The 288358-nt window shown below is 44.5% G+C and overlaps 2 protein-coding genes across 2 annotated transcripts; one reads left to right on the plus strand and one right to left on the minus strand.

Moving 5' to 3' along the window:
• Nucleotides 1-14012: 14012 nt before the first annotated feature.
• GALNT17 (polypeptide N-acetylgalactosaminyltransferase 17) lies at nt 14013-238648 on the minus strand (the record flags this gene model as incomplete). Its single annotated transcript, XM_084299577.1, has 11 exons — nt 14013-14141; nt 14790-14957; nt 24458-24553; nt 25738-25875; nt 29184-29369; nt 96805-96922; nt 148408-148605; nt 150722-150896; nt 159393-159559; nt 181087-181270; nt 238411-238648. The coding sequence occupies 11 exons, from the start codon at nt 238646-238648 to the stop codon at nt 14013-14015; spliced, it is 1797 nt and encodes a 598-aa protein (XP_084155703.1).
• On the plus strand, nt 33354-41514 carry LOC311217551 (very low-density lipoprotein receptor-like; the record flags this gene model as incomplete). Its single annotated transcript, XM_084299687.1, has 5 exons — nt 33354-33471; nt 35980-36037; nt 36703-36922; nt 37811-39054; nt 41442-41514. 5 exons carry the CDS (start codon nt 33354-33356, stop codon nt 41512-41514), a joined length of 1713 nt encoding a protein of 570 aa, XP_084155813.1.
• Nucleotides 238649-288358: the final 49710 nt, after the last annotated feature.

Consider the following 288358-nt stretch of genomic DNA (forward strand, 5'->3'; position numbering starts at 1 on the left):
TTCCTGCCCAACACCTGGATACTAGCTGGATTTTCTCTTTAAAAACATAACACTCCATTTCCAAACCTTGCTCCCGGATACATGCAGATATTTTTGCCTTAGGATCCTGAGGACCTCTTGTGGTGGAAAGTTAAAATGTGTTTACTTGAGAAGAGTAGCAGAGGCCTGTTAGGTCCAGGCTGGCAGGCTCCATAACCACTGTAAAGAAACTTTAGAAATGGAGAAACAGAGAAGACATGATGCTCCCACAAGAGCAGTAAACCTTCCCCTTCAAAATGCTAGAAGTTCCAGGTAAGGTCCCTGCAGCCTTTACAGGCACACAGAGGATGACTCCTGTTTGACAAACGACGTAACGTGGAAATAAGGAGGCTGCTGTGACACCAGGGTGAGTTGTCCCCAGCCTTGGAGGTCCTCGTTGGTCACTTCCTTGCAGGACCCCTCCTGGAGGGTGCCTTTCCTGCCTATTTCACTTGGGTCTTTTTTTCTTTTTTTCTTCTTTTTTTCCTGTACCTCAGCTGTTGGAGATCTTGAGGCCAAAGATAAATAGTACTCCAGGGATGAGAAGAGCAGCGAGACTTCAAATACAGCCCTGTCCACCACAGGCACCCAGGAGGGAAGGAGGACATTGCTATACTTGTGCTCTCATCATCCAATTACTTGTGGTAAGACTGTAAGGACCTAGGGGCAGGGAAAGCAAAAAAAGGAAAAGCCAAAATAGCTCCAGCTACATCTTTTCTCTGCAAAACGCCTGTGTGTTGCTAAGGAACGAGGGGTGATTTAGTCTCTTTGAAGGTTTTTGACGTCCTCTCCACTCAGCTGGCATGATCAGCTCTGCCTGGCAAGTCAGCCAGCAGCACACGGCTGCTCGGTTCTGCCCCTCCTCACTCTGCAAGATGTGCTGGCAAGGGAGACCACGAAAACGAGACCCAGAGAAGGAAGAGAAGACCAAAGCTGGGAAGCCTGTGGAGAAGACAGTTCATTTGCTGCACCAGTGACCTTTTTTCAAGGTCTTTTGTTCTTACTATGAAAGAAAACAAAAACAAAAAACCTCTAGTGCAATTTTCAAGTGTTTTTTGTTGTTGTTGTTGTTTTGTTTTGTTTTTCCTCAGTGCACGCTCCTGCTCAGCATCTCAGGGAGCTCAGGACTTGCATAGGTACACTGGTTCACGTGTCTGTGCCCCTGTAATAGTCCATGCCATCACAAGTGGCTCACACCAGAGGCCGCAGCACAGTGCATGAGCACAGTGAAGCACTGCTGAAGGCAAAGCCACCTTTTCACGGGCCGTGCAAGCCCCTTGCTCAGCTCCCAGCTGCTGCAAGAGCCCTCCCTGCTGCATCACAGCCTGGTATGTGAAGCTGCAATTGCACAACAAGCTGTCAAAAATAGCTCTTGGATGGAAACTCAAACGATCTATGACTCCGTTCTAAAATATTAAACCACCCATCTCCCATCTCCAAGTGTCTGAATAATTAACCTGCCATCGATTATTAATAGCACCTCTACCAGGAGCGCTCTGGGACTTTGCTTCTCCTGGGGCCAGTGTTGCAGAGCCCACCTGCAGCAGGTCCCCACCGCCCGCCAGCCCCCGCTGCCTGCTCAGCAGGGGAAACACATTTCTTTTGGGCTGGTTTGTTCTAACGCCAGATGATCTGCTCTGGTCCTCGGAGTGTTTTAGAGACTTTATGCAATCCGGGCATTTCCCCCCTGGATTCTACTGTACAAATGGCAGATTTTAAAGACCGTCCTGTATTTTGCAATGTGCAGAGGTGCCTCCAATACTGCTCTGACATTGCCCCTGATGGTTTGCCAAGTATTTCAGATGGACTTTATTAGGTTCACATGAGACTGTGTTGGAAAAGTCCAAGACCTCTCCAGAGCCAGTCCCCAAAAGCGTGGCCAATCCTGGTGAGCAGGGCCATCTTGCTGGGCTGAGATGGGGACACATGAAGGGTGGCAGTCCTGGGGATGGCTGGAGGGCACGGCAGGACCCCAGAAGACACAGGTTGCTGCGGCCCTGCAGTGAGCAATAGGCTCAAACACCAGCCAGGAGAAACCACCCCGCCTGCTCTTCCTCCCTCCTGCCTCAGCCTTAACATGTGGGAACCACTCCCTAACGCCGACTTGCCATGAACACCAAACAGAAGTGTTAAGGCCATTGCTAAATACTCAGTTTCACAACTAGATGGAGCCTCTTTGTCTTTTTGGAACAAATTCACTTGAATGAAAGACTACTTCAGCCCCAACAGTCCAGGCACAGCTAAAGGACAAGCTGGGTGCAGACAGAGATGTTTTTGGCCTGCTTCTCACACTTGGGCAATGTGGAAATGCCACGGGTCACTTACACAGCTGCAATCCCAGCGCTCACAAGCTGCAGTGCCCACTTGCTGGCACAGAGCAGCAGCCCCAGGCTCCAGGCTCACAAAGCACTGCAGCCAGCCAGCTGTGCCACCCATACTGTGTGCTTTCATCCAAGCACCATCCACAAAGCAGATAAGAAGAGCAACAGTCAATGCAGGTTTGCAACTGGCTTTGCATTTGCAGCCACGAAAAGCATTTGAGTCAGTCAGGACAGCACCTGACAACATCACATCTTAAAAACTCATGATTTTTTTCCTGGGCACCTCGTGCTTGCATTATAACCCATGTGAGCAGCTGCTGCTTCATTGTGAGGAAGTTGAGAGGCACCAGAGTTCCTGAATTTACACTTGTTAATTGAGAATCTGCCAAAAATTGTCATTAAACTTCTGTGCTGTTCTGGGCTGGGATGGAGTTAACTTCCCTCATGGCAGCTTGTATGGTGCTGTGTTTCAGATTTGTGACTAAAGCAGTGTTGATGATAACACACTTGCAGAGCATCAGGGGTGGTGTGTCCCCCACCTCTCCCTGCAGTGGGCTGGGGCAGGCAAATATCACAGAAGTTACCTGGGTCAAAAGTGGGCAGAGCTGGATCTGGAGGTGAAGCCTGGATCTGCAGCTCCATGTTCCCACCAGGCACGTCCAGCTTGGCTATCCCAAGGCAGGACAATTCCCTTTCCTTTCCCACGCGGCCTTTCAAGAGAGCAGCATCCCTCCTTGTCTGAAATTGTAAATCCCTGTTTGATAGACTATGGCTGGGACACTGCTGCAGTTAGGGACTGGGAATAAATAAGGGGGGTGGCAGACAAACCTGGAGTGGAAAGGTGCTGTGCACCATGACACATCTGCCTTCTGCATACAGCAAGCTGGGACTCGTGGCTGACCCCAGGAGAGCACCTCCACAGGAGGCCTCCTCGTAAGGGCCCCGCATTTCAGACACGCTGTCCACATTCCTATTTATTGCCAGCTCTTGCCATATTTACTGAGCAGGTAACTCCAGACCGGGTGCATGTCAGGCAGAGCACCTTGTCCCATGCTCCTGCCTCCATCTGTGCAAGCATAAACCAGCTTTACAGACATCTTTCAGTAAGGCAAAGCCCAACTTCCCTGGTCAAGTACGAAGCACGTAGTCAGCAGGGCACCACTGCACACCAAGGAACCATTTGCACCATTGTTCCAAAGCCATGTTTTTGCCCCCATTTAGGATTTGCTAACCCTGTAGGCAAGTCCTGGGCTGCTCACAACCTTACTATCACCCTGTGCTTCTAGTGTTGTGGAACTGCCAGGCTGTTAGGGTTTCAGGCACACGGTGGCACTGAGGAAGCAGTTTTCATCGCTGTGCAGTGATCTCGCACAGACGTGCCGAGCCCACACAGAATCTTCCCTCGCAGCACCCGTGTGGGCAGAGATGCTCATCTGTGGTATGGGGCGGCAGGAAGCCCAGTGGTCACAGCACAAATGTCCCCATCCACGTGGGTGGCACCTCACTGCATGTGCAGGGTGAGCCCTGTGGGGTGGCAGCCGGCACCAATGCTGCGGGAGGGCACAACCCCTCACCCCATGCCACTGGTGACAGTCCCTGTGTGGCTGCTCCTTCTGCCTGTGTGGGGCTGAGGCCTCCCAGTGCCACTGGGGACCCGGCCTCCCATGGGGACACCCATCCTGTACACCTCCCCAAAGGGTTCCTCTTGCACTTTTGACTTCCAACTTGCCTTTTTTTAATTATTATTTATTTTTTTAATTATTCTTCACGTTCACTGTGGTGTGTTTCACTTCCAGGAGGGAGAAGTAAACATGCAGGGCTCTGCCCTGGGACATGGGGCAAGGCCTGCACTTAGGTGACATCAGCCCCATGGGCAAGAGGTGGCCTCCCTGGCGCCACCCGATAGAAGGAAGCAGCTCTGAGGCATCTGCCAGCACCACCGGGTCTTACAAGTTTGATGGCCCCACAGGAGCCTTGCTGCAAAGGGGAGAGCAGCAGCTTTCCAGCTAAGCCAGGAGATGGCCACGCTTTGCTTGCTCATACACAAGATTGGAGCAAATGAAGAACACAGGCAAAACACGAAGCACCTAAAAGCAGCCCCTCTGTGCTATTTAGAGAACCTCGAGTTTAGCAAATGCCTAAAGCAGCCTGCCCCTGGTTGGGTGCTTGGGCTGGGCACCAGCACCAGGGTGGGCAGAGGAGCACTGCCCAGGGTCATCTCCCCAGCCTCAGAGCAAATGCAGCTCTTCCCTGCTGTAGGACCGTGCCCAAATGCTCTTACCTGGCTCCATCTCAGGTGCTTCAATGTCTCCATGCAGCTCCCAGCACGAGGGTACCTGTGTGGCTCAGGGTGTGCAGGGTCTTGGAATAAATGGCTGGAGCACACTGCATACAGCAAAGCTGAAAAATAACAGTCATGAAGCATGAAACGCTGCAGCGAGAGCAAACACCTCCCAGGTAGTTTTCCAGGCCAATGGTTACAACAAGCTCTCTCAATGTTTACACACAAATAATAATAATTAAAGAAAAAGCAACAGAACTCCATGTACTCCTAACAAGATTTAATAATAATAATAACAACAACAACAACAATAAAATCAGCCTCATTAGAAAACAGTAACACTTTCTGGGCACTGTTCCGCTATTTGGAGTCTCACAGAAGCCCCATGTTTTAACAAGATGTATTATAGGATGCTATTACATAGGTTAAGGTCCCAAGTATTTAGGGCAAAACTCCTTGCTACGCAAGAGGAGTTTCCTGTTCAAAGCCCAGCTGACTTCTTTCAAATAACAGTATTAGCATTATTGACTCGATTGTCTGTCTCATTGCAGCTTAATAGCAAAATTGCAGAGAAATGGATGAGCTTATTGCTTTCAGCAATTTCACGCACAAATTTTTAGCATGGGGGAGATTCATTAAAACATGTAAAGCAGCTAGTTTGGCTTTAAGGTTTTAAGCACTCTGATTTTTAAAGGCTTGAATGACAAATACTTTTTACCTGCCACCTTTTCCCGGGAAGGACTCATATGCTTTGGGGCCTTGATTTTATATGCAATTAAATCTCAAGTAACATTTTAACCAGCATTTTTTACTCCACCTTGCAACTCTGACCGCTGAATAATTCATGCACAGTTAATGACAAATCCCCCCTCCTTGCAGCAGGCCAGGCAGACGCTCTGTCACATCCCCTCACCCGCAGCAAAAGAAAATTGGTGCTAACCGGGATCAGCAAGGGCTCGGAGCAACATTTCCAGCTGCATTCCCAGCTCCAAGGCCGCATCTGTAGTGAGCCATGCTGGAGCGGGTAACAGCCACCGGGATGCAGCCCAGAAGCATTCTCCTTTCACAACATTGTTTTTTTTACATGCGCATCTCTGAAAAATCATGTTTTCCCTCACCAGCTATTGTCACTGATCACTTGCCTCCCAGCAGTCAAGAGATAGCAGCTGATTAATATCAAATCTCTGGGAGCTGTTAGATATCCATCAAAGGCCTGAAGAGTGTGTCTTTTGCCTATTGAAACAGTTTAACCACTGATGGGATTATAATTATCTTGCTATCAACTGCAACAAAGCAGCTCAGCAGGAGCTGTTACACTTAAACAGGGGAGGTCAACGAAATTATTCTAGTGGGAAAGTAAATGTGAGAGCGTGACCTTGCTCTATAGATTGCCTATAATTAATTGGGTTTATGATTTACAGTGGGGCCACGCTTTCCCCTGGTGGTGCCGGGCAGGCGGCGGGCTTAGCAGCCGGGTGGTCCCTCACTGCCTTGTCCCCTAGGGATGGTTCCTGGCTCCAGTGGTCATGGGTGAGTGAGGGGCAGCTGCTGATTTTGGGGCTAGGAAGCGTGACAGAGCCGCAGCTTGCCCTTTTCTGCACCAGGAGAAACAAAACACCTGGCTGCAGATGTCAAAAAGGTGAATGCAAATGGCAGGAAAAATTATCCCTCCAGCCTCCCCTTTGTGCCTAGGGCAGGCAGAAAGGCTCAGGCTTGCTGTTCAAGCAGGAAAACTCACCTTAGACGTGTGAAGACCATTTCTGACAGCGAGGATGGTGATGCCTGAGGAAGCGTTGAGGAAGCAGCAGTGGCTGCCCAGGACCAGGTGGGATAAACGTGGGCTGGGAAGGGGCCTGGGGACGGCCACCCTGCAGGGATGCAGGAGGTGCTTGGTGCCTCCCGGCCCAGCCCCACGCACTGGGGATGACCCACGGCACAGGTGGTGGTGACCCGGGGGCTGGGGCTGGGCACGGCAGGGCTGAGTCCTGAGGTCCCATGCTGGGTTGGGGCCTTCCTCAGGGCCAAAGACAGCTCTACCCCAGATATCTCCCCATCTCCTGATCACTGAACCCAAGACCTAGTCTCTCCATCTCCCTTTCCTGACTTTTCTCCCCTCCTTGTGCAGCTCCTGGTTTTCTCCCTTGGTGTGCCATGTGCTTATGGCCCCACTGCTGACTATTGTAGTACAGGGTGTCTGGATGGGAGGACCTGAACATTTCTGTTCTCATTCAGCTCATCAGAGGAAGCACAAAGGCTGGTAGAGTATTTGTGTGCTTTTACTGTATTTTCCCCTTATTCAAAACCACAGCCTGCAGCGAGCCCTTAGACCCACAGTTCTTAGTTCTTAGACCCACATCTGCCCGTAACCCCTTTCCTGGGCCATCCAGACCCTTGCAGTGAAGGACCACAGGTTTGCAGGATCTACTCACTGCCCACACCTTTTCATGGCAGGGGGGTCAAAAGGGCTGGAAAACACCACTTTGGCCATGCGATCACCACCCCACCTGTGTAAAAGCACCACAAAGCTGGCAGAGGCAGGATGGGTACCAGCTGCTGTAACTCGCTGTGCCGATGCCTATGTATGAGCAATAAAAGAAAAGATTTGGCATATAGGCGCCGTGATTAAAATTTAAAGACATAAAAAACACAGATTGACTCAGTTCCAACTCAAAAAGCAAACTTGGAGAGGAAAATGGGAGACGGGGAATCTAAGCAGTGAAACAATGATGTACCAAGATCAAAACAACAGGAGAGAGAACACGCATAAAGGGGAAGCAACAAGAGTAAAAAAGAAGAGATGAAACAGAAAAGAATAAGAAAGAGTGAAAAAAAAATCAGAAGGGGAAATAAGCAATCAAAAGAAATAGCAAAGGAAAGTGAGAGCAAATAAAAGAAAACACATGGAGAATAAATGAGCAAGCAAGGACAGAGATGGAGCAAACACCTGCTGAGAACAAAGAGAGGAATGCAAGGCCGCCCCAGCCACAAAAAGTAAAACAAGACAGCACTAAAGACAAAGGGAAAGCGGAACAAAAATAGCACCAAAGCAGAAAACATAGCAAGGGGCAACGCACCTTTGCACTGAAAGTCATCCCTCCCTCAGCCAGAGCTGCCCCTGCTTTACCCCCGAGGCTGTGGAGGCTCCTGCTTGGCCCCAGGAACCTGGCTGGGCAGGCGGGCACGGGGCAGGGCAGGGTTGGACCCAGCCAGTCCCCAAACGGACCCACTGCTGGCCAAGGCTGAGCCCAGCAGCAGAGCTGGTGGTGCCTCTGTGATAACGTAATTAAGGAGGTGTAAAAAACTCTGTGTGGCAGCTTTGAGAGAGAGGAGCAAGAAGCAAAGTGAGCGAAACAGCCCTGCAGGCAGCGAGGTTGGTGAAGGAGGAAGGCAGAGGAGCTCTGGGTGCCAGGGCAGAGGTTGCTGCAGCCCATGCTGAGGACAGGAACCTGGGGCAGAGACCCACCCACACTGCAGCTGGGAGGACCCCACACCACCTGGGTATGGCCTGAAGGAAGCTGCAGCCAGTTTTTGTTTCTCATCATCCTACTCCATTTTTATCCAGCATAAAAATTAAATCATTCTTCCCTGAGTCAAGTCTGTTTTGCCTGTGGCGGTCATTGCAGCGATCTCCCTGTCTTTATCTCCACCCACAAGCTCTTCTGTCTTATCTCCCCTCAGCCCTGCTGCAGAGAGGAGAGGGAGAGCAGCTGGGTGGGCGCCTCGCAGCCAGCCAAGGTGCCCCCCCAGCTCAGCATCCCTACAGCCTCAGGAAGCTCCTGCCTGTGCCACTGACCCACGGGGAAGCTCTGCTGCATCCCCGTGTGGGCACATGCCGCCAGGGAGCTTCCCTGGGATGAGGTCCCGAGCACAGTTTTGGGGCCCAGGGAAATAACCCCGCCTCCTCGGAGGGGGATCGCAAGGCTCAGAGGATGCTCACGGTTGCTGTTCTGCTCTCAAAATGCCAGAAGTTGTTACCAGTTTACTGCTGGGTGCCAATTCCGCAGCTCTGCACAGCAAATCACCTTGTCCCCACTCTGCTGTTATTTTCCTCCCGGCTGTGATTTCTGAAGAGCACAGTAAGAAATTAGTTCCTGCACGGGTTCTTGCCTAACTATGAAATACTTGCCTATAACAATAAAACCTAGAATTACAATAGCCAGGAAATACATTTGGAGAGCTATTACCCATCACGTCTCGTAGCCACCAGATGGGAATAAAATAAGAAACTCCTCCTCTGGAAGGCTCTGTGGCTTATACAATCTTTCTTCCTGCTATTTTGTCTTCTGCCAGAGGAAGAACACTTGACACAGTGGACTGGGATAGCTGTTCTAGGCAGCAATTCCTGCGTGCCTTCAGAATAAATATTGAGTACTTCAGGTGATATCAGAGCTAATGCCCAGTGTTATTTTCCCAAAGAACAGTGCTGCCTCCTGCTGAGCACACACGGCCTGCAGGTGTCTTTGGTACCTCCAAGTGTGACCCAAAGCACCTGAGCCAAAGTCTCAGCTGGGGCCCCTGAGAGCTGCACCCAGTGAGACATCGCTGGGTACTGATCACGGTGATCCCCAGGGGATGGGACATGTTAACCTGCTTGCTCTCACCAAAGTGTCCTGGGTAAGTAGAGACTGCTGAGCTTGGATTTCGAGCTTGTAATTTCTGCCGTCCCATTTTGTTTTAGTGTGGTGCTAGAAGGATGCCATTGCTGTTTCTAAGCAAAACGCTCAGCTGAGACCCTGGTCCCACCAACACTGACTTGGCTGCAAACCTGCATGACCTGAGCAGCTTCACAGGCCTCAATGTGATGCCTGGCTCCTGCCTGTAGGAAGAGTCAAAGCCATTAATAATATGGGACTTTTCTGATTTATATGCACAGTGGAACTGTTATATGATTCCAGGAATAACCTCCTCCAGAAACACAGGATCACCCCCACTAGGAGGCCTTGGCTTCTCAGTAAATACACAGAGGAGCTCAGTACCACACCTTTCTGTCACTTGGCTGATGGGGATTCAAGGGTTTATGTCCCTAAACATGGCACTCAATTTTTCCAATACTTAGGGACCATCTGCAGATAATTTTGGTTTACCACAACAGAGAACTCCCCTTAATGCTTCATCCTAACATCCTTAGAAAGCCAGCTGAGATTCCCAGTGGTCACATTTGCTTTCCCCACTCAACTTAAAGCAAGATAGTTTCTCATCTGCAAAGGTTGTGCAGATTTCAAAATGCCTGATTTCACCCTGCACAATGCTTAACTCTGTACCCATTAGCATGGATGAGTGCCCCAATAGCTCAGTGGCAAAGTAGAGAGGCTTTGCAATTGGGAATCCACAAGTTAAACCTTTGACTTTGAAATGACAGCAGTTTAACTTCATTTGAGGGATTAGAGGGAACTTCTTGCAAGTTTGGCTCTCCGCCCAACACAAAGGTCCTGCTAAGGGGATCTAAGGAGCAAAGGTTTGTGCTTGACTTCTATCTGGTGGAAGCCACATGGGATCATGCAGTTCTCTAGCCTGGGCCTTTTCTCCTAGAGAGCCTTGAGCATGCAAAATGCACCCAACACAAACACAGGTTTTGTACCATCCATCTCGAGTCATTCTTCAGGAGGGGTGATGGAGCTCTATTTAGCACGCTCTGCAGAAACAAGCTCAAGGCTGGAGGCCACACTTACCTGGACTCATGGTAACAGCCTGCTGTGTCCTCAGCTCAGGTGGGAGAGCTGCTGCTCTTATAACAAAAAATGCCTTTATTGTAGGGTGCACACACAGACATACCTCGCTGCTATGTGGGCATGTAACTACCTGTACCTTGCTGTCCTTATCTGGGAACCACATCACCAGCTGACCTGTGGTTTAGGACAATATGGATGCAAAAAGTGTGTCTAAGGAGTGCCCCAAGCTTCAGGTTACTTTTAGAAACATCCAGCCTGGGCACATTTGCAAGCGATGCTGTTTTACCACATAACATCTCTTTTCAGCTTCTTGAATGTAATTGCATTATCTTGGTGAGTGGCAGCCAGCACGGATGGTTGAAACGGAAGGTTAATCTGCATCGGCCATCTCTCTTGATTTCTCCTTCATTTCCATTTCTTTTTAAAATGGAAGTTCCATTAAAACAGCAGCACTTTTCTATTAAATAAGTAACAGAGAAGAATGACTGCCTCTGTATCTCATCAACAGTGAATCTTTTTAAAATCACTCAAGAGGCAAGGCTCAAATCATATATTTAATAAGAACCACTTCGATATCACTTTTTAAAGCAATTAACATATTATTAGAGATAAGCGCAAGATGCAACATTTAGATCCAGATTCCTAAGACAGATTTCTAAGGTTTAGGAGGGTGCAGACCTCAGGTCATTGCCTCAGCAATCATCTCTGCATGTCACAGACCAATGTAAGAACAGAACTTCACTTACACGGACACAGCAGATAAAATTCTCCATTTTAATCCTGATTTTACTCATGCCGCTGCTTTTCAGGCATTTTAAAGCACTCTATGTACAGCAGTGAGAAGAGTCAAACCACCTCAACAAGCTTTCTGCCCCAGCTGAGGTCCTGGAGCAGTGTTCATCTCCACCATCCCCTTCCTTTTAGGTATTCAGGCATTTCCTTTCTTTATGGTGCACGAAGGAAATGCATCTTTGAATTTTTTCATCAAAGAGCCCATCACCACTGCCATCACCATCACCAGGTGGGTTTGTGCCACCTAGAACAGGCTTACAAGAGCATGGACATCACCTCCAAGAAATGCCACCATGCAGCTGGAGATGCACCCCACTGCTGCCAGGGGCTGCCGGCTCTGGAGCAGAGCCACGCGGCTGTCCTGAAGTGACTTCAGCCAACGATCCGCTGTGTTTCATAGAGCCAAGCCCCCTGCCTGGTGGCTGAAGCCAGTCCTGCAAATTACAGTAGCTGAGGTGCAGCCACACATCACTTTCTGCTGATGGGGACAGATCCAACAGTTGAAGCAGATGGATGCCTGGGGGCGGTGACACCTTGTCCCACCACGATTAGATCTGACAAAGCCCATCTGCTGGCGCCCTGAGCACTGGCAGGACTAGAGCTCAGCCAAGAACCATGAATGATAACACAGGCAACATCCAAAGGCTTTTGGGTTGTTTTTTCCCAAAACACGCAGGCTTTTCCCAACACTAAACAATATGTGGCTCTCACTGATGACTGACAGCAAACTGATTGCTCAATTAAAGGGCATTTTACCATTTTGGCCATTAGCTGTGAAGTCTCAAATCCCACAGAGTTTCCTGGAGTCCACTTCATTAGCAAACTGCTTTTCTTAGAAGGCAGCAACAAATGCAAGGGGAAATACATCATGCATCTAAAGACATTGTGATCGTGTAGTTTTTGTAAGTGCTAAAATTTATTACACAAGAGATGATGCAACAGCGAGTAAGAGAGCAAAATTCTACATTGACTCCCTACTTTGCAATTCAGGACAACTAAGAGGTTTTACTTCATTAAGGAAGGCAAGGGAAAAAAATCAGAGACAACTCCAATGGATGAGGGAGTCTTGTCACGCGTAAGTGAACAATCAGTCCTATGTGATGCTCATTGCTGTAGAAGGAACAATGAAATATATCTGTTTCTGATCAATAAATTACTAAAACATCAGTTATAAACCTGCTGCATGGCATTGAAAATTAAAGTCATTAAACACCCAGGTAGCTTTATCCTGATGCAAATGGAAGACAGGCATGAGTGCTCTGCAGCAAACAACTCTGTGCACATCCCATCTTTGGGAACATATTTACATGTACATCGCATATATTAATATATTTTAGTGCACCCTAGCCAGAGGGCAACCAGAAAGAGTATTATTCTGTGAGAAGGACAGGAGATGGGCTGGCTTCCCCTCTCCACTGAGCAAAGCCTGCATCCACCCATTAGTCCAGCATCCATGTGAAACAACTTTGTGAGACGTTTCCCTTTTCCAGTTTCCAGTTAGCCAGACACCAGGACCCCAAACCAATGGTCTCCCACAGTGCCTGGGTAGATTTGGTAGCCAAGATTACCGTGGGTCAAAAAAAGCAGGTGAGATCACCCCATCATATTAAGAAGCCTCAAGTGACTCCAAGGTCAGGAATTTCAGCCAAGCTGCCATTTCTTGGTTCTTGCCCTCCCTCTCCCCTCCTTCCATCTCCATCACCCACAAAGGACTGCAGAAACATGCAGGGTTTGGGGTGGACCTTGGCCATAGCCACATGCTGACCAGGCCTCAGGACAGGTGTGCTCAAGCCTCAGGAAGAAAATTACACCGCTACAAAGGTAAAGAGACCACTGCTACTGATATCTTCATTCAGAGCAAGGATGCCTTAAGGACATGACCCATAGCCTCCATGGGAAGGAAGCCTGAGCAGGACTTTCTCTCATGGTGCTTGCCCTCAGCCTGTTGCACACATGAGGACACCCATCCCAAAAGCAGAAAAAAAAAGGGGGAGGGAGGGGGGTGTAGAGATAGAAAGGGATTCCCAAGGGGCTAGTGCCAGGCCAGCATCTCCACCAGGGGGGCAAGACAGACCTGCAGCTCTCCAGGTCCCCAGCTGGAGAACAGCTTGCTGTGCGTCTGACCGACCCCAAAACTGGCAGGCAGCCACCTGTGGGGAAAAATTTTGAGGTCTTTCCACAGGGTCACATGGGGTCATTCAGGGTCTCCATAAGCAGAGGGGCCGGGGCTGGTTTGGCAAACAGCATCACTTGGGCGATGGAGAGGGGACAACAGGAGGTCAGTATTTTCATTCGACAGGATTTTGTGAAATGACATCTGTGATTAAAGATTGGAAAGATCTGTGGGATCTACTGGGGCGTCTCTGAGAGCTTCGCTTCTCCCAGACTCAAGAAAAGGGCTGCTAAATGTAGGGGCAAGAAAGGAAAAAGAGAAAGAGAATCCAGTGAAACATCGCTTCATTCAAACGCAGCTTGTCTGGAGCTTGGCCACATTTTCCTCTCACAAGCAGGCAAGTTTTTATGCTTGCCATGCAGATATATGCAGGGTCTTTTGACTCTGACCATGGTGCAAACCTAGCTGGCCCTTTGGGAGAGCTTGGAGTCATCTGGGAAAACAACATTTCCCTGTCAGTAAAATGCTCACAAGACTGCATGAGCTTATTACACTTATTCCAGCAGAAATAAGTGGTACCTTTTAGAGTGCTTGCCAGAAGAAAATAGCAGTTCTGACCCAATTTCACACAGTTGGAATCAGCTGCGGGAGACTAATATACAATAAAAATAAAGACACAAATGCCCATTTCCCCCATGTCCTCTCCTAATAACATGAATAAAGCTCTGTTTTGATATTTTGTCCTTTCAAAAGGAGTCCAGTCAGATCAGTCCGAGTCAGCTGTGTTTCAGGTGAGACTCCTCAGAGTCTTCCACCTTTTACTTGATGAAATTTTTAATTGTCCACCTTTGTCCTGTGCAGCTGCGAAGAATCAGATCGATGCCAGCCATTCCTCTGTTCTCCACTTCCAAGCAGCGCCCTGTTCCCTTGTTCAAGATGGCACCATTCTAAAATTACAGACATGGAGAAAATAGTTAAAAAATTAAAGACACAGGACTGCCTGTGAAGCAAGCCAGGACCATGCACTGCAGGAGAGAGGCTGTGTCCTTGTGCGTGGCTGGAAAGTGCACAGCACTTAGTGGGGCAGTAATGCAATTCAAGCAATAACATAATTTCCAAAATAATCAATGGGATTGAACGGAGCAACCTTTATCACTGACAGCACTGATCCCTAACACAGCAGCAAACAAAAGACATCTGTAACCTTTAAATAGCATGACTGTATCCTGTGTGTTAGGAAGGTGTGACACTTCCATGGGCTGTATATGATTAACTCCCTGCTTTGGGACAGAAGTAGTGTGTTTTCATGTATTTCACCATAGGTTATCTGTAAGAAACAAAGAAATCTGGAAGTCATACACAGGGCAGGTTACATATACCTTAGTGATAGTAAAGGGAATTTCTACTGGAATTACTTGTCTGCTGACCCTGCCCCTGATCCCTCTTAACCCTTTGCATCTGTCCCAGGACGTGGCACCTGCTGTCACACACAGCATTTCATCTTCGTCCCCTGCTGTCCCATGCTGAAGACAACAGGCCACAGCCATGGCTTGGGAAAAGAGAGGGGCAGCATTAATGGCAGGCCCGTAACAAACCTGGATGAAATTCCACCGCTTATGGAGGCTGCTCTTGACCTTTTCGCAGTCGAGGAGCTGAGGGAAGCGGCTTTTCACGTTATCCACCAGGCAGCGGGTGTCGGGCAGAAGAGTCGTGGTCCCGAGGGCGCCGAGATGAAGGAACCCCTCCTTGGTGTAGCGTGCAAGCTGGGGGCAGGGACAGAGAGGAAAAAGACCATCAGTATCTTTGGAGTATCATTAAAAAGTGACGCAGGAGAGGACAACCAGGCAGAGCCCCAGGAAAAAACAGTGAGGATGGTGAACAGGGAAAGAACCAACAAGAGGGGAAAAAGAATATGCCTTTTTCCAGGCTTTTTCTCCTGATGTTGTTTATTTTGCAGATGCAGGTGAGGAGCCAGGGCACACAGAAAAGAAAAGAATAACTCCAAGACTCAAACCCATCACAGGGCAGCCTCTCCCAGGCCTGAACGCTCCGTGGGTTGGGGCAATACATGATTTCCCCTGGTTTTTGGCTGGAGCCAGCTGGCTCGGTGGGGCACGCTGGCCCAGCTCACGGCTCCTCACGCTCTTGGCAAGCCAGCCTTGCTTTGGCCAGCAAACGATGCCGCTGGTGTGTCTGGTGCAGCCCTCCAGCAGCTCCACCAGCAGCCAGGCAGCAACACCAGCCAAAGGCCAATATACAACTGGCCCTGGTCCCTCAGGATGCAAGCCCAGAACCTCCCCCGTGGCTCAGCATGGAAGCAAAGGCTGAGGACTGCACCTGACCGCTGCAATCCTGCCGGCATCCGACCGCTGTCACCCCTCTGGCAGCCGCACTGCTCCACGGCCCTGTCCCGGGGAGCAGCGAGAGGCAACAGGGACACCGGGGACTGCTGCCAGGGCAGGCAGCACACAGCTGGCACCGCCACACACAAAGGGCTCCCGCGGTGCCACTGTTTAAGGAATCCCACCAAAATATTTCCCTAAACATATTTAAATTCAGGAGCGAAAGGAGATGAATGACAGCGGCCTGCCTTTTATGGTTCAGGGGAAAGACATACACAGCTGCTTATTTAAATTATGAATCAATCTATTATCTAGCAGACAAATGAGGAGTATTCAGCACGTTAATTAACTGAGCATATCTGTGACCCAGATGCTTAAAAAGAGACAGTAAATCACACAGGGAGTTCGGGTTATCTCTGTTAGAATAATTAAACACTGAAAATCAAGTTAAAACAATGTACAGGGGTCTGACTTGAGCTAGCAACAGCAGATACAGTTATGGTCCCTGAACCTCATTTTGCCTTCCCTCTGCATGCTGGTTGTAGGGACAGAGGTGCCAGAGCCTCTGACCGGCCCCCCCACTGCCCCTCTGCCTTGCGTTTTGCTCCCAGCTGCTGGCAGATTTGCACTTTTAGCCAATGTGTTGCCAATCAAAGCAAGACCTCTGCTACATTACAGCTCACGGAGGCCTGTTTGCCAGCAGTATCCATCCCCAGATGGGAATTCAGCTACAGTACAATTGCAGAGGGCAGCACGCACACACGCTTGCATGGCAGCCCACACAGCCCAGCGCTGCCCCATCCCATCCCCTGGTGTGGTATCTGCTCTTCTGCCCCCTAAATCCCTTTGCAAAATGGTGCACAGGAGTGTGTGTCTCTGGCTTTACAGCAATCCCACCTGCTGTGCTGGAGCAGCAGGATTGGAAAGGAGCACAGCCTGCAGAGCTTAGCACCATAACCATCACCTCCTCCTCCTCTTCCTCCCAGCCTTGCCACCATCTGCCCTGGATGCATGGTGCCCAAGCACAGGGCAGGGACCCTGGTCACCTCCACACTCAGCTCACGTGGCACCACGTACCCAGCAAGGGCATCTCCAGTTCAGCTTGAAAGGCTCAAATTCACATTATTTGTTTTTATCAGTTTGATGTTTCAATGAGCCAAGCCTCAGGTGAGGTGATGTTCTCAGAGTGACAATGTTTTTAGCCACGCAATTCATTTGAATTAGTATTTGAGCACCAGCCCAGAGGATGAGGCTACTTGCCTTGCAAAAAGAGAGGCATGTGAAAGAAAAGAAAAACAACAACAAAAAACACCCCACAACTTCTCCTTGGCAGACAGAAAATCATCTAGAGGTCCCAAATGGACAGCATGTTACCCTTTCTTCTCCTGTTTCTGAAATGTTTCCTACCATGTCCAAAATTAGAGTGCTAGACACTTTTCCTTTTTTTTTTATGGTGTTTCACAGTTTGTCTTCAGAAAGTTGGCCTCATGCCCATACGGCAACACGATTTCTGCTCTTCCATGTTATCGCCTAATGTGCTGGGAAAAATAAGTAGAGCAAAAATCAAATCTTTCCTGAGGAAGGCAAAGGGGTGGGGGCTGCAGGGAGACTAAACGAGCTGAAAAACAAACACGGGTATTATGAAAAATGCATCAAGTGCATCTATTAGATGTGTCATCTACTAGGTATAATAGCCAGATAAAGAAAGTCTTAAACACATGTCTGGATCCAGCGCACTGTCACACACTGGATCCAGCCTGTCCCTCCTCAGTACTTCAAAGCTGAAAGTGATGATATTGATGATATCCCAAAAAAGCCCATCTAACTCATAAGCGTAAGCTCCAAGATGCATTTGGGGAAATCTTGCCTTTGATGTCTTAACTCTTTCATTATTTTGCTCCTCTCCAGAGCAAGCCCACTGCAGCAGCTGGGGGTCCCAACCCCAAACCAAAGCAGGGGGTGAAGAACTGAGGCAAAGGGGTAGTGAAGCACTGATCCTGCTACCACTGGGTCTTGGGTCTTTCTTGAACAGTAAAAGGGAAGATAACACACAGCAGAGGCTGACATTTGAGATGGCCCCACAGGCTGCTCTGGGGAGCTAACCAGCTTTTTCTGCCTAAAAAGAGATGGGAAGTGTCACATCACCACACTGACCAACATCTTACAGAGCAGCTCCAGACAGCTCATCACTTGCATAAGACCTGAGCCTTATTTAGAAACCAAAGATGCCAGACAAATGCTTTATATTATCAATAAATTACATGTGCCATTGCCATTAAAGCCTTCCAAGCAGTTGCACCAATTCACCATCTCAACAACTCAGCAGCTCAAGCAAACCTTCCTGCTTCAATGCGGCTGGCGCAGCCTCAGGCAAGCAGTGAGAATTTGGTCTTCAGCTACATATGAAAGCTGAATGAGCAAAGGCTACTCCGTTCTGCCTGACTGACACAGCAGGTGCTCATAGTGATATCCAAGGTAACTGCTCAAGGCGGTACAAGAAGGACCACGGGCATAATTTCAGTAAGCTCCTTCCAAGCTGCTCTGCACCATGTTTGCGAGTCTCAGCAACGTAACCCAACTGTGTAAATCCTGCCCTCTTGCCCAGGAGCACACCCGGCACCACCTGAAAAGTCTTGGCTCTTCTCTGCTCCTCCTCATCCTCACAGCTCCTCTTGGAGGGGCCAGAAAGGCTCTTCCACCAAGGGTTTGCTTGTTGGACCACACTGTTTTTCTCCTCTCAAATGCCTTGCAAGGACTGACCATCCTGTTCTCACGTCAGGCACCCTGAAAATGGCACCTCTGTCAGCAAGTGTTGGAACAAGGCTACTCCCGTGGAGACCCCAAGGTGGCTTTGTAGTCACCAGTGATTTCCTCGCATGGTCATCACAGTGCTTAAAGGTAGCAAAAGCGGGTCTTTTTATGAAGTAAATGATTTCATAGATGAAGAAGGGGGTTTTGCCTACAGGTTTTCCAGTGACAGTAAGTATAGTCCACTTCGTATAACCAGTAAGAACCAGTGGTATTTCATGCAACAAACCCTTTTTTTCCTGGCTTTGAGGAAAGGCAAATCACTGCAATTATTCAACTTTAAATTCTGCTCTACTTGCCCTAAAATATTACACACCTACCCTTTTCAGTGATCTACACCTCTTTGCCTGTTAGGCAGTGTTAGCCTCAAGGACACAGACCAAGCAAGGCACCTGAAGGAGTTACTCAGCCTAGCACAGGGCACAAGACAAAACAGACTGAACAAAAAGGACAGACCAAAGAAAAACAGCTTGAAAATGCTAACTAGCTAGCCATTTAAAAGTGGTCTATCTTGAGGTCTTGAAACCTTTGATCTGTGTAAGTAGCCCACGGCCACATCCCCAGAGAAAAACACAGATCCATACCTACAGCATGTTCCAAATGTATCTCCAGGTTTAGGCTATAAAAAGGCAGGTTTCGATCTCTAACTGAGTTACTGGATACTAAAAAGAAGGTGATTGAACAAATGAGGCTCTGGAACCTGAGAATGAGGATTTGTGCCATCACAATGGGGGTCTGGAATTAAAAAAAAAAAAAAAGAGGTTTTGGACCCTGAAATGAGGCTCTGGGCCCTACAATTTGTTGCTGCACACATGCCCCATGAATCACTCAGGCTGATCTCCTATCAACAAACCTGCACCACCAATACATCTTCTTTGATTATTGTTTCTGGCTGGCTGTGTCTCAGGGATGGGAGAAAGTTAATTAGACATCTTAGCACCTGGGAAATAAAATCTTCGATGGCCTTCATTGACTCTATTGGAAAATAATTTAGGGTTGTTTAGCTTCCTTTCTGCAGTGAGCAATCTTCAATTAGCAACTTTTTTATTTTCTCCTTAGCCCAATTTCATCATCTGATGTGCTGTTTTGTCACCCTTGACAACGCAGTGTCCCGGATGATCTCAGTATTGACGGTTTTGTCCCCAAGTTCTGATGCTTAAATGGGCAAAACATATTTTATCCTATAATTAAATGAAATGCTCTGCTGAGTGAACATTATCTTAAGTTTTATAGTATTATAGTACTTTCTATCATGTTAATATATCACCATCGTTCTGTCACTCCAATGAAGTATTACTATATTATTAGTGTGATACATCATTACAGCAAGGTGTTTTCATGATGTATCACTTAAAAGATGAAACCATCAGGAAAAAAAATCTAAGAGCATGTTCAATATAATTACAGGAGAAAAGGATGCTTCATCTTGAAATCTGAGAATGATTTGACCTGGAAGTGAATGAAAACAGGGAAATTGGGAAGGTAAAGGGAAAATAAACAGAAGAAAACCCCAAAAATTTCACCCAGTGACAGATACTACAACAAAAGTGTTGTGAGAAAAAGCCAGGTTCTCACCCACATTCAGCACTAGGTATGGCATCCATTGTACCTAACTGCAACCATCCATAAACTACGTACTTAGTTTGAACTGATTATCAGTCATCAGCAGAGTGAGCAGAAATTCAAGACATAATGCAAGCTGCCCTGATTTGAATGGAAAAACTCTCTCCCCAGAGAGTCATGTGCCCTCTCTCTGTGCCTCAGGCTGCTCATCCACAGGCATACCTTATCCACAGTGGACAGGATCACGGTGTGGGGATGGACAGCTTACAAAAAGTGAAGGTTTCTACTGAAATCCCAACATTATTCAGTGGTAGGGAACAGGAGTGGTGACACCACTGTCCTTGCATTGTAAAAATGTAAATAAATGTAAATAAAAATATGCTCTCCAGCAGAGAGCACACACGCTTACCCTCACTAGCTAAGCCAACAAACCTGCTCCTCAATTGGGAAACATTTAAGCGTGGATGTGATGGGCCGCAGTATCAAAGGGAGAAGGGAAACTGCAAGCCACTACCTGAACACAGGCACCACCCAGCATGCTAAAAACCCAACAGAAATTGCAAGTCCTTGTGTTTTTTACATATATATATCTATATTCAGTAAGTGAGCTATTTGAACGAAGTGTTTACATCACCTCTAATTATATTCCTGGTAATAAATTAAAACACGCAGCCCATTAATTAAACTATAGTAATGAAAGTCCAATTTCTTTTGTGCCGCACCTGTGTTTTTACAAAAGGCTGATTTCAAAGCTTCTGCACTCACTGATAGCTACTTTTAAAAAGCGTTTTCAAAGAGTTAAACTAATTGCATGTATCGTGAAACAAAAGAACTACCAAGAACTGGTTCTTAGGTGGAGGGGGAAGAGATGATGCGAAGATGGAAGACCAGGAAGAAAAGCCTGCACTGAGCATGCACAACAGGTGAACTGAAGGGAACCAAGAGCACTGTGGTGTTTTATTTCAGAACACCAGGTTGGAAGAGAAAACATTGTTAAGTTTAATCACAAATCATCTGCTTTTAGTCATTCATCTTAAAGTCCAGGGTTAGCAGGCAATGTCAGACTAATGCAGTTTCACATATTATAATGCACTTAGAGGCTTAAGTTTCCATCCAGAAAGTCTAACAGTCAGTTTGTGCCATTTAAGAAAAAATTGTGTGTGTTTAAGCAACAGCTAGGTTATATTTAGCAGTGACTTGATCAACCACAGATGACTGATCTCTGTTTAAAGGCAAGGATAAACCAAAGTGAGATTTGTCTCTACCCCAAAGGAGCCCCGTGGCCCCTTCGTCAGCTCAGGTGGCTCCTGAAGTCTGCAGTTCAGGCTGAGGTGTGCTTTGGAATTACTTAGTCCTGGTGAACCTGGAAAGCTGACGATGACTTTATTGTGAGAATGGGTTCTTTACACATTCCTGTCACTTGAAGCTGTACATTTTCTAGCTAAAAATGGCCCTCCTTGAGCACACTGGACCCCCAGATACTCACTAAGGCTGTCAGAGCTACCATACCCTGCAGCTCTAAGTCCCCACTCAGCTCCATCTCAGTCCACAACTTGCCCTTCTGCCTATGTCAGCAGAAGGGTAATGCTAGCGTTATTTTGCAGGCAGAGATCTAGACAAAACTCCCCACTACCTCACCACCTTGTGAAGACTTCCTCCCATGGATGGGTTGTACAAGCACTGTGAAGGAGACAGACTTACCATCTGCAATGGCCAATGAAAGTTCGGTTTTTAGGACTGAGTTGACATATCTCTGGTATTCAGTATTTTGGTATTCAAAGAGAAAACAAAACAACCAACACCCATATCCAAGATGGGCTACAACCCATAATGGGTTAGAATTCAACTGGAGCCAGTGAACAGGTCACAGCAGCTTCTGTTTCACCTGGAAAACTCTGATTCTTATATGAAATTTGCTCAATAAATCATCCCAGATATATTGGGAAACTCTACTTTCCAGCAGGGACTTACCTTCCTTTCCCTGCTCTTCCTTCTGATTCATGGGAGAAAATTTTATAGGCAGTGTTTTATTATGCAAATACCTGCAGGCATTTAATTGGGTGGTCTTGATTATGTTCTATTTCCACAGTTCTGGTCTTAATGAATGCACATGCAGTGCTAAGCTTTCTTTTGCAACGTTATGAAGGAAACTGAAGTTCTCCTCTCCCAACCTGCATGGAGACCAAAGTGACCCAGAGCAGAGGTGCTGGGCAGGCTTACGCAGCCCTTGGGATCAGGAGTTCAACCACTGCTCTTGAGCATTTTTATATAGTTTGTGCACTTTTGGGACACACTGCAGGTCTGATGCAGCATCTTACCCTTAAGGGCATAGAAAATCTGTCAAACAGAGTTTATCAGCAAGCTGGATTTGAGTCTTTACTCATTGCTGTGTCACCTCTTGTGCTGCTTCATTGCAGCATTTCGCTGTCACACAACAACTTTAACAGGATTTAGGTGCTCACAACGCGTTAGACATGCCTATAGAGCTGATCTCAGCCTAAACCCTCAGTCATCTGCCAGCACAGACAGCTCTGGTTTGGGGTTATGATGTTAAAAGAACATGTTGGAAGGCTTGGCCAATGTTAGACTAACATACATCACGATACTGAGCTAGCAAAGGATGGAATGACACGCTGGGGCTATCTGATTGAAGAACATAACCCACAGAGTGCAGATACCAGGATGCATGTCTTGCCAGGGCAAACTTTTGCTAAAACATGCCAAGGCAGATGTTCTCCTGCAAATAAATAGAAAACTCTGTCTATGCCTTAAATATACCCAGCTCAGCATCCTGGCACAACTGGGATGTGTTTGTCTCACCTAACCTCACCCAAATCCATGTTCAGTTTCCTGTGTAAAACTCAACCTCTTGGCAATGGAGAGCAACTGGCAGGACCTATCTCATCATGCGAAGTGTCCTGGCTCTGCTCCGGTGGCACACCTTACCTTCTTTCAAGAGAATGCGGACAATGGCTTCTGCCTAGCAACTCAGTGATCAGACAGCTTTTCAGGTACAGTTTTGCATGAGTTTCTAATCAGATCAGTAGATGATCAGTAAAAACGTGGCTGATCCAGAGAAGGCAGCCGGGAAGTGTTTCCCAGTTTGGTAGTGTGCACAGACTTACTAATGGAATAAAAGCAATGGAAGAAACTGCCTTGTCACAGAGGAGTTTGTCCCATTTCCACCCACTGCCAGTAGTCACTGGGCAAGCACAGAGACTGCAGAGCCCATTACCTGCAAATTCCCCACCTCAGCTACATTTCCAGTATAAATAGCCACAGCATTTACATAGGAAATGCAAACAAAAGCAGGAGGCTGAAGTCAGATACACTTGTTATATTCTGGTGATAACCAGCCAGGGTCTCACTAGATAGAGATGAAGTGCTGGAAGAACAAGTGCTGCTACACTGTGGCTTTAGTGAGGCCAGGCAAGATTTTGGCAATGAAGAAAAACAAAATCACATCCTCATTCTTGGAAAAAAAAAAACATGTATCATAAGACAGCCACTCTGCCTCCAGACTAAAACGAGACTTGTTGTATTTTCTCCTTAAAGACTGGAGGGGATAAGGGCATTGTACTAGGGGATCTGCATGTCAGGAAGATGGCCAGTGGGCATACAGAAAGAAAAACATAAAGGAAATCATGTGATTTAGGCAAAACACTGAGGTGGGGATATAGGCAAAGATAAGAGGAAAAACAGACAGGAAAAGTTTACATGGAAATGGTTAAGTTACATCTGGAGCCTGCAGATCCTGGAAGTCCAGCTCAGAGTCTGCTGTTTGCTTTACAGATACCAGCAGTGACAGAGAGAGCAGAGCACTCTGTTTTGTTCTATTCTCTACAGCTATTGAAACAGCAGCATTCCCGTGCTGCCTTCTTTTAAAACACAGTGAGAGCTACAACTATGAAAAAGGCCAAATCAGTTCATAATCACTAACTTTGATTATTTGACACATTCACTAATCCTCCAAAAGATAAGAGATGTAGAGTGAATCTTGTAATCATGACTTTTTATCTAGAACGAGCTTGAAATTAGGTTAAAAATCTTCTGGTTTGCTCGTAAGATTTTGGAGAGACAAAAGAAGTGCTAGAAAACTAACACTATAGTGGAGCCCAGCCCAGCTGAAATAGTAAATTATCATCCCATCAAAAAGCACTGTTTGCTTTCTTTTCCCTGTTGGTACCTTTTTAGTCTGCTGGGTAGGAGAAAAGATAAGTCTTAAAATGCTCTGTTGGTGTGTGCTCTGCTCTGTTCATTGGCCATTTGTTTTCAGCATTATTTACCCTTGTCTGGAAAATGTTTTCAAATTACGCTTTTACTTGCAACTCTGCCATGATTATGGTAATCCAGAAAATAGCTCTAAAAGTAGCTGTGAAAATGCATCTCTTTATCTTTTTTTTTTTTTTTTTTTTTTTAAATCAGAAAGAAGCATGGCCTTAAACATTTGAGAGTGAAGCCAACAGACACATTGCACATCCATACTCTGTCTTCGGTCCATCCAGCCTCTGCCAGGTTCTGCCTGCTCCCGGCACATGCAGACTCCTCACCTGCGGTCCCCAGCCATGGCACGGGTACAATATTGCTGTGTGGTTCTCCTGCGGGCCCTGGTCAAGGCAAACATCCTTCGCCTTGTTGTTTCGAAGCTGTAAAAAAATAATAGGGCACGTTTACATGTTTTCAGAGATAAGCTATGAATTGATATGTAGCAATGTCTGGCCATGGAAAGAGTACATGGTACTATATCACAGGCCATAATCAGGCAGAGAAAGGTTTAGCATGCCATATGTTTTCTTTAAATACAGGCCTAATGATGACTGCTTTTATATAATAATCACCATTCAAAAGAACCAACTTTCCTTGAACAGTTTCCTTTGTATTTGGTCATGTGTGGTGGTAACAAACATATTTTTAGATTACTGTCAGCATGTTGCCAACAGCCTGAAATCAATGCAGAATTGCTTGTATTCCGTCAAAATGCCAAAGCACAAGGAACCCCTTCAAATCATCAGAAAGATGCAAGAGGAGATGCAGAGCTGGCAAACCAGGTGGCTCAGTACTCAAAGACACATTTCAGAAGGAGCATGAGAGTGCTGGACTCATGCTGCAAACCCTACCGCCAGGTCTGTGAAGGCAAAGATGCCCTCTCTCCAGTTTCGCTACGCTGGGCAACTGTAATGAAATAATGCCTTTAAAATATTGCTTGTTTGGGCAGGTTAGCTTGAAGTCATTAAACTCTGATAAGAAAACTTTCTTAAAATGAATGCCCATCCGGGGTACTCCGGCTGTGCTTCAAAAAGCCTTCTTCAACTGTCACTATTCCGTGAGGCCTACTACAACAGAGTATTATTAGTCCCCATAAATGCCTGTTTTTATATTCCTAGTACTGTCTCAAAGCCAATAGAGATTGAATTAAGTCTCCTTGCTTTATCTCATCCTTAAGCTGTTGTGACAATGCACTGTATCCTATAGAGACCATGTGAGAAATTAGGCTGAGGGTAAGCCAAAGGGTTTTATAAAACAACTTTTTGTTAAAAATATACATTCAACTGCGTAATCCATTGACTCAATAGGTAATACAGATAATTTTGTGTCAATTCAGTAAATAAGGTATTAAAATATTTTACTATGTATGGTCTCCAAGATCAGAAATAGATCCCCAAATAGGTTTTCACAAGAAACTGTGAGCAGATTTATAAACATCTATACAACTACACAGAAACAAGAAGGTTTGATTCATGCTCAACTCCTTTGAGGCTTTTTGTCATCAGAGCCTCACCAGCTGTAAAAATTACCAGTCACATCTACGGAATGTACCAGCTGTAATTACCTCGCCATACGCAACGGTGTTGTTGTATCTTCTCATTTCTGGATAAACGTGGTCCAGATACCACTGAAAATTTTTACACTTCAAGCTCTTCCTCAAAGCTTTTCTCTCAGAGACATCCCCAATGTCAATACCTGGATTCTGAAAAACAGAGACATATCATATCACTGAATGGTTCCTCTTTAAAATAAAAGAGAAAATGAGTGCATTTCACTGGTGCTTGCTATCATTTCCAATCAACTTTAAAACTGCCAAAGGTTAAGTAACTCCACACAGAAGCTGTGCCCTGGACTTTTGGCAGGCGTGTCCAAGACTGAAATTATCATCCGAGAAGCCTGACTTCAGAGAGTCACAGTGGGGAGATGACACGTACTTCCCTGCCAGGGTGTGAAGGCATTCTCACAGCCACCAGAATAAAGCTGGAAGCACTTTGGTCCTGGGAGGTAATTTAAAAAGAGAACCCAAAGGGAGAAAACAAGGAAAAGATTGTGAAGGAAATATGAGAAGTACAGGGTAGCAGTGGCAAAGCTTCCCCATGACTCCCCGCAGCTTCTGAACAGTCTGGAAAAGATGGAATTTTTCAAACGGAACAATGAATGATATTTTTAAAATATCTCACCTCCCACTGACAGCAGAATTCCAGAAGAGCTTAACAGTAAATTTATGTCAGGGTTTAAAAGATGGTCACGTGCTGAATCTTCAGAAAGAAAATCCCCGTCATTGCACCAAGCACCAAAACCCTTCCCCTACATGCCAAGGGTGTGAGACTCTTCCAAGAGGCAACTCAGAGGACAGAATGGTTACAAAGGTATAAAATAAGGGAAAAATAAAATTTTTAACAAAAGGGAAGACTTAAGATTCAAATATAAGAATCAGCTAAGAACAAAGGATAAAAATCACAGGAGAATGGAAGATGAGCCTGAACCTCAGAAAAACCTCTTGACAATTTGGACAATTAGATGGTGAAATAGTCTCCCTGGAGACACAGAGGAACCCCACTGCTCAAGTTGATTTAAAAGCAGACAAAGCTGCAATATCTGTCCCAGGAAGAATAATTTTACAGGAGCCAGAAGCAGGGGCTGAAGAGAGCAGCTCCTCTTTAACCTTTTATTCCATTACAGAATTTGGGGAACTAATGCAGCAGACAGGTGAAGGAATGTACAAAGCAGCCACTTTTCCTCCTTCCTACAGGTGTCTGGGTTTCTACTCTATTTTAGCTTCTGCTCTTGTCTTTTCCAGTGATCATTAACTATAGCTGGAAAAGCAATTTTCCATTACAATGCTTGTAATGATCTTCTAATGAATTATTCACTCTGCTTTAGAAAAGACACCATTTTAATCTGTGACTGGTAGCTCACAGGTAAAAATAAAGTTGATTCAGTGTAGACGGGTAGGACAGGCTGAAATCTGAAGAGCTGAACTGGGATGTGAGGCTAAGCAGGAGCACAAATCAGTCAACAACTGAAATATTCAGAGCATGGGGATCAGCTTTGTTTTGTACATAATGGCATTGCAAAATAATTCAATGTATATTCATAACCCCCTGCACAATACCACCTGTCAAACAAGGCTTCTCTGAAATTAAATCTCGATTTTACTGATAAAACCTACATTAAAAAAAAAAATAGTTCTTAGGATAACTCAGAAAACCCACCCGTAGTGTTGATTCATGTGACACTGCCTTTTCAGAAATGTAGGGGACCTGTGGCTCCACACTGTATGTGAATCCCTTTGTGCTGCATCCAAAAGCCTCTCCCGAGCAGGAGCGGGGTGCCTCATGTCTCAACCTGAAGCAGTGTGGGCATCAGGTCTGAACCCACGACAGCTTTCCAGCCCTACCCACGTACACTGGGATCTTGCAGCCTGTTTTTAAGGAGGGCTTAAAAGCTCGCAGTCCCACTCTCTGCTGGAGCAGCACCCAGCACACCCAGTGCTCTCCTGCCACTCACTGGGTAGCCAGCATCTCCTTCCCTCTCCACTCACCTATTCCCCAACAACAAACTGATCCCAGCCTCTCCACCACCCCAGTACAACAAACTGGCAGCACAGGCAGCTCATCAGCCCTTCCCAGGTGCCCGCTGTTCTCTAATGCAGTACAAAGCTGCAACTACCATGGCTCTAAATGCCAGGAAACCTCCCCAGATGTAACCTTTCCTCTAACAGCAGCAGCAGTTTGAGTTTAATGCTTTTCAAAATGCCCTGAAGCACCGTGCTGCCAGCTGGGGATGCTGCTGCAGCAGGATCGGGCCCAAAGCAGCTCTCAGCCGGGTTGGATCTGCAAGGTGTGACTATTTTGTGTTTATGTCTAGCACCAAAAGAGTGTCTGTAAATAACTGCTCACAAGGGGTCAGGCCACTCCTGGCATCATTTTTCCTTGCATATCTACAGCACAGCCAGATGCTCATGCTAACATATGCTACAAGGGGAATGAATGGCATCAGGCTCTGCAGGGCACCCCAAATCCTTGTGTCCCCATCACCTGGAGAGCATCACAGCTTCCTCCACAGCCCCTTCTCCTCCTGGCAGGACCAGAGGCTGCAGACAGGGGCACTGGCCCACCCCGGGCTGCTCCCGGAGTCCTAACAGCAGTGGTGGGAGCCGGGAGGCAGGAGATGGTCTTGGGCTTTGTGATTTAGACATAGTATGCACAAAGACTAGAGGTAAGCAGAGGTAAGTCCTCCTGGAGCTTAGAGATCTTTATGGAGAAATGCAGGGAACCACCTAGAGAGATCCACATGCAGCATCTGTCCCTTGGGCATGGTCAGCCTTTCTCATTGGCCATGGTTTTTCGAATGCACCATGCTGCACCAAGACAGGATTTATATGAAAAATAACATATCAGATCTAGGAAAGTCTAAACATTTCTGCACAGGAATCAATATAAGTTATTCAGAAAGAGTGTTCTTCAATTACTTGCACAAACATGGTGCCACTGGGAGGGAAACTTTTAGTGACCAACCAGCCTCTGATCCCTCACCTCTGGGCATGGTTTCTAAGCGCCAATGGCCTCACGTTTCCCAGTGCTGGGAGAGCTTAAGTGTGCCCACACATGGCATGGACCTGCCCAAGCCAGGGGATAACACTCAAGTACTAGTGATACCATCATTAGTCATCATCTGCCAACCTATTTGATAGACTCCACCTGCAGAGCAGCATCATGACATAAACTTTTGCTGTGTAAACACTCAATGGGGAGATGAACTCTGCAATACAGACTTAATACTGAGAAACCACCATGACAAAGTTGATGTGAACCATAAGTAGCCCCTCAAATTCTGCAGGTGTTGCAGCATCTCCATCAAAGCTGAGGGAGCTCTGCTGACTTCCATAGCTAAGGATGTGACCCAAGGTATTTAAGGCTTTCCTTCACCCAGTGGCACCAAATGCTGTATAATTCACGATTTTGACCCAGTGAAGCAAAAACTCAGAGAAGGGCGCAGTGCCCATACCTCCAGAGGCAAGTTCCATGCAATGTAGACATGGGACTTGTAGTCATCCATCCACACCTCAGCCACTCGCAGGGCATTGCGCTTGGTGTAGAAACCGATGTTGTTGTTGTAGGGCTTCTTCTTGCGCTCGATGTGAGCCACCCTGGAGCAGGGCAGGACCTCCATGCTGCCACCGCAGAGCCACACCTGCAACAGAACCGAACACCACTTCCATCAGCACAGGGCTCTCTGCAGTGGGTCCGTTAATGAAAAAGAAAGGAGATTTTGTGGTTTCTACAGCGTCCTGATGAGTGCAGAACATCGCATCATCTAGCTGCAAGTGGAAACCCATGGCCAGGTTTGGTCTTGGCTCAATAGCAAGCCAGAGGGAGAAGTTAACCTGTACCCAGACAGAGCAAAGCACACGTTGATGTAGGTGGGATCAGGACTACATCCAACACGTGGTACTAATGCGTTGTAGGACTGGGTGCCGAGTTTACAGAGATGTTTCTACTAAATAAAAAGGATTAGTGACTCGAACAGTTCAAACAATTGCAACATTTCCTTCTGTGGAAGGGATGACTCAGTGAAACATATGGCAGGGACAGATTTCTCCCACTTGAAAACATTTGTTCATTATTTTTCTTTCACATGCTGTTTAAAATTCCCTTAAATCACAGTTTACAAGTTAATAAAATATTTTGAGATCTTCTTTTTCTCACACATGACGGGAATTTGCAGAAAGACTCACCATACCTGAATTCTTCACTCCCTGTTTGTCTTCACCAAGAAGTTATTTATCAGAAACTAAAGACCCGTAGCCAGGACACCAGGCACTGGGCAATCATTATAAATACATATGCCAGGCAGGCCTAATAATCCCAGTTTCACCTATTTTGCAGTCTGCTCTGCATTACCCTTTTGCACAGTTGTTGTAACACCCAGTGTTTCTGGGCTCTCATCCAGGCTCACCACCTTTTATCCCATCTGTATTCCCTAAATTTTTATTGACCCTGCTCTATACATTCTCCCAGCACCACAAGGAGCCTCCAGGCCGCCTCTGCCTTACCAAAAAATAAAATAAAATAAAATAAAATAAAATAAAATAAAATAAAATAAAATAAAATAAAATAAAATAAAATAAAATAAAATAAAATAAAATAAAATAAAATAAAATAAAATAAAATAAAATCTTCACCCCATTTGCCTCATGGGGTCAAAAAAAGAGCCAAGAGAGAGCAGCATCACACTGGCATTTGGCATTTTGGCCCACATCTAGCAATGGGTGAGCCATGGTATGCCCAAACCCATTGTTTGCACCTTCCCATCCTAATGACACCCAAATGACACATATATTAATTGAAACACATTAGAAAGGCTTAACTAGTTAACTACTGTATCAGCTGCTCTTTTAAATCCAAGAAATGGCTGCTTTAGCACACCAAGTGCATGGCACATGCACCTCCAGGCACCAGTGACACAGTAACAGGCAGTGCAGCAGGTAAACATTTTTCCTTGTGATAATCTGGGCATTCCTGCTGTTATCACTTGGATTGCTGTAGAACACAGGGGCTCACGTCATAAAAATAGGGTGCCTTTTTATTAGCTGTTGCATTGGCACGTAACAAAAAACCTCTGGTCTTACTCCAGTTCTGCTGTTTGACCATTCTGAAGACTTTACACACAATTTTGGAGCACCTCTGGTGCAAGTTCAGATATATTTTTTAAGGAATATTCCCAAGGCAAGATTTTGACTGAAACCATCCACGTTTCTTGCCCGGTCAATTCTTTAGTTTCTCAGTGGCTGGGTGAAACAGGAGCATTGAGCCCTGCCTGTGGTGGTCACAAAGCTGCTGCCTTCATCCATAATGCTGCATAAAGCTGCCAGTCCTGGGAGATATCCAGCACCACCCAGTTTTGTAGTCTGGGGGATTTGTAAGATTCTATCACAATTTGAGAGCAAAATAATTATTATGAAAACTTTAAAACCATCACGCAGTTATAATGACATTTTCCAGCAAGCTTGCTTCTGGTAGTGAGGGTGCAATATTGCCTTTTTGTGTTTTATTTAAATAATTCACATAGTTTTATGCTAGACAGCTTTCCCAGATTTCTGGAATGTCTGTACAAACGATCTTGAAACACGCATATTGCAATAAACTGAGAGAGAGTTGGGCTTTGTGAAAACAGCATTGATTATATACGTATCCACAAGCCAGTTCCAGAGAGATCAATAAAAAATTAATTCAAAAAAGGCACTTATGCGAGGAAAGACCATACTTCTATTATCTCCTAAATAAATCCTATATTGTCATTATAAAGAAAAACATCTAACTGCTTCTACAAGGCTTTTATAACCTTTCTGCTGGCAACAACAGGAGCAAGGAGAACATGGGAACAGTCCTTGGGGAGTGGCTGAGTCACCCCTGGCATCAATGCCCCACTGAGCAGAGGAACGAGCTGTGGATCAGGAAGATGTTGCTTGCTCCCAGGTGGCCTGGCAGTGACATTTTGTTCCTGTGGACGTGCAGAACCACACATGGACAGGTCTGCAGGGATGGCAATGCAGGAGACATCCCCTGTGGGCACAGAGCAAGAGGTGCCCTGGCCCTACATGTTCAGTGTGATGCCTTATCCTTGCAACAACCACAGCCGTGGAGCAGTAAAAGGCAACAAGAAATGCCCCAGACCTTGATTTCTGGGCTCCGACTCAAGAGGAACTGTGAGACACTGTGACCAAAAGGTCCCAGAGGGCTCTCCACCCCGCCGGCAGGGCTGGAGGCCATTGACTTGCATCTTGGCCACTGGTGGCCACGTGCCATGGGCAAGGGCCAGGCGCTCTCCTTTGGCACACAGACCCTCAGGGCAGGTTTATTTGTGGTGTTGTCTATCCTATTCATAGCAAATAAACCTGAAATCCCTTAGGATATTCTGTTTACTGCAACTAACAGCTATAGCTGGGCCATCAGTCCAGCATGTTGGGTTTTTTTGATAATTTCTTGAGAATTGTCTGTTTCTTAGAAGATGGGTAATCGAGAGAAGTAAAATATTGAGACCTATGAGAAAAATAAGTTATTGTAAAATTAATTCCTGTTTAGCCTCTTTAATGTGGCAGATTCTTTTATATTGCTTGCTACAAAGGAACAAATTGCAATCAAATCAATTCAAAAATATGAATAGATAGCATGTAAAGGCATGCTTAAAGACTCAAGATGGAGTATGCAACATAGCAGGTTAAACATGATGAGCAAGTCACAAGTTTCCCTTGTTTTCTGACATTCAGATTTCAACACAACCATTAGCTTGCCATTCATCCACCCGTAAAAAGATGCAGGATTAAAAATAGAAGCATTCCCCTCCAGTAAATGACAGTGACTCAGTAACTTCTCCATCAGTCTACACACAGGAGTAATCAAATGTACAGAGAGATGCCTGCGTTTATAAATAACCAGTTAACACTACATTCTAGTAAAGAAGTCCCTGAGAAACAAACAGAAAACAAATCCATCACCCAGAGATCTTCGATGTGTTTTACGAAAAGCTGCTGGGTAAAACACTTGCAATTACTCCCCAAGCAGAGTGTCACTGTTGTAAGAATTCAGCCTGGAAAACCGGCAATTCTCAAGCTGCGAAATTTCCGACTGCGGCTTGAAATGGCACCAGGCATCGACTTTCTAGAAGCATTTGCACATGTAGGAGGCAACCCCTGGGTTAGCACGAGGTTGCATCGCCTTGCTTTTGCTGGGGCAACCCAGCTTTGCTTTCTAGTACCCTCTGGGAGCCTGAAGGTGTCACTGGTGTGTGAAAGCGTTCACCAAAGAGCCAGCATCACACTGACCTGCGCCACGGGTAACCAGAACGGGGAGCAGACTTGGCACACAGCAGTGCAGCAGTAGGGCTTCTAGGTGAGTCCAGGAGCTTCTCCTGTGCAGGTGCACCTGCACGTTGGCACTGCTAAATTAGTGGCTGGACTTGATGATCTTAGACGTCCTTTCTAACATAAATGCTTCTACGGTTCTAAGTTGGTGCAAGCACGCAGCACGCGGCCACATCAACAGCATCCCGTTCCCCCAGCTCCCAGGCAAGGCACCAGCATCTCCTCTGCCATCAGCCTGCAGGCCTCCACTGGCAAAATCAGAGCTCTTTTCATGTTGCTCATGCAGAACACTTCATGTGTCTTCATCCCTAATGATGGCCTCGCCACCAGTAACTGCAGCGGCTGCGGGCATCCCAGGGCTCCAGGGAGACCAGGTCTGCGGGCAAGCCCAGGGAGGAGCACCAGGCATCCACCACTGTTACTGCACTCCTGGTACAGGAGGGAGAACAGGACACTGCCCACAAAACACAGCATACAGGTGGTCCCTTGTGTGAGTGATAGAGACAAAGAAAGAAAGAAAGAAAGAAAATCCCAATTTCACTTGACCTGCTCATTCCAGCAACCACAGAAACAATTTCCCAGGTAGGAAGCAGTTAAGAACAATTACTGTCCATGATCCCCTTGGCCTTCAAAAATCACTGCAGCTATCAATTTGCTTTGCTCCTGCCTGCCACAGGCAGCAATTACTCTTGAGGGGCGTTATTTAAACAAAAGGACTTAGGACAATCTGCCTACCATCAACGGAGTCAGACAGGTGGAAAAAGGTGCCACAGAGGAGCTTCACTGCCCAGGAGGGTACCGAGAGCCTGTCCTGTACTACACTGGGATTGGGGCATTATCTGGCGTCCCCAGCAGGGCTAGAAATGTGAGTCCCACCTTGGGGTTCACAGTGCTGGTGCAATTAGAAAACCTCGCTCTCCTTCTCAGCCTGCTACAACCAGTACTTGCTATGCCATGGTGCCCACCGGCAGAGAAGCAGAAAATAAAATCCTTAAGACTATTTTAATCATAAAATACTGACAAAGGGGCTGCTTCCCCTGGGATATGAGAACAAGTCATACATTGCACTTGTTTTCCTATAGCCACAAGGAGTACCAAGGAATTCAGGCTAACCATTTTTTAATTTATTTTTTATTTTTTCACTGAAAGCTGACAGCAGAAAAAGAGAAGGGCTTCTGCAACATCAGGGGCAAAATTAGGATCCTGCCCCTTCCAGCATCAGGACCATGTCCCTGCCAGAGTGTAGCACCTCCTCCTCTCAAACATCAGCCTCCCAATATGAAAAACCATCTCACTGCCTGGGTGGCTTCTTATATAATGCTGTGCATCCTCCTCACCCATGGGATATCATTAATAATAATCATAATAAAAAGTAAGAAGGGACGGCAGCTATCTTGGGTCCTGAACGCAGTGTTTGAGCTGAAGCTCGGTGTGATTTCCACAATGAGCACTGACAGCTCCCATTACAGGATCCTGACTTCTGTTGCTTATAACTTTGCCAAATTTTAACTATTCAGACTAAACTATATCCTAGAACAGCTCGAGCCTGCCTGCAGTTAATGCAAAGAGACATCATGTCTAATGGTGTCAGGATAAGTCTACAAGGTAAACTTTTAATCTCCAAATGTATTGTGACGGAAGGAAACGGGGAAAAATGCTCCTAACTTTCATTACACAAACTCCAGGCTTTTCCAGCTGATAAGTTCATTTTTAAGGTGATTAGCAAAACCATACCTTAATTAGCAATAGATTTCTCATTTAACAGCTTTGCCTTATCTTCACCCCCCTCCTTTCTTTTAAAAGCAACTTCCTAAGTTAAGGGAAAAACACAATTAGCCAGGGCAGCTAAAATAATATGGAACACATCAGAACAAAGACCTAAATAATACAATTGAGAAACGTTAAAAAAAAAAAAAAAAAAAAGGAAGAAAAAGAAAAGGCAAAGAAATAATCATTTCTCCACAAGCTCCTTCATATGGTTCTGAGATGGGGTATCTCTCCAAATTACTCCTTTGTCAGAAGAAACAACACGCTCCCAGATACATTTCTAGCACTGTATCTGAAGCGGTTCTGCCCTCTCCACTCCCATTAGGGCAGTGCTCTGTCCCACGTCCCTGCGGGAGCACCTGCCCCGCAGAGGGGCACACAGGGGGACGTCCCCAAAGCCAACCTTCTGCTCCAGCTTCCTGGTGCCCAAGTTGTCAGAGCAGAAGAGAGGTCAGGAATGAGATCAAGAAGGGTCTTCCCCAAAACTTCCGTGATCCTTTGTACCCAAAGCATGGCCGCTGCTGTTCCCTGGATGGAAGCGGGTACAACCACACTTTACAGCTGAAGTCCCTCCGCAGACAGGGATCACGCAGTGCCTGCCTGGTACCAAACACCCTCAGCACAGAGCAAAGGCGCTGTGCTGGCCTTATCTTCTCTAGAAAGGACTTACCTGTTTTGGTAAACACACAGCTTCACAGCACTACAGTCACAGCACTGATTGTCACGCAGGTGACAATCTGAAGTAGCAAGCCTCATAAACAGCAAACTGGGTTATGTTTTATTTTATAGATATAAATATAAATGTACGTACGTGCTGTATGGCATACCATCACTGAAGTGCTGCCTCAAGCCACAGCGAATGTTGCTACCTGACCATAGTGATCACAGCAAGAACTGTAGAAGAAATGTTACTTTAAATTGCATGAAAGTCAGTTAAGAAACCACACAGAGCAGGGAAAAAAAGAAAAGAAAACCCATCTCTTTCGAGGGATGTTTTACTTCCATTGCAGCAGAATATAGTATTCATAATCTCTGCAGGTGGACACAAGCACTCCTTGAAGAGGATTGTCTTTTACTTTGCATATCTGGATTTTCACAGATCACATTGCAGGAGGACTGGTGGAGTGATAATTTATGTAAAAGCAGTGAACCTTTGTGGCCACTGTGCTATAGCCATCCAGCAGGGATGCAGTGTTGTAGCTATAGCCAAGACCAACAACCAGACCATCTGGTACACTGCCTTTAGAAAAAGGAAGCTCCATGTGGGCAATGTCTGTATTTGTAGACCAAACAGGGACCCTCCTCATGATGGAAATCTTCAGACAAGCTCATCCTGATCAACCAATAAACTATCTCTGAAACCTCCACAAAGAAGTGAAAGAGACTCTGCATCCTACAGCTGAAACGGGGAAAGGATTTTTGTTGATAATCCTGTAGACGTGTTTTCTCTCCATGAGGCCATGGAAACCCTTTCCAACAGGATTACTTCTTTCAAATATTGTTGAGGGATTTCTTGAAACAGCAAAAATCCCATGGCTTGCTGTAGCTGAGCAAACCAAGCTACCAGGGCAACTATGAGAAGTTCCCATGACAGTGTTCCCACATCGCCCAATTGAGGAATTCAGGAAAATATTGTTACCAGTAGCTGGCCTCAAGGACAAGGTCTATGTGACTGCTAATCACAAGGGGGTTGTTTTCTTGCAGGTGGGGTTGTTTTCTTGTAGCTGTTTGTCTGAGTGCTTTTGACCAATAATCTTGTGTGAAACACTGTCCACCCCTGTTAAGTTCTCTATAAAAGTTAGGCTATTCGGGCAATAAAATGGAGCATGATCTGACTCTACTGTGTGTCTGTCGTGCTTTCGGCCGTGCTTCCTGCAACATATGGCGCCCGAACAGGCTGAGACCTGAACAGGACCCGAACGGAACATCGCAGCTTCGCCGGGACAAACATCGCAGCGCAGCGGGACACCAGCGGCGCCGGCACATCCGAACGCAGGTAGACCAGGAGACCAGCGGCGCCGGGACCAGCGGCGCCGCGACCTCGCCGCGCCGTCGGGACTTCGGAGCGCCCATCCGACCGGCGCTTGAGCGGACCGGACACCGGCCCAGAAACACGGTACACAGGACTCACGGTGAGGCGTGGTATTCCCGCTGAGACACGCGGAAAACCGCGGGAAACGGAGTTGCGGCGGGACGTGGAATTTGCGGAGGGCCGCGGGAAACGGACTTGCGGCGGGACGTGGAATTTGCGGAGGGCCGCGGGAATTAGAGTTGCGGCGGGACGTGGAATTTGCGGAGGGCCGCGGGAATTACAGTTGCGGCGGGACGTGGAATTTGCGGAGGGCCGCAGGAAACGGAGTTGCGGCGGGACGTGGAATTTGCGGAGGGCCGCGGGAAACGGAGTTGCGGCGGGACGTGGAATTTGCGGAGGGCCGCGGGAAATTGACGTGATCACACTGCGGCGCAGGCCGTCCGGAGTCGAGTTGCTACGGGAGACCAGAGGCGTCAGTGGACAACGGCAGCCGACCCTCACCGTGTGGCGAGTCGGCACAGAGCAGAGGGGCGGAGATCAGGACCCTGCAGCCTGTCTGACGTAACCATGGAGACAGCGGCAGCAGCGGCTGTGCTGCTTCTCTCTGGCATTCTTTTTATAAGAAGTTATCTTGCAATGCAAAAAAAGACTATTCGTCCCCAGATCGGTGTTATAACTATGTTTCTGGATAACATTCCGTGGGGTTGCCACATTCTACAGATTACTAGTGACAATTTAGCTCTATTGCGGGGCAGGAGTGCAGAGACGCAGATTACACTGCCAAATGACCACCGGCAGGCTCGTTCACAAACAGCTTCTAGGGTTGCAGCTGGCACGGCCTGCAGCCGTATAGCAGACATTACACTCTCTTTCCTAACTAGTAATCATGTGTCTCATCCATTTGTGGTGAATGGTCAGTGGCAAAAAGAAAAGGGGGAGAGTAAGGGGCGACAAAGATGGAAACGGTGCCAGGAGGATGCCACTGACACTAACAGCACGGGTAATAGGAGTAGTATAAGTGACACAGGTGCAGGGCGGCGGTGGGTGCTGCCGCGCTGCGGGGCACTCTGCCTGCTGCTCGCCCTCGCCTGCCTGTGCACTGCTGCCGACGGTGCTAGAGCAAAATGTGAAGATTGCTCAGATGGCAGTGATGAGAGTGCTTGTGTGAAGATGTGTGCTGAATCTGACTTTGTGTGCAACAGTGGTCAGTGTGTGCCAAATAGATGGCAGTGTGATGGGGATCCGGACTGTGAAAATGGGTCTGATGAGAGTGCTGAGCTGTGTCATATGAGAGCATGCCGGGTAAATGAAATCAGCTGTGGTCCTCAGTCAACCCAGTGTATCCCAGTGTCCTGGAAATGTGATGGTGAAAAGGATTGTGACAGTGGAGAAGATGAAGAGAATTGTGGCATTGTGACTTGTAGTGCAGCAGAATTCACATGCAGTAGTGGGCAATGTATCTCCAAAAGCTTTGTCTGCAATGTTCAAGATGACTGCAGTGATGGTAGCGATGAGTTGGAGTGTGCACCTCCTACCTGTGGTGTTCATGAGTTTCAGTGCAAGAGTTCTACCTGCATCCCTATCAGCTGGGTGTGTGATGATGATGCTGACTGCTCCAACCACTCGGATGAATCTTTGGAGCAGTGTGGCCGCCAGCCTGCACCTCCAGTGAAGTGTGCTACGAGTGAGGTGCAGTGCAGCTCAGGTGAATGTATCCACAAGAAGTGGCGATGTGATGGAGATCCTGATTGCAAGGATGGAAGTGATGAAATTAACTGCCCTTCTCGGACCTGCAGGCCAGACCAGTTCAGATGTGAAGGTGGGAACTGTGTCCATGGGAGTAGGCAGTGCAGTGGTGTGAGAGACTGTCTGTATGGCACTGATGAAGCAAACTGTAACAATGTTATTCAGTGCTCTGGACCTGGCAAATTCAAGTGCAGAAGTGGAGAATGCATAGATATCAATAAAGTGTGTAACCAGCAGAGAGACTGCAAGGACTGGGGTGATGAGCCCTTGGAGGAATGCATCATAAATGAATGTGACTGTCCAGCTGGGTTTGAGTTTATAGACAAGAGAAACTGTGGAGACATTGATGAATGTCAAAACCTTGGTATCTGTAGTCAGATGTGTATCAGCCTGAAAGGTGGCTACAAAAGTGAATGTAGCCGTGGATATCAGATGATTCCTGCTACAGGAACCTGGAAAAGGCCATACTGGTACAAAGACACAAATAACACCTGTGATTGCAATGACGCTGCTAAGCAGGGTTTAGGGGTTTATAGCATGGAGACAAGGGGTAACAACTACAGTGTTTGGAACAATTGTACAGCTTTGGCCTTACCTCCTGATGTGCTTCTGATTTGTGGGGATGGGGCCTGGCAAGGTATCCCTGCAAATGCTATCAGATGTCCATGTTACATAGATAAACTCATTGTATTTGCTCCTAGCTTGTTACAGTTGCGTGAGATCACCAGACATAAATGGACATTGCTTGCATTGGATTGTAATGATAATGTTGAATTGTGTGGGGTTGCGGCTAGAGCGGCATTAGCAATTTCAGTGCCTGGAGTGGCATCTGCGGCCGCACGTAACAACTTAGAAAAATTGGTATGCTGGGCCGAGAGGCAAGCCTATGCCACGACAGAGATACTTGAGGAGATGTTACCAGATCAAAATAGTCTGCGACATCTGCTTTTACAGGATCAAGCTGCTATTGACATCTTGCTTTTGGCTTAAAGGAATGGGTGTGAGGACTTTAAGGGAATGTACTGTTTAAACCTTTCTGATCATAATGAGTCAATTCACAAATCCATTACTTTCCTGAAAGAGCACATGAGAAAGATTCAATATGGTATCAATCCTTTCAATCAATGGTTCACTGACTTGTTTGAAACAAAGTGTAGATGGTTGCTGGGTTTAATCACAAGAGGATTAAGGATTTGGTTTATGGTGGTGGTAATCATCGTTGTGTGTTGTAAGTATAGCTAAAGAGTTACTTGTAAAACTGCTGTGTCAGGCTTGGTTTGCTCAAAAGAAGAAGGGGGAATTGTTGAGGGATTTCTTGAAACAGCAAAAATCCCATGGCTTGCTGTAGCTGAGCAAACCAAGCTACCAGGGCAACTATGAGAAGTTCCCATGACAGTGTTCCCACATCGCCCAATTGAGGAATTCAGGAAAATATTGTTACCAGTAGCTGGCCTCAAGGACAAGGTCTATGTGACTGCTAATCACAAGGGGGTTGTTTTCTTGCAGGTGGGGTTGTTTTCTTGTAGCTGTTTGTCTGAGTGCTTTTGACCAATAATCTTGTGTGAAACACTGTCCACCCCTGTTAAGTTCTCTATAAAAGTTAGGCTATTCGGGCAATAAAATGGAGCATGATCTGACTCTACTGTGTGTCTGTCGTGCTTTCGGCCGTGCTTCCTGCAACAAAATATGATTTTCCCTCCTCAGTGGTCCATATCCTAGCCTGGTTACCTCAGACAACATCCAGTCAAGCAGAGCATGGTAGTTAGATGAAAGGGTAATACTGCATTTAAAATAATAAATTCTTTTTCTTTTTTGGGGGGCGGGGTATTACTTGTTTCACATTTTATCCTCTTGGATGATGTGATTTGGACAGATTCTTGTTTATGTTGTGTCAGACCAACCCCAGAACTGCCCAGATTATCGAGTGTCCAAATGTCTTAGCTTTTCTGCTGGGACTACTGAAGTCATTCCTGCTATATTGGCCATTTAAAAATGCCAAATAGAAGTGGAACACAGGTGCAAAATTCACTCCACAAATACTAACCTACAGCAATACTAGGTAATAGCGATGGTTTTCATCCTCTTAACTCCGCAAGAAACATAAACAGTTTAACATTTGACATATTGGAGATGTTAGAATAAAGCAAGCTTCAAGTCAATGCAAAGCAGTGATTTCTCTGTGCTGCCACAGTTCAAGGAGAATGAGACATCCAAACCATAATTGTGTTTGCTCAAACTTGAGGCTTTTCCAATGAAAAATTTATGCTGTGCTCCTCCAACAACTCCAACACAACCTGTTCTAAAAAGTGCATCGTTCCTGGCTACAATAGGTATTGATTTGGCTTTATCGCCTGATAAGGTGCGTAAGAATGGGTTTGGGGGCAGGCTATATTTAAAACACTCCAATCACAAAGCACAGCTCAGGGAGGATTAGCTTTAAGGGCAAGTGTTCACATCCCCCTGGCTCGGAAAAACAGAAAATGCAGCATTTCACTTCTCAGCACACCAGGACAGATACTTTAATTACTTTAAAATTGAACTACAGCAACCAGAATTACCGTAGCTTTGTCATTTTAACATTTTCTAAAGTGTTGTGTTTTTTTGTTTGTTTTTTTTTTTGTTTTGTTTTTTTTAAAGAGGAATGGAGCATTTTTAAATCCACTTCTCACAAGTGATTGATGAAACTGCAGAGATGTTCTCGTACCCGAACTCCATGCCTTGGCTGGAGCCAAAATTTGTATCACCAGCTCCCAAATGGGTGAGACCTGCAGTCCTGCAGAGCACAGAGCTTCAACTATGTGTTGAAGTGGTTCACAGCTATTGTGGTATAAATATGGGCCTCTCCTAATATGTTTAGTATGAAAATTCCTCAGTACGCTGCGTTATCTGATCAGTCTTGGCAGCACGACAAGGACCTGATTATGTTGTAATAGTATAATGCAAAGATTATTACAGACCCATAAAAGACAAGTGCCTAAAACTAGCATCAACAATACCTGTAAGCCCTGTTGGAAGGCAAAGAACACTTCAGGCTTTACACGCTCGTAAGACAGAACTTACCTGCAGGATTTGACCCCAATCTATTTGGAGGCTGCTCATTTTTTTGTTTTTATTGCCAGTAACATACCAAAAGCATCTTGATCGCATTCTCCTATTACCATTTCTACCATTTCTGTCAAAGCTGTAAAAATGAAATAGCATAAATAGTTCAACAGAATTTTGATCTATTTTTCATGTACAAAAAGCCTTTAGAGAAAATTACCCATAGACTGTTCTCTGGACTAACATGACTCCACGTGGGGAGCGGCAGGAGGGGGGGAAGGTGTCATGTAGCATTTTAACCATAAGAGGCAGTTCTGAAACAGAATTATTTATGCACAGAGAGGCAGAGTGTGCTAGAGCAGCTCCTGAACTGACAGCTCACCGACTTCTCCTAGCCTTCCAGTTGTCTTAACTCCAGCACATCACAACTGCGGCTTTTGTGATCGGTAATTATAGATATCCTCTCATCAGATGGGGGATGAAGGCACGGGAAGGAAGCCGAGCTCCTACATAGATGCTCATAGATGGATATGATTTAATGCAACTCAGCCTATCCTCGCTGCAGAAAATTGCTCAAGTAACTCATCAAAAAGAAGAGCTAATGAATTCAAAAGTAGAACATGCATATATAGAGGGAGGAAATGTATGCAGTGTCTGTGTGTGTCTGTTATTTGGTGCAAATGCCCGTGAGCACGTACAGACAGGCACAGGCATGAGGGACATCGTGCCCTGTCAGTGCTCTAAGCCAGACTGACAGTGCTTCGTAAGCTCTCAGATGTTTTTGCTATGGTCTTTCTCATTCATTAGGCTTGGCCAGAACACCAAACCCAAGTGTTGAAACAAACTATCAGGTTTCCCTAAGGCTCCTTACCTTGGTTTTTGATTTTGCTCCTGTAAAGAGGGATTTCAAAGGCTCCTGTCCCCAGCACACGGAGCCTGCTGCCACCCAACCACCAACCAGGCAGAGGCACCTCCAAGCAGGAGGGATACACTGGGACCAGAGGGCCCTTTTTCAACGGAATTCACACTCCTTTGAAAAATGCTCCATTCCAAACCTTATTGCTGAGTTTTAGTTGACCATGTGTTAGACAGGAAGAAATGCTCAGAACTGATGCCCAGAAGAGGTAGAGGGAGCGATGCAAAGCTGCCACACACACCTGACCATCATTTTAGCCATTATCTATGGGCAGCTCATATAGGACAAGTAGAATTTGGAAGCTAGTTGTCACCTGGCCCTTGTTTTAGAGGGGAAAATCTGCCCAGCATAAAATTATCACATGCTACTGCCCAGCACACTCCCCCTTGCAGCACTATGTCTCCTGCAAGCAAACTTAATGTGTGCAAGTTTAAAATGGGAAAAGCAGGTCCAAACCAGATGGTTAGAGACTGGGGCCATTCGGTCATATTTTTGCCATTCACTCTGCCATCTGCTTATTTTCTATGGCACTGTTCAAATCCCCTCTTCAATGGAGTCGTCTTGTGCTTTGAAATAATGAATACTTTGCAAGTCAAAGCAAGTGTGAAAGTTTGAAGCCTGAGCAATTGCCGTGGTTCTGAAGCTATCATCAGCAGAACCGCTGATAACTGATTGTCACAGACAGCCTTCGGCCTCCACTAAAAATCTCTTTTAAAATTCTGGAACACGTGCAGGTGAAGCATTGTGCAAAGGCTCTTTAAGATGGAAAACCTACTGACAGCTGCTCAGCTCAACAGTGGTAGGCGCCTTCATCTGTTGAACACTACTCCTTCAAGTCTGGCCAACTCCCAAAACATTTCCCTTCAGGGCAGAAAAGCCGCCGAGTTGGAGCTGTGATTTTACATTTGGAAGCCTTGTCTTTGAGGGCAGCATTCGGGGGATAACTGCAGCGCAGCTGCTTGATCTATTCGTGACCTACTCCAAGACCATCCAGTTTCTTTGATGCCTGTCCAGCTGGACTCTCCCTTTCATCTTCTAAAGTTTCCAGAGCAAGCGGCCAGGGCTCACACTCACAATGTTTAGATGTTGGTTTAATCAAGACCATGGCATTCCATTGGTGTGGACATATGCTGGTTGCATGGTCACTTGGTCTCTGATTTCAGAGGGCTTGAACTTTCGCACAGGAGCCAGAAGCTCAACCCTTCAACTACCACACAAAAGCAATGGCCAAAAAGACGGAGGCTGTGCAGTGAGTGAGGACAGACTTGGACAGGATGGAAATAAAAATGCATCTAATGCAGAGTGGGGTTTTCCTCCTATTACACCCAGCACCACCTCAGAACAGAGCTGCACTCCTATTTTTCTTAATACCAACCTTAATTAACACTGCACCTGTACAACCTAACCCCGATCAAAGCCTTGTTTGGGTATGCAGTCCCGCTTTCCCTAAGATCAGCAGCACAATTCCTGGTGTCTTTCCCAAAGCCTGGATTTCAGCTCTTTCTCTCTTACCACCAACACTCAGAGCTTTCTGCCAAATTCACAAAGGATTCACATGGTGTTGACAAGGGCTGCTGTGAACACATCTGTGTGTTTGGGTGTTAGGTGCTCCAGTCACAGAGGGACTGTGCCAGGGGCACGACTGAGGCAAAGGCATCTTGATCATTTTCACTCAGGTGCTACCCAGCACCCAGCTGGATCCTCTTTACCAAAAGCTTTTTTTCCCTACCTCCAATGAACTTATGCATCTGGATTACTAGTCATAATTAAAGATCCACAGGGTACCTGACGGAAATCCTCCAGATCTGCTGGCAAAGCTGCTTGCATGTGCCCTCCCTTAATCTAATTCAGCCCAACCCAGCAAAGGCAGCACGTACTTGCACTGTGGAGTGTGGCCCGACCAAATAGCATGGTCACAACTTCGTTAGGAGATCTGAAATGGCATTAATGCCCCAAAGAACAGCAGTAACCCACTCCCAGCACAGCCACAAATACCTCAGCCATCCCCCACAGAATATCAATCATGCTTCTATGCCCCATGCTGCAGTAGGATGGTGCCCTTTGTGGCTGCCCAGGAAGCATGCTGCTTCACCTTAAGTCCTCCTGTAACACACACCACAAATTGCTCCCTTGATCTGTGGGACCAAATTGCCACAGTAGAAATCAGAACAGTTTTGAAAAATCACCTTGGCTGCTTGCAGAGCTTGTCACCTTGTTCAGCCAGCACTTTTCCCCAGGAGCACATCTCAGCACTGCCCTGCTCCCAAAATCCCAGCCACAAAGCCTCTGCCACACCTCTCTGCTTACCTGGGGTCTGCTCACAGCGTGGACACCACAGAGCATGACCACTAATGGTTGTTCACGCAGCAAAAGGGCAGCTAGCCACTGTGCTTGTTATACTGCACCTCTTCGGGGCAATCTGGTGGCAGTGAGACCCCCGTGAGTTGTTAGCTCTGTACTGTCCCTGCTTGACTTCAGCACCACATGGCTGCCGTGCGGCATAAGAGAGGCCACAAGCTGCTCCACCAGGACATCCCTCCTGTCCTGCTTCCCAGAAGGGATGGACGAGGGGGTCTCTGTACTGGCACAGTGCCTAGCCACCGCCCTGGGTCCTGGCTGAAGGTTAAGCTACACACACACAAACCAGGCTCTCTGCTGCGAATCCATCTAGCACAAGGCTGCACTTGATGGGTGCGTGCAAGAGCTTTATCATAGAATCATAGAATATCCCGAGTTGTAAGGGACCCATAAGGATCATCAAGTCCAACTCCTGGCACCGCACAGGTCTACCCAAAAGTTTAGACCATGTGACTAAGTGCACAGTCTGATTGCTTCTTAAATTCAGACAGGCTTGGTGCAGTGACTATGTTCCTGGGGAGCCTTTTCCAGTGTGCGACCACCCTCTCGGTGAAGAACCTCTTCCTGATGGCCAGCCTAAACTTCCCCTGCCTCAGCATAACACCATTCCTGCGGGTCCTATCACTGGTGTTTACAGAGAACAGGTCACCTGCCTCTCCACTCCCCCTCACGAGGAAGTTGTAGACTGCGATGAGGTCCCCCCTCGGTCTCCTCTTCTCCAGGCTGAACAGGCCCAGTGCCCTCAGCCGCTCCTCATACATCTTCCCCTCTAGGTCCTTCACCATCTTCGTTGCCCTCCTCTGGACACTCTCCAACAGTTTAATGTCCTTCTTGTACTGTGGTGCCTTTGTTAAACTTCATGTGGTTAGTGATTGCCCAGCTCTCCAATCTGTCCTGATCTCTCTGCAAGGCCTTTCCACCCCCATCAGAATCTACAACTCTTCCAAGGTTGGTGTCATCAGCAAATTTGCTCAAAACATGTTCTAGTCCTACATCCAAATCATTTATAAAGACATTGAAGAGGACTAGCCCTAAAATGGAGCCTTGGGGGACCCCACTAGTGACCATCCACCAGCCAGATGTGGCCCCATTTACCACAACCCTTTGAGCCCTGCCCGTCAGCCAATTGCTCACCCATCGTATGATGTTTTTGTTACGTTGTATGCTGGACATTTTGTCCAGTAGGATCCTATAGGAAACCATGTCAAAAGCCTTGCTGATGTCCAAAAAGATCACATCAGCTGGTTTCCCTTGGTCAACTAGATGGGTGATCTTATCATAAAAGGAAATTAAATTTGTTAGGCAGGGCCTACTCTTCATGAACCCATGTTGGCTGGGACCAATGACTGCATTGTCCCCCAGGTGCACTTCCATAAATTCAAGGATCATCTTCTCCAAAATTTTACCAGGCACTGACATGAGACTGACAGGCCTGTAACTGCTGGGGTCTTCTTTCTTACCCTTCTTGAAAACTGGGACGACATTTGCCAGCTTCCAGTGTACTGGGACCTCTCCAGATTCCCAATATCATTGAAAAATAATTTGGAGAGGTCCCACAATGACCTCATCTAGCTCTTTAAGCACCCTGAGATTGATCCCATCTGGACCCATGGACTTGTATGGATCCAGGTGGAGCAACAAATCCCACACATGTTCAGGGTTGGTTGGGAGTCTGTCATTCCCACCGTCATGGTCCTCCCGCTCAGGGCACCCAGGGTCCCGAAAGCCAACATCAGCACTGAAGACAGAGGTGAAGAAGGCATTAAACATCTCTGCTTTACCTATGTCATTGTCTGTGAGACCTTCCCTGTCAAGTAGCGGACCTATGTTTTCTTTGGTTCTCCTTTTTCTGTTCACATATCTAAAAAACCTTTTTTATTGTCTCTCACAGACTTGGCCAGATTCAACTCTAGTTGGGCTTCGGCCACACAAATTTTCTCCCTACAAACATGAACAGCATCCTGTATTCCTTCCTCATTGCCTGACCCTCCTTCCAGCAGCTGTACACTTTCTTTTTCCATCTAAGCTCCAGTAGAAGATCCCTGGTCAGCCAGGACAGCCTTCTGCCCCGCCTGCCTGCCTTCCAATATTTTGGAATCGCCCGATCTTGTGCTTTTAGGAGGCAGTGCTTAAAGATTGACCAGCACTGATGGACGCCAATGCCTTCAAAAGCAGTTTCCCAGGGGACCTTGCTGACTAGTTCCCTGAGCAGCCTGAAGTCTGCTTTCCCCATATCCAGGGCTGAAGTTTTGGTGGCAGTTTTCCTTCTGTCACCATAAATTCTAAACTCAACCACTTCATGGTCACTACGACCGAGACGGCCGCCAATTGCCATGTCTCCCACAAGACCCTCTCTGTTTTCCAGCAACAGATCAAGGAGGGCACCTTTCCTAGTTGGCTCCCTTAGCACCTGCACCAAGAAGTTATCATCTAGGTGCTTTATGAACCCCCTGGACTTGCTCGTGTCAGCTGTGTGGTGATCCCAGTTGACGTCTGGCAAGTTGAAATCTTCCATAAGGACAAGGGGAGTTAATCACAAGGCATCTCTTAGTTCCGCAAAGAATAACTCATCAGCATTGTCGTCCTGGCTGGGTGGTCTGAAATAGACTCCCACAATGACATCCCCTTTGTTTGTTCATCCCTTAATCCATACACGGAGGCTCTCAACTTTGCCATTCCCAACTTGAAGTTCCACACAGTCCAGCCACCACTTTGGTGCTTAGATTTTTGACTGTGTTTATGAAAAAAAATGAAATATCCCAAATTCCTTATTTCCCCCCTGCAGATGTACAATGTTGTCCTGGAAGTATCTCAGGGAGTGGAGGGGTAGATAGGAGAGCTGGAGCCTCTCCATGCCTATGGCACCAGCTGATCGGGTACATGGCTGTGAGCCCCAAAGGGCTGCTGTCTTCTCTCTAATACGCACCCCACAGTGAGCTCCGGATCTGTAACAATTTTGCTTTCCAACTATCCATACTACAATGCACATGCGCTCCTTATGCTCATCCCAGTCAGGATGCACAACGGGAGCATCCAGCACCAGGACAAGAGGTTGTGGAGCCTCCATCCTTTAACCTCAACTGGGCACGTTCATGAAGAAGCTGATCCTACCTTGAAGCACAGCCAACTTTGAGCTGTACAGATATACAGAGATCCCAGTGAGGACATCATTAGGCTAAGGTAGAAAAGTTGTGAAATATCATCTTGGCTCTTCCACTGAGCAGCTTGACAAGTTGTTTCTGTGCAATCTATCTTTGTTCTCCCCTTTTACAAATGGTATAATTTAACTGAGATACAGTCTCATGAGGAGAGAGGCTGTCACAACCCATGCAGATGGCTCCTAGTGCCACAGTGCTTGGACCTCAGCTGGGTCCCTTCACGATACTGAAATACAAGGAATGCTTTGTACAGTTGAACTCTTCTGACTTTTTGAAATATAAATATATATACTATGGGTGTTTTTCATATGTTTTTAATCTCTGAGCCCTGTAAAATCTTCCAGTTGAGGAGAAGAGCCCTTCAGGAACTTGTCCCACTTAGACTACCACATAGCATATAAGAACTTTTGTTTCCTACCCAGTTTGCAGATGCTGTAACGTAATTCCTGGACAGCCAGTGTCCACAGGTACCAGACTAAAAACCTGGTCTGAGATGTCTTCTAGGTTTCCTGGACCATAGAGGAAATGGGAACATCCACCATGTGATTCCACTAGACTAGATGACTAAATACAGGTCTGTAAGAGCAACAGGTTGGTGGACAAGGAAGATGTGGTTATGAGTCTTTTAAAGGTCAGTCTCTACTTCAGCTGATCAAAGATCCCCAGTAAAGTTAAAAGAAGCTGGATCAGAAGAAGAAAGTTAGGCTACAGAAGCATATTGCCAAGTTTCAAAGGATAAACCTTATGGAATTCAGATGTGCAATAAAAGCACTGCTATTCTGAGCAGCTGATTCTCTCAAGTGAAGCTCTGTGCTGGAAAATGGTGAGAACAGTCATTTCCCACATCCTCTACAGCTTAGCTGCAGGAACTTCAGCTGACGTCTTTGGGCCAAAGTAAATGAAAACACTTCCGAATGGGTGTTAGACTTGGTTTGCTGATGTATTTACAAAGTTTAGAGACTAATAGTATTTATTTCGCATTTTGCATGACATGCAGAATGGTGTCATAAAAATATACACTAGCACCTTCATGTGTTTAATCTGGTAGGATCCTGTTTATTTATTTGATAATAGCGCGGTTACCACAGTTCTGTGCTTTCCCTTCTCCTGTTATCTATAAAAGTCTATTGCCAAATGTTTAATAGATTTTAAGAATCTCCATTCTAACTCCCCAAATGCCTAATCGTTGTTTAAGAGCATCTAATATCCATCAGCTTCTATTTTTATATTAGATTCCCTTTTAAAATCACTAATTAATTTACTCTTCCTCAAAAAAAAAAAAAAGGCCTCTGTAGAATAATGATGCCCTCAATTCCTGCAAAAGAACTGCAAGCCTAGTTAGTGGCACTACATTTCATTCAGCACAGTCCAATTTCGAGATTGCATTTTAATAACAGGAGCACGGTCCTTATCCATTCTTCCCTGACTTCTCTTGTCCTTGATTTGCCAATTAGAAATAACTGCAGTAGAAGTGATACAATCCCACAATGCTGGTTTCAGACAGACTGTCACCTGAATAGCTATTAGAGAGCAATAAAAAGCTCATAAGAATTCTTTTTCCAATGAAGCATGTTGATGAAAACAATGAATGTTTTCATTTATTTATATGTATACATACTTATGAACACATACTCAAATATTTTGTTCTAACACGAAGAAACCAATTACCTTTCTCTGTAACTGAGAGCCTCAAAAGGCACCAGGTAAGTACGAAAATGGTGATTATATTCTTAGCAGGCATTTCCATGGAGAATATTCCTACTTCTTTCAGCTGAAGTCTGGGACAGCAAAGAAAACACTCAATGTAGAAACTGGTCTTTAAGTCGAATTTGCCGTTTCCCAACTCATCCACAATGGAGCTGCACTTCAGGCTGCCCCATGCAATGGCACCCATCTCCCACCCACCAGCAAATTCCCTTGTGACCCACACCACTCTGGCTGTAAATGTCTCAAAAGTGTCATGACTGCCCTACACCAAGCAGTCACGCAGACTGACTGCACATTTTCTTCCTTTTCCATTTTGGCCAGCTCCAGGCATCCTTAGCAACTGGCCTATGACCACTGTCTCCCATGCCCCAAAAGTGCAGGGCCCACCAGTGCTTGACTCAGAGGGAAAATCACATCCTCTGCAGTGTGATCTCCAGGGCCACGTGCCTAATCTACGCCAGGCAGACTACAATGAGCTGGTTTTGTACACTAGGTTTGGCTTCTCCAATGCCAACCACATGCCAATCCACAGGTAAGAACAAAGAACAGGGCAAGCATGTGGTGATGACTGGCTCATTGTCCTTCCCAGCTTCAGGCAACCAGTGGCTTAAGGACTCTGTGAGCAAGAGCTGGAGTCCTTTCCCTCAAATAGCTCCCCGTGGATTTTTTTACGTTTCATATTTTCTTCCATGGGCAAGCATAGAAAGAGCAGCTCACTGTTTCTAAGTTCTAACTGGCAAAGAGCCAGGCCAGGGCTCTTGTATGTCATGACCATGATATACCTTGCACATCATGATTTGTGGCTGCATTTCTAATTTGCTTCAGGCCACTGCCAGAAGATGGCATTTAATCTGACAGTGCTGTGTGGGATTCAAGGTGATCCCTGCATGTAGGGCCATCTTTCTTGGCCTTGTGAGACCACCTGTGTGTGCTCAGCTTGAGGTGGCACCAACAAAGGATAGGGAAGAGGTCTGTTAAAAAAAAAAAAAAAAAAAAAAAAGTATTATCCCTTGATTGGCATAGTGCATGCTCTCTCATGGAGAAGGGCTGTTCTCTCTGAAAAGATTTCCCCTTTTTTTCTTTGGCCTCTAAGAGAAGCAGCAATGGCCTGACTTTGAGAGCTTCACTCCTTCCTTCTCTCTGCCTTTGCCACACAAGGCCAGAGCAGCTCTTCTGCAATTGCTTAGCAGCAACACATATTTTTTTCTTTTATTACACATCTGCGCTGTGGACTTAGTGCCTGGTGGGAAAGTGATTTCCTCCAGCCTTTCTTCCAGCAGCTCCAAGGCTGGGGAGGGATAAATAGAGGAGGCAGGGAAGGAAGCCAGGCTGCCAAAGAGGAGCAATTCACTCCCCCAACCCCCAGTTAGAGCCAGACTGCAGAGTCTGGGAAGAGCCTGAATTTTTTCATAGAAGCAGCTCTCTTAAAAGAGGAGGATAGATAATCCTACCCGGGTTGGCAGACGCAGCCAGGTTTTGCTCAGTGCTACAACAGCTCCTCCACATCAGCTGTCTCCAGAGAGTGGCTGAGAAGACGTGGGCAGGGTGCTTCAATGAGAAGGGGATGAAGAGTGAGAGCTGCCAAAAGAAGTCAGGACATATGGGATAAAATGGATGGAGCAGGAGCCCAAGTGGTGTCGGTGCAGCAGGGATGGTACAGCATATGGTCCTGTTGTGCTCTCCATACTCTGCATCTACAGTAAAGCAATTCAGCAGAGGAGAACCTCCAATACTTGGCTGCCACGCCACCAAGCTACAGGAGTTTGGTGGAAACAACAACCCCAGAGGCAACAGACACTTCTTTTTGGACCAGGACTTACCTCCGAAGTACTCATGACAGCTCCTGGCATAGGGACGCTAAGGCATGCTTCCACAACCACAACTTAACAGCACGTATTAATCACCAGATCTTGTGGGGACAAAATAATTCCGTTATCAGATACTACACCCTCAAAAACCAGCAAGTTTTAAGTTCTTCATGATGTTGTCCACCCATCTGTCCAAGTTCCCAGCACAGATCTGCTTGCATATACCTCTAGTACAGGGCAGGACATCAGTTGCTGCAATGGTGCTGCTCCACGGAGGACACATTCTTGTTCCCTCTCAGATAGCTTAATTCCTAAATCTACTGCATGCCACCTGTTAGAATGCCCTGGCACACCAGAGATGGAAAGGACAACGTGACCTGTTGCACAGGGCCTTCTGGTGGCTTGTGGATCTCCCTGCGGTGTGGTCAAGGACAAGAGCAAGTCCTAGAAGTCTGCCTATGACCCAGGTGGGATGCTCCTCTGCTAGCGCTCTCACCAATCTATTCAAAATACTCTATCTGGATAAAGGCTGTGCTGTGGGAAAAGCAATCCCTGTCACTTCGTAGGAGTGCAGGAAGATGAAAGACATCACCCATTCGCGGTAAACAATTAACGAGGCCAGACTGTTCTCAGCTATTTTGGTCTGAGAGACTGAAAAAGATGGGTGCTCCTGATGTAACTGTCACTGAGATAATTTATTCTGCCACATTTTCCTTCACGTCTATGAAGTATTTCCCAAGCCATTTATCTACATGAACTATCACATACTTATAAACAAGGAAGCATGTGGTAGTTACCCAGCCATATACCAAACTCTGCTTCATCTAAAGAAGATTCAACCCACTTTGGAGCGCCTTTAAAGCTTTACTCCTGCCTCATCCAAGCAGTCACTTACACATCTTGAGCTGGCTTTCATCAAACTGAGATTAAAAGGACTCTCTCCACAGACAAAATCATAAAATTGAAAATGTCTCAATGCAGCTTCTGCATCCGAATATGAAGCTTCCCATTCAAGGGTGCACCAGCACTAATAACTTTTTTGCTGAAACAGCTACTTCTGTTTTATTCCTTTTAAATGTGTTACAGAGGCTACAAAACCCAGACCCATAGCACAGGGCATGTTTTTTACGAACAGACCTACGGCATCCATACAGTACATTTCACCCTAGGAGGCTTCATGAATATACCAAGAATACAAATGACACGGATGTGAAGTGCCCAGCTGTTTTCTCATATTTTTAGCTTACAGACATTTATTGTGAATTCAGCATATAGAGGTCTGGCTATATCTCAAACCAGAGATGAGTCAAAAGGATCTAAACATCTTTCTTTAAAAATCTGGAATATGTTGATTTCAATGAAATTTTGCCAAAAAAGGAAACAGAGCATTTGCAGATAATGAATCCAGCCCAACTGGATGAGGCTGTCCATCCCCCCCAAGAACAGACGGTCAATGTATTTTTTTGTTTTGCATTGAGTTCAAAAGTTCCAATAAATTATACAAAATATAAAAGTTGTGACTGGAGCAAAATTTCAGATTTACCAAAACAAAACATTCTCATCAACTAGAGCATTTTTTAAATTCAATTTTGGAAACTTTTCAGTACTTTTTGAAACACATTTCAAAACCCAAACAAAATAATGAGTTTTGGAAATGAGAGTGTAAAAATGTTGAAGAAAACAATGAGCAGTGCTGTGTCTTCAGGTCACGACAACACTATGACTCATTTCTTTTTGTTCCATTTGTTTAGATTTCAACACCAATTGTTATTAGTTGCCTGATTCATCATCATTCCTGTGGTCTGTATGTGTTTAAAATGACAAATATAGTGATTCCTTGTAAACACACAAAGCTGTAAGAGATGGAAAACAAAGAACAAAATCAGAAGATCTCACCTTGATTCCTGCCAAATTGCTATTACCAGATTTTTCTTTGACACCTGCTGGAAACGCCCACTGCTGAAGCATCAGATGCTGAGCAGAGGTTGCCTTCAATGCATCCCTCCGTTCTAGAAAGGTTATGCAGAAGGGCCATTCTGAGGCTATTTGAGGGTTGGCAAGTCATACCAGCATGTTATGCATATTTTTTTTAAATTTAGCTTTAAAAAAACAAAAACTAAAACAAAACACAACTGTAAGTAACTGGGCAGCCTTCAAGTTTCTGCAAACCTTAAAGCAATGAAAAAGCAACTAAATCCCCTCTACAATAAAGCCTGGGCCACATCCTGGCTCAGCTTCAAATTATACTTGTAAAGTGTGAGCCAAATCCCTAAAAGAAAATGGAAGTGTTTCCATCCACTTCCATAGGTTTTAAATCAGCCTTAAGTGTGGTCCCCCATGCCATACTCGGCAGCAATTCACCTGGGAGATGCCAATGCAGTCAGCAAACACCAGGGCTGAGATTTCAATCAGAATGCAATAGTAAAACTTTACTTTAATTAGAAAGATGCATTCAGGTGCAAAAGGATCTGCTCCTCTGAGGCACGTGGAGAGCTCTGGGTCTGAGAAGTGCCTCTGAGCTCTGCTTCATTAGTTTAACTATGAGCTGCTCATTGATCTTTCCTGTAAATGAGCAAGCTCTAGCACACTGTTAAGCAGAGTTATGCACATTGTGCTGGAGGCAGAGAAAAAGCCTGCCTGGCTGCCCACATCCTTCTTACTGCCATGGGCAGCCTGGATCGGAAAAGGCTGGGGTTCTCCTCCTGCCTCCTTGGCATTTCTACGCACTGTTAGCTTTCTGTCTGAGCACAGAGATCAAGACTCTTCTGCCATCACTGAGTAGTTCTACATATTTTTGAATAAGCAGTAACCTGCCGAAAGCGCTGCCACGGAGCTGCTGCACCTCTGTTTTCATTACTCCCTGACCCAGCACAGAGCCGACAAGACTGCCTGAGCCTTCAGCGGTGCTGGGGAAAGAAAAGATCAGGCTTGTTGTCAGCCCCGCGCCAGAGAAAGCACATTACTGGTACACACACAATGATAACGTGTGTACCAATGTACCGATGATAACAGGGCTTTGTATATGCTCACAAAGCATATAATAACTTACCTTGTTCTCATTTGCTGCATTCTGTCTGTTATGGTTTGGGTGCTTTTAAATGTCTTTAGAGCTATTTAGAATTACTCATCCTTCTGCGGCATGAAATGAGAATCTGAACTCAAACTGCTGGTACAGAGCTCGTCGCTGACTGTTTTCATCTCTGTATAATTACTTTTGAGATAGATTCCTTCACCAGGGGGAGATGACTCAGCTTTCCCAGGGACCAACACACAACGCACTGCTTTCTGTTTCTCTGATACCCCCTTGTTATAAAAAAGCCTTGCAGAAGATGTCTGGGGCAAGCCATTGCCTAAAACCTCAGCCTTGCCTGGAGCTGGGTGCCAGCCACTCATCCAAGCCCAGCAGGGATGGGGCAGACACAGACATCCCCAGCAGAAGTCCCATCAGGAATCCCAAGGCAGGCTCGCCAGATAGCGGGAACTCTGTTTCCATGATAAGCACCGCAGTTCGGAAATTTCCTTTCATTCTTACGAGTCCCAGATAAGGGCATCAGAACAGGACAGAAACACTGACTCTGCTCTTTCAGGGCTTCTCAGGTCTGATCAGTCATTTTACTGCTTTACAGGGAGCACTGGGGGAATACACACGTAGTGTTTAATGATGGATGCTCCCCACCAAACCTGTACAGCAAAGCCTGTGATTAACCCCTCAGTCAGCAACAGTGGTGGCAAGCCAGTCTAAAAAGAGCTGCTTTTTATTTCTCTTAAGCTCCATACACATAGAGGGGAGAGACAGGATTTAATTTCATCTGCATTAAGATCATATATTACTGGGTCACACAAGTGCCAAGCAAAACGTAGCCAAAGCCTTGATGTTGCCAAAGACATCCAGTGACAATAGCAAAGGGACTTGATTTTAGTCCCAGATCTGTAAAATCTCTTAAAATGAACTAATAGCAGCCGTTAAGCAAATGTATGGTTTAAAGGTAGCAATTAATTTACAAGTTGTCAGGGGTCGCACCCCACACTTTCTGCAGATCAACAATTATCCGGCATTTAAATCCTTCCAGAAGGCAGTAACAATTACTTAGGACAATGATATTGTAGTTGCTGTTTTCTCGAAAGCACTTTGCTTTGAACAAAAACCTATTGTTGTATTTCATTTTCACACTGGTAGTGTTTCTCTTTTTACATTTTCAAAATGAAAACCAAATCCCAAAGTTTTCACACACCAAAAAAGGAAAAGAAAGCTGAAAATGGTTCTTTTTCTGCCTTTCCCTCCCCATTCCAGAAAGGATGTATTTAAAATCTTTTGACAAATCAAATACTTTCATAACCATTTCGTAGGGTTCTGTTGTGCTTTTTTTTGGCATTTGTAAGAATAACACTGTTCGTCTGCCCAAGCTGGAAAAGGAGGATGAGGTGGAGATTTGGCAGCAGCTGGGAGGGGGTGGCCGCAGCCAACAGCTCTGCAGCGCACACCCACCCCTTGGCTTGAGCTAGCACAGGACTCATGGACAGATGATTTCTGTCCATGAGCTGGGAAGCAGAGGCACATCCTGCTCAACCATGGCTGCAGCAAGGGCCATGACTGCTGCAAGGCCTTGAATCTTGTGCTAGATTTGAGTTAACTACCCAAAATGGCAGCCTGAACCCCGCAAGCACAGCTGTGCAGTCTGGAGCAGTCATCAAGCCTACCTGTGCGTGGGGTCCAACCAAAGGTCCTCCCTGAAATTCAAGGCCAACCTAGGCAATTCCTCTGTGGCTCCAGTCATTACATCTACATTTGATTTTGCATGAGAATAAATAAAGCAGGAAAGCTTTTAGCAAGGAGCATCTCTTTCATTCTCGGGTTTTAATACCAAGATCTCCATCCCAAGCTCATCTGATGTTCTTTCTGAGCACATGGAGAAGTAGGAACATCTCCACGAGGAGCATTCCCCACTGACATCAGGGTGTGATAAATCACCCTCAGAAGGCACTTGTTTCTGACAACAGCCCAGACACAGGGCCAGACAAGACGGATTTCATACAGCTCATCCACAGACAGGATTATTTAGGAAGAGCTTTGGTCAGCGTTGGCACTCCCATGCTCTTGGCTCTCTAGAGACAAGTGCACTTCAGCATGTACCTCGTGGGAGCAGCCTAAGGCGATGCCCATGGAAATCAATGAATAAATTTCTGCTAACCACACCAGACATTGAATAAGGGGTGAAATATTTAGTCACCAGAATGAAGCTCAAGCTGTTGTTGGGTCCTTATTAAACAGACTTCAGGACCCCATCCAGCCCACACGCCCTGCTGCTCCCCACAGCCACACCTCTTCTCTGTGCGTTGTTCCCACAAGCAGCCAAATTGCTGAGCACTAAGGGATTTGTTGCATGAAGCTATAAGCCCGGCTCGTTTCTGTTTGCCATTAGCTGCTCACAAGAGGCACCCCGTCCCCACTGGTCACCTGGGCTCTCTCTGCTGTACTGCCACTGGCACTGCTGGGGACCACTCGCTCCCAGTGCCATGCGAGGTGCCCACTTCCCCTCTCCAGCACTAGTTAGGCTAATAGGGATTAAATGCCAAATTTCTACCCGACTCTGTTTCAGGGCAACAAATCCACTCACTGTGTTGCTTTGCCATGGAATGGACTTCTGCTTGCTTTAAGACCAAGGAATTGAACTGCAAATGCTGTTCTGCCCCCTTGTAGATGTTATTGCAGCTACAGCAACTACAGGAACAAACCCTAACACCACACAAATGCAGCCACAGTGAGATTCACATTGCCATGCCCATTGCTGGCCAAACGATTACAGGTTTCAGAGCTCATCCAGGGGAAAAAAAGGTGAAAATCATTAAAACAGCAGGAAATGTGCAGACTGACACTAGAAGAAAACATCTTTGAGACCTGAAAAAGGTACTCACTTAAGGACTGCAAGAACTGGTAAGAACTGGGATAATCAATGGATAAGAAAAAACACAGGAAAACGAAATCTTAAGGGACGAACTATTAATCCTTGGTTAACGTCACTGGGCAGTTTCCCATAAGCCCCACCCCACTGAAGTCCCTTTGCTGAGGTTTGCAGCTGACGAGGGCAAACTCAGGGGCAGGCCAGGCACATCCTGAGACTTCTCTTTGTCGGGCTGAATGAAGCAGAGAAGGAATAGAAAATCTGGAGCTGGGCAGATCGCGTCTGGCAGTCGCCACTCGGCCTCATGTGATTTCATTCCAACTCTTAAATCTATTGGCTTCAAACCACGGTAAAAAGGCACATCCAAAATAAAAGGCACATTCCTGGAGGGTTCTTCCATTGCCATCTGCAAATCGTTATTTCTTCTTCATAAAAATAATTAAGTGCAAATGACTACACGAGGGGGAAGAAATTCCTGAGCTCCTTCCAGCAGGAATTTTTAGTAGCAGCCGAAAAGAAGGAGAGGAGACCTGGGTGCAGCATGTGTCAACGTGTCTTTTCAGCAGGGTACATCCAAAGCAAAGGAAAAAGGAGAACAAACACTTCCTGCACCCTGCTGCAGAAACAGCCTGCGTGTGCACAGCCACCCACAACACCGACTGCCGACACACGGTTCCACTCTGGGCCAGCCAGAAAGGCTTCAGGTCTAAAGCCACCTTTCAAAATTAATATATATCATGCAAGAGGCATCAGGGACAAAATGGGTCCGTGAAAGGAGCAGCGTGACGCCAGCTCGGGGGACCTCAGCCCCACACTCATAGCTCACCAACTGCCGTGCTCGGAGCTGGCGTGGCATCTCTGGCTTAATTTGATCCGGGGAACGAGGGGGAGAAGCTTGGCCCAAAGAAAGAAGCAGTTTGGTGGATATTTTGTGTGATCTTTTAGAGATTTTCTTTTTCCTTTCTGGTGTGAGTCATGAGACTGGAACAAGTGAGATTGGAAGATTAAACAAGTTATCGGCTCCCCATCACTGGAAACATAAAACCCCTTTTTCTCTCCAATGGCAATTAACAAGGAGCAAAAGCAGATAAAACTAGAGCCGGCTGCTTGCCATCTCCTCTTAATCTTCAGATAACTATTTTCTTAAACCTCCTCAGACTAGCTGTTCTGCATCTGCAGCGCAGCGGTCCCTGTAGATGAGGCTGTCTCAAGAAGGAGGATAAGGACATAAAGGAAAATAGAAGATAAAGAGATGGGGGAAATGCTTGGCATGCTAAAAAGGGTGAAAACTTACACAGCTATTGCTCAGAACCAACACAGGAACAGAGATGAAAGGGAAGAGATTAACTTCTGTTGTTCGGTTTTATGAAGGCGCTGTACGCAGCTTGAGCTAATAGGGCTTCACGCTGAAAATCATACAGGACAAAATTATCAGCAGCTAAAGCAAATGGGGGGGAGTTGGAGATTAATTCCCAGTGTTAAATAAATGCTCGTTTGCCACTGAACTGCCATGCTGTTCTGAAGTTCTCACTGTCCCAGCTCAGCCCAGCTGAGCAGAGCAGTGCTGTCTGTCCATCTGTCCTGAGGTACTCAGTGAACCCCGAAGTTGATGCTGAGTGGGGTCATGCCACGGATGACGCCCAACCAAGGTGAGGACATTGCTGAATTCCCCCTGCAGTTCTATGTGTTTGCCCTCAGAATGCCCATTGCTGGAAAAAACACATCTGTTTGGTGACAATATATAATCCAGTGGGATTTAATTATATTTTTTTTTAATTTCTCTTTCTCACAGTGTCACAGAGCTGCAGAGGCTGGCAGGGACTTCTGGAGACCATCCAGTCCAAGCCCAGGCAGCCTACAGCACGCTGCTCAGGACTGCATCAAGCTTTGAGCATCTCCAAGGACAGAGACCCCACAACCTCCATGCTCCTACCACCTCCCTGTGTGTCAGGACAGACCATGGGCAGGTGGTCCTTGAAAGTCAACCTGTCCTCCTAGACCCTTCCTCTATTTTTTTTTTATTTTTTTTTTCCTTAAATGTAACTCAGAATATAGTCCAGCCTTGTGCAATTTTTCTGAGCTGAGAAGTCTCAGCAAGCTCTACAAAAGCTACACACAGATCTCACACTGATAACGTATTATAGATAAGACATCACAGAGGGCTGATTTTGGTTTTGTTTTTCTTGAGCATAAAAGTGCTAGAAGCAATTTTCTTCTCTTTTATCCAGACCTGAGGCATATTACTGAGCTCTCCAGATTCCATTAAAGCATTGAAGCCATGTTCCACACCACAGTTCTTTAAAAAAAATCAGTATATATACAAAAAAAAAGTACAAACACCAAAGCCTGCTTTCAGTTTGAACTGTCATAATATTTCCCATGCGCCGTACAGGTACACACTTACGACTGCCAGTCATTCCAGATGTCTCCCCAGTAAGGAGAATTTAATTTTCTTACTTGCCAACTTCTTTATCCTCTTTGTAAAAACACTTCATCCTAATTGTCTATTAAAGGCAAGTAAACAAGATGTAATTTCCAGGACACCCACATAATGCGTGTGAGAGACTACGCAGCCGACAAATCAACCAGGGCTGCTGCTTTGACAGAAGCACCCAGAAGAATTTGGATAAATGAACACACCATTAGGTCCACACCTTCTAAACAGCGCTCCAGGTATTAGAAAAGCTCACAAATATTTGCTAGTGTCCTTTCTAGCCAAAAAAGTCTGCTGTAAGTAGCTTTAGCAATTGCTGAGAGCCTCTCCTGCAAGCACTAGCAGTGGTGCTGCTTCTTTTCTCCCCATCTCAGCTGTCGCCCTCGGTCTCTGCTCTGTTTCCATCTTCCCGTCTTGTGGCTGGTCCCAAACGGGCTCTCCCCAGCCATTCCCCTCTCAAACACCTTCAGATGAACAGACTAAAACCACCAGAAGGCCTTGAGGCTGTTATTTATTTTTATAAACCAGCCAAAAACTTGCAAGCTGGTGGCAGTTTTATATCTCCCAAGGGTTCCTTCTACCTTTTGGATGAGAATTTCGAGGGAGATTCTGACCACTTGTGACCAATTCCTTCTTCATGACAGCTTTTATATGAAAAAGCACACAATCTTGGCATCTCAGCCCATTTTGAGATTCAGCTGAAGCCACGCAACCCAAGTTCAGTTAATTTTGACAAAGCTTTAGGATTAGGAAAGCTGCTTAAAAGACAATCTGTTCACATCGGAGACATCTGCGTTATTTATCGAGGTGGGCAGCGTGATTGCTATCGGGAATTTTGGGGCTCAGAGCTGGCAGCTTCCAAGCCAGGATGTAGCAAGTCACCTTGAAAATAAGTGTTCCCTGTTGCTCTCAGAGGTACTCCAGATTAGTCAGAAGTATTTGCTATCTGAAAGGCGGTGACAGCCTAGCACAGAGCACTTCTATGCGGCCGACAGGCACCGCTGCTGGAACTGCTGTCAGTGTCAAGGGGACAGCGGGATTCACAACGGTCGGCTGCCCAAAACAAAGCACTGCTTTGTGCTCTTTAAACAAATGCCCAATACCCAATTCCCTTATGCCTCCTTTACAAATTGAGCTGCTTAATTAGTCCATGATGAGTTATTGCATGTATTAATAGCAAGCCCATGAATAAGTACCGTTCTGCTGCCTAGCTCAGCAAAGGGGCTCCCAGCGCCGCCGTGCACGTCGAGGCGAGCACATGCACCCTGCAAATCAAAATCAGTGAGGATATCCCGAACGATTTTTTACCTTCCTTCCCTCCCCTAACAGACTCTCATCAACGTCAGCCCTAAGAGAGGCTCAAGCTTACTTTATCTTGTTTCCTTAAATATCGTAACAGTATGAATGCTCCAAAATAGACCACAAACAGCCCAAAACACCCATCACAGATGACAGTGTTAGTGGGCTGTCATCACCGCACAGCCACCACTAGGTTGGCTTTTGGTGCAGCACTGGCCATGGGCTGAGCACTTCAAAAAATCCTCAACCTACATGGAAGCTCAGTCTCTTCTAACTATATTCAAGACCCTCCCAAAATACATGTTTGCCTTATAAACACATTGTAAGTTCAATACCTAAACAGCACCCACACTTTGACAGGGCTGAGGCAGGACACGTGCCTGGTGCTGACCACTCTGCAACAGCCTCAAGCTCTTGGAAACATGCTCTTGATGGCACTTTATTGTTGCAGGTGCCACAATGGGACAAGTGAAGATATTTTTTAGGAAACTTTTTTTTTTAGGAAATTTTTTTTTTGGGAAAAGCCATCTGGACATGGTTCTAGGCAACATGCTGTAGGTAGGTCTGCTTGAGCAGGGGGGTTGGACCAGATGGACCCATAGGTCCCTGCCAACATCAACCAGCCTGTGATTCTGTGACTTGATCTGCAGAGAAGTGAGAAGAGAAATAAGAGCTGGGCAGCCAGGAGCAGAGTTTAGCTTGGCAGAAGTGCAGCCAACACCCACGGTGGCCTTCAGCCAGGATCACGGGGTGGTAAGCTCACCCGATCCTCCATGCTGACAGTTAAGTGTGACACTAATAAGCCTGTAACAATTACATGGTGTTACAATAACCTTGCATATCATCATCTGGTAGCGCTGCAGAAGGCTGGGCATTTCAGGGGATGTGCACTTATTCTTCTTCAAATTAGTAAAAAGTAATTGGAATTTGCATTTGCTGAGCACTATGTCCAAGGATATTCTCTACTGCTCACTTGCTGCACAAAAAGACACCATAGAAAGTTTCTTATTATCATTATAAAGATGGGGAATTGAAGAAGAAAATAGTTGTGTTATTCAGAATTACACAAGGATCCTGAAACAGCTGGTGTCTGAAACAAATCTCAAGGGCTGGTTTTGTGCAAAGGACTGACCTTTCTGATGCACTGGAAATAGGTGGTACCTTGCATTTACTGTAGAGAGTAAGCAAGGATAGGAAGCACTGGGGGGGGAGGAAAAAAAACCACCTTGCTCGTTGCTTATTTATAGCCCCTCTCCATATTACAGGACAGCTTGTCCCTGCTCATACCCTAGAAAGAACCCCATCCAGACAGGAAAATTCCCTATAAAAGGCACACAGGAGAAATGGAATGGATCTTTTTTTTCCTGATCAGGATTCTCAAACTGACGGCAGTCAGTTTGACTTGCTGCAGAGAAGTCATTTTGCAGCTTTGAGCACTGCTTTGCAGCACACATGACACCCCTGGAATGAAATGCAAGCCTGGACCTGGCCAGGATGTTCAAATGCACTAAGTATCATCATGGAGGAGAAAAGCCTGCGTTCTCGATTTACTCTCTGAACATATTACAGCTGTGAACAGGGAGAAAACAGAGAAACAAATAGCCATGCTGGTTCTGGCTTCAGTAAAGACTCCCAGATTTAAACATTTTCAGCTGGTGCAAGACCCAGTCCACGGAATCAGCCACCTTCAGGGAGATGCATGGTATCCATTTCCCCATTATATTAATTAGGAGCCCTACCCCAATTTACCTCTCCCCCAATCCAAGCAGCCATGACTTGCAGTGATGCTAAGTTCCAGCATATGATCACCTATCAGGAAGGGCAGAAGCACAGCTGCTGGGGCAGCTGCCAGGAGCACAGGTGCTGGGCAGGACCGGGGCACCACGATCAGACCTGGTGCACAACCAGCCCCATCCGAGGTCGGCACTCACCAGGGACACTCAGTCCTTCACATGCGATGCAATCAGGTTTTGAATTCGCAGCAGTCCGAAAGGTTCCTTGCATGTAGGAATTCAATTAAGGAAGTGAAAGGCAGCCTCTCGCACCACTTTGCTCAGACAGGCACATCAATTTCTGCCCACAATTAACTAGGGTGAAAGAATAAAATGAAATCTGAGAGCAACCCTCATTCTCTATTGACGAAAATTCATACTTTGCTTTTAGATAAAGGCCACTGTCAATCTATCAGCTTTGTCCAAACCAGTTTGAATAAGCGTCAAAAGCAGGAAACACTGAACCTGGTATTCAAACCAGTGAGAACTTCAAAGTGACAAGAAAGAGGAATGAAGAGGCTGCAGGGAAGCAGGGTGACAGCAGGTTACACAACCGCAGAGAGGAACAGGATTATCTAAACAACCTTGAAGACAAATACTCTTCTTTGTGACAGACTACATCTTCAATTTGCTTCCTTGCATGCAACATATATATTTTCTTGCAAATAATATATATTATTTCTCTTCAGTATTCTACACTCTCTTGTTTGTTTTTCCCAGGTAGTCCCCTTCCCAAATTATTTTGACTTTAATACAGACTTTGGAAGAAGCACTTAAGTGATGAAAGCATGTGGACTGCAGTCCTTGCTGCCACGTTGATGCTTCTCTGACAAATGCTTTTCTTTCTTTTTTTTTTTATTTTAACTGCTAGTACTTAAAATGTATCAGCTGTGATATTAACAGAAAAGGTAAAGCAAGAGACAGGATTCATTTATTCTTCTCGCAGCTTCACTTATGAGATGCCACCAGAGCCAAGACTGCTAATCAAAATGTCCTTTTGGACGTGCTGTGTTGTTTTTTTTTTTAACGTGGATTGTTCATTAAAGATTTAACTCAGATCATAAAACTAATTTTATTCACTGCTTCCAACAAGCCTTATAGTTTGGTGACCCCCTCCTTTCTTATATCAACATTTGCTGACAACTGACTGGCTCGAATAGCCCAGAAATGAGCTTCATCCCAGGTGAGTCATGTATGCAGCTCCTGGTTTTACTAAAAACATTAACACTTTGAATTGTTTGAATTCAGAGGCAAAGCAACAATAAATATGTCCCTGAAAAATTTCAGGAAACGGGCTATTGAAAAATTCACTTTCCCATTGTGATTTTAAAATGAAAAAATCATCGTTTTCACGGTTTTCTTTTACTTTTTTTTTTTTTTTTTTTTTTTTAATCATTTTGCCATCACTTCTAGCATTTAAAATGGTTAACTGAAAAATAAGCAAAAGGTGGTCTGCTCTGGACATGAAGATATCTTGTTCAGTGTGCACAGGAATCCTCCCATCTTTTGGAATAAAAGATAACACAAAGCAGAAGGCGGAACACGAGAACGCAGCACAACTGTAATGCAATTCCACGGTATTCGCCTCAATAGCTGGCTGCCTGTGGCTTTCGCAACCATGTGCAAGTTATAAATAAAAACACAAAACCTAACACAATTCACTTTGAAATTAAATTCTGAACAGTCCACATTTTTTAAACCTCATCTTCTAAATACACAAAATCTGCTTTTCATTCATATTTATGAAACTGCATGAAAAAAACAGAGCTTGAAATGGGTATTTCCAGCAAATATCAGATCAAGCAACAACTCCATCTCACCCCAGAGCCACAGGAACCACCTGTGCACAGGAACACCCTGGCAGACCCTAACAGCTGAGGTATATGTGATATGTGATTTGTGCAGCCTCCCTTCACGTTGGTGTTAGCACAGACTCCTTCTCTGTCTTTGACACACCAAGGAATACTTTACTTGTGTCTGTTGGCCACTTTGCAGTGAAAAAGAAGTGCTGAAATTTTTATTTATTTGAGAAAGCTGCATTAGAGGTAGAATACTCTTGTCGCAGTGATGTGATGAAACACATTCTGAAATGGGTATCATCCAGCCAACAACCTGCCTTTCTGAACAGTCACTCCAGAGCTGCCCCTGAGAAATGGGAAGAACAAGAGACATTGAGGACACCCTTAGAAGGCAATGCTGAACACTTAGATGGTAAAAACACAGGCCAGTCCATATAGATTCTGCTTGTAGAAGAGCCACACTAACATTACTTCTATGCAAAAATCACAAAATAAAATATATATAATAATACATCTCATCCAGGAACCAGCCGTAATAAGATACTCTAGTCAGATGTGATTTCATCTGACATGGTGAAACCCTTACGACACATCGGCTTGAGGAAAACAAGGTCAGACTGAGGCCAAAACACTGACCTACTTCTCTTACTAAGGAAAGAAAATCTGAGGACTGTGGGCTCAGTCCTGTTTGAACACGCTGGTGTAAGGAGGGAGGAGGAAGAGGAGAGTGAGCAAAGCACTTTGACTCCATTCATCTGAACAAAAGCCAGGCCAGAAAAACACTGGAGTAGTGACCCAAGCTATCGAATTAGCAACAGGTAAGACCATACATGTACACATCCACTGCCATTCCAAACTGCAAAACAACAAATCCAGCCCCGTACCTGCAGCCCTACATGAAGTGAAAGCCCAGGGACACACGTGGCCCTAGGCGCATCAGGCAACTAGGACCTGGATCTGAGACAGGTGACCTAAACCACGTCCACACTGTGTTCCTGGCCATACCCAGCACCCCAACACCTTCCAGCAATCTCAGAGGGGATGAAGCTTAGGGGCGAGGAGCGTCAGGCAGGTAGCAAATGGAGCCCAACACCTCCCAGCCCTCACCCAGTGTCCCCAAGAGCATCCCAGCCACCACGCCAAGCCATGCCTTTCTGGGTGGCTCATATTTGAGCTGGGCCATAGCAGGCTGTAGGATTTTTATTCTGTGCCAAATTCAATGATGTAGACCAGCTATAAAAGCAGTGAGCTGGCTTCACCTCTTCTGGAATGGCTTGCACCCATCCAAGAGCCTGCAGCCCAGGCCAGGGTTGTGTTTTTTTTTGTTGTTTTTGTTTTTTAGCAGACCACTCTGCACAAGCTCAGTTGCTCAATAGGACATGTCTGTTCTGGCAAAAAAATAAGCCTAAGAGTCAACAAGAGTTCATAACTGTAACAACAAAATGACAGAAAAAAATTGTAACATACAGAGCCAGAAAGCTTACTTCTTGGCTGCTGTATGGTAAGAATAAAATGCCGTTAGCTAGCTCAGCATAAAAGGTCAATATTTTCTTGTATTACTTCAGACTTCATAAAGATAATAAGGAGTAATTGCACTACACAAACATTTCAGCTTCTTGCTTGGATTATTTTACATGAGAAAAAATAAGAAAAAATAGCTTCAATGAAAGTTTTAAAGGAAAACTAACTTTGAAAAACTAGGCACTAGCAGCCAGTTAATGACACCTTTTGTTTTTGCTGGGCAAAACGCCTAGAACGCCTAAAACTCCCTTTATTTTCCCTGATTGAATAGGCAGCTTTTCAAGCTCCCCAAAAGTCCAACCACAGAGGCTGGGAAGTGATTAATTCTCTACCAGCTGACCTGCTGCCACTCTTAATGTGTTTTCCCAGATAAAATTAGAAAATACTTCATCCTCCCTTTAATTTGCATGATACTCACCTGCATTTTCAACACTTATTAGCACGTTCATAACGGTATAACTAGGCTAAAGACTGAATGTGAAATTGAGTTTCATTTCCCAGACTATGTATTATACTTTAATTAATTCTAATAACTGCTTATAACTATTAGCACCGTGCCAAGTTGGGACTTGTTTATATATATGAGCTTTCATGAAAGATATTTCTACAGGACTATTTTTGCAGAGAAGTGTTTGCCCAAGTGTTTTTATTTGAGATTTGGGGACCAAGGATATTGACTAAGCTGGCTGATGGAGAAGCCAGTCTCACATGAGCTGAAGGAAAGGTCTGGAAGACTTTCTTCCAATTTTGGGGCTTCTCCAGAGGAACAGATAACATTTCTTGTTCATGTACTTTCATGCTGAGAAGATGCTTGCTGTAAATATCCACAGGGCTTTGCTCCCACAAATCCCAACTCAAATCTCCCCCTGTCCTGTGGCCTACAGAAGCAGGGCGTCTGCCGCAGCACTGAGACCTTGGACAAGGTGTCTGTGGCTGTAACTCTCACCCAGCTGGATCCAAATAACTCACACTCACCCACAAGGGGGTTTTATGTTATTTTGTTAAACTGTGAGCTGCTGGCAAGTACCTGGTGCTTTAAAGTGGCATGGCTAGCAGAGGCAGATGGGTCTGTCCCCATCTTCAGTGCTGGTGGGAAGCAGGAAAGGACCACCGAGAAACCTCAGTGTTCCCTGAACTATTGGAAAATCATGCAATATTCAAACAAGAGCTTAAATTGCTATAAAAGTTCTCTTCTACATTTTCTTTCGAGGCAAGAGGTCTATTAGCAGCATGGTTTTTCCATCACCCAAGAAGCTGCATGAAACCAGTGCAAACAGTTCCATGCTGAAAAAGTTTCATGTTTTCTTCCAAGTAACTCTGCAGCCAATTCAGTGTAAACCTTGCACAGAAACAGGTCCCTCTTCAAATGACCACAGATCATGCCTTTCTTTTTTGTAAGCAGGAAAAACACTCAGTTTTCTAAAAAAGCTTTCCATTTCATTGTCAGGAAAGTAATATTCCAAGAGTCCTCTCTCCCCAGTAAAACTATTTCACAAAATTCCTGCTGCATCTGGTTTTATTTCAGGAATTTTGTGTCTGGCTTTGCCAAACAACTGTTAAATTGAGACAAGGGATGTGAACTAAAAAGGGGATAAGAATTTACAGTGTTTACTCTAACTTCTGAAAAGCTTCACTACGGTCCAGACTATACTTTTGGGCTGGGGGATGTGATTTCTGCTTCCACTGGTTTCCTCCTGAAACCAGAACAAAGAAATACCTAGATAAACTAAGGAAAGGTTTGTATTCTCCTTTTTTAATGAGTCTTAAGTAATTAAGCCTTCTTATGCATGACACAATCTATTTTTGAACAATGCAAGTGGGAAAGCACATGAAATCCAATGATTTGAAACTGAAAAAAAAAAAACCACACCACATTTTATGTGAGGTAAAGGCAGCAGGGGAAAAAACGCAAGTAAATTTATAAGTATGATCTTTCTTTAAATCCTTTCCAAGGAATCAGGAAATAATCAAGCTGGGCAAATTTTCAATAAGCGGCTTTCCAGCACAGAGAGAATATATTCTGTGATAATGTTGGGCAGTGGCAGAAGAAAATGGGTTTTGGGGCACTTCGCTGCCACTAGGTCATGAAATTCCTCCTGGCAGGGTCTGCTTAGAAAGCTTTATCCAAAGCCAGCTGCCTGCAACTCCCTCAGGTTCTCCATCACTTTTTTTCCAAGTTCCTGAAATAAAACTTCAGGGCACGAGAGGATTGTGTTACCACTGGCATTGCTCTCCTCAGTGTCCCAGACCATAAGCATCTTTGTAACACCAGGCTGACAGAGCTTCCCCTGGAGAAGATGAGCCTGATGCATCCTGAATCACTGTTTCCACAAAAAAGCCTCTCTTTAGTGCTTGTACTACTGTTATCATCATTATTTTTTACCATCTTTTGCAGTGGTGTAGGAGTAGCTGCATGCTCTCCCCTACCAGGGGAGATCAGGCTTCACCTCCTTCTAAGCCTGCAGGATGCCACTCTCTCTCTAAAACCCAGCCTCCAAAGGGTGACCCCCTTTCAGGAGTTTTCTTTAGCTTTCTAATTTTCAGTGTTAATTTCCAGTATCAATAATCGCTCGCTGCATCTGGTTTCTTGTGCAGCATTTGCCACTTAAAAGGATTTCACATGTATCAGAACACACTTACTTGGAAAAGCATTTGATCTCTAGTAACGTGCAGCGCCCTAAATTACATAAAGCCCAGATGCATTAGCTCTCAGAGGCTTATGCCTAGCGTATCGTAAATATACAGCTTTAAACATGTCCACTTCTGATCTGAAATCAGAGGAAGAATAATAAAATAATCCACTAAAGATGGGAAGCTTGGGAAGATACGGTGACTAAAAGCATCCTTTGTTTTGAGGCTAAGCTGGCTCTGAACCAGAGCTCTCTTTCTAGAGATGGAAAAAGCAGTTAATTTGTTCTGCTACTAAAAAACAGATTAAAGTACAAGGCTAAAGCACTGTAAATAACATCGTGTTCCTTCTCAAAGCCAATTGAATGCGTGTATAAAACAAACAGAAACATTTTATAATTCAAATGGAAAAGGAAAGAAGGTTGAATTTGCGCAAGACAGACCCAGTCTCGGTCTTCAGAAAGTATTTTTCCCTCTGGGAGAGAAGCGGCAGCAACCTGCCTTCCATTTGGGATACCCTCGGCACGCCAGCAACTAATCCATCATTTCAAGCTTTTCTTTCTTTCAAGTAATTACTTAGCGTTCACAGTGTATTAATTTGACAGTAGATCTCATCTACATAGTATGCTAAAAGCTCATATTTAATCAGAAATCAGGCTCACGCTTGCTAAACACCACCTCTCCCTCGTTTCTTTAATTTGCCTGATTCCGGCAGTGCTGATGAAGGACAAGGTCTTTTATTCATATGCAGGTAGGCAAGTTACCCAAGACACAGAAACTGATATTAAACAACACTGGGCAGCTGCAGGGCTGGGCAAATGATGCATAGGGAACAACTGATCCAGTTTAGACTATTTCAAACTCCTCCTCTTGAGCTACCGAACAGACTTTGCTAGAAGTCCATAAAATATTTACACGTGCATATTGATGCAAACACCATGAAAGGCGACAGCATTGTGGCATCCCGAAGCCCCAGAGCCAAAGCGCTGAAGCCCCAGCACACCCCAATGTGCTTTGGGGGTGGGCTGGGAGCAGCACTGCTGGTTTCAGGTATGTTCAGAGCCACATCAGCATGCATTACACGCACGCCTTGGGAATGCACAGCATGGATTTGGTAACTGATGAGGTGTCACACACGGATGTCATCTAGAGAGTGATCTGGGGATGTGACCAAATGCAAACGATAGGGTCCAGTAAGTATTTATTAACCCTCCACGCCCCATCTGTAGAAGTACAGCTCTGTAACATATGACCCTTCCCTCCTCACTAAACTAATGCAAAACCAAATTCACCACTTTGCATTTCATTAGAATCACAAGAGACACTTCAGGAGGTAACAAATTGAACCGATTCTTGCCCTATATATTTTCACAACAATAATTTGCTTTACTTTATGCAAAGAGTGTCATGAATATGTATTCCGATAGCAACTCACATAAATCAGAGCTCGGGGTGAACACACAGCACACATCTCCTCAATTAGAAACCTGCCTTCCCTAGGGATTAAGACGACGTTTTGTGGAAAAACACCAGGAGCTACTTTGTCCACAGCAGCAAGAGGTTTAAGTAATGCATTGCCCCAGGCTTGCAGTGCTCCACACACAGCTGTGGCTGTCCTTCCTATTGCCACGTTTGCTGCACCTCCCTCTTAGACCTATTTTATAACATGCAATATATTGCCCAGCCCCAGATATTCACAGGTCACAAACATCTCAGCTTGTAATGCTCACCCACAGCAAAAAGCACTTGTTTGAAACAGCCTAGCATCTCTGTGACATCTGGCTCAACTGCGGGATGCAGGGCAGAGGTATCGAGTCTCCATTTCTCTTTATGCTTTCGCAGGTTGGAGCAACACCAGGCAGGGAGATGATTTTTCTCATGGCATTTTTTTATGAACAAGAAATATTTGTTAATGTAGCATATTTCATCCAGAGACCGTACATAAATGATGATGATGCTGGTACGGAGCCATTCGTACAAGGAGGCACAGCAGCTATCCTTGTTGAACCCAGCAGCTACCCTACAGACTAAGCAAAACCCCAGCTGAAGCTTCAGCCTGACACAGGACACTCACACAGCTCCTGCACATGAAAATCTCTTACAATAGCCACCTGTGGCTCACACCCTGAGATAATACTCCTGGTCTGATGTGGAATCTCACTGTCCTTATTCTGCCTAGAAATAACTCTAGCTGAATCCTCTACCTGCCTCTAGACAACCTGATCAGGTTGTGCTCCTGAGAGCTGCCAGAGCAGTGGCAGAGGGAGGGCAGGAAAGCCCCTGAACGGGTGCTGCAGGGCAGTTTGGGCAGAGACGGGTTTGCCTGCTCAGAGGTGCAGCTCACCCGCATTGTGGTCCCAAGGACTGACATCAGGCCATGCATTTGTTACCTTTCAGAGCTACAGGCTAGGAGAGGAATGGTTGGAGAGCTGCCAGGCAGAGAAGGACCTGGGAGTGATGGTGGATAGTCGGCTGAATATGAGCCAGCAGTGTGCTCAGGTGGCCAAGAAGGCCAACGGCATCCTGGCTTGTATCAGGAACAGCGTGACCAGCAGGGCTAGGGAGGTGATCGTCCCCCTGTACTCAGCTCTGGTGAGGCCGCACCTCGAGTACTGTGTTCAGTTTTGGGCCCCTCGCTACAAGAAGGACATCGAGGTGCTTGAGCGGGTGCAGAGAAGGGCGACGAAGCTGGTGAGGGGCCTGGAGAACAAGTCCTACGAGGAGCGGCTGAGGGAGCTGGGCTTGTTCAGCCTGGAGAAGAGGAGGCTCAGGGGCGACCTTATCGCTCTCTATGGGTACCTCAAGGGAGGCTGTAGTGAGGTGGGGGTTGGCCTGTTCTCCCACGTGCCTGGTGACAGGACGAGGGGGAATGGGCTTAAGTTGAGCCAGGGGAGTTTTAGGTTGGATGTTAGGAAGAACTTCTTCACTGAAAGGGTTGTGAGGCACTGGAACAGGCTGCCCAGGGAAGTGGTGGAGTCACCATCCCTGGAAGTCTTCAAAAGACGTTTAGATGTAGAGCTTAGGGAAATGGTTTAGTGGGGACTGTTAGCGTTAGGTCAGAGGTTGGACTCGATGATCTTGAGGTCTCTTCCAACCTAGAAAATTCTGTGATTCTGTGATTCACAAATGGCCCTTGAGCAGCCCCAAGCTCCTTGCTAGCTTCTGGCCACCTGTGAAACTGCAGAGTAGGTGTTACAGCAACATGCACGACTGGAGAGGAACTGGGGCTCCAGAGCATGCGTCCTGTGAGATGCAAAGCTGGGAGAACAGATCCTGATCCCAATTCCTGGAAACCAGCAGGCACTGGAGGCTTCAGCAAGTATCAAAGGGCTGTGTGATTCTCCTACAGAAAATCTGACCTAGAGAAGTGCAAAGTGTTATCACTACCAGCAGTATTCATCCTACCACCAAGACGAAGGTTCAGTTCCACCAGGACCAGCGGTTTGACTCACGTGCCATCCGCAGGCATTAAATCAAAGCAATAGTAATTATCAAAAAAGAAGCCAGAAGACTGACAAAACATTCAGGGAAAACACTCTGTTAAATCCCCCTCACCCAAGGGGATTATGTTCTGTGTCATGAGTGGGCAGGATCACACCTCTTCCAATGACCTTGACAGCAGAACAAGGCTGATGTCACGCCACTCAGTTTTATTGGAAACATTTACACCACAAGCAGCAGAAGGCCAGGAAAACCCTCACGAGGATGAGCCAACTGGATCATAAAGGAAATCTGTGTGCCTGTCTCCATCTCATTTTGCTCTCCTGAAGGGAGAGGAGCAGAACTCAAGGAGCAGCGTGGTGCTGGATTCAGTCCCTGCCCTGGATATGAAGAGAGCCTATGAACGCATTCTGGACACTCATAAGATTTCCTGTGGGTGCTCTAAGCAGGTATGAGGCCTTGTATTTTAATGCTGCATACTAACCGTCGCTATTTCATCATCAAACAGCCTCAGCAATAAACTTGGGTTCTGCAGTTCCTTAAATTCAGCAATACTCTGCTCTGAGGATGTGCTATTAATAATGATAAAAATCCCAGAGATCTGGATATCACAGGTAACACCATATCCCATTTTGACAGAAAATTTCTACCTACTGTAATGATAACCAAGAGAAATAGGAAAATGCCTGGATAATGACTGCCTTTTTATACATGTGAAACTCATAAAAACAGGTGCTTTCACTCTATTTTATGTTTTAAGATTTCTAACACCAAGGAGTTGCAATTTTCTGTCTACAAGGAATTTGTTATGGTTCAGCTCAAAAAGCATAAGAACAGAAAAATGGACTTTTTCTAGTACCTTCAGTTAGTGCTTGCTGCCCTGCACATGTTTATAGGAAAGTAAGTTTGCTTACTCCTTTAAGATCTGACCACGCCACTTCCAGGACATCACCATAATTTAAACAGCAATTCTTATGCAATGTGTAGGAACTGCAAGGCAAGATGTTATGAAATAAGTTTTATATTTGTACATGCTTGGGAGGAACATTTATGCTCTTTAAATAGCATTGCCATTCAGAGAAACTGATACAGAAAAGAAAGCAGGTAACGACACACTGGGAATGAGGCTTTTACAGGCAGGTCCTCCCACCTCTGCAGAGCCCTGCACAGGGCAGTTCCCCAAACCTCACCGTATTAGGGTAAGAGCTGCTTACCCAAAAGAGGAGACACATCAGTTAGAGCACAGGGTGGTCCAACACTGCATGGAAAAGCTAAACTTATATTTGAGATGACAGACAAGGTAGAAAAAGGCAACTGGTCTTCTTAGGCACCAAGTGCCTGGCTCATAGAGTGTGTTAGTAAGTACTTAAGGGAAGTGGACTGATTGTCACAACATTCACTGGAAAGCGGGCACCATTTCACACTGATAGCTTAGGCTTACGATATCAGGTCTGCTGGCTTCAGACATTTCATGTATCGCTGGTGCTGAGCTTGCTGAGACCTGTCTTTCCCTGACCCAGCCCCAGGACCAGACCTCTCAGCAGGTCTGCTGTTCCTCAGGAGCCCTCAATTTTTTCCTTTTTCTTCCTTTCTTTTAAAGCAACAATTGCTCTTACAAGAGAAACGATTCTTCTAAGGTAGAGACAATTTCTCAAAGCTGTTCTTATTGAGACTATAAATGTCTCCTGCATTGATTTTTTTCACCTAAACACCACTGAAGCATTGATTCTGCTCATTTTCTTTCTAACCTACTGTTCATATGAAAAGAACAGATTTCGGCAGTAACAGCAGTGCCAAAAAATGCATTTGAGATGCCTACTCCATCAGCTGCATTTCCACAACTCATCGATGCCAGTGTGAATGTCTGTGCTACCTGTACATCAGCTTCCAGATTAGCGCACACTTTTACAGCACATCTAAACCTCTCTAAAGTGGTTCAAAATGAAAACGCTGACGCATGAGCCCTTGCTGCAGAACTGGAGTGCCAAATGCAGGATCTGCGCAAACGGAAACAGATATTATCTTTGAGCACCTCTATGAGTGATGCCGTGAAGGGTCAAATGAGGAGCAACAGCAGGAAAAAAATGAAATAGAAAAATCTGTAACGTCTGTCAATGCTGACTTTTAAGTGGCTCCAGTGGGCTGGCAAACACGGCAGCGAGGAGGAGGAGGAGGAAGTCAGGTGTGCTCATCTGATTAACAGGTGGTTAAAGGACAGGGACTGCGAAAGGCAGGGGGTAAGGGGTTAACGAACAGCACACTCCCAACAGCAGAGGAGAGGACACTGTCTGCCTAAACGATGAAATGAGTGCAGTTTTGACAGATCTGGGTCTGCTGTGCTTAACCTCTCCTGCAAGGAGATTTTGAGATGATTTGCTCTGTCAGAAGAAATCGTTCTGCTGCTGAGCGCTTTCCTTGCATATCATGATTTAGCTAGCGGCAGAGCATAGAAACAACTTGGAAATTACTTGCTGTAAACTTGTGTGCATCTTCTAGGCTTTATGGCTTCCCTGGAGTCGTCCCATAAACACACACGAGTTGTGAAGCAAGGACACACACGCAGAGGTCAGATAAGGACTGCGTGATGCATCTCTTCTCAGCAATCCAAAACGTAGGCATGCAGCCTATCCTAACTCCCACTGCAGGAGTTATACTTAAGCAGGATCATAGAATCATAGAATATCCTGAGTTGGAAGGGACCCTTAAGGATCATCAAGTCCAACTCTTGACACCGCACAGGTCTACCCAAAAGTTCAGACCATGTGACTAAGTGCACAGTCCAATCTCTTCTTAAATTCAGACAGGCTCGGTGCAGTGACCACTTCCCTGGGGAGCCTGTTCCAGTGTGCAACCACCCTCTCTGTGAAGAACCCCCTCCTGACGTCCAGCCTAAATTTCCCCTGCCTCAGCTTAACCCCGTTCCCGCGGGTCCTGTCACTAGTGTTAATGGAGAAAAGGTCTCCTGCCTCTCGACACCCCCTTACGAGGAAGTTGTAGACTGTGATGAGGTCTCCCCTCAGTCTCCTCTTCTCCAGGCTGAACAGGCCCAGTGACCTCAGCCGTTCCTCGTACGTCTTCCCCTCCAGGCCTTTCACCATCTTCGTAGCCCTCCTCTGGACACTTTCCAACAGTTTCATGTCCTTTTTATACTGTGGTGCCCAGAACTGCACACAGTACTCGAGGTGAGGCCGCACCAGCGCAGAGTAGAGCGGGACAATCACCTCCCTTGACCTACTAGCGATGCCGTGCTTGATGCACCCCAGGACACGGTTGGCCCTCCTGGCTGCCAGGGCACACTGCTGGCTCATATTCAACTTGCTGTCTACCACGACCCCCAGATCCCTCTCTTCTAGGCTGCTCTCCAGCGTCTCATCGCCCAGTCTGTACATGCAGCCAGGGTTTCCCCGTCCCAGGTGCAGGACCCGGCACTTGCTCTTATTGAACTTCATGCGGTTGGTGATCGCCCAGCTCTCCAACCTGTCCAGATCCCTCTGTAAGGCCTTTACGCCCTCATTTGAGTCCACAACTCCTCCAAGTTTGGTGTCATCAGCAAACTTGCTCAAAATACCCTCTATTCCTACATCCAGATCGTTTATAAAAATATTGAAAAGTACCGGCCCTAAAATGGAGCCTTGAGGGACCCCACTGGTGACCGCCCGCCAGCCTGACGCAGCCCCATTTACCATAACCCTTTGGGCCCTGCCCGTAAGCCAATTGCTCACCCATCGTATGATGTTTTTATTTAGCTGTATGGTGGACATTTTGTCCAGTAGGATCCTATGGGAAACCGTGTCAAAAGCCTTGCTGAAGTCCAAAAAAATCACATCAGCTGGTTTCCCTTGGTCCACCATACGGGTGATCTTATCATAAAAGGAAATCAGGTTAGTTAGGCAGGACCTACCCTTCACAAACCCATGCTGGCTGGGACCAATGACTGCTCTGTCCCCCAGGTGCGCCTCAATAAGTCCGAGAACCAACTTCTCCATGATTTTACCAGGCACTGACGTGAGACTGACAGGCCTGTAATTGCTAGGGTCTTCTTTCTGACCCTTCTTGAAAATTGGCACAACATTTGCCAGCTTCCAGTCTACCGGGACCTCTCCAAATTCCCAGGATCGTTGAAAAATAATTGAAAGAGGTTCCGCGATGACATCCGCCAGCTCTTTCAGCACCCGGGGATGAATCCCATCCGGACCCATGGACTTGTAGGGATCCAGGTGGAGTAGCAAATCCCGCACACGTTCAGGGTCAGTTGGGAGTTTGTCATCCCCACCGTCCCGGTCCTCCAGCTCAGGGCACCCTCGGTCCCGAAGCCCATCATCGGCATTGAAGACAGAGGCAAAGAAGGCGTTAAGCGTCTCTGCTTTGCCTACGTCATCGTCTGTGAGGAGACCTTCCCTATCAAGGAGCGGCCCTATGTATTCTTTAGTTCTCCTTTTTCCATTTACATATCTAAAAAAAACCTTTTTATTTTCTCTCACAGACACAGCCAGCTTCAACTCTAGCTGTGCTTTGGCCACTCGAACTTTCTCCCTACAAACACGAACAGCATCCCTGTATTCTTTCCATGACGCCTGGCCCTCCTTCCAGTAGCGAAACACTCTCTGTTTCCGCCTAATCTCCATTAGAACATTCCTGGTCAGCCACGCCGGCCTCCTTCCCCGCCTGCCTGACTTGCGATATTTTGGAATTGCCTGATCTTGTGCTTCTAGGAGGCATCGCTTAAAGAGTGACCAGCACTGGTGGACATCGAGGCCTTCAAGAGCAGTTTCCCAGGGGACCTTGCTGACTAGTTCCCTGAGCAGCCTGAAGTCCGCTTTCCCCATATCTAGGGATGAGGTTTTGGTGGCACTTTTCCTTCTGTCACCATAAATATTGAACTCAACCACTTCATGGTCGCTATGGCCGAGGCGGCCACCAATCACCACATCTCCCACCAGACCCTCTCTGTTTTCTAGCAACAGGTCTAGGAGGACACCTTTCCTAGTTGGCTCCGTTAGCACCTGCACCAAGAAGTTATCATCTAGGTGCTTCATGAACCTCCTGGACTTGCTTGTGTCAGCTGTGTGGCACTCCCAGTTAACGTCCGGCAAGTTGAAGTCCCCCATAAGGACAAGGGGAGTTAATCTCGAGGCCTTTCTTAGTTCTGTAAAGAATAATTTATCGGCGCTATCGTCCTGGCCAGGCGGTCTGTAATAGACTCCCACAACGACATCCCCTTTATTCGTTCGTCCCTTGATCCTTACCCAGAGGCTCTCAACTTTGCCATCGCCGACCTGAAGTTCCACACAGTCCAGCCCCTGCTTCACATACATCGCCACCCCACCACCTCGCCTTCCCTGCCTGTCCCTCCTGAAGAGCCTGTAACCATCTATCGCAACACCCCAGTCACAGGACTCGTCCCACCAGGTTTCGCTTATGCCGATGATGTCATAGTTGCGGGACTGGGCCAGGACTTCTAGCTCATCTATTTTATTCCTCATACTGCGTGCGTTCGTGTAAAAGCATTTCAAGTGCGTCTCCTTACACTCAGCACCTTGTGGATCTGACCAAAGGACCTCACTGGCACACAGCCCCTCTGATTCTAGCGTACCATCCCTTAGGTCTTCACCGGCGCGCCTGGTTTTAGCCCCTTCCCCCTTCGACTCTAGTTTAAAGCCCTATCTATCAGCCCTGCCAACTCCTGACCAAAGATCCTTACCCCTCTCCGAGAGAGGCGCATCCCATCTGGTGCCATCAGGCCCGGTGTAGCGTAGACCTTCCCATGATCAAAGAAACCGAAATTCTGCCGGTCACACCAGTCACGAAGCCACGAGTTTATGTGAACAGTACGTCTTTCAGCTTCGATCCCCCCTATCGGAAGGACAGAGGCAAACACCACCTGCGCCCCTGATCCTCTAAGTAGTCGCCCCAAATCCCTAAAGTCTCTTTTGATCGCCTTTGGACTTCTTGTTGCAACTTCATCGCTACCAGCCTGAAAGACCAGTAGCGGGTAGTAGTCAGTGGGCCGTACCAGGCGCTTGACTTTCTTGGCAAAGTCTCTCACCCGAGCCCCAGGGAGGCAACAGACTTCTCTGCGGGTTGGGTCCGGTCGGCATATCGGTCCCTCTGTCCCTTTCAGGAGGGAGCCCCCCATAACAATAGCCCTTCTTTCTTTTTTGAAGGATGATGTGGCAATGCGACGTGTAGGTCGCATTGTCTTAGGCGCCCCCTCCAACTGGGATGGGTGTTTGTCTACTTTGTCATTTAGATTGTCTTGCTCTAGTCCTTCATATCGATTATTTAAGGGTAGATGAGAAGGTGAGGTGGGCAGAGAGAGGGCTCGCCTACCACCCCGAATAGGCACCTGCCTCCATTCCCCCCCTTGATCTAGGTCTCCTCCCGCTGCCTGGCAGGAGGAGGGAACCTCCGTCTTCTGCGTAACAGGAGACGTCTGTGCTGTGGCAGTCTCGTGAGCCTGCCTCAGAGAGGGTAGAGCGCACCTCCACCAGTCAATTTCCCTCTCTGATTCCCTGATGCTCCTGAGCCTGTTCACCTCCTCCCGGAGCTCCGCTACCTGGCTGAGCAGTTCTTCAACCTGGGCACACCTCCCACAGGCATACCCACCACTGCTGTCGGAGACCGACAGAAGGCTGGGGCACACTCTGCAGCCCAGGACCTGGACGGCTGCGTGTTTCCCCGAGCCCTCCGTCTGAGTAGCCACGCTGGTGACCGTGGCTGGAGATGCCGCACGAGATGCGGAGGCCACGGTTTTCTGCCTGGTCGATACCATGGTCAGGTTCTACGCAAGCAGGTTGCAAGCACCGAAGGGAGAGGCAGCTGCAAAAGAGCGACGATGGGCCCCCCGCTCGCCCTGCCCGCGCAAACTGCCACGCCCTTCGACGTGCCACGCCCTGTTTGCCCGTCCTGTTCGCCGCGCTCCTGGTCGCTCGCGCTCCCTAGGGGCAACTTTTAAACAGCCTGGGAGGGGGCGCTGCTGGCTCCGCCCTCGCCTCGTCAGCCTCCCTCGCGAGCACAGCCGGGTCCCGGCGGCTCCCCCGAGTGGCCTCGATGCCGGACAAAAAGCCCTGCCCGCCTCGGTCCCCTGCTCCGCTGCAGAACACGTCTGCCCCGGAGCCGATCGCCTCAGCAAAATCACTCCAACTCTTTCTTCTCGTTATAAAGATACATCCCCCTCCAGGATTTTACAGCAAGAGGTGCAAGAGGAGACCCTTCAACAAGGAAGCCTGGAGCACAAACAGCAGCACCACATGGCCACAGCTCGTGCATCCGAAGTGGCACCGCTTTCGCACGCACAGTAAAATGAGATGGAAATTGGATTTTGCAGCTTTCCCAAGTTCTTTTCTGCTATCCAGGCTCTGCATGCCCTCGCCGTAGAGCACTTCTCCATGCAGGAGCCCCTTCATGCCCCCCATTACCCTCACTGCCCTTCTCTGAACCGTTTCCAACTCTAATTCAGTGCTTCCCAGACAGAGGCCCCGAGCTACGCAGCGCAGTCAGGGTGGGGGGAGCCATGGCAATGTCCTTGCTTTTATTCTCAGCTCCTTTCCTGATAAATCCCTGTGTTTCTGTTGCCTTTTCAATCATTACTGGTGCAGAGATGATATTTTCAGAAGGTGCCCACAACGAGCAACTGTAGCACCCATCCCCAAGTCCCCACATTAAAGACAGAGCAGGGTGTTTCATAAAGAAGATGGAAAGACACTGACAGAGAAATCAGCAGGGCACATACGACCCTATATCTGATGTGGGTCAATCATAACAATGTTTTTCCATTTGAAGTACCAAATGCCTCCAAAACAACATCAACCGAGAAGCCTGCATATATGTTTACTTCTGAGAACCACAGACCCTTCCAGGTGATTACCAAGAGCATTTGTACAATGAGCTTTTCATGCTCTTCAGTCAACATTATCAGATATCCTTTATGGTCTGCTCTATATACATGATACACATTTGCCAAGAGCTAAATGCTTTCAATGAGAATAATCTACTACACACTGCTCATTTGCAATAAGGTACTCTTTTTTTCCTTTACAGCAATGCTTTCCAGTAATGAAAGCAGCTGATTTCAAACTGCTTCAGGACTTACTCTTAACTGGAATTGAAATACAGAAAGTCGGGGGGGGGGAATAAAAAAAAAAAAAAAAGAATCTAATTTGCACTTCTTGAGATGTGCTCTTAAGCCAGAAAAAGTCAGGGAAAGCAATAACATTCCCTTAGTGCAATGTCCAGAGATCTCCAGCCTTAAGCCAGGTCTCCTGCAGCTGTAAAAAAATATTGTTCCTCTTCCTCAATAAATCTACACAAATTTACAGCAGCAGAAGTACAACCGAACATAAGCTCTACCAGATATAACACCAGATATAACCATTCGTTTATCAGCAGTTCAAACAATGTACCTAAGTGTATCTGCTTGAGGCACACTTGGTGTGCATTACTTTAAATGGTGCTATAAAACCAGGAGAGTTTACAAACACCTGTTGTTTCATTAATCATTGCTTTATTTCTGAAACCTGCATACTGCAAGTCAGATCAACTGTAGAAGAAAAAGGAAGATGTAATTTTATGAGAAGGAAAGAAAAAAAAAAAGAGGTTGATCATGTATTACCATTACAGTTCACCCTTCAGATGTTTCAACTTCTACAAAATGTAAAATTCTCCCTGTATTTTCCTCCCCCTTCTATAGCCTTTAGATATATACACCAGTTACAGTAATACAGCTGAAAATGATGACATGCCATAGGCATTTTATTATGCATTCACCTTTTTAGGACTTGGATTATAATCACATTGCAGAAGCCTGGTCAGTAAAGCTGAGAGAACTTCTGCAAAGATAGCAAAACTGACAATTTTCCATTTCATACTGTGTTTTCAAAAGCACTGAACATATCTCCCTCTTAAACATTTCAGGTCTTCTAAATTTGATACCAATAAACACATTTTTCCCATTATGTATGTCACAGAAAGAGCCAAGCAAATCCATTAAACACGCAGACTGCTACGCTATGAATGAGACGTTCCCCCAGACCTAATGAAATCAAAGCCAGCACAGACGTGTGTCACCTGGGCACTCAGTTTTTAGGTCAAGTTTATGATAGCTCCTAGTTTTACTTTTCAGAAATATGCTGCAAAGAGACAAGGAGAGGAGCAATTCAATATCTACGTGTCCCTTGCAAAAAATGAAAATATTGAAAATATTGTACCCGTAAATGCCTTTAAGGTCAGCAAAGATTTTAGGAAGACCTCAGAGGCATTTCTTTGTTGAAATTGAAGTAGTACAGCTACATTCCCTGGCCTGATGTGTAAATCTCAACCAAGAGCTGCAGCTTTTGGAGCCATGGAAGATGCTGAGAAGAGCACACCCGCTCCTCCTCTATCCCAATCGATGCACGTTTTGTCAGAAGCATTCCATCCTCTAGGGAGACAGGGTCTTGCCCACACAGGACACTCCTTACCTTCTTCCGGGTCCCTTCCCCAGAGTCACCACGGGGAGCCCTGCCAGAGGCCACCTGCAGTGGCCGCACTGCCCTCTGTGGGGGGACATCTCCCCCTCATCGCCTCACCACACACCAGCACACCAAAACCTGCTCCATCAAGGGACTTGCTATAGCCACACCTGCCTCTGGTCCCTCACCTCACCTAGGCTGTGGAAGAGGATGCTTTGCTCACCAGAATCCAACTCCATGGCCTCCTGCTTGCACTGGGGACTGAAGTCAACAGTGGATGCCACTTTAGTTAGTGTTGAGCTTGTGCATTAGGAAAAAGAAATTACTTAATGGCGGTTTCAGCTGAGGAGGTAACCAACCTGTTAGTGAGCCTGAATGTTCTCTTTGTATCATACAAATTATAATCGCTGAACAACTGTTTGCTCCTCTACTGTAATCTAAGTAGACAACATAACTCTTGTAAAAGACATGACAAGACATTCTTCCACGTATTTGACAAAAGCAGCAGATGATATAAATGAACAGTTTTGAAAGGCTTTCAAAATGGTTCACTTGGCTGATTTTTGACTGTCAGCAAAAATTACCATTAAAATGTACCATAAAAAGGTCTGTATTCCTACAATTTGTACAAATCTGAGTAACTAAGACCTCCTAAGAAGTGACTATTACGAAAAAAAAAAAAAAAACAACTGTCTAATTAATAAGTCTTTGATATTTTGAACCTTTTGCTCCACAGCCCCAGAAGCACAACACAGGGGCACTCACGGAGGTTCAGCTAACCCTTGGCCAACAAGTCAAGTCCAAGCAAAGCAGATAAGATCAGTAAGATCATTATTATTGTAAGGCAGCAGGGAATGCCACAGCTCTGACAGGCTGGGCAGCAAGCAGAGGCAGTACACAGCACCACGGCATGTGAACGGTGCCAGTACCAGGCAGTGGCTCCTCCACTGGGCAGCAGAAATGCAGGAAAACTGCCAGGTCTTTGGTGGCTGTGATGACCCTGGACTAGAGATGAGGTTGCAACGCTGTGATAACATGGGTTGCAAGAGCTGTGAAGGGGGTTGGGATGGACAGCGTGACAGGTTACCCTTCTGGGTACCCCAGCTGAATCTGCTGGTCTTGGCCTCGTGGCCACGGACTGTGCGCTGCCTGTGGCTTTGGAAATGGCTGCAAAGGGCTTGGGGGCTGTCAGGATAATTCAGTGCAAGAGCTGGCTGAAAGGTCAGAAAGCTCTACCTTTTTTTCCAGCTCTGGGTTTTTCAGATTGTTTGTAATGGAGACATCTGTGATGGCCATTAAAACAGTCGATAGAGGAACCCCTGGGGCAGGAACAATGTGTCATCTCCTCCGACTTACTGCTTCTAAACACCCACTGGAGATGCCACAGGATCAAGCACAGATGAACAGAAAGCAAAGCTTGCCAGAATCCAAGTTCACCAGGATGGTGATATGTTATAGGAGCTGGTTGAGCAGAAAGCTACAGGAATGTTTTTTATGTTCACAGCCAAAACCCAGGGACTGGCTCCCGATCCTGGAAAAATCCAGGGAAGAACATAAGCCTTTTGTAGACCCAGACCAAGTTACAAACACAAATGGCCAAAGCTAACATCTTCAATAGAAAACAGATGCAATTCTGTACATTTTTACAGTTTAAAACCCAAAATCCCAGGAAGGAAAGAGGAAACAATTCACTCCTGCAGACCCCCTTTGCATTTGCTTGTAACTCTACAGCTGCAACGCCAGCTAAAGCAGACCAGAGTGATGGTGGACAGCTGATCTTCAGGTTTGGTTTGTATCTGGTCTCCTGGATTTCATGGCTGCATGCATAGGGCTTGGGAGAGGGGAATGTGTCCCACCAGCAGAGAGGACCAATGGAAAATCTCACAGGGATGTTCCAAACCCAGGATTTAGACCATTTCTCTCCATCCATTCTCTCAGATCTGCAGGGACAAAATGGGCAGATACCAGGGACAAACAGAGCACTTAACCTGTGTCAAGGGTTAAGAGACATTCTGTACTATGGGATCCCATAAGCAACAGGAGAATATTGAAAGGTACCCTGGTAGGTGGCTTGGCATCTCTAGATAAGAAAGACCTTACAGTAAGGATTTTCATTACCAGTCAACATCTTTGCCAGCAACATTTGTGTTAGCACTTCCGAAGCACTTTAAGTTACTGCCCCTACCCTCAGTCCTGGCTCACCTGGCTGAATATTAATCCAGCCTAGATCCTTCATTTGTAAGGTAAACAAAATGCATCCTCAGAAGCAGTTATAAAAACACCAATAAGCCCTTGACACAATCAATATTTGAATGACACCAAAGCAACAAATAAGAAAAAACATAGTGGAGGCAGGCTGCTACACTCTGTGGCTCAGAGACGAGACTAGTGCCCTTCCTGCTCCTGCAGAGAAGTACCCACCTTCCTCTGTGTGTAATGGGCAAAATGCTGGGCAAAGACCTGAAATACTGAAGGGCTGGCATACCAGGAGAATCCCCAGCACCCCTCCTCACACTGAAGCACCCGATGTCCCGACAGCTGGCACCCTGGGGACAGGAAGGACCGTCTTCCTTCTAAAGAAAACAATTGGCAGGCCAGTGTGGGAGACCTTGTTATGTGCTGCTCCAGGCATTGCTATCACCTTCAGACTTGGAAAAGCTGAGCTATAGACTTAAAACTCCTATTTTGTCATTAAGTTAGATATATATAGTCCAAATGTGAATTCATCTCTAATTGTCCCCCTCTGTTTAACTCTATGGCTTTGACAGAATGAAATACCCATTCTGTGAAAATAAACTTGGGTTCTTTGTGCCTGAGGCAGATCTAGACTGTTATCTCCTCTATGGGATTACATATGAATTCTTCATTATGAACTGCATTATTTGCAGCAGTTTCTGCAGCGCTAGGAAATTCTGATTCTTTCTCTTTTTGGTCCTAGCACTGAGCTTTAAGGCACAGATCTGATACTGAGGAACTACAGTCAGCACAAAGAAGTATTTCTCCATAAAGTAAAAATGCAAAAGAAAGGGATCTTGGCTTGATTGATGCCACTTCGTTTGCATATGCCCACTAGCAGTACTTTGGTTAATTAATACATATTTCGTGTCTGTAGATGAATATGAAATAATAGTTTTGTTATTGCAGCTTTAGATACAAATTTATTCAATGAACAGGTTAGTTTACTTCCCAGTGTCTTCTCCCAGTATCTTCTGTGCAAATAAGACATAATAACTCTCTAGAAGGTGGTGACACATGACAAAATCCAAGAAGGATGCACTTATATTTTAAAGCTAGATGAGTTAATTAGCTCGTAAAATGGAAGAATTGTTTGGAGGGCAAAAAAATAAATGATGAGGAAAAAAACACTTTCCTCCAATAAAATAAGGCTGCATATTTCATTTTGCAAATATTAACCCTTATGGCTCAAGTTCAACTCTAGAACGTCCCAATCCAGAAATGCACTTAAGAAGCACTTACATTTAAGGAGCAATAATGCCATAGGAATTAAGCGGACTTCCCAGGTGCTTAAAAGTTAAGTGCTTTGCTGGATCACAGCCTGGGTAGTCAAAGGTGGAATTTCATTTTACTCCATGATTGGCCTCACTGGCTTCCTGTACTGGCTGCTTCTAAACTGTTCAGGGAGAAACTGGATACTGAAAGAATTGCTAAAATCCCTAGTGCAGAAAAAAACAAATATATACCTTCATTCCATGGGAGCTCATACCTCAGTGACTGAGTTCTAATGCAAAGCCAAGGAAGCTTTGGTCAAACACCTGAACCCTTACAGAATTTGAGGATGGGATTTGGCTGACAGCTTAATACCAGCTCGCGGCACGGAGGTCAAGCTGCGACGCTTTCCATTGCCCTTGGACTCCTGGGAAAACCCTGAAGTCAAGGAGACAAATGAAAGCAGTGTGCAGTGTTACTGGGGTTAACTACCCTTTAGGCATTATGGCAGCAGTGCATCATAGTGATTAGATCATCTATGAGGCAATTGTCTTGCTATGAATAATAAATATACCACGGGGAAGCCAGAAAGTTCACTGCTGTGATAGTATTCACTTTACAGGGAGCTCTGACTGTGAATGCTGTTCAAAATGAGTCCCACAGAGCACCACCTCTGCAGTTTCCATTGAGCATCACAAGGACACACCAGACTGAAGGATAAATGCACTGGGAAACATAAATCATGTCTGGTTATTTCCACTGTTATTCTCAGTGATGCACAGGACAAGTCTCAAGCGATGGCACATAAAGAGATGTGCATCCAGCACCAGGTTCTTGCTTGTCACAAGAGGAAAGAGAAGATTTTCTTGAATGACTGAAGGAGATAAATGATCAGTTCTCACTGAATTTTGCTGGGAATTTTGCATCCCCATTCCCCCACCACATTGATGCAGTCACTCATGTCTGCAGGAACTGAAAAAGCAGCAGAAAAACTAAACCAGCCAATCTGAGCAGATGACCAAACAAGCTGATCATTCTCAACATTGCCATTAATGCTGACAGCGCCCAAAGACATCAACATCTTTTCCCAACACAAGACAATGCAATTCCTACCCCAGTCAAGCTTCACACACATAAAAGCTAACTTGAATATATTAAAACAAGCAAAGGAAGCTTGAGTATATGGGATTTTTTCTGATCAAAGCAAGCCATTGGCTGGATACAACACAATAGGCCAGACACGGAGATCTTCCAGGGTTTTCTGCAAAGCTCTGGAGCTGGGCATGATCATTTACCAAGTGTTACCGTCCCTATTAAGTGTTTTTCATCTGCTTTGTACTCACTGCTTGCTGAAGGTTGTGACAGCACAGCAGCAAATCCTGCCCAGTAACATAAAAAAGCAAAAGGTCAGGAGGCAGGTGACTGGCATATGAACATGCTGGGCTGAATTTCTTGGAGACACAGGTGACTAACATGGAAAAATCCATCAGACCTGGCCAAAAGCTGACATACGAAAATGATATAAAGCAATCCCAAAGGAGAGTAGGATACTGACTTCAAATGGATTTGGATGTTCAAGGGGGAGTCCAGGAGGGGTCTTCCACAGGGTCCTCCAGCAAAACTGGGATGTTTCAAGTACACTTGCAGGAGGCCAGGGAGTTCCTGGTAGAGAGGGCTTCCTTAATTTGGGAAAGAAACTGGCATTGCTGCAGGGCTAGGGTAAAACTTGGTCATTTATGCCACTGTTGTCACTATTATCTTCTGCTGATTCAGCAGAGCTGAGACTGACACACATGGAAATGCAGAGCAGTCCCCATTCCTTGCCATCACCCATCAGGCTGTCAGCTGCCTTCCAGCTGCGCGTTGTGTCTCTGAGGAGCCCAGATGAACATGAAATATGGCTGGAACTGCTCTTGGAGCTGAGACTGCAACTGCAGCAGGGGCTCTCGGAAAACAGCATTTTTGTTTGTAAAAACAATCAGGTTTGACCTGAAAGTCCTTGAGAGAGGATGACTGCAAAGCCTTACCGAGACACTGAACACACTGAAAGCTAGTCAGGAGCTTCTAACTACAAGCTTTTTGGCTGGAAATTACAGGAGTGTAACAGCAGCGATAACATTTTCAACAGGAACAATCCTCAGGCCTAGGAGAAATCTGTAATCAGTGGAGAGAGAGCCGTATCCTTGGGGGAAAAAATAAAAACCGAAGCACAGTGATGACAAGACTGGACCGCTCCAAGGTCTGACGCTACCACCTCACCAGAGACTGGTGAGAGTAATAAAATCAACTCCATGGCTCTGGATGAGGTAGGGAAGAGACCAGGGTGTCCCACAGTCCCAGAAAGTGCATCACAAGTCAGGCTTTCTCATAAGAAAGGACAGACAAAAAGAAAAAAAATAACCTTGCCTTTGCACTCATGATGAACAGGGAGCTTTCTGAAAGCTTTATGAATATAATGGGATTAAAAAAAAAAAAAAAAAAAAAAAAAAAACATTTCTCATCTCAGTTTAATATGAGCCTCATTTATTGGCACGTAATTTCATGTCAAATTTTCTCTTGGCATTTCCCAAGCGTGCTTTTTGTGAAAAGACAAAGTTCAGTTTGGCTTGGAGTTGGTTTTTAGGATGAGACGAGCCTGTTTTTTGTTTTAGAGGGTAATTTATACTCCAGACATTGTAGGCATATGCACAGAGTAAACGTGCTGCTGCTCACCTTGTATAGCAACGAGTGAAAGGAGAAAGTGGATTTCAGAGAGTTATTGTTTCAAGCACCCAGAAATACTTAAAGGACAGTTGTTCTCCAGGGAGCAATGTTAAAAAACTGGCTTTCAGGGGGTCCAACTTTGCTGCATCTCAGCAAATCCTGAGTGAATTGCAGCCGCCAGGCGCTCAGTGCCAGGACTGCTCTGGCTCATGCATCATCCCCCACATTAATGAGGGCTCAGTGCAGGGAACGTGACCACAGCCAGGGAAGGGAGGATGGGAAGGGATGTCCCAGGCTGCTTCCACTCAGTAGGACCCAGAAGGCCCATAAAGAACCAACCCAAAGCGCCTTGTGGTGCAGAGGAGAATACGTCAGTTTAAATGGTAAGGGAATCCTTTTTTAGCTCTCATACCCATTGCTAATGGAGGAGTTAAGAAATTTATTTCTGTGCAAGAAAAGAGGGTGAAATCCAAAACATGATTATGCCAAGCCTGATGGCTTCACCTATGCCAATCCCGTTACCTCGCAGACACAACACCTGACAGTGACTGCCAACAAGCCCCTGGGTCACGCAGTCCTTAAAATGCCTGGTGATGTGATGAATACCCCAAAGGCACAACCTGGATCCCATATTTCAGAGTGTCCCTGCCCAGCCCAGCCAATTCATCGCTCCTGCTACAGCGCTGTGCTGCAGGTACTGCTCCATGCCTAGAGGGGTTCAGGTGTCCCCACACAGAATATTGAGGGAACGTGGCTAGGAATAGATGCACCCCTTGAGCAACAAGCAGGAAAGAGTGAAAATACAGACTGAGAGCGAATGCAGCATGTGATGGAAAAAATCAACCTGTCTTCAGGGTACTGGAGGTGTCTGATGCCCCCAGCCTGGACGTAGGCAGGGCTGTGAGCACCTGGGCTTGAGGAGCTCCTGGAGCAACCTCACCAGACAACATTTGTTACAAGAAATCCTGTTGCAACAAATTCAGTGGAAGAAACAACATGGGAAGGCTCTGCTCAAGAGGAGCCAAGTGGGGCCAAGGACGAGCACCTCCGAGCCCCTCCCAGAAGCACGAATAACCCACACTGCTGGGCTCTGTGAACCTCCGCAGCCCCTTTAGCCACTGTGGTGCTGTGCCTGCTCTTTACATCTGGTTTTCCCTGCCCAGGCCCAGGACGGACAGGGTGGACTCCACCTCCTGCCCAGCATGTTAAACCAAGGTCTGGGAGATCTCTAACTACTGCTTGCCAAAGGCACACATCGATCCTGTGAAAAATCAGTAAATAGCTGACATCTGCCTGTTTCAAGTGAAGATAAGGCATGGCTGAGTCCTAAAATGGATTTCTTCATCCACCAGTGAATCTCAACCACAATACACAGCCTATTGCCCACAAAGAGTTATCATCTTTCCCAGCAAAGATGATCGGTGTCTTCCTGGCCTAAAAACCAACTTGTCAGTAAAAACACTAGAATCAACTGGGGTGAAAATAGCGGCCTCTTCCCCCTCCTCTACCTTTCCCCATCTGTCAGCGGGTAACAGGCAGAGATGACAAATCATTTTCTATCAAGAGGAAAGAGAGAGACAGGAGCTCTGCGGCTGCCTGCCTGCCTGCAATTTCCCTTCCCAAGGAGGGATAGCTACAAAGCGCCCAGGCGCTGCGGCTGCCAGAGCAGAGCTGCTCCCCGGCTCCCGGTGAAGAGGGTTATAGCCTGTTTAGAAAAATAATCAAAATATGGCTCCATTTCCATGGAGATAGGTTTGATGAAAAGCATTTTACCAGTTTGGAAAACTACACCAGAGCTTTTTATAAAGCATTTTCAAGCACCAACAGTAAATACTGAGCTGACAACTAAAATGCCAAACATAGGATGTGAAGTCATACTTGTACTGATTTCTGCTCTTAAAATAAATGCATGCAGTGATTGGATATTGTTCAATGGTGGAAATATTTCTTCCAACCACACAACAATCACTATGAAGAGCAAAATCAACTTCCCTAGCAGGGATACAGGTACAAATAAACAGACTGTGGCCGTACACAAAGGTAATGTATTGCTGCTATATTGCTATTTCTGAAGCTACATTTCTGAGACCTTTACCAAGGTCAGTTCTACTCTGCCTCTTACTTTGTTCCAAGTTAACTCGATTTTCATTTGGAAAGAGCCTTAAGCCCCAGTTTCTAAGTGGATTTCAGTGCCTGACTGATAAAGTACTTTTTAAAAGCTAGTCTTAAGTTCATATTGTTGGCAGGTTTGTTTTTTTTCTCTCTCTCTGTGTTTCTTCTTTAAACGCTTCCTACACCGCAGGAGTCTCTGGGGTCTTGGAAAGCTATAGGCAGATCTGTGATAGCCTGCATCAAACCATTCTGCCACAGCTGCTCCAAGCCACAGAGAGGCTTTTTTGTGCTTAGAAACTTAGAAACCAAGGCAGGAGCCACAATTCCTCTCCACACTCAGCTTCATCCTGCAGACCAGGCTGGGCCAACCATAGCTCCTACGTCTGTAAAACAAAACTTCCCTGCCTTAGATGCCTCTTCCCATTACTCTCACCGAGGTTTGGCCCCCCGAAGCTTTTCAAACTGGGTCCTGCCCCAGCTCCAAGATCCCTTACCCTGGGAGGTGAGCTTGGAACTTTGTCCCCTTCCCCTCCTGCCAAAGGCCCCACCTGAGCATCCCCCACCACGGGGGCTTCCTCTGCACCATCTGCATCCAACCAACATCGTGAAGTTCACAGTTCCGCAGCAGAAATCCTCAGGGATTTCAGAAAAGGGGATATTTGAACAGTACAGTCTCCAGGAACAGTAAGCAACTGATAGCTGCTGATTTTACCCCAAAGCGTTCCATTAGTCACAGGGACGTCCTCTCTCTTGCACCCAGAAACGCGAGTCCGCCGACGCACTGACACCTCCCATAACCCACCACAAATAAAGCCTGGGAGGCGTCTTGCCGCAAACCCCACCTGAAAGTCCTTCCCTCAGAAGTCTGGGCCAATTTGTCCCCACACTTTCCAAAAATACCATTCGCTGCCACGTGTATAATTTCATGACTAATTCAGCCTCAGCAAAGGTAGGTGCAGACAGGGGAAAAAAACCCTGCACATCATGAGAAACTTGATTCAACCCTAACTACTGCATCTCAGCGAACCCTCACAAGCCTAATAAAGCCTTATGAATAAATTACATGCTTTTCAGCCTCCTATTTTTCAAAGTGATAACAAATGTAACGATGTATCAGCACAGATCTGCCAGATCCCACCAAGCACCGCATCCCGCAAGCCTTGCGTGGCGGCTGGTGAAGCCAGCAGACGTGACAGGCACCGGAGAAATGCTGTAATTCACACCCACGCTGATGGACAGGGCGGTGAAAAAAGGATTTCAGGTGCTGCCTACCGCCAGTTATCTCTGTCTGCACCCAGGCTTTAATATATTAATCAGAAGAACTGAAAGAAAGAAGCATTTGAAGATGATCAAAGAAAAAGCCCCGGCAAAACGCATTTGGAATGACAGCAGTAGCACACATCGCAGAGTCAAAACACGACACCTGATATTGGGTGTCTGTGTGTTTGGTTGGTGTTACACAAATAAATTCTACCCTAACTGGGGACAGTCTTTACACTTTGATGACAGGCAATAACAATTTCAATATTAGGTTTGTGCAAGTAAAAACCTACCCAAATATCCATCCTTTTATGTGCTCCCCACTACACTCACATCTACCACTCTCCATTTCAGGGATCTGCAGAATATCAGAGAAAAATATGGGGAGCCTGTGTTCCCAGACAGGCTGGGAAAGCAAGCCTGTTCTCAAATATTTAATTAAAAAAAAAAAAAAAAAGTCAAAGCTGCTTTCTCCTGACTCAGAGCCCTGCCCTGACATCCCTCCTCTGCTCCCACCCGCCATCCCATGGGGAATCTTCCTGCCTCCCATAGGGCTGGGTACAGGTTGCCCTTCCTCCACACATCATCCTGGACCCCACAAAGCCATGGATGCCAGTAGAAATACTTGTTCTTAATATCCTACCTTCATTCTTCATAACAAAAAGATGTAACATAATATTATGGAAAATGTATGCAGGAAAAGAAGGATTTGATTTTCTAAATGCAAAAAGAGTCAAGCTCCCTCGTGCAGTCTACATATAACTATTTGGTGGCTTTTCTTTTTTCTTTTTTTCATCTGAGGGCCTGACCCTCTCAACATTTCAGCATATGAATAATTGTACTTGTATAAACAAAATGGGCTCCTTCATAGATGAAATGCACACAAGAGATTTGTAGCATTAAAATGTTATTTCATCTATTTTAAGGGTTTCTGAAAGACCAAAGGGTGCACAGGCACGGTACCCTCTGGGAGAGGATCAATGTCACTGCCAGTGCAATGAGGTTACTTACGTGCCTGAGCAGCTGCAGGATGAAAGTCTGATTATTAAAGAAATCATCAATAACAACAAAATGCTCAGTGCCCTCACTGCTCCCATTTGCTTCTCCAAGCTCAATATTTCCAGCCCTTAAAGCTATAAACGTTTGAAACTCTGCCTGCTCTACAGATGCAACTGTTGGCTTGGTGGCACCAGGAGAATGGCATGATGAAGGTAGATGACAAATTTTGGGGGAAAAAAAAAAATCTGGGATACAAGGGGGCACACTGTTCTTTTCCTCTAGAACAGTTTTTAAAGACCCAACCCAAACTTCAGACAATTTAACATTCATAGTAAAACATGGCTTGAGTCAGTCATTAAACCTCAAAGGGATCCCTGAACTGTGCTTTTCTTAATGAATTCAATAATCGATTCTTACTACACAAATAAGCTGTGGGATGGATCAGCTAATAAGCATTCTCAGTTAATTGCTTTCTTCAAGTGACAATTCGTACAAATGATACCATCAAAGGAGTAATAATATCCTTATTGATTAAATTAATCTCTAAAAGACAACTCAAATGAGTTTAATTAACAATGCATGACAGTAGCACAAAATCCTCTGAAAACAACCTTGTAACCCATCCCAGACTTCGAAATCATGGCAACAGTCACGCAATAGCCTTTTGCATCTTTATTCAAATAGACACGTGAAATTTTACGGAGCATCTTTAGCAAATGTCTGTGACCAGCCATGAAAATCCATGAAACCCTCTGTGCAGAGAAAAAGCCAGACATGGCACAAAAGCAGTCTTCCCGCTTAGTCACACAGTCACTAAAAGCCAGAGCCACAAACGGGTTTAGAATAAAATAAAAACTTTTGATGAAAGATGCAGAAACTGTCAGAGAAGTGCCAAAATTCACAGATGGAGTTGTGGAGACCCTGAGCAGCATCAGCACTTTCAAGCCATGGGAATTGAGTACTGGATTCATACAATCAGAGGAGAAACCTGCTCAGTGCAGCAACGGGTTAACAAAGGTTAACAAAGCTTGTTCAGGGAGAGCAGGCTGTTATTCCTGAGCCCAAGACAAGGGAGGTGGGCCTGGAGCAGGGGACAGGTCCACTGTACCCGTGTGCTCCCAGGACAGGTGGTGGGAGCTCGGCGAGCCAGGGCAAAATGTGCTTCTATGGCAAGATCAAGAGCAGGTTAGTCACCAGGGCCATGGCAATTTTTCAAGAGATGTTTGTGTTTCTTAGCCCCTTCTGAACAGAAGTGAGAGTGCATGAAAGCTACAGATGCCTTGCACGAGGAAGCAAGAGTTGTATCTTCCACCAATGCAATTGGGAGTCTCAGTCCCAAGTGCCAAGTCCCTACCATACTGAAATTTGAAAAAGTTAAAAGCCAGTGCACTACCATGAGATACGATCTCCATACACCCAGGCTCCAGCAGCTGTACCAGCATTGGTGCCCAGTCACCAGCTTGGCACAAGGACAAGATTTCCACAAACACTTTGCCTTGGGGAGTTATGAACTCAGGAACAGGCTGATCAAACGTTTGGTCCTTGTGGCTGTCACTGCAATAAGACAGATCCAGCACTGTTATAATTTGATTGCAAGGCACACTTTAGAAAAAGAAAATGCATCGAAAATCTCTCAGTTGAAATATTAACCTACACTGCCTTGCTTAGCAAACACTTCTGTGCTCTCTGCCAAGAAAAAGGGAATTGGAGTCGATTCTGCCTCAGGAAGTGAAGTAGTGGACATCAGGGACAAGAGGAGAATAAGCACAACCTTCTGGAGACACTCCAGTGTGATAAAAGAAAATACAATAATACAAAGAACAACATGTTCCCCTTGTCAGGGCCAAAGCTACCCCATGAGCAGTACAAGAATTTGCCTAGGGCAACAACACACTTAATGGCTTTATTTTTACTATTATTATCTGAGCAACCCAAGGATGCTCCCCGGCACGTAAGGGAGAGCAGCAAGCCCCGAGTTACCTTGTGAATGTGAGTAATGGGGTTTTGTTTTTCTAAGTGGCTCACATAGAAATATTCTCATTGAGCTGACTGAAATCGGCAACCAAAAGAAGCACATGGCCCATATATTTCACTATATGTAGACACATACCGCTTATTTTAGAATATGCAAAGCATATTTATAAAATGAGTGTCTTGCTTAGCATACGGTTGGGCCATCCTTCTAGGTTAGGACAGCCCAACCTCCTCAGTTATTTATTTCAGTTTGTTATTCAGATTACTTACCTTTAATTTTACTGTAATACAGTTGGCTTGTGTTTTTGCCTGAAACACTGTAATTTTTCAATTTTGTTCTCATAGCCTCAACGGGTTTATTAACTCATTTTTTGTTCTTTAAGCATTTTTTGTAATACAAGAATATTATGTTTTTAAAATGCCACATGATTCTCAGAATAGAATTTGTATCACCATCAAAAGGAAAATAAATATTTTCTGTAAATATTTTCATCTAAGAATCACTAAAACAAACTAGGAACCACCGAACTGCTTTTTCAACTACAGCCAGCTATTTAACAGCCAAAACAAACAAACAGAAAAGCATAAAAAGCCTCAATACTGCATGAATAATTATTTTTAAAGGTTCCATCTGAATATAAAGAGTCCCATGTTACTGGTAACGTGAGATGGCTGCTACAGGGCCAGCCATGGCAAGTTGCAAGCTTGTGAGGAAGGGCTGGCAGCTTGTGTACAACAGGACTATTAGAAACAGATAAATCCATCTGAGACTTGACATCTGTTTGAATTTGTAATGATTCTTTCCTTATACAAGCAACATCTAGCCTTGGGTAAACTATTTATAACTGAAATCTTACTGTAAAGCGGAACTTGAAATATCTGGCAATCATAAACACACCATCTACAGAACGCTCCCTCCACATGAGCTACCTGACCTACCTACACAATGGCCAACACATATTCCTGCACATGAAATGGGACAAAGCTCTTGGTTGCCCACATAAGACACTTGCACTGAGATGGATTCGTATAGCTCAGGAATCTTTGAAAATCTACTGTTTAAACAACCTTAGAAGGTAGATTTCCTAGGTACTTCAGCTGTCAAAACCAGCAATGTTTTTAAAGCCTTGACCAGAACACACAACACATGGGTATGCAAACAGCAGTGAAACATATGGGTTGGAAATGGAAGCCTGGAAGAGTCACTGGGGGAAGAGAGGGATTATCTTTTTCCAAAAGGATGTTTATTACATATTTCTTCTAAAAAGTTCAGCATGTGAAAAAGAAGAGGACATATGTTCATCAGTTGTCCCTGAGATATCCATCTTATTTTTCTAGTTAAGAAGCCAATCTTCCATGAAATCCCCCCAAAACCTAACAGATGGGTTGAATTATTAATTGTGAGGAGGCTAGTTCCACAATGATGATATTAAAAAAATCCCATAGACAAACAAATAAGAATAGTCACAAGAGAAGCTTTGTTTGGAGCTGGATCTCTCTAGACCCAGGAAGCAAGCTGCATGATGATGTACAATAATTACTTCATAAGGGGAAGAGCTATGTGGCATATTTAAAGCCTTTAATTTCTATTCCCTTGTTTAAACGAGATTATTGCTCCCTGTAGCCAATGACAATAGATTTTTAAAGTTTCTTTTGATTTGCCAGCAAAGCAAATATCCTTTGGTAAATCTGTGAACTGAACAATGATTTTTCATTTTTACAACCCCACAGTCAATTCAATTTTCCAGCTATAAGTCTCAAGTCTCTCCCTATCAGCTTGTTAACGTACAAGTGCTGTACTCTAAACCATGCCTGGAAAAATCTCCATAGGCTTTGCCATCCCATGTTGCTTCTGAACATTCAATTCATTGCTTATGAATCACTTCACTGTATGTAAACACTCAAATCGCTAAACCACATCTAATACTGTACATAGTAATCAAGTGATGTTGTCACAGTAGATGCCGTAACAACGGATGTCTGTATGGATTTACTGAGACAGCTCTGAAAACGTGGCTATTAATGTTTCACTTTTAAAAGCACATTTTGCCTGTTTATGAACATATTTTATTTGCAGCTGTGAAATGCCTGTAAAATATTTTCAGGCATCATGTCTTCTTGAGATATTCACAAGAGTCCCACAAGCCTCCCTAAGACTGTTCTCATGACAAAACAGCACCATCTTTTTCCTGATATTTAAGAGAACTATAACTTACAGTAACCAATGTGACAGCTTGACTGGGGCCTGTTTATGTTAGCATGCCATTTCATCTCAGTAGCTTTGAGCATGAAGTCACACAGATAAGCATCCCAGGAAAAAAAAAAAAAATTGCACTCACCCCTAAAACCAAATCATATTCCCCTTTAAATTTAAAATGCTATAAATCAAGTCAATGCTCAGTTCCCCTGAAGCATTCTAGCAACTGTTTATGTTAACTTGTTAAAGCGTTGCGTTTGATTCCTTAAATAATGCTGGGTGCATTTTTTCCCCACCTTGATGCCGAGCTCTATGTTCTCCCCTCCGTACACATCCATCCCAGGATCAAGGAGCCCAATCTCTCCAAAGAACTTCCTGTGCACAACAAAGGAGCAACCAATCATCGCTGGTGTTCTGTATGAAGAGAAAAACAACAGAAATGGAACAGATTAATTTTTAGTGGATCAAGCGTTGATTTCTGCAAAGCTCCCATTGGCTCCACGTGTCCCCGACATCAGTTATCGCAGGGACTCTGCAGCAATGAGTGAGCTCTGTGCATTTGGAGACATTCTCTCACCACTGCAATGAAATTGTCCAAAATGCAAGTTTGCGTCAACACGTATAGAGTGGACAAAGAGTTTTTCTAGGATTAAATTACTGAAAAGCCTTCAGGTCTTGGCTCTGTCACAAACATCTTGCTATGTCTGTGAGCAAGGGCACCACTTCTTTGGGTTTCCATTCGCCATATGTGAAGGAAATAAAATATTGGTATTTCCTTCCTCATACTTTCTTCTAGCATGTCTAGTAACACAGTCGACTTTGGCATGGACACTAGTATTTGTGAAATGAAGTTTCTACCTCAGATCTTTATAACGTATCATGAAGGAGTTGCCACCAGCTATCAACAAGAGTGACGCAGAAGCAAATTCTTCAAAAACTGCGGACAACTGTTTACAGAATCATTGCTGTGTCTTTTGCCCAGTTCCACTGCTATCTACGGTGCTCTATGTTAGGGTGAGGAAGTTTTCATGTTTACCCTGTTAACCATCATGCCACCCACCTGACAGTGCTGCTCAGCCCTACCTCTGCAGGAGCAGCCCAAGCAAGGTAAGGAAAGGAAGCCAAGCAAGTCCAGCCAAGGAAAATAACAGGAAAATGGGAGCAGTACTACCAGTACTGACAACATCAGTGTAATAAGCAGAAAGACTGAGAGAAAACTCAGTGTCAGGGGTTAATTTATAATAACTATGCAATTTCAAGGACACAGTAGACGGCTGTGTTTACTGACCACCCCTGCTGTCACATGTGCACACCCCGTCCCTCCCTCGTTACCTTGCAAAGCGCTTATCAGATCTCCATCTGATACAGTTTCCCAGAGATGAGGATTCTGTTCTGATTTCCACAAGCTGAGATCATGTTTGGGGTATTCTGTGAGCGGTTAAACACTTCTGACCCTCTCCATAAAATTATGCTTTGCTACAGAGCATGGCACTGAACAAAACCGTATCATTATGCCCTTGCTGCCTGGGGATACACTAATCTGTTGTGGTTATGGTATGTGGAGAGTTTACCCCGTGGGATATTTTCTGTACTAAAATAGAAATATAAAAACCATTTGCCCCTTTAACCTGCTTTCATTTGAATCCATGCTGTCAGGATAAAAAACAAAGATCCACTTGAAGGGATCAGCAGGGAGGAGATGACGAATTTTGCAGGTGAGCCATGCCAAGGTACCGCTGTTTTCTCAGGATCCTCCTGCCCACCCTGAGCAAACAAAACGATGCTGCTCTGGAGCAGGGGAAGCCCCATGCGGGACAGGAGGGCCATCATCTCTGCAGCTCCTCTCCTGAGGACGCCCACCTTGTGCTACCTGGGGAACACTTCTAGGACTTAACACAAATGGTAGCCCACGTCTCTAGGGATCTCAGGCTACTTAGAAACACGTGCCTTCTGGAGGAAACTGGATTCTGAGGTAGAAATATGGCAACGGGATGGCATATTTTAATCACGGCCTCAAATTCCTGGCACAAAGCACAGTTCATGGGTTGTCCACACCGTGGGGCACACTCAGGGCTGAACCAAGCAATTAGAGACTACAAAGGAGGAAAGCACACTCAAACTCACCCAGATGTGGGTTACGGATGGCGAGGGTCAGACCCACGCTGCCCAACACGCCTGTACCTCCCAGAGCAGCCTTTGGGGGACCCCGTGGCACACGGGTGGCCACAGCACACAATATCCCCGTAGGGGCATCGCCACAGCTCCGCCAACAGCCAGCCATGCTTGTCCCTGTGAAACCCCAGAGCTCCTTGGATGAAAAGTTCTAGCCACTTAAGTATTATTATTTATAGGCATTTTAATACTTTTAATAGACTGGTAGAACAGCTAAACGCTGTTGCCATATTAAATTAGTTAGCATCAGAACCCATCTGAGAGTTGTTTTTTTTTCAATAGATTTCTTCCCTGACAGCCTGCTCGGCCCTCCCTCTGATAAGCGGTGTAATGTTTCATGGTTTGCTGCCACTCTAGTACTTAAGATTTCAATTCTATTGCTTTATTTGTAGCAACTTAACTGCCATTAGCAGAAACAATTCTTTCTGAAATGATAACCACGTTAGAGATGCCAAATGTAATAGCTCCATTATCCTACATTACCTGCTGGAATTAAATAGAAGCTAAGTGTCTCTGGTTTTACACTGAGCAGGAACAACCCAGCCTGTCCCCTCCACGGGGAATAGATGTGGTGGACGCAGGGACCTTTGACTTCTCCAGTCACGCTGACAGGAAAAATAAGCACAAAGTTTTCAGCCAAATACATCTGCATTTCTGACTCCATCACCTGGATCTCTGGGAGCTCACCACGAGGTGAGCAAGGTTTTCTGAAACAGACACCCCTCAACAGCCACACACGGGAGCTGTATACCAGAGACCGGGTGCCAGCCACAAAGCCTGACTCGGTAGAGATGGAGAGCCCCATGTTCCCATCGTGAGGGCATGCCACAGTCATTTAACAACAAAAATCTAACCTCTTGACCAAAAGGATTTGAAACTCAGTGTTTTTTGTGTACGTTTTTTGTTTGTTGTTGTTGTTTTTGTTTGTTTTTCTTTTAAATTAGTACAAATAAAATAATCTTATTTTCCAGATACCAACATTTGAAAAGCCAGCGGTTCCAGGAGCTGGCCATGCTGTTATCAGCTTCATAGAGCACAAATTTAAAGGACTAAGAAATTCCCCAAACTGTCCACTCCTGCCCTAGACTGCCACACAATAATACTTTTTTGTCATTATTTTGCAACACTCCTTCTCTTTGTAGACCAGAGAGTCACTGATCCTTCCTAAAATGCTTACAGAAACAGCCTGATGGGGATTTTGCAACTTCACCTTCACATTTTCTTCTTCATTTTCCTGCACACTCCGTTTTCAACAAATGATAACCATGAAGCATGCAAAGCAGTGCTCCCAAGCAGATCTGAGATCCCTCAAGCAATACAAATTAAGTGCTACATTCTTCTTTGTAACAATGCCTCCATATTAAATAAATGAGGAATCATGCAGTGCTCAACAATTTAAATAAAAACACCATTTGATTTTGTAGTAAATCCTTCAAAAAGGTGGACATTTACAATAATAGATAGCCCATCCACAATGAAATTATGGCCTGCAGACAAAGAGCTGATAAAGCCTCTTGTTCCTCTGCCCCTTAATTAAAAGCATTAACACAGTTTGTTTTTAAAAATCACACAGCTCAGCTCAGCTCAATGCATTTATTTGTCCCGATAGCTGTTTTTTCTTTAATGAGAAAGGAAAAGCAGAAATTGGCAGAAAAGGATGAACAGAGATGTTTAGCAGAATTATTGGTTTTGTATCCAAAAACCCACAGCGTTAGTTCCTTGCTGTTATTTCTGTTGGCTCCTCTATACAGCAAGTGACAAAAGGTCAAGAAGAACAGCTTTTATGAAATATCCTCAGCATGAATCTCTAAATAAAGATGAAGAAGATACAGGGGAAAACGTTTATCCTAGTCTATTAAGTTACTTTAATGGTCTTCCTTTCTTTAGTGCACAGTTACCATCTAATGATTAAAAAGTCTCAAGTAGATTGCTTCTTCAATTCAAGGAAATTAATTTTCCTACACAATTGGATTTTGCTTCCAATTTTATGCTAAAGCGCAAGTTATAAAATATGTAGAAAAAAGATATTAAAAAAATAATTAGTGGTCATACCACTGAGTACAGGAGAACTGAGAACATACTTTAAGAATTTGCTGGGGTGTCTGGTTTCCATTAAAGTGCCACTGTTTTTAATAAATATTCAAGGAGCTGCTCCACCTTCAACAACACAATCCCACACCTTTAGGAGACATGGCACCACATGTAGCACTTCTGCAACGGTACTTTAAATACCTAGAAAGATGTAATTTTTTATTAACCTCTCCCAGACTTGCATTCCTCATTTAATGCACTAAACTCAAACATTTTCACTTGCATCTTGAGGTTTCAGACTTGTCCAAACTACGTACAATTTTCCTCTTCTGCACCTACACGTTTCAGCTGGTGGTTGGTCACTGGTGGGATCCAGCATCTCAGCAGGAGACACAGGGAGACCCTGAGCTTGTGGCCTGAACTTACCAGTTGAGGAGCATCAGCTCTGATCTCACCCCGTCCTGCATTGGGTTTACACCTGGATCCCACACTGACCACCCAGCAGCCATCACATCTGCCTCAGGAGAGCTGAAAACAGACTCATGACATGTAGAAAATTTAAGTTAAATTATCAAATGTGCTGAAAGTAAGCATATAGCTTCCAACAGTAGCCTGTGAATTATTTCCCTGAGTACACCAGGGTTAAGGAGAACACGATCGTTACTTATTTTACATGGCAATCTGTGATAAAGCAAATTTCTTTTGGCCCCAGATGAAATTAAGAACCCAATTTTCAAACAAAAAAAGACTGTCGGCGCTGTGCACCTCTATGTTTCTTAATTTGCGGTATGGTGAACGTATTATAGAATAAAGACCAAGATGTATAACACAAAGGTTTATAGCAAGAGAATACGTGTGTGGAAATAAAATACAATGATGCGGCATTACGAATCGACCCCTCTGGTCATAAAACAGGGTTAATCCCTTCAGCTCCCGTGTGCCCAACCTCCTGCCCGTGGGCAGCAGAGCTCTATGGGCAGAGACCATACAAAACCCTTTGCTCTGGCAACAAGCTGTGGCCCAGGAACTGTCTGGCCACAAGGTGACCAGAGACCCCAGCCAGCCAGGTGGCACTGGGCCCAGTCTGGATGCTGTGGGACCATCAGGGGTGCTGGAGGAGCAGCATCTCTGCTGAGCACTGCAAGTGCCACCTTGGGGCATCCCCAGGCAACATGCTGGTCTCATGGGGACCTGCAATGTCTTACAGCAAGGTCACAGAGGAAAATTCTTCTCATTTGGGGCTGAGGAACAGTCAGAAATGGAAGAGAGGAACTGAATGAGTTACAAGTGAATGGTAAAGCAACAAGCCTGGCCTTCAGTCGCTTTTGAGTTGGTGACCCTTGGGAGCTGCCCTGGGGACGAGGGTGGTGAGGCTGTGACAGGACGGGCTCGGGCACAGACCAGTGTTGGACGTGACCCTGTTCTTCTCTGCAACAAGACCACAGCAGAGCAGGACAGCTCCTCGTGCAAGAGAGGTGGTGGGGCCAGGCAGAACAAAACATAGGCCCGAAAGCAAACCTGGCCAGGCCTCTCCCAGCAAGGGATTGTCTGCTTCTGTCCCCAGACTGGCTCTACCCCCCCACCATGCTTTGCTCTGCCTTCCGTGTCCTCAGAAAGGGCTCAGCCACTTCCAGGAGGCAGCAGTGGGTACGAGGATGAGCGGAACCATCCCCCCCAGCCTCCTCCCTGCAAGTACAACAGCCATGCAAAAGATCCAGTGCTGCCCATCTCACCCCTTTCCCTTTCTCCGTCTTCTCCAAAATGCAAATACATAGGGCAGACATGGCCTGCATGCCTGCTATAGAGCCAGCATTTGCTTTAACAATGAACTTCAGATAATTAATTCAAGAAGTTTGCAGTAATGGAGGTGCTGCAGTGCCAGGGCAGCTGCGGGAGGGGACCAACAACAGCGCACCAGCACAAGGGCAAGATGCTGATCACAACAGCCCAAAAACCAATGTCACAGATGAAGTGCCTCTCTGAAGGAGAAATATATATTGTTTCTGCCTCCCATGGAGGGGCGTCTAAGTGCAGATGCAGAGTCAGGCAGGAGCCAGGCTCTCAGCTTCCCTTCGCTGCCTGTGTAATGGTGTGGGCAGATAAAAGCTGAATGTCTTTCAAGAGAATGCAATAAAATTTCTAGGAAGGAAAGGCACTGTAGCCCACAGCAGCGTACCTCGCTTAATATTATTCCCAGGATGGCATCTGCAATAGTTGTTTCTTGAATAATTCTAGCTTCCCTGCCCCAGTGACCTTGTTTAATTGTCTGTTTCGAATGGGTTTATTTTCCCACTGTTGCTAAGTACTACTGAATCTGTGAAACAAATTAAAAATAAGAGATACCACATAAAAGAGATGCTAGATTGAATGCCTTCCCTGAATTTATTGGAGATTAATACGACTTTAACTTTTAATGATACAGAAGCTATGAAAACTCTGTATTTTTGAAAATATCTATTACGTCTACCACATCTGTGACCTTGCTCAAGATACATCTGACTTTGTTGCTGTTGTATGCCTGCTCTGATTTCCATGTCAAGAAGTGACACACCCTGCGATCTCAGGCAAATCATTGAACTTCTCTGTACCTCATCTATCAGATGAGTATAATACCCACAAGGTCTTGAGAGACAGCGTTTAATAAATCACTTTAGATTTCTGCATTCAAGTTGCTGAATTATCTACCACTGTTGTCACACATGTTGGACCCCTCCTACACTTAAGCCATCTATGGTGAGAAAAACACTGGTAGATAATAACCTTACACGTAAGGAACTGTGCACACAGTTTTCTGCTTCAAGCCTTGCTTTAGGCCACCAGCAGCAATGAAAGCAGCATGCACACCCTGACCGCACCCCAGGTGTGTTAAGATAAAGCATGTGAGTCTAAAGCAGATCACTATTACACATCCAAGGTTCAGGACTGTAACTCAACTGTAGAATTTCCCCTCAGGAGAAAAAAAAAAATGCTGCCAAGGTCATCATCTAAAAGCATTTTCCTTCCTTGCACGTTTTGGAAAATCCGAGGATGTCCCAACACTTGACATCACTGGATGCCTGCTGAACACCCACCTCCACGCTCCCATTTTCTCCAGGACTTTCAGCAGGGCTTTTCCTGCAGGCGTGTGCTGCTATAGGCTGTCAAAATATGGCTGCTCATGTGCAGGTAATAACAATCCCCAGCTGTACTTTTTCATATGAATTGTAACTCCAGCCCCAAACATCTCCCTCACCTGGATCAGCACTGTTTGCTTGCAGAGATTTTGACTAATGCCAACATTGAAGCCCATCTGCCAGCACCACGGTCCCTGCACTCCCAACCCTCTGCCCTTTACCTTCAGCAAAGGAGAAGCAGCACCTCATCTGCCCTCAAAACATTTAAGAACTTGACTAAATGCCATTTATTTACCATTTTACAAACATCACCCACACTGAATGAGGCATAAACCTGAACAACACCACGGTGTGCCAGGTCAGAGAGGCCAAGTGAAAGCTTTAACCTGGAGGCCCCATGTGCTTATAACCCCATTTCCACATGCAATGTGGAAGCAGGACTTTTAGGTCACGTGCTGGCTGCCCAACCATCTCCCACAGTGGTCTTGTAGGGACCCCAGCAGAAGAAACCATCCCTGAGAAACCCTTCTGAACCAGTGTCTGTGAGATGGGAATGATCCTCGCCCAGAAACATGAAGCTTTACAAGCACAAGCACATTTGGGTTCTTTTCCAAGCTGTCTGCACAGGGAGCAATGCTGCATCACGGTGTTTGAGGTGTGTGGTTTTGAGCCTAAAAATGGCAAACTCAAGTACAAGCACTGAAGAAGACACCTTGGAGAAGGTTAATTTGATAATTACCCTTCAAATGGGACTCAGTATCTGTTCAGGAATGGTTTTGAGGAAATCATTGCAATTACAAGATTCTCCCTTGGGATAAACTTAAAAGATGATTCTTCATTTTAGCTGATTTAATGGCAGTTGCAGAGCTATTGCTGGAGGCAGCACAGAGACAGATGCCTGGAGGAAACCCAGTCTTTTACACTAGAGGCATAGGGAAAGACGCTGTCCCACAAGCCACTGTAGCACAACTGCATGCTTGTAAACATCAGTTTATGGTCACCCATTTATCCGCAAAGGCAGAACTAGGCAAAACAATAGTGATCCCTCATAGTGATTTATTAGGGACGGTTATACAGGAGAGGCCGCAGTCTCAGACTTGGAGGATGAGATAAAAGAAAGCATGATTTTCACACATATATTAGCTCGTATTGGAAACCACTGAAAAATATGTAAAAGATAGCATGAAAAGTACTTTCCCTGTCTGGAAAGCTATTGCACATCAACATAGAATACAAGGGAGCACAGATTAGCATGGATGAAGAGTCAGAAAGGCACAGAATTTAGTTAACCTGTTTTTACTTTTCCTAAATGACTGGTCCCCTAGAGGTCTTACACTCAAAGCAGATATGGAACTTGCTGTTATGTTTTACTTACACGGAGAGCATCCAAAGTACATCTTGCTATCAAATCCAGGAGCTAAGCAACAAAGCCTTGTCTGCCCTAGGAAAATAGATGCTTTCTTATATCTTGTTAGTTAAAACATGCTAACCAGCATGAGGTAAAATTCTAGCAAAACAAAGCAGCTTGAAATTTTAATCTGAGCTGGGAGGTAAGAGTAAATCACTCCCCAATCTCTTCCCCACAGTATGCATCACCATGCCGTGCACGAGAAAGCTGCTCCTACTTAACACACGGTAGGTACAGCAAGCACGCACCTTTAAAGATTAATCAAGAGAAGGTCACAGTCTTTTCCTGCTATCGACTATCACTTGCCTCTTCAATGCAAGTGGGAAGCGCCCTCCTGAACAGCTTATTCAGGATTTTCAGTCTCATGTGAACTTTTCATTAAAAGGGTAGTGTTTGTATTTGCAAATCAGACCTATTTATTCCATGCTAGAGATGCAGAACTACCCAGGGCAACGTCAGGAACTAGCTTCGAAGTTTCACTAGAAGAAGTTTAAAATCTCTTTTCTGCTAATTGGCAGGGACCAAAATCCACCTCACTTAGCAGAGAATAGGAGACGTCTTCATCGGTTCTCCAAGACACTTAGATTTAACACACAGAGCTAGGCAGCAAACACTTTTAAACCATTTTCCAGTTCTTCAAAACAGTATTTTTTAGGTAGTTCTAGACACAGGGACTTGCATTTGCACCACTTTGGAAATCAGAGTGACATGAGGACAGACTAAATCTGTCTCAACTGCATGAAGCTGAAAGACTTCTTGGACTTTTATTCACTTCACTATGATCTTTTGGCATTTCCAACACCTGATTTATTAGAACATAATGTTTGTTGCAGCAGAAGGGGAAGAAAAAAGAGGAAATTCTTATCCTTAAAAGTACCCGAGATGGAGGCCAGAGTTTGTGTGTCAGGCTGAACGTGCTTACCTCATCCAGCACCTAATCCTAATCCCACGGGTTTTCAAATGGGAACAACTAAACCCTTGTGGAAAACATAGGCATCAGTACTGGTAAACTTGCAACAGGCACATTTGGGTTCCACTGCTGGGTCCCCACTGTCTTGCACACTGCAGACCCCCACAGGTTCAGGTCCACGAAGCTGCTCACATTCAGTGAGCAGCCGGTCCGAATGGCTCCTGCAGGAGCTGCTTTGCCAAGAGCACGTCCCTTTGCTTGCTATTGGCAATAAATGCAATGCAACTGTAACTTCATCTCCTTCTACTGCCGCTAGACTGCTAATTAAATGATAATTACTTTTAGATGTAATATGTATAACTAACAGGCACTTAACAGGAACATGTTATTTACTTTTCTTTTTTAACGTGAATATATTTTTTCTCAAGGGCAGCAAAGTGGCTGACTTTCAGTCATGTTCCTCCTCTCCACCTAGCAGAAAAATTACAGGAACAAATTTCACAGGTAAACACATTTCTCGTTTGCTTCAGACACTACTCCCAGCCCAACTCAGCAACAGGTCATGCCTGGTTAAAGCTGGGCCTGAAGGATCGGGGCTGAAGGTCTGAGCTGCTGCAGACTCCTTCAGGACCCAAACCAAGACTTAGGCAGCATGTCATGTCCTGGCCTAGGACAGGAATGTCAGCACAACCCTATCAATTCACCAGCCTACCATGTCACAGCAAACACTCTCCTGGGGCTCTGCACTCTGCTGCTCCTCACACAGAGGCACCAAGAGGAATGAGCTCAGTGCAGAAAAACGAGCCACAACTGCTTTCTTCTCAAAGACACAGCTGGGGGAGGCTGTGGCACCACCCACATCTGCACTGATATGCACGTATACAGACCAGTCTAAGCTGAGACTCTCAGAAGGGAGATGCCACACATGGGATGGTTCCATCCTGACCGTGCAGCTACTTTTTGCCCTTTTATAATGAAGATACACAAAATCACAAGGAAGGCATTCATGACTAATCACACAAAACCAAAAAGAGTTGCGCAAGGCAGCGCTTACACCAAAGTACTCCTCCTCAGGTTTAAAATATGCTTCAAGTAACTACTAAATGGAAAACAAACAAAAAACTACAGTTCTACATGTAAACTGTCTTTGAAAAGGTTGTGATAATATGAAGATGGGCTTTTCAATTATGAATGTGAGCATCACTCAAGAACAAACCTACCCTGTTTATGACTGAAATGGTATTCTTACTCTGAACTCTGACCACTCAAACCAAAACCCAGCAGTCAAGACAAAGCCCTCTCTTGCCATGGATCATTGCCTGTAACAAAGATGCTGCAGGGCAAAGCAATGCATCTGGGGACACACACGCAAATGAAACTGCCCTATGGACTGTCACAAGTTAGAGTTAAAAAGTAATTCCCTTTTCAGCTAGGAACAGAGTGTAAGTCCCTGCCAGCTCTGCTGGTCCCTAAGAAGTAATGTGAATGACAGAGCAGTGAAAGATGAATGCCATCATTACACTGAGCCATGCTCGTGAAGGCAGGCACCCAGCACCTCTTCCACTAGACAGTTATTTTGCACAATCACTCTCAACCCTACAATGGAACCACAGCACGTACTGGCCCTAGTTTCCTTCAGACACATAGAAGTACCTCCTTACTTAAACTTAACTTAAATTCCTACTAAATACTAAACTAAATTCCTCCTAAATACTAAACTAAAGGCACTATCAGAAGTCTGCATTGGCTGATGATTGAGCTCTTCACTACAAATTAGTTTTGCACAGGTCCACATTGCTTTCAGATATATTGCTGTAATGGATGCTGAAGTTAAAGATTCAGGAGACAGAAGTTATTGGGAATTTCATGGATATTTCTGCAGACAGAATTTGGGCAAACATGTTTGCTTTCACTATAGGCTGTTACTAAGAATAGGGACGTGAGTAATGGTTATTGACAGATGGAGCAGTTTCACTTTGTGGGTAAATGAGAGTGCACCGAAATAGCCCTGTAAGCACCTCAAAGAAGCTGAGTAATGCATTTATTTTGACAACTACTTGATACGAGCTGATTCGTAGGGAGGGCAACTCTCAGGTTTATCTTACCCTTCACGCATCCACAGCACAGAAGCACAATTCCTGAAAAATATAACAGATACATTTTGTGCCTCCAGCATTTAATAGTAAATGTCATTCTCATTTCTCCAGGTTTGGGGTTTATTTTAAACACTGAGCCAAGCAGATAGAAAAGAAAAATGAATATGGGAAGAACTATATCAAAATGTAAAAGCAAGGTCAGTAAAGATGATTGCCAGGTAAGGAAATGCAGAGGTGCAGAAGCAGTTTTGGATTCACCTCCATTTGGATTAGAGTAGATCTACCCAACCACAAATCAAATGTCCCGATATTTACGAAGGGATTTAACCAAACTGTCTATTTAAGGGTCAGGCAACTTTGAGCCAACAGCTTCAAAAGCAGTAATCACATCCGGTCCCAGGTGCATTCATCACCCCAATGAAAATTTTAAGTCTCTGAGCATTTCCTCCCATAGAGGCACATCAGGTTGGGGACCACTACTTCTGATACAAGTTCTCCTTGAAAAGGTGCCAAGAAACAACACAGATTACAGAGCAAACAATGAAATTGTTATAGTTGATCTGCTGGCGGTAGATAATCTTCAAGCTGGTGCTTACGCATCTGATCACCTATCCCTACAAGTCCCAAAGCCCAGCATGGCACTCTAGCCTATAATATACTTCTGCTGGAATGAGGCACATTCAATCTGATTCCCCCTCAGAGCTGGTTTTCTTAAAAAAAATAAATAAATAAAAATGTATTAATTTTCTAAATGGAAAACATGGATTCAGAGCCCTCGTGAAGCTGTTGGCAAAGCTATCAGCAAACTCCTTGGTGTCAAGAGTTCACCTCCAACATTAAAAAAAAGTACTCAAATTATGGGTTGCTCATGTGAGAAGCCAGTGCACAACATCAGCCAGCTTGCACTCTCTGGCTGCTGCTAATTAGTCAACTGTGCAAATGGGGATGAATGGGCTTAGCCACGTGTACAGTCAGCATCAGCCCAAGAAGAATTGGACCTGATGAAGAGCCAGGATTCCACTTGTACACGTAACTCAAAATGCCACAGGAGCTCATGTGAAGTCAGCATCCTCAGGAAGCAAAGGAACACAGGTCCTTTTTCCCCTTCAAAGTGTCATCCAGAGGAATAAAACGTCATTCACTGACTACACACAGCCAAACTGGAGAAGTCAGCATAAATGTTAATTTAGCTGCCCTTGCAGCTGTTTTCTTGCAGTTTGCAACCACTTTGGCAACAAGGTTCCCAAGACTAAAAGGAAGGCCAAGGAAGGCTGGCTCCTCTCTCCTGGAGCCCTCACTGAGGGTGCAGGGGACTCGATCGCTGCAGACACATACCGCAATGCACACAAAAGTGCAGCACCCACCACGGTGCAGGTTGGGAAGAAGGGTATTCGAGGTTGTCGGTCTTTCAGCTGCAGTTTTGTAGCTTGATGTATACAAATGCAACTGGGGGAAGAAAGGGAGCTGCTCGTGTTTTCTGGAGAATGGTGAATTTTTTACACACGGAACCTTAAGTGCTTTGCCATTCGTGTTTTGCTAACAAAGCCTTTGTCCTACCCCGCAATGTTCCCAGCAGAAAGGCTGATTCTTTTATTTGTGTTTTGCCTAAAAGTTAAGTAGCACCAGATTCCTTGGCGGACAGGATCTGCATTTTGCCCTGGCAGACCTCCAGCATGCTGCAGGTTTTAAACAAATCAAGACTTTGTGATTGAATCCATGGTCTGGAAAAAAAATGGAGGGAGTCAATGCCAGTGTATGAACTCCTATAAAAGAAGTCAGAAAAGAACTTTTGTCAGCAGATTGTCTGAGGAATCCTGCAAATCTGAGATGAATCCAGCCAAAGATTGTTGAACCAAACCAAGAGTTGCAATGAGTTCATGCTGTAACAACATGCTCCATGCATTCTGATCCACGCTGCTGATTCTTGGAAGACCATGTATGAAGTTAAACTGCATTTTGTAAAGTGTCTTTGCAGAGACTTCTTGTTTGTGCAAAATTATCAGTGGAAAGGAAAAAAGAAGAATAATGCATGTGCTAGGAATGACTGCCACTTTCATTACATGGTGAAACAGCTATGCCCCTATGCCCTCTCCTTACAGAGTGCCACATGCCAGATGAGAGAAAAGCACTTTCAGTCCATTTGTGCTTTTAATCAGAAAACAAAACAACAAAAAACACGCGCTGATTTTAACATTCTGAGTAAAAAGCAGAGAAAAGGAAGCAAGAGAAGTTTTAACCCCTTGGCTGCCAGACCTTGTAACCTGTGTGCAACCTACAGGGGACATGATATAATGAAAAGATTCATAGTCTGTATGTGAAAACTATCTGAACGCTTCAGCATTGGTGCTATGCTGAAGAACCTCTTCACCGATGTCCCACTTTACCATACCACTTTAATTAAGAGGTGAAAATCTGACATTTTAACATTTACAAACTAAACTGGGGACAGCAGGCTCTCGCTGCAGAATTTAATCTAAACTAAGAAAAGCATATTGATGGTTCACAATGTATTTTAGAGATTTTTGCCTAGCAATTTTCAAAAAGTAAAAGAATGTTGTCATATAAAACACTGCATAGTGTATACACTTAAAAATTGCTCCTTTATGCTTCTAGAAGCGCTGCATTAACAGAAGAAGCAGGAGTACAGCAAAAGACACTGTGGAAACAAAGTGTCCTGCTGGCAGCCATTTTAAAGAGTATCTCCCAAACTGTAATAAAAACAACACACAAAAAAAGTGCTCTCAAGTAACATTAGCATTTAGAAATTTAGTTTGGCAAAATTTGCTATTTATCTTGCACACAGTACCTACCTTTAGTAATATGTTTTCAATGAAAATCTGACAGCTAACTAAGCTCAGAGTACATATTTTCTACCGGATCAGTCCCTTGAACAAAACCCTAAGCACGTCCTTGGCATCGACCAAGAGTAGCTCCAACAGCTTCAGATCCCTGATGTTCCATGTTTTGCTCTTACCCTGATCCAGAGCCTCAGCTTTTCACTGAGGCCAGAACAGCTCTTTATAATTAATACTCGTTAAATTGCTACCATCCACCTGAAGGTTTGTAAAAACAAACAAACTCTTAGGGGGTGGGAGTTAAGAGACAAAGTGAACACATGCACAGAGCTTCACTTCTGCAAAAATCCCAACAGTGCCACGGGATTCCAGCCCTAAATCTGGAGCCTGTTAGAACTTCCTTTATAACTCAATAATCCAGGTGACAAGAAAGAGAAGGAAAGAAAGTGCAGGACGAGGAATTATGAGAGCACAGCACTTGCTATCAGAGAGGTGCTATGATGCCAGGAGAAGGTCTGAGCTGTCTACACAGAGCCAAATAAAAGCAGCTTAGAGAAGGATGATCTGGCTTCTTAGATATGGTTAAAACCAGAAGCCCATTTCCCTCTTCCCTTGGCTCTCCTCCATACTTGAAAATACAACAAGCAAAAAAATAAGCAGATGGCTGGTGCCACGCTGCGGCTGTCGCAACCTCTGCCTTAATCATTTCCCTGCACAAAAACCGCATCTGCGCCTGTGGGACACAGCGGTTCTGCCCTGAAGTGGCTGCAGAAGCTCCTGACACTATTTGTGACTGAGGCAATTTATTCTGGAGCTATTCTTTGGTTCCCTTGCTGGCTGTGAAGAGTTACAGGGCAGAGAGAAAGCTTGAAGTCATCTTAAAAAACTCAGATCAACCCCCAGAAATGTCAAATCCCCAAAGTGCAGGTCCATTGCTCTGTGCAAGCAGCTGAGTTTCCATCTTGTCTGTCCCCAGTGGTTTGCTGGACTAATAGAGCAGCAGACAGGGCAGAATCATCCCTCACACTAACAGAAGCTTCCCAACAAATTTTTTAGTACAATAATTTTACCAAAAAGCTCAACTGATCAATGTATTCAATGAAAACCTCCTGTCCATTGCCTGCAGCAAATTAGCCTGGTCATACACATGCGTGCAGAGAGATCACAGGCAAATCAAGGATTTTACCCCACATCTCACCTTCCAGAACTAAAATGAAAAATCCAGCTCGGTTTGAACACAGCTTTTGCTGCTCTTTTGGCTTTCCGAGTGCCCCAGTGTCTCCAGGGCTGCTTTTGAACCGCACTGAGAAGATACAAGGGCCAAAACTCAGCAGTATTAGCCTGGGATTTAGAGCATCTGTGTAGTTGTTTTTTCTTCCCATTAATTTAATTTGACAGAAAATAGCAGGAAGGCTTCTGGCTCCCGTGTGGGTAAAGTGGATAAACAGCAGGAATTTTAAGGGAAGCTGAAACTAAACAGAAATGAGAGGCCAGTGCCACGGCAAACAGCCCTTTGTGCCTCCTAACAAAGCAGAGCCTCCTTATCCCCATCCAACTCTATGTGCTCTGCATGTTATAATGAGACTATTTTCATGCCTACCACTCACCTCTTTCCGAATTACTGTTTTATTTGATTTTGACCATTCTGACTGGAAAAATAACACACAGCACTCTTCAAGGAAGGTCATCTCCCACAACGGACTCTGTAGGAGGACAGGCAGCGCTCCATCACTGCCCAGCCGCCCCCAGCTCCACCCAAGCCAGACTCAAGAGCAGCAAATCCTAATCCTGCTGCTTCAGAAAAAAAAATGCAATAGTGAATAATTCCTTAATGGGAAAATATTTCTGTAGCTCTGTAGTAAGAACTGCATGAATTTAGCATCGCAACTACTCTTACAGAGGAGCACTTAAAACCTTGTTTGTTATTTCTCTGAATACTTTGCAGTGTGGGCAGAGATGCTGTACAAATTGCAGCAGGCAACACACAACGCAGAGCATCTCATTTGGTGCAGGTATCCTTAATTACAATAAGACACGTTTAAGCAATGGTTGCTGACAACACCTGATTTACACCCTGAGAAACAGCAACAAATATAAGCCCAACGTGAACGTCTCTGACCTCTCAGCAGTGTATTTGAACACAAAATTTTCCAAGCCCCAAGGCTCCTTTATTTCTTTGGAGATATCTCTGCCAAACAGAAATGCATACAGACTTGACAGAGGCTGGAGGTCTATTCTCAATCCTGTTTTGGAAGCTCACTGCTTCCAAGAGGGGAAGGGGCAACAGGAATTTCTCTGCCGACTGAAGCTGAGCATAGGCGTTGTAACTCTGAGATACGCCGATGCAACCAGGCAAGTCAAGCTTTTCCTCCTGCACAGCACATCCCTTCACAGAGCCCTTGATACAACAAATAACAGAAATCATAACACTCATCATAACACTCCCCCCAGCCCCTCCCACAACAGGAAAACCTTGGCTCAAGAGAAGACAGTTTTGCAATTGGCTTGGAGAGGGGAAAGGTTTTTAGCCACCACCATCAGGATTTTGACAGTGGTCTGGTACCTTCATCCAAAAGCTAAGCCCCCTGTGTCTGTCCCCACCTCTCTCAGCAACAGCAGGTTTTAATTAAAACAGAAACATGTAACACAACTTCGTGTTCTCAGTTACCCAAACCCAGCAAACCTCCAGCACAACGCGAATGGCTCTGGATCGAGCCCAGTTGAAGCGAGATCAGAGCGTGGCCAATCAGCTATATAAGGAACACATCAATTAAACACCAGCTGCTTCACCATTTATATAGTTTTATCAGCCGCCCACTTGGCCAATATAAACAATCAACAAGACACTTCTATGGGAAATGACAAATAGTCTGTGGCTAAAAGAGGTTGATGCGTTTTGAGAAGAAGCCAAAACAAATCTCTCACTGACCTCCTAAGCCTTGATCTTGAGGGACTAACCACACCGAGTCAAACAACACAGATCTGCAGAGACTCAAATGCCTCTGGGCCTACTGGGATCTTTGGTGGCTTTGTGAGAAGGTAGCATCTAGAGATATTCTACAAAACCCCAACCAGCCATTTATCAGAACAGTTTGTTTTATTTTACCCACTGCAATAATAGCCACTTGCCTGCAGCTCTATAATCTCTGTCTAAAAGTATCTTCACCTAGAAACAAACACCTTATACATAAAATCAATCAAAGGCAAGTAACATGTGGACTTCATAGATAGAGATGGGTAACCCTTTGCGCAAAAGACTTTAATCCAAAAATATATTTAGTTCAACCAAACACCTACAGCAGGAGCTACCTGCTTGGGGACTCTCACAAGCACCATGTAGTGGCTTAGCATGGATTAGAAAGAAAATGAATGCCGGAGAGAGGACTGCCTTTGAGGTTGGGTTGTTTTTCCCCACAGCAGGGAGAATAAGTCACTAGGGAGATGACCTACACAGAGACACCCAGGATTCTGCATCCCGACTGTCCTTCCTGAGATGGCATTTTCAGAGCACCAGCCTGGGCTCAGTGCACAAGCCAGCACATGGCTGGCTGTGCTCAGGGGACGGGCACTACAAGCCACCACATATGGTGAGCAATCCCAGAGCCAGCCCTCAGCCTTACACGTAACCCAAAAGTGCCTGACCACTTGCTCCATCTCAGCCCAAAGCAGCTGCTGGCAGCACGCGGCCGCTTTGAGGACACAGCTGTGACACGGCTGCTCCAAGGAAAGACCCAGCGCAGAAGACGACCCAGCCAGCACACACCTCGAGCTGCCCCCAGCCCTGCAGTAAGCGGCTTCAGGTAAACCAGAGCATGGACCAAAGCATCCCAAAAAGTTTCAGTCTCTACTTTAAGTATCTTTCTTTTTAAAGGATCTTAGTATTGAGCGCTGACATGTACTTACCTCCACGCAAATACTACCTTGCGATACAGCTACAGACATTCAGTTTTATTTTTTTAAATATTTTCATTTACATAAAGATGGAATGCACTGTAATACAGCACTTCAAAAATACTTATAGCATAAGAGGTCTTTCCATCAACAAAAGAGTAGAAGAAAGGGACCCGAGAATAGCATTTATAATACCAGCATATATTTAAAGCCCACTTTTAGTAAAATTTGTATAAGGATACACCTAGAAACTCTGAATGGTAACAATGGCACTCGTGCTTTTGGAAAATAACATCCTGCTGGACAGATAAGTGTGCGCTCCCTCTGCTTCATTGTTCCACACCTGCACTGCATCTCCTATGCCCAGGAAAGGGATTTAAAATTTCTTGGAAATTTTTGTGGAACATGAATACTGCCAGCAAATTACTAACACTTCTTCATGTTATTTCTTCCACCACCATGTCAGTTTTGCATTCCCAAGCAACAAAAAAAAAAAAAAAGGAAAAATTGGTAAGTCGAGTGCAATGCTCCAAAGTGAACTGGAAGACTAAAAGTTCCAGTAGGGAAGAATTTACCTGCTATTTTTTACAGAGAAGAGATGACAAGGCAGGAATGTAGTAAAGGGAACTACACAAAGAAAACGTTATCAGAAATGTAAGTGATGCTGGGCATGCGGTACCACACAAGACAAGGAAAAGCTGAATATTTAGCATGTCTGAAGCATAGGTTCAGTGGCCCATTTTCAACATAGGCACAAATTGTGCTAAATCTGGCATCACTTGCAGCACAAGGTGGGAGAAGAACCACCCGCTGGGCTTGTCTTACGCACTCATTTTTCACATGTACTTTCTGTCACCCACTGGCAGAGGCAGAACACTAAGCTGGAGGGAATTTTCATTACATTAAATATGGTTATTTTTACAAAACTCCATAGATAGAAAAATTAATTGCCTAAACTATTTTTTAGCTGTCATAGTTCTCACATGATCCTCAATGCCCCAACAATCAATACATTCCTTATTACAACAGGTCATAAAGAGACAGAGGGAACATATATTCCAATATTGTTTTCTTGGAAAGGAACTTCCCTTCAGTCTTTATTAAATGCAACATTTTAGCAAAAAACCTGGCATCAAACTTTTGACTTCTGACATTTCCAACCAGCACAAGATTTCTGTGCTACTCCATGCATGAGTGATCTAAAAAGAAAGCACATTGCAGATGAACTGGCAATCTGCAAAAGGAATTTCATAAACGTTCATGAGATTTATTCAGGAGTGCAATGCTATCCCAATGACACACATTATTTCTGCTTTCTTTTGGTACCATTTCCCATTACATGCAAATTAACACAGCAGCAATAACTCCAGCATGCTAGTTAAAAGCTAGATCCTGTCAAGAATTTGAGCTTAACTAGGCAAAATTTTCAAAATAATTCAACTTCACTGAAGGCCCCCCATCTGAGGCAGGCTGTATGCAGAGTCACATAGATCCAACACATTTACATCTTTGGAAAAGAGTCCACCATTCCCCCGCCAGTGCAGAATCACATAAAGACAAACCAGATTTGAGTCCCAGGATTAACAGGAAATATTATTCAATGCATGGGCAACTGCCAACATGACTATATAAAACTGCCTGCTCCAGACATTTGACCTAAAAATCACATCTGTCTTCTTAGCGGATATATACAGTACACTGCGTTTGTGGGACCAAAAATTTCATGCTTGCCACACTGTGCTTGGAACAGATGCTTGACAAAACTCCAGGGATATAAATAGGGCAATCATTTACTAAGGCCATATGTTGGAAGCATGTAAGATGTACTTGCTTAACTGAAAAGCCTTCAAATAATGGTAATGATAATAATAGGACTGAACAGATCTCAGATCTAATCTCAGATTATTTGGAGCTTTTTGATTTGGAGCATTATTTGCTACAAACTGAAATAACCTCTAAATAACATTCTTCTGCCCCACCTCTGACAAACATCTGTGTTACTGAGGGGCAGCTGTGGGGGCTCACAGAGGGCCCAGAGGACCCTGAGGAGAAGGGGCCTTGGAAACAACCCTCATTTTATCCTAGCAAGACAGACATCCTCACTGCATAGAGCTGTCTCAGACTGATTGAAGACCCCACAAACACAGCCCCAAGTACCTCTGACCACTCCTCCCAAAACCTCTTGCTTTTTAACACCAAGGACACTTCCCAAGCAAATTCCATGCCAGGTGGAGCAGAGGCTGTGGAGAAGACCTGCTAACAGCATCCTATGCCTCCAAGGCACTTACCAAGACAATGGAGCCAGGCTCTTTCACTCCACCTCCCAAAGCCTGACACTGGAAGTTACCATGATTAAATACTCAGCTCTTCAAAGAGCTCCATCTAGATACTGCTTGCTAATGCAACAGGATGTGTTACAGACAGATTTCTTTGTTATTTCCTGGGTAGAATCCACTTCAGTAGCCTTCATATTTTGATGCTTCTAATTTCACTGTTATGTTTTTTGGAACATTAAATATTTCCTGGTTTGGATTTTTAATATATGGGAAATTATGCGCGCCATATGCGAGGGGGAGCAAAACGCGCTGACTGCGCAAGTGGGTGGAAAAGTCCAGGGGGGATAGCAGCAGAAGGAAGGGAAGACACTGCATTATATATTAGTGCTTCAAAGTTGCTGAGCAAAGGAGGAAGGTTATGGTAGCCAGGTTTGAGATACACCCTTCCTCCATCACTCTAGTCCCCAACGGCAAAGGAGAGAGAAGTGCAAGCCTGGTGACCAAATGTGAAACATATGGTGAATAATTCAGAACTCATCCATTTTTCTGATGAAACTTCAGGAAAGAGATAGATACATCAGTATTTGACTGATAATTATAAGTGCTGAAAGGGACAAATACTGCAAGGTGCCCGTTATCAGCAAAATTGTGAGACCTGTCCACAGAGCTGAATCTCACAGGTGAGGAGGATGCTCAGTTCATTTTGTCCATCAGCATCCCAGCTCAACTGCTGGGAGAGTTTAGTTCTCCTTGTTCTTGTCAAGATGCATTTTCAACTTCACTGCCTCACTTATTTCCCCTCTCTTGTTTCAGAGGCTGAATATTCAGCAGCATGCAAAGAAAGGCTCACGTTGGGTGAGAACATGTTCGTTTTGGTAAGAAAACAACGAGATACAGCCTGAAACTTCACAGCAGGAGTAGTCGCCTATAGGGGATTTGTTCACTGAAATTGTCAGTGCTCCCAGAGAAACCCACCAAATGCTTGGCCTTCATGAACTATTGCAAGTGTTCTCATTTACACTGAACGGATTATTGTATTTTACAAAGTTTTAGTTCACAATGAATAGCAATCGTATCCTAAAACCTCAACTGACGCATTGAAGCAAGTTACTTAACAGTGCTTACAGGTCTTCAGAACCAAAACTTCAAAGGCGACCTAGATGCCTACAATCCTGAATATCATCAATCTGGGGCAGATCCCTTCCTTTCTCTTATTGCTATGAGGAATGAGGAAAATGGTTCTGCAATCCCATTAGCCTTCCCAATTTTGCAGGAAAGGTTCATTGTTAACAGCGAGGCATTACCACCATAAGGTAACTAAGCTGGTCAACTGTTCATTCTCAGCAATGCAGCTCTTTTACTGAAGTATGTTAAGGTATACCAGCAGCAAGCTGGATTTTCAGGTTTCTTCCCTGATGATTTTTTTTTGTGCTTTTGGGGTTGGGCCCTGATATAACAAATGCAACAGCCACCATACCCAGTTCTGCAGCCAGGAACCTCCCAAGAGCTGGCAGTGGTGACAGCAAGGCCTCCTGTGTCCTTAGGGCCAAGAAAATCTCCCATACATGGGACCCCCACGTTCACCTCGTCCTCCCAAGCCCTTGAAAGCCACTCTTAAATCCTAAAGTGGTGTTCATCCAAGGGCTGGTCGTAAGTATGCTTGGGTCAACTCCACACCTTTGACTTTCGAGCCATTACAGGCTTATCCCACCCACAATCTACAGTTAGTAATTAGAAGGACATTTATTCCAAAGTTGTCCTGAAGAAACAGGCTTTCCAGAAAGGCAGCATTGTTTTTCTCCATCTTCCCAAAGGCATGCTATGTTTGTGGCTGTCCCAACAGCCTTGATTTGAATGAAATCAGTACAAACTCTCTGCACTTGGCCACAACTTCTTAACACCTCTCCCCTCCACAAGTGAACACCATTAGTGACTCGGGGACAAAAGATGTAAAACACCACCCTTCTTGTGTACCTTGCCTGTGCATTTACACGTATTTTACAGCCAGCTGCTGCCAGATGAGAAAAATAACCCACCTGTTACCTCTGCATCTCCTCTGTTAGCAGCAGTGCAGACTTCAGCTATGTGAAACCACCTATGGGACCCCTGGGTTGGCTCAGGGCACGACGGCCCCAGGGAACTGGCTCCGGAATGAGAGGGATGTTCTTATTTGTGAAGTCACACCAGCAGTGGTGGTGTCAGCCAAGGAAAAGTGTCACCACTTACTGATAGTCCTGAGCATTTTTTGACTATCCAGCTCCTGCCTGCATCACCATGTGGAGCTGCTAGGAAGACACATCACGCCCTGGCAGATTTTTCATGGAATGACGTATATCACAATGCACTTTTTCCCAACACGATCATTTGCTCTTTTTCCTACTGTGCACACACTGCCTTGCAAAATAGACAGATACAGTAAATAAATGTGCTGAGAGATTATATAAATTAGTGTTTTGCCCCCAGGGTACAAGCCCCTGACTCTGTTCCTGTCTTCCTTACAGCCTGATGTGTGGCCTTGGGAAGCCACTTATGCTTCCTATGCTTCACTTACCTGTGCACACCCTTCTCTAGCTATTCAGTCTTCAAGGCTTTGCAACAAGGATCACAGCTGCCACGTATTTGGTCCACACCTATTAAAAGCTTAATCTTGTTTGCCATCTCTATGAGAATTACTGTGATACAGAGAAAAAGCACCCATCATAGTTTCAACAGGTCAAGGAAAGAATGACCAGCCCATGCATTATAAATAAGAGTTAACTCTGAAAACCTCTCCCCACCCCCAGAGGAGAGAAAAAAAATATCTCATTGACCAGAATGAGATTCAGCTGGTCAAGCTGACGATAAAGGCTTGCAGTTCCATCCGTAAATTAAACTGACGTGGTCACAGCCGATATGATACTTTTATGAACCATCTGCTACTGGCTTAAATTTGCTGTTAGATGCGGTTAACGTTTGCAGTTATTAAACTTTGTCATTTTAAGACAGTTTCATGTTATTATAAATTAATTTTAGCTCGTATGACTCACACTGCTGTTAGCAGGATGCTTCTTTGAGACAGAAAAGATAGCCCAGCCAGCCTCTCCGCATCCTACTGCCTCCATCCTCTTCCACCTTGTTCTCCATCATGTCTAACAGCAAACAGGTTTTACCATCTGCCGGTTAAACCTAATAAGCCAGACCCTGGGGTGGAAAAACCCCTTTTTCACCAGCTGGAAATCTAACACACGGTGTTTTCCACAAAGATCACTTACAGCAGCTAATACTTTGCATGACTTTTGAAAGAGTGTTTGCAATTAATTACTGTTCCCTTGCCTTTTTTGCCTCTCCCACTAAGAGACCAGAAAGCAAATCTCTCCTTCACAAACCGCAGGACACAAACCAAGCAGGATATTTAATGGGCCACTATAGCTATATACAGGGAAGACTCTTCTTTTCAGGGAGCATCCTTGATGTTGGATGTTAATGAGAGAAAATCTTTCTGAGCGGAAGAGCTCTTCAGAGATTTTAAATATCTCTATTTCTTGGGATTTTAGAACTCAATCAACATTTTGCATCTACAAGGGATGAAAGAAAAACTCTTGCGAGCTCTGCAATCCGAATTCCAGCTTCCTGCTACCGTGTCCTGTCCTCTTAGAAATATTTCTGTAGGGCAACCACAGGGGCAAAATGCAGGTGGTGCTGCAATTCATGATCCAAATTCTCTGTCACACTTTAGCATCACAATCTTTTGTACTCACAAAGGATGTCACACTGACTTTCCTCAGCTACCTTTCCTACACGCAACAGAGTAAAGCGGGGCACAGCATCCTTCACCTTTATCATCTGGATGGAAGTGAGAACAGAATGGCCATTCAATTTTTAGGCTGCGGGATGAGGATGGTGATCATCTTGTTGAAGCCACCTCCCAAATATGGAGTCACTAGAAAAAGAGAGCTGAAAAAAAATCACTCTGCAGAGGTAATTAATAAGCTGCACAATAATACAAGTTCACAGCTGGAATTAAGCTTGTCATATGGAAGACCTTCAGAATTAATTTTTGAAGTTTAGCCTGAAATGGAACACTAGGGATTATTAGGGATTTCTCATTGCTTCTCCCCTGTATTCTGCAAAGAACAAGGGTAGAGTCCAGATCACAACATCCAGGTGTGGGAAAGGGTTGTGTCAAGGAGTCTCTTCACACGGGGCTCTCTACAGGCCTTCCAGTGCCGGGTGGTGCAGGCAGCTGACACAGTCAGGATACGCACTGCAATTCTCCCCTTCCAGCTAACTTCACTAGCTGATTAACTTGAAGGCAAGCTCTGCCCTACTTCCCAGCGCCGTAGCACGGGCACAGACCTGCACCAGAAATTGGAACCCACCCAGCTGGTAATGCCATCATTTGGACTTGCGCCCTACTGATGTTATTGTCCTATTGTTATAGCAGCCTGCCACCACCCCAAGTGTGCCTCCATGGTTTATCACAGGGACACACGTGTCCACTCCATCCCTGCCCTGAGTTCAGGTCGCACATCCTACTGCTGGCTCTGGAGCTGATGAGCTCCATGGCTCCGTGCTAAACCCATTGCAGAGTTTTCAGCTGGCTCAAAGCACAAAACGAGCAAACTTGCCCCTGCCGACTGCACTGGCCATGTTTCTCCAAACTAGTGGGACAGCTCTTGGTACCCAAATCCATGGTGTATCATTAGCCGAGGGGTAACTGCAAACAAAAAGGCTAAAGCAAAGTGCTTTCAGAGGACAAGCATGCTGCTGCTCAGAGCCAAGCCCGGAACTCTTGTTTATTCTAAGCCACAAATCACAAGAGGCTGCTCAGGAAAAAAAAAATAAAAAAATAAAAAATAAATGAAGGTTATTTTCCATTTGCTTGTACACAGCAAGAAAGATAATGCCAGTTTGCTTTAGAATAAAAATGCCACTAGTTATTTATCCAGGTGAAGAATTAGGTATACTGCACTAGCTAGCAAAAGCTCAATGAAAAAGTAAATCCTTAGGATGGAGTGCACAGGGCAAAAAAAGATTAATTGATTTGTGACTACAAGGAGGTTTATTCAGAACCATATTTATCACTACAGTGTTTTTGAATTCAGTAGAACCTCTACTCAATTTTCTTCTGCAGCCTTTCTTTGCTGCTAAAGGAAATATATCAGCAAGAAAAGAGAAATGACACTTAATTTTTAGGAGCATCACTTTGCTTCAGAAAATAAACTAGGCTCCAGAGCTGCAGTTCTAGGATATCTGCCCACCATTCACACCCAGGTGGGATTAGACAAAAACTGAGCATTTTTCAGCTAACTAAAATGAGAGCATCATCACTATGGTGGAGGAAATGAAGATTTATGTTCTGATTTTACTCACTTTTACCTCACAGTGTTGAGGTTGATGAGTTGCTTGGAGTAGAAGATGGAGGAAAAAATGAGAGATGTACGTGCTCTCTGCACTAGCTTTGCTCTTGCTACCACTTCTGCAGCAAGAGTGTCTATAAGCCAGGAGACAAGCTGTACCCACAGATTTTGCAGACTTCAACTCAAAGGCACAGTTGAGATGCTGTCTGGGGGCTGTGCTACGCCACAGGGTCTCACCCTGCTGAGAAGTTACTGAAATTTCAACAAAACAGACATTTCAAAAGACAAACCTGTGATATTTCACTGCCAGTTGTATTACTGATTGAAAACACACCAATTTATCCTGCTTGGAGTTCAGCACCTGTTTCACAGACTTCAGCACTGTTGCCTTCTACTCCTCTTGCTCCAGAATAAGCAACCAGCACACGCCTTGAAAGCCACTTTGCAAGCACATATGAACCGTGGGGTTGTTACACCCATACCACAGAAAAACTGTGATGCCAGAAAGAGAGAGAGCTAACCCAAACCAGGCACAACCAGAGCTGGTGAACCCTGCTGGATTCTGGCTTCCAATCTTCTGATTTTCTGTCATTCCAATAGATTTTTGCTTCAAGTATGCACTTGCTTGTATTTAGCCACTATGGCAAATGGGACTGCTTTAAAGTATAGAGAGATTTCAATACTATACAGACAAGTTAATCATTTATTTCTTTGCTTCTTATTTCAGAAGCCTGAATTATACCATAATTACCTGAAGAGAGGCTATAAAGACCCAAGATGTTTGTCCAGCAGCCTTACTCATTTTTGCATGGTAAAGAAAGTATTCTTTCCCCCCCAGTCAGAAAAATACCCTTGAGTGCTTCATCCCATTTTACAATAAGCGATGTGCTAGTTCACACAACAGTGAGCAATTTAATTCCCAATTAAAGGATTAGATCAAACAATAATTCTGGACCATTTGGCATCCTGCAAGCTACTTGGAAAGAAACAGGCACATTTCTGCAACTGCAAGAAACTCACTTGAGGCTTCCTTCATGGGCTAAAAGAGTACACAGGCTAAAGCAATAAAAACAAGCAGAAAGAAACTGGGCTGCCAAAGGCTTGGAAGGCCTGAACTGTGGGAAACGGTGGTGCCTTGCGCAGGAGCTGACTATCTCAAGAACACACATAGAAGAAAACCCAAACCCAAGGCCGTGCAAGCAAAGAACCAATGAAGTTACAGATCTTCTCAGCTAAATTAATCTTTACAAATAAAGAACATGTCACCCAGTTTGAAAGCAACGCCTTTGGCTCAGTGCATCGTGAGGGCCGGCCAATGGCAGGAGCCAGCACTTGTGCCCCAAGGGCCTGCAGAGGAGGCCTCGCTCATCACCGTGGCCAGGCCAGGCCAGGCGGCCCTGCTGCCAGGCCTTTGTCTAACCCCTGGCCTCGAGGCAGGAAGGAGATGGCATGAAGCAGCACGTGAAAGCCATGAAGCCCTCCTTCAGCTTCCCTCTTGCAGCAAAGCAGTTACGACTCAAAACGTTTACCTATTAAGCTGTCTCTGCACAGTCCCAGACGTGTCTTGCTGCAAACATTTGAAGACATTTCTCCTTAATTCCTGGTCTTCCCTGAGCCTTCTGGAAAATGAGCCACGACACACGAGGCATTTGTGATGCACCGCAACTATGACACCGGTTGTATTTCCATGGCAACTCTTCCCCGCTCCCCTCAACTTATAGATATGCATTCCCTGCAGAGTTCGGCTGCAGCCACAGATCATTATATTTAATCTGAACAAGTCTGTACCTGAGTTGACTTCTATTTCATGAAACTGCATAAGAAATTAAATTTCACTCACTATTTACTTCTCTTATATCCCAGCGTCATTACTTGCCGCGCTGTGCTGTTACTTGTTGGCATTTTGCATCACTACATAATGATCCAATATCAGATAATGTTAAGATGCAAAAAAACACTCAAAACACCAGACAGCAATTTTCTGCTCAGTTTCCCAATTTAACCTGAATTGATACTACATTGTAAGTTTGGATGAGGTTCAGGGACTACTCTAATTATAATAGCATCTTGGGCAGCAGCAGTCACTTGCATCCTGCCTTTTTGATACTGGCCTTGATAGTGCAATTAAGAGGCAAAAGGGAGAGCTCGTTTCCAAGATTTGTCCTAATGAAGAGTAAGAGGCCCCAGTGCTAAACCTTGTCATTTTATCAGATTGCTGCCTCCAGCCCAATATAGCCCTGAACTCCAATCAAATTCATTATGTTTTATCAATATCTGCTTCAAACAGACGTGTTTAGCTTCCTCTTCCAAGACTAAAACGCAGTTTGATCATAAGCACACCTGGCAGGATGCAACATTCACTGTCTCTTTGCACCTCCTGCAAAGCTTATTCAGCTTACAAGTTGAAAAATGTTTTTTCCTCTCTCCCAACCACTAGCACTGCAGATCTCTTCCAGTTGAGTCAGTTCTGTTCTCTTTCATCCCTAGAGGCCACCAAGAAGAGACACTCAGCAGGTTACACATGATGGCAGCAACCCAGCACGCCTTGCTGGATTCACCTCCTTGCCCCAAGGATACCAGTAGACAACAGCAAAAAGCACGGATATAACCAAAAAAAGTGTTTTTTTTTTCCTTGCTGTCAGACCACAGAACCAGCTGGAGAACGTACCCACCCTGCTGGGCATTACCGCTCAGCATGGGGAGCTTCTTCCTCCAGCATCGCTGAGAGCTCGGCCTATTGAGGAGCAGATAGGATTTTCCTAACCAAGCACAGCTTTCTTCACTCCCCATTATCCCCTTTTTCCCCCTAAAATGTAGCTCAGAATATAGCCATCTGCTATTGTCAAAGCCCGTATCCCTGCGCACCAAGCACACACACAGCCCTGCTGCTTATGTGGGGCTGGATTCAAATGTTACTTACATTAACAACTCGCACAGTGCCTGATAACAACTCAGGGTAAACATTTCCTGAAGAAAACATGTAAGTTTTTTCCTCCTCTCTGGGAAGCCACTGTAAAGAGCTGTCTTATGCAGAAATGGCCAAATGAAAGATGAGAGCGGGTGGGGGCTGGCACATGGGAAGATAACATATTCAAAACAGAATGATTTAACGTTTTATGCAGCCTTCGTCTGCACTCAGCTGGCGTCCATTTCTGTATCTGCAATAACCCTTTTTATTTGATACCTGCAGACAGTAGCTTCCGCATTTTAGCCAAGCCTATAAAGATAACAGAAAATACACCAATCACACTCAGTTATAACTGGCCATTTTGCAGCAATGAAGCCTAAATGAGATAGATTCCAGGATGAAACAAAAATGAAATAAAACCAGGACTTTCTAGTCTAAGATAGGTTATTTCTTTGATGCTATCAGAGACACATCTTACATCTCTCTCCAGAAACAGTTCTCCGTGTCCACGGAAGATGTAAGTGACAGGCAAAAACAAATCCATTTGGAGAACACATAACTTTAAATTGATGTATTCAAACAAACCCCACAACGTTATTTTGTCATATGTCATCCTCAAGCAAGGCAATGCATGGCAGTGTACGGTTAGGACTATTGCCCATGCAGATACAACTTTGTGTTCCAGTCATTTATCAGATACAAGGCAATCTGAGAGTTTGAATCATGAATGTCCCCATCACAAGTGCAGTCAAGTGCTAAACCCCAACCAGCACATGGGACCGTATTCAGATTTTAAGCACACCACATATTACCAATTACTGCGGACAGTCAAGAAAAAACTCTTTTGGAAGGGGAAGGGAAAAGCAATATTTTAGCATTTGCTTTTATTCTGCACTAGATACAATGGGATTTATTTATTTATTATTTTTTTTTATTTTTACTACTGGCAGGGAGGAAAAGGACCAAAAGATGACCCTAACCTAAAGCACACATGCTGAGTATCTTGCTGTTCAGGATATTCAACCAAGACATCAAATAGTCAAAGCAGCAGCTGAATTCAGGGCTTCCCTGCCAGGGGTGTGCGTCCTCACCACAGCAGCAGGGCTACTGCATTTTGCTTTCAACCCCTTCTCATGTTTGATAAATTATACAGATTAGAAGAGCTTTAACCAAAAGGCCTGGAAGCATATCCCAAAACGCTAAACAGTGACCTAGGACTGCACAGGCTTTGGTTTCCCATTTTCCAGGTCAATGCTCTGAACTAAACCAGGCTGTATCTTGCTGCCAGCTAGGACATGTCACACAGCTCTCAAAAAACAAAACCAAAAGCCCCAGGCAGGTCTGGCCGTGACTGCTACAGTGCCACCACAATCTCATTTTTGAAAAAATGGCAAAAAGGAACTCAATGCAATCCTTTCCCACCTGTGCTCCAGAGAAGCTCTCCTGGGTCCCACTTCAAGTGCTGAGGGCAAGTGCATCACCAGCTCCTTGATGGGGCACCAAACCTGGGTTTCCAACTTCAGCTCCCTTTTTGTTTCATCTCTGCAGTTTGCCTTTAATAAATCATTTTCCTTTAAAATAAACTGCTCCATTGCGGTGTTCACTCATGCACAGGAAATTAAAACGTGTTATAAAAGTAATTTATGCACCCCATTGGCCGCAGTGCCTGTGGAATATGCCTCCCTGGACACACACGCAGAAAGCATTTGCACATGTTTGATCTGAGTTTTGCTAAACAGTGCTAGAAATAGCTGAAAAGTTTTTCACTATTTCTTCCCCCCAGGTGAAAAACTTCATCAAAATGGACATTTGCACCAGGCAGGGTGGCGGAGGTACCACTAAATACACCACCCCTGAAGAATCATGACGTTTTCATTTTTAAATAACAAGGGTGCATATCAGCTCAAATTCTTCCCATTAGGAGTTGTCATATTGTTCTTGCTTTCTCTGAAAAAAAATCACGGGAGAAAAATAATTCCCAGCCAGTTTTAATTTTAATTGATTCATATTCAATCCAATGAGGTCATGCATGTTTAATTATCATCATCTTTATTACAGATGGAAAATCAACTTCCTCTGATGTTGCTATGCTAATTATCATCTCATTTGTTTAGCAACGGCATCTAGACAACTGATCGAGATAACAGCAAACAAATAGCAGAAAGACCCAGACAGAAGCCACTATAAACAGTGGTCAAGGTTCAGCAAAGTAGTTCACCAAGTAGCTCACATTTAGCACCGTTTAAACACTCCTGTTTAAGCTCTTTGAGTTAGGAGCATGCTTGAGTATTTTGCCACATCACACTTCCAGTAAATGAAAGAAGACAAGTGGGAGGAAAAAATCATCACATTCATTTAACCGACAGGAATGGAGGTGCAGAGTAATTAAAGATGAGCCTTTCAAGGGATAAAATGTTTCTGAAAGGCAAGACTGTTAAAAACATCTCTTGGACTAGACTGTGAGGAATAAAACATTCTTGGACAGATTTTTATAAATCCCCTACAGCACCAGTACATCACCAGGCACATATATACCTTTGCCAGTTTGTCCCCTGTGACTGTTCAGTTGCCAAGTTGCCTGTTGGTGCTAAGTTTTCTTCCAAATAATGGTGTCATTCAACACCCTTTAAAAGGCAGCTATGAGGACAGAGATGCAAGTAAACAAAATCAACCAAAAAACTGCCGGTTGAAAATGTTTTACTTCTTTTGCCTTATAAAGATAGGTAAACTCAATGTTAATTCTGCTCCAAGCAAGTGTAATTCTTCTACATCCAAATAAACTGTGGCATCTAGGAGTACAGTTATAGCACATTAGTGCAATGATGCGCGTGACCCAAAATAAGAACATGAGGACCAGGAGACTGCTCTCCAAAGCAGCTGGGTGTACATATCTTTGAAATGGTTATTAAGTTCATTTAAGTACCAAATTAAGCAAAGAGTGGGAGGAAAGACTGATGAAACTATAATCTGATCTCCTGATCCAAGTTTAACCTTGGCTTGCGGCACTGCCTGGTTTTAAACTTATTTTTAATTTAGTAATGCTGTGATGATTTATTTCTATGTTAAAGCCTATTTCACAAAAGCACAAAAAGAAGCTACTGCATAAAAAGAAAATGCTCCCTCACAGTTAAAAATGAACCCATTTCACTAGGCATGCAGGAATTTCTTGACTAAGCTAACCATAAATCAACAAGGGAAGGACTGCTCGCTGGGAAAAAAAAAAAAAAAAAAAAAAAAAAAACGCAGTTATGCTGCATTGTCTTTCGGCAAGGCTATTTCTTGCTAAAATGGAGTGTACCTGTTGTACAGCCCCGATAACTAACAGGCCTGCAAAGCTCCTCAGTTTATGTCAAGACCTCTGCAGCAATCTCGACACGATAAGTATTTCACCACACAGGGCATTAAGTCCCTTCTGATCGCTTTGGTGTCGCAAGCCTGAAGAGGCCACCAGCCTTGTGCCAGTCCAGAAAAACTACTAACCCTTTATTATACTTGTCTTCATGAATACCCACATGAGTTTCCTTGGCAATGCCTACATGTGCCCATCCCCAAATCAGCTGGAACAATCAACTGTGGCTAGCAGCAAGCCAGCCATCTGCTTCCCCAATCTCCTCATTTCTGTTCCTAAAGTAAATGGAGAAATGGAGTCTCTCCTCTCCCTCCACTTTCCACTTATTTTTAGACCATCCTACAGTCAGAGATCAATTCCCCAAAACTATGCAGGACTGCATATTGCGTGCTTCCCTCTCTCCTTACAGCTGCATTTTCCTCCAGCAGCAATATTACAGCAGAAACATTACGGTTGTTGACCAGCGGCCAGAGAGCTTTACAATACAAACAGAACAAAATAGCATTTGGATGTGACAGACCTAAATCCAGAAACTCACTCAGATGAAGGTGAAATACCGTCACCAAACCTTGTGATCTCAAAGAAAAGCAGATTTTTTTTTTCCTGTTGGAAGCTGTGACCAGACTCACAACTGCCCACATCTAAGTGCAGATGCCTACGGACAAACAGCAAGGACAAAACCCAGTGCTCATGCAGTTTCTTTTTTCTTTATACTTTCAGCCTGCTTCTGAGATGATACTCACACAGCTGCCAACCAAACCAAAAAGACAGGATTAAACACTGGGGTGATGTAACATTAGTAAGTGTTCATGTCCCTTTCCTCTACCAAGAAGCAAAGGAAATGCAGTAACACATCCTAAATCATTGTGAAAGTCACGGCTGTACTGAGAAGAGAGAAAAATTCTCGGGGGAACTGCTCTGAGCCACCTCATGCTCTGTTTTAAACCAAAGTAACACCTGCTTTTCAGGCTGATGTAATTAACACTATAATGGCACCACTCAGGACCAACCATCTGATCCCTCTGCAGTCAGAGCGGTCTCCAACGCCGCCGTTTTGCTGTGTGCATTGCTCTTCCCAAACAGCCTCGCATCAAACTCTGTTGTCTCCTCTCTTCCAGTGCAAGCAGCCCACTGACAGGGCACAAAGGAACTTCTTGATTTCCTAGGGAAAAAAATTAAACTGCATCCCCAAGGCTCTTCTCAGCATCAGCCTTTGTGCCTGTCTCGTTGGCCACAGCCATTCTCATCGCATTCTAAGGTCCAGCTCCAGTCTCACTCAGGGCTGCCACTGGCTTCAACATCCCAAGCAGCCCATGCCCAGAGCCTGCAGCTCTCACACTCTTCTGTTTTTCTACTTACTGAAAGTTTGCACTGCAAGGAATTCAAGACACTGCTTTTTGGCACCCAGCCTTGCCACACTTAAAGAAAAATTTCTGTCATTACAATAGGAAGAAAAAAAAAAAAAAAAAACACAACACTTATTTCCCCTAAAAAAAGAAGCCAGAAACACTAAATCACATGGTTGCTAAATCCCACGTGGAAACAGAGAGTTTATGGAGAATCTCTGCTGAGCTCTCAGAAACCTGTCAGCTGCTCTTTTCTCCCAGGGCTGGACTTGACATGAACATCTACGCTAAACCGGGAGCGCAAGAGAAGGCAATTATAAGGTGCACATCTGTGAAAATGACTGATGGTTTTTCTAATTGCAAAGAAAAATAGAGCAGTGGTGTCGGCGGCAGCGACAGTAACAGAATGGACTATTGCCTCTGCTGACATCAATCTAACACTTAGCAGAGGAAAGACCTCTTTCAAAACACCTCCAAGCAGCGACCTGGGGAAGAATTTACAAGGACTGTCGCATGTGAGCCTCCCTCTCTCCAGGGAGCGAGGAACCTCTCAGGGCCGATCCGGACAGCAGGCTGGGTGCCACAGAGCAGCCCACCCCTCTGCCCAGCCCACGATGTCCCCATCCTGCAGGGCAGAAGCCTCCCTTAGCCTACTTCTCCCATCGGTCAGACAGGCTGGCTGCAGCCACAAAACTTCGAGGTCTTCAGGCACCATGCAAAGCCACCAACAGCTGTTCGCTTAAATAGTTGTTTTTCTTCCTTCTTGATTTATTTTTTCCTGAAAGGAAATCTCATAGACAGAAAGGACAAGGAAATAGAAGACGTGCTACACTGACATTTGAGCAGCGATGCTTTGCTATTGGCTTGTGCTGGGCTAACAGAGACTCCACAGCAGATTATCATTCCTGCCTCCATGCCCGTAGCATTAAAGACAGGGCTGAAGAACAGTGGGGACAGGCTGCAGGGCCACTACTCCAGGGCAGACAAGCCCAGAGCAAAGCCCTGCCTCTACCTGTCCCTACAGGCACCCCATTTCTTTGCTTCAACACAGCAGGTCTGAACTAGTTTCCAAAAAAAAAAAAAAAGTGAGTTCACCCAGGCATTAATCAGAGCAAAGCGAGCGCTTGTCAGATCAAGCTAAGAACACCTCCAGCCTGACTGCTCATTAGCAAGTACCCACTCGTCTTCTAAGGATCACAGCAGCTACAAGACAATTGGGATCTGAGAAAGGTGTTCATTAAACACAAAGGTGCCCGGCATAGAAAAAACAGGTTTCCTCAGCCATCATGTCATGGGAGAGGCTCAGCCACAGAGCTAATCAGAGCAAAACCCTGCTCCCAGCCTCCCATACCCCTCAAGGAGCATTTTGCTCTCCCTTGATCATCTTGGGACGGGAAGCAAAGCAGGTTTCCAACTTGGGGACCCCAAAAATCTTAATGAGCAGTGAGGACTTCCACCACCACATCCTCCCTTCATGTGGGATTGAAATACATAAGCTGAAGCGGGGGCTGCTCCCCATGCCGGGGGGAAGCACGGGCAGTGACAACTCAGACCCTCACCAGATCCTTTAGGATCAGCTCAGCTGATGCTCTTCTAGAAAGCTTCTATAGACACTGCTCTTCTACAGCTGCTGCGCTGAAGGGCTCTACAACCCAGAGCAGTGCTTCTGCAGGCAGCCAGGCAGCAGGCTGTCACTACTTGCAGTAATTTAGAGGTGTTGATGAAAGCTGCATTCTGGAGCCTCAAAAAAAAAAAAAAAAAAAAAAGGCAATTAAAACACATTTGAAAGTGTTTTTATTTCCATATGAATGCAAAAATCTTCAGCAATAACATTGTCTTCCAGTCCTCAGCCTGTTCTTTGAAGGAGCCCAATGTACATAACACACAACTCCATCAAGCACCACAGTGCCTGCCTAGCTGCAGAAGGCAGCAAAGATCAACTTTTCAGTTCTTCTTCCCTGAAGATCAGGGTGGGTGCACCTCTGTGTCTGGGGATGGGAGACCACCGCCCCAGAGTCCCTTGACTCCACAAACCCAAAAGCTTCTTCTCAAAGCCTGAAATACTCTTCACGATTCCAACTTCCAGTGCTTGCAGTCTGCATTTCTCGGATGTGTCACTGTCTGTGAAAAGCGATGGGGACGTGGGGGCTGTGTTCTGGAGACAAGCTGTCTCCTTCAAAGCATGGTGTTCCTCCATCCACAGGACGCGTGCACACAGCCCGCCGTGAAGAACAGCAATGCTTGCTAAAAACTAAATTTGTACCTAACTAACAGTGCTCTCAAAGCTACTGCTTGATCTGGGCTTGAATTGATTGTAAAACAAATCCTCCCAGGAAAAGTCCTGTCTTCAGAGTAAGCAGCAGGAGAGAGCCGGCAGCCAGGACATCCACCACGCACACTGTGGAGTCACTCCTCTGCTGCCACCAAATCACCCCCTAACTACAGACACACTCTGACACCTCATCCACTCCCCTTGCTCTCTAGGTAACTTTTACCTTATCAGATGCCCTTCCACATCACCGCGATGCTCAGGTCCCCACAATGGGCCACACTCACCCACGCCACAACCGAGGCAGAGGGCAAGGGGCTGCTGCCCTGCGCGGGGAGGTTTGTGCCCTTGGCCCTGCCCCGCTGCAAAGCCAAACAGCACCACGGCCCCAACAGCAATGCTAGCTCTGACCTCTCCAAGAAGCTAGAAGAAAACAAATTGAAATGCCAAAATTATAAAAAAGAGAAATTTTCAGAAAATCCCATATAGGCAGGCTCAGCAGTGACCTGAACAGGTGACAGCAGCAACGCCACCAGGAACTACCAAAGCTGCCCTTCCCTGGCATTTTCCTCTTGCAAGTTTCCACAGCTGTGTTTGTGCTCTGGAAAGAGGGAAGGAAGAGCGGCTACAGCTATCCCAGCTCACCAGCCAGCATGGAAAGTGGGCACTTGCAAATGCCACAGATGGCCAGAACGAGCACACCAAGATGAGGCTGCAGCCTTCTGTGCCGTGCCTGCTAACACAGGTCTAGTGAACAACCCCCAGGACAGGTTCTGGCCATTAAACATGCGATGCTCAGCCTGCTGCCTGCACCCATGCGTACATGCTTTGCAAGCACTGGGAAGGAGACGTAACCTCAAGGTTTCATTTGGGCTCCCCAGCACAGCCCACCAGCAGGGTGGTGCTCTGGGAGGCAGAATTTCTAAAAGCCTCCAGAGATCCCAAGCAGAGGCAGCTGGGAGCTCGCCGGCATCAAACACTTATTGCTCCAACCGATGGGTATGATAACAGGGATCTTTTTTTCCTTTAATTTAAACTATGCCTATTTATGTGCCACTGACTGAAGAGGACAGTGAATTAAAGTGCACATGAAAGAAAATCATAGCCCTCAGCACTTGCTCTCAAACACTCTTTTAAGTTTGTTTGATGAAGGGCTGCTGTGTTTTGTCACTGAGCACGATTGCCTCGATTATCACTTCTTTGTTTTGAATACCCACCTCAGAAGTCATTAAATACTTGCTTCTTAATGAGAAAAGATTGGTTTTAGACAATAAATCACTTAAATGCCATCTGCTAAAGAAAAAAGAAATTCAAAGAGCCAAATTCCCCCAACTCCTTTTTGCATATTTTCCCCTCGGTTTCAGATTTAGAGAGAAAAGACGTTTGTATAATCCATCAACAGCAGCTTTCTCCTAGGGGAAGTGTGAACAGACCACAGAAAAGGCTCCACTTGGCTTTGACTTGCAAAACCACTTCATGGACTACTTTGAAACAATTCAGCCAGCGGGATATGAGCACTGTATATTGGTGTTGCCCCAGATTGTTTTGTTTTTATTCATAAGATTATTTCGGTGAAAGCAGGCTGACTGAAGCTTAATTTTACTAGCAATTGTTAAATAATTCAATACCCATCTTTTCTGTCTCTTTAATGCCTCTGAAAAATCAAAACCCTTCACAAATTAAAGGCCAAATCCTGTTTACTCTTTCCTTTTCTAAAGCAACTTTGACATCAATAAAGGCTGTTTTTGTGACTAGGGCTCAGATTAGAAGTTCTGTCAGTGCAAGTATTTATTTATTTTTAAATCAGAAGCATGCTTTTTCTTTTTTCTTCCTTTTAATTAAAACACTTCTCTTATGTAAAGACTTAAAAACACAAAGGCAAATTCTTCCAGCGTGGCTAGCCACCTTTCCTCATGGAAATGACTTGTATTAGCATTTTATATCAATAAATGATGACTCCCTTCAGGAGGGAGGATTTGCTCTCCCACCCTCTGCTCACCTCCGCAGAGGACAATCCTGGAGGCTAATTGGCCCTGACCCAGTTATAAAGGCACTTCAGGAAAATTCGCTGTTGACTTTGGTGCCCAAAGAAGGTCTTGAAGCTTTATATGCAAGACTCCTTCAGTTTAGCGGAGCAGTGGTTTCAGTGAAAACAAGCCCCCACTTAAACCTGCACCAAGCTGGTCTGAAGGCTTGGGACTAGAAAGAGAGCTCCCCTCCACCCCAGGAGAAACCCAGCCTCCTCCAGAGCAGCAACCAGCACCCAAACCCTGTTACCTAAAAGTGTACAAAAAAAACCCACCTCTGGACGGTCACTTGGCCAAACTGGCTGTGAGATATGGCATAACAATTCGTGTCAAGAAGATGGTTGATATTAATAAAGAAGGGGGAGATGTGCGAGTGTGGCCATGGGGGTCGGCAAGCCCCATGGTTGATACCATCAGACTCTTAACGATGAGGCCATCAGGAATGTAAAAGAGTTTAGAGGGAACAAAGAAGGGTGATTCAGGAGATACCATGCAGTTGCTTGTTCTCCAGCCATTAAGGCATGGAAGTTGCTGGGTGTTTGCTGTTGCTATTATATGCAAAGTTGTTTGACCAATGAAGAGTTGTTTTTGAAAAGGACTGCTGTGGGGAGAAGGGTATAAGAGGGGAGCCTGCTCTCAAGATGAAAAAGGCAACACGATATAATGAAGTTATGTCATCAATAAAGAAGCAGGAAAAAGGAATGAATAGGGACCGGCTAGCAGAACGGAGACCAGGACGGGAACAGGCACATTGATCGCCTCATGAAGATAGGTTCGGCCAAACTCAGCAAACCGCTCAAAGCTCGTACTGAAAGTCACTGGAAATAGGTGCACCGGAGCTGGGAAGAAGCTCAAGCTGAGAGAAGTGGAGCTGTGCACACAACTGCCCCTCGCTGGTCAGCAGTTGCGCATTGTGGGGAATCATACGTCCTTAGGAACAAAGACTGTCCTGGTAACCTTACAGCTTATTCTCCTTATTAACAATCAGACAGTTTATTAGCCTGAAATACGGGACCAAATTGAGGTCAAGGTGCGGGTATGTATAGGCATACTCAGGTTTAGTATGGAAAAGCAATGTTCTGTATGTTTAGAAGGTTCGATATTCATGTGTGCCTGTTGGTAGAGCATAGACTCTCCATGCAATCAGCGTTGTTTACTTGCCTTTTATAAATATTACTAAATTCAGATTGAGTTGAGACTTCATTTATAACATGGCCAAGCATGAGCCCACTCAGGTCCATGCATCAAGACTGTGTCACAACACGCTGCTGTCTACAGTGACAACGTTGGCCCCGATGCTCAGAGACTGCAGAAATGTTGATCCTTTCTTCCAGAAGCTTTTCTCTAATTTATAGAAAATTTGCATAGCTTGTGGGGTCCGCTCCCAAACCCTGGTGTTAGGTGGGAACCTCGCCATCCCTGCCAGTGGGGTTTGGATCAAGCCCAGCTCCTGGCTGAGACCAACAGTCGCAATCAAGGACAGTCTTTTAAAAATCATAAATGTTCTGAAATTAGATGTGGCATTAACACACGTGTACAGCTGGTCAGCACATGGGCTACCATTAACCATCTACATATGCTTAAACCTCAGGTGCGGGAGCTTTATAGTGTTTCAGGCATTGACATAAATCTGTTCATCCTGTAAAACCTGACACTATGTCGTGGTTTAACCCGACCAGCAGCTAAACACCACGCAGCCGTTCGCTCACCCTCCCCCCTCCCTCTCTGGGACGGGGGAGAGAAATGGAAAGTGAAGCCCGTGAGTTGAGATAAAGACAGTTTAATAAGACAGGGAAAAAAAAAAAATAACAAAAATAATAATAACAATAATAATAATGATGATCCAATGGGGATAATACGAAAGTAATAATAGTATGTACAAACAAGTGATGCACAATGCAATTGCTCACCACCCGCTGACCGATGCCCAGCCTAACCCCGAGCAGTCCGGCCCCCTCCCCCCGGCTAGCCACCCCTATATATTGTTTAGCATGACGTCAGATGGTATGGAATACCCCTTTGGCTAGTTTGGGTCACCTGTCCTGGGTCTGTCCCCTCCCAGCTCTTACTGCACCCCCCAGCCTGCCCGTTGGCAGGACAGAGCAAAGGCTGAGATGTCCTTGGCTTAGTATAAGCACTGCTCTGCAACAATTAAAGCATCGGGGTGTTATCAGCACTCTTCTCATTCTAAGCCAAAACACAGCATTCCACCAGCTACTAGGAAGAAAATTAATTCTGTGCTAACTGAAACCAGGACATCTATCCACCCCTTATTCCATACCATTTATGTCATGCTCAGGTTACACTCTTTTCCATACATTCTAATTAGTCACCTATAGTAATCATGGTAGTGATAACATACAGTATAATATACTATTTAACATGGTGCAATTCAGTTCATGGGCTATTCTCACCCAGTATTAAATCTCCTTGAGGTACACACCGGACCTCTCCGTTCTTTTGCATCACCCACCAAGTATATCCAGGTCCCTGAGCGAAAACAATTCCACGAATAGGTTTGCCTTTTCCTGAGGCAGGAGTAGCCCAGACTGTTTTACCCAGCATATTTTTTACATGCACTACAGGAACTTTATCCCCATCTACAGTACGTAACAGGTTTGATTGGGCAGGTCCAGCTCGGTTGGTAGATCCCCTAGTATTGACTAACCAGGTGGCCTTTGCCAAATGCGTATCCCAGTTTTTGAACGTCCCAGCGCCCATTGCTTTCAAGGTAGTCTTTAACAGGCCATTGTATCGTTCAACTTTCCCGGAGGCTGGTGCATGATAGGGGATGTGATACACCCATTCAATACCATGTTCTTTGGCCCAAGTGTCTATAAGGTTGTTTCGGAAGTGAGTCCCATTATCTGATTCTATTCTTTCTGGGGTGCCATGTCGCCATAGGACTTGCTTTTCAAGGCCCAGGATGGTGTTCCGGGCGGTAGCATGAGGCACAGGATATGTTTCCAGCCATCCGGTGGTTGCTTCCACCATTGTAAGTACGTGGCGCTTGCCATTGCGAGTTTGAGGGAGTGTGATGTAATCAATCTGCCAGGCCTCTCCATATTTATATTTCAGCCATCGTCCTCCATACCAAAGAGGCTTTGACCGTTTGGCTTGCTTGATTGCAGCACATGTTTCACAGTCATGAATAACCTGTGCTATAGCGTCCATGGTCAAGTCCACCCCTCGATCACGAGCCCATCTGTATGTTGCATCTCTACCTTGATGGCCTGAGGTGTCATGGGCCCATCGGGCTATAAATAATTCACCTTTATGCTGCCAATCCAGGTCCACCTGAGCTACTTCAATCTTAGCAGCCTGATCCACCTGCTGGTTGTTTTGATGTTCTTCAGTAGCCCGATTCTTGGGCACATGAGCATCTACGTGGCGTACTTTCACAGCCAGGTTCTCTACCCGAGCAGCAATATCTTGCCACAATGCAGCAGCCCAGATAGGTTTGCCCCTACGCTGCCAGTTGTTTTGCTTCCATTGCTGTAACCATCCCCACAGGGCATTTGCTACCATCCATGAATCGGTGTAGAGATAGAGAACTGGCCATTTTTCTCGTTCAGCAATGTCTAAAGCCAGCTGAATGGCTTTCACTTCTGCAAACTGACTCGATTCACCTTCTCCCTCAGCAGCTTCTGCAACTCGTCGCGTAGGACTCCATACAGCAGCCTTCCATCTCCGATGCTTCCCCACAATACGACAGGACCCATCAGTGAACAGGGCATATTTCTTTTCATTCTCTGGCAACTGGTTGTACAGTGGGGCTTCTTCAGCACGACCCACCTCCTCCTCTGATGATATCCCAAAGTATTTGCCTTCTGGCCAGTCCATGATCACTTCCAATATTCCTGGGCGACTGGGGTTTCCTATTCGAGCCCGCTGAGTAATCAGTGCAACCCACTTGCTCCATGTAGCATCAGTTGCATGATGCGTAGAGGGGACCCTTCCCTTGAACATCCAGCCTAGTACCGGTAATCGGGGTGCTAGGAGGAGCTGCGCTTCAGTACCGACCACCTCCGAAGCAGATCGAACTCCTTCATATGCTGCCAATATCTCCTTTTCAGTTGGAGTATAGCGGGCCTCAGATCCTCTGTATCCCCGACTCCAAAACCCCAGAGGCCGACCTCGAGTTTCCCCAGGTTCTTTCTGCCAGAGGCTCCAGGTGGGGCCGTTCTCCCCGGCTGCAGTGTAGAGCACATTCTTTACATCTGGTCCTGTTCGAACTGGCCCAAGGGCTACTGCATGGACTATTTCCTGCTTGATTTGTTCAAAGGCTTGTCGTTGTTCAGGGCCCCATTCAAACTCATTCTTCTTGCGAGTTACTTGGTAGAGTGGGTTTACAATCAGACTGTAATTTGGGATGTGCATTCTCCAAAACCCCACAACACCTAGGAAAGTCTGTGTTTCTTTTTTGTTAGTTGGTGGAGACATAGCTGTTATTTTGTTGATCACATCCATTGGGATTTGACGACGTCCATCTTGCCATTTTATTCCTAAAAACTGGATCTCCCGTGCAGGTCCTTTGACTTTATTTTGTTTTATGGCAAAACCGGCTTTCAGAAGGATTTGGACTATTTTCTTCCCTTTCTCGAAAACTTCCTCTGCTGTGTCACCCCACACAATAATGTCATCGATGTACTGCAGGTGTTCAGGAGCTTCCCCCTGCTCTAGTGCAGACTGGATCAGCCCATGGCAAATGGTAGGGCTGTGTTTCCACCCCTGGGGCAGCCTATTCCAAGTATATTGGACTCCCCTCCAAGTGAAGGCAAATTGTGGCCTGCACTCTGCTGCTAGAGGGATGGAGAAAAATGCATTAGCGATATCAATTGTGGCGTACCACTTGGCTGCCTTCGATTCAAGTTCATACTGAAGTTCCAGCATGTCCGGCACTGCAGCACTCAGTGGTGGCGTGACTTCGTTCAAGCCGCGATAGTCCACTGTTAGTCTCCACTCGCCATTAGACTTTCGCACTGGCCATATGGGACTATTGAAAGGTGAATGAGTCTTGCTGATCACTCCTTGGCTCTCCAATTGACGAATTAGCTTATGGATGGGAATCAGGGAGTCTCGGTTGGTGCGATATTGCCGCCGGTGCACAGTTGTGGTAGCAATTGGCACTTGCTGTTCTTCGACCCTCAGCAACCCCACAACAGAGGGGTCCTCTGAGAGACCAGGCAAGGTAGATAATTGTTTAATGCCCTCTGTCTCTAAGGCAGCAATACCAAAAGCCCACCGGAACCCTTTTGGGTCCTTGCAGTATCCTCTTCTAAGATAGTCTATGCCAAGGATACATGGAGCATCCGGACCAGTCACAATGCGGTGCTTTTCCCACTCATTCCCAGTCAGACTCACTTCAGCCTCCAATACAGTCAACTGCTGAGATCCCCCTGTCACTCCACAAATATAGATGGGCTCTGGTCCTTTATAGCTCGATGGCATTATAGTACATTGTGCACCGGTGTCTACTAAAGCCTTATACTTCTGTGCGCGTGATGTGCCAGGCCATCGAATCCACACAGTCCAATAAACTCGATTGTCCCTTTCCTCCCCCTGGCTGGAGGCAGGGCCCCCCTAATCCTGGTCAGAATCTTCCTCGTTTCTGTGTTTGAAGGACTGTCTGCTGGAAGTTGGAGCAGCAAACTTTTCGGAGAATCCCTTTTTCCTGATTGTTTTCTTTTGCAACTCACGTACCCGTGCCTCTAGGGTCGCGGTAGATTTTCCATCCCACTTTCTCATGTCCTCTCCATGGTCTCGTAAGTAAAACCACAGGGTGGCACGGGGTGAGTACCCACCATATCGTCTTCCTTGTGTGGGTGAACGCCTACCCCTGACAGCTGAGACACTGCTTTGTACAGGTGCGAAGGAGAATAATCTCTCTTCAAGTTGGTGAACCTTTTCAGAAAGTTTCTCCCAAGTGTTCTCCTTTGGTCGGTGGGCACTGGTTGGTTCAGGTGGGGAGGACAATAGATTCTCTTCAAGTTGGTGAACCTTTTCAGAAAGTTTCTCCACAGCTGAGACGCAGGCCTGTAAGGAAGAGGAGAGACTTTCTTCGTACTGCCGGAGTTGTTTAGCCGCTTCACCCACTGTGGGTTCCTCATCCTCTTTCCAGGCCATTATTGCCAATGAGCTGGCATATGATGATGGTGCACTCCGTACAAACTTCCGCCACATGGGTCGTGTACACTTGACTTCATCTGGATCTGTGGATGTTTGATTGAGGTCTGGATCCTCATAAATCACTTCCCGTACGGCTAATTCCCTCAGGTACTGGATTCCCTTCTCCATAGTGGTCCACTTGCCTGGTAGACATAAAATATCTTCCTTGAAGGGATACCTTTCCCTCACAGCTGAGAGGAGACGCCTCCAGAGGCTGGTGGGTCGTGCTCCATCTGCAATTGCTTTGTCAATGCCGGCGTCTCGAGCAAGGGATCCCAGCCGCTTGGCTTCCCTGCCGTCTAATTCCACACAATTGGCTCCAGAGTCCCAGCACCGGAGCAGCCAGGTGACAAGCTGCTCACCTATACAGCGACCAAAATCTTTTCGCACATCTCGTAGCTCGCGCTCGTTTAGGCTTCGGGTAGTTACTGTTGCTCTTTCGGCATCCTCATCTTCCTCCTCCTGAATCCTTGACGGCCCAGCGTCGTCATCATCTTCGTCATCTCTATACTTAGTTTTGGCAGAAGCCTTACCTGGATTGGCAGAAGACTCTCTGCGTTCTAAACGACTTGAATTTCTGTACCATATTTTCACCTTCTCTACAGGGGCAGCTTGCACTGCTACTGCTCGTTTCTCTGACTTTGTTACAGGGTCTGCCACAGGGGTTGGAATGCCCTCTGCAGGGTCAACTTGCACTGCTACAGCTCGTTTCTCTGACACGGCCACAGGAGCTGGAGCTGGAGCAGTTGCAGGAACTGGGACTGGAGTAGCGGCCGGAGCTGGAACTGGAGCGACTGCAGGAACTGGGACTGGAGCAGCTGCAGGAGCTGGGACTGGAGCGGCTGCAGGAGCTGGGACTGGAGCGGCTGCAGGAGCTGGGACTGGAGCGGCTGCAGAATCCACCGTAGGGGTCACAGTGGCCGTTGGATCTGTCACAGGGTTTGGAGTGGCCGCAGGGTCTGTCACTAAGTTGACAGCAGTATCAATGGCAGCTCGATAGGCATGAGCCAGGCCCCAGCACGTTACAATGATTTGTGTTACTTTGGAACTGCCAGAATCATTACACCTTTTTTTCAAGCATTCTGCCAGTTTTTGAGGATTTTGCCATTGTTCAGGGGTGAATTTCCAACACACTGGGGGTGCCAACTGCTCTAGATGCCTGCCCATATCCACCCATACTCCCTGCCACCCACAACTATACTGCCTCCGGGCAGATCTCCGGATGAGCTTCATAAGTAGTTGTTTAACTTTAAGCAGAATCTGAAGTGCATTCATGAGGCAGAACAACAAGACTATGGTATTCTGAGTATTCCAGAAATATTCAATATCTTGGAGAGCTATTGTGACAAGCTCAGGGGATAAGAGGGTGGTGAAGGAGGAAGGCAGAGTGACCCAGGAGGATACAGGGGTGGTGAAGGAGAAAGGGAGAGTAAGCAAGTAAGGAAAAATATCCTCCCCTTTCCCCTCCACAGATTGACTCTCTAATGGAGAAAAACAATAGGTATAATTGCTAATAGTTCCCAAGATGCTGTTTCCAAAGTACAGAGTCCACGATGTTACTGAGTATAAATACCAAGTTAGAGTCATGACCAGATATCTTATCGTCTCATAAGCCATTGCTATAACACTTAGTACCATAATGGTCTGAAACCAGGGCCCGGAGAGGAGAAACAACACTACAGAGAGCAAATACGGAAAATAATGTACTATAATACTCAATTTGGAAAACAGGCGCAGCAGAGTTGTGATTAAAGCAATCAGCATCATGACAAGTGACTATTAAGCAGGTCTAATCCTTACACCAATTTTAGTTTAACACACTCTGATCAGATCTGCCGTTATCTCAACCTTTCGGGCCCCACGTTGGGCGCCAAAAAGACTGTCGTGGTTTAACCCGACCAGCAGCTAAACACCACGCAGCCGTTCGCTCACCCTCCCCCCTCCCTCTCTGGGACGGGGGAGAGAAATGGAAAGTGAAGCCCGTGAGTTGAGATAAAGACAGTTTAATAAGACAGGGAAAAAAAAAAATAACAAAAATAATAATAACAATAATAATAATGATGATCCAATGGGGATAATACGAAAGTAATAATAGTATGTACAAACAAGTGATGCACAATGCAATTGCTCACCACCCGCTGACCAATGCCCAGCCTAACCCCGAGCAGTCCGGCCCCCTCCCCCCGGCTAGCCACCCCTATATATTGTTTAGCATGACGTCAGATGGTATGGAATACCCCTTTGGCTAGTTTGGGTCACCTGTCCTGGGTCTGTCCCCTCCCAGCTCTTACTGCACCCCCCAGCCTGCCCGTTGGCAGGACAGAGCAAAGGCTGAGATGTCCTTGGCTTAGTATAAGCACTGCTCTGCAACAATTAAAGCATCGGGGTGTTATCAGCACTCTTCTCATTCTAAGCCAAAACACAGCATTCCACCAGCTACTAGGAAGAAAATTAATTCTGTGCTAACTGAAACCAGGACACACTATTACAAATTATTAGACACCCTTCTTTTATGCTCTGTACTAAATTATGTAATGTTAAAAATGACCAGACAGAGAATTCATCAAAAAAAAAAGGCATGACATAAAAAGGCAATCTGAGCTTCGAACTATCCAAAGCTCATAGCAGGTTTCTCACACCACAGGGAATCTCTGTGAAGTCTGAGAGCTTAAAATTAGCACTCTGGTGAAAGTCACTTTGTGCAGTGAGTTGGGGTTCACTTCTCCCCAATACATTTAAAGTCAAAATCAGGAAAGTCAATTAGACCTTTTTTTTTTTTTTTTTTTTTTTCCTCTGTGGCTTCAAATCATCACCAAAAAACTCATAACTAAATGGCAAGCCCACACTGATAAAACTAAAAAGGTTTCTGTAAAACTACTTTTGAAGCTGGTAAAATGCTTGATGGTTGTAATTTAATTCAGAGATGGATGACAAAGTTTATTGAGATCAGGATTCTGACCTAAACCTTCTCTTTCCCAGAATATAGGTCCAAGCAAGACTGCCCCAAATTAAATACTGATGAAAAAAATCCCTCTATGTCTTCTGGTAGGCTGTTTACAAGTTGTCAGAGGCCTCTGTTCTGACCTGTGCCAGCCAGGAGTGGCCTTAATTTTAAAAGTGATATACATGGAAGCGCGAGTCTCTAGCAAGCACACCAAAGACAGCCAGGGTTTGATTTATTCAGATGTTTACATAAGGTGCCTGTACCAGCTCTTCCCAGGAGCACTCACAACCTGTGGCAGTACATCCACACTGATCTCAGACTGGTCTAAGGTTGGCTCCAACGTTCACGGAGGACGTGGGGATTTTTGCTATAAACTTGGCAGCAGGATGTCGCCCCCCTGGACAAGCAACTGCAGCAAGTAGAGGGCTTGGAGGGGAATCAGACTTCAAAGATTAGAAAGCATTTGTGTGGTCAACACAGAGCTTTGTTTTCTTTGATCTGCTTATGAAAAGGGGCTTCAGAGACGGATCACCAGAACCATTATTTTATCTTTGTGTTTGATTTAAACTTTATATAAAGCCATTACAGAGCTCCGTAAGTGTTCTGCAGCTGTTGTGACATTCACACACATCCAATCCCTCTAAGCAAACACCTGCACACAAGCATCTTCTCAGACATACCAGGTGAGGTTCCCAAACGCAAGTTAGCATTATCACCCCCTGTCTGGCTCTTATGGAAATCAGCTTTCCCTTTGACTTCCAAAGCAGCAACGCCAGAGGAGTGAGAACATTTTACACCTGTCTTTACACAGAAATGGGAACATTCCTGCAGTTCGGAGATGCTAGTTAAAGTCAGGAAGCACTAATTTTTAAGAATATGCAGCGTTTGTACAAACAGCTTCCTAGGGAGCTTGAGATTTTTCAAAAACATAACCCCCAAGAAATAATCCTTGAAACTCTGCCCAGCCCTCACAACATCACCGGCATGTAACAGTCTGCAGCAACTCAGACTTGCTGGAAGCCTTCTAATAAGACTGCCATGCCGAGTACTTGAAAGGTGGTGAAAATACAGCAGTTTAAGCAAGCCTGTCTAGAGTTTTCTAGAGGTTTTGATGTGCTGGTGTAATATGCTGTCCCTGCAAAGGTGCAGATGCAGGAATGTCATCCTAAACATGAAAGCTCACTTGCATCATTCTGCATGATGGGAAAAGGAAAAGTTATTCCTGAGAACTGCTTTATTGCTGTGGATATTTAAAGGTTTGAGCATATCCCGTGTGTACAAAAGCTTCAGGCTGTAACAGCTGCCTGGAAAAAGTCTCAATGGCTAAATTAAAGAGGAAAGAACACACCAATCAATTAAAATAAAGAAAACACCACGTTTCTGTGCTTGTGAAAGCCATCAGGGGATGATGGCTGCTGTAAGCAGTTAAGGAAGTATCTAGCTGTTTCTGAAAAAATATATGTAAGTATATATAAAATAATAGTAATACCACCACCACAAATCCCTATGGTCTTACTACAAATGAAACATGCCAAGAGTGGGAAACCTCAATGTTATTTGCAGCCTGTGTCCAAAGGGGCAGTTTATAGGGAACACCACAAGCATGTTGGTGAGCTGTAGAACTAGGCACCTTCTCTCCACTCACATGACATTCAATAATCTAAATCCCCTTTTATTTCTTCCATCTCAAACTCGGCATCATTTACGCAACCAGGATGAGAGCTCTCTTTCATAAGTATGTTGCAAGAGCAAATCCATTAGCAGTTGAGGCTGAGATAACAGGTAATTGGGTGGGTTTACTCAAATTATTTTCATCTTTAGGAAAAAGAAACAAACACCACCAGCTTTTCTGTTCTTTTACAATCCATAGCTCTCAAAACCAATTTCCTCCTCACAGTGATCTTAATACTAATTACATGAGCTTTTGCCTTCCAACACCACTAAAGATTAAGTACCACATAAAACAGCCGCAGCCAAGCCTCATCCCAAGTCCAATTTAACCTTCTAGCTGGCTCCCAGCTGGCCCCAGCACACCACGTGCCTGCAAAGATGCCTCTGTCGCCTCTGAAGCCACCCAGGACCCTTCCTTCAGCCTCAACACAGTTAAGGGGGCTTGCTAATTACTACAGCTATTCAGCAATGTTTTTGCCTCCCAGACTGAGCAGATCCACCAGAAAAGTGCAGAAAATGCAAAGCCAGTAAATGCATTATATTCCAAATATTCTACCAGTGTGACCACCAGGGTCACAGCACTCTTGATGGACCCACCAGCCAAGCACCAAGATTCAAGTCTCTTCTCTCTGGAGGCTCATGTGCTCAACTGCCAGTAGGAAAGCATGACACCCCTAATTTCCATGTTCAGGTAAGTGTCCTCATCCTCAAGTCTGCTTAATATGCACTATCTGCTTACTTGGCTTCTTGAAGAGACAAAGATGCAAGAGTGCATTTAATTGTTTTCCTGAATCAGACCCCTGGAGCCATCAATATGTCACATTCGTAATTATAAATCATGAGTCTTGCAACTGGAGCGCAATCAGCAGATCTAGCCATAAATCTTCCAGATATCAGCAATTTCTCCAAAGCTGCTTTTTGACAAAACCTGATGCAGCATGAACTAAATGAGTCAAGCAGAAGAAATCGCTGGTGCTGGAGTTCACAGCCCAGCACTGCTGTAGCAGCAGACAGGCTCCATACCCTGAAAAGCCCCCAGAAAATCATGATCTGCCAAGTGGGAAATGAATCTGTCCTGGAGACAGCAAGAAGGCAGATCCCACCCTGGGAATAACCTGCTGCCAGATCAGGCCAACATGCAATTTCACAGCATTCCAAAAGACCTGTTTTGGGCAGGACACAGAAAGCATCAGCTTTCTTCTGTTCTTCCTTGATACGCAGGTTTTCTGGACCCTCAGTAAACATTTATTGAGGACAATAATAACAAAGGACTGGATAAATCTTGGCTACATCTCCTAGTGCAAAGAACTTCCAGATATGTACACACGCATGGATTCCTTTATACATACAAATTAATAACATTTGAACTAGAAAATTCAAATATCTTCACCAGAGCTCATGCTGATGCAGAAAAGGATCTATATGATGACTGTTTAAAATGTCAGTTACTGTCTGCCTCTTCTATGAGGACTGATTTAGACATCATATGTTACGCTGGGCAGAATTTTATCTTCTGGGCAGAAAGTAGTCAGAGGAGGTCCGTAAGCCTGGCAAGGAAAGTCTAGCTGTGAAATGCATGCACAACAGAGTGCTAAGATCGAAGGTGTCTTTGTGTATCAGAATTTTAAATGTTAATAGAAAAAATAGTCCAGGAGATGTATTACAGAATCCAGGTATTATAGCAGTCCCAGTCATTCAAAAAGACTTTCTTTGGGAAAATTATTGGACAGAGCAGCAACCTGGAGCCAGTTTGGGACCAGGCCATATTTTAGATGAGTTTCATGCCATCAGCACTCTGCCTGGATAATTATATCTTGTGAATAATCCATGAGAGAAAATTGCCTCCAAACGTGTTCCCACAGCTGTCTGTCTCTGGTCTCCACTGCTGAATATTTGGTAGGGGCTGTCACACCAGGGCTCACGGGCACGCTGGAGCCTCTGTCTCAGGCAGGGGAATTGCTCTTCAGGCTGCCATAAAACTCATGCACCACTGATATGAAACAAGCAAAGAAAACCAAGACACGCACACACACATCCCCCAAAAAGGAACAAACTGCCTTTTTCCACTCCCACTCTTATCTTAAAAGGTCACCCTAAAACTAATGTACCTTTGTATATGGTAATTTAAGAATTTCCTCTAATCCCACGCATAATTACATGGAGTACTGCACTGGCATCCCTTTCATACACATACTGTCATGAAGTGCATAGTTTTCATAGCATTATATGACAAAAAAATAACTGTAGTCATTTATTTCTGGTCTGTATGTGGTTACACAACATAATGCAAAGAGACAGTATTTTTCCATTAGCTTTTTGTTGTGGACACTACCCATTTATCTTTCTCATAATCCTTCCCCCAGTGCATGTTAACAACGTTATTTTAGTAAGTTGTTTAATTATTTAACATCACCATGAGGCTACTGGGTCTGGTACAGAAGCTGTTTCCCAGAGCAGGGCACAGAGGCACTGCCCATCCGCCCTGGCTCTTTTTAACTCCTGTGCCCCAATTTCCACGTGCCACAACCCAAAGCAGCAGTGTCTACGTTACATCCCCCATATTTAAAGGCTGTCAAGAGGAAATAACTGAACTCTGCATGCAGCACAACCTCAGCCTCCCACTGACACTGAGCTATTCTCTTCCCAAATGGACTTGTCCCATACCTAAAGCCTGAAGGGGTTGGGGCAACATTTCAGAGCTGCCGACCATGCAGGCCTCTCAGCATTGGAACAAGCTAAGATTTATTTTTATAAAGTTTGCCTGGAAAGGAAACGCACTTTTTATTCAAGAAAACACGGTGCCATATTTCATGAATTCACACTTAGTTCATTATACAGGAATAATCACCTCATTCCTTATGATTTGCAAAAACTTAATGCTATAATTGAAGTAAAGCGACTGTCGAATGCAGTTAAACATAAAACCGTATAGATCTACACAGCTCCTATACCCCCCTGTGTTTCTGCACATCGTTACCAAATAACACCTCTTCCCAAAGCACTCCAGCAAAAACCCTCCCTGGCTTGGGTTTGTGTTACAGCCCAACAGGCAGCCTCTCTGAGCTGCCTCCTGTTACCATTCGATATCCAGTCTCTCTAAGCTGGCTTTCTCATTTTATCTTTCCCCATTTTGCCCCGTCACACCTCACTGACAGAACTGGAATGGTCCCCAGCTCTGTGACATACCTGATGGGCAGTGAGGGGTCCCCAGCGTCCCACCAGTCCTTGGGGGGGCTGATGTACATGCACCACAGCTCCCAGCTGTACCCATGGGCAGAGTTCTCGTAGCGCTGCACCTCAAAGTTGTCCTGCTTGATGTTGTCGATGGAGGGAAGAATGACCCTTCTTCGATTCTCCTGAATTCGCGAGAGTACTGGCTCAGCCCTGGGTGGTAAAAAGAAGCAAAGTACAGGAAGAGACCATTAACTTCTCCCCAGTTTGTACACACTGTTGCTTTTCTACAGCTTGTACACTTAAATGAGGATGAGGAAATGCATCTTGTCACTGTTCAGTAACTAAAAGGGAATTTTGTGGACCCCTCTCTGCTGTCATTCACAAGTGGCATCCTGCCTTCAAAGAGATATAGCAAAACCCACCCAGTGGGGGTCGGTGACCAACACGAGGCCCCTCGCAGCGCCAGTGAGCAGTCCTGGACTGCAGTGCACTACCCCTGTCCTACTGATCCACTCACCTCTGCTTCTATCAGCACAGAAATTGTGCTCGGAGACAATGCATTTACACCGCCAGGATTAAAAAGTTATTCCTGAAAGGCTTACCAAGCTTTGTCAGCCACAAGGGAGATGCAGCGAGAGGTTTCAGCACTTGCATTTGATGGGATTTCCTGCCTGGACGCATCCCTTGCGTGGGCCTGCAATCGGAGTACACAGATGCAGCCCTGCATGTTTGGGGAGTTTTAGCACTCTCCTACACAACTGACTACTTCTATGAAAATTCATGGACAAGCTGAGGCTATCAGCACAAGGAAAAAATGATTTTCACAAACTAAGGCATTAAGCTGTTGAAATGAATTAAACCTCTAAAACTACAACTTATCTCTTCCTGCAGAGCCAGTACACCATGTTTTCTCTGGTATGCTGGTTTAAAAAAGCATTATTAAAGAGTAATTCCATATTCAGAACTTTTTAAATTTCAAAATTTCTTTATTTTTTAAACGGAGCTTTCCTGATACTGCTACTAAAGTAGCAAAGAAATCAGCCAAACCATTACCTAAGGGCCAGACTTGCAGTATGGACTGATGCAACAGCCAGGAAAGGCTCTGAAAAAGTGGTCACTTTCCACAGAAGAAATAGACACTTTCCATAGAAGAAATATGGACCATCAAAAGAGACAGGTGAGGAGAAGGCTCAAGAAAAAGGCTCTATAGCTACAAAATTCATCCTGGGGACATGCAAATGTGCCCAGAGCAGGGGTATGCTCAGCCTCACCTCGGCAGCCCAAGAACCAGTGATAGAGCAGGTCTGGTCTGCCAACACAAGGAACAACTTCCACTCTTGGTGCCGCCAGCAATAGCAGCAGGTACAAAATATCAGAGAGCCATGCCCATGCTGCAGAAATGCTCCCTCTCTATCCCTAGAAAAGCTGTTTCAAGAGCTCAGTAAATTGTAGCTTCCTCTGTATAGCAATAAAATTGGGTGTGAAGACTTAGTGACCTTGAAAGGAACGTTTAGCTGGGAATACAGATATCAACATAAGAAACAACTCCTAAATACACTCTTCACATGTGCTGTTGTTATGAAAAATCCCGTAACTGCACAGAATTCTTTGTTGATGTTAAAGCCTTTTTCTAGTGGATGTTGCTCTCTGGTCAAATTAGACGTAAGTTAGTAGCTTCTACCTCCAGTTCTCTAAACTTGGACCATTTATTTTTTATACTTTGTTAGAGAGAAAAAACACTCTCAGTTTCTTCTCATGATTTAGATTCACAGAAGCTTAAACCACTTGAACTCAAATGTTTTGAATCTCTCCAAAAAAAGTCCATATGAAATACCTTTCACTGCTTCTGCGCCTCTGCACTTATTCTTTGCTGCAGAAGAAACAAATCAATCTAAAACATCAGCCTTCCCCAGTGGGATCCAGCTGCAAAGGGCAAGAATGCGGGAAATGCTTTCTCTTTCAATCCCTTGCTGTCTGCTTTTTTTGTTTTTTTGTGTGTTTTTTTTTTTAAACTTAAAGTACTTTGGGCTAAGAGAACAGGAAATCTACCTGAATCTACCCGAAAAACAAACTAGAGTGGATGGGGGGGGGGGGGAGGAGTGTCCATCAAAGGGGGGAATAGGAAATGATTAGAGAAAACAAGAGCAAGGAAAGATATTCCTTATGTCATCTCAACGTATCTCATCAGTGGCCATTTGGTACAGAAAGCCAAGATTAATAAGCCAGGGGTTTTCACACACATTCTTACAGAAGGACGGACCACCCTACATGGCAGCGGACACCCCGTGCACACACACTAACAGGGACCCCGAGGTCGAGCACCTACCAGCCAGCCGTGAACTCCACGTGGGCATCAAAAAATCCAGTGACCTGGCCCGTGGCAGCCTTCCAGCCCTCGATGCGCGCACGGATCAGGCCCTCCCTCTTCTGGTTGCGCACCACCTTCACCAGCCCCGGGTATCGTTTGTTGACATATTCCTCCAGCGGCGCCTTCAGTTCCTCTAGAGGAGAAGTACCAGAGAGCCCGTTGTAAAGGCACAACAGTTTTCACCTGAAACCAGCCGGCTGTACTGACGGATACCAGTGTGACTTACTGGAACCAGACACCACCCCTGGAAGGGACGTAATTATTGGTAACTAAGATTCAGTCAACGCCGCCTTGCAAGAGACCACTTTCACAGACCTGACTTTGGACTGACCTTGATAGGATTAGAGACGTTTCGGCTTTATACAAAAGAGCCTCAGAACCATGCATCTTATGTTCATTGGGAACTGCAGATCATGTAATTACGCTGCCTATGCCTGTACACGGCTGTGGCTGAGAACAACATGGATTTCTCCGTCTGCAGTTATGACCAGCATCAAACTTGTCTGTACTTACAAGTTGTCAGCGGAGCACAAACAACACTCTGGGTTTTTGAGGGTGAAAGCATATGAAGGGTTGCATGCAATAAGTGGAAAATACCAGTATATTTTCTCAACAATTTGGAAAAGCGTCCAAAATTTTAACTGCCCCATTTGAGAATCTTTGAGATTCTCAGACTAAGATTTAGTTTCAGTTCATAAGACTGGAAACCATCCCATGTACGGGCACAACGCGTTAACCTGTCACGTGCACCCTTCCACCTTTTGAAACACTCTGCCCAACACTTAAACAAATAAATACCAATTTCCAACAGATGTGCCCCACTACACACGTACTGCAGTGAGAAGAGCCACCAGCCTCCCGTTACAGAAGCCACATTCTGTGCCTGGCTTTTCTAGTGCTCTGCCTTGGTCCTTTTACCTCCTGGTCAGTTCATACCCCTCACATACACTCCCTTTTCCAGAGGGAAAAAAAAAAAAAAAAGATCACCAGATCACCACTAACATAATCCACAGGTTATAGCAACAAAGTGGTTCCTACATGAAGAAAACAGCAGTGGAGAGCAGAAAAGTAAACACTAAGTCCCATCTGTTGGGCTTAGCTCGAGATCGCATCAAAGGATACGGGATCCTCTCTTCCCTTTCCCTCCACGCCTTCTGCCAAGTAAATAAAATGTGCTTTCTTCAAACCGCCTTTTTGGGATGGTTCCCCTCACATACCAATTTCCCCAAAGTCTCATTTCTCTTTTATGCTGAAATGGGAATAAAAAGAATAAAGCAAATGAGCCCCTTCCTCAACTCAGTGCATCTGCATCACATACATACATAACTCAGCAACTTCCATTTCATGCTGAGCTACTCAGAGAAAAACCAATGTTTTATGGAGACAACAACTCTTCTGAATGGTTTTAAGGAGACAGGGACATTGGCATATGAAACCCCACAAGCCCAGTACCAGCCTTTCACCTGTTTTGTCATTAATACTGCAGACCACAGCATTATAATAGATTGAACAATTAAAACACATTTTAAAAAATTGAAGTTCTAAGCTTACCCCGTTGATGGGAAACAGGAAAAACATTCATGAGCAGCTTGAAGGAGAGTGTAGCTCTAGTGAGCCAGGAAGAACTGTAACTTTACCTCCTGAGTGTGGTGACAGGTGGAGCCTGGGAGGTGCCTACCCCACGGTGCTGTGTAATGGGCAGAAACCCCCAGGGGAGCCATAGCTGCATCCTCCTCCTGCCTGAAGGGGTGCTGGGTGCCAACAGGTACAGAGCACACAGGCCAGTTCAGCACAGCTGTGCACGTGTCAAACATCACAAGGCTGGACCCCCTGTGACCAGGAAGGGATGCTGAAGATGTTTGGGACTGAGCATCATTTTAACCTTGCACCTCCATCAGCAGAGGTCAGAGTTGCCCTCCCCTGCCCACAACAAGTATCCCTAAGGGACTGCTTCCCAAGTGGAGAAATGCTTGGAGACAAAAGCTTTAACCAGACATGGGAAACGTGGCATCTCTTTGTGCTATAGGCCTCCTGCACAACCTGGCACAGATTTCTGGGCTAGTTCCCCTGCTTCCCTCTCATTTTGCCTCAGCACTTGCCTTCTTGGACAAGAATTTGCTTTTCTCATGTGCCTGTGTAAGCCCTCACGACAGGACGGCTGCACACCTGTGTTAGCCTCAGGCAGCCTCTCACACTTGTGAGCAGCTCTGCGGGAGGAGGGCACGTTGCACAGCAGGCAATGAGCATGTGGCACATCTGCCTCGGTATGAGGAGGTATCTCCCCAGCATCCAGCCAGCAGGGTGGGCTTTGGATGTTGTTTCTCAGCACGTGCAGAAGTTCAGGTGTGAAAAAAACAGTATCAGGGACGACGCGTGAAATCCCACTCTCTGGGAATGCTCTGCAAAATTCCCATTTGAGTATCAAGTCATCCCTGCAGGACTGACATGGCCGTGCTGAAAAGCATCAACAGCAACACTGCTGGAAATTAGCATGTCCACAAGATACTGCACCAGTGACAATTTTAGCATGACATCCAGCTCAGAAACACCACTGCTTCATTCCTCCTAATCAAAAGAGTGTCTAAGCAGCCCACGAACCCATGAGATATCTGTATGGGTGGATCTACAGGGGCTACATCTGTCAGTGTGATCCCAGCTGAGCACTGCAATGGAAGTTGGATACCCCTTTCTCTTATATATCTCATGGCATCCCATGCATCCTTCACAGATGCCTACCTGGGCCATCCTTCACAACACACCCACATCATTCCTGAATCTCAGTTGTTACAGATGCAATCAATACTTGCACATGGAGGCATTTGTGAACATTTGGTCTTTGCCATTGCACAAGCCACTTACGGGAAAGATTTGCAGAAAGAAACCATACTGAAAATGCCAGGACGTTCAATTTCAATCCTCCCTTTTGTTCTCCATCTGTCTGTATTGATCTTCACTGAAGGGCGAGTCCAAGAAAGTAGAATCCAATAGACCTGTTGCTCTGTTAAAAAAGCTCAGCTGTCAGCCATAATGACTTATGTTACGTATTGCAAAGTATTTTGTCACCTACATGAGCTTTCTGGGAAATAGGCCTGCCAGAGAAATTGAACCACCTGATGCCACTAGAAGTGACTATGCCATGGACATTAGCCCTGAAACAACTGAAGGAACATCCACTGCTCCATGTTCCATGCTGCTAATCCTGTCCCCAGTAAAGCCCCCAGAACCAACGGTGGGAACTACCCAGTGGCACAGAAAGAAAGGAGCAAAGACCAAGGCCTAGGGAGTGGACCATGTGTCCTCTATGCCCCTAAGGAAAACACAGGAGTGTTTGCAAGGCTGAGCCAGGTGGGAAAAGTCCACAGAGCCTAAGGCTGTTATCAGAAACTGCAGGCTGGGGGACACCCGGGTCGGAGCTGGGAATGCTCCAGTGCCATGGGAACACCAGCACTCCCTTCTGCCCCGCGCTCTCGCTTGCCTGAAACGCTGAAGCTATTGTGGGCTGGAATCCTACAGCAACCTACAAAAGAAACTCCTTCAGTGGTCAATAAATGAAGGTGCAAATTTTGGCAGTGAGACTCACATCCAGGTGAGTCTCTGAAGCTTTCAATGTTTGCATGTAAATATTCAATATGAAACTGTGAAAAGGGAGTAGGTGTGTGAACCAATTCTTGGATGGAGATAGAGGCCAAGCTGGTCCCACAAAGTGCCTTCAGATCTTAACTTTATGGCTGACTAAAGCCAAAGAAATAGGGACAAACCAACAAGGCTTGCTGCTCCCCTCCCGCCTCAGCAGGGACTGAAAGCCTGAGTCCTGATTGTCAGTGGGATGGCACCAGGTCAGCTGCAATTAAACAATCCATCTTCAGGTTTGAGCAACTAGAATAATTAGGCCAATATCGAGGAAAAGCTAAGACTCAGCTTCTTGCAAGTCTGTTAAAAACTGACCTCAACACACATGCACACACACTGCAAGCGAGCCAGCTCCTGGGAGAGTGCACACAAACCACGGCTGTTGGTGTTGAAACCAGCTGCAAAACCAGACAGTGATACATCAAGTCACCAATAATACTTCACACGGAGGCAAATTACAACCACTAGCATGTGTACCTGGGTGTAGTCAGCTACTCTAAGCAGACTTTTATTCAAAGGTTTTCTTTTATACCAGAAGGTTTGCTTTTCAAAGAGATATTATCCCAGATTAAAAACATTAGAAGGCAGACAGCAAAAAAAAACAGGTGTTGATTAAGCAACAGACTCAGACAAAGTGTGTAACTGTGAGATAACGCAGCATCTCAGGGGCATGCTGCTGCATCCCTCCAACAACCTACGAAACATGTTATCACTCAGAAACACAACCTGTGCACTCACTTTGTAATTACACCCCTACAACAAACACAAACAAAAGCAACCTCCAAAAAAAGTCTTTACAAAGTATAACGTGCAGCTCTAGGGGGAAAAGGACTCAAACTACAACTCCCCAAGCTTCTTCCTTGACGAAGGGATTTTCTTCCAGTTACAATACGTTCTTATCTTTTATCTATTTACAGCTCAGATAGGAAGAATCAGAACATCCACATCTATTAACTTTTAATCTCTCACTGCATACTTTTAAGTTATGCAGTGTTGTTGTACAAATCACATTACAACAAAGCTGAGGGCAAAAAGCATCTACGGAGCCTTCAGGAGCAGTTTGTTCCAGTCTGAAACTGCCAAACACCAAGAGGCTTTGCTCCCATCTCTGTAAGCATTCAGTGGGCTGCCTGAAGGGCAGACGCCAGACCGAGGTGCGCAGAGTACACACATCTCACCTCCATCCCTGCAACTAATTTTAAAACTTGAAGCTGACTTGAAAATCCCAGGGGTCTTTTAATACTTGGGTTGGGAAAACATGTTACTCTTACATTACCTATACATATTCCCAACCTCTATTTCCTCTTTATGTTTGTGAGAAGTATTTCCTAGCAAAAACTGCACCAGAACCCCGCATCCCCCCGGCTTGCAGCCCGCAGCCACGGGTTCTCGTAAGTCTTCAGTGACTTGCCCAGAGGTTGCTCCTAGGAGCCCACCTGGTTTTAATATTCCTACTGCTTTTGAGACCCCACTCTCTGAAGGTCAGTCTCCTGCCTGGTGTACAAAACAGAGCCCAAAGGCTTTGTGACAAGCCGTACACCCACAGAAGCCACCCCTCAGACAGACACAGCTGCTCACCAAAAGGCTCCAGTAACTCCTCACCTCGTTCAATGGAAGCCACCCGCACGCAATCCCACCCCTGCTGCTTGGCACTAGCACTTGCTTCTCCAGGAGCCATCGCTAAATCTTACAGCTTATGAGAATCTATTTTCCTGTAATTATTTTCCTATTGAAGATAAATCCATGTATTACAATGATTTTGTTTGCAATATCCGAAGTATGAACTGCAAGATGTTGCTATTGCTGCTCACAATTATTTCCTACCATTAGTGTGAACTATGTGACAACGTTATTGCCATTAATAATTTTTTGCTGTCATTGAAACTCCTTGAAGATGCAGACAATGAACACATAGGTCCAAGAGATATGTATTTGTTTGCATCATTTCTTTTACAGGAGAAAACTAGACTATTATACGCTTGGGATGAGCTCTCCATAAACATCTGCCAAGTTACCTCATTATCTTCCTCAAATCCCTCCTTAAAAATCTCATTTGTCATGATGCCTACAAAGACAACAGCATAGTGCTGACATTATTAACTAACCCTACTGGCTAACAGCATCGCCTGGTTCCCTCAAACTGTTCCCTACTCCCATTCTCCTTTTATACTTCCCCAGGAAGGTCTGTAAGGACAGAACCACCTTGGTGCTCACATTCTGTCAAACCCTGCTCTTTCACAAGGGACTCTGGATGCTCACACTCCTGATGCGGTCAGTGCACCCTCTTGGTGGGATGCACAGAGCATGCAACCACCGTGTATAAGGAGGTTGGCTTTTCCTAGCTCCCGCACACATTGTAGGCATTTCTGCTCCCTCAGTGTAGCTCCTCTACCTGCATCTCCCTCCCCAGCCAGGTGGGTGCCACAAGGCACTCTGGCACAACCCAAGCACCTTGGTCAGCCCAGCTAAAACAGGCACAAAGAGGAAATCCCACAGCTGTGAGTGCTCGAGCACACACCAGGCTTTAGCCACCATCGTGGTGCTGTCCTGTCAACACCCTGCCACCACCCAGCCCCACCACCAAACCCCCCCAGCACTGCCACAGCCCTTGCAGCAAGCCGCCAGGGAAAACATTGGCTTGCAATCTCAGTGGTGGATAAAGAGATTTCATTCCACATCCTCAACACCAGCTGCAGTCTCAGCTTACTCAGGGGATGAAGCTTTTTGAAAGCATTCATTTCACTGTCTCATGTCTTTCATGAGTGTCTCCAGAGTCCTTGACTCAATATTAGTGCTGCATACTGAATGGCTGGTGGAGGCTGTTCAGAAACATATTTCTTTGTGCATAGCAGTGGGTACAAAAGCTCAGTAATTATTACCAAGGGGTTCTCTAATAAAGAGAGCTCTTCTCTTCACCCCATTGGCATGGTTCAGTTTTGAGTAGCAGCATCTCATTTTGGTATTTCAAACTGGGCAATACTAAATACTGCAATAACAGGTCACCTGTGTTTCCTCTTCACTATTTGAATTGTTCCAGCTCTGAAATCCCACAGCTTCACTGGTGTGCATCACCCTAGCTTCTGCACTAGAGCTGCTGTGATTTCCATCAGCTGTGGAGCTGGCCTCCTGTTTCTTCTACTAGTAATTATAATTCATCAGCTTTCTATGGTGCTCATTACTGTGGGATTTGAGTGCCTATTTTTGCAGGCTTGAGTAGCTTGCTGTGTACCATCTCATCTCACTGCAGACAGACGAGTAACCTCTCAGACTCCCTGTTCTTCCCTTCTCATCACAGAATCCACAGCCCATGTCTATTATTTTTTTAAATAATATTGGAAGCGTGCAATGTAAATGAAGGTGGCAGTAATCAAAGTGACAACCATTTGCTGATCTTCGTGAGATTTTAACTGCTCAAGTGATACCAACCGCACACTGGAAGAACAGATCTGGGAAAAATTCAAGTCTGAAAATGCTTCCATGTGACATTTAACCTCTGGAAAATTTGCGTTATCAAAAGCCAGAAGGGAAGGCATTTCGACGGTGAGATTGCAAGAAGGTTGAACCAAAACACGAGTATCTAACACAGGAAACCTAACGTCTTCCTCCACATTTTTTCATGGCCTGTCTTACATGGGTCTGTATTGGGTTTACGTGGCCAGGTTTTGGTAGCAGGGAGGCTGCAGGGGTGGCTTCTGCAAGAAGAGCCCAGAAACTGCCCCATGTTAGATAAGGGCCAGTTTCATCTGGCTCTAAAGGGACCAGAGATGAGCCAGTGAGCAAGGCTGGTTGCGCCTCTCTGAGAGCAGATTTAAGAAAGGGCAAAAGAAAACTGCAGTGCAACAACAGCTGGGAAGCAAGGAGTAAGAGCCAGCCCTGCAGCCCCCAAGGTCAGTGCAGCAGGAGGTGCTCTAGGCACGCAGTAGAAATTCCCCTGTAGCCTGTGGAGAGGCCCCTGGTGGAGCAGGCTGTCCCCCTGCAGCCCACGGGTCCCACATGGAGCAGATCTCCACGCTGCAGCCTGTGGAGGAGCCCCCGGTGGAGCAGGTGGATGTGGCCTGGAGGAGGCTGCGGCCCATGGAGAGCCCCCGCAGGAGCAGGCCTCAGGCTGGAGCTGCAGCCCGTGGAGAGGAGCCCACCCAGGAGCAGGGGCCTATAACCACCCTATGCTGAGCCTGTTTTGTCTGTGACAGTAACTGGTGAGTGATCTCCATGTTCTTATTCCAACCTGTGAGCCCTGTTTTTCTTCCCCATCATATTTTCTTCCCCTTTCCCTTTGAGGAGGGAGAGTGAGAGCGCAGTTGTGATGGAGCTCAGCTTCCCAGATGAGTAAAACCATTACAGGGCTTAGTGTGTTCATTCCCTCCTCTTTACTCATCTTTCTCACATCAGAAATATAACATCTCTGCAGCGTCCTCTGTAGAGGAAGCAGCATCTCTGCAGATCCCAGACTTTTAAAAAATAATTAAATAAAAAAAGACAGTCTGGGACTTGATTTTACCGATAAGGAAACTGAGGCACACAGAGGGGAAGATGTCTTGTTTAACACCACTGTGAGGAGCCAAAGCAGAAATAAGACATGGTCTCCAGGGTCTTGTCCCTTGGCTCCATGGTAAGCATTTAGAGGTGTACTGCTGCAACAACCCAGGTGTTGCGAGTGGAAATAAATACACACCTGAAACCAGAACTGGTGGATGCTACTGTGAATACAGAGTTAAGGTCACACCCTGCATTTTTTATAGCCTTCTAGTTTTCAACAATGCTTCCAATTAAAAGTTATTTCAGATTTTAACTTCAGTTTGATCCCATTGCTTTTTTGCTACAAAAGCTGGAGAAACAGGGCAGGGTAGAACCGGTGTGCTAGCTAGCACCCACATCGTATCAGGCCACATGCCTCCCTGCAGCATCACCACTGCCAAAGGAAACAACTCCTCCACGAGATTTGAAGAAGTTAAACACCCTCCTGAGGGTTTTGGAGATCCAAGATCCCAGCACTACTAACCTTCATCACTGTTGTCATCCACAAGGATAATCTCCTTCAGCAGGTGAGCTGGTGTATGATTAACAGCGCTGTGCACCGACCGCAGGATAACCGACAGTGCTTCGTTCACGAAGATGAAGATAATGGAGATCTGGGGTAGGTCCTTGCCGTATTTCAGCTCTTTGCATCTGCAGCACAAAGGAGAAAAAGAGAAAGACGGGGTTAGCAGAGCATACGCTGCAGCACTTAGAGCTAGGCACATGTTTAATACATGGCGAGGACGAGGGCCAACACTACATTGCTTTGCACAATGTGTGTGTTAGTGCCTGGGCATAACTTCAGCAGTGCTCTCTAGGAAGACAGCAGTGACAGAGCATCCTCTGGGCTGGGAGAGCACCAAGGGCAGGGTGCAAAGCCACAGTTCACTTAATTCAGGTTGCATTTGTGTGTCCATGCATGTCTGTAGGCACATAACAACAGGCAGCTGCTAGAACAGAGAAAGTCTTTCCTCATTTAAAGAGAAACCTCACCTTCCTGTTCTGTGCTAAGATTAAACAGCTGCTCAGAAGTTAGTTTTGTTCTTAAACCACACTTGTGAATTTTCTTCCCATTTGCCTTGGAATGAAATGAATACAAAATGACCCTTGGTTAAATAGTTTTAGTAATGTTTTAACTCTCTTTATAGATTCTTCTGAATACATTTCAGTCTCTGGAGTATCCCAGCAGAGCACTGCTGTGAATTGGTGTCTTTGTACTTCGCAGCCACTGTAAGTTAAAAACAAAGATTTGCAATCATTTCTTTGGGTTACAGGAGTAACTGCTTAACTCGAGCTTCGTTTTGGTGGCTAGGCATCTGCTCAGGCACATTTCTGCGTATCAGAGCCAGACAGAAGTGGAAGGTGTTCCCATATCACCTACCAGCCAGCTTCATCCCTGGCAAGCAGCAGGTTCACGTTATGTGCGTACACCAGGCATCACAACCGAGGACATACATGGAGCAGAATTGTGGCAGCTCTAAGGAGAAGAGATCTTTCAGGTAACCCAGAGCTCTCTGAGGAGTACATGCAGTTCCCAATGAGATGCAGATGAAGTTTTATGCCACGCTTCACCCTAAATAAAAGCCTAGCCTTAATTAAGCACTTGCAGAAAGCAAACAGGTGATCTTTAACTACTTTGAGCAACTTAAATTCTCCATCTTTCCCTGTAATAAATACATGCAAAGGAAGAACAAGAAAACGAGCCTTGCTGCTCCCTCTCCCCATTCATGCTGGATTAGACATGCAACATTAGCAGAGTTCGTAGAATTACAATGAGCGTTTACCAAGTAAATCCTGCCCTGATAAGCAAAGAAAGAACAAACGCAGGAACGATATCCAGGCGTAGCTTCAAGCTCATTGACTCGCCAACAACAACTCTGTATTTAATTGTACTGGGCGTTTCTTAGGCAACTGCAGGCATTCTTTAGACTCCAAAATGAGATACTAAAGATGAAGATTTTAACAGAAGCATGGTTCTTTATGAATCTTTAGTTAAACAACTATGCTGGATGAAAACAAGGATGTATTTCCTGATTTAACTGTTGCATACCCTAAAGCAATCCAAGCTCTCTACAAACAAGAACGTACTGAATGCCAAAAAGTATCTTCCAAGAAGCAGATCTCTCTTTAAAAAGAATGAACAGTCACAATGGGGCAATTCTGTAATCCTTGCACAAAAATTGAACTGAACAGACTATGAGATTAAAAATCTGCTTTCTATATATGTTGACACCTGCTAAACTGAAGGAATAGTGGTCATGGGATCAAAAGTATTTCCTTTTAACAACTGCACACCTCTGAAAAGCCTCCCCCCGGTGCACACTTCTGGGGAACAAAGAACTCAGTTTGTGATCAAAGTGGTTTGGAGGAAAATTCACACCGAGCCCTATGAGGTTCATGTGCTGATGATTTGCATTCACCCTGCACTCCTCTTATCACTGTTCTCCTCACCTGGTTGCTAAGGACAGGCAAGCAAAGATATGGGGAGAAGAGATAAGTCAGGGAAGGAGTGGGGACCTCATATACCCGCACTGCTCGTGCGCGCAGAGCTATCGTTCTCTATCGGCAGGAGGAATGAGGCAAAGGCTTCGCATAAACACTGCGCTCTCTCTCTGGTGGCTTTGGTTGCGACCACAGGAACGGGAAAGGCAGCAATTTGAAAACAAATTAACCTCTGGTTTGTCAGCCTTCCTCACACGGGCCTCTGGCGCAAAAAGCAGCTGGGTTGAGGGAAGCTCTCTGCCCACAGCCATGTGCTATTGGATTTCAGCCCCCAGGCTTCACCGCAGAGGTTCATTACTGTCGAGCTGACGTGTCGACAAACACTCGTGCAGGAGAACACCTGGTGCTTCTGTGCTCTCGTGGGGCCAGGGAGGCGGGAGAAGAGCTCAATCGCAAACATAATTAGAAGGGTCAGCAGAGAACTTGTTAAAACAGCAGGAATAATGACTACAAGAGATGGGAAGCGGTTTAGCTGGTTTGTTTTGTCTTCTAAGCATTTTAAACACAAAAGGGACTGATCCGGACTCTGCAGCGCTCAGTGTTTCAGGTGAAACAGAGAGGAACAGCACAGCCAGCCAGCACCAAGCCTGAGTCCCAATAGGAGCAATGACGAAGGGCTCAGGGACAAGTCCCCAGGCATGCCCGTGCCTTTCAGCAACGTGCCAGCTACCAGACCACATCTGAGGTATCATCCCTCCTGCCCCTGCTCATCACCCTCTGGTAAGAAAGCATTCAGCTAATCACCAGACAGCACCCTCCAAATTCAGCTCCCAGGCCAAAATACATCTAGACTCAGGATTCAAGACCGGCTAATTATACAAAAGGGAACACACACACACAGCCAGAGCTCGATTCTGGCACAGCTGCCATCCTTGGCCCAGACCATGGGCTTGTCTCTTCAGGGACTTGCAACTAATGAGATAAATGTGACACTTGAGAACATCCTCAGGGGGATTTGAGGCTAACCAGCAACAGGGAGAAGCTCTAGAATAAGCCTGTTGTGCTGAGGTTTTTCCAAGCTTATTCAGAACCTGAACTAACACCAAAGGAAATCAATTTTTGCACAGGCTGGGAGACCTTTGCAGCTTCTCGTGTGTTCTAGGAGGACAATCCTAGGTTTTGTTTCTAATGCTCTGCTCACACCCTGGCCAGTCTGCTTGCAAGCAACTCTGAGTCCAGTAAAACTGGATTTCCAAAGCAACAACTGCATGCATTGTGAAAACTTTTACATTTAAAAAAAAAATTACAATGGTGAGATGAACACAATATACATTTGCTGGTGTCATGTACTGAAATCCATTGAAATTCATAGACTTAAAGACCAGCACCTCTTCTTAAACTGACATTTGCCCACTTCCAGTTTTCCATCATTACCAAAAGCCTGGTTCAGAAACTTCTGTGCCCCCGGTACCAGGTGCTCAGCAGCAGAGCGCACATCAGCCTACGGACCCAAGGCAGTGCTGCCAGACACAGGCACTGTGCCAGTTTACAAAAGGGCAATACTTGGCCTTTTACTTCAGAAAGCAGCACAAACTGGAGAAAATTCAAGTAGACTGCAGTTAATCCCTCATACTTCCGTCTTTGGTAAGTAAGAAACACTTGACTGGTAAAGCACACAACACCAGCTACTTGCCAACACCTGTAAACTAATTAGCACAGGTTACACACTGGCATTTTCCCCACTAAATCCTGCTCTGCTCAGTTAAATGTAGTTTGGAACCTGCTTTCAGGATTTATATCAAAATGCCATGAATCAATAGCAAAAAGAAACAGATCCCTTACGGTTTTGTGTCTCATTTAGATCAATGGGATATCAGAGTAAGAGGCATTTTATGCCCCATTAAATCATGCTTGACTATGTCCCATTAAATCATGCTGACAAAACTCTCAGGAAGTTTTGTCTTACTAACGTATCTCATCGGGGGGTTAAGTTACGGACCTCTCTGAGCTTTCATTGGGAAGTGTTGCTTGTCCTGAAGTACGGAAGAATGGGGTTTAATGAGGTTTTACTCCATCCTTGGTCCAGCGAGAAGGCAGATGGGTGCAGAGAACCTGACACCACCTCACTTGCACCTTTCTCGGATCCAAGATCTTTATTTTACACAAAAGCCTAACTCTGCAATCAGGAGAAAACACAAGGAAGCACATGAAATATAGCATATTTACAGGGGGTATCTTTCACAGTGACTTCTTTATGCAAGAAGCCATTCAGAAACAAATGAAGGATGAGGAGAGGAGATGGGGGGGAGGGAAAATACGTCTGAGTTTATGCCGAACAGCTTGCCATACGTCAGGCTGTATTAATCAAGTCAGCAAATTTTACAACAAAACAAAAAGAATCACGTTTTGCTACTAGGCCTGTCTGCTGCAGGAGGCTGCCTTTGAATCCTCTGATCATTTGTTTTATGCCCACCACATAGCTGTAAATCTACTCTTCAGTGCAGCAACTGAGATTAGGATGTTTATTGGCTGTCTGGGTGACAGAAAAGGGATATCATGTCATTTACTGCTTCGTGATCCCACGGCAGAAAAATAACCTGGAATCACAGCAAGCACTCCTGGAGCACAGGGAGGCCACAAGATGGCAAGTGACATTTCAAAACGCTTCTCTGCTCTGTGATTTAACGTGATCCACTCTATTAATTAATACACATCAACTGGCTCCTGGAGCACAAAGCTATTTCTATCTTGTACCAACCACCTTGAGTCACGCTGTCCGCTTTCAGGCGACTGACAACCAACCTCAGGCGGTCTCTGCACCTTTGCTGCCCCAGCACAAACCGCCACCAGCACACCTCGCCTGGATCCTAGCGCAGAGCAGGCACCCGTCAGTCGCAGCAGCCTGATCCTTCAGCTCCAGATTAAGCCACGCTGGCACAGAGCTAGCAGCAGATTTTTGTGCCTATGTTGTGACTCGATATACTGCACATGGTGCATCTCCTATGGATGGCAGGCACCGTCAGGTAGCACCTTTCACCAAAAAAATGTAACAAAAGAAACACGACAATTTAAGACAATAACACATCATATTCTTTCAAAGCCCCTAACCATGGAGAACAGCACTGTCATCTTGTACTCCAGAAAAAAATAGTAGCAGACATTAGCCCACAGAAGAAGTCCAGGAGCAGCTGGACAGCCCTGCAGCTCACTCTGCTCCCAGGGCATTTTGCTCTCCAGATACCAAAAGTAGAAATATTGCTAGTGCTGAGATCCAGTAACCACTAATCCCAGATGCTGCATCAAAGACTGTATTCATCACTGACTCTAGAAATTATCTGCTACATTCTGCGATATGCCTCACTCAAGTCATCCACTCCTGACAGCACATGCATCCATTTTGCACAGAACCTCAAATCATTAAGACCATCATTTTTTCCTAATTTGTCCCTGCTGTACTGTCTCCGAGTCCTTCCTCCCCAATCCATATATAAATATGCCTACCAAAATTTTAAGTGAAGATTAAAAACCATTAAGCAGAAAGTATAGCTGTTCTCGTTCCTAGTGAGAAAGCAGAACTCCATAAATCTGAAAAGTCTGCTTTGGATGGATGTGCCCTGGGTCCCAAATACGCCCAGTGTTTTAAGGGTAATACCTGGATCTAGTCAAAAAGTAGGCTTCAACAGGCTGTCTGAAAATGATCCATCAGTAACCTGAATTTCCTAATGATGTATTTCTAATGAATCATTCCTCATGCCTGTAAAGCACCACAGATCATCCAGCCTGGAGCTGTCAGAAGCCATCTCTCCAACTGCACAATGGGGGTGCAATAAAATGCAGAGGTTTTTGTCAAGATCAAGACACAGATGAGCTGGAGGGAATATCAGGTGGTAAAGAGATATTAGGAAAACCACCACTGAAAGAAAAGTATCTGTTGCTGCAGACACAGAGCGCTGATGATGCTTTTAATCCACAGTTTTAAAGAAAGCAGAGAAAAACCTAACCTCACACACCCTGTGCCTTAAGACACAAGGGCAAAACACTCACCATCTGCTTTGAGAGACAGTTTTGCGTTGTACAGAACCAGACACAACAGTTTTGCCAGGAGCTGTTTTCCTCCAGGCTGGTGCTACCTCAGCAATACCCCAGGCACATTTTGGAGCATTCGCAGAGCTTCTTCTTACGGATCTGCCTATTGTCCCTTTGGGCTGCAAATGCCCCAAAGCTGATCTCTGCAACAGCCTCATCAGCACAAACCCTTCTCCAAAGGTCATTTCCTGCTCTCAACTTGGTAGATCTTCGCTGTATGGGATGCAGGTGCATCAGCGAGTGAAGCCAAAGAGAAGGTGTTAAGAAATGCTAACAAAAACCAAAACCTTCACGTAAAAGGAAGCAGTCACACATGCCTTGCAGCACAAGACAAACACCACACAGGGGTCCTGGGCAAGACCACAGTGCCCAAGCCAGACAGCAGAAGCCACATCAAAGCCTGCTAAGAGATGACTGCATCTTCCCCCAAGCTGCATTGTTATTTTTTAAACATGCAGCTAACCAGCACCTGAAGAGCAGCAAAAATTGAGGGAAAGCCAGAGGCAGTGCAGTGCAAGGGTCCCAGCCCCCCCACTTGCCTACCCTTGATTTCAAATAAGCTGCAGTTGTGGTTCCTGATCCAACACAAACCTGCAAGCCTGCCCAACAGGCACACGATGCTCCGGCAGGAACACACTGGGCATCGTGTCCCAGCGCAGACCATCAGGCAGGCAAGTCTTCAAGGCAAAAGATACGTGGGGCAGAAAGGCAGCAAAGGGAATCCAGCCACCATGGGCCAGGCTCAGGTGCCACCGCTGCAAACTGCAGAGGGAGGGTGCAGCTCCTGAGCCCGTGTCGCAGGCAGGGCAGAGCTCACCCTGCCAGGAATGGCCGGCAGGCACGGGAACCGTTCGGGCAGTCACGCTGCATCCGTTCACCTCGTGCCATGGCACGCATCCTGCCCCACGCCACCACTGCCACCACCGAGACAGCCAGCCGCCTCTATGCACAGAAGCATCTCTGTTCAGTGCCCCACAAAGCACAGGAGAGTTTTACAGTGTCATACATTCAATAACCAAGACAAGCTAGCAAAACTTTTTATATACTTTGTGTAGTGGGAAAGGCCACTAACAGGCTGAAAATCCCCATGACACGAGTCCCACCCTGTAAGACAGCACCAGCTAACACCAGTTCCTATTGATTTTCAACACCAGTGCAACGTGACTGTTGACATTAAGAGAAAAATAGCACACCCTACTTGGAGACTTACCTGTGGTGCTGGCTTTAAGTTTCCCATTTCCACCACAGCAGGAACAGTCACTACTTGACAGACGAAGAGGTGATGCAGAAGAATGCATGCAACTGCCCAAAAATGAATTACCAGCAGACCAGGAACTTAAAAGTCTGCTGTATGACCTTTCTATCACGTTAGAGTCAGTTCTTTTCCTATTTTCTCTCTGCTGATGCTCGACCCTCCCTGGGCTGCCCACTGCTTTGCACCCTCCCCTCAGCCCAAAGGGGGACCATTCCCCATCCTGCTCTTCCAGCACAGAAGGACAGGATGCCACGCACAGCCTGTGTGCTGTCACGCCGGACAGGCAGGCTCTGCTCTGCATGGATGTCAAGTATGAAAAATACACACTGAAGAAAAGGTCAACACAGTAACAGTAGGCTGCTTTCCTGCAACGTTTGAACAATTTAATTGGTCTGACTAATGCCTGGCCCAGGAAAGCATTAGGCAGCATCACACAAGGTAGTATTGGAAGCACAAGGAGCTCTGTTCTGCTCTCAACTTAAGGGATGCATCGATGGCCACAAGCCAGTGCTGGACTCGCTGTGGTGGCTGCCACAGGCAGAGGGTCCCAGCAGCAGAAGCCCTCCGAGTTAGCCTTGACAGCTGTTCAGGCTGATTGATCACCAGCGTACCTATCTAATGGCTACACCATCATTAGCTTTGACTCCACACCATTACTCATCTCTGAAAAAATGCCCTTCAGGTCTGTTCAACACACCATTCTCCTGCACCACACAAAGGACCAGAAAGCACATCCCTTCTACGTGCCCTTCTGGGATGCCAACATCAGGAGGAGGGCAAACACCCGTGCCTGCAAAACATCCCACATTTTTAGGGCTCTGTTGCTTCTGCATCCTATGAAGTTACCTCTGCAGCTAGAAGGGGGGTCCCTTCTAGACCCTCTCCATCTCTTGTATATGATCAGCCACAATAAATAGCCACGAACTGAACAGAAAGAAGTAGGCATGAAAATCCATGCTAGTTGCAAGGTTGCACAAAATGGGCACAACCCTGTTCCAACTTGCCCATGGAGAGGGACAAAGTAGGCAAAGATTTTAGTGGTTTTGATTATGGAGACCACACTTCTTCATAAAAGATCTCAATGATAGCTTTTTCACAGCTGTCTTCCTCTCCTACATATTAGAGTGGCTAGATTTTCTTCCTCCCCTATTTTTTAATTCTGAGCACCAAGTAGTTCCCAAATCTGGCTCTTGAAGTTAGTTGTTAATCATTTCTTTGCTGGCCATCACACAAAATAAATCCAGCTAACGTGCTTATCCCTTGCTGACATTTCATTCTCGTATAAGGCTTGAGGGTTTGAATATTTAAATAGGCAAATATTCTTTTGATTAGTAGAATAAATGATTCTTGTTACTTATGGTCCTTAAAAACAGTTCGGCTTGCAAAAGTACTCAACTATGTTGGCAGAGCTTTTACAGGATTTTGTAGATTTTCCTACAAAGTGTGGTTCAGCACAAGAGAGAGTTCAACTTAATAAGCTCGTATATTTTTAAATACGTCTCCTACAATGATATATGGAATTGCAACATTAAAGCAAAGGTGCATAAAATAAAACTGGTTTAGAATTTCTGCACATTCAGTGGAATTCTCCCCTAAATTACTATCACATAGATTGCTGTTTTCCTAAGCTCTTGTAAAGCCAAGCTGGAGCAAACATTGTCTTGCAACTAAAAGAATCATCAATACATCTCTCAGTGCATAGGAAGCTCTGATCCTTTAGTTCCCAAGGCTGCACTGTCAGAGCAGTCCCCATACAAAACATGTTATAAATTTTGACCCATTATCCAGAGAGGGTACCAGGACTGTTTTGGTGTAGCAGGGTCAGAGCAGCAGGTTAATGCAGTTTGGCTTACAGTCCTGCAGGAAGCCTATGGGTGCCTCTCACCAGGTATACACTTTTCAGGATAGTTCAGGTAATGACATCCACTGTCTCTGCTTCTTGCTTAGAGCCCCTGGGCTCTTGACCTGCTCCTCATCAGTCCCACAAGGACAACATACAGCATGACAAGGTAGGGCTAGACACAGACCAGTACTTTCATCCCATGGGGCCACATTGCAAGGAGGCAAATGTATCGCCCTTGGGACCAAGCCTGGATGTCCCTGGACACCATGGAAATCCCCAGAACTGGGGATTCTGAGGTCCGTTGAGTCTTCAGGAGAAGGAGCTTGCTCTCCTCTTAGCTAAGACACCAATAATTCAAGCAGTACTTGATGCCACTCGAAGTTGATAATATCATCTTTTTAAATGAGGGAATGAAGAAATTAGGTGGTGAACCCCAAGTCCAAAGGAGGTAAGTGGGACTCAGCAACAAAACCCACGGGTCCCACAGCACTGGCTCTGCCAGTCTGTTGACCTATCTGTAACCCCAGGCAATGCACAACAGACAGGAAGAAAAATTAAGGTTTTTGTCAGTTTGTTTGAAAATGTTCTACTCCAAACAGAGCTGAATGCTGAATATTGTCAAAATAGGCATGGATTGAGGGAACAGGCTTTGAAAATTGTTGCCTATAGCGTTTTACAAAGACAGGCATCATGTCATCAAGGCGAGAAGCACCCTGACCTCCTGTGGGGTGCAGATCCAAAGCAAAGCCTGCTCTCGATTTCACCAGCACTGTGCTGAGCAGCCCCTGCGCCTCCACTGAGGAAGGAGCAGCACTGTGCCAGCCAGCATGGGAACGCTGACTCTGCTACAATGGGGCAACCACAACCTTCGCATTACAGGCTTCTAAGTGCTCAGAGGTCACAAGATGAAAGGCAGTAATGTAAAACTGTGAATTAACAGTGTATGTTTTGACACCCTCTATTAGAGGTGTCAGCTGCTCATGTAGCCGATCACGCAGACACCACACTGGATGTGGCTAATTAAGAGACGTTCAGACTAAGGCAGAAGTCAAAGCTTCCTGATAGCTCAGCACAGAGACACTGGTATTGCCAAAGGACAATTTACTCCACCCTTCTCTCCAAGGTATGTTTATCCTGCTGTCAGGTGTAATTGATGCTGCTACTTTTGGGGTTCACTTGCTGGGAAGTGAATTCTCGCCCTGGCAGCATCTCTCAGGACAGCAACTTTGGGGCAGCAAGCACCCAGCAGCCTTACACAAACAGCTTCACAGCTCTGCTTTGGTACATTGGTATAGAACTGTCACAGCCATAAGCCTTGCCCGCCAAATTTAATATTCAGTCCTTCCTATATGGCCTTACCTTCAGAGCTTCTTACTAGAATAGATCTCATGGAAACTCAAGATTTTGACATCCACTGCATGTACTTAGGGCAGCGAATAAGAAAAGTGGCTAACACTTGTGCTGCCTTGAACACCGGGTGGAACAATGCTACTGCTCTAACAGGTAGTATAAAAGTGATGAATTTAAAAGGAACAGCTGATTTTTAGAGATAACTTTTCTGGGTAATAGCAGTTCCATTCTGCTAACTGGTTTATGAACTGGCAAGATGAAGAGGTTTTAAACCAACCTCTTCTGTTATGTACAGAAATCACCTCCTAAGTTTACATAACCTGTCAAAATTGGACCAGGTCCAGCAGAGGGGTGTTGCTCAGCCCTGCGTGGCAAATTTCTGCGTGCTGAAAAATTGAACAGAGGGAGCTCTGCAGCCCCAGCAGGAGCCTGCTGGAGCCAGCACCACCACCTTCCGCACAGCACAGGCTGCTCACAGAGGTTACAGTTACCTACCACTGGGTAACAGACACAGGTCACTTGGTCTGGGAAAAAAAGCAAGTCAGAAGCAATACCAAAGAGATGTAAAATAAAGGATTAGGTTGATTTAGGTCTGCATTTCTAGTTGTATTCCATTTTTGGTTACCTGTTAACTGAATTCAACTAACTGGCTAAAAAATATTGCTGTCCCCTGTTAGTGGCAGTGGACATTAAGCACAGAGAGGGCAAGAAGCTTCTTGAAGACTGGAGAGGTGTTTAGGGACAGAGTTCAAAAGCAATGACTGGCCACATTGTCCATAGTCTTGTTTTTCATGAAATAATTGTTTTCTGCTGCAAGAAGCACAAGAGGCCAAGAATACACTCCAACATGCCAGAAGTTTCTCTCTGTTCCACAGATAAAAATACACACCACCACTGCTGTTCTGTGGTTAAATTTGCTCCTGGATGAATTTTATACTCTTACCTGCTGCACTCTCCTCTGGGAGAAAACAAACAAACAAACAAACAAAGCACACACACACAACGAAAACACAGGAGAGAAAACACTGGGAGACAAAACTGACAGGCACAGAGACCAAGCATGCAGAAGAGAGGTAATCCAGCTTAGGCGGGCACAAAACACAGCGCCATTCGCATACCTACTAGGCAGCTCAGAGAGGAATCCAACCCAACACAGCCAAACACAACCTGACCTGCTACAGGGTTAAGAATCAAAAAACTTGTCTGTAATTTTTAACTATGAGCTGGAGGCGGTATAGTGAGGAATTTCAAGTGTGCCCCATAGTTTAGGTATCAGACCTTTTCTCTTTTTTTGCTAAGCCTATTCAATGCCTGCCTTTATCTACAGACATCCAAATGACAACAGGTTCACAGCTATCTAGCACAGACACTTTGGAAAAGTCTTTTACTATTACTTAAACCCAAACAACATGATTTAAGACTATAGATTTGTTTGCTGCTGCAACTGAAAAACTAACAGGAGTATCTAAAGGCCAACACATTGGAAGTCAGCTCCTTTCTCACCCTGCCACAACCAACAACTCCCAAAGGAGACAGAAGCACAGTGCAACTTCAGGCCATAAATACAGACTAGCTTATTAGGTACATTTTCAGGCAGCAATGGCTATGATATACTTGCTGTGAGCAGACACCAAAAAGGAAGTAAACATGTTTGGAAATACATATAGTGATACATGGTCCACACCTTACCAATACACACTTGTCATTTATTTATATATATTATCAGAGATTTGGGGCCACATCTGATATTTGCTAAAGATGAGCAAACACCCAAAAGCCACAAAACCAGAAGATTCAGGAGTCTTCTTCCCTCTCTCCCTCACCTCATGAATGCTGTCTGACTTTTGTCTTAGGTCTCATGGGGAGCCAATAAAAACCTAACACACAAAATCATATCCCACCTGCACAGCCAAATTCAACAGATTAATTAATATACATCCAAGACTTGACTTCTCTTTTGTCCCTGCAGCCGGCAGATATTCACAGACCCTCTCCCAGCCCAGCACATGCTCTGCCTCGCCACAGAAAACCGCTATGTACTTTGTATCGATGCAGCTGAAAACCTGGGAGGTAAATTCTTATGTATCAATGGTGCACTGATTGGATTGAATGATTTACTGAGGATTGGGCTGCAAGGCACCGTGACTAAAACACAATACATTATAAATCATGTTACAATCTTCTGCTGTCTCCGCACACACATTGTGTGCATCCAGGCAGGTTCAAGCATGCTCAAGTTTCCTTAATCCAGCCAAATTTACTGCTTCTCAGCTTTTACTCATATATCCGTACCAGGTTCAGTCTTTAAATCTCAGTAGAAAAACAAAGACTTCCATATCCTTCTGAACTGATGACAAATAAGTCCACAAACTAAAGCTACTGACTTCAAACAAGCTTCATTCAAGTTCCGCTCACAAAAATAAAGCTTCACCAGGAAATGAATTGATCTTCATTTGGCTTTTGTAAAGATTATGAACGAGCTTAAAAGAAAGCCAGTGTTCAGACTGCTATTCAAAATGCCACTTCCTAATCACGCTCCATTCATTGATTGCTTATTTTAGGTCCTATTTTGCTGATTCAGTTGCACATGTCTTCTTGCAAAAGAGATTATCAATATTAAATCAATTGTATCTACCCTATGAAGTACATGGAACAGAAAACCATTTTCTATTACCCAAGAATTTTAAAAGACCTAACGCTGTCTGGTACAGTTTTATGCTTATAGATTCAGAACACAGGATTCTCATAAATTGAATTTCTGATCATTAAACCTCTAAAACTCATTGAATTTCTTCATGAAAGGTTTTTTGTTTTTAATTCCTACCTTATTTCCAGTAACTATTTCTCAGAAATGCTGTGCTTTATATTTTTTACAACTGCGGGTATCAAAAATATACATTACAATTTATATATTTAGGTACATACAGACATTTTAAGTGCACATTACTTACTCAGCAAGTTCTAACAAGAAACGATCTCCTAAGTTGGAAAAATAGGATGTGCAGAATAGGATTTATTTTTGTGACAGGCTCTTGCAATAAAGTTATTAGGTTCAGACAGGTCTAAGGGACATAAAAGCCAGAGCCATTATGAGTGTCACATCCACTTACCCGTCTCTCCCCATGCACACAAGCTATTTCACATAAATGAAGAAAAAGAGTCATTGGGAGACCCTCAGTGGAGGATTGATTGAATGGCCCCAACTCAGGGACAGTGAGGAGGAGAAAAAAAATAATGAATTTTTAAATTATTTCAACAGATTCAAGCTTTGTGGTTGACCATCCTCCAAAACATGCCGTCGACTGCAGGACAGACTCACCCAGCTCCCCGTGTCACTCGGCTCTGCCACCCATCCCTGCGCCCTTCCAGCCAGCTGAACACACACTGCGCTGCCTTGGATGCTGGAGAACTAAATAAACGGCTTCAGGACCAATGCTGGCAGACAGCGATGCTTGACTCATTCCTCTGCCTGCCTTGGCTGTGCATATACAACTGATTCAGAAGCTCCTGAGGCAACAGAAAAGCTCTCTGCAAGACAGACAGGTTGGTAGCACAAACACACAAGCTTTGTTTCCTTTGGAAGGCAATTTAGAAGAAGCATATCCAAATCTTAATTTGGTTTACTTATTTCCCTAAGTATGATTTAGTCAGAAGTATTTCTAACGCAGGTATTTTTCAGTGCAGGAGTTCAGAAGAGGGCAAAAGCTGTTTGTTAAACTATACTAATGCTATCCTCCTCCTAAGCATGTGCTTAATACTTATGTTTACACCAGTAAATGTTTTATGGCACACTTCACATACATTAGTCTTCCCTGAAGCATCATGTTCCAAACTCAGAAGAATGGGGAATAATTTTGTAGTCAGGAAGGGAAATATGACAATTAGTGGAATCCATTGCATAAAAAAAATCAGGTACTGTGTATACAAAGCCAGGGTCACGGTGTTTCTAGATTACACTGATGCAGAATAATGATACTAAGAGAATCCCGTAATAGTCACTAAACAACTCCAGAGTTACTTTCCCAGAAGCACTTTCTTACCAATAAAGTTAAAAAAGATGCTTGGGACTTCTAAGCACCAAAGGCTTTTGACACTGACTTCATGCAGAGCACATGTAGATGTCAGACAAACCCTACTGCAAGAATCTTTACTTCAGAAGAAAAACAAAGTTGTTCTGTGTCTCTATGTACATCCAGAATAAAAGGTAAAAACAAACATTTCAGTAGGAAGTTAAAGTAACCAGCAAACACCAAGCACAGCTAGAAAAGCATGTCTTTAGAGACTTCTCTTGCCCAGTTTTCAAGAAAAAAACACTTTTCTTCTTTCCACTTTGACTTTTGGAAGTCCAGTAGCCAATCCCTACATACATACATACTGGGATACCACTAAAGAATAAAGATCAGTATCAGTATGTATTCAACAGTGCAGTGGTTTGTATCAGTGCTGGAAAAGCAACGCAGGGATAAAGCAGCCAGATGTGGGGCTTTTCCCTGGCGCAACCCACCCCAAGGCCCGCAGGAGATGCAGCACAGCCAGGGACAGGTGGTGCCAGGCTGTGTGCAGACTGGGTGCCTGCTCCTCACCTCTCCCGTACCTGATGAAGCAGCGGAAGAAGAGCCACGACCTTTCAGCTCTGAAGCTGGATTTGCTGCATTTGCAGGTATCTTCCTATGCCCGTGAACCTCACATCAGAGAGGGAACAGATCTGGCACAATCTCAAGCGTTCCTTTGGAGAGCACAAGGAACACGTGCAGCCTGGCAGGCTAAAGACATGTAAAGCAACACAGAGCCCTAGAAACACACAGAGATGGGACAGACCTGGCAAGACAGTGTGCTTGGGTAGAAAACATCCAGCAAACAGTCTCTGAACAGCAAAGCAGAACCCTGTTATAAGGAACGGTTCCTTTTGGCTGGAGTCTTGACACTGACACTCACTACTTGGTTTCTTTACTTTCTCTCTCAGAAGATGTTCAGGAGGCATCTTTCCAAGCATTGGAATGTGTTCCTTTGTCCATGCTGCAGCCACAAAATGCCAAGGGCAAGAGTTTTGCGCGCAGTGATGGTTCAGACCACAAGCATCTAGCATCAGAATGGCTCAGGCTGGAAGGGACCTCACAGCTCACCCAGTTCCAACCCCTGCCACAGGCAGGGACACCTCCCACCAGCTGAGGTTGTGCAAGGCCTCACCAACCTGGCCTTGAACACCTCCAGTGATGGGGCATCCACAGCTTCTCTAAGCAGCCTGTGTCAGCGCTGCGAGTAAGAGAGAAGATACACCCTTAGTTCTTTTTTGTTTGTTTGTTTGTTTTTTGTTGTAGTTTGTTTGTTTTTGTTTTGTTTTTGTTTGTTTGTTTGATTGTTTTCCCTAGAGATGAAAGTATATTTTAAGACACTCCCATGTACCATCAAAGCAGGACTTCTCATCTGAAACACCATCGTGGCTTTTCTCCTTCTTATATGGTCTTGGTTCCTTGCTAGTTTTTCCTTCACTTACTTGAAGAAGAAAATTAATACATCCTGCCTCTTCCTTGCTATTGTTTGTAGACAGGATTACAAGAAAAGAAAAAGAAAAAAAGAAACCCCTTGCAAAAGCTAAGATAATGTATCGTGCACACAAAAGAAAGGGCTCTTTTGATCTCCTTGGTCTGCAATATACAGCAAGGACTGCTATTTCTCAGCAAACATCACCATTGTTAATTCAAACAATTTGTTTTCGTCTTTTAAGCACTGTCCTCCTCAGACTCATTTCATCAAGCCTGGCTAAACACCCTAGGGCTAAACATGACTAAGCAACTTGCATCATATCACAAATGTGTGACTCCAGAAATGTTTCAGCTACTAAAGAAACTTGAAACCACCAGTGAGGAGCTCTCTCACGTGCTACAATAATATTTGCAGATCTCAGCCACACTTAACAAGAAGAATATGCTCGTTTGGGGGGAGGGAGTGGAGCTGGGGGGGGAAAGAGGCAATAAACACTTTGTTTCAAGCAAACCTTGAAGGAGCTCATACGCCTTCCAGTTTGAAAGGAAATGAAACGCTAAGACACACGATGCCAGATGCATGAAGCACAGGGCAGTCTCCTGCCCAAATCATGAGAAATCCTGAGTAAGTATCACATTCCAGTATCTTGGTACAAAGAGAAAACCGAGATCAAGGCACCTGCAAAACCTGGTCATTTCAGTTATTCCCACAGTGGCAGAGACCTACTTTTCTTCACAAGAAAATAAATAAATACTGTAGGACACGAAACCTCCAGATCTTCCTGGCCCTGGCTGAGCCTTGTGGCATGAACCACTGCTGACCTCAGCATCTTTGTGGGAGGCAGAGACAGCCAGCATCCAGACCAGGATCAGAGCATCTCGGGTCCAGCATAAGAGAGACACAAATGCAGATCTCACAGGCAAGGGACTGAATTGCTGATCTCTAAGGCCCATGCTCCTGGACAGTCCTGATGTAACCAAGTCATATCCACATTCACTACTTTCCAAAAGTTGTATGCAATTTTGAGTATTAAAAAAAAAGTCTGGTTTCTCAACACCTCTGTAACTTAAGTGGAGGCTGAGACCCAAGGAACCCCCACGGCAGAGGCCAAGGGGCTCTCCATAGGTGCAAAGACTTCAAAGTCTGCAATGCCTCCTGCTACAGCAGTTTCTCCACCCCAAAACCTGTTCAATCGCTAAATAAAAATAAAGTCAAGAATGGGCTTAGTTCCTTTAAGTTGTGAGAGAACAGCCCAAAGTCTCCTTTATAACTCTGTCTTTCCCACTGTGCCCCACTCAAAGAAAGAGCCTCAACCAGGAGCTACACAGAAGTCTCTGGCAATAAAACCAGTTGAAGCCAGATGGTGCTAAAAAGCCCAATTGCTCCCAGGCTCCCAAGGAAGGCAGCTACGAAAATAAAAGGGTGATTCAGCCACTTGAGACACTTGCGCGTAATGGCTCTGACTCAACCCCCAGACACGCCACTGGGAAAAATTAAAATCAAGTCAGCAATATGTAACTGTTTAATCTTCAGGAACTGCTTCGGTGATGGCTGAGCTCTGCCCAGGACACTTCCCTAAGGCCACGTGGACCAGCTAATAAACACAAACCTTTTACCAGTTGCATGCTGTGAAGAAAACAAAAGCAGATCATGCTCCCTATGTACCACCATCCCCTAACCTCCCAATGTTTTCCCATGCTCTGCCTGAGCCACATACAGGAATTAAAGGCAGGCAGTGGGAAGGGGTAGGGGCTCCCAGCTAGGAAGCCCTCAAAACTGCTGAACACTAAACTTGAAGAAATTACCCATCACTTGCACTGTTTTTCTTCCTTACTTTAATATCTTGTGTTGACTTGAAGCTTGCTTGCATGAGAACAGCTGCTCAGAGATTGGCAGCAGCAGGAATATATCATCTTCACCCAATGATTCAATAGTCCTCACAATTGTGGGTATTATTTTTCTTAAATCTACTCCTTAATCCCATAATGCCATAAAACACCACTGAATCAGAGCTTAGCAGGATTCCAGACAGGAGCAGACTTTTAAAGCGATAATGAGAACTCCACATTTATTTTAGATAGGATAGAAAAGAGAGAAGAATGCACCAGATGGGCAGATTATTTCATAGTTCTCCTTAATATGATTTCTTCAACCTGAAGCATCTGGTAATTCCACTATCAGAGATTAGATACTGGTTAAGATGGACTGCCACGCTGATCTAACGCAGCAATTTTTTGTTCTCTTGCTACATGTAAGAGGGGCTCCCATTAAATCATATAACACGGAATAAAAATAGAGGTGCATAAAATCTGGTATCAAAGTGGGGAACATTAGCAGCCCGTAGGATCCCATGTAAATATGCTTTACATCCAATAAAGAACATAACACATCTTAACATACACACACACCAAAACCTTCACAGGCAGGCAGAAAACGCTGTGAATTGATCAACCAGAAATCTCACAGGCCAGCCCCATTCTCACCAGTTTTTGCAGGAAAACACGGACAGACAAAATATCTCCAGCCCATTTTTGGAAGATGTGTGTAGAAGCTCTGTAGTCCACCAGCAGCACCTTAGGTACTTTTGGAACACGCGTAAGTCTCATCTTAAAGTCCAAAAATACAACCAAGATAGCTAGAAACACATTGTTTATGCCCATCTTGTACCCCCACTGACTCAAACTTAGGGCCCCTTGCCCCAAAATACGAGTCCTGATTTCCTTTAGCCAAAGAAGCAGCTTTGAGGGGGGAAAGCAGAATACTTCCCTGACTCACTCCAAAAGCACATTGCATTGCACACCCAACACAACCCTTCCTAGTCAGGAGAAGGCCAGGATCACCAACATCAACCAGCTCAAGGTCTTACAGGCACAACTGCCTCGTGGTATCAGCACCGCGCATACTTTTCATATATCCATGTAATCAGCAACACCTTTTCAGGAAGCCTTCCAAGGTAAAGCCCAATACTGCTCAAGGGGGGAAGAGCAGAGGAGATTTCTTACCTTCCAGCCCAGATGAACAGCCTCAGCTTTTAAGTAAAAGAAACTCTCTAAAATAAACTGCGTTTTACAGCCACAATTTGCTGATCAACTAAAACGAGACATCACAAAGGGAAGAAGGGAAGAACCCTACCTTCTCCAAAGCTTCTCTGGAAGCACCCTCCCGAACCCAGCAATCCTGGAGGATCTCCTCCAGGGCCAGTGGCCTCTGTCCTTTCCACTGCTTCTGGGAGGGACTGGAAAGGCCCTTTGCTGAGACTCGTGATACCTTTTCATTGCCAATGTCTGCTTGCTGATCACCCTGAGCAGGGACACATGTGTCTCTGACCCCCCCTTAGCCATGTTGACCACAAGGTGCAGAGTATTTAAATGCAGTGCAATTATAAAACGTGTCACATTTTCCCCTAAAGCTCGCTTCACTTTAGCCACAGTCACAAACAGGAGGCAGGAAAAAGAACCACGAGGTCTGACCCAGCACAGCTCAGCACTCAGGAGAGCACCACTCGATCTCATTCATCTTTTTGTTTTAAAAAAGAGAAAATTAAAAGGACAGAATCACAAGAGTGACAGCCACTGCTAGGAGCAGCCTGCGACCATCGGCATTCCGGACATCAAACAGCCTTTAGTGGAACCAAACAAGCCTCACTATTATATTTAAAACTAATACATGCTTTGTAATGCTTATCAGCTGGAGGGTTTTCAACAGTTTTTCCCACTAATGCTGCAATTTCAAAACCATTTAGGCTAATTTCCTTTGACTTGAATCTATTTTAATCAGAGACCAGGATACTTGACTTAAATGGTTTGCATTAAACCCTTCATAAAATCAGCCATAAAATTGCATGCACAAAATAGCGAATGGATCTTGAAGTCAGAAGCAGAAAAAGCTGAAACTTCTCAAATCTTCCAGCAAAATTAAAACCTATTTCACAACCAGACCAACTGCTCTCTTACAACACCAAGACAACTGAACTCTTAAAATAAAAAAGCAGTAATAACCAAAACACCATCCTGAAGATCTTGCATAGATAAAATACACTAAGTTATGCAACTGCAGTACCCACAAATTCTCTCCTCCGAAATATTAGTCTAGCTCGAAAATGATGCATATTTAATAAATTGCTGTGTCTGCTCTGTCCTCTCCACCACCCTCCTATGAAATGACTGATAGTGGTACTGAGGAAAATACAATGCAAACCTAAAAATGTCAGAATTAATCCTTTTCTTCCCTGGAAGATCTGAAAAAACATTAATGCTCAAATTAATTCTCACAAAGTAATGCTGGCTCTGCTAGAAGTCAGAGTTCTGGATGAGAAATGAAAATAAGAAGCTCAGACTCAGGTAACTGCTAGAGAAGGTCTCACTTCAAGGATTTGTCATTGTACTGGGATTTGCATATCATACAGCCAAAGGTGCAATTTCTACCTGCAATTCATTTTGTCCAGACAAACCATACCAGCAGAATTGGAGGCTGGGCCTCCACTCCTTTGAAAACTCATCCAAATATTTCTGTTGTCAGTGGCTGACAGCCTTGGAAACTATGAGTGGCTGCTTGAAATTCATGCAGCATGCAGAGAAGTGACGGAACAAAAGCTCTCCATGCTCTCACATCGTTAACAATTTGCCAGGATGCTGGAGACATGTAGCTGCATCCCCTTGCCGCATGATTTTCAGTGGTTTGCAGATGCCAAGCAATAGCTTTGTCACCACCCTAATGACACAGGTATTTTTCAGAATCTAAATCTCTCTCAGTCGTGTTATTTTTATTTATTTTTTTAATCAGAGCTATCACTCCAGCCTTAACAAATTGACACTTTCCTATTTTGAGGAGCACTTTACTAGCCATATCTAAAATTAACTTTCATGAAGATAAACTCACAGTATGTCTTCTCTCACACTCTTAACAATGATTTGGCATCTCATTTAAAGTGAGTTGGTGCTTAGTAGGTAATCATCATCATCATCACCACCTTAAAAGTTCATTCTGGTGAAATAGCATAGAGAGCATATTGCCACTGAATCCACTGGGATCCCTTCACAGGCATCTGCGCAGCGGTGTCACTGCCAGGAGATATCTGTTACTGTTTCTGCTCAGTATTTTAAGCCTTTTCCCATGCCATCCTCCTGCCACAGCAGTTCAAGAGGGTTACAGTGCTCCAGCCCCATGCCTCGTAGCATCCCTTTGGGGACAACTGAAGCCCAACAGGAGATCCCCAGGCAGCATCACAGGAGGACTGCGCTTGGAGGAACGCGGAGGCAGCCGGAGAGCCCCAGAGGTGTTGCAGGGACATGAAGGAGCTGACAGGGGAGGAGGGAGGGTGAGTCCTGGCACGCTTTTACAGCGTAATAAACACCACAGGCCAATAGCTCAGTGAACAGCTCTTTGCTGACGAGAGCAGATGTGAGCTTCTGACCACATTACTACCACCCAAAATAATATATTGCTTCAGGGAAATAGGGAGAGAGAAAGAGAGAGAGAGAGAGAGAGAGAGAGAGAGAGAGAAAAAGGTGGGAAGAAACCAGCCTTTTCTTTTTTTTTTCCCTGATAAATTGTCTTTATGAACAATCCTGATTTCAGCCAAACTGTGTTGGCTGCTCATTATTGAGCATTGCCCAGCAAACAGCAAGCAGGGAAGAGCAGTCTTGCCCAGGAACATGAAGGTAACCACCACTCCTAGCTCTTGAGCAACACCTCCTTCATGAAGCAACTGGTACTTACTTGGTTGGACGATAATCTGGTATGGAACGATCCAGTGAAATTTTCTCACTGAGGTAGGAGTTGTAGCCGTATTTCTCATGGGGTCCCTTAGCTTTCTCCTCCTCCTCAGGGGACAGGGTGGCTGGAAGCCCACCTTTGCCACGTCCACCATAGCCTTCAATGAGACCAAGTGACTTGGACAGACCTCGAGAGAAAGAAAGCCACCATCACTGTTAAATTCATCACTGTTACTTCCAAGCCAATGAAGAAACAAAAAATCTGAAAAGCCAGAGTTTTTTATTTTGGTTTTCTGAAAATATTTCTAATTCTAGATTTTTGGTCCAATGTAGGAAGGAAAATGACTCAAATTTTGAAATTCTTCACAGCTCAGGCCTCCTGTTACCAATGCTCTACCACCTGCATCCAACCGATAACCTGTCCTAGGGATCTGTGCATTTATTTAGTTGTTCAGAAGGTTATTTAGACCTCCTTCCCACTCTACGAGATGTAATTACATATAAGGTTAGATGTCCCCAGGAGAAGGATAGGTTGAACACAGAATAAGAATAAAATTGGGTTGGTTAACTGCCAGCTGAATGAATTTTTGCTCGGTATGAACAGTGAACAGCATACAAATGCTATGGATTTAAAAACAATTTCCCCTCAAAGCTTTCTTATCTTTTAAAGTATAGCATTCCCAGACCTTTATCAAGTGGAATTATTTATTTATATCTGCATAGCTCAAGGAAATAGGTAAAGTTCAAAATGAGCTGCACAAAAAGAAGCTATATTGATGATTTGGTGCTGATTGTGGCAAGCCAAGTTCATGCTCATGTTATTATTTATTACACAGGACACCTGGAATTTGAATATTTTTCATTAGCAGAGACTCACACTTTTCTTTGTCAAAAAAAAAAAATCTGATGGATTTTTTTTTTTTTTTTAATTAAGACACCAGAATATATTTCTTTCTGTTTTAATAGCAGAGTCCTGATTCTGAGAGCAGAACAGACTGTCCTCACCACTGGTATTTATGAAAAGACAGCAGCATTCAGGTTGTTCCCTGGGCACAGCTGTCCAAGCGTGTGGCCCAGCTCCCAAACCTGCTGTGGATTTCTGTTGCCCCAGACCAAATGCTGCCTGACCATTTACACGATACAGATTTTAACACTATTTTTCTTAAAAAGCAGTATTGCGAGGCAGTAAGAAAATCACCTATGAATATAAATCACAGTTTGAAACACTTGAATGGAAATGATTATTATTCCTTCTGACAAGGTACCTCTAAACAGCCCTCCCTGCTAGAGAGCTTCTGAGAGTTGATGGAGTCTCTCTGACCGCACGGGGCTTGATTAGATTTTATCCGAGGACAGTACTAACAAATCAACTGCGAGGAGAAGCTGGCTGTGACATGGGGATGGATTAGATACCCAAGCTGCCTTTTTCCATCTGTAAGCTCAGCAATAGCCAGAGGAGTGCACCAAGAAAGCCAGTTAAGGGGAAGCCTTTGGGCCTGCAAAAGGCCAACAGACCGCTCTGCAAACCTAACCCCAAGCAGCGGGAAGGAGAAGGGTCAGCTCACTTCCAAACAGACAAGGCACCAGTTTCCTTTTGTGGCAGTGTCCAGGGTTTCAGACAAGGACTCCAAAAGAACAAAACCAATATTTTTAAAAAATATTTTCAGAAAAAGGCAATTTTTCTGAAACGTCTATTGCTTTTATCAAAAACACCTTTTCTACTCAGGAACAGAGTACCTGCCGATGCACAAATTCCCGCAGAGTACCCCAGATCATGTCCTGCTTCTTGTTACTCTAAGAAGACAAAACATCTTCCTTAGTTGCTCAGCCGAGGGTTTTATCACTAACAGATACATTACAATGGAATTCAGTTCATAAATTTAATTCCTCTTCCTTCATCTTCCCCATGAAATGTTTCTAGCAAAACCTATCTGTAAGAAATCATCTCACTGCCTGGCAATTATATTTCTTGGCCAGAAAGACTGTAACACAGAGCTATAAAATCCTTTCAAAGCCTGCCCTTACTGCCACTATAGGTATCTTCAAAATCTACCAGCTGGCTTTAAAAGCTTAATGTTGCTTTTCTTCATTTGTTTCACCAGATTTCTCACTTCCTGATGCTTTTGCTACTGGTGCTTTGGAACTGCACAGCAGCCAGAAGGGCTGAGCAGAAGCGGGGACTTTCAGGGCTGGGTGAGGGCTGGCAGAGGCTCCGTGGACACAGGACCTGGGCACGAGGCTGCAGTACCTGGGGTTCCCACCCTGTGGGCTGTCAGAGCTGCCAACATCACAGCACCATGCTCTGTTTGAGGCAGGTTTAACCCAGCCGGCAGCTCAGCACCACACAGCCCTTTGCTCACCTTCCCTACCTACCCTCAGCAGGATGGGGGAGAGAACTGGAGGGAAAAAAAAAAAAAAAAAAAAGAAAGCTTGTGGGTTGAGTTTATTAGGACAGAAAAGAAAGGCAAATAATAATGCTAATAGTGCTACTACTGATAAAGTGTACAAAGCAAGTGATGCACACTGCAATTGCTCACCACCCGCTGAGCAATGCTCAGCCTAGCCCCAAGCAGCCGCTCCCCCAGCCACCCCATACTAATTGTTCAGCATGACATCCTGTGGCGTGGGACATCCCTTTGGCCAGTTTGGGTCGGCTGTCCTGGGTCTGTCCCCTCCCAGCTCCTGCTGCACCCCCAGCCTGCCCACTGGCAGGGCAGAGCGAGAAGCTGAGAAGTCCTTGGCTTGGTGTAAGCACTGCTCTGCAACAACTGAAACATCAGCGTGGTATCATTATTCTCATCCTAAATCCCAAACACAGCACCATACCAGCTACTAGGAGGAAAATTAACTCTATCCTAGCCAAAACCAGGTTATTATCAACTGTTTGTATTTTTTTTAAACACAGAGTAAGGTAGCAGCCCTCGCAGAGGTCCCTAATCAAAGTCAGCAGGGAAAGACTATCCCTCCAAGGCTAATGTATCCACCACCAGACCTGAGCCAGTCTCCAGAGGTGCTCGTCTGTGTCTTGACTGAGGTAACTGGGCTCCCAGCTACCTTAGTACAATACCTGAAATGAGATGGGAAGAATCTGGCTCTCAGTATTCAAAACACCAACAACCACAGGAGCAAGCTATACCAGCTCGTCCTGCATTGCCCAGCCTGGTGGACCTGAGCTGGGATTAGCAGCAGCAGCAGGAGATGCCTGGAGCAAGGACATTTTGCCAAGGAATCAGGCTGGCTGCACTGAAATTTGCAGGCTGCAAGAACTTGGCACACTCCAGCAAAACCTTCCATCCTCACCCACCAGCACGGTATACCATGGAGGACAGGGTGGGAACTGCTGGAGAGCACAAGGATGTCATCCTTCCCTTCCCCTCTGTAGCCTTATTCCAGAAGAAAGATATAAAAGGGGACGTGTGTGTTTCACCTCTCCCAAAATGCAGGCAGGATGCAGGCAGAGCAAAGCAGACCCACCTGCACCCCCTGTCCCCAGCTGTCCCGAGGTAGCAGGCTCTGCCGGGACTTCCAGGTCCTGGCAAAACGAAGCACCTGTTATTGCAGAGGAAGGCCAAGACATTCAGCAGCTTTGACTGACAAGCTTATAATGCCATTAACTGCTTTCTCCCAAGATTGTGGTCGAGACAAGCAGACGCATAAACACACCAACATACCAGCACACATTTATCTCTACTCACTCAGTACATTCCCTGAAGCTTATTTCTGCATATAACTTCTCCGTGTTACATTTCCTTGCTTTAGCCCTTCTACTACTATGAACCCTGTCTCGGTAAGCAGAGGTAAACCCGGGTCCTTTAACCAAAGGCATCAATGAAGGCAATCGATCCGTATGCACTGGGGACAGCAACGCCACGAGGCCACCTCTCTTCCAATGCCACTCCCTACCCAAAACAGCAAAAAGATCCACAGGGACAGTCACAACTCCCCAGTGCAATGCAAGGAGGAGGATCTACATGTATGTGTGTGTGCTGGTTAGCATGTCACCCTCCAGCTGAGGCTGTCAGAAGGGTTCAGCCGTGCAGCTGGAGTACCACTTTGGTTTATGACACTGAGATGCAAGATTCAAGTAATGTCTGGCAAGAAAGATAATTCACATCCAAACAGAGGAGGAAGAAGTTTGCTTCCAATGGGCTGAAAAGGTGCCTCAGAAGAGGCAGGACTGAAAACAAACTGTTAGAGCAACCCTCATCCCATCAATCCATTCATTTGCTTGTACTCATTCAGTTTTAGGGCTGCACAAAGGACACAATCCCACAGTCCTTACGCATCTTTGACATAATTTCAGAAATCAGCCTCAGCCCACAGAAAGCTGCTTCTCAGCACAGAGCATCCTGGGATTTGCATTAACCCACAGCCAGGTGCACAGAAACACCCCTGTGTTTCCCAGGAGCAAACCTTTCAGATAGGGTTCCTGTGTGCAACCGTGTCCCTTCCTCTCCTTGCTCTCCTTCACAGAATCACAGAATGTTAAGGATTGGAAGGGACCTTGAAAGATCATCTAGTCCAGTCCCCCAAATCTTCCTCCTCCCTGTCTCCCCTGCTGCTCTCTGAATTGCTTTTCCAGTCCCTGCTTGCACGGACAACAGCCTGGTCTAAATCCTGGTCACGACGTGCAGGGTCAGCAGATTCAGGCTCTCTCAAGGCAGAGAGGCTGCAAACACCCCAAATCCTCCCTGGGGTACCTAGTCACTGTGCTCCCAAGTCACCACAGCCAGCACAGCCCAGGACACCCCTCCGATTCCCAGCCAGCAGAACCAAGCAAACTGCTCAGGAGCTTAGAGCTACACGTGCAGGTTCCTGGCGGTGGCACATGCATCTTCTTTCGTTTTCTGTCTGCCCTTCACAGCCTGCATGGAAACACCATTTGGTTCTCGAAGGACCAGCAATCTCTTGTACCATGTTCAAATGGCGTAACGCTGCAAATGAACGATTAAGCACCTCTGGTGATGCAGAAACAGAGGCGAAATCGCCTCTGAAGCCGGTCGCTCCCAACACACAACTGTCCAGAGCTGGTTTTCAGCACAGCCTTTTGCTGTGGCTTCTTACTAGCAATGTGCTTGCAGCATCTTTGCACTTTTAAAACTTCCAGCTCTCTGCCAAACCTGCTTGAAATGGGCCCACAGTGCCAGAAATTACACACAGAGCAAGAAAGAGCAAGAGCGTGATCGCGTCAGCTTATTTCCTTGAAGAATTGGGCTAAAAAGTAAAAACAGTCAGAACCCTTTCCAAGTCACAGACCAAATCTTTTATCATTCTGGGCAGGCACCAAAGCAGAAGTGCTGAATTGCTGCCAAAACATCTTTCCTGATGCCTGCTCCAGCCTATCTATAGCGATAAACAGCATTAAGCCCCCACAAAAAGCCTGATCTTTGGAGACTCCCTAGTGAATTTTGCAAGCTCATAAGATGGTAATGGGCTGCATCTAGATTAGATGCCCGGTATGGATCAGAGCTCTGAACACTTTTGAGCTTCAGTCATCCTTAAGCCACATTCACCCAACAAGTAGCTTAGAAATGAAAAGACGATTTTTCTCAAAATCTCCTAAAACATCTGAACTTTGAAACAATAGGAGTGCATTGCTCATGTTGCAGGAATAGAAGTTATAAGTGGTGTCTTTTTTTTTTTTTTATCTGCTAATATTTGAGCCCCTCCTGCTGAAAAGGCCAGACACTGGATTCCCTGAGGGCTGACAAAGAGTTGGTTTTCTTCAAGATGATATAAAAATTTAATCTCCGAAGCCAAATTATTCCTAGACTGAGTACAGCTACAGTAAATATATTATTCCCTTCTTAAACTGGCAGCATGTTTCATAAGGAGACAGGAGCTTTCAGGGATAGAGAAAACCTTTGGTAAAATACAATATAATGTGATACACAGCCTTCATTTATAAAGCGCCCAGCCAAACAGGCTCCCCAGGCAGCAGGCTTGTTGGAAAAGCATTTTGCTACATGTCAGCCTAGATGAAAGAAAATGTTAACCCTACCTATACAAACTTAAGTCAAGGAAATTTCTTTCATTAAGAAGGCTAGGGAATAGAGAAAAGCATCTGAAATTGAACGTCTCTTCAGAAAAACAGGGGTCCTGAGCCTGAACACTGGAGGTGGAGAAGGGAAAGGATGGGAGGAAATCACATAGGAAAGATTTTTGAAAAGGCAAATAAAAGGCAAGAACTGTAAGTTGCATCCTTCATCATTTGTTTATGCCATCCCACTACATGAGACAGTACATGCAGTATGGATTTAAAGGCACGTGCTATACCTTCACCAAGAAAGGACACAAAGTCATCCCTTCTCAAGAAGAAATAAATACAAAAAAACAACCCTCTGAAACTGAAAATAAGGGAAGCATAAAGAGAAAATTAAAGGAAACGGCTTTGAAAAGTACAGCTCTTCCTAAACTAAGCCCCACAGACCATCCAGCCTAAATGGCTCTCACGGGGACATGCACTTCTGGCCTCACTTCAGCCAGAGATTTGAAGCCTAAAAAGAAATTTCTGATTCAGGAAAATAATAAATAAAAAATAGGTAAATGGCCTAGTATGTGCTGTGTCACACTGCTGATACGGCTCTTCTGTGTGACCTCTTGGTGAAGAGGGAAAGAAAGGATACAACAAATAGGCTTTTAGGGGTATTTTACGAGAAACCAGAATAGACACCAAAGGGCAAATGTCATAGGTAATGCTAGAAATTATGGAAAACCGCTTAAGTTTTTAGTGTTGACTTGCTGAATGCTGCAAATACAGCCTATTAAAAGGAGGACTCATTAAAGATAAGGCTAATTGGCAGACTAACAGGCACCAATTTTCCTTTTCAGCTTTGGTGGAGGCTGAGACCTGGCAATACATTTTCTTCTTTCTCCCTGCAGCAGCTTTTACACAATTTTTACTCAGTCTTCGCTCACACTTGCTGTTTATTACACTAAATATTGCCCACTCGTCTGACTGCAGGTCGCACCTACACAGCACACAACTCTGTGCCGTACGGGGGCAGCAGAAGGTGTCCAGGTAGCACAAAACACAACTGGCTCTATCACCGTCTCTCTGCTCCCACTGCTTTCCCAAAGCATCCCTAAACTCTTGCAAAGGAAACCAAATGTGCTAGTAAAGCTATTAGAAGACAGAAGATAACTTTATTGGAAAAAAAAAAATAACAACACAAATTTTAAAAATTAACTTAAAATGGTATTTAGTAGAGTCCAGTGGAAAAAAAAAATAAATCAGCATTCACCTGAACACTCCACGATTTTATTCAGTATACGTGTTGGGTATGTTTTTCCCAGGGCTGACCACTCATCAAAAGCCAGTATATCCTCAACATCAAATGCTGCAGCAGGCTTCTGACAAATCCCCCTTGCTAAAGGATCAATGCTATCAACTTCCATTTGGACAGTACTTTTCCAGTGAGATGTATTTTAGCACATCTGAACATTTCCTTCAGAGCAGCTGCAATGATCCGACAGAGCTGTCTGGCGTCCTTTGCCATGCAAATGATTTGTTGGTATACTGCAGAGATAAACACAAAAATGATGACTGGCAAAAGGTGGCTTCAAGAAAATTTCAAACCTCTGGCTTCACACTGAATGACAAATGTGAACTCAAAAAAGCAGCAGATGAATTCTGTTGGGCCCACGCTTGGCAAACAGGGATTTTAGCCAGGCACAGACAAACTGAAAACACAGCATATTTTACCTGTAATCCAATATATTTAATCTATAAGAAAGCTCCTGTGTAGATAAAATTGAATAATTCTTACTAAAACAAGCTTGTCCAATAGACCATTAAGAGCTCACTTAAGTAACCGTGACAGCTGGATGGGTGAGAATTGTATGCATTTCCCAGCAGCCCAGCTACGCGAGCACCAAAACTGGCTGCCCAGGACAGGCACAGCTCCTTATTATTAAATGTAGTAATGACAGGTTGGATCGACATCTATGATTTAAGCACAGCTGAGATTACATCATGAAAGAAGCAGTAAGGCAATGTCCAAGGTTTCCTCCCACCTTGTACTCAATAGAAAGGATAGGAGAAGAGAGCACATTCAGACTGCACAGAGTTTTGAGTCTGGTTAGAAATGTTTTAATATAAATATATATTTATACACGTGTATATATATACATATATATATACACACACATAAACATACAGGTAATTGAAGTTTCCTTATCTATATGGAAATGGAAACACGCGAAATTACCTTCAGAGCCAGAGGGAGGACTGGCATCTGCTGCAAGGAGAATACAGTTATCAGGAGAATTTCAAAGCCAGTCTTGCCCTGTTTAGGCCATTACACTACAAAGTTCTGGCTGCAAAAGAATTTCCTGATCAAGATTCACCTCAGGCACAAAATGACAGAAATCCTTCAGCTGGCTGAGGCCATTCAGTTCAAAGGAATTATATAGTTGATTCTAAAACCTGGGACTAGTAGAAGAGCTTGGACATAGATCTATGCTCCCTGAAAGTCCAAAGATATTAGCGCCTATGATTCTGCTGCACATTTTTAAGTTACTTGTTGAGAGGAGAAAAAAAAAAAGAAAAAAAAAGGCAGGATTTAGCAACATAGCTGGATTAGAATCAGAAGACCAAGGAGACCCAGCTAAGTAAAGCTTTCTGCATCTCAGCAGGGAGAACAAACAGTAGACTTACGCATAAATATCTTATTCAGATACAAAAGACAAGACTGGAGGTGATTTATATCCTAAGGAAAAACCAGGACGTGTATGAAGCACTCCTAGCAACTTAATTAGAGCAATGCTCTTCCCATGCCTGTACTAACACAACCACCACAGGAGCTGCCGTGCTGCTGGGAGCCCCCCCTTTCAAACGAAAGGCTCAAACCAAGATGCCAATCACTCACAGTTATTAAAGGTTTGTCTCAAACTGACCAGTTATGCTCTGCTGCTCTGAACGTGGGGATTTCTGATGGCTCTGACTTTCCTGTGCTCTTCCCACCTTCACTATGTGCCCCACTGCACATGGTGTTCAGCAGCTGTGGTTGCACCCAAAGCATCCTGAATCAGCTGGAGGAAGAGGGATTCCTGTAACAGGCAGTTCAAAATGCTCTTTGGAATTAAATATGCTGTAATAAGCTGCATCATTATATCAGTGAGTGCAAGATGTGTTGTAAGAAGGAATGTACATTTTGCAGGCAAGGTATCGATATCTTTGAGGCAGTTGCCAAGTAGTAAAGTGACATATGCAGCACCAGCAGCTGACTCTCATTTCCAGATAACACACATGGATCTGCAAAGGAGGATGGATGAAGTGCATTTGCACTAAAGCACAGAAAAGAATGTGCTGTAGAGATCTCACTTGCACATTATGACACGAACACAAATTTATATCTCTGACTAGCACATGGGACCATCACATTCTGGAAATACATGCAGTTTACTTGAGAGAGGAAAAAACAACACAAGTAGTAGTAGATCACAATGTATAACAAAAAGAAAAATCAGGGTCAAAACCATCACTAAGATCATTTAGAGAGACTGCTGACTCCAGGCACACTGCATCCATGTTCAAGAGCTTCAGAGAGCTCACTTTATTAAGCCCTGCCTAAGGCCTGCTTTCAAGGATTCGATCTTATTGGGATGCAGGCACAACCATTTCCCCACCAACACACAGGGATGGATTTCCATCAGGTGCTTAAAATGATCTAAAGAGATCTCCTTGCTGTTATTTTAAGTTGTCTTTAGACATCACAAAATACCATCATGCTCAGGTTGCAATTAGAAAGCAAGTAACACTTGTATATTTTTCCCCCATTAAGGCCAAGTGAGCAACATGTAAGCAGGCCTGGCTGCTCCACTGCAAACCACCTGTGTGGGAATTACCTGCTGAGGTTCCAGGACAAGGAACTCGAGGCACACAAATACTATTACAGATGCTCTGCAAGAAGTCAATGTTCTGTCCAGGTACATGGTGTTATGGCTTCTCTCCACAGATGGCAGCAGCGAGGTTAAAGAGCAACACTAGAAGTTTTGTCCAGCAATACTTCCGCAATGAGTTAACATACAACTATCTGAAGCCTGATGAAATATCATAAGAGGAGTCTATGTATGTAGCTTACCAACGTAATACAACACAAACCATGGCAGGACCTCACATGAAAAGCCTGATACCATTCCAGTAACTTCAAAGATCAATTTAGGGTACATCACCATTCAAAAGAAATACAAGGCCCCTGGTCCTTGCACCTAATGGGGTATTGATTCAGCAAACACCTAAGTACAATTCTGCGCTTGATGGACTTTGCTGAAGCACCCAAGCTATTCTCATACATGCCGGCTGACTCGGTGCATATCAGACAGCTGGGGACACAGAAGCTTGAATGAGAAAGGTCAAGGGTAAAAGCAACCTAGCATATTTATACTGATCAGCCAAGATCCCATTTGAGTGAAGAATTAAGCAATTATCTGTAACTGTATTCTTTCTAGCTAGATTGCAATACAAGCCAGCACAAATGATCTTGCTTTCCCATTTGAGCAGTGCAGAAATCAGCCTGGCAGTAGGCAGGGCTACATGCAAGACCTGCTCAGGAAAGATGGCAGGAGCAGTACGTTGGGATCTTCTCATTTATTTTGAGACCCAATCCAAGCATCAGAAAGCACAAAGGAAAATTAGGATATACTGCTCGTTATACCATCTCTCTTAGTAAAGACAGCTTAAGAAGTTACCAAACTCTTCTGCCCTCAGCAGCAAATCATCACCTCTCTCATTTGTGTTGTTGCAGAGGTTTGTGGGGCCGTTCTGCAAACTATTCTCCCTCGGCAGTCACTCCTACCAGCCACTGCCAGAAACCCAGGGTCAGGTGAGCCTTTTGTTTGGCTCAGCGTAGCTACTTTTATGCTTCAGTGTAAAATTCAATTTCTCTGGGCAATGCAGTCCATTCTCACGCCATCACAATCCTCTCGCATCCAGGCAGAGCTGCTTCTTGCACGTCCCCGAAGTGCCAAGCTGCAGTCCCAGGACAGGACCATGCAGCCAAGAACAAAGAACCAAGAATTTCTTAAATCCACCTTGCCCCCACAGAAACCGTGACCAGAGTCACACCCGCAGCAGGGTACCCCCAGGAACCGGAGGAACAACTATGGAAGTGCAAAGAGAACAAAGCCCACAGAAGCACAAGCCAACATTCTTTAAGTCCCGTTCAAAGCTTAAGAATCATATTCTGCACTCTCATTGCCACAAGGAATCTGTTATTTCTAAATCATGTTTCCATAACTTGCTGTTGGTGTTTGTGGTTTCCTTTAATGCATGCTCATGTTCTCCTTTTTGTAAAACATTTCCTTCTTCTACAGATAGGTCTGTTGATAAAGAGAACAAAGGATGCCACTTAGTAAGGAATGAAATGAGGAAATAATACACTTTAGTATAGCCATCATAAGCACATAGGTGGATACTCCATTTCGGTTATTGTCATTATGCGATAGGTTACACACTCAGCACACAAACTATGTCAGCCCCACGCACAAGGCAACGCCTCTGCAGAGCCTCTGGGAGCCAAAAAAGGGAAAGGGCAGAAAACTGGAGTCAGTAACTGAACTGCTCTAGTGCATTAGGCTATAAAATCTCCACAGTTGATGAGGTCAACCAAGAGCCTTCCTCCTCTGTCCCTAATTCTCTCTTAGGAAGGGCAGGGAGTGCTGGGGTTATGTTTAACCCATGAGCACTTATGTCACTGAGATGACAAACCACAAAGCTGGGAAACTGCGACAAAAAGGTATGAGGGACTGTACCACTTTTCAGACAGGTCCTCAGCATGTTTCCAAGTTTCTCTACAGGGGCCCTCTACTCAGTATCATCCCTCCCTGGGCTACCCATAAACCTGCTCATTAAATTAGCAAAGACTGAGGTATTAGAGATGACATTGCCCACAGAGGGCTTTCCCCGAAACAGAAAGAACACAGTGAAGCCAACATGTAATTATCATGTTAGCATATCTGTAAAAGGAGAAACTCAGGGTTAATACGTGCATCTTCAAGTGTGTACGTGCTTCTTTGCACTAATTGCCTTTTACTGAGCTATAAACTTGCTACTTACTTTTTAAGGTTAGGAAAGTCTATTTTACAGGGTTTTGCTTAGTGCATTTAATTTCTTTTATAATACTTGCTCTGGCTGTGCTCAGATGCTGTTCTCACTCAGCAACCGAAACAATTTATTGTTGGTTTACTGGTGTGCATTCAGTGCTCTCAGACACACAGGACACCCCAGAGAGTGCTTTTGCTTTTCAAATTTCTTCCCATCTGTTTGTGCTTTGCAAATAGGTCAGAGGGGTGACACACTATGACTTGCAACATCTAAGAACAGAAATAAAGGCGTTAATTTGATCACAGAGAGAAATATTCTCCACTGTGATGCCTCTGCTCTTGTATACATCTGCATTCTCCGTAATACCGCTGTTAGTAAGTCCAAGGTATTTTAAGTTATGTGTTATTGTAATGAACATATGAGCATCACCTCTTAGATACAAAGCTAGAACTGCTCTATCATGACTTAGTCTCAGTATTGCTAAAGGTGAAGGTGAAGGCATAGACTTAATTAGTTTCCTATCAAACACAAGTTAGCAAACTTGGGGAAACTATTCAAGTGTTTAAGTAAAGCATAAGCTTAAATGTGTTGCCTGACAGGAGTCTCAAAGAAGGAGAACCGGAGCTTGCTCTCTGCTGTTAATGTGAATTTATGAATGGTTATGCTGTGCAACATCGGGAACAATTCCTAAGAGGTCACCGATATGTGACTGTTTAACTTTGTGTTTCTATAGAGAGCTTCTGATGATAGGCACTAAGTGCTTTAAAAACATAATTAATGCTCAAAGCACCCTGAGGGGGAACTAAATATGAGACTCTGATTTTATCCTACCTGAAGTAGGACTGTCCCTGTTCATTTTGTAAACCACTTGGTAACAGAGGGGATATGGTACAACAGCATCTTGGTCCCATTGTGTTTGGTACTCCAAGAGAACAGAACTGAAAGCATACCTCACTAATTTTCTAGATGATCAAACATGGAAGATAATCTGTTCAAGGTGACTTAGCTAGAAAAGATTAGTGTTTAGAGACAGAATCTGAGCTCTTGTGAAATTAGAAAATTTTCTGCCTCCAGAACAAAAATCTGGCCTACTTTACTGCAGTAAAAGCCACCCAAATCCTAAAGCAAATCCTGCAGAGCACGGTCTGTTCCAAGGGCAAAGGAACTTGACTTAGGACAGGCCGAATCATATTCTCCAGCCAGAAGAAAGGATGCCTTCCTCCAGAGGCCCTCCCCTCTTGAGCAACCAGCACCAAAGGAAGGGTAACACGAGGTAACACCCAAGTACGGATCACACGAGGGCTGCGTTTTGACCACCTCGCTCTGAGAGCAGGCCCACAGGGAGCACGGTGACTGGGAAGGACCAGATGGATCCAGAGGGCCAGCCCCAACCCTTACAGTGCTTGACAGGATTATGTTTGTTGCAAAAGCAGAGTGTTTGTAGCCTTTTTCAAGAGCAATGCATTCAATTAAGACGACAACAAGAAGCCCCCAGACACAGAGCTGGCACTGAGGTGCATTCTGTGTCCACAGGCCTCTGCAAGCCTCCTGCCCCATGGCAGAGATTGCCAGGGACGTACCCAGTGCCAGCAGTGTCAGCACAGAGCACACTTGACACCGTTCTCTTCTTTCTGGTCCCCAGATGGCAAATGAGAGGTCTCTTGAGGCATTGTCTTTGCCAAACCTTCTCTCTGGGAAGAACAGCCCTGCCACGTGTGTGGTGCCACAGCTTCCCATGCAGACACAGCTCTCAACTCAATGCTCTCTCCCATTCCCCAAGCCCTCTAGTACACAGGCATTTATTATTACATCCCACTCCTCTTGGCACCTCATTTCTGTCCCTCAAAGCCCCCGCTGATCAGGGCAGTCTCCCTTCTACACCACATCACTGGAAGGCTGCAGCCCCCACCAAGTACCCGCTGTCCCCAGGGCCACACGCGCTGTGCCCGAGTCTGCCAGGGGAGCCCATGACCATAAACTAATTCTCCCTTAAAAACTGTGCTAATGAGTAACCCTGTTGCTACCCAGCATACAGAAATCAGCTATTCTTTTGTGTTGACACTCACAGTAAAAAATTAAATTAAAAAAATACCTTTTGCCATTGCTTGTTCTAGAAATGCAGCAAGAAAACAGGATATTAAGGCTGTATTTTAATTAATCTCCCAATTCAGCATCCTAAACAATTTGGGAAGTATCTTGCAACCGCTCAGTGCGTTATACCTTCCTCTTGCTCTATCAAGGGAGAAATCCAATTAACACCCACCACACAAAGTCTGCCCTCTTCACCTTAACCAAATTAAATGGCTTACGGGGAATAAAAGGTGGCTGTAAGATGCTAAGGGTCATCAGCCTCATCTAGCTGCTCTTTCCCTTTCCAGGTCAGGCTTACCATGGATTCAGATTCCCAGTAGAAAACGTTGCTGCGGTAGACATTGAGCCTTCAAATCCTGAGCCCCATCCCTTCACAGCTCAAACAAGTCCTGGAGGTGCCGTAGAAAAGATGCCATGAAAAAGATGCCTCCTCTCAGGAGAGGGAGGTAGTACTTTACTGTCCCCTAAAAGATCAGGAATCCTATTCTTGGGAGATGAATGAAAGGAAAAGAATGAAAACAAGACCTTACTGGGAGCTCTGGGTAGGAAAAAGGAGCTGAGGACCTAAACGAGGGACATCTTCCTCCAGCAGGACAGAGTCCCAACTCTCCCCTGATGCACACAAGGCCTGGAGGTCATCAGTTTTCCCCCCAATCTTTCCCAAAGTTGTCCTTCAATAATCTGTGACTTTCTTCTTCCTTCTTGACATGACAAAGCCTCCCACACACCGTGAGTTTACAGAGATCGAATTCTCCTTGGGAAAATAATTTATTTATGAGCAAAACATAGCTCCTGCTTCAGATGCAGGTCAGGAGAAAAGACAAAAGCATTACATTCATTTCCTGTGTTTGCTTATTAAGGATATGCCACCTTTTGACAACACCCGAGAGCAACTTGGATCTAAAATTCAAAGAGAATAAGAAATGTTGAGCAGGAAGCAAGAGCAAGATGCTCTCCCAACTCATCTTTTGGGCTTAAATTGTTAGCATATAGTACATATTCTCAAAGTGCAAGACGAAGACTAAAATATTCTAAGCAACTGCTCTTCATGTCTCCTTTTCCTGTGTCAAGTTTTTGCATCATGACAAAAGTTCACATCTCTGCTTCCACTTTAACAACCTGGCAATGCCACGATGACTTTGAGCTCATGATCTTTCTTTTGTCTACATGGTCAAGTGGCTTTCAAGACCACAGCCCTGGGTGCCCAGCCAGGAAGCCTGCCTGTTGGCCACCCAGACCTTCCTTTCCTTTTTCCTGTGCTTTCTGTACCATGATTAAACCTTATCTTGGGCACGTTACCCCTACATGTGTTCAAGGTCCTCAGAAGCATCCTCCAATGACACTGACATGAAAAAGCTCCTTCCTGTGAGAGAGAGGAAAACTGATGGTCACTGCTATTAAAGTATCTAATTGCTGACAATATTCAGCCTTTTCTTCATAAGCTCATCTCTCTCTCACTCACCTCTGCAGCAAGTTTATGGGCAGATAACCCTGGGTACCAAAACCTTTTCTCCTGTGTAACCATGTTAAGTGTGATTTCAGGCTGCTCTGTATATATTCCTCCAGATAGTCTTACTCCATTTTCAGATTATTGACAAAACATATCACTATCAGAAATCCAGACTCCAAAACACCAAGTAAAATACATTCAGAAGCCAGTGCTTGGCATCAATATGCAATTCAGGTATGTACATGGACTTAAAACAAAGACTGTAGGACTTCGAAATCTGAAATCTGAGTTTCACTTCAGAACCCCATGAAAGCTTTCTCCGGACGTAACACAGAAAGAACCTGTGAACTTGACATGCTGCCGATGCCTTCCTATGCTCTGCATGAACTTCAAGGCAAAGTATTAGATTAATTTGTGTGAGTTAAAGTACATTACATGCCTCACAAACCAAAGTCACAATCTCTGGGCAAAAGAGTACGTGGCTTGGAGCCTGCATGACAGCACCCAAAGACACTGCAATACTGGCAATTGCTCTCCATACCTTCTTCTACAGATTAAAAAAAAGTATCTGAACTACTGAACCTAAGTTGCTATGCCGTCATGGTGGTCTGACTTGAAGAGACTCCTTCACCTTGCCACAGAAAGCCTTAAGACAGATCCTTTTCTCTCCATAACTGTGAGCAATTCACTAAGGGTCACTTCCATTTGGGGCTGAATAGTTAATGAGTCTCCTTTCAGATACAGGAAACGTTTTCTCAGTGACAAATCACCACTGTTACTTACTTGTACCTGTCATCAATTCTTGAAGGTACAAACCTAATTTTGGTCCCAGGCAGGTAAGCGGTGGTTTAAATCAGAGTTTTTCTATGTGCGTGCAGATGCTTAGTGATGTACACTACAGTGAAGAAGATGCACAAAAAAGCAGTACAATAAACGGGTTTCTGCTAACCAAGATTTAAGCTCCAAAATAAGGCTGGAAAGAAAGGCACATACAGTATGAGCTAACACAAAATATGTAACTAAAAAAAAAATCATTTTTAAAAGGTCAGATTGCTGAGAGGATACCTTTAGAAGGAAAGTATCATGTCCTTTAGGCCAAATAATTTATCACACTTCGAGATACATACATTCTTCTAAGAAACAAGGTGCTCTACTAGACCAGCCTCAAAAATAAAAAATCCTTCCTGGACCAAGCCTTTTCAAAGAGAAATGAAAGCCAACATGTTCCACACACAAACCAAAATAATCCTCGTTCTTGCATCAGCCAACATGTGCAGATTCCCTGCAAATCCAAAGACAATCCACTGAGCACTGTTAAATACCAGCCCACTTTCCCTGGCTCAAAAATGCATGGATGCTGGAAGGTCCTCCGAGTAAACAAAGGCTAAGTGGGAACCTGGGGCTACTCCTACATCCCAGCACAGCTATTCTTGCGCTTCCACATAATCAAGGGCAGAGGTAAAACCCTCAGGATGAGAATATATGACAGAAGAAAGGACAGTACGTGTTTACTAATTTTTCAATAGGTCTCAGGGCAAATTCTCCAATTTTTGCACAGATTAATTAGAGTAATTAGTTAAGTCATTAACTGTAAGGTTTGTGGAGCAGTGTGAGTCATTTTATTGTTTATTTGTACTGAGCCTAACTCAATGGGATCTTGATACATGACTGGGTTTCCTAAATACTACCTAGGTACAAATAGCTAATGACAACAGCAATAAATGCAATATATTTAAGGTGACTGCAAGACTCTGGGAAGATGTTAATCAGTACAAATTTATCTCTCAGTGTGTGCCTCAACAGGGATCTGAACCTGGTCTGAGGGCTCTGTGTGCTAGTGGCAAACATAAAAATAACAGTAACCACCAACTATGCTGGATTTGAGAATGGTAAATGTATGCAATTTGACTATTGTATTTGTTAGATTTCAGGGACTAAAGTGAGTTTTCCCAGATCTGCCTTTATCTTCTGTAATGTCAAAATTCACATCTCCAGCCAACACTGGCTGCCACTCCACTGACTTATTTTAAAATACCTGCCTGAGTTTTATAAAATGAACATCCCTCTGCAATCAAGGCTGGAGACGAGAGATGCATCACATACGGGGAAAAAAAAAAAATCCCATCTGCTGACTATGGCTGGGCTATACAAGGTAGGAGGGGAAGGAAAGGCAAGTACATCACGAATTACCAGCAGGATACTTTTATTAGTGGCTGAGGAGCAACACGTACCGATTTCTTGGTATCACTGTCACAGAAGCTCACGTAGCTCCCCAGGGTAGGCTGACCAGTTGAAACTGTGTGTCTGTAACCACACTTTACTCTTATTCTTTGACTTTTATGCTTATGAATGTAACTTTTCTAGGCATCATCTACCTCTTACCGTACTGGGAGTTCATGAGGCAGTGAAATTGCCACTCTGAAAGCCCTTACAGAAACGTTTTTCAAACACAGGGCTGTGGGTGGGCTGCGTCAGCCACGGGGCGGCACAGTGGCCACGCAGGACCCTTGGTGTTCGTGCCAAAGAGCAGATTGCACAGGCATGCCTCTCCACAACGAAGCAAGATAAATGCTTCCCATATGAATTCTGAAATAAATACGGGGCAATTGCAGACCTCATTCCATAATTCCCCATATGTTACACGCCTGTAATTGTCTGCAGAAAGTAAGTTGCTGTTTATGTAAAAACAGAAGAACCCTGCTGTGCATATTTCTGGCATTTATTAAAACTGCCTTTGTGAATTCTGTGTTAGTCTATACGTTAGTCAAATGAAATTAAAATAAACAGCTGCAAATCATTACACATGCATATGGTCTACTCCCGTGATATACCAGACCTAGCAATAAAGCGCTAAGTCCTATTTCCTGCTATTAGTGACAGATGAAATTCTGAGACTTTGGTAAAAGTTTTCAGGTAATCCCAATCACTGCCCAAGAAAAAAACTCAGCCACATTTTTTCCCTCAGGTTTAATCCTACATTCAGACTAATACAGTCACTTCACTGTTCCTCTGTCTAAAATAAGTACATCATGTTTCCGTTCATGTGGTTTATTATCATGTTAAATTCTAACAACATCCAATCATGTTAATTTCAAAAAACATCCATACACTGGCATCAGCTAGCGAACACCTCATGGCCCAGTCTACCAACAAGAGTCCCCTAAAGCTCAATTTAACCTACTTCTAACATACCAGTCTTTCAAACAGGCTGCTTCATAGAGCCACACGGAAGTAACAACATGCAGCTGCAACATCCTGTTGGCAAAGAAGGGGGATAAAAATCCCTAGCGATTCTGCACAGAGGTTTAGGTAGAAAATCTGCTACCTGAATGCAGCCAGCTGAGCTGAGCCCAGGTTCCTGGAAGAGCCCAAAGCTCTTTAGCAGCAACAAAGGATCAGGTGCATGGATTTAAAACTCTCTCAAATTAAATTAACTATTACCACCAGCAACAGCGTAACGCAGAGGCATGGTGCTGCTGACTCAAGGGCTCCCTGACACCACGGGCATCCCTGCTGCACCCTCCCAAGCCAGGCAACACCGAGGCTTCCCCCTGCTGAGCTGATAAACTATCATCATGTCGACCAACCAAAACACTAATAAAAGGAGAAAAGAAAAGGAAAGCACAGCAGCAGGATAGTAAATGAAGATAGATGAGTTTGTATTAGCATGCAGTTATTGAACGGCAATGTTATCTAACACATTAGAGCTGTCTGCAGCTGTCTGAGAAGGAAGACAGTCTAATCACCCCTTCCATCAGTGCTGCGCGGAGCCCACCAACAGACCTCTCCCAGTCCCCCCCAGCAGCCCGGCCGGCTGGTGCAGTCACCACCCCGAACCACCGAGCAGCTGCACGAGTCTTGCACCACAGTGGGCTGGGGTTATTCTTAAACCCCACACAATCATTCCAGCTAAAGGCAGAGCAAGAATCCCCCCTGTACCTCAACATCCTTAGAGGCAAGTAATCCACAACCTTTTTCTAATTTCTGTGTGTTCTACTATTTCTATGGAAATACAGAGGGGTTGGTTAAATCACTTTCAGACTGGAGGCTCACTACGTCTGTTTATGCCTAAGAAATAGTCCACAGGCATACATGCACTAAATTAACAAAGCCATGCACTAAATTAACAAAGCACAGTCCAGGCCAAGTCTGGAGAATTTCAGCCTCAAAGCCAGAGCTTTAGGAAGGTGTGGATGTCCAAAAGCTGCTGCCCTCCCAAAAACATTCAGGTTATCCACATGCTGCTGCTCCCCAGTAGGGCAGCTCAGCAGGTTGCTGAGCAGATATCCAACTCATTCCCACCTGAGGCGGCATCAGTCACACCCTGAAAAGTCAAACCTGAGTTTTTCAGTTCCCCAGCTGCTGGAGCAGGAGCACTCACAGCACCCGGGAGCACGCACACACATAAAAGCTGGAGGCAGGCGCCGAGCAGCGAGAGCAGCAGCCCGATGGAGGAACGAGCAGTGTAACAACAGAGCTAGGCAAAGGAACCACTGGTTTCTTGCATCTTGCTGTACATCTCAACAGAACTTGGCTACAAAACATGTTCAGCTGTTAAGACACTACAAAATTAAGGATCCTTCTTTATTCTTGAGGTGGTGAGCGCTGGACTCTAGGAAGATGAGTTGCCTACCGGCAGTACAGCAGCGTTAAGGCCATTGTTGGGCTGCTGCTGTCCCTTGCAACAGCAGCCTGATGACAGAGAGGAGAAGTGACAGCACTGGGACACAGGCATCCAGTCCGTAATAAGCAATGATAATAATTAAAGGCAAGAATTAGGGCTATTTATGCTTCTTTGTATTTAATTTTGGATTCAGCATCTTTGGCTGTAAAAAGAACCAGTAAGCACCCAGGGCTCGCACAGAAAGCCAGGGGGAGGCTGAAGCAAACCCTCCAAGCGGGGGCCCAACACGTGCCTGCCAGAGCTCACTGGCATTCTTCCTATTTCAATGTTATCTCAACAGTAAATTTACTTGCAGACCTCTTGACTTTGTCCTTTGAGGCACAAATATTTCAGATCTTAAAATGCAAATCTAAATACATCATACGCAATGGCAGAGGAAGAAAGCCTTTGCTCTAAAACACACACCACTAAGTGACATTTTAATGGACTCGCAATGAAAATCAGCAATTTCATAGGGAGATTTTTTCTCTGGAAAAACTGCTATTTTTCGAATATCTCAACACGTCTGCGCACCCCTTGAAAATAAACAAACCATACAACAGATCTAGCTGGTGCAATGCTAGCACAAATACTAAATAAAATACCAGTAATATCAGAGCACTGCTTTTCGAAGGCGGCAAGACGTGATTAAGATAAGGAAGGAGAAGAATGTGTGGAGATTAAAGAAAAGGCACTACAGAAGCGAGAAGGCATGTGTGCTGGAGCGGATCCAAGCACATTACTATATCCCAAGTTATCTCCCATGTCATCGCCTCATCAGACTGCTGAAGCACATCACAACCTGTTACACACCCTGGCCTCATTCACAGCACGAGCTGCACGTTTCGAAGCCGGTGTACATCAGCAAATTTGTCATCTCAGGAGCTCTTAACTCGCTTCCACTCCATCTTGTGTCGGTGCATGATGCTCACACGTGCCGCAGCACACTGAAGCAGCCTACGTCCTCGAAGCAACAGATTTTCCTTCCCACTGAGGCAGCACAAATATATTTCTTACCTTGAATGGAGTTCACTGCAAACAGCAAAAAGCCTGACCATACTGAATTGTGCTGCATATAAAATGCATACATACAGAGCCAGCTGGTGGCTATACGGGCTGACAAAAAAAAATCTATCATCTCTCTTCTTACCAACCATTTCTTTTATAACCTGGATGTTTCCAGCTGTGGCACAGAAAGACATACAAAAGTTTCCCATCCTCTGGCCAAGACAGAGCCCTGTTTTAGGCATGTAAGACCGTTTGCATACATTGCAAGATTTTTGAGACAGGAACCAATATCCAGGTCTTTAAGTGTATTTAGACTCCAATTTCCACTGATTTTATTACATCTTAAATCATATTTGAAAATACCATTAATTTACAAGGGTCTGAGGCCAACGACTTCCCTAAGGTCAGAGAATGCCAGCAGAAAGCGGCAGAACCCCAATTTGTCCAGCAGCAAACCTAATGCCTCATAATCCTTCCCCCAACACACCACACCAGGAGGGCAAGAAAAGAAGTCCAGTGGGCAACCTGGCAGCTCCTGCAGTGCCTGACCCTTGCAGCTGGGGACCCATTTACTGCCCTGGTGATGCATAAGGGCAGGGACCTCCTCTTGGCACAGCACAGCATCGTTCTCGCCAGGATGCAAACCTGGTTTCATTGCCACAGCACAGGTGCAGCACCACTGCAGTTTTGGCTGTCGCTCACCCAGCACATCCCCAGCACACACCACCGACTTGTCCCAGGCTGCGACAGTGCCAGAATCTTAATGCAGATCTCTCAGATCAAGGTCTGGGGTCCTATGTGCTGGTGCCAACCCTGCATTTGTCCCCTGCGAGCACAGGGGTGAGCGAGCACCCCACCACACAGCACCCTACAGCCTAAACAGTACGTGTGTGAATGCTTCAGCTGGTCAAACCAGAGGACTCTGATGCACAAAGCCTTTGGCAGGGAGAAAACTAATCCTGCTGGCAACGTGGATGGACTCTATAAAGCTTCACGACATGCCCTTGGTTTTCTAAGAAATACGTAGGTTTGAGGGAATAACTGCAATTACTCCAAAGTATAATAATAAGAGTTGAAGGGATAGTTAGTGCTTTCGGTAGCCTACTGTGGTTTTCCCTATGCATGGAAAAAGTCATGAAACTATGACTATTAACAAGCTTAAAGCTAAAGAGATGCTTTAGTAGATCTTCAGTAAAACACTGCTATGCTGCCAGTGAAAGACAAACAAATGCTGGGACAGATTTGTACAGGCCAGAAAAGAAGTCTGATGGCTGGCTAGAAGACATCCACGGGTTTGGTACCTGCTGCAATTTATACCTGGAAACATACACCCTCTCTGTCCAGTAAGGACTGACATTTTTTTTTATATGGGAGAACACAATCTGCCCCACTGTGCTTAATGCTCATACCAAATTTACCTGGACACATGACAACATCTGGCACCGAAGGACACTACATGTGCTCAGCATCTGAGCAAATCAAGCCAAGTATCTAACTGCTGGCACAGATGTATCTGCAGCTTTGTGATATATGGTGTCATACTACCTGCTAGTCTGGAAACAGATCATCCACTTAACATATATACCAAAGAGATGAATGCTACAAAGGCTTAATGGTGCCCTTGATAATAGGGCCTGTAATGGATTTTTAAAGTGAATTTAAGTCTGAGGGAAGGTACTGCACTGATGCTCCTGGAAACCTAAATCCTGGTGAGTACCATCCCAGGAGCCGTTTTTTGTGTGGAAGAGAGCGCTTTGAAGGAGAGAGCTGCATAATTCATGGAGGGGGAGCAGAGCCACAGGTGGCTGCTGCGTGCTTACTCCCAGCTCACAAATGCTCACTTGGATGGAAGTGCTTTATTGCATCTGCTCTGTTTTCTGCTTCTGGTCAAAGGAAAGAGGGAAAAGGGAGGCAAGAAAACCCAAGAGCATACAGACATCTCTGAGGACTGGCAGAGTCTGTGAGGTTTACAGTCTAAAAGAAGGCAAGGCTTTTCAACAAGCTGCAGAAGACTCTTGCCAATGCCACACTAAGGTCTTGCATTACCCAAGGTATCACACTCGATCCTCTCTGCTTTTCCTCTCTAACTCAATTTAAACAACCTTTTCCCACATCCTGAGCTGCTTTCCTGCCTGTCTGGATGGATCCCATACATCCAGCGGCCGTCCACGGGGACACAGAGGTCAGTACACATAGATCCTCTGCAGCAGCAGGGCCAGAAGCGTTGGCTCAGAAGCTACTTGGGTGTAATGTTTGTGTTTCATTTTTAAAACATGAATATTCCCATTGCATGCAACACATCTTCCCCCAAAAGTCAATTTAAAAAATAAAAAAGCCCTCCCCCAGATTGGAGCTGCATGTCCAAGAGAAGCCGTACACTTTGCTGTACAAAAGCCATTAAGCACTTACTTAACTTCAAACATATATATATATAAGAGCCAGGATTAACAGCACACACAAACAAACACACAAGCAAAAACCTCAAATTGTCCTGAACGAGGTCAAATGAAAGAAGAAGTAATAATTTAACAGTAAGGACAGCAAATAAAAACTGCAGCCTTTAACAAGATACCTCAGTAACGATGGAAAAGGTGCACCAAATAAAGGTACCCTTTCCAGTGGCCACTTTGAAAACCATCTTTTTGTTTCAGTGTTCTACATAAATCAGTCTCTCTAGCACTCGCAGAAGTAATACAGTACAAAAGTAGATATGAATATCTAAATAATATCTAAATAATTTAGTGGGCAAGTCTAAAGACATGGGCTGCCTTAGGTACTTCCTGACGCTCATCTTCAAGACACAGAAGAGACCAACAGCTCCTGACTGGTGTACTTGGATTATCAAATCTCTTTCTTCTCTCAGAAAGATTAACGTCATAAAAGATCCAGAGCTTCATGCGTTATCCCCCTCGCTCTTGTGGGAGATGTGCCGCTAGAAGGCTGTCAGCATTTCTGTTGAAATCTGTATTTTCAAGTTGAAAATAGGAATTTGCTCCAGGGTGAAACTTGACATACAAGCTTCCGTCTCAGAGCAAATGTTTTAGAAAATGTATTAAAACCCTTGCTGTGGTAGAAAAGAGTGATAGAAAAAATATCAGAGACTATTAATATTAATTATAATTACTGTAACTGTTGGGGTCAATATAGTGAAAGAAAAGCTTGCTTTCTGAAGGCAAAATAAACTTGCTTTAGATCAAGATTTTTAATACTGGATAGCTAAAGCTAGGCTCCTCAACCTACACCTTGATATTAAAGAAGAGATTTCCAAAGACATGAAAATAAAATGCTTTAATTTTACAAAAGTCAGTAGGATTGCACTCCTGCAGAAACTTGTGCATCTTTTTTTTTTTTTTTTTTTTTATCTTAATACACTGCTGAGAAGCCCTACTGATAAAATGAACTTATTTTAAGCACATGCCACTATCTAGGCCTGAACTGTGTAAAAAGCCTAAGTCTTACTGATTTCTGATGAAATTTGGCCTTCGGACCACAAATGCTTTTAAAAATTTATTCTTTAATTCCCTTTGATTCTCAATTGGAATTGATCATCTGATGCCATCCCCTTGAGAATCTCTTTATGCAGAAAACAAGATTCAGGAGCATTTGCTTTCAAAAACGTATCTGAAAGACTGACACCATCCCTGCTCCAGCATGAGTTATCTCACTGCTTATCAGTTGCACTTTCCAGATCTGTTTTTTTGTTGTTGTTTTGCTACAAGTTATTGTTAAAAGGTATGAAAAGACTGTGCAACATGGAGATGTGAGACAGGAAAAGGAGAATGATTATTCCCTTGCAGTGACTTTAATATAAACATTTTGTTTATGTTAATGTAATTATGTTAACGTAAACAGTGCAACATTAGCATTAACAGCAGCACAACAAATCAGGAGGTGCAGGCTGCAGCACTTCTCAGCTGCGGTCTCCGCCTACTGCTTGGGACAGGGGGAGCTGCACATGCCCCAAATACTCACTCACCCTGGGCATGGAAAACTTACACAAACCATTATCCAGGATTTCTGAAGATTAGGCAAACCAGACAGAATTTAAATTGTGTATCCAACGATTTAATCCAGTTACAGCCCCATATGAAAATCTAGCAACACGCAAGCCTCGCTCAGTGCCTCTGTGCACAGCTTTTGCTCCCCGAGCCTTAAACAACGCAGAAGCGTTAGTTAGCACAGCTCCCGACTCCAAAGCCTTCCCCAGCTCCAGCGAGGACATCCCGCCCCGGCATGGAGCCTTCCTCACACAGCCAGGGCTGGCTGCCAGCACGTGCTGCTGGTGGGAGACCTCTCCCGCAGGAGGTGGCCAAAGGAGGAAAGCTGAGGAGGGCTCACACGGGGCGGAGGAGCTGGGGAAGGACGCCTGCGGCTGAAACACCGCGAGGCGCATTTGCCTGGCAAGCCAGGAATCAAAGGGTACAGATTTAACAGGATAATGATCACTGAGCACATCATCATCTCCTGTGGGTTGAAAAATCCTGCCTTCCTTCAGAGGAGCAGGGTGGAGGGAGCTGTGTGAGCTCCCAGGAGAAGTCTGCACGCAAGTCAGGAGGAACAGATGCAGCCTCCTGGCAGCCGCGCCGCCTGGCTGTCCCGGTGCACACACCAAAATGCAGCACAAGAGCTGCCCAACGGGCGGTAACTGCTGGCCTCCTCCTTCCCTTCCCCACAGGGAAGGAAAAAAGCTCAAATGCTATGCTCCTTGCACAAGGGTGAAATGCATTTTTCCCTCCTGAAAATAAAGACAAAACCAATTCTTAATGCCCCAAAATGTCCCAGACATTCATTACGAAGTCAAGGTTTAGCTACCGGCAGAGGATGGCATAAATCAGGACCAAGACTCTCCCATGGGACTGCTGCCTTATCTAACTACCACACCTGCCTGTAACATCTTGCTTAACCACTACCATTAACCATCCCCTTTTGTGCAGCGCTGCATTCATTCCCAAGTTGTTAAACGGAAAAGAAATACATTGATCTCCAGGATTTACAATTATAGCACAACACACAGCTGGGTTTATTAGGTGAAGCAAGCCTGCACACACACAAAAAATGAGGCTCCGTGAACTACACTTATGAAAGACATCAATTTCTTTGGGAAGCTTTTGCAATTACAGACCATGCAATGCTTCTTCTGTGGATTATTTAAAGAGGGCTTTGAGCCTCCAGGGCTGTCAGTTTGCCCTGATGGAGAGGTCCTGTCCAGTGTCACAAAATTAGCTTTATTGAACCATTCCGCAGAAACCAGGAGAGAGATCGTCCCCTCCTCGGTTCAAAATCCAGGCAGAGAGGCTCCCATTCACAGCCATGCTCTGCAACTTTCAGGCACATGTGGTTTCTACCACAAGCTTATTACATTTCTCTACAAACATTACTACATTACCCCAGTCAAGTTCTGTGGTTGTATTTTTAACACAGACTATGAATTTTATTATGAAACATGCATCTAAACCCATTAGACTGTGATGGAAGTCTAAACCAAAGCAGCTAATTATCGTTTTTCATACACATAAGCTTGTAACAGAAGAAAGAAAGAAAGAAAAAAGCAAAGCTACTGAATTAAAAGCCTCAGAAAGACTTCACTGTGCAGTGTTGCTGTGCTCACTACACTGGGACCTTTGGAGGTCTACCACAGGGAAAAATAAAATGTATTTCCCAAGAGGGAGGTCCTCAGGTATCTCCTCCTGGCTAACTCTACATGACTCGAGTTAGACTTTCTTAAGTTTTTGTTAAAGGACAAGGAAATTCAGTGCCATTGCTCTGGGGGACGTATTGATCAGAGTCTATCAGGAAAAACAACTTGGGCTTTAATATACTCTAACAACAAAAATCAGACTATGCAAACTTAGCTTTTTTCTCTGTTTGTAGCAAACTTTGTAACATTCTAGCATTCATGCATTACAAAATGCAAACAGTAAAAAGACTCAAAATGTAAATGCCCTGACAATTGGCACATTATCAATGATGGTGTGCTCGTACCTGCTAATCAGGTCCAGAAAGGCCACCCCAGCATTGTGGCAGCCCGGGGCTGAGCACCTCGTTTCTGCATAGGAGATGCCAGCAGTGCCGCCAGCCGCAGCGGTCTGTCGGTGCAGATTGCTAGTGGAACTCCATACGGCAGATACCTCCCCATCTACTCATATATCATCTGCTCAATTAGTCACTGCAGTACATTGCATTGTCTGGTACCCAAAATAATCCATGTTTGAGTGGAAGGTTAAAAGAGGGATGGTCAGAAACTAATCAGGAGTTATGGAGCTGCTATTTCTGCCAGCACAGAACAAACTCATAACACTGAAAAAATTCTGCAGAGCATTGCGGTGCAAGGGGAATATAAAATGTTACCAATGCTATATAACATCAGTGAGAAGTCTCAGCACAACAGTAACGCTACTACGGTGTGCAATGAGTAGAAAAAAACTGAGACATGGATATAGCAATCTTGAAAAAGCTCTTGCAGTACACAGCTACAAGTAGCCGCTGTGCTGGTAAAAGCCCCACAAGAGCTGTCTCCCCCGAGAAACACAAAGGACAAGTGTGGAAGTTTTAAACTGGGTTTCACCCAACAGCATTAGAGCACGTGCTCAGGCACAGACGGGAGCAGCTGGAGGACAGGCAGCTTAGCTGTTTTCAATCCACAGAGGCAGAGAAGGTCAAGGGTGAAAGGGCACTGCAAAAATATGAAGAGCACCACATGCCACGCAGAAAACCAACTGACCTCCAGACAAGCATGCACAGACAGATACACTTCCAAAGTCTCTAAGGCAGAAGAGCCAGGCTTGCATCGCTGTAGAACAGTCCTTGATAACAGATCAGATGGTGGGAGGATCTATGTTAAAATGTTCTCACAGAGCCTACTGGAAGCCCCCAGATGAGTTCTCCATAAAGCTCTCTTCTCAACAGAAAATCCTACAGATCTGTGATTTTAAAGAAAACCCTTGAAGGAACTGGCAGGTACCCTTGCTACAAGCCTCAGAAGAACATCATTCTGCAATCCCTGAAGAAGCTCTTATAGCTTACCAGGCATGCCTAAAAAGCACAGCAAAGCACATAGGACCGCATCCATGAGTCAACAACAACAACAAAAATATTTTTCCACCACCTCTTTTCCCTCACTAGCTTTATCCGTCCCTGGCAGAGACCTGGTAAGGGTGATAGCTAAGGAGCTGATGGCACAGAACACGGCTATTTTTCCCCACACATGACAAATGTGGCAAGAAAGCACCACCAAAACCAGCAGTGCCCACATTATCCACACCTAACATTTTGACAGAGAAAAGTGACGTTAAGAGGCACTGGAGCAGCAGTTATCACTGCTCGGTCCCAGCCTCCCATCCATGTGGCATAGCAAGGAGAGTCTGCCACTGGGCACCAGGGTCAGAAGGATGCAGGGGAGGCGCGATGGCAGCCAGAGGGCTCTGCAGGGCAGCTGGACAGGAGGCGACACAGTCAGTGCCACTGCAAGATGCAATCGCTCACACCATCCTGGGCCTTGGGGTGAGGCAGAGCAGCAGCATCCTACAGCCTTGCGACCTGCCTGTCACAAGGGAAGTCTGAAGAAGGGAAAGGGCTCACCTCAAACACCAGAGTAGGAAGAAGCAGCCACTTAGAGCAGCACAGAAATGTTCTTTTTCTGTTCAACTGATAGCTCATCCAGCCTCGGCCAAGAAGATGATGTATTTTTTGCAACTTCCAGGCACTCTCCCAGGAACACTGATGCAGCTTATTGGCATGAAGCCAAGGGAGTTCTCTCTCAGTTGTTCTACCTCATTGTTAAACATGGGAAGAAGAACATCCTTCGTGAATTATTCCAAATTGTTCTCCAACTGAATTATCTGCAAGGATCTTACAGGTTCAAAATGAACCAAAGCATCTGTTTTTCCAGAAAGGGAGCTGAGCTTATTTTAGAAGGTACATACAGTGCTACATTTCTAGCTCAGTGAACCTACCTTACAAGGGGCTCCATACTCCTGCTGCTGCCACTTCTCAGTGTAACAACTACATGCCTTTTGTCTCTTCCATGCACCAAAGCACTGAAATAACCATTAAAATATATTGCATCCTTTTTTGATGCAAACCTTTTTTTGTTTTCTACAGTTGCTTCTGAGATTTTTTCCTTAAAATTTCTTAGATTTGAAATGTAAATTTTGAAGTTTTCCCAAAATCACTGCTGCATTTTTCACCCAATTGAACTCTCTTCGGTTACTTTAGTTTTCTAGTAACCACCCTCCTTCCCATGCTGCCTCCCGTGGTTGCAGGGCTGAGCACACAGGGCCTGAGCTGCAGGACTGTCACCACTTGCAGTACTTCTTTCTTCTCCACAAGCCCCATCTCTCTCTTGGACACCAGAGGAGCACATATGGATAAGTCTGCAAAGCAGTAACAGCAGTGAAAGAAACTGTGTCTGAGCTGAGTCACCTGCCGTCCCCTCACACACTCATAAGATCAAGTCAGCAAGCACTGTATCTGGAGGTGGTGCCTTACTGAGCCCTCTGGCAGCAGTGCTCGATTTTCCATGCACAGCTTGGACACTGGTCGCCAAAGCAGCCCGAGCAGTGAGCTTACCCATCGGCTTCTCGCCCTGCCCTGCAAGCTGTCCGCAAGGGAAGCACGTGCTTTCCTGGGGGATAAAGGAGGAGGATCAGCAGCCAGAGGAAAGACAGCTGCGTGTCAATATACAGACTTAGCCTCAGCCCTTAGGCTTTATCCACACATGGCAATAAAACCCAGGAAACTGCAAAACTTTCCAGGACTCGCTTGGACTGAGTTGCACGTAACATCTGCCAGCTTTGTCCAGATCAGCCACCTGGGGAAAATGAGGAAGGTGGGGCCCACAGCTCCCAAGCTAGGGAGCATCTGTCCTTGACTACTAGCCTCAAGGAAAACAGTCACGTCATGTGCACGTGGTGAGGTCTCCACATTTGGAGCAGACAGAGGATCGCAGAACATCCCAAGCTGGAAGGGACCCACAAGGATCATCGAGTCCAACTCCTCGACATCTCTCCCTGTCATGATCAGTCAAGACTTGTGACGGCACCAGGAAAAGATTTAAGCCAACAGTGGTGGAAACAGGCTTTACCAGAGGAAGAACTGGGGCTCACGTTGGATACTTCAGAGATTTTTCTGGCTGCATCTGAGCTGAACATTTTATAGCCCTGGCTGTGTCTGTGTGCGCTGAGCAGAGATTTCTCATTTCATACATCATTTACTCCTGCAGTGATTCCACAAAGTCACAACATGTCCTTAATACACAGAAGAGGAGAAATCTATTCTTCTCATGATAATGGTTAAGGCTGGAGATAGCAAGCATAGATTTCTCTGCACAGCAATGCCACCTGCTACAGGATAATCGTATGTCCTTAATAGAGAAATACAAGGCAAACGCAGGGAAGAGTCAACTCCCTGCAATCAGAGGACCATGGTTACAACAGGAGGTTTCCCACAGCTCTTAACAAGTTATTTATGTGCAAAGCTCCAGTCATAAGTGGAACATAATGCTCACTGCAAGCTATCAACAACATTTTTAGAGGAGAACAGGTGCCCATGGGTGGTCAATAGACGGGAACGTTAAGCCTCCAGGCCCGTTTACGTAACTTGGGGTACCAACACAGCTAAACCAATCAAAATAATTATGACATTTGCTGACAAGTTCGGTTCTGCCTTAAGTGTCTTCCTGCCTGTATCCAGAGGTCTTCTACTAGACCTTCCCCATCACATCACTCCTCTCCTTCCTCCCCAACTGCCCTGTGGAGACATACAGATCCCAAACACTGCAGGATTTGTACCCTTGTGAATTTGCTGAGGTTTCAGCCCTGTGATAAACCCTAAACCAGTGCTAAAGCACAACTCCAATAATCGTTGGAAAAAGAGGGGAGAAGTAAAAAGAACAGAAAGAAAGAAAAAAAATAAAACAAGAGAAATAGGAAGGAAAAGGAAGACATGAAGAGTGAAGAAAAAGATTTAAAGTGTAACACCGCTCATCAAGGACAAATAAGCCAGTGATGGACCTCTTGAAGAACGGCAGAAGAAACAGGAACAGGGTAGGTACAGCACGATGCATCACCTGTACCAACTGACTGCACTGAGTCAGTGGGTTTTACAAGTGAAAAACCTCACTGATTAAAACTGCCGGTTGAAATTTAACCCAGACAATCAAAGCTTTTGTTGTCCAGTGCATCCCTGACAGCTCTCTTGCAATAAAATCAGAGGTTATAGGGAAATTCATAACCTAGAAGGCAGCACTACTATAAGAATTAACTTGTTATCCTGGTTGCAAATCTCACTAGGGATATCCTGGTTAGAGCTGGCAGGATAATTGTTAGGCAAATTATTTCTTGGGAAAAAAAAAATAAAAAAGAAATTAAAATATTAAAGAGCCCATTGGCTTTCATTAGAAGTTTGTTTCCACCTGGAGTAAGTCCAAATTTTCTATGTGGGGGGGCGGTGGGGCACCACAAAATTTTATCAGATGCTTAATGTTCCATCCCAGGTCTATTTGGAAACCTCTGGCAAAGGAATAACACTTAAAAACGCTAACCAAAGACTGGCAGTAGAACAGAGCACATTAAAGTGAAAAATGAAATGAAAGGCTTAAGGAAGAATTTATTAATAACGCATTGCTATGAGATTTTTCATGCCTCTGTTTTCTTTCCCAAAACACTGATTTACTAGAGATTAGCAAAGATGGGAAAGGACATTCTGAAAGAATCCACAAACTAATATATATATCTTCTATAATTTATACAAGATCATTCCGCCTGATGTCCTGAGGGCCAAGAACAAAGCCAGCAGCCTGGAATCACTCGGTGCTGCTTTAGCAAACAAAACCAGTCCCCAGTTAACATCACCAGCTGCAGACTTCGACGAAAATCCTGTGAGCTGGCTTACACACTCTCTCTACCTAAAGACTTGGACCAGCAGTCTGTGTCTTGGTGCTTTTCTAATCCTCACAGATGATCACAAAATGTTTTATGCTAAGCAACAGGTCAATAAGCCCAAGCCAGCACTAGGTGCTCTCAGGCACCTCTGACTTTCTGACCTGTACCAGCCAAGCTAGCAGTCAACAACAGTTGCTCTGGGGCTCTTCCCAGAGACTAGGCACAAAAGTAGTGCTTGTTTCTGCATGCTCCAACTGCTGTAATTCAAACTTGAATTTTCTTGGCCATTTTAAAGCAATTTCCTGTGTGTATTACAAAAGAGCCTCCCCTAGCTGAGCTCCTAGAAGCACCTCCTTTAATATCCAACTCCTTGGCATACAGAAGTGCTCTTTCCATGTGCAACCATATCCAGCCAGATCCAAAACCTGGGCTTCCGCTACCACTTTCTTTGTACAGATGTTGGTCCTGTATGGCTCCGGGATTGCATGAAAGGTGGCTCAGGCAGCACTAGTGCGAGCGGCTGATCCAACACAAGCAGCACAGTGAGGAACGGGAGCCACGGGAAGCCCCTCCGACAAATCACCCACCTGCGGGGGCTTGGAACAAACACCCTTGCATGCACTCTGCTACACGCTGCCATTTGACAGGGCTTCCAACAAGTGCTCATTACAAATTCACAGCTGCAGCTGACCCCCATTAGAAGGTGTTTTATTAAATTAAAACATCAATCCCAGAAATAGATGTTTGTTTAACAGACGCAAACGATTCAGGGACCTCATGCTGTAAGCCGTAAAATAAAATCAAATTGTGGCAAAGCAGAAGAAATTAAGCCGTAAAGAGAGAGCAGTGGGAGGAATGCAGAGACCTCTTGCCAAAAGGAAGCTGCTTATCACAGGCTTAGTACAGACTGAAAGCTCTCAGGTATGCTACAGCCAGACCACAAATTTCAGCAAGTGAAAGCAACTATCGAGCATCACTTGGAAAACAGGTCCTAAGGATACTCAAAAACATAAAGGCCTGATTTCACAGACCCTAAGCACAGGTTTTCTTTCTTTCTTACAGGTTTCTACATGTAATTTCATACAGAACGGGCATTTGTCGTTAACTGCAGGGTGGATTTTTGTTTTGTTTTTAACAGGGAGATAGCATTGGTTCCAGGGTGTTCCACTGAGTCAAATCCCACCTCTGCTGCACCGCCACTGCTGTATTCCTGTTACCAGCAGTGCTGTGCCACAAGCTGGGGGTGCTAAAAACAAAGCTAAACAACAAAACCCCTCCTCATCACTTTGCCTCCAAAACCAGAGAGAATTTTGGGCGCTGCTGCATCCCAGATACTCTACTTCCTTTCTTCTTCAAGGTCTATATATTGCAGCATTCTGAGTTTCTTAACCCTTCAGGAAAGCTAAATTGCAATGAGCTGCTTGAAGTATTTGCCCCTTTATTTGCATGTCTGAACAGGAAGCACTGAATTGTTAGCCACCTCTTCTGGCTCTCAGATCACGTAGTAACACCAGCCGCACGATCTCTTCGGAAAGGCACATGAGCAAGGACCCGTCAAGCAGCACGAAGTGCACGGTCTAGAAGGCTTTAAGAGCACAAACACAACACAGTAAGTTCCTCTGCCTTCAAAATCCAAACCTGCACCCTCGTCTCGCACCTAAGAGACAAGTTCTCTCCAATCCCATTTTGCTGGGGATACAGATGTCCCTTTTAAATGTATCCTGGGGATACAAATGGGACCCTTACAAATGTCCTTCTCCCTCTTCCAGTGGTACAGATGCTATGCCCTGTCCAGCAGCACCAGCTGGCACAGCGTTAGTTCACATGATACAGCCTTGCTCTGAGGTTGCCAGCAGCCACTCACAAACCCTTTTAAAGCGGTTGCACCCATCCTTTTTAAACTCCAAGATAAGGTATTTTAGTCATTTTGCATTTATTTATCCGCTCCATGGCTCCAGAAAGCTGCTATGTTTTGTTAGCACGCACACGAGGAAAGCAGTGCACATTCTTGCAGGCAGGGGAGGCCGGAGGTGGGCGTCCAACGGGCACCAGCACGGTGGTTTCATTGCTCTTCAGCACCAGGCAGCCACAGGAGCATCACAGGAGCAAGAGGGAAGAAATCATAAGGCTCAGTGATGCAGAACCTCTACATGTAACAGCACAAGTTGTAAGTCTACATGTATTTGAAAGAAAAAAAAAAAAACAACTAGTTAATTAATTTTCTCGAGAAAACATGCTTTTCAGGGCTTTTACAGGGTCTGGCATTACTGAAGCTCCACTCCTACAACAGACTCAGTGGCTGCTGTGCCAGCGAACGCATAAAACGCTCTGTTTGCACACAAGGGCCCATCTGTTCAATCGCTCACAACTGGATCCAAGAGCTCCGCTGTTATTATTTGGATCACTGTGCCCATGGGAATGTCTTTATCCTATGGCATGGACAAACATGTCTCAAAAAGGACACTGTCATCATCATTACTCAACTGTCTTTGCACTCTCCCTCCCTGGAGCTGAACTTTGCCAGCTACCAAATACTGAGGACAGAAACTCTGGGGCATTTACCACCAGGCTTCAGCACAGTCTGTCCACTGCTGGCCACATGGAGCAACTGATAATGGACGCGCTTAGGTTTCAAAACATAAAGCATAATCCTTGTATTTCATAACCTCACCAGGAACAAAACAACTGCATTAAAAGATGGTGAGAAAGAAGCAGTCTGCTGACCCCAAGCAAGTGTCATGATGTGGGGAGATTTATTCTTCCTGCATCTGTGTATTATAGCTGTATTACAGATTAAATCACAGCCCTAGGAGACATCTCCCCAATGCCTCAGCTTTCAGCTGTGAAATGAAACCAACTCACAGTGTCCCATAATGTCTTTGGTACCTTTGACTTCAGATTAATGTTCTGGGCACTGTGAGAGTTGGTCACTGCCGGCTGAAGGACCTGAAAGACCTTGGAAATGGTTTGCCAGCCAGCTGAAGCCATTACCCAGAACAAATTGCCTTCAGCTAAAGGCAAGAGGGTACCGTACTAAAATCCAAGACTTCAGACTTCATTTATCAGTTGTTTGAAGACAGATATGTAACAACAAACAATAAAACAGCTTTGATTTTAGATTCCGTTTTAGGATACCTTCCAGTTGGCAAGCTCTGCACTGATCTGCAAGTCCTGCCTTCAGACCAGCCTTTCCCAGAATGAATCCTGACGTACAGGAGCCACTTCTCACATCTCCACGTGATGAGTACTAAACATCCCATTTTGGTAACTGCTTTATTTGGACAATGTTTGGTCTTTCATGACCATTTTCAGTGCCAAACATGAATGAGTTCTTCAACTCCTTCCTCGGGCAGTGCGGACACCACTAGGGCAACGATCTCTTGCCTGCAAACGTTTCACACGGCGCAAGCACAGTGCTGCCCACCGGCTGTGTTACTGCTGGGCGTGCAGGAGGTACGAGGCTCCCCTGCAGGGCTGGGAGGCAGCACGCATCCTCCTTCCCCAATATATTCTCCTGCTGGCTCCAACAGCACTGTAAGGGTCAGACCAGATTTGCGAGCAGATGAAAACAAGCCACGGCCTGTGACCAACATGTTACAGCTGCAGCCGCGACCATTAATCCTCCTGCAGCTCAGGGTGGCACTGGCATGTGAGTTGGTCCATTACTGCAAATATTCTTGCAGTGTCCGGAGGAGACAATAAAGTCACACTATGGAAAGAATCAGGAGATGGACTGTGGGCATGCATCAGCGATGTCAACAAGGGCCAAGGAGGAGTGTCTGCCGTTACAGAGGGGCAGCAGAATGAGCAGTGATGCAGGAGTGAGCAGTCCAGCAGCAGGAAGTGATCACTAATACCTGATTTGCAATGTTTCTTGACTCAGATAAGAACTGGTTTTATCTAAACAGGATGTGAATTTGGGAAAAAGTTATCCAATTTTATGAGCACTCTATAACCAATGCTGGGAGGCTACAATGTGTTGATAATCAGCCTTAACTGACATTCCCTTAAATTAAAGGTGAATATCGGAGCAAAGTACTGTGCCTTGTGCTACTCCTTGGTGCTGTAAAAGTTGTACCATGCCTTCTGGTTTAGGGATCAGATTTAATCGCGTATGCTGGGGTCAGACTTCCCGCACTTGAGTAGGAGCAGGAGGAGGCAGGCTGTCACAGTGCCAATGCCTGAACCCTTCTGTGCACGGGGACGAGTGTTCTGGCCATTCAAGTGGGGGGGAGGGCTGGTGGAGTTACCAACAGGAGGTGATGTCCTGGCAGTAGTGAAGTGGTGCTTACATCCTCCCGAAAATAACATGCTTTATGTGGGTATGTGAAAGTCTCCATGTTTTCCTGAAGATGAAAGGAGTAGTGGAATGCATATGTATTTTGCTTTACGGTAATCTCAAACCTGGTTATTTAACCAACATCAACAAATCAAAATACAATTTGGAGGTTGGTTTGTTTTTGTTGGTTTTTTTTAATTTTGTTTTTTTAGCTTAGGGATATGGTTTAGTGGGGACTGCTAGCGTTAGGTCAGAGGTTGGACTCGATGATCTTGAGGTCTCTTCCAACCTAGAAATTCTGTGATTCTGTGATTCTGTGGTCTGTGCTCAGCCCTGCCCATGCCTGACCGAAGTGGGGTGAAGGACGTGGCCCAGGGCTCAGCTTCCCCCCAGCAGGGCTCAGAAGGGCAACCTGCACCTGGACATGAGCACCCTGAGGCCCTAAGTCCTGCGGGTTCGAGGCCACGCATTTGGCTGATGTCAGTACTGGTACCTGTGCTGCTAAGGACAGACAGATGCTGAACGTGGCCCTGAGCCCTGTCACACCAATCGCCAATCTACACCTCTCTCTAACTGGCCACACAGGGCTATGCATGGAATTAGTTGGCATTTCAGAATTACATAAAGCACCTAGTGAAAATATTTTTTTTAATTTAAAATTAACCTGTTTTAGTATTTAAACAAATGGCTATATGGCTAAGAAAGCATTGCCTTATTATTTCTGCAACAGTTCAGCTTATTAAATGTTGTGTGTGTTTGTTTGTTTTTTTTTTATATTATATTAAAATAAATCGTTCTGAGAGGAATCATTACGTTCTTACCATAGACGCAACTTGTTTTAGTGACACAATTATGCTGTAAAACGTCTTATGTTTTACGTTTCAGTTTGGGCAGTTTATACTCTGCAGCATCGGCACACACAAATCTGAAGTGCATCATATCGACATACACATTAAGTACAAGTGCTACCAAAAACATATATATATCAAAGCCTTACTGGTTTCTGAAATTAAACAAGAGAGTCCATCAAGCAAGACTGGAAAAGACTGAGTTGCAAGGATCACTGCGCAAGAGGAATAGCTGCAGAGCGGCGGCTGGAACGAGCACAGACTTGCCAAATTCTGCTCAGAGAGAATTCCAAAACTTCCACAATTTGCACATTCAGAGAAAAGGGATAAAATCCATCTGCAACCCCACCTACACAGGCAAGACACATCCTCGGGGGTGGATAATATTTGCTCCTAAGAACTTAGATTCTCACACTAACAAAATTAATGGTCAGAAGTTCCACAAGCAGCTTTAAATGATCCATGTCATTTTGTGTTCAGCTTTAAGCACCTTACCTCCTTTTCTGACACACTGAGACTCTATAGATACTGTGAAGCAACCCAAAAATCTGGGAGACCAAAGGAATCCTCCAGTCTTGCCTTCTGCAGCACCAAGGCACTGCAGGAAGGACAGTGAGAAGAGAAGGACTTTGAAAAATAAGAACCATTCAATCAAGGGTATGAAAAACTGTCTATCTGAGGACAGTGGTCCACAATTTAAACGTCAATCATGGGAATTATACTTAACCATACTACAAACACTTGATGCCATTTTGCCAATGTCTGGCCAAATCATCTCTCCTTATTGTAGACCTTGCTCTCACATGCAGAATATTAGCTGCAGCTCTAGTCAATTCCAGTTCAGAAATGGAGTACAGTAAATCTAGAAATACAGAGCAGTGGGGGAGCAAAGATTAAAATAAAATGCTTATTGTATAGAGAATTTAAATAACTAGAACCCTGGAAACAAGGCAGATGATCTGAGCGGATGTGCCAGATGTAGTGCTAAATCTAGGTAAAAAAGTAGGTAAAAAGGAAAAGCAAGATACACAGAAAGCAAGGTACACACTGCGCCACACCAGAAGCAGGGAGCGTCTCAGACGTTATCAGTTAGCAAGTTTATGATTTGCTAAAAGCTAACAGGAAGAACTCCTTTGTTCCTGGGGAAGGTGGTCCCTCAGCTTGGCCAAGTCTGGAAATGATGGTCTCCTGCAAACACAGGACTGCAAAGGGGGACGAGCCCCTGCTGCCACTGAATGCGTGGCTCTGCTGCTCACCTCCTGCTGCTGCCACAGCCCCTTCCCAGCTGCACCGCCAGCTGAGCTGCTCGCAGGTCACTTTGCCCTTCCCAAAGAACCTAGCTGTTCCTTGCAAAGGGTTCCCACTGGAATAAAGCGTTTGATTCACGAGTCTTGACAAATGTTCTTCTTCATATCGTGAAGTCCAGAGTCTGCTTCTCACAGAATGAAAAGCACGAAGAAGCCCCCGCGTAGTGCAGCTCGGGGACAGGCTGAGGAACAGCCAACCAGGCGGTGTTTTAGGCAGAGTAGTTGCTCTCTCCATTGCTCTGTTAGTTTGATTTGAAATGCTTTCTTCTCTGCGGCAGGTCAATACACTTTTTTCATTTACATGAAACTTAAAACATATAAAACATTTAAAGCAGGCCACAAGACTTCCTCTAGTCTTCTCAGATTTGCTGTTCTTAGTGAATAGTGGAATTTAGAAGGAGCTGAGTTTTGACTCACAGAAATAGAAGTGCTATTAAAAAAGAAACAGGGCACAGTAATTGTGTAGAGCAAAGCTGATATGGGAGCATGAACACCCTGAGGTGGCTGCGAGCAGTCTTTTCTCACCTACTCGTCAGTTCTTAATTTTTAACTTGGTTCAGAGATCCTGCTGAGTTCCCAATGAGCTTTGCAAACTCAACATATGGCCCCAGTGAAATGCAACTGCCCACAGGGCAGGGAAGTTTTCAGCTCATTGAACTCCAGTGTTGGGAAAAAGGAAGAAGATATTTCAGCCAAAGACAAAGCACACATTGCTCTTATAAAATATTACCACTACGCAGGGTTAGCAAAGAAAACTTTATAGTATCTTCTCTGAATAAATGAACAAATTTTTATTGCTACAGCTCTGTCAAGACTGTCTCAATCACAAGCTCAGACCAACAATCTGTCCTCCCCATTCTGCATACCAGAACATCTCGTTCCTTTAAATGCAAGAGCAGAGTATCAATCAATTTAGCAGCATTTAAAGCTCAGATCATCACCGTTTCTTGTAATCCATGAGATGTACCCAACTCAGGTCCCAGATACGTGAACAATTCCACAGGCTCTGCAAATCAAGTTATGAGTAAAACTGAAAAAGGGTAGGATTAGATTGGATACAATTAGATCGATTAGATTGGATACAATGAAGTTGCCCACACAGGTTGTGGATGCCCCATCCCTGAAGTGCTCAAGGCCAGGCTGGATGGGGCCTTGGGCAACCTGATCTAGCAGGAGGTGTTCCTACCTGTGGCTGGGGAACTGGATGGTCTGTAAGGCCCCTCCCAACCCAAGCCGTGCCATTTTCAGTATGGAACCAGGAAGAGCCAAATGAGCCCACTGTCAGCAGGTGTAGCAATGCAAAACACAACTTGTAGAACACAAGCCAGTACCTGTGGGTGCTGGCACAGCCATAAAGGCAGCCTGGTTGCAGTGGGGTAAATAAATACTGAGAGCAGGACACAGCCAACAGCCTCCAGCAACCAATATAAGTGTTGGTTCTCCAGCTAGTTATAAGATCCCTGGTACTGACTAATCACCTTTTCCCACAGAAATTCATGCATTTCATTGTCTGGTATACAAGTCACGGTCACTCTGGGCTGGGTGCACGTTATGCTGACTTTACACCAAAGGAATGCCCATACTAGAGCCAGGGCAATGAGCAACAGCTGTGCATGCTCACACTGCTTATTGCAGCCCCACGAGCAGCCCCTAACCTTCCAGACATGCATCGCAGAGCTGCCAGACCTCCTCCTAAGACAGAACCGGCTCTGAATCAGACTGAGAAAAGAGGGAGCTCTCTTTTAAGATAAAAAGCCACAAGTTGTGTATTCTCTGTTTATCTGATGGCACATATATACATACAACTTCATGCCTCTCCTGGCTACCAACAAGGAGTGGGTAAAAATAGAAGCTAATGCATCTCCCGACCCATCTGTTGTTCCAGCCCATCTACTGGGGGATCTCCAGATCTGCTGCGCCGCTTGGCAGCTCTCCACAAGGACATTCCCAAATAAGCGTGGTTTTCAAGAGCACGGGATAAAAGCCCCAATGCAAGGCATGCTGCTCCTTCTCATTTAAGCGAAGCAATGGAATAGATTTCCTACAAATGTTAAACTGATTCACATTCCCCCAAAGCCCTATCTGAATCCTGTCAGCTACCAAGTGCCTCTGCACTGAGCTGCACAGCTCTGCCCAGGCAGCACCACGAGTCTTTTAACACAAAGAGAACTCTTGAAGGACAAATGACATTTCTTCAGCTCCGAGTTCTTCAGCTCTGTCAGGTGAGCGCCAGGAGAGGACTCGGCCAGAGGAGCACTGACGCAGATACTTTAAAATTATATAAATAAATAAGCAGTCCATTTTTGACTCAGCTCGCTCTCCCTCTCCTGTTAAGTAGGTCACTCTGCCTGCTATGGAAATCAGCTGGTCTTCAAAGCAGGTTTGTTCTTCTTTCCTTATCTCCTTAGTATTAGAAATGTGCAAACCATTGTAAGAGCAAAAGCTAATTTCAAACTAATTTGATTTATTCCTGGCATGGGTATAAATATGAAACCGTATTTATTTGTCGAAAAACCCTGAAATGTGACAAATGAATGAAAGCTTGCCAGGTATCTACCACACAGTTAGTTCTGCATTTGGTACATAGCTGAAGATCCAAGTCTCTGACATAACACAATGCACATGAAATACAAAGGGTCTTAGTGACATAGCAAGGGGAAAAAAATCTCTCCAATTAGACTGAATGCTCTAGGAACTGATGTGAGAGAAGCCCAGCTCATACCGATTTTGGCTTGAAAATCAGACCTTATCTTTCCATTTCTTTAATCTCAGCATCCAGCCTTCAATCCGTATTGCCAAGTAACGAAACACCTAAGACAAGCCTGCTCCTGACCCTGCCAAAGCCCCTGGGAGCAATGCAGCGTGCACCTGTGATGATGAGAGGGGGTTCCTCGGGCTTTTCCCAGCTCACCCATATGGAGGGAACTGGGCAGGATCCACTTGTCAGACAAATTCATGACCCAGACAGGCTTACAGGGTTTAAAACCAGCAGTTTGAGCTGTCCTTATACAGATACACAGAAAATGGTGGTGGTGATTGAACCAAGCAGCAACCTCTAAATTCATCTGCATTAAACACTCAAGGAACCTCCAGGGGGGGAGCTGAGCTCCCTCAGGGCACCCCAGGTCCTGCAATCCCACCCCGCTGCTGCCACTCAGCTCCTTTCAGGAAGCTCCCAGCAACTGAGTATGCGAACTGCAGAAAGGGCAACTCAAAAGGCATGAAAAGAAATTCCAGTGCTCACAGAAGGCAAATACTGAAAGGACTTATCTAATAACATCAAAAAAATGAGTTAAAGAAAATGAACCACAAGAAATTCATTATTACTTGAATGTCCATATCAGCATTTAAAAAAGAAAAAACAGCGTTTTAAAATTCACGAATAAAGGAATTTCCTAAGACTGGAAAAGCATTTGCCTTTGTGCACCTCTGAAGATAATCACATGGTACAAGATCCTGACACAGCACGTTCCACGAAGCTCTAACTCACAATTGTGCAACTTCAGCCTGTTCTTTTGCTCCATTGATCCAGCCAGAAGACTCCTAGATCAGCTTTATTTCAACTTCTTGAGTTTCAGCTCAAGGTTTTAAGCCAAGACTCAGCATGGAGGCTTGAAAAAAAGACGGAGCAAGCAAAAAATAAAAATGTTGTGGTTCTTGTTGCTGTTTTGTGTGTGTGTGTGCTTCATGTTTTTTTGTTTATTTGGTTGGTTGGTTGTTGTTGTTGTTTTTTTAAAGAAAACCTTTTGGAGGAAAGAGAGAGCAAGAAGTTATAGGTCAGATGCTGCCTCTAACAGAAGCAGCATTTTGCCTTCAATGCAGCAGAAAGGGAGCCGATGGCTAGGAAGCAAGAAATAAGCTGAGCAGCCACGTGAGGACTGCCAACATGTGCAGAAGGAGCTATGGCTGGTTGGTAACATTCAGCATGAGAAGGCCCTACAGCACATCACACACCTATTTTCTTTTAAATCAGATGCAATTATTTCACTGGATGTGAAGTGAAAAAACAGGAGAACTGACAAGCACAACAGGCATGTAGGTCTAAGTATAAATATATATTTATATTTCTGTTCCAACTAAATAAGGCAAAAGATGTCTCCCATCAGGGAAATCGTGCAAGTCCCTACATAAACCCAAAGGCTGGACGCAGCTCATCATTTCACTATCCAACTCCTATTAACAGCTTCCTGTCTCCTGAGGGACACATTTGTGTGTCCCGGAGGAGCAGCATGGGCTAGCGACAATCTGGACTCAACTTCACGTGCTGAACCTCAACCCTGCAGGCAGACCGTCAGATGGACACATGGGAGCCTACTGAAAACACAGCCTGGACAGCAGACAGAAGGAAACAAACTTGACAAATCCATTGCAGAGCAACTCCTCGGAAACACGCCGTAACAACATGCAATGATAATAGAGCTCTAATTACTTGCCTAGACTTTGATTTTTAAGATGAGCTCAAGCAGAGAAATTCTGTTGGTGGGAGCCACCTCTTTACACCTTGTTAGTGCTGCCCCCAGTCCCACACACACACCCCGCCTGGTGCAGCTCCTCTCTGCCTTCCTCCTCCAGCCGAGCAGGCACAGGGCAGCCCTTCTCCCTCCTGCACATCCTTAACCAGCTGCAGGGATTCCTATAGCCTCATCCCACAGTGCACCCATACAGAACACAGAAGGGGCCGGTTTTGTCTCCTGCAGAGATAGGCTAAGGTATGCGAAGGGACCCAGCTGGGGACAGCTTTCAGCTCTCCTTTCCCCAAGGGTAGAGACTGGGACAAGCCCGCAGCAGGGGCAGGAGGGCTCCAGGTACGCCGTGGCACTGAGGTCCCTGGCTGCTAGGACCATGGTGTGCAGTGATCCCGTCCAAAACGTGTGTATGGCTTTCCTCCCCAAAAAAAAACAAAGCGCAAGAGAAGGGCGATCCCACATACCACCCTTACAGGGTCTGGATGAACCAAAAGCATTCCTGGATCCACTTATTGCATGTTTCTGAATGAAACTGAATTTACTACCTGGCACCAAGAACCCAGGTCTCATTAACTGGTTGCTGTGGAAGAGACTTCCTGCTCTTTGACCAGAATTTCAAGGCTGGACCTGTACTATTCCCTTCGAAAAGTCTCCGTTTTGAGAAATGACATTTTTCATTGAAATCTGTTTCACAGAAAAATGCCTGACCAGCTCTCCTTGCATGTAAAGCTAGGTCTGAACAGCACAGCTCAGACACACACGCATCCATAAGGACATCCATGGTTAGGGTTTAGATTCAGCCTATCCTAAAAATCCAGATTATACCTAAAGCTTTCACCTGTATTCAAGCTTCCTTAAAACTTTAACGGATCGGTTCCAAATGCGAGTCCTGCCCACCCAGCCCCAAAGCACTGCCTCTATTCTGGGGCACGCTCATGCTGCCATGCTTGCTGCCAGGATGCAGCTCCCAACGACTGGCATTCAAAAAAACCCACATAATTGCAAAAGGCCTGGAGTTTTTTGAATTTAGAAAGGGCATTATTAATATTAATATATCATTTTATAATAGGAAGAAATACGGAAAATAGACAGCACTGTGCCTTAAGCCCTAGAATCAGCTGGGATTTTTGGCAGCACACGCTGAAGAAGACAGTAGCAGCTGTCAAATCACAGCTGGAGTTGCCTCTGGTGAAGGTGATCGAGAAATGGGATTAAGGAAAAACAGGTAAAATTCAGGTAAAATGAAATGCAAGGAGGACAGACAGCTGAGCTAATGGGCTTTTCTTGCTTGCAGAATATCTAAATTGTTCTGAATTGCATATTTCCCCCTTGTCCTTCATGTATGGTCCCTGCTTCCTATTTTTCTTTTTCTTTTTTTTTTTTAATTTATTTATTTATTTTATTTTTTTATTACTATCACTTTCCATTTTCCCTGCATTCTTGGCTCCTTGTTTTGCAGAGAGGTCCATCAGAATTTAAGGTCAACGTCCTCAGTAATATTGGTGGGGCCTTAAACTAGTTTGCCTGCTACCTTTAGCCCCAATCACGCTGGCCCTTGATGCAGACCATGAGGAAAACCCTGCCTTTTTTGTGTCCATGGGCAGCTTGGGGAGCTTGCAAAGCTGCTGCTCTGGCTGCTACCTTCCACATCACGTTTCACCTGTTACAAATTTGTTGGAAAATCCTAAGAGCTTTAAAAAAAAAAAAAATAATAAAGATAAATAGAACAGGAAATCCCAAATCCAGAACTGCTTCACTCCAACCGCCCCTGGGTATGCCCTCACTGACTCAGCATGAGTTTAAGACATAAACCAATGCTCACTGAAAATCTATGTGCTCTCCAGCACTGCTGTTCCACTGCCAAGTCCAACTATGTCTGCTTCCACCGGGGACCTTTATATCACAAACTTTCTAAGGAATAACAGTATAAGGTGAACACTTAATGCCAACCTGCAAAAATCGCCAATACTACTCAATTAAAAAAAAAATCACCAGCAGTTAGCTGGGAACTAGGACAGCTGCAGTATTTAAAATACGTACTACAAATGAGAAACACTTAGGCACATCATAATTAGTAAATGGCAAATATTAGGAGTTATGGGAAAAGAGATCGTTAAAACAGATTTTAATAGCCCAGCATTTCATACATTCAGACGTGAAAATCCAGCCTGCATACACTTTGAGCATTAAGCCTACATTAAGAAACAAACTGCTTCATTTTTAGAGTAGTAAAAACAAAGGTTAAAAATGTGCTTCAGCACAAAACCCATAATTTCTCCACAGTGACTGTATTGTTTTGCTTTACATGGCTAATAATACCTGCCCAGGCTTCTTATCCACACATCTCCTGAACACTCTACCATGCTAACACTTTAATCATGAAACCTGCAAAAATACATTTAGTATTAATGTTTCTGGAAGGAACCTATCTTTTTAGTTATACTTAATTTAGAGGAGATGTCTAGTTGAAAATAAGACTTTTTTTTTTTTTTTTTTTCTCAAATCACCATTTTTCCCCAACTTGTAACAAAGCCCCAAGCAACCGTGCTGCATCCAAACACTGCTGTAAAAAACAGATGCCCCTGGCATCCTCACACAGGCAGGTGCTGTTCCCTGCCTGGACACCTCATCTTATGCCTCCTCTCCTCCTCCCCACCAATTTCTGCGTCACCGACCCATGTCAGCCTCCTGATCTCCCCCCTTCTCCGCTCCCCTGGCTTCTCAGCCCCATTTCTCACGGCTGCCAGTTCAGCCCATCTGCTCCTCTTCCCTTTGCACGACGTTTGTCCCTCCTGTCCCTCCACGAGAACAATGGCATGCGTTTTCTTCATACATCATCTCCAGAAACATCTGTGCCAGTTTGCTGAGATTAAAGATAAACAGGAGCTTGACAATATCTGACCACTTCAGCCTAATTGGAAAAACAATTAACAAACAAAAGCAATTTCTCAGTATGGGAAAGGTTGGGCAGCCTCATAATAAGATGCTAACAGAGATGCTTACACTTGGGTCTGCGGCTTTGGAGTGAAGGACTTTCTCTGGGCATCTGGTTCCACGAATTATAATTGGAGCCAGGTATTTCTGGATATCCAGTTCCAGTAATTATAATTGGAGCTGGACATTCAGAGGAATTTCAGGACTTTCCATACAGCTGCACAAAACCCACAGATGATGCCGCATGCCTCAAGCTGGGATGTGATGTCACAGTTCCATTCCTTGCCATTCATTGCCTCTTTCCTCCTTGCAGCCTGGCAGCTGGTTCTAATTTGCAAGGTCTGATGTTGGATCAAACAGGCAGCATCAGTAGGGAGGAAATGTGTACAAGGAACACAGCATTAATTAGTACTGGAAAGTTGAGCAACATCCTGAGAAAAGACTGATGAAAGTGTAAAGTCCCATGTTACTGTCTATCCCCCTTTAATGTCTGTGCAGAACAGACACTGAACTCCCTCAGAAAGTTGCTTATTGATTCAGCGCTTGATCCAAAGACAACTGAAGTCAATATGACCTGACCCCAGTAACACCTTTCATGTACGACATTGTGAAGGGCCAGTAACCACCTTCCAAGCACTCTGGACAGGGGCAGATTTCCATACAAAAGCTCTCCACGTGCCCACAAATCAGCTGAACAACTACACTGTCACACTGCCCCTTCCTACCACAAGCACTAACCAAACCACACTGTGTTTGAACCGACCCCTTCGCGTCAGAGGAAGCAGCTCACCCTCCCCCAGTCCTTTAAGCATTCATGTCATTTGCAGTTTTGTTTCTGACCTCCACCTCCAGGGCTTAAAAACAGCTGTCCCCCCCTGGGCATTGCATACAGTCAATGAAAGCGGCCTTACCTGATGAGCACTGGCCCCATCACCAGCATCCCATACCCCACACCTTCTGACAACCGGGATGCCACCACGCATCCCTTTAGGGGATGATGCCCAGTGGACAGTTTCATCCTTCTGGACCGAGGCCTCTGTGACAGCCTCCTGGGGGCAGAAACCTGAGGAAGCCGTCAGATGGGCGCTGCTGCCTGCCCTCCTCCCCAGTCCTCGAAGCCCATGGAGATCCTCAGGCTGGGAGTCCAAAAACCAAAACCCAAAAAACAGAGAGAATTAACACAACATTAGGTCTAATTCTCCCCCATCTTCTGCCTCATTCCATTGCATGATTTGTCTTGCTGAATGATAAGCACTTTGGGAACGGCCTGTTTCTCACTGGTTTATAGCACTGAATATATGGGATGTGAACCAGCCACTGAATGAGGTCTTAATGCACTCAAGTGGTAACCCCTTAATCAAGGCTAAATTCCAGTCATTTGTTATGGGAAGGAATAGGAAGCAAGGCAAATGCCTCTTCTGTTCTCTCATGTTTTCTGTTCCGACCTCTTTAATGCCGATTGCGAGCATTTAAAAACCACCACAACATCGGTCAATTTTTCTTTGTTCTCATCCCATTTCCCACATATAAACTCTTCATCTTGTTCTGTCCTTGAGGCATGCGCTCAGCAATATATACGAGAACCTGAACCCCTGCCTCGCAGATTTTTTCTCATGTTATTCGAAGAGATTTGTCCAGCATCACACAAAGTTGGAGGCAAAACTGAGACGTACATCTCTTCTCCTGAATGCCTGGTGCCCTTAATGGTGAAACCAGTCCCTTCTAATTATACGAGTAACAACTTCAAGGGAACTGAAATTTCGCATTATGGCATTCGGTTTACACTTACGAAGGGCAAAGCACAACATGGCCCCAGCCTTGACTGCAGGTCTAGAAAAGTGTATTGGTTATTACTGTTATTGTCTTGTCAGCACAAATATGAAAAAATGAAATAAAATCTAGCAGAATAGGGTTTTTATGTTCCGACCTACTTAAAGCATTCAGCGTTCCAGCACACTCCACTAAAAAGGGTAAAGGTCAACAAAAGTTATTTTAAACACAATAACAGAATATATGCAAACTTTTAAATATCATTAAATGGATTTTCACTTTTTTTCTCCTTTGTGTTTTTGAGAGTACCATCAAGTAATTGTTTTGGAAAAAAAAAAGTTAGTAATTTGGTGCAAACACGATTGCTTTTATGATTTAATTTAAAGTGTAATGTGGGCAAAGACCCAGAAAGGAATTCTAATTGTTTCACCTTAATATTAACCTTCTTACTTCATCTTCATGCTCTGAGAACACGCACAACCATGGAGGGCTGTTACACTGTCTGAAGTGCTACACGCGCAAATGAAAAATAAAACAAAGGTTAAATGAAGTCTCCCAGCAGTGAGGTAACTTACTCAACTCCCATGCCTGCTCACTCCCTCTGCAGGTTGAAGTAACATCCAAAATAACTCAGCCGAGGCTGAGGACCTTAATCCACTGTTGATTTTTCTCTTGTAACAGTTTTCTGCTTTCTGTATCTCAGCAGCACTCAGACATGCTGAGGAGAAACAATTTGGATTCCCTCTGCCTGCAAACACAACAAGACCCTACCGCTGCTACATAGAGGACATGAGCAAAAAAGAAAACCCTTCGAGTTTTTTGCTGCTTTCTCCCCAACTCTTCTCCGTTCGGACGCTGGGGGATGGAGCCGGGGTGCTGCAGGGCCTGGCACACAGCCCTCCTGCGCCCCCACCCAGCCTTGTCACCCACACCCTGTAGAAGCTCCAGGCGGGGAGGAGGGCACGAGATGCCCGTTTGTACAGAAGGCAAGGGTGCCAAGGGGAAGAGGGACTCAGGATCCCCCTCCATTCCTCAGCATGCGATGCTGACGTGACGCAGGTCATTTTACTGCATGCACTACGACAAGGTAACCAGGTACAACAAGGCACGGGGAGTTACTCTGCATGCCACAGCCCTGGCTTTTGAGAGATCATCCATTTCTCTATCAGGGTAGAGCAGTGTCCTTACAGAACAGCCTGGGTTATGCAACCCAGGAAGATCCCTATTCTACACAATCCATTCACCACGAGTTATCGTATCACTGTTGTATTACAGCTACCGTGACACTGCAGGCATTTCCTACTGCAGGCCCAAACAAGTGCTGTGATACGGCAGATACCCGACAGCTTCACGGTCTGTGGGTACTGGGCATCCGAGTGAAAGCCAGGGAGGGCAGCACCCTAGGAACCGGTACTCCTCGCACTGTAACGTGCAGACAAGTACAAATCAGGGTTATTTTAATAGGAAAAGGCAAGCACTGTGATCTTATCCAACTCACTCCTGATTCCAGGGAATTGTCTTTCTTCTTCAGATAACTTTGCATCTCCCCACCAACGCAAGCATCAAAGCCACGAGGCTGCATCGGAGGCACAGCGTGTAATTGCTCAATGTCAGCAGCGCGAGGCTCTGCATAGCACTCTCCTTTAACGTAGCGTGGTGCGTGGGGCTCTCGTTGCATCATTACCGCATTATTTTTAGATAACTGTCAGTGAATGTCAGAATGCGGGTCGATAAGCTATTAGATTTATAGGCAGAGCTAGCCATGCTTGTAGCAATAAAATGTAAAAGCATTCGACAATTTCCTGGAGAAATTTGACCATGGGGATTGGGGGCTAGAATGCAGTTGCTAGTACTCCCAGAACTGTTTAGGGAAAATAATATTGTACCACTAGGATACATCACTGAAGTCGAATCGCTGCTGCTGACTGATTGGTTGGGTCAATACTGTGCACGTTCAGTTTGAACAGCTGCTTACAGACTTCAATGCAAACATCTTGCAGAAAACGTCCCCCTTTTAAGTTTAATATTTTGACGTGCAGAATGTCCTCACCTACCCCAGGATCCAAGCACATCTGTAGGAGCTATGAGTGAGCAGCCTGCCAGCCCGCCGTAACATCTGGACCAGATTGTTGAATTTTATATAAAGATTAGCGGCATAAATCACAAAATGAGTAAAACATTTTTAATTACCTGAGAACACTCATTTCTGTTCCCTTTTGTGCTATGCCTTACTAACCAGCAGCTTTCCTCACATACTATGTGCAGCATTTCCATACAGGAAATGTGCAACTTTTGCCAGGAGAGAAGTGATGAGAGACAATGGTGGCCAACATCACAGCAGAAGGTCTCCCCAAAATCCAAGAGCATTGGCAGCGTACGCCTAAAGCCAGCTTCGTCTGTCTGTCCTCTCTGATCAAAGCAGAAGATCTCCAAGGCACAAGCGTGGGACTGTTGTCTAAGCAATGCCTGCTGCCATTCGAAAGGCCTCAGGGTATCCAAGATGCTGCGTGAGCCCAGCAGATGCGACACTCCACCGACAGCAGAGTCGTGCCCTTCTGGAGTGGCAGCTGGAAGCCGGGCAGGATGCCTTCGGGCACTGAAATGTCACTACATGCCCATGTTTTGCCAAGTGCATCCAATTCCAAATGTCTCTTACTAAGCTCACTACTGACTGGGACTGAGGGTGGGAAATAATATAGGAATTCACATAATAATTACAGCACCTGTTTTTCGTGCTTTGTTTTGGATTTTTTTGTATCCTTAAAAATATACCCCTGCAAGCTCTCGTAACTCATTTGGTAGCCTAAATCTAACGTACATTAGGAAAATTTATTATTGAGCTAAGGTTCCATTTCTCCAGTCAGGCAGACATGAATTAATATGCAAGAATAAAATACCAACATTGTCACTATTTTCTAGTCATTGCTGTTGCATCTCATGATTCCTGTGTTGTCTCTGCATGATAAACGTGTTAGTGGCTTATTACTCATTCATTGCCAATGACAGTGAATATTCGGTTGATGATGCCAAACAACTATCGAAAACAAAAATTATCTATCAGTTCCTAGTCAGCTGGGTTGTAAACTAAATGTCACGTTAACGTCTCAGCTTCCAGATGCTTCCTAAGTGACTATCTGAAGCTTCATCTTTTAACTCTATTATTTCTCCAAAGAGTATTTATTGTTTTATTCATTCTTTGATCAGTATCAGATGCAATTTCCATGGACCCGATAAGGATAACTTACAGGCAGCAGCTCTCAGGTGCCCGAAGACCCTCTCTGCAGACCACGCTCCAGCAGTCACCAATTTCAGGCTGATAACTTTTAAAAGCAAGTACCAAATGTGGATAATTTGCATTATTCACAATGGAGAATATGACAGCCAAATCTGTTAGGTATACAATTGATATTAAAGCTGTAATTTTTTTATCAGGTTGCTATATAAGGCTATGTAAAATGATATAGTTAGTTTCTACTTCAAAAACATCATGGCAGTGGAATAGAATGGGAAAACAGTCTATCAGATCCTGTGTGATAACCATCAGTTAATACAACACTCACATCCACCACAGCATATCACTGTATACTTTATCTCTACATCATCATTTCTTATATCAAAGGATTTTGCCCAGCAAGGCTGTACTCCTATGAAGAGCAATTTTGATATGATTTCATTAATGTGATTAAAGCTTGGCCCATTCTGCCTATAAACAGCATTTCTCTACTCTCTATTCTTTACATTCAGCTGCTTATTCTCTTGCAGAGAATTTCTTAGTGCTTTAGTTATATATTACCTACCTGTTAGGAAATTTTAATATTGCTAATCTATGGGTGTAACACTACTACATACTACTAAACGGCTGATGGAACAGCTTTTAATCTGCTTTATTTACATATATAATTTTCTATACTTGGTAGTTAGCTAAGTTTGTAATGTACTCTGAAGATGATAAGTGTTATAGAAGATAAGCATTATCTTATTCTTATGGGAAGTAAATCCACATATCTCTAAAGTGTTTTAAGTTAATTAAGTGCCACTTCACAAGAGGGATAGTAAGACCACGCAAAAGGCTGTGTTTCAGTATCTGCCTCCATGCCCATATGCAACCCCCACAAAGTTAATTTCCTAATTGGATAAGCAGACGAGAGCACAATCTGTGTGCACGGAGGCTGCTGGCATGCACTTGTTCATATCTCAGCATGTGCAAATAATTCTGTGTGCAAAAGCACAGATGCAAGCTTGTTTAAAAAAAATGAACATAGGCTTATTTAACTGACACGGAATTTGAAGTTCCTCTTCAACTTTTAACATTTGCTACAGCAGCAGTTTACTTTGTGGACTTCATGAGTGCACAGGGAAAAACAACAACACAAAAAAAACTGCTCACCCATTTTCTGGCCAGCTCCACTCCTGCACTTCTTCATTGCTGGCCACTCTAGCAATGCCAGTGATGTTTTTTAGCAATTTGCAAATACCTTTTATTCCTTCTGATCTTGTACATCATCTCTTGGGAGTTTACAAAGTAAAACTTAAATGACAGGTTTCAGGTGAGTCAGCAGTGTCCTTTCAGAGCGTTCTCTGTCTTACTAATATTTAGCACAAATTAAAGAACTTTGATATTGAAATTTGTTTTTTTCCACTCTCCTCCAAAAGATACCACATCATTCCTGTCTAACTGAGTTCAAGGCAGCTGATTGCTCACTAGGTTTAGCTGTTGCTGTGCATCAGCCAAAAAGCACTGGATGGGGACTTCGCAGCCTTCACAGTTCTTGGAGGCTTCAACCCATGACCCGGAGCTCTGCTGAAAAGGCCCAAGTAGCCATGCAGACATTTACCCCAGCACACCAGGGAGGTGGCTAAATAACTACCTCAGATAGCCCGTGAGCAGCAGAACTAATTTACTTGTATTTGCTCAGGGTGCTTTGCAATGGCAGACATGGGTGATGGCTTCCCCACAGGCAAAACGGGTTTATTTGGAGTACTCCCCTCTGTGATTCTCATTCTCCTACAGGCAGCACTACTCAATAACTGCACTGTTCCTATATTGACCTCAAGAGCATCTGGCAAGCAGGGTTTAGAACAGTGGACTGCCCACTTTAGTGTAGGTTTCCAGAGGGAAAGGGACAAGACAAAAAAACAAACAAAACCAACTAACACACAAAATCATATCCAGGCTCTTTCCTTGTGCGTGGCATGAACATTCATCAGTGCAACACCAGCAACCTGCACATTTAAGAGAAACTGCTTATGGGCCATATCCATCCCACCAGCATCTTGGCAGGCGACACCCAACCTGCTAACGCACCTCCTACCTTGGGCAGGCGTTGCCAAGGGCACACAGCACCCTTATCCTCTCTGTCACAGGGTGAACACATCCTCCACCGCTGTGAACATTTCCCTTTTGCACACCCAGGCTGGGATCAAGCTCACCCTCAAGAGGATGAAGGGAAGCGGAGCAGAGAAATGCAAAAGCTCAAGGAAGAAGAAACAGCCAAACAAAGCTAGCTGGGCAATTCCCCCACGGCTCTTGCTTGCAGGAGAGAAGGTGAGCGGCTACTCGCCATGCAACACATCCCATCAAGAGGGATCTCACAGTAAGAAAAATCTTTGTAAGCTGTCTCTTCAGGTAAGCTGTAGCTTTCCTCAAATCACGTCACTCATCACATATGCCACTGATCTCAGGACTCAGCAATTTTTTGTTAAGAAGTTTGACCTGCCTTTGTGGTTTCAGTATCCTACAAACACATTTCTCAAATTCTTCCTGGTCATTAGTGAGATTCAGCAATAGCCCCAGAGGGGCAAGGTAGGTAAATCAAAGAACCTTACCCCATCGCTTCTCAGGGGGCGTACGGTTGCAGCAGATACTGACTGCACTCTTCTGAGTCTTTATTTCAGCTCCTCCCTAGCTAACTAGCTTGCCTTTTACATAGGCACAGAGATCCCCTCTTTGTGAACAAGGACCCAAACTGAAAGTTCATTTGTGTGAATCTCCATGAAGTTGGAGGTAATATGGAGCACAATTTACACTTATTTAAATGCTACCATTAAAAAATAAAAAATAAAAATAAATAATTAAAAAAAACATATTTGTATCAAAAAGACAAGTTGTGGTTAATACCCAAAATAAAATGCAAACGTTCCTTTCAGACCTTCATTAGCTTTCTGTTAACATCCGCTCAACAAGAAAATTCCATCCAAAGAATGACTACAGAAATTAAAAATCCTCTGAATTCAGAGATAAGCGCGTGCCCAAACAAAAACCTCCATTTCAATAGACTATTCAAAGGTCACCCACATACTTCTTTGTGACTGTGGGAGCCATCTGATGAGAGACTAGCAAAAAACAACAGAAAATCGAGAGGCAAAAAACACAAGACTTGTGCAATGAACTAAGGAGGAATAACCAATTTTTTAAAAGAACAAAGCGTGTGTATAGTTTTCAATCAGATTTAGGCCAAAAAAAAAAAAAAAAAAAGAGCAAAGAGACAAATTTGCACAGGTCTAAGTCTTCTCACAGATTCTGTACGAATGACTCCATGGCAAAAACTAAGCAAGGGCAACATTTGATGCAATTAATCGCCAGTCCCCAGCCCAGTTCAGTATTCCCACAGTGTTCTTTTTCTCCAGCATCTGAAACAAGCGTCCCGCAGCTGTGCAATGACAAAACCACCTAACTGCAGCCATAAAACACTAAAAGACCAGCAAGATGCATCACCAGGAAAATGAGATGTCACTGTGGGCAGCAGATCAGGTCACATTTGGGACAGCTGTTTGTGAACAAAGAGCATCTACTCTGAGGAGTAAGATCCGTCCTGGTGCTGTTTCCAGAATGGCAATGCAGAGGAACATCATTCAAAAGGAATGATTGTGTAAAATCATTCCTTTACCAGACCAGAGGCATATAGTGTTGTTTAGCTTGCTTTTATAGCCAGCACTTACAGAAATAAACAGGCGCACATATAAAATGAGGGTTGCCATACAAGAGAGATCTGTTCTTTCTGATGTGTTTTATACCACAATTCAAAAACCTAAAAATACAGCAATGGCATGATCAGATTGCTCATTTGATCTGTACAGAATTGCAGCCTTTAAAAAAATTCACTTTTTTAAAGATGGCTTCAGCTTGCACGGAAATCCAGCCAAGTCCTATAACACAGACAAAAATCCATAGCTGATTCCACCCAAACTGTGTTTCAGTTTCTCTCCTTGGCTAAACATTTCCCAACGCTCCCTGAGCTGCAGGCTTCCCCTGTGCTATGCTACAGGATACTCAAACATTTCATACATGCTAAACCACAGGTCAGACTGAAAACTAAAGACAACTTCAAGCACCAGAACAAATTCTCTCAGTGGACGCGTTGTGTAGAGAACTTGTTGAAGAGCATATGGCGGACTTTGTTTGGCACTTGTCACCAGCATGCTACTTTCCTATCCTAAAAAGAGAAAAAATGAAATGAGCTCATATCTGCGCACTTCACACAGACACTAGGATTTCAGCTTTAACTGTTCGACAAGCACCCAGGAGAAGACCGAGCTCCGATGGGGGCTCAGCAAACTCCTGGCGGGGAAGCTGGTTCAGCTGCTCCGCATCCTCCACCCCACCGACTGTCTCAGCACACCTGGCTGTGGCTGCATCCTTTCGGAGCTGGGGGTGCTGACGGGGTTCACGCAGCCCCCCTGCATCATACTCCGTGCCTTTCTGAAGCACAACACAGACATTACTCGGGGAACAGAGCACATAGTACTTTTTCTAAAAACCACGCATACCAAATATATACTTGGCCCGAAGTTATGTAACTGCTACACCAGAGCTATTTTTCAGCCAGACTCATCAGCAATGCCATAAATCACCCCAGTACACAGAGGCCAGGCAAGACATCGCATTTATGTGCTCAGCTTCCCGCCTGCCCTAAGAAAACCTTTGCAATACGGGCAACGCATCTGGCACCTCTCTGCCTCCCCTGTTCTCCAGGTGCACGGCTGCTCCGCAGCACTAAGCAGCCTCCCGCCAACACAGCACGTCCAGAGCTGTGCTCGCACACCAGCTAGCTCCAAAAGCATCCCTCAGAGCACATCAGAGCAGGGACCCCCCCTGTTTACCTCCACAAAAGAGCACTAGCTTATAATTTCACTAGCCTCTGAACTTGGGGGATGGTAGATGGCATCATGATTATAGGTCCGATACCACAGTCCCAGCATGTGGTCACCTATCTTGAACTGCAGCTATCGCCCCTTTTTAGGTAAAGTGCCAAAACCTTCCTGGAAACTTCTGCCCTGAGCAGTATCCACCAGCACTGAGTTTCAGTTTCATTGTACACGACACACACTTCTCCACCTTATCCCTTACCGTTCTTTCATTTCACCTTGTTTGTCGCCCTACAACGCTGCCTCAACATCTTGTGGTGCTAGCTGTTCTCATGGGCAGGACAGGCATTGCATGCAAGTGCATAAAGTAAAAGTATAAATAACACTTCCCTACTCTGCTGAGTGCTTCTCCTTTCATACAGCACCTTCAACAAAGCACAGATGCTGACCAAGACAACTATCAGACACCAGGAAGGGTACGCTGCATTCCCCCACCTGCCTCACATCCTCAGTGCTGAAGTGCAAGCAGCAATAGCTCCGATCCAGCACAGAGACACGATGCACGCCAGCTTTCAGCTGAACACAGCACGGAATCATGCATTAGCTTCATATTCAAAAGTCAGGGAGGGAATCACACTGCCACTGCCAAAAACACTAACTCTGCTAATTCTGCAATACAAAAGCTGGTAGTCGTTTAGAGCTACAGAGATGCAAAGGAAGAAGTGGAAGACTTGATTGAGATCACATTCCCAGTTGTGAATCCACGGGGAACAGTTTTAAAAAAAATTAGCTTCCACAGTCAGTGTTTTAATTAGATAGCTCACCTAGATTTCTTACATCTTTACAGCATGTTTCTCTATCCCACACGGCATCTTTGAAACTCCCTTTCTACATTTCACAACTACTGAACCTGGTGAGATTTTAATAGAAATCCCTTCGCTACACTATGAAGAGAAGCATTACTTGAGGTTTTAATTAGCAGCTGTCAAGGCTAAGCCATAGGAAATAATGAATTGTTTGCTTAACTTATTACAGAAAGAGCAATTTGCTTTCTGACCTTCGGCACTCCAACAACACAATGTGCTTTAGCCATTTAAAAGATCCTTCCAAAAAGGACAGCTCGGCAGTGGTTAAAGTCATTCCCTCAATCAATATAAGCCGTGCTGCTCCAACCCTGTATTTGGCCACTGAACACCCTTCTCATTTGATGTAGAAATCATGACACTGTAATTTCCTGGCCGGTACTACAAACCTGAAAGCCAGCATTATGTTATTATGCTTTCCTCCCATCCTGTGCAAGGTACTCTGAGCTTTTAACACGAACAGAACTTGGAAATCGGATACCAAATCAATTCAGTCAGCTGAAGCCCCATGTTCACGATAACACGGGAAAAGGCACGGTTCTAGCACAGAAACTTCACAAAATCGTCGCGCTCGCCCTCTGCCTCAGCTCACACTCCCACCCGTGCCCAAACGGCATTGAAAGCAGACGCGCTCCTACCATTGAGCTGCCTGTAGACTATGTCTTCCAGGAGGGACAGCCTCTTCAGCACCGCATCCTGGATGGAGCCGATGCCGTGGGCTGTCAAGTTGACCACTTCTGCCCGGGGATGGACGTCGTGGAAGGAGTCGCCGCTCTTGGCCGTGATGGGTCTGCACTTGGCCAGGAAGAGGACGAAGCCGGCCACCGCGATCAAGTTTAACACCAGCAGGACTTTGACTCTCCGCAAAGAAGCCATCAAACTTCCCGAGGGGCACCTCCAGCCGCCGCGCTGCCAGCAGGCGCTAGGGGAGCGGGGCGGCAGGTGCCGGCCGCGGCGCGCACATCGCTCGGCTCCGGCACGGCTCCGCCACCGGCACCGCGCTGCGGGGGGCTGCGGGGCGGCCGCCGAGGCTGTGCCGAGCCCGCCCCGGGGCTACGGCCGCCCGGGGGAGGCGCCGCCCGCCCCGCTCCGCCGTAACTTCATGCCCGGCGCAGGGCGCCCTGCGGCAGCGCCGCGCCTGCCTCCGCCGGCGGCGCGGTGCGGGGCGGGGGGGGCATGGCCCTGGCGGCCCCTCGCGGCTCCTCCCGCTCCCTCCCCGCTCCCGCACGGCTCCTCCCGGCCCCTCTCTCGGGCCCTCCCCGGCCGCAGCCGCCGCCTCCCGGCCGCAGCGCGGCGGGGCGGGGAGCGGGGAGCGGGGGGCGGTCGCGGAGCGGCCCCCGCCCCTCTCAGCGCACGCTCGGGGGAGCGGCCCCGGGCCGGGCCTGGCGGCGAGGCGCGCTGGAGGGGTCCGTGTGCCCCTACCCCCTCAAAACAGCCCCCCCCCGGCCTGCCCCGGCTGCTTGGGATGCGCAGAGGATGCTCGGAAAGTTTCCGTGCTGGGGGGGGTTCAGGCGCCCCCGGCCCGACTCGGGGTCCCTGCCTCAGCTTGGCTGTTGGGCTTGTGTCCCACACGGATGGAGGCTGAGCCCACGCCAGCGTTTAGCCACGAGCTGCAGACCGTGCTGCCTTCCCCAAACATCCTGCATCAAGCACCGAGGTGGTCAGCTCCTATCTCCTACGCTCCCAGGTTTACATTGCTGTAATGCTAAATACCCCAAACAGGAATTCAAATCCAGCATTTCGGTGCCAGAATATTGAAAGTTCTCATCCGAGAGGGCAGCTACTACCAGAACAGCTGCAGTAAGCCTCTCCCGTTAGAGCTTTATCAGTTTGCCACAGTCAGCCCTGCTTTTCAGAAGGATGACATGAAAATGGATTAGAAGCTCGAACACTGACTCATTGGATCATACAAGGCACCTTCTCGAGGTGCAAGAATACCCCCTCTCACCTTCCAGCCGTAATTAAAAAAGGGGAAAAATAATGCCAAGGAAAAAAAAAACTAAAATTGCTTTAAAGGATTGGGAGTTTAAACTTAGTTCTTACTGTACGTGCAACCTTTCATGGTTTCTACCTTAAGATCCAGGATGCTGCTACAATCCCAAAGAAAAGGGAGTCAGGCACAGTTCTTGTAGACATGTTGAAATAAGGCAGTTGGTCAGTCATCCATGCTCGCATTTACAGGGCTTTCACCTGAGAGGGTAAAGAGGGTAAAGCTGTGAATGATTTTAATGATATGAAGCTTCCTCTACCCCAGATGTTCATGAAAACCATGAAAGCTTTTTGCTGGCACTGAGGGGAAGCTTACCACTACACCTGCAGGTATGGGGGTTGTCTGGGGTGTTTTGGCACATGGTAAGCATAAGAGTTTAATCTCCACAGCTGTCTACTGATACTATTTTTCCCTCTATCAATAATAGCAATGTAAAAAATGCACAAAAACAAAAAGCAACTTTACAGAGTTGTTTACCAAAAAGCAAGGCCACATAGTCTCTAGACTGTCAGGAGGCAGAAATATTGAGAAATAAAACAGAAATAGGACACAGAATATTCAGAAATAAACAGAAAACTACCTGCTGCTTATTTTAAAGCAGTATTGGATGTAGAATCCATTCCTGCAAGTCCTTCATTACACAGTGCTCCCACTGAATTAAGCGTTGTTGCATTACAAAGGAACAGCAAGATCTGTTTTAATTATAAAACACTGGTTGTAAAAAAACAGATTTAAGAAATTTTGGCACATTGCTGTTATATAATACGACCCTAATGGGGAAAAAAAAAACTCCCCCCAAAAAAATAAAAATGAAAAACAAAAACCACCCCATGCAACTGACACAAAAGAAACATTAACTCTTACCTTGCTAAAATCCTTGCAGCTCAAGTCCAAGGAACCCAAGCTGGTATTATAAAAGGCTTTGTAAAGCTGCTTGACTAAGGCAATAACCTTCCCATTTTCACATTTGTTTTCTAGACTGCCCCCCTTGGACAATTCAATCTGCAAGCACAGACTGAATTTGAGGGTTTCAGTTAGCTAAAGGAGAAGGAGAGCATTTTTTACCATCCCCCTTCTGAAAGGAGCACAAGTAAGTCCCCAGACAAAGCAGGGGTGGAAGAAGAAAGCCACAACCCACCTTATGGTGGGTCTGTGGACAGCACGTGGTGTGCCAGGACAAAATAAATAAATCTAAAGACCTGTACGAAAAATAAATTGAAGTTATATATTGTTTGGGAAACAGCATGAGCTGTAAATAATTAAGAATACCCACATTCAACAACGCCACTCGTATCGAGGATGATTTTCAAAGACTTTCCCAGGTATCTGTTATTGTTGCTGCTTTTCTTTATATAAAAGGCAGAACTGAACAGTACAGACTTTGAAGCTGTGTTAGTTGACAAACAGCCATCATCTGGGACATTCAGCCAGCCCACCTGCAAAGCATCTCCATTACACAGGAGAGAGGTTTTCTCCTGCTGGCCTCCGGGGAAGAGGTGCAACTGGGCAAATTCTTTGCCTACGCAAAACTCCTAATGTGAATCAGCATTGGCCTTTTGGGAAGCAGTGGGGACAGGGGGACACCTTACAAAAAAACTGATCTCTCCTCTCCCTAACTGGTTTGCAACATTACACGTTTCACAGGACCTTTCTACTTCTTACCAGCAGCAACAGTTTGAGTTTGCCCTTGCTTTATTCACAGGGAGCCATCTCACTTTGCTCAGCTTTCTAGAGCCAATCACTTCTGGTCTGATGATCAAGATCCTAGAAACTGCTAGGGCTCAAACTCCAAAGAATTAGCAGCTATCATTACATGCCTTTAAGCTCTCTGGAGTAACAACTGCTAGCATGCTCTGCACAAGAGTTGGCCAACTCTACCATATTTCCAAATAGCCTAAAGCTATCTGCATCACTGAGTTGCAGTAATATCTGCCAGCAGATACCTTTATGCTTCCCCACATGGGAGAAAGCAGTATGCTTTACAGAGCATAAACTGATAAGGACAAAATATACTGAAGATGTACACCAGTAGGACACCAGAAAATATGCTTTCTGTCTTGAGAACAGCCTGGTATGGACAGATCTCTTGGCCTGAATAATACTGATAGGAAGGAACTGATAGGGATAATAGAGAAACCCTTGTACTATATGTCCTGCCTAGTAAGGAATTTTTGTGCTTTACGTTCAATGTAGTTAAGTGCTAATAACCTAAGGAAGCAGTGGAAGGGCTGCAACATGTGGTTGATCGACCTTGGAGATGGAAAATAAAAAGGAAATGGAGCAGTGTGCATAACTCAACTGGAGTTGGCACATCAGCAAAATAACATTTAAGGAAGCAAAAGCAAAAACCAAGCTCAGGGCTAGTCAGCAGGCAAAGGTGAAGAGGCCTCAATGACCATCAGGACCACTGACTCAATTCGTTGAGTCTGCACAGATAGCAGGAACATCTGTAAATAATTCCATGAATGTAATGAACATGTAAACCTTGTGATTATAAGGCTGTTTGGTCAGCATTGATAAGGCAGACACTTTGGCGGAGCAATCCCCATGTCTCCAACACTACAGCTTTGATAATAAAGAATGCCCACTTTCTAAGATTTCAAAGTAAGTCTTAGGGAGTTTTATTCGCTGCTTTTACGGTAACAAGCCTCACACACTCCACCAACCAGTGTTTAAGATTTGCATCACAGCAAGAGACTTAAGAAAATGTAAATGTCTATGCAAAGTGTTAGTGTACAGTAAATGTGAAAATGGCTGTCAAGACCCCACTCTCTAAATCAGGGTTTCAATAAAGACTAGCTCAACCTTCACTGGAGGTTGTTTCCTTTTTTTTCCCCCTTTTCTTCCTCAGTTTGTGCACTTTCCTTACTTAAGTCCATTCCTTACTTACCAAAAAAAAAAAAAAAAAAGGCATTGAATATTACAAAACAGAAAAAAGAACTAAAGGTTATTTATTGGTATCAGGGAGAAAAGATCAGTTTGCATGTCTGAAAAATTTCTATTTTTGCCTAGTACAGAAGAGTTTCTATCAACACTAAACACGCTTTTCAAGTGCTAGCCAAAATAATTACTTCTCTCCTTCTGTGGGGGAAAAATCCACTAAATCATGAATATTCAATAGATTGATTAACGACATAGTAATCCTTTAGCTAAAATCTCCGCTCCTTAAAATACAGCGAACGGTAGCTGCTAGTTACAAGAAGAATTAAAAATACAAAAATAACTTAGTTTGCAGAGGTTATCTCATCCAAATCACTTTAAAAGTATGTAACGGCAGCACAATGCCATGTCTGCTAGGCAGACTCTTTGTACATCCCTGGCGTCTCTGCCGCTCCACAGAAAAATCCATTTTCATGCTACTTACTGGAGCCACTGCCAGCATTATGTTCTCCAGGGCAGGCAGCACAGGCATCTCCTCTCAGCTCCAGCTCAGTCCTCTCCCATCTGCTCCCAGAGGCCGGCAGACTGAGGGTGTCACCAGGATGCTTTGCACCCACACGGGAAGCCTAAATGTCTACATTTGTGGCATAAGAAAGCAGACATTTGGGTTGTCTTAGAAGAATTCATTTGACCCACTGTGACTTTGAATCACCACAAGAACCATGATCTTCAAGAGAATAAAAAATACTAATAACAAGGCTTCCATTTAAAGCCATGAGATTCTCCTTCAAAATCTGCCTAGAGTATTTGTTAACACATTTGGGTTTCTTCGTTGTTTGCAGGCTTCAGGTGATGCCCAGAAATTGCCAGCCTTTCATTTTTCTCTCAAACATTTGAGAATTCCTGATTAAGTAATTTTATTTTTATTTCTCTGCTGTCTGAAACTACCAAGAGACTCCTCCCTTGAGACAGGTCAGATGAATTCAAGCATCCCTATCACTTATGTCTTCTTTATTTTCCACACTGGTGTCTTCTCCATGCAGGAATCTGCCCCGTGAAATGCTAAAAGCTTGCTGTAAGATGCCCACAGCACGCACTCAGTTCGGGAATTGTAGCTGTTGACCCAAAGCATAAAGCTGTTCTGTGGGGAACTGCAGTCCAAATGCTGGCCCAGAAAATGCAGTAGTGCCGGCATAGCAAGGGTCAGTGACAGTGTTAAATTTCACTGATCATGTGAGGCCCGATCTCACAAAATGAGTAAGCACTTGGCGGGGGGGGGGGGGGGTAAATAAATAAATAAATAAATAAATAAATACATACATACATAAATAAATAAATAAATCTCTTTAGAAGCTAATATAAAAAGTTGATGGTACATTGTGTGCTCTTTCTGGATTCATTTTTGGCAGTAACTTAAGCATGTATTTAATGCTAAGGAGTGAGCCCTTTATCTCCAGCCTTATGATTTTCCTCCACAAGAATGGCTAGCTAATGCACAGAAGTAACTCTCCCCTGTTTCATCCTCAAAGTTTGGAAACACATTTAGTTCTACATTACAATGATTCTATTCATATTTCATGATTTTTTAAGTTCAGACTGTGAGCATGGACAGCTCATCACTGACACATCAGTGAAATGCTGTGAAAAACAAGCAACATATTGTGCTTTTAGCTTATGAGGTTGCTTTATAGTTCCCTCAAGGATATTAAAACGAGATCTTTGCAAGGATTATCAATAAGTATCTTCCAGGATCAGCACTCCTGAAGTTTCTAGAATGGCTTCAAATCTTGAACTGAATTTAGAAATGAAAGGGCTCACTCAGAAAAGGCAAAATCATAGCTTATAGCTCAAATATTCTTTTGTTTTGCTGCTTTGCATTTCAGATTCTGGTCATCACTCTGAATGCTAACTCCTACATAATTTTCTTATTAAAGTTGGTTTCAAAAGGTTCAGCTTCTTTCTCAAAAAAAAAGAGAGGAAGGGAGAAGAGCAAGTTCATTGAAATTTTGACAAAGCATAGGGAAAAAAAAATAAAAAAGTCATTTAAAACACAAAATTGGCTTTTTGTGTGACCAGTAAAGAATCCCCATTTACTTCTCTGTATTATACTAGATAACAAACATTGCCAATGTTATTACAGCACCTAACCACCTCATACTCCTTCATTTGAGGTAGGAAATACTATTATTTCTTCATGTTACATGTGCAAACAAAAAGATACCTGAAGATCTTTAAAAATGGGCTCTAAATTCTCAAGAAAATTAAGAGATGTTAAAAACAACCTGGCCAGGCTCAAACCAAGAATGTTTAGTACCAAGAGCCACACAGGGCAGGAGGCACAGAGGCTGCGCTGAGGATGCATCACTCGAGACTTGGACATGGGGCAGACACAGGTACGAACGGGAAACCAACACCTGCCTTTTCATCCTTATCTAACGTATTTCTCCATCCTTATCTAACGTATTTCTCCATCCATTGAAGTCAAAAATAGTAAATAGTCATCTTAAACAAAAAGCAACAAAAAAAAAATACTGGGAATTTTACAAGGCAGTGCACACAGATAACTTGTTTCTTTAAGTCTTTTCTGTGTAATTCTTTTTTAGATAATTAAGATATCTCTTGCACTGAATTTGTGCTTCAGCTATGTTACAGGCATGTTATGGCAGCTTTTATCCTGCTGTGACTATGAATGGTGGCTGACCATCTGGAAGTAATACCCAGTATTATAACCTTAAAAAATGTAAACCTCCCAATAAAGAGGTACCACAAATTGCAACACTGCTTAATGAATGTCAATGTGTGTACTGTATCACCCTAATTAAATCTCACTGATAAAGATTAGTAAAAGTTCTTGTTACAGAATTTAAAAGATACTTCTCATAAAAATTTCAAGAGGTCTACATCCCAGCAAAGAAATACTTCAAAGCAGTTCTAATGTTTAGAAGCGTAAGTAGGTCAAGAAACAGACACATGTATGTTTATATTTTGAATTAATTAACTGAATCCCCTCCTATCACAAAGCCTTTTCATATACAGATTCCCTGGAACAAAATAAATGTTTTGTTGAAGCACTTTTTAAAAACATACCAAGTGCACGTCTCAGCAATTCCTCATAGATAAATACAAGGTACTGTTTCACTGTGGGATGCAATGAAAGTCAGAGTGGGAAAAAAATACACAAACAGGTTTTATTCCAGACTTCTTGTTGATTCACTGGGTATCCATTGGGCAAGGTGATTTTTCAGGGTAGTCATGGACCACACAGGCATTAAACTGAGGCTAGATTTTCAGAACTCCACTTTTCACATAAATCCCAACACACTGAGCAGTTCTGAAAAGCTGGTGCCTACGGGGAAAGGGAGATCTTGGGCAGGTCTGTCCTCTTGCAGAAATACTGCACAAAGTTACATTTTCTGTTTGTATCTTCTTGTTGTTAAGCAGCCCTGAGAAGCACACTGAAATCCTCAGCTCAGTAATGCTGCCAGAATATTCCCCATCTCTGGCCTTGGGTGGGGATTTTGGGAGGTAGATGCTACAAAAGTGCAAAACCCAGGGTGGAGGCTCCTTAAAGCAGCTCTTTTCAGGTAGGAGTTGCCTTTTTATTCCAATTATTCTCAGCTGGCAAGTCATTCAGGGCAAAACCTGCCACCTCCTCCTCCTCTTGTTTAACATCCAGATGAAGCTGCTGTAGGAGACTGGGGACAGCGCAAGTCACTTTTGGCTGACTTGTGCTTTCTAGTCAGGCTCATCCACGCTGAGTAAAAACTACAACTTGCTCCACCAAACGAAAGCTAGTGCTCAAAACAGCCTGTTATTTTCTCCCCGGTTATGAAAGCATGATTCAAGCTATCTTCTCTGTCACCAAACATAGACCACCCATGCCCTGCTGAAGCACCATTCCAGCCGCTGCTTGGGGTTAGATGCAAACATCTCCACCAGTAGCTCCAGCCTGATAACACAGTTACTGATCTTGATACAAACTGCCTGTTTTCATATGGTCCAAGCAGTTATTGAGTTCCCCTGAAGCAATTGTTTTCAGCTTAGAAGATTGCTGCTTTCATTTCAGAAGAATGGCCAACTATTTTCTGTTTTCTTCCCTGCAACAGCATTTGTTGTGGGTGAAAGATGACATCTTTAAGGAAGCAGAGAACGAATTATATACTAGTCCCTGCTTCTGAAATGCATCCCCAAAGGACTGAAGATCTTCCAGAGAGGAATATTTTTTTTAAGGAAAAAGTCTATGAGAGACTAGCCAAGTCTCTCTCTTGATCTGTGTTATCATAGTGCCTGCGTATTTGCCTGTCACTCAGTGCAGAAGGAGAATGAAGCACAAGGAGGTGGCGTGCTTCATTCAAACTGCACCCCCGGTTTGCAGAGAAACACAGCTGTGCTCAGCCCCAGGGAAGTGCCCCTGCCCCAGAAGCGCATTGCCTCATCCTCACCCTGCCTTAACCACCTGCTTGAGGCACTGCAGCAGAGGACTGTGTACAGACCAGAGGTCTTCACACTGCCTCAAAAATCCCATTAAGTGAAAAAAAAAAACAGTGAAGGGACATCGTTCTCTGAGCGCTACTGCTACTGAGTGCATGCTCAAGCTTTGCTGCCTTGCCAGCTACTGGCTGAAGGAAGAGTTATTCCATGCTTGCTGTTAATTATAAGGCCTATATGCTTCTAGTAAACCAGTTCTGCAGCGCTTAAAGCTTTAGGCTTGCTGGTTTCCTTCCTCACTGTATGCTGTGCAGTCCTTCCCCCCTCGCTAGCAATGCTGCACTTGAAAGACCAGGGGAACATCAGATGGAGACCCCACAGTGCTTTGCTTTCTTCTCTCCTGAACTGCTTTTTTAGCATTTCAAAAACACAATGCACTCGTGAAAGCTTGTAAAATTCCTCATAAAGTTTACTGTGGCACAGGATTACAGAATACCTCTTGGAACTATGGATAAACAGCTAATCTTAGATCTGTCACCAGAAAGCACTAATATATTTCAAAAAGCTATTAGCCCTTAAACCAAAAGCAACACAGAATTTGATTTGGGGCAACAGGCTATAAAACACTGAAATTGTTTGGCAACTCAGCATTGAAAGCAGGTGGAAAAAAAGCTGTAAGAGCCCTGGTATTTATTTTATTCTGCCATTTAAGGCACATTTTACACAGTTTCCAAAATCTGCATATGAAAGCTAACATTAAGTAAGAATATTTGAAAAACTGTTGAGCAATTGATTTACCACACATTTTTTAGGAAGCAGAACACTGTTTGTTACGCTACACGAAAAGGCAGGGGAAAGTGGTAAATATTACATATAAAAAAGTAAGCCATAAATAGCTTTTGCATTTTTATATTGCATCATATCTTGAAGGAGCTTTAGAACCATCAGCACTGACCATAACCTCCAGATATGAGCAATATACATTCTGCAGATGGAAACACTAAAGCACACCTATTAATCCTAAAGGGCCTGGCTATTTCTGAAGGGCTTTGCCACAGGAATGGCAGGTCTGATGAGGGATGCTGGGACAGGGAAAAAAGTGTTTGAGGTATGCAAGGATGAAATACAGTTTGCGATTCTCACGTGTAAAGCCAAAGCCTGAACTTGTTTCTGTTTCCTACCTTTTTCTTTCCCCAGCCTTTATGAAAGGCTGGACTTGTCCTTTCTTCTTGCCAGTGGATGTGGGTTATGAAACAAAATAGGAAGAGGGTAAATTTTCTGGGAAAAAAGGTGTAAGAGACCAGACAGATGGAAAGTGATTCAGGTGAGAATTGCAAGAGCTGTTCTCTCACAGGGTAGAGATACTGTTGTTGAACATTTTGGGTGAGGTCATCTTTATGCTCCTCAACCTCAGAGAAACAGAAAACGTGAGCAGGACTTAAGGCAAGCTTCTAGCTTGCGTCTACATGCTCGAATCTCCTGCCAGGGGCAACAGAGCTGGGACAGAAGGGCCAGTAAACCCCAACAGCGGGGCCAAGCCCAGGCACCGTCTGCAGTGCTGTTCCAACACGGGTTTGTCTGTGGCCTGGACAGTGTATTTGCATTTCTGTAGAGCGATCACTGCAGAAAGGATAATATTCACAGGAAAAATATTTTTGGTATTTCCTTGGCAAATAACCTACTGTATGCAACAATTTATTTTTTCCCCCTAAAAAATGTTCTCATCTCAGAGCCATTTAAGGAAAGGAGGTGTCAGAATAATTAACCAGAGCACTGCTGCTCTTGTGGTCCTGCACCTGCAAGCGTTGGTGCACACAACCTATCAGCGTAGTGGTGTGCCTCTGATCTTTACATGAGTCTTTGGTATTTGCTTTAAATCAGTTAGACATACATACCTATGAGGAGGAGCTGAATTCTAAATTTTGTCAAAAACAGGTTTCAGTGATGAAGAAATTATGCCTTCGGCATCCCTTCATTCAACAAAGTGTAAGCAGCATGGAGCTGACTCATTCCATGGTGCTGTCACTAGTATTATAAATATTTCAAACAGAAAGTACTTGAGGTAAGGAGGAGATAGTTCTGGAAAGAAAGAACAGCTATTATGACCCACAAAGGTCTAGTCAATAAGCAGTAACAAGATTCACAGGCCTGAGAGGCTGAACATATCCCAATAGCAGCTTTGCAAACTGCTTTGCTCTCACTGGGAAACAATCTCCTGTTTCCAGAATTCACACAGAAAAACCACAATGTTTGGCTGCTCATAAATGCTGCTCACAACTATTTCAGGGCACATTCACACCAGATAAGACAAGACAGCTAATGCATATTTTTCCTTCTCAGTATTCATTGTTTTGGTGTTCGGAAACAGTACGGCACAAAGGAATAAGAAGGATTCTTTGTAATAATTTTAGCCATCCCCACCTCTGATGCTGTAAGCCCTCTCTTGTACCAGCTGGTAAGAAAGGCACTGGGACTGGGACTTTGGAGAGTGAGACGGATGTGGCATAGGTCTGAGCAAACATATACGACTGTCTATCTGTTTTGTGGATAAAACAGCAGAAACCTGCTTTCAAACTGAGCATTTGTAATCTTGAATAGAAAAATTCTGTGGATGTTTTTTTTTTTAATGCCTGTACAAAATTGCATTAGGTAAAAACTGAGTAGATCATTTTGGAAGTGTTATATATGCATAAATAAATAAATAATAAACGCCCACCCACCAGAAAAGCTACTTGCTTGTTTAGCTGCTAAGCTGCCAGAGGTAGTTCACTACAGATGAAGGAACAATCATGGACAGCATCACAAGAAACTACTCAATTTCTTAAATTCAATAGGCTCAAAGCAGCACACAGCTATCAATTTTTAGGATTAATAGAGAGAGGAACCACATACAAATTATTCTGAATTCTGGTTTGAGTAACCCTTGAGATAACTGGAATTAAAGACCATAGGTCTTAAGCTTACCAGTTGCAGCCACCAGTTGGAAGGCCTGGTCTCTCCCTCTTTGAGTCAAAGATCCACACACAGAAAACTTACTACATGGAGACTCCTGATGCTTACCACACCTGACTCCAAGAGCGCAGACAGTCCTGTTGAAGGTCAGCAGCTCCATTCACTTAGACAAGATCTCCTACAAGTCTACTGGGAAAACTGGGATCCCAAGTACTGGGCTTTGGAGTTAACTTTTTACTGGTGACGTGGAAGACAAAAGTTACTCAAATTGAACGATTAAGTGAATAAGCAAATATTATTTACTGGATTTAATTCTTCCATTTGTTTGTGGATTGCATGCAAAGATACATTTTATTTCTGTGGCTAGCCTCAGTAGCGCAGTAAGATTCTGAAGGCACACATTATAGCCTGCTAATCATTCAGTGAAGTTACTATTTATTCTTGTGCAAAGGGCCGGGATAATACCTGCATATAACTCAAGCCTACTTAAACCCCGTATTTAAAATTTCATTACAGTAGCTCACTGAATTGAATCACATCAGTAATCATACGTGCAAGTCTGCCTGAGTTGTCTTGCTGTTTATCTAGCTCCATTCTGGCTTAGGAGATTATTTCTGATAACAGCTACATGGTCACTACATTAAATTGGACTATGATTCAACTGGAACAGAAAATAAAGTTTGACATACCCCATGTAATGAGGCAACGAGGAGTTAATTTTAACTAAGTTGATGTTTAGTAAATGGTTATTTTAAAACCATGAAGTCTAATAACTTGATAGATCTATTTATATAAATGATATTCTCTAGCTAGTGTTAACTATCCATATTCAAACTATTCATGTCTATAATTTATCAATTATCTGTGATCCCTTGACTACTAGACTTGTTAAAATGCTCATAATTCAAAACAGCTTTTTGCAAAATCTCTGAATAAGCAGATAACTGACTGCTCACAGGAAGTATGAAGAGTCTATACATGTATAGTATGAGTAACCTACAGAGAAATCCATGCTGAAATGCTAAAATATTTCAGTGTATAGCTGATTCTGCTGCTGAACGAGAGCATGCCTGAATATCTCCCTTTCAGTGCAATGAGTCTGGAAAGAATCTGTTTTTTAAACTCTGCCTTGGGTGGGATAATGAATGGTCTTTCGGCTGTATTAGCAAGGAGGAAGGCTTGTAGGCAAAGCTTTCAGCTTTTCTTGTAGGTGTACCTTTAATCACTGGGGACTATACTGAGGCAAATAAGCCTGTTGATGTGGTATTTCTCTGAAATAAGGAGCTTTTGTTGCTCCTTTAAAGAGCTACCAATGCCTGGAACAACATAATATATATATATAAAGTATGTGTATGCAAGTATTCTGCTTAGAAAGAACATCTAGGTCATGTTTTCCATACTGATCTACCTTCCATCTGCATCATCAAGGGCACTTTCACAGAAGCAAGAGCCTTATTAGGGATCTCATCTGCTACTGCTGCTTATTCCCCAAACTGAAGTTTAACCCTCAGTAGACACATCTTTTTCATTTCCCTAGCAAGCAAACAATGGTATCAATTTGCTCAGGGGAGGGGAGTTGAATTTCAAGGGAAGGCAAAAAAAAAAAAAAAAAAAAAAGACGAACAAAAAGATTTCATAAGGCATCATTAATAAACGGCAGGTCAACCAGAGAGATAATTTCCCATATGCTTCCCATATGGTCCTTAAATGAAAACATTACTGGGCTCTGCATTTGCTGGATGTATGGCTAAGGATAAAAGGCATGTTCAAACAGAATATTGGAGGATGAGAAATCTAACATCTCTCACCTTCAATACTAGGCATGGATACAAAATACAACAGTTTTATGGCCTATGAGATGTAAGATGCCTAGCTACACAGTAAAAGCAGTCATTGGATACCCATTAGTTGCATTTTTGTTGTGGACTAGTATTTGACATCTTTCTTTACACTAGACAGCAGTTTACTTAGGGAGAAATCCCATTCGTATCTCTGTAGCAGACACATAGTAACTTTTAACACATCATGGATAAGAAGAGCAAAGCATAGTCTTCTGTATGTACCTGAAATATAACATACACTAAAGGTAAGTTGCAATTACAGTGTTTTAAAACTGGCAGTTTTAGCTCTCTTCCAAATCCTGGATGCACATAATTCCATGGTTATTACAGAGCACGCCATACTTTTCAGCCAGCAAGAGGCTTGTTTTGTAGTGAACCTGATTCAGCCCATAAAGATCCGATGCCTATTCCAGCAGCCTGCAGGTTCGCACTCCAGCTCTGATATCACGTGGAATCCTGTAGCAAACCAGAGCTTATAGCACATCTCAAATCTAGAGGCAAAGAACAAGAAGAAGAAAAATAGCCCATACACAGGGAAAATGGTTTTGGCTAGTATTTGAAGGGAGGTGTTCATACAGTTCATGTATGCACTTGTCTAGTGCACATTAACTTGTCCAAGGAGGGTGAATATTTTTGTTTAATTTTAATTTGATGCTTTGCCTACCTTGCACTCTCTGTGGCTTACATACACTCAAACCATGCAAAAAGTCCAAAATAGTAATGCCCTTAAACATCTAGAGCTGCTGTGTGGTCCTCTATACAGCGTCCTCACTGAACTGCCCTCATAGCCTCAGCAAACCCTCCATCTCTCAGACTGATTTGAATAGCTTCCTTCTGCCACAGAGCACTTCACAGCATGGGAAGGGACCTCCTCCTGGCTCATCAGGTTTAATTACCTATTAAACTACCTCATATTGCTACTTTTATTAAGGGATCATGCCCACAACATTAATGAATCTGACGGCCCAAAGGGGGTATCTTGGATATCAGATCCTCAGTTCTGAACCATTTGCCAAGGTCTCCCGAGAGTCCTACAGCGACAGCAGGAGTGCAGACCACATCACAGCTGGCAGACCCTCCTTCATCCTCCTTGCCAAAACTCTTCTCCAAGGGGCCAAACCAAACCTGAGAAATTTTCTTTGTCTGAGTGGCAGACTCTCTACAAGGACAAGGCAACAATTTGAATAACTCATCATCATCCCAATGTATTTTCTGTTTTGTTGTTGTTTTCTTTATTAATTGACAAGCCCTTTATTAAATTAAATTAAATTACACATTAAATAAGGTGCTGCACACTGGCAGGCTTTAGGCCAAAGGAAAACAACAAATGTGCAAGAAAATGGGATACTTCCCAGAGATGAGAAATGGGGTGAAGAATGCTCAGATTACATACACAAAGTGCTTTCCAAGAAAGTTTAAGTTCTACTGTATTATTTATGGCTTCTAAAATCGTGAGGCATAGAAAGATGCTTTCCATTCCCCCCCACCTACGTTTCCTGCCGAGGATCTCAGAGCGAACTGTTAAACACAGCTCCCAGGAGAGTCTGGCTTTGTTTAACCGGGTAAGGACGGGGAGGGTGGGAGGAAACAGCCGGGCCTCTCACAAAGCAGTGAACCAAAGTTTTTGAGCTTTTTGAGCCAGTGGGAGAGACAAGAGGGCAGGAGGATCGCTCTCAGTCCCTGGGAGGTGGGGACAAATGGCACTGCTGCAGGACATGGTGCAGCAGCACGGGCAGGGCACGCAGTCAGCACCAAGATACTGGCTGCAGGCAATAAGCTGGGTGGACTCTCTGGGCATCCACCGTGTCCATGAATTTCCGCAATACTGTATCTGCTTGTAATTAGAAAGAAAGGCAATAAAGCTCAAAGAAGTCAACCCTATGTCAAAGCTGCAGCAGGGACCTTTTTAGCCAGATGGCAGCAAAACGTGTTTGTTAAATTCACCGTACCTCTGGAATCTCCGACACGTTTGCATCACAGTTCCTCATAGATTCGTGTATCCTCATTTTGTCCTGCCTCAGCACTGGAATTTTGCATCAGTTCTAGAAGATTAGTGCAAATTATATCTTTTATCCTCAGTTCAAAGAAAAATGAGGTGAACAATGGAACCTAATACAGCACCGCCAGAAGCAACTGAGCAGTGACCTACTTCTGTGTGAGAAGTGAGCAGAAATGCAGGGGATTAGGTCCCGAAGACCACAGCGCCAGGTGGCATCTCATGCGTCAACAGCCCAACCTACCATCAGGTTTTAGGGAGACTGCTGCAGAAGGCAGTTTGTTGCGCTATAGTTTGAAAGAAAATTCAGGCATGAAATAATTCAAGCTTATTCATGGCACTCAGAGTGCTACACGTTTTCCCTTTTTTGAGTAAGACAAAACTGTGGAATCAATTTCTCTGAGCCAAATATCTCATGTGACAAATATAAAGCTACATTAAAATATCTGGCAGCATCACTCTCCTCCAACATAAGAATTCAAATCATCTGGGACACTCAAGCTAAGAGCTAAAGCAAAAGGAGACGTGCAATTACAAAGGTTTGTAAGGGTTGGTTATGTTCCTATTTTCTCTATTCTGAAGACTGTTATACTGTGACTAGCACAGTCCAGAAAATACAGCATAAAGTTTACAATAGAAGGATGTTTTATGTTGTGTTTTATTTTTTTTTCCCCTGCAAATACGCTAACAATAGACACCATTAGAATTTTACAACTCTTTAGCTGTAGCCCTGTAAAAAAATTAAATCATACACATTCACTTTTGCAAGATCCAAGTCTTCAGTAACAAAGACAGTTTTTTAGAATATAAAGCTTTGTTTGAGACATCACAGCTTGATAAAATATTTGGATTTTTTTTTGTTTTTATGGCATCTGTGTATTTACAAACCGGCAATGCACCACAGTTCCTGAGGGAGCAAAACCTATTTCCTCAACTAATCTCCTTACTGAGAGAGTAGTGGAGATCTTAGCAAATATGCTGAGCTGTAAAAGCTTTTATCCGTGGGACAAAGCACACTGCACTCTGATGCACTACCTTCATTAAACAGAACTGAGGAAGCATGATTAGTCCTGCTGGCTCTGACAGTAAGGATATTCCAAGAAGTTCAAGCCTGCATGCAAAGTCCCATCCAGCTGCACATGAAACCTGTCCCAGAAGCTGTGGGGTACAAAAGCAGCTGGTCACAGACTTGTCAACCTCCTGCTCCTCAGCAAAAGAATCCTGCGCATGCAGATTGTCTGAGACAACCTCCGCTCTAACTTACAGAACACTGTTATCAGAGCCCAGATATGAAACAAGTGCTGTTCAACTTTAGTTTTATCCTCATCACCAGAATAACTTCACAAGGATGCAATTCCTTAATCCCAGCAGAGGCAAGCTCAGAGCAAGGCATGTAAATATAAAACAGGAAGAAAAATCAATGCTCAATACAGGCTAATTGATTGTGTAAGGCAATGTACATCAAGAAACAGCAAATCTGAATCCCTGAAAACTCAGGCTGAATCTCGGCATTCTGTGCTCAGCTAAATTTGCTATTAAAGATGAGGAAAATTTGGATAAAGAGATTCAGCAACAGGCTTTTCATCTGAAGTTTAAAAACCTGCACTTACTTCTCCAGAGGAGTTTCTCCCGATCTCATTGTGAGGCTATTTCAAGCAGGAAGCTTGGGTTATAAACCCAAGTGGGAATTTATGTGAACATCAAGGAATCAGAGCGCTGCAACACTGGTTCTAATTAGCAGCACTAGAGTGTACTGCAAACAACACCATTTCTCCTTCGATGTCTGCTGCTCTTCTGTCCCATGAGATAATCCCTGTGGAATTCATAAATTGAGCAGAGTACAGCCCTGAATTCAGATTAGAGTTTGGAATGAGAGACCTTAGAGGGAAAACCCCACCAGCTCCTCCATTGGATCAGAGCCAAAGTCACACCAAAAAGTCACCAGCATCATGCTATCGGGAGCTCTGTTTTAGGCCAGACAGCCAGTGACGTGGTAGCGGTCCCGTCAGGTGCAGGTGGCTTCCCCTCCAGCCTCAATGCTATGTGCTGCCAGATGCTTTCTACTGACTGAGGTCATGCACAGCCCCAAAAATGAAAAAAGAGAAGAGGAAGGAATTGAGGACTGCTGTTCTGGACTCTTCTCAGACCTTCTCACCCACACCGCCTGGCCCCATGCCCGGCCCCTTTCTCCAGGGCCCTGGTGCTCATTACTTACGAGCCGTCTCTGGGTGCTGACAAATTCCCCAGCTCTGAGTCGCAGTTGCGCTTCGCTACTTGATCCAGTCAAGCCCTTTTTCATTAGCAGTCTCTGATCAATGTCCCTCAGAAGCAGTCATCACCTCACTACATGCTATTTGTTGACTCAAAAATGCCACGGATGAGTGCAGCCAAGAAGTGCCTGTGAACAGTTCCCGTACCCAAATGACAAGCCCTCTGGAGCCTTCTGCCTAGCAAAGCACAGTGTGCATCCAAAGATTTGGGATCCCTTCTTGAGGCACTTCTCTCTCCTTCATACCCAAGGAAACATTTGCAGTTGAGCAGTCCCAGTTCAGGCCAGGAGAAGCCAGTCTCAGTAGCCACCATGGAGATGAGCATGGACATGCCAAGTCACAGAATCACAGAATTTCTAGGTTGGAAGAGACCTCAAGATCATCAAGTCCAACCTTGGACCTAACGCTAGCAGTCCCCACTAACCCCTAAGCTCTACATCTAAACGTCTTTTAAAGACCTCCAGGGATGGTGACTCCACCACTTCCCTGGGCAGCCTGTTCCAATGCCTCACAACCCTTTCAGTGAAGAAGTTCTTCCTAACATCTAACCTAAAACTCCCCTGGCACAACTTTAGCCCATTCCCCCTCGTCCTGTCACCAGGCACGTGGGAGAACAGGCCAACCCCCACCTCGCTACAGCCTCCCTTGAGGTACCTAAAAAGAGCGATAAGGTCACCCCTGAGCCTCCTCTTCTCCAGGCTGAACAAGCCCAGCTCCCTCAGCTGCTCCTCGTAGGACTTGTTCTCCAGGCCCCTCACCAGCTTCGTCGCCCTTCTCTGGACCCACTCAAGCACCTCGATGTCCTTCTTGTAGCAACCACTCATCTCCCAGCCTGTAGCTCTGCTTGGGGTTGTTGCGCCCCAGGTGCAGGACCCGGCACTTGGCTTTGTTGAACTTCATGCAGTTGACCTCAGCCCATCGGTGCAGCCTATCCAGATCCTCCTGCGGAGCCTTCCTACCCTCGAGCAGATCGACACACGCACCTAACTTGGTGTCATCTGTGAACTTACTGAGGGTGCACTCGATGCCCTCGTCCAGATCATCGATGAAGATATTAAAGAGGACCGGCCCCAGCACCGAGCCCTGGGGAACGCCACTAGTAACCAGCCTCCAACCGGATTTGACTCCATTTACCACAACTCTTTGGGCCCGGCTATCCAGCCAGTTTCTAACCCAACAAAGCGTAAACCAGTCCATGCCACAAGCAGCCAGTTTCTTGAGGAGAATGCTGCAGGAAATGGTGTCAAAAGCCTTGCTGAAGTCAAGGTAGACCACATCCACAGCCTTTCCCTCATCCACCCAGCGCGTCATTTTGTCATAGAAGGAGATCAGGTTCGTCAAGCAGGACCTGCCTTTCATAAACCCATGCTGATTGGGCCTGATCGCCTGCTTCCCCTGCAAGTGCCGCGTGATGACACTCAAGATAATCTGCTCCATGAGCTTCCCTGGCACTGAGGTCAAACTGACAGGCCCATAGTTTCCCAGGTCAACCTTTCAGCCCTTCTTGTAGATGGGCATCACATTTGCTAGCCACCAGTCAACTGGGACCTCCCCTGATAGACAGGACTGCCGATAAATGATTGAAAGCAGCTTGGTGAGCTCCTCCGCCAGTTCTCTCAGTACCCTCAGGTGGATCCCATCTGGCCCCATCAACTTGCATACATCTAAGTGCTGTAGCAGGTCACCAACCATTTCCTTGTGGATTGTGAGGGCCACATCCTGCTCCCCATCCCCTTCCACCAGCTCAGCATACTGGGTATCCAGAGAACAACTGCTCTTGCCGGTAAAGACTCCTCACTAAGTTTTCCCCCGCATCCAGTAAAGGATGGAGATTCCCTTAGTCCTCCTTTTCATGTTAATGCATTTATAAAAACATTTTCTCTTGTCTTTAACAGCAGTAGCCAGATTGAGCTCCAGATGAGCTTTGGCCTTTCTAATTTTGTCCCTACACATCCTTATAACATCCTTATAGTTCTTCTGAGTGCCCTTCCCTCTTTTCCATAGATCATAAACGCTCTTTTTTTTTTTTTTCCCCTAATCTCTAGCCACAACTCTCTGTTCAGCCAGGCCGGTCTTCTTCCATGCTGGCTTGTCTTTGGGCACGTGGGGACAGACCGCTCCTGAGCCTTTAAGATTTCTTTCTTGAGGAGTGCACAGCCTTCCTGGACTTCACCAAGAATAGAAAACTCCGCCATTTCATGCTAACTCTGCCCAAGACAGCTCCCGGCCACAGCATCTCCCACCAGTCCCTCTCTGTGAACAGAAGGTCTAGCAGGGCACCTCCCCTGGAAGGCTCACTAACCAGCCGTGTCAGGAAGCTATCTTCCACGCTCTCCAGAAACCTCCTAGATTGCTTTCTCTGGGCTGTGTTGTGTTTCCAGGATATGTCTGGGAAGTTGAAGTCCCCCATGAGGACAAGAGCTGACGATTTTGCAACAATGTCCTGATGCCCTGGGAGCGCTTTCTACCCTGAGCAGCTTCATCCTGAGCAAAATCACCTCTCTGAGTTGCACAAGGTATAGGCAAGATATAAAACTAGAAAAGCAGACAAAGCTTAGTAGGAGTTCATCGTTCCTCACACAATTGCTACATATTAGTTGCACTTAAGAGCTCAAACAAATATTCTGTATTTTTATCCTCTATTTTTTCCCAGTGTTCTTTTGTGTTGACATATTCCTACACTACACCAGCACGTAGAGCTGCTGCTTGCTGTTAAACAGATGCTGTTGTTCATGCCTGCAAGAGAACTGACCTCTAGATGTGGTTTGCTTTGTTTTTAAAGCATTTATTTCCTTTTAAATGAAAGTCACCAAATTAAAGCAAGCTATTTTTTCCCCATTTTCAGACTATAATAGAACACACAAACGTAAGATAAAGTATGTTTAAACACCTTCTCCAAATCAAGTAAAAACCCATCCATCTTAACAGCAACCAAAATTGATAGCTCTTCCTACACACTATGAACACAGCAGATGTTAAAAAGTTGTTTAATCTTCTTTTGAATGCTTTAGGTAAAAAGCTGTGGCATTCAAATATGTACAAAGAAGGTCAAAGAACTAAAACGCCTTGAAACAGTTTTGCTCAGGGGCCAATGGGATCTGAAGTGACCTCTGTAATTTCTTAAGTTCCCAAACTTCATTATTATCAAGCCTGCTTTTCCCTTTTGATGTTTTTACTATGCAGAAGGTAGGTGTTGCTATCAGCATATCTGAAACTTTTAAGCATTTTTGATTTATTCTCCTTGAACGGTTAGTCTACCTGAGGCTGAAGCTAATAATTGGAAATCCACTGAAGTAGAGATTTACCATAACCACGTTTTCAACCCCATCATGAGGGCAGCTTTACAGCTTCTCCTGGATATTCAAGAATGCAGTAACCCCTCAAACCTACAAAACTGTTTTATAAAGGTTACTATTTTTTTGAAAGTTTTCTCTTTCTTTACAGAAGAATATTGGGTCTTTACATTGGTTTGTCCCCATGGATAATGCCAGCACCTGCAAGAGGTTGATCTGATCCATTAGGAAGCACCATTGTCCTACTGGTACCAACCTGAGTGGATGAACATTGTGGGTCCCTCCCAGCTGGAGATATTCTGTTCTGAAGGAAACATATGGCAAAGCACTCTCAAATGTCTTTTGTTCTAATGGGTCTGTCGGATCCCCTAGTGTGATGTGTGGCTTACAGTATTTATTACTACTGTTCCAAGTAAGACCAGACCATTTTCAATGAGCGTTTTCAAAAACCCATTATTTTTGATTTTATGGCACAGATGAATTCTTTGATGCAATTTAGTACATCTCAGCCACAAAAAAAAAATAAAAAATAAAAAATCATCCAATTCAGATATTGATCGAAAGAAATGCTAACTTCCTGTATTTATGTACTTAAAAGTTCGAAAGTGCAAACAGGATTTTTTTTTTGACAGCATGAAATGAAGGTTTACCCCTTGCTTAATCATCTCTGATATTATATTATTGCTCATCTTCACTTCACAAAGAATGATTGAATAATACTCTGCATAAAAGGTGAGACAAACTAGTACTGGATTTGACTTGGGTAGGATATAATATAATGAACACCACAGCTAAAACCAAGACGAAGCTAGAGGTAATGGAGGGCTCCTGCAAAAATGCATTGCATATATAAAATAAGCACCTAACGCAGTAAAGGCAACTAGAAAATTTCTTATCTGCTCTAACAGGTCCTGGACAAGACCTTGAAGCACAGCTCTGGAGGAGGCTGTATTTGTTCTTAATCTTTTCTGTAGGGACGTGCTGTCACTGGATTCACTTCCCAGAGCTAAGAACAGACAGACCAAAGAGAAGGGTCATAGCCTTCTGTGCCTGTAGCGCTTAGCTCGGGGCCAGGATGAGGCAGAAGATGTCAGTGTGGTGTGCACTTTCATCAGGAAAATGTACCAACTCATCCCCTCTGTTTTCTTTCTTAGAAACAATGTGGTCATCCTCTCCGAATCAGGAATGGAGTCCTCCCCTGCAGACAACTCTCTTCTGAATTTGTCTGCAGCTCTTCTGCAGTTTTAACCCTCACACAGACATCTTTGTTCTTAGACCAGTCTGTGGTGTGCCGTGACTGTCGTGGGACAGGATGTGAACCCGTCAGGTATGACCTGCCCCCAGGTATTTGCCCCCAGGCCTGCTCTGACTCGGGATGTGCACATTATAGAGTTACAGGCAATGGCAGAGGCCATCATGGCAGCCAACGACAAGCAAGGCATGTTTCTTTACTACAGAGAGGCAGAGCTCAATGTGAACAGCACCTCCAGTCACAGATTAGTTAGTGTATACTAACTGCAGCCTGAAGGCATTATTATTAGCACTTTTTTTTTTTCCAATCAGACCTTCATTGGGTACCTACCCGCTAAACTCAAGCCAACAAAGAATCATACCATGCTCTCACAGAAGTTACAATCCATTATTGGTAACGCTAAAAGAGGGAGTCCTATGTGAATACTGGCGCACTTCACTGCTTCTTCATTTGGAGAGTTAGCTTAAGGATTTTACTAAGATCTAGCATGAAAGTTTTCTGAAAGACTTCATCCATTTTCCTCATATCTGCTTATTAGAAATAACAGCTTTTATTGTTCCTCTCAGCTTGTACAAATAATAGTTAAGGACAAATGGAAGAAGTCGCCTTTCAGGACCCATCCTCTATTCACCTGGCCTCTTCTTTTGATCCCAGCTTAAATTAATTCTAGAGAGATGCATAGAGATCTATTGCACTAATTGGCAATTAACAGAGCCTGCCAGGCTATTAAATATAGACCCACTCCAAATCCAAGGCAGGTTAAGAAGGGTTCTTATTTTCAACTTTTTATGCTCTCCAGTTTGCAACTTTAACCCACAGAAAATTTCTCCCCACATCCTTACAATAAACAAAAACAACGAAGGAATCAACTTTTCATCCTAACACTTCCCCAGCTTCCCAAACACACCAAACAGCACTGGAGTTGCAGGTCTCATGCTCATCAACCGACGTCACGTATCCAAAATAGCTCACCTCAGATGAGGGAATACAGAACACTTAGACAAAAAAAAAAGGCAGTCACACATCTATAGCAGTAAGGGATCTCTACTCAAACTATGAAAAATTTTACCTTTCTTTATATCAAAAGAGTGTCATAATGGTGCTTAGGTGATGGCTCATTGGCACTATGGGAGTTCTTTACACAACACAGCCCTCACTATGCCTGAGGAGAATAAGTTATTCCTATAGCACTGTACCATCTACTTTGATGTAGCTTTGTAATGGCACTGAAAGCAGATTTAAAAGTGCTGAAGATATTATAAATGCAATGAAAGATGAGATTTATAGCATCCTAGAGTCAGAGTATCCATGACAACTCTCTGCTGTGCCACAGGACTTTTAGTCAAATACTGGAAAAGTCACTTATAACCTTTTTTTTTGGCTTGTTTGTTTTTTACAAGACACAAGGTCCCAGAGAGATTTTTCTCTTAATCCCTGTAGTCTTCGCTGCCTCCAGCTGTACTGGGAGACAGCATCCGCAGCTGTGGGGTTCCTCAGTTTCAGACAGCCCTAAGATTTTTTAAAGCTTTAAGAAGATCTACTGAAGTTGTTCCCAGTTAGAGTACAAAGGTAGCTGCCATGAAGGATGCCCCCCCCCCCCCCAACAAAACAAACAAAATAACCACCACACAAAACAAGTAACTCCCCGAACTTGTCTAGCTGTAGGTCTACAAGATCAGTATCATTGTTACAGTTGATGTGTTCAACCAGTACAGAGCCTGATTGACATAAAAACTTTGATCATCCCAGCATGTTGTATCCCACTTAAGAACACCAATACACATACCCTCACTGCCTTTTAGAAACCCGTTTTAAATCCATTTTGGATTTTAAGATCTAAATTTAAACATTTTTCTGGCTATCTACTGGGAATTGAGTGGTGTGGCATATGTCATGTTGTATTTGTCCTTTCCTTAATGAATTACTCTTTATTCTGTCTGGCATTAGACGATGAGCATCTAAAAGCACACTTCAATGCACTTCCCTTGAAAACTCTTGGTGACACAACCATAGGTCAGATCACAACTTTACAACTTTGATCCATTACTAATTTTGTTTTCCAGAATGATCTCATAGCACAAGCCTCTGCCCCAGCCAAGTACAGCTGCTGTTGCTGTGTGAACAGAAGTAGCCTTTCCCCTCCCTCCCCAGTTTTCCCAATGGTGAACATTAAAGTATAGTACACAGCCTGATTCTTTCTGTGATTAACTGGCATTTTGAATGTGCACAATTGTTTTAACCACATACATTATTCAGGAGCTTTTGACTTTTTAATTGTAAAAATAAACCCTTCTGGGTTTTAGGATTGCCAGCTGTCTTTGGGGCTCAATGCTATACTGTTTGGCACAAGAGCTCCAGTTTCCAATCCCTTAACTCATCGCTTAAGTATTCACTGAAATCAACACATGGAAGAAGTCCCAGTGAAGCCTATGGAAGCAAGAATTTGCTTCCTTAAATTTAAACATTGCTCAGGTGCTCTGTCCCAATACATTAGACATCCAGGTTTTAAAGGATTTCATTAAAAGACTCTTGCAGTTAGAAGGCACATTGGCCTCATCCTCACTGTGCTACAGGTACCCCAAAACCATGCCACACGGCTCTGAAGAAGGGGCTAGTAAGAGACTGTAACATCTCTCATTGCACACGAGGTCTGCTCACCGGATGGACAGGCAGCAGTTCCTTCTGCTTGGGCTGAGATGCTCCGTCTGGAGAGATACAACCTGCAAAAATCTGGTAAGGAATCTATAAGAAACGTGAGGAGGTTTACACAAGAAGTAGGACAATGAGGCTCCTATGAAGTGAGCACCCTCACTCTGGGAAACAAATGGGGTTCTTTTGGCTGCAGGTAACCAGGGGTTAGCAGAAAGCTCCTAGAGACCAAACTGACTCTGCTCGTTCATCCCGTGCAATAAGAGGCTAATTAACCAGCCAGCAATACAACCCGTCTGACTTGCATTGTACAGAAATCTTAACAAGACCAGCGCAGTAGCGTTAGCAACCCTTCACACATGACTTGCTCACAGGATGGATCTCCAGATAGTTTACTGACTCATTTATGCTTATTTTGTCAGCAAAGTTAAAGAACATGCATTATGCTCATGGTCAGTACAAACAAACAAAAAATCCTAACCAACAAAAAAGACCATCCAAAAAAACAAAAGGACTCCAGTAAAAACTTTTCTGATTGCTTTCCATTACCGCTATTTGCATTCCTAAGGCTATAGGCAGTTCAGAAAGGGCTTTCAACAGCAACAAACATTATGGAAATCTGGTTGACAGCTAGACAGCAGGAAAAGCTTATTCCTACCAGACCTATTTTGATTGGGTATGTATAGACAGAGCTCTCGGTATTTTGCACAACATACTGCAAAATAAGCAGACAATGTTTTCTGCATGTCATAAAAAACTATAGGCTTAGTCATATTTTGAAATGCTCTGTTGGATTAAATGCTTTCCACACTTTGTCTCAAGCTACAAATTAATGAAAAACAGAAATAAAACTCTTTTTAAAATTAAAATCCTTTTATGTAGTTGAAAGTTATCTTGAAAATAAGGTTCTTAAAACTAATAAGCTCTTAGAGCACAAATGATTTTTAATAAGCCTTATAATTTGAAAATTTTATTAATAAAGTGAATTTTCTAGCTGGAATAAAAAGTATTTTAAAACTGGCTCATGGTAAAGAGGGAAGACAAAACTCATTTTCATACAGGAGTCAGCTGACTTTTCACATTCGAACTAATACAAGGTTTGTATTCAACAAATGTGAAAGCAAAACAAAAAAAATCATGTATGTACATTTCTTAAGCCTGTAGGTAATTGATTTCATGCATTTTGCATCTTTATTAGGTTATAGATAATAACATGCTCGTATAAATAAAAGACGTGACTTCAGCTTCACTGAAAGTAAAAATCCAATGTGAGTGTCGTAAGTGATCTTTCTTGTGAACAGTATTGAATTTATACTAAATACTGAAGACAAGCTATACAGATCTACTGGGATGTGTTCCTGCAGAAGATTCTTGAGAACTAAGGAACACTGTAATATAAACACACATCACAGAGCCCTGGGATTATCCATTTCATTTTATGCTACTTGATAGCATGAAATTAAATGAAAGGAGGTGGTTGAAGGAGGGAGGAGTAGAGACGTGGCTCTTCAGGGCAGCAGGAGTCTGTCTCTAGCTGATGGGAGCTCTGATTTCCCATCCAGGGGTGGAGATCATTTAAAAGAAGTTAAGCACTTTGACGTGCCATAGAAAACCTTGTTGTGTGCCTACATAGCAAACTGACTGGTTTGCCTTTTGAAGTTGTTTCAGTTGCTTTGAGAATGTGCTCTCTGTTAAGCATGCTGTGCAGACAGCAAACAGTTGTTAGACTACCCTACAGCAAAACCAAGAGACACAAGCACAAGGTTCCTCCTGCAACATGGTTTCGGGAATTCTCACATACCTCCAGCAGCTGTGTCACTCTAGAACAACTGGAACAGGTCTAACACACAGTCGTAGGTATTAAAAATCCATTTCTTGGTGCAACAGAGGTATGTTTCATTAATTCAAGATGAAATTAGAAGCTGTACTGACAGTCAGATTTCCCCCCCCCCCCCCCAGAAATCACAGGACTAACAGCTTTCAGCTTTTCCCTTCCACAAGGTCTACGCACTAGACTGCTTGACTGTCTTGTTCCCATTTGCACGCCTACATGATGCTTTAACTTCAAAATATCAGAGAGCTGGCCATGCTATCTGTACTTAATCTTGCCACAAATGTCTGAGTCACTTATCACCTCCTTCTGCCTTTCCATAAAAGGGCTGCCCGCTATAGGTTGTTGTTCTTTGTCTATTCAATTTAGTTTTCAGACATGCTATTGGTCATGTGTCCCTCAGGGTTACTGTGTACACAGCCTGAAACATCTTGCTGTCAAGAACTTTCTTCTTCCTTGCATTTATTTCATACCTCTCCAGTTTCACCTTGTTTCTGTCTTGAATAATTCCTCTCCATATTTTTGTTCGTCAAATATTTATAGTGTATTATGTTCCATCCCTTCCTCTGTCACCCTCAGCACCTTCTAGCAATTTTCCTTATTAATCAAATCCTTCAGGTTCCTGCTAATTTCTTAGCTACTCTTCTCTGACCATCTTCTCAATTACAGTAACTTCACAGTGATGAATTTATTTTGGGTGCACTTATGTAAACACTTTACAGAGAAGCACAACCAAGTGGATCCAGAAGCATTCACTTAGGTGACGCATTCAGTTCTGACACATACCGACGCCCCCTCCCACCAAGCACAAGAGTTTTTGCACATTATTTGCAAAACTGGCCACAATAGCTCTGTATGGAGTGGTCGTGGGGGCGGTTGTCTGGCAAACAGAACAACGCAACCAGTTGCCACCTTAAGGTTTCTATTCAAGGTCACTGATGCTATCATTTCTGTAATGATAGAAATCTTATATCTTAGATAGATACTGTAATATGGCTTTTTTCCTCTAAAATGACTTGAGCTTTATACACAGAAACTTTGGGATACTCCAGTATTATGGTAAAGAGCAAGAATGGGTCAATGACTGAAAAAAAAAAAAAAAGAAAAAAAAAAAAGAAAAAGAAAGTTTAATCATCCTGCCTGTTATGGGCTCTGCAGCTCTTCTGTGGATAGAAGGGAGACTGGAATTTGCGATAATGGATGCAGTCCTGTTCCTCTGATTAGCAGAACGAGTTCATGTCCCCAGGCTGAGAGATTCCTCACACACCCTCTGCAGTTCAGCTTTTGGCACCTTGTTTACATTTCCAGTGGTTCTACAGAGGATGTGTTTGAAATGCAACCACCAGATATTTTGTATGCACAACGAAATCCAAATGTACTCACAGATGAGGGTCAAACAGGAAACAAATTCCTTTTAAAGAGATTTCTCAGGGTTACCGTAGAAACATTTTTATTTTTTTTTTTCCTCAAGTTTGTTTTTTTTCCCGTACGCACCTCTTACTCTTCAGTAAGATTAATCAGCCAGGAGCAAGATCAGAAGATGTAACAGGACTGCTTACAAGTTCTCAGCCAGATGGGGTCTTCTGGAACAAAATCAGGCTGCAGTTCAATACGCTCAAGTAAATGCCAGTTGTTCAACGTATTTCAACATAAACAGGTTTACTCTCCCTCCCTGGTTGTTTTCCTCCCTGATGTCACTGCACATGCTTTGGTGCTCCTTGCACAATGTACAGTTCACATTGCAGGACAGATGAAGTACAGAAGTACCTATTATATGCAGAAGTTCACCGTGTTTGCCTCTTGACCCACAGATCCTGGACACATTTCAATGCCTTATTCTTATGAGCTGAAATTCTGCATTCTTGTTCATTGACTTCTTTCAACTGCTTAAAAAAACAAAAAACACCAAACACACACACACACACGTCATCTGCATCCAAATACTCTCCCTTTCACAAATCCATCCTGCAACATCTGGAATACAGCTTTTTCAGAAAAAACGGGAAGAGTTTCCCAGATTTATTGTATGAATTCAGCTGAAACGCTTCTCCTAGATGATGAAGAAAACAGTTTTGCACTTGGAAAGTAAGGGTAAGAGAAGAGAGACAGTCGCAGGAGTGTTAAAAATCACTGGTCCCGACAATATTCAGCAATGTCCACAGGAGTTTTGGAAAGTAGACTTGGCAACGAGAGCAACATTGAAAGGACTATCACTCAATAGCTGACTGAAATAAATGTTGGCTTCTGCTAATATGAGCCAGCCGGGTTTATCCTTGTCAAGAATCCCATGCATGGTTGGCCCACCATAAACTGCATAGGAGTAATGATTCAAACCAGAGATTTAGGAAGCCAGTCCATGCCATCTGTAATACCAAATGTCATACATAAGGTTTGCTCTGCAGAGGTTTAATTAACACAAGAACTTGGTTTTCAAACAGAATACCAGAATTAAGACTTCTCTGGTTCCTTTACCTTATGTAAACATTCAGTTTTACTTTATTAGAAACCAGCATAACAGGAAACTCTCCTCAAATCTCCACCCTCTCCTCTCCATTCAGAAACAAATAGCTTGGTCCTTAAAATAATGCAGTCTCACTTTTCATCATGATTTCAATTTCAATTATTTAGTACTAGTTCCAGTATGAAGAGAAAAAAAAAAACAAAAACAACAACAACAAAAAACAGGGGGGTTGGTAGGTCAGAGAGGAAAAAAATACATTTCTTTTCACTTTTGGTTCATTTCAAGGACCATAAGAACATGCAGTGTTGGTAGAAGTGATCAGATGTGTGGTTGCATTGCAGAGGTTTTCTGTAGTAAAATCCGGAGAGCCCTGTGCCTTCACTGCTTTTGCAGCCCTGGCTCAACTTGCCCAAACAACACAGCTGAACTGATGGTCTCACACACACTCTTTAGTTGTACCCTTTCAGCTTAATGCTCTCTGCACCTTGCATCTTTATGCAAGTTCCAGTCCCTCTGCACTAAAGACTATTCCTTCTCTCCATAGACATGAGATCAGTCCCTCCCACAGATTTACACCAAGATCTGCTTTCGATTCCTGAATGGTGTCCTCCTACAGGAGGAACTGGACCTTGACCTCTTCCTCATTCACTTACGTTTCTTAAGCATAAATTCAAGGTCTGTTTCCACCAATGAAAGATCCCCACCTCCACCTTACAACGCCTTCTCATACTCATGGTTTCGGCTATCACCCACCTTCCAGAATACAACTCCTTGCAAATGTTTTCTGAAACAACATCTCAGAGTAACACCATGGAGACAGAGTAGGGAGGTTTTACTCTCTGGCCAAACCACCTAACAACATGTAGTATTGCAATACCTCAACCTTGGCAGACGTTACCTTCATGCATCCCTCCAGAGGGCTACTATAAAATCAGTCCCGAGGGATTTATTTGGTAGACTTACGATGAGTGTGCCCATTCACTTACATGGGAGATTTAATTCAAACTGCACAAAGTAGAATATATTCCATGAGCAGAGATTATGATACACCAACCTCCAAATAATCAATAACCTGGAAATCAAGACTCTCACAGGAAACGTAGAGCAGGAGAGATTCTGAATTCAGTATTTTAAATTACAAGTTTTTCCTCTCAAAAAGTGTCATTTGTTCTCAACTGTTTTTTCTGATTTAGATTTTTTTTATTAGTTTAAAATGTTTTCAGTATGAAACAGTGGCTTTTCTTCCAATTGTTTTTAAACCCATATGATGTTATCATTCCATTTACTATATGAAAAGCATTAGTAAATTTCTTAAAACATAGAAGAGCTAACAGTAACTAAGACACTTCTAAAATAAACACAGATCTACCACGAAGTAGCCTACAGTCACAAACACGAGGTACGTTATTTCTACTTTCATTCCACCTACCAGACTTCATTTCCTATTGTAGTTTCTTTTCCTCTGAGAAGAGCAATGTAAAGGTATAGGCATATTATATACAGTGAGTTGCACAAAGTAAGAGAAATAGGAAAAAGAATACGCAGAAAAGTATAGCCAGGAGAAATCAGATCAGCAGGCTAGAGTTCCAGAAGTGCAGGAAATATGAAAGCAGAAAAAAAATGATAGTGCTGACACTTTTCCAGATTAAGCATATCTGGTACATCTGACTCTTGTTGTCAACGGGAATAAGAAGATATAAAACTAAACCAGATATGACATACATTTATGTTATTGCACATACCTAGGGTAAGTTTTAATCTGCTCCTTGGGTAAAGATAGAATACCTGCTTCATCATGCTTATTACAAGCATTTGGAGTTGCCTAAATCCACTGATAATATCAAAAACTGTTTTGGGGATTCAGATATGATTTACTTACATGCAAGTAATTTGATCCAGAAGACGAGAAATAGCTAATCAGCCTGTAGTCACTGCACCACTCTCTGATGTATTGAAATTGCTGTTTTACTAGCTTCCTAGTGTTGTATTTTATTTCTTTAAAAAACAACCAGCCTATGCTTCAGACATATAGGATTTCAACTATAGCTACAAGGGTTTCCTTACGAATCTCCTGAATAAATTTGGGACCTATAAAAAGAATTCATCTGATAACAATGGATTCAGGAGATTAAAAGAAATCAGGGTTTTTCACTCGTTATCATTGGATAGCTATAATAATACTGAGACAAACGTTTACAAGGGTTGCTCACTTCCCAAAACAAATCAGAACAGCCACCAGAAGGTCTTGTAAAAAACTTGCTTTCCTTACCATTTTGCCCAGTTCAAAATTCTGAACAAATTGGCGCATAAGTTGAGGCGGAGCAGGAGTAGCACACTGCATACACCCCATATATTGACCCACCTGTGTTTCAGAACAGGAGGTTTACAGCAATACAAGCCAGCTAAGTTCAGTGCCATAACTACTTCTGACAGTCAGGAGTCGCTTCTCCTGAGCTTGGCAGAAACCCCAGTACCAGTGTGCTTCACTGGACTGACAACCCAGCACTCAAGTTCAATTTCTAGTGCAGCTATTAGTTGACCACAGGCTAATGGAGAAAAATTATATCAATTTCCTTGTAAGTGCTTTTAGATTCACGGAGATACAAAAGATATAAAAGCTAAGAAATTATTATCACTGGAAGAGACAGATGATCTTTGAATTGCTCTGCTTTTTGCCTGAATCTGCGTCTGTACAAAACTTCTGTGGTATGCTACAAAAAAAAAGTCTTCGTCCTCCTGAAAGCAGTCAGCTCATGGATGACATAGCTTGCCTTCTTAATTTTCCATTTCTTGCCTTCCGCTTTAGTGCCCCTTTCAAACTCATCACCAAAACATTTGAGATTTATCTCAACAAATTTACTTCAGCAACTTTTCCCTGCTCAAGGGAAATATAAGGTTATATTCTCCCAGTAAAGAAACTGCCACAGACCATAGTGTAGGAAGATGCTAGGCAGGCTTTCATAACTTCAGCTACTTAGAAAAACAGCCAAAGTTACAGTTGTTACTTGTACTCACTTTGACGAAGTCAATGAAAATGTTAGTGGGTTATGTCAAGCCATAAGCAGAGTGGTAATTAAATATTCCTATCCTCAGGTCTTCTGAGCTTGTTTTCTCCCTGGGAAAAATCCCTTCTTTATTTTTATGACACCCCCAGAAAAATGTAGAACAGCATGTGTGTGTGCTACTCTAAGAAACTTGCTTAAAAATGGCCAAATAAATCAAATCATGAAGCTCCTTAGCCCCACCAAAGGACAAGAATGGATGAGAGTTTAGGGAGCAGAAGCATGGTCTGTGCAGTTGGAATTGGCACATTCATGCAGCAGAACATTTGAAGAGTCAATGACACTAAAAAGGTTGGTTGTTATCCACATCATGAGCATGGCAAAAACCACTCAAGGAGTGAGGATTTCCCAATAGCTTTAACCAGGGTTTCAAGGTTGTTACATACGAAACGTGTTCTGCAAGGCCTCATCTTTCAGTCTTTCAAAAGATCTCTTTTCCTGAGGACATCTAGTGCTTTATATGAGCTTGCTCTTAAAATGCATGGTGTATATGAGGAAAAGAGGTATTCAGGTATAGAAAGCTGGTAATCCAATGCAGTTGCTTTATGCACACAAGTGTCTGCTTGATGAGGCTGCATCGTATGAAGAGCTGGACAGACAGTTGTCCCAGGTGGCTGTTCTCAACACAAAGGAATGTATACAATAGCACCTTCCAGGCATTAAAAGAAAAATATAAGAACAGATCAATATTCTCAGCTGCATGTTGCTGAGAGCAGCCACAATTTTGGAGTGTTCAGGGACAACAGAGAAACACGGTAGCAACAAACACAGCTGTAATGGGAGAATCGGATACCCCCATATGCATCAAATAAATGTCATACAATAATGTCAAATACATACAAATGAATGTCAAATAAATGTCTGACATAGCATGTTAGCACAATGCCAACACCCATTTTTTCAGTACCATTTATGACTGTTTCACAAGGTGGTTGATTAGTGAACCACATGAAAATCAACTCTTGACTTGGCCCCGGTCAGCACCGAGGACACAGTTTTCATTCCTGTTCATGTTCAACTTTGGCCCATGGACTGCTGTGTGTTTAAATTCATGGTCCACCTTGGAATAACAAAAGCAAAAAATACTTTTTGCAATCAAGCAGCTTGAAATACATTCAGAAAAACTCCATAAACCTCAGAAGCACACTCAGAAAGAGCAAGATCCTTGCAGATGGCAGAGAAGTCACATAAAAACACTACATGGAAGGTTCAAGAAAATGAAATTGTACCCCAAAGAGAAAATAGTGTATGCTTCTCCGGCAGACTGACAGTAGAGGTAACACAAAAGAGGCCAAAAATGCTTTGAGAAACAACTTGCAGAAGTTGTAACATCCAATAACAAACCCTTCAAACAAGTTGTGGATGCCCCTTTCCTGAAGTTTTCAAGGCCAGTTTGGATGGGTCCCTGGGCAACCTGACCTGGTGGGTGACATCCCTGCCCATGGCAGTGGGTTGGAACTGGATGAGCTGTAAGGTCCCTTCCAACCCAAACCTGTGATTCTATGATTCTGTGCAGACAGATCCTTGTTAGAGAGTCTGTTGGGCCAATGGAAGATCAGGTTGGAAAAGAAGCTTTCACGGTCGCAATAAAAATAATTATAAAAAAGACATATAAATATAGACATACACGTATTTTTCAGTTGAAAGGTTTCAGTGCTAGAAGCCTTTCCTCCCTTGAGACAGTTGGAGCTAGTGGCCTTGGAAGACTTATCTGAATTTGAAGTAGAGGTTACAGCAAAGGTAGAAAGCACAGTGCCATATCACAAGCACGACACAGTGCTCACCCAAGAGCTGTAAAGGAATTCAAAGAAGAGACTGCTGAACTTCTGCCTTTTATATAATTTGTTTAATACCTGTTCCTGACCCCATGTTTAATCTCACAAGGGAGTTCTGAAGCTGACCTTTCTGGAACGGCATAAATATAACCTCCAAATTACCCTTCTCAAGGAAACACCTCTTTAAAACATTTTGCTATGTGCACTAAAAATGCATCAAGTGAAAAAAGGCACAACACTTCGTCCACATAACTTGCAAAAGTCTTCAATACAGAAAACTTAATGCTACTAGGTTTTTCAAAGTCAGCTAAGAAGTCAGTTTTGCAAATCCCTCTAAAAATGTTTACTGGGTATCTGTTGACTCCTTTATTAGCCCCTCTGAAAATCATACATTCATATTGGTACACTAGTTTATCAATTCTGATGCTACTGTTCTCTGTGACAAAACTGACAATGTTTATAGAGGTGAAGAGCTGAACCTGGATACATTGGTTTTCTCTCTCCTACCTTCATCAATTGAAATTATGGTACTTCCCGTAAGAGTTTGGGTGAATCACCCAATTCTCTCCTCAGGAAGCGACTGGCCACATAGACCTAATTTAGGATGGAGAGATTTCTCTGGAGCTGTGCATGAGTTTGTTAGTAGTTCTTACCCGTGCCTCTAATTAACGCCTACAATCTCAGCAGATCAATGTTGTCTTAAAAGATTAGGTGTCAGCTCCTTTACTCTAACTTTGATCCTGAGCTCTTCAATTTCAGCCAAATCTGCTGCCTGACCCTTTTCATTGTGAAGTTATTGTAAAAACACAAGTTACCATTAAAACAGCAAACAGTTAGGGCTACAACTGCCACTGTACCATAAATTAACTACATTATCTCAAACTGCATTATAAACAGCTACATACTGTGGCACTAAAGATACACTAATGAGAAGTTACTTAATTACCTTATTTGGTGCTGTGAAGATAAATTCATTTCTGTAAGTCCAAACCACCATTACACCACCTGAACTGAAAACGGAACGTGTCCCCTCTGAACACGCTGCTGTGGGGAGCCTGTGAGAGGTGAAAGCAGAGAGGAACCAATTAATTATAATTAGTTATAAGGATTTGTATGCCTTTTTTATTATTGTTTTTAAGTGCACAAATATTGGATACTAGTAGAATTTTTACCTTCTCTTTTATTCCGGTACCAGGATGCCTTACAAACTTGGGCATTTAAGGTAGCAAGTCTGAATTTGAGGGACTCTTCATCTACAATACATTTCATGAGCTACTCATAACTTGAACTTAAGTTTTCAAACGAAACTCATTACTGAGAAACATTAACCTTCACCTTTTGAACTTACGGATTGCCAAAGAGAACAGAACGGACACACTTCTCTTACATGCGCATTCTACTCACAATTAGAATTCATCTCGCCATAAAATACATGAAAGCAAAGTTGCTTCAATAAAATACTTTCAGATCTCTAAAAGGTTGAAAGGCAGTTTAAATTCTCACAATACAAGTGCACTTGAACTCAATCCTTTCGTTGAGACTCACCTATTTGCTTTTTTGCATTTTCCATAGGGCATTACCACTAAAATTTTCCCTTGATGTCTGCCATTTCTGAAAGCCTGAAGGAAATTATATGAATAGCCTAATATAGATGAAAAATGAAGCAATCAATAGGCACTAAAATGGAAAACTGCATACACGTATATTACATTAACTACACAGAAATACATCTTCCAGGAGACTTTACAGTAATTGTTGCAAAAATAAATCACACTCAAAAAGTGCTTATTAATGTTATGGGAAATAACGTTGCTTCTGATGTAATTTTACAGAGGGCTTACTAATTTATTTTTGAGTATTCTGTAATTAGTAGCCAATGCAACAATTTAGGTTTAAAAAAAATCTGAGGCCACATAGATCAACACTAACATTGTTTATGATTTTAAAAAGGAAAACAAATCCTAAAATATTCTAAAGGTTGCTTTCCCAACATCTGCAGATTCCCAGCTACACAAACCCTTACTTACAAGATGAAGTCAGAACAGGATGGTAACTAATATTTTAGTTAGGTATTGAGAAAGAAAAGGAAAAAAACAATACAGTCTCAACATTTCCTGAGTGTACTTTGAGCCATTCTGTTTTCTGTGGACATTGTTTTGACTATACCAAAAGAAGCAACAAATAATGGAGCACAAGATGATAGAGGTTAAATAGAAATGGCTTAAATTTTTCATAGTTACAGGCATAAGTCTGTCCATTTATCCTCAATTAACGTAACCTAAGAGAAAGCCCCCGTTCATCCATAAAGCAAAGCAGCCAATCTTCCCTCATTAACAGAGATGCACCATTTTCTCTATCCACAGCTCATTTGTGTGGCTACGGCCTTTAATACAGGAACTTCACCCCAAGATGATTCTCAAAGAGAGATGTACTGGTACAACAGACTTTATTAGCAATATATTCACCTGCCTTCAGTCAAAAATACAACTGCATTAAATTGTACTTTTACCCACAGCTAAAAGTGATGGTTTGAAACATTGCAGTAAACATGTGAATGCTCTTCAGTAATAAAGTAATAGATTCTTAAGTACTATACAGGTATATTATGCTAATGCCAGATAGAAATGTATGGTGATGAAAAATATTAAGCTCTATTCAATTGGTGTGTTCTCATACAGGATATAATAATCTTTCAAGCTTCCCCTAATCTATATATCCTCTTAAGAAGGAGATTAATTTTCATGCTAATTCATAAGCAAGTCACAGTCTATGCAATGAACTTTAGCCAAATACAACCAAAGAATGTCTCATTTTTAACCCAGGAAGCATCCTCTCCAGAGGCCAAAGAGTCCCTTGTGGACAAGAAAAAATATTCAACTTCCTTAGTTATGCTTCCTAAAATATTTATCTGTACAGACTCAAAAATATGACTACAATGTGTTATAACAAAGTATTACACCCACTGCAGATGCAGGTCATTGAAGTTTCTCCCTGGGGATTATACAGAAAACAATAAAAAAAATAGCTTTGTGAACTTCTAACTGTCCCACAGTGCACTTAAACAATGGTAAATTGGTTCTGCAATATCTCTATATACTATTGACATATTTCAGTAGATTACTGAAGACATTAGGGGGTCATTAGACCGCTTCCATCCCTGAGGTTAGAAGGAAAAAACTGCTGGTGACAGTGTAATCATTCTCCTTCACTTTTCAAAGCTTTTTTCCCCCTTGCAGTCAAACATAACTGTAGGTATCTCATTACAGCATACAGAGAATTTTAGTACAGACTTTGTCCTCTTCCTTCTACTCAGCTGTATGCAAGGATCTATACTGATGAGAAGCTCTGGCATGAAGCATGTGGAAGCCCTTGTTATAAATAGCTCAGGATTCAAATTAGGATTAAATAAAAAAATAGGATTTATTGAAAGAATATAAAGGAATAGAGGTAAGCAAACAGCGCTGGGTGCACCGGGAGTCTCCGCTCCACCAGGACGCACACCAGTTACATCAAGCAGCTGATTTTTATGCTCCTAGACTAATACATATTCATTACTACTTCTAAAAAAAGAGATTATTAAAATTAGCTTCCGGGGTCCAGTCCCTCCTACTGGAGCATGCGCAGTCTCCTCTGGGGTCTCTTCTGGGGGTCTCTAGGGGTCTTTCATGCTGAAGGCTCGTAGTCTTCCTCTCCCCCTTTGTACTTACTGGGCACCATACCAAGTTTATAGAACATCCTCTTCAAGTCTTGTCTCCCAGCCGTCCTTCAGCTTCTTTCTCCTTCCTCTTTATCTCTTGCCCCCCCCTAACCAGATACCAAAGATCCACATAGTATCCCATAACAGTCACTAGTTGTTATCAGTTGTTCTAAAACTCCCAGACACACGAGTAATTAAAACATTCTTCCCCAGCCATTCACAGACACATCTATAGCAGTGTTAGAAATAGAAGTCCGGAATAACAAAAGCAAACAGGTTCATAAATTTAAGAAGTGATAAATTGACTAGAATGAGGGGGAGACTGGGACACACTGCATCTGTGGTTCAAGAATTAAATTGCCAGTGCAGGGCCCAGAGGCAGACAGGATTCAAACAGAATTGTTCTTTATGGACACGAATTGTTAAAACATTCCTCACAATCCCTTATCTTCTTTTCAATATCCCCAATTCGTGTCTCTTCTGTTATTAATAATTGGATTTCATCAGTTTGTTCTTGGAGGGTCCAATTCTTAAACATCATAATTGACATATCCCCTTCCCTTTTTAATGAAGTTATTACAAATGTACTATTTATCACCCGGTGTATTAATAATGTAAGACAAGGTATCATACAAGGTATATACAATAACATAATTACACCACATGACAATAAAAATAACACTCTTTTAACCCATGGTCCACCAGGCAGCCATGAAAATAAATCCCATTCCATATCCTTCCAGGTTTGTGTTTGCTCGCTCACCTCCCCCCCTTCCTTCTCTGGGATGGGAGAGAGAAATGGGAAAGTGAAGCCTGTGAGTTGAGATAAAAACAAGAAAATAATAACAATAATAATAATAACAATAATGATGATGATAGTACTACTAGTAATAATGTGTACGAAACAAGTGATGCACAATGCAATTGCTCACCACCTGCTGTCCGATGCCCAACCTAACCCCGAGCAGTCCGGCTCTCCTCCCAGCCTGCCTGCTGACAGGACAGTGAGAAGCTGAATTTGGCTTGGCCCTTGGCTTGGTGTAAGCACTGCTCTGTAACAATTAAAAACAATTAAAACACCAGCATATTATTAACATTCTTCTCATCCTAAACCAGAACATAACATTCTATCAGTTACTAGGAAGAAACACCCTTTTTATCAATCTTTAAACAGCAATTACTAAAGCTAAATTTTCCACAGACTTCTCCTTCTTGTGCTAGTAAATAATCCAAAGCTAGGCAATTTTGATACAAAGCAGTTCTCATCTTTATAACTCATTTAAATCAGTTCTCATCATTTATAACTATTTCTATTACAGCTAATAACCTAATTATTCTATTAAGTATATATACTGGGGTCCTATAGTCCCAGGATCTGTCTTCTGCCCACGTAGCTGGATCATAATAGGCAAACGCCTTCAGTCAAGGAGTTAGGCCCGCTTTCAGGGTCACTTCAGGCTTGTGTTACTGTTCGGCCTGTCAGGGTGATCCAGCTCCTGTAAAACGAATCACAATTTTATATAGGTTTAAAAAAAAAGTTTTTTTTATGTTATTTTCTCGGGACAACCTGATCTTAGTGTGGGAGAAGTCCGGTCGAGGCCCTCTCACTCGGCAGTCAATACCCATAGGGGTTGCCTCCCTCGGTAGACCATACACACCGCAGTGGAGGGTCCTGCCCCGGTCTTGCCTTCTCCGTTTTCTCCCTTTAGGCTTGTCCCCTTTATTTAGCATCCTTCATTCATGCAGAGCCTCGTTGCCAGAATATTAGTTCTCCCTTAGCTTGAGTTTCAGTTTCCCAGGAGCGGACTCAACCCTCCAAGTTTCAGTAGTTACTGGTCCTTTTATTCTGGATGCGTGGGTCCCTTTCTGCAGTTCTCACAGCTGTTTCAGTAGTCAGTAAAACAAGGTACAGTCCCTCACATCGGGGGTTCAGTGATTCTTCCCTCCCATGGCTGCTTGTTGAAACACTTTCTTTTTTATCTTCTGACAAGTTAAATAACAGTTATCTAATTTGCTTTGCCGTATGGCCCTTTCCAGCTTCCTGTAGCAGGATTCATCTGATAGCCACGGCTACATTCACATTTGTAGCCACCTTTCAGGTTGATACAGATTTGACTACAGATACCAGGGTTTTGGCATTCATCAATACCTCCACAGTTTCTCTTGTTTACAAACTCAAACTCAGCTGGACAGTCACATTCATTTATGTTGCATTCCTTCAGGGGCTCATCACCCCAGTCCTTGCAGTCTCTCTGCTGGTTACACACTTTATTGATATCTATGCATTCTCCACTTCTGCACTTGAATTTGCCAGGTCCAGAGCACTGAATAACATTGTTTCATCAGTGCCATCCAGACAGTCTCTCACACCACTGCACTGCCTACTCCTATGGACACAGTTCCCATCTTCACATCTGAACTGGTCTGGCCTGCAGGTCCAGGAAGGGCAGTTAATTTCATCACTTCCATCCTTACACTGCATCTGTGGTTCAAGAATTAAATTGCCAGTGCAGGGCCCAGAGGCAGACAGGATTCAAACAGAATTGTTCTTTATGGACACGAATTGTTAAAACATTCCTCACACCCTCCTGTATCACTTAGAGGTTCATTCTAGAAGACATTGCTCAGGTGAGAGCCAGATGCTGCTGCGGGCAGACTTGCATTCAAGCAACCTCCCATGTCCTGCGTGTTTTCTGAACTGTACAGGCTCAACGTGTTTGTTCTCCACTTATCACCGCAGTGCTGTGAACAACTGTATCAAAAGCAAATGGGCAGATAAAGGCTGTTTCGAAGAGTCCTGACTGCCAGTAACGCGATATGCAACCACCTTGTGTGTGGCCATAGGAACAAAGATAGCCACTTGTGCAAGCCAGATGAATTCTTTACAGTCTGAAAGTAGATAAGAGAACACCGATGTTAGTCCCATTATTTAATTTACTACTGGGAAGCGTTCAAATGTTACTGTAGTGACTGTGGTACAAACAATCCTATTCAGAAGAGAAAGAATACTATCTCCCTCATATTGTTCACAGCCATTATGTTTTCTTTGTTCTATTCATTCTTGAACAGATGTTAGAGCTAGAGGCTTATAGGCAGTTTCTGAGTTTTAACCAATGTATTTGATATGCTTCAGCATGGACTTCTAAAACCAGAAATCTCTCTTCTTGCAGAAAGCCCTGTTTAATTTTTAACAGAAAAATGAATACTTGGTCTTCTAACTAACAAGATTTCTCCCTTAAAAAGGAAAGCAGAGTTAGCAATATGTTCTGCAGCATTTTTCCAATATTCTTTCATGAATTCTTAAACAACACTTTTAGGCTTAAAGATATTTTCTAGCTTCCCACATTTAAAAAAATTTTGGCAGGAAATAATTTTATCTGGTATTAAAACACAGTATCGGGCAAATATGTTCACTAAGTACCCTGCCTAGAAACTAAAACAATTTAATTGCCTAGTAACTCCAGTATTTTACTATCATGATGAATTCAGTTTGTCAAGAGGCATTAAACTCATGAAGCCTATCAAATGTATCGCATGCTTGTTTTAATTTCAGAACACGCCTTCCTGATGCAATGTAGGCTGCCCCAGGTCCAAGGCTGAATGAAGAGGCAACTTTGTGCTTTCTTGCAAGTACTTCAGTAGTCCCGCTGTGTGATGGGGGAAGTCAGGGTTTGAGTATCTAAGCACAGGCAGTAGAGCCAGCATAGCTTCTTGGTACATCCCAGGGGGCTCCCAGCCAGCAAAGCCACTACAGCTCTGCAGCTGGTAGCACAGCCGTAACCTGGTGGGATACTTTGCACAGGTCTGCCCTAGCACAGCTCTCCCTTCTCCAGTATTTCCAAAGGGCTCAGGGCAAGATCTTACTACTGAGTATCAAGGTGGGAACAGCCAGGCTTTGCACAGACGTTCTTCAAGGTATGGGAACAAGGAAAGAGAACGGAAAGGGCTGAATAGAGCTGCAGGGGTTCAGAGCTAGTATGGGAAGAGGGCTGGGGCTGAGCTTAGTAGCGACAAACCAAACCTGTTTGTAACCTCTTGTGGCCCAAGAAGATGAGAATTAAAGCTACCCGCATGGCCTTCCGAACTTGCATCCCCTCCCACACAATTACCTCTAGAACAAAGTGCTCTCATCACAAAGCAGCGGGTGTAAATCAGATATAGGTCCCCTCTTGTTTTCTCCACGTCACCTACCCTGCAAAGATACACGTAGACCCACATTCTTTCTGGGTCACCTAAGGAATCACAAGTTCAGGCATCTTCAGTCTCTTGGACTGAAAAAATTTGCCACAGTTGCACGATCAGTTTCCTGCTGATCAGGAAAAATGCAGTTGCAGAGAATCATTTGCTTGCTTTCTTGGGGAATGTTTTTAAGAGCAAGGGGTTAGTGCAGATACTAGCTCTTGAGTTTTTCCCACTGGGAAATGCTAGTTTTCCATGTGGTTTGTTTACTGACAAAACCTGAAGTTAAACTACTTATTCCCAGTTAGAGAAACAAACCCGTAAAGGAAAATGGAAAAAGTGGCTCGGAAGAGCACAATGTAGTAAAGAAATTCAGAAAGCAAGGATTTCTGAAGTGAATGGGAAACTGCAAAATTTGACGTGCCTGATGCAAGGTAGTACTTCACAGAATGGTGCTTTGAGAATAGTCTTCTCAAATACCACCTTCTTGCTGTATCACCCGCGGCACAGTCAGGACTCTTCCCGCTGAGCTGGTACAACCTGAGGCTCTTATCATTTGTACCAAGGCACGCGCATAATTCTCCAGCTTCAGCTCCTGTAGATCTGCCTTCATATTACACTACATTCTTACCCCTCTTGTAACACAAGAGGATAAGGAAAGTGAAGTACTGCTCCAACCCTTCGTGCAACAAGCAGTGGCGATACCTTTGCCTCTAATTAAAAATCTGCAGCCATTATGGAAAAAGAGCTTTCTTCATTTGTTAAGCAGCAGTAGAATTAGCACCACCTTTTTCAAATAGTACAAAAACATTTTTATAGGGACATTACAAGCTTCTGAAAGGTGCAAGAGGAAACAATGGGGACAGTAAGGAGGGCACTAACTGTTGAAGTCAGTAAGGACTTTCATTTGCTTACAGGTTATCTGATTACAGCCCCACAAGCAAATAGCACAATGTCATCTACATTAACACCCTCTACAGCTTGCACAAGTTAATCAAGTAAAAACCTTTTCTTGATCCTAATTTAACTTAGAACTTCAATTTACTGGAGCTTTGCTTCACATTTACCGTTCAGGTGAACTAAGAAGAACACTGGACTCTCCATTTTTACACTGATAATAGTAATTGCAATGAAGAATCTGTGCTGTGATGAATTTGTGCCTTAAATTAAGACACAAGTCAACATAAAGTGTGGTGGTGTTAATTTTGGAAAACCAAAAACTGACCCATTCAGTGCAACTAATATCTTTTAGCACTTCTAAGCATCCCAGAGAGTTTCACAGCACATATTTTAATTTCCCTGTGTAAGCTGGCTTTCAGAAGAGACATGAGCATTTGAGTGCAATTGCAGATAGAAAGTGTCAAAAAGTTAGTTGTATTGGGATCCTAGCCAGAGATTCAAATACAGCCTGCTGGGTTTTGGAAGTCTCTTTCTATACATTTCCTGAAGGTCTGCATCTGAACTGCCACGTGAGGTTACCCCCTTTTCACAGAGAGAGGGGAACTAATGGCCCAGCGACATGAAACTATGTGCTCATGAAAAATAGTGGAACAGGATATGAGCCCACATCCACATATTCCTCAATTTTGGTCATTTGGCTAAGACACAACACCCTCTGCAGCACAACCGTCCACATAAGTCCAAGCAAAGGGAGGCTTTGAGACAGAGCAGAAAAGAGGGAAGGAATGTTTTACTGACAGATCTTTTTCCATACCTAGTCTACTTGTAGAAAAATATCCTCATTTCATGTTTTATCAACTTCTGCTTTCCTCCATCACTTATCATACTAAGTGAGAGCTTGCTTGTTTACTTGAAATGTATGTTAATTGTTGCCAGTTACCACTTGCCTTGTTTTTATTCTTTTTGTACTGTCCTATTAGCAAAAGGAATGGTGTGGGGAGGTGGAGTATGTTTGCTCTGGGTGAAGGAGAAGGACAGAGGAACTGCCTTCTTTTAATTAACAATATCAATTAAATTAGTACAAGAAAACGGTCCAAAACCTCTCTTGGAAAGCAGCCTTGCTAACAATGCGAGAAGGTTCGTGGAAAAGCACCTCTGTTGCTGAAGTTCTGCATGGGAACCAACTTTCAATGTTTCTACAGAACCAGAAAAATCCACTGTACTCATTTTTTTGTGAAATGATCCCCAGGTCTGACTAGCTGTGCTAGGTATTCCACCACTCCAGATGGATTCATCCTTTAACCCAACTGACAAGAAACAAGAGCAAATTCTGTAACAGCCATCCAGGTGCTTGTGGCAACAAACCTGCACCTCAAAACCTGAAGGAGTTAAATACGAGGCAGTCCTTCCATGAGGCCTTTCCCCTGATGTGCAACTAATCCATCTCCCCTTGCCTAACCCTGTGGCTGCAGCCAAGCCCCAGGACATGAGGCAGTTTTGAACCTGAGGGTTCACATGAGGGTTTGAACCTTAACCCCAGCCTGCCTCCTCCAAGGAGGACAATGTGAAGCCTTGTCCAGGTCAAAGATGCATCTGTAGAGCTTATCTTTTCATGCAGGGAAGGGAAACCACAAAATGAGAGATTCATTTCTTCCTGCTTGCTGCGCAGAATTTCTCACATACAAACCTCCAGAGGTCTTTCAACATCAGATGCTCCCACTTCCAAGAAAGCTCTCAGCTTTGAGATCAGAGTCTCAGTTCACAAGGCTGTTTTTCTTATTATTCCTGTAGACAGGCTCGCTCTCTCTAGGTGGTAAATTATTCATTCTACACATTCTCCATCTATGACCTGACACCACATATACTGTTTAATGCTGTGAAATCAATATATTCTGAAAGCTGGGGTAGTCTATGGCAAGCTGTAGAATTTTGAATCCTTCTCACAGCTACACAAGCTACTCATTTTTGATGTTTTCAATTAATAGTAATTTCTCCACAACAGCACACTATTTTAGAGGACAGTAGCCTGCAGGAAGGACTGAGGGATGTTGTAGTGAGTCTACTTAACACTGCAAAGCCTAATACATATTAATGCTTTACTTCCAAGTAATGTCTATGTATTAAATGGGTATTTAAGCCAAAATCTCAAATAACTACGTTTCCGTAGGCTTTTTGAAAGCAATGATAAATGCTTGCTAAAGCGCTTAAGAACTGACTGGTGTTCTACAGTGAAAGCTAATGAAGACCTCTCTCCTCCAAATTAAGTTTTTAAAAAGTTTAAAGTCACTAATTTCATTGTGACTAAACATATACCAAGAGTTCAGTATTTGCAAACTCTAGACTTTCTACAGAAACTTAAGCCTTTAGTCTCTACAGGGTGTTACAATCATCTGTGATACTTTCGCCAAACAAGAAATAAGGAAAGTCCATCTTTACATTCAAAGTGAATACTATATTCATTTCTTTTTGTAATCAGAAGGCTACTAAATGTGATTATGTTTAAAAAAATTGGTGTTACAATGTCTACTAAATCCCCTGTCACCATACACTCATACTTCCATTCTGGCCAAATTGACAAGAACTGTTGCTCCTAGGCATACAGCATAAAGTAAGGACAGAAACAAATGCTAATAAGCCAGCCTCTGCCTCAACGTAAGTAAAGCCCTGGGTTGCCTCACAGAACCTGAATTCTGCTCCCATACCAAGGGCAGTCATTGCGCTGACTCCTTCCCACGACCACACAGGAGTGAGGGTCCCCTTTCAACCTTGGGCTGAAGCTCTCTTGTTATTTAAGGGATGAGACAGAATGAAATCATCTGCTAGTTGGTTCTGCACCCTACTGCTGCCTTAGATTAACACAAAATTCAATTCCATGCTAATCATCCCAAGTCCTTGCTACATATAGCAGGAATACCTACCACACCTCGAGTGCTGCAGAAACTGCCTTCTTTCAGGAATTATTGCGGAAGTATTCACTGCAAGACTGTCCTCCTCCTCCCTGGCAGTCTCATTCTCATTTCCACTGCTCTGCTCGGACACAGATACTCTGACCTAGCTACAACCAGGGGAGAAAACAAATCCCTCCACCATGACAGATGTCGTGCAAAGGATGGATAAATCTCCATCAGGAAGAGTCCATCTCTTTTGTAGTGAGGGACAGATCGGTTGAAATGCCTGGAAAAGCAAAACCTGAGGACAACCTCCTTGGCAGCAAGCACAGTAGAGGCAAGCACTGGGTAATCTGTATCAGATAATGTAAAGCTTGGAACAAATCTAGTTTAATTTAGACAGTGGTGGATATCTGGGTTTATTTCAAAACAGGCAACGCACCAGCAGGGTGCCTCTACAACACACTGAGAGAAATCAGTTCCCTTTACAACATAGCATGTATACAGGGGAGGGAGGCAATACATTTGGAAGGGGAGATCTGAAGTTCGATGAGGCTGTCAAACGAAGACAGACAGCACAAGGGAGAGTTCTCCGGACTCTTGTTCACCCATGTACTGTGCCCATAGCCCCTTCCTTAAAAAAAAAACAAAAAAACACAGCGGGGGCCTGGAAATCAAGCCAGCATCCTCCAAGACTGCTTGCACATGCATCCGGGACAGCTGCGAAGTTACCCAGAAGTTTAGAGGTGGGGAGTGAATATCCTTGTTCACACCTCTGTCAGGGTCTGTGGGAGAAGAGAAGGGGGCAGAGCCATATGGTGTGTGATGGGGTAGGGCTGCTGGGCATCAGCCGAGCAAAACCTGCTTCCCCTGCAGACATTGGCTGCTTTCCCTTTTCTCTCCTCAGAGGCACTTGCAGGTGGTCTGTGCTTTCCCTTGCCTTCTACCCTCTTCTTTCAGCCTCCCACTGTGCTACTCGAGGAGATGCAAGAGGGAGCAGCACCATCCAGCTCCTAGCAACAAACCAACTTGCTCTGCCTCTGCTTTCAGGATCCTCCTCCTCCTCGCGGCTTTGTGCTGGCGAGGGACAGCACACCTGATCCCAACAGCTTCAAAGATATCTGTGCATGTCAGAGGAGCAGACGCTGCAACCCTTGTATCAGTTCTCTGATGCGACACCATATAGGACTCCATACAGGCTGGCATTCAGTGCTCACTCGGCAAGCCTCAGCATTTTGAAACTTCATCCTTAGCCAAGGAAAAACCCAGAATATCTCTGTAGCTTTCTACAAGTTGTCTGTAACTAGAGCTACTTTTAAAATTATGAAGCTCAGAGACTATTCAAACTGTTCCTCTGGAGGAAGAAATGCACTAATTCACTTTGTAGCAGCAAAAGCATTCCAAAAATTAAGAGAATAATTCATTCAAACATGGTAATAAACAAAGGGATTTGCTTCAAAGACAGCTGGCGAAAAGAAAACACTCCCAGTAGGTCCTGACTGTGTTTTGTGCTCTGCCACCAGTCTTATTATTAGAAGGCCTAGTCAACATGAGAACCTTTGAATTCCTGTTTGTCAGACTGCACCAAGTCATCTTGTGCTCTCCTGTCACCCTGCCTGTCCCCGTGTAGCCGGGAAGAATGTTTCTGCAATGATTTATTTAATAAAAAACACAAAATTAATCAGATAAATTATTCAAAACATTATTTAGTAACTTTTGCTGCTCATGCTACAAGGAAGAAATTGAGCTCCTAAAAACGTTACACATAAAGGTTGTGCCTGCAAAACAGCTCTGCCAAATCTTAAGCCGACTGTTATTTAAGAAATCCCCATGCCCAAATAACTCCTACCACCCAAAGAAAGGCCAGCACAAGACACAAAATAGAGGTTTGCTCTCCAACATCAAAATTGGGAAAAAATACATATATTTATCTTAAAGGTCGGTTCAGTCATTGAATAGTTGCCTAGCAACATTTCCTAGCAACACCACTGCAGGAAAACCACAGCAAGCACTCTGCTACAAGTCAATTAGATATGGTAATTCGTATGGGAAGATCCCACTGTCCGTTCCAATTAGAAACAACAATTCTTTCCTCATCACCATTCTTTTTATTAGAAGCTTTGTAAATTTATCCTTCACTCCATTTTGTCCTGCCTTTGTTCCTCTCTCCTTCCTGGGTTACAAAACTTTACATCAGCAGCAAGTCATCATTGACAATATTAGAAGCAACACCTAAAAGTATAATACAACCCATTCATCTTCACTTCCAAATCAATGATCAGCTTCTCTCCTGCAAAAGAAACTGAAGACACACAGCTGGCCCTCCCATACTCCGCAGATTTGGAGATATTTCCAAAGAAAGAGTCTTACCCAGTGCTAGTGCTGGCACTGGAAGTTGTGCTGCGCATCCCTCAGTAGCTGTAGCTGAGTAACTTCACATCCTGAAGCATAATGCAATTAGGGAACAGGGCATTATACCAGCAAACTATTATGTTTTGCCGTGCCACAGAGTCTGTAAGCAATAGCAACAGATAAAAACAGTTTGTTCAACAACAACAAAAAAAAGTAATTAAAGTGCTTGGTAATTTCATGTCATTTAATGCAATGTATTCTGAAATGAGATTTGAAAACTAAAAAGCCAGGCAAATCCTCGAGATGGGAGTGATCACATACTTAAAGCTGTTCATATTTGAACCTGTCAATCTCAGCAATGAAATTAAATGAAGAAGAAAGAGATCCTGTGTGGGCTGGTGACTGATCAAGGTTTAAACAGTCATTTACTGATCTCTTCAATACACAGTAATGACAAAAAAATAGATTTCTTGCTGTCCAATGACCATAATTTTCCAGTTGTTTACTCTCTCCAGAGCTAAAAAGCTATCTCCTGCTTAATTGTCTGCAAAAGCCATTATATACTTTAATTAGTGTTTTCATACTCTCGCACTCCTTTATACAAGTCACTAGTAACGTGAGGGACACTTCTCCCTCAAACTTTGAGGGAGGTAAGCTCCAACATAACACTTAGAGACCTCACCCGTAACCTACTCCTTCCTAACAAGCTTTCTAACAAGCTGCAAACTGACAAAACAAACAAGTAGAGAAGTCCTTTCACAGTTTTAGATCCTGAAACATATTTCCCCAGCACTGTTCTCCAAAAGCAAGCAGCGCTGCTGACCTTCGGCCAGCACTCCTTCACCACTGAAGCATCAGTTGCTGCAAGCACCATATTGCCATTGTTCAAAATACTCTTTGGGAAAAATGCTGAGGGTTTGGGTCACCGCGTATCGTGAAGAAGATACCACTGCTACTTTCTGAAGTTGCAAAGAAGATTAGGCCACTGCTACTTTCCAGAGTTGCAAGCCCCAGGATACTAAGGAAGGAAGTAGGTAGAGAAGTTTCCTCCTTGGTCCCCCTGCCTCAGACAGGATCAGCAGCAACCCACACCTTTCCTCAAAGGCATTTACCCAACTTGACCTTAGCAGCCTCCCATGATGAAGACTACACTACCTCCAAAGACAAGTCATTTCAGTACCTCATTCACTTAACCATCGATGGGAAAGCTCTGACATATCTGAAGCCTTTTGTTTTCACTCAAGACTCCTTTGCCTGCCCTCCTCCCCCTCCAAATTTCTTTCAAAAGGATTCACACAGCCCACAGGACAGCTGCCACACTTAGTTTCTATTCACAAGGTAATTTTTCCTTTTCCCAGCTTCAAAATCCTGATGCATGTGTGCATTAACCACCTCTCTTCTCCTTAAGACATAGCTTGAGTGGCTGTTAAGGACCAGAAAAATACCTGGCCATCCCCCTGTAAGACATTTCCTCAGTTATCAACATTGCCAACAAGGTGTGGCTGCTCTGCTGTGGCTAACACAGCTGGGAAAGCATGGCAGGCATGTCTGGAAGTACCTGACTTCAGGTTGAGAAATGACACTGCAGTTCCAGCAGAATCAGCTCTTAGACACTATTAAGAGAATGCTTATTAGTCTGTCAAGCCTATGTGGTGAATCTGCAACCCTCTGGCTGACTACAGCTTGCTACTTATTTCAGAAAGCCCACAGCAAAATCGTTCAACGGTAACATAAAGGGTAAAAACCACAACTGTGAGTTTTAATGTATAGCTTGTCAAAGTTATCTGAAAGGTCTACGTAGCCTTTAGCAAGGGAAAGGCTCCCCACACTTGCCTTTGAGCAATATATTTGGTAATAAGGTAGTATAATCAAAAAGCAGACCTTCCTCCA

This window comes from Netta rufina (assembly GCF_964035555.1).
Source record: "Netta rufina genome assembly, chromosome: 21".
Taxonomy (NCBI): domain Eukaryota; kingdom Metazoa; phylum Chordata; class Aves; order Anseriformes; family Anatidae; genus Netta; species Netta rufina.